Raw genomic sequence first — 288358 nt, 5'->3', positions numbered from 1 at the left:
GTCTCGTTTACTGCGTGTATCACATTAATTTTATTTAAAGCCTCCTTAAGATCATCTTCATCTTGTATCTCCTTAATAACATCTAGAGGCAAACTCGAAGTCATAAGCCCTACTCGTGGTTCTGTGCCAAACGTAGCTTTGTAAGGTGTTTGCTTGATACCAGAATGATATGCACGATTTTTCATAAACTGTACAAAGCGGAGACCGTTTGATCAGTTGGTGGTAATGTTGTCTTGCATCCATGAAGCCAAATTTTTTCAATGTCTTGGTTGGCACGTTCAACAGAACCTTGACTCTGGCTGTGCCATGGTTTCCCTTGAACCAATTTATACTTAGGATAAAATACAGCCAGCTCGTTTATGACAGAATTGACAAATTCTCTGCCGTTCTCAGAGTGTAAAATACAAGGAACACCAAATGTCAAAAATATATCTGCTAAATGATGTGCCACTTCCTCTGCCCTCTCGCTTTGCAGTGCACATAACAAAACAAATTTTGTCAGGTGATCCTGATAAACCATTATATACTTAAATCCACGATCTGCTTGAGTTTGAATGTCGATCAGATGAACTTGGCAACGACTGTTCATTTCTGAATGAAGTATAGGTTTCGAAAGATGCCCACTTTTCTTAATGCTCCTTTTGCGCTGAGAAGTTTCACACATAGACAAATAAATGTTTATTATCTCCACTGTTATGTTCGCACATTTTCTTGAAGTTTCAATCTTTAATCTGTCTCGACCTCCATGACCAACTGCCTGATGAGCTGCTTCAATAATGTCGAAAATTTCTTCGGCACGTAAGTAGTACTTCACAGGCTCTTTTCTTGTCACTAACTTCCTGGTCCCTCAAATATTAATAACCTGGAATCGATTTAATCTTCTGTACTGCTTCTGTGTCTCTTTCTCAGCTGATTGTGCTTCTTCAATTTCGTCCACTGATTTATCGTAAGATTCTTTGGTCATAACATTGTAGTGGTTTCCTCTTTTGTCGTGTTCTTCAGTCTGTAACATTCTTCTACAAATTCTTCTTTCCATCGCCTTTCTTGATTTAGATCTGCCATGATAAATACGTACAAGCTGATCTGCACGTGCTTAACCCCCCGACCGTGCTGTTTGTTGTGGCGAAAAGCGCCCAGTGGCGGGCTGTTGTCGGCCGCTGCAGCGCTGCTCAGGCGGGGAGTTTTGGCGCCTAGAACTGTTCCCGTTCGTGTCACTCTTTCCGGGCCTCTGGCACTTGTTGTAGCGGTGCGTGTTTGACACGCTTATGTGCGATTGTTGTGGGGGCAATTGATTATCTAACAACTGAATAGCTAACAATTCGAAGGTTTTTAACAGTAGTAAACTGTTGTAGAAATAAAAAATATTTATTACTAATTTTTATATAATGAGGAAGGGTTTTAGTGGTAGAGCTATAGGAAACACAGTTTCTTGAAGAATACTTAATAGAAGTGACTCTTTGTATGGCATAACTCAGAGCATGGTATTGCACACAATCCAACATCGCACTCTTCACAATACACACGCGTTTCTCTTCTTATGTTTTCCCCATTGTCACCCAGTTTGCAGCAACGCTCGCCATTTTCGTGTCGGCTCCTTCTTGTTTTCACTATCTGGAATGTGTTTGGATGTATGATCACTATTCCAATAAATACTGCATTGCACAATACAAAAATGCTGTTTTTTATTTCAATCAACACGTAGTTGCTCTTAATTTTAATATCTGCCCCTAAATAATTTTAGTGAAAACTAGTTCTGTCTAGTTTAGTTAGAGCGCGTTTTTACTAGTTGAAACTAGCTGATACTGATAGCCTTAGTTGCAACTAGAATTTACTGTTGGTGAAAAGCGAAAGGTCCGCAGCTCGTGGTAGCACGGTAGCGTTCTCGCTTCCCGCGCCCGGGTTCCCGGGTTCGATTCCCGGCGGGGTCAGGGATTTTCTCTGCCTCGTGATGACTGGGTGTTGTGTGACGTCCTTAGGTTAGTTAGGTTTAAGTAGTTCTAAGTTCTAGGAGACTGATGACCATAGATGTTAAGTCCCATGGTGCTCAGAGCCATTTGAACCATTTTTGAAAAGCGAAAGTCAGTTAAAACTAGTTTTAACTAGGCAAAACGCGTTTTGAGGAAGTGGATCAGTAAAAACTAGTTTTAACTAGTAAGAACGCTTTCTAACTAAAAACGGGTTTTGACGTGAGGTCTGTCTAAAAAGTATCCGTCCATTGATTTTCCCGCACAAAACAGAGACGATAGCTCGGCGCCACTGTACACAGTAGAGGAAGAGACTTATGCGCATGCATGAATTTTGTCCCCACCTTCCAGCGCGTCAGTCGCTGAGTGAGGTGCTACACAACGTTTTCGTCGGATTACCGATTCTCTCAAGATGACTGAACGTGTTGAGCAAAGATACTGCATCAAATTTTGTCAAAAGCTTGGTGACTTTCGAAGCGAAACAATTCTTAAGATTCAGAAGGTGTTTGGAGAAGATGCGATGGGTGTAACACAAATTAAGGAGTGGTTCAACCTATTCAAAAATAGCCGCACATCAGCGGAGAGTGACCAGCGTTTTGGCAGGCCCCAGACTGCTCCGAGTGCAGCTGTTGTTGAGAGGTTGCAAAATTTAGTGACGACAGATCGTCGTTTGACCGTGTGGGAGATTGCCCAAGAGATTGGAGTGAGTAAAGGGTCTGCACATGCAGTTTTGCGCGATGATTTGAACATGCACCGAGTGACTGCGAAATTCGTGCCCAAGTTGTTGTCGCCGGAACAAAAATACCTCCGTTTTGACGTTACACAGCACACTGATCCTGGGTTTCTGAACACCGTGATAACTGGAGATGAGTCATGGGTGTACGGGTAAGACCCAGAAACAAAACGACAGTCGTTGCAGTGGAAGCATCCCGAGTCTCCAAGGCCGAACAAAGTGCGGCAGGTGCGAAGCAAAATCAAGGTGATGCTGTCTGTCCTCTTTGATGTCCGTGGAATTGTGCATCACGAATAGACACCGGAAGGACAAACAGTGACAAAGGAGCACTATCAAGATGTTCTCTGGCGACTCTGTGACGCAGTTCGGCGCAAAAGACCAGAGATGTGGACGGCGAAAAACTGGAAGTGCATTACGACAACGCCCTCGCACATTCATCCCACTTGACCCAAAATTTCTTGGCCAAACATGGAATTACAACCGTTCGCCAACTTCCTACTCTCCAGATATGGCTCCTTACGACTCCTGGTTGTTTCCAAACTTGAAGACGCCACTTAAAGGATCTCGTTTTGAGAGCTGAGAAGAGATAATGCGGAACACGACGACGGACATGAACACCATTCCAAAAGAAGACTTCCAGAGGTGTTTCCAGCAGTGGAAGGATCAGTGGGCTAATTGTGTGCAAGCACAACGCGCCTACTTTGAAGGAGATTAGGATCCCAAGCCTGTCAGGTATCGAAAATATTTTTTCTGGCCAAAGGTCGTATACTTTTTAGATAGGTCTCGTATACTATGTGATCAAAACTATCCGGACACTCCCAAAGACATGCGTTTCTCATATTAGGTGCATTGTGCTGCCACCTGCTGCCAGGTACTCCATATCAGCGACCTCAGTAGTCATTAGACATCGTGTGGGAGCAGAATGGGGCGTTCTGCGGAACTCACGGACTCCGAACGTGGTCAGGTGATTGGGTATCACTTACATCATACATCTGTACGCGAGATTTCCACACTCCTAAACATCCCTAGTGCACTGTTTCCGATGTGACAGTGAAGTGGAAACGTGAAGGGACACGTACAGCACAAAAGCGTGCAGGCCGACATCGTCTGTTGACTGACAGAGTCCGCTGACAGTTGAAGAGGGTCGTAATGTGTAATAGGTAGACATCTCTCCAGACCATCACACAGGAATTCCAAACTGCATCAGAATCCACTGCATGTACTACGACAGTTAGGCGGGAAGTGAGAAAACTTGGATATCATGATCGAGCTGTTGCTCATAAGCCACACATCACGCCGATAAATGCCAAACGGCGCCTCGCTTGGAGTAAGGAGTAAAAATAATGTACAGCAGATAGAGACAGGGAAAAACATTGTGTGGAGTGACGAATTACGGTAGACAATGTGGCGATCCGATGCCAGGGTGTGGCTATGGCGAGTGCCCATTGAGCGTCGTCTGCCAGCCTGTATAGTGCCAAAAGTAAAATTCGGAGGCGGTGGTGTTATGGTGTGGTCGTATTTTTCATGGAGGGGGCTTGCACCCCTTGTTGTTTCGCGTGGCACTATCACAGCACAGGCCTACATTGAGTTTTAAGCACCTTCTTGCTTCCCACTGTTGAAGAGCAATTTGGGGATGGCGACTGCATCTTTCAACACGATCGAGCACCTTTTCATAATGAACGGCATGTGGCGGAGTGGTTACTCGACAATAATATCCCTGTAATGGACTAGCCTGTACAGAGTCCTGACCTGAATCCTATAGAACACCTTTGGGATGTTTAGGAACGCCTACTTCGTGCCAGGCCTCACCGACCGTCATCGATACCTCTCCTCAGAGCAGCACTTCGTGAAGAATGGGCTGCCATTCCCCACGACACCATCCTGCACCTGACTGAGAGTGGAAGCTGTCATCAAGGCTAAGGGTGGGCCAACACCATATTGAATTCCAGCATTACCGATGGAGGGTGGCACGAACTTATAAGTCATTTTCAGCCAGGTGTCCGGATGCTTTTGATCACATAGTGTATATATATATGTGTGTGTGCGGTGAAACGGTACTCCACCGACAACTTCCAGAGATGGTAGTACGGACCAAAACAAGAAAAAAAAGTGTCTAGTAAACATGGGCTCTAAAATGCGTACCTTAAGAGCTATGAGCACATTTTCATCTTCGATATTGTAAGACACATCTCTTCTACTGTAAGCTCTTTGCTTTCCATATTTTGGGGAGAAGTAGTACGGACGAGAACAAGAAAAAAATCCAGTAAACATTCGCTCTAAAATGCATACCTTAATATCTGTGTGCGATTGTTATGCAGAAGAGGTGTTTCACAGCAGCGAAGATAAAAAAGTGCTCATAGCTTAAAAGTTATGCAGTTTACAGCTTTTGTTTGTCTGGACATTTGTTTCTTCTTTTGGTCCCCACTGCCACCTCTCGAAGTATGGAAAGCAAAGAGCTTACAATGTATACTTAGTATTACATTTGTCAATTATTATAATAACAACAAGCTTAGTCGGCTATAGAAGCTCCAACTCAGATCCTCGTTAGGTAAAAGAAAAGGCCCACCCGTATTGTCTCATACAGCAAATCTGTGTTTCCGCTGCGCATATGGCTGGAAGTGGGCGTGGCAGCTGTCTCTATCTGCCGTACGTTATTTTTACTCCTACCCGAACGCACAGCTTTATTTTTGTCACCTCGCTCGTTCGTGTTAGCGCATAATTACATTACCCTGTGGGTGCTGCTCATGCATACCATCACGCGCACGTGTGAAATTAACGCGAAGCTCTCTCGTTGAGTGGATTGAATTAATTCCAGGAGATAAGCTGTGCAAACAGCACAGCGTCTACTTCAGTACAGCTTAAGTATGGCTACCGCAGTGGACGGATGGGAGTTTATTTGGGGCAGTGCAATAGCGTGTGCGCTAGATAACATTTAGCAACAGTGACGTTAAAGGTCGTGGTGACGTATGGGCACTAGGATGAATTTCGCAGTCTGCAGACACATGGTACTTTACCTGGCCGCAAAGAACCATGCTTATAACAAAATAACGGAGATATTGCGGCAGTCAGTTTCCACATATGATTAATTTGCATGCCAGAGAATAGTAATAAAGGTGTAGGAGCGATACCATTTCTGTTACTTGTTTGTAGATTAAAACTGTGTCAAACGGGGACTCGAACCTGGAACCTTCCCGTAGGTTGTGGCTAAGCCATTTATCCGCAATATCGTTTCTTCCAGGAATGCTCGCCCTGAAAAGTACGCAGGACAGTTCTTGTTTGAATTTTGAAAATTGGTACCAGCAGAATTAGAGCTTTGAGCACAGGTCGTGAAGTATGTATGGACTGCTCAGTGCCGGTCTTTTAATCTGCCAGTAAGCTTCGAAACACCTCACATTCAGATGTAGAGCGAAAAGTCATTCTGGAGGTAGCAGTTTTGTAAAATTACATAAATGATTCGCATTTTATTTTAATTTTTGTTGCGAACCTGATTCCTGCCTAGACACCGTTCTTAGCTGACGTACGACAATTTTTGTCGAATTTCATAAACCCGATCAAAACACTATAATAAACTAGGGAAACAGTGGAACACAAATACTCGTAAAACGACGGATTCTGTTACAACTGATTACTAAACCTGTGTTTCAGTTTGCAGTGTTAATTGTACTAGTACTGTAACATGACTTTTAGGTATCACGTCATTACTCTGTAACAATTCAGTTACCTTTATTTCTTGGGAGGTGATTGGAAGTTTCTCGAAACAGATTCAGAGAAAATTCGTACCATCTCCACAGAACTTTTGTCCATCTAATTCCGTGGACTGCTTCCCTCCTTCAACCCCACCCCTTTCTCTACCAGGCACTGAGTCCGCCTCCGTCGTCGAGGGGTCAGTGTAGATTGTAGCAGAGGACCAGGGTTCGACTCTCGGTACTGCCAAGGATTTTTTCCATATTGGGAGGACTGGTACGAAGTGCACTGAGCCTCGTGATGCCAACTAAGGAGCTACTTGACCTTCTAGTAGCTGCTCCATGGTTTGGAACGTCTACAAAACGGCCGGGAGGGCGGCGTGATGATCACATGACCTTCCGTACAGCATCCGCATGACGTCGCAAGGCAGAGGTTGACACGGCCTGTCGAGGAACTCGTACCAGGCGCTGTGTGTTCTAACAATACCACCACTTGCAAAGTAGGTTAGAAATCAGATTAATAATGTTGCTCACGCAGCATATGTTCGCTTTATCGGGCAACAACAAAGTTTATTGACTGTGGACGGTATCGTCAGAATGGAAATAATGAAGTCACTGTAAAAAAAGTCATTAATTTTGGCACTTACCTTGAATGGATTCCCACGTAGATTTCGTCGAAGTTTTTATGGCTCATCTTGTTGATTCTAGGGTGATTCCACTTTGACTGCTAAAAGGTCCAGATCTGTATTTTAGCAATATTTGAAGACCTAAAAATGCGTTTTTCAGGAAATTCTTAAATATCAAACAATCCCAGATCAGAACAGTGGTATGGTAGAAATAATTTTTGACTTGGTGTTCACGATCCACATTTTTATTAAACTTCTTGTAAATTCGCATAGACTTCTTCTTAATTGTCACATCATCAAGAAAACAGTTTTGTATCAATCTTCATATATTTAATTTCCACTTTAACCAAACACAAGACTTGACTGTTCTTTTACAAAGCGAAGTAACAACTTAAGTTCTGCAAAGTGAAACAAAGACTGCTCTGTGCGCATTCGCGCCAAAACGGTTACAAGTAAGTCAAAGATTATGACAGTCTCACAGAAATGAATACACACTAGAACTATATCTCTGTAATATATCGATACATCGGAGTACCTATACATTAATAAAACCAAATCTGAATATTGTCACAAAAATATGTCTGTTACTTCGCAGAAAAGTAGTACGATATTACTGGTATCGAGAACTGGGGTTGGAGTGCCGTAATGGTCACGTAAATAAAGAACCATTACAGTGTGCTACTGCCCAACAATAGCAAAATATTGTTCAGACTCGGTAACAACCTAATGAATGTTTATGCGTATTTATTGAAGGCATATTCACGTACGTCACATTGGCTACAAGCTCCAGCAGACGTTGGGTTGAGAACAGAGAACTAGGTATCATATTATCGTTCGCTTCCTGCATATCGTCCTATGCTGACTTATATCACAAAGTGTGGATCTTGCTGCTAACATGAGGTGTTAGTCGCATACTTCAGCGTTCATATTATGGGCAGCATGCATTTGATCGGTTCTTTGTGCGCCTTGGATGGGGCATTCAGTAGACTGTTTCTTTATTTTATTTAAAAATGCGAGCTGGTCAGATGGGGAACTTTGATTTTTTTGTTATTTCAGCCCCCCTAATACTTTCAATCAAAGCCCCACGTAATTAGCTTCAGCTTTTCATGTTAGTTCTCCCTATTTTTATTTTTAATGAGTAGCGTTGCAGTTATATTCCATGTTGTTTTTAAACTTAAATAAAACTTTGGTAATTGTGAAACTGATTTCCATTTATCAACTCTACACCCTACAACTTGAGCCTTAAGTAAATATAATCAGGAGTGCACTAAGTTGTTGTTTCAATGTGATGCTGCTTCCATTGTCTACAGCCTCCAAATTATGAGTGTGAAACCTTCCCGTCTCCTCTATATCTCTTTTGCTACGCAACCTTCCCTTGTATAAGAACCTATGAAACCTTTCCTTAGGATTTCTATCTTTTTTTTTTTATAATAACAAATGAAATCTTCCCTTTTAAATTAATTCTCTTTCTCAACTTTCGCATACAAATTTAAATGTTGCTTATTAAAAGTGATTTGCTGATTATTTCGACGAAACATAGAATGTGTCGTCGTCGTAGCCCTCAGTCGTTACCTGCAATAACCCAAAACTGTTCCTTACCTTTTTTACTGTTACTGGATCGCCATCTGACTGCTACATCGAACTGCGACGTGAATATACTTACTCTGTATTACTATACTCTATTAGCTGCTGGTGGGCTGTCATAATAAGTGGCTGTATTTATTACCAAAGCTGACGTTCTTCTTTAATAGCAAAGCTGACGTTATTCTTTAATTAATTTGACGGAAGTTACGTAATTCATAGTCAAACTTTTTCTTGACAACAATAAAATTTTGCAAAGTTTTACGTTGATGATTTTTGGGATGGATTATAATCAGTAATGCAATATTGCTGGCAAAAATTGATTATATTCAGAATGAAATGATTTTACACACGTTCAAATGGGACTTACTCTTTACAATAATCTTACAACTAGCATTGCGCAAACATACCTTCAGTAGTCTTGAGTTTCTCAAAAAAAAATTCAGTAATATTAGTTCCTCTTATGATAATAGTTAGCTGATGTCTCTGTACATCCGTTTATAATCTCTTGTAAGTCATAGGTGGTGGCTGGCAGGCACACCGCTCCTCTCAACCTCTCGCTTCAGACCTGCTACCGACTCCCTTCACTTCTCGCTTACTACTGACTTCCTACGAACGCTAAAATGCGGTCTCTACCGCCAACAATGCTTTCTGGTGCAGACAATCCCTACTACCATTACAAAATGCATGAATGCGCGGTCTTCCCCGCTCTTTTCTGAAAATGTATCCATACGCGGTCTCTCCCGCCTTTTTTAAAATTATATCTATGTGCGGTCTCTCCTGCCAACAATACTTTGGTGCAGACATTCTCTGCTACCACAACTATTTCCAACATGACAAATATTAATTGTTCCTACTTAATCCTATTAATAAAATATAAACATCATTCATAAATTGTGGTTTGACAATAGGCAATAGAAATATACACGTCTTACAAGTGGAAGGATATGAAATATGCTAATAACATAATTGTGGTGACGAAAAGTTACTGCCCACACTCTTTATTTCGCAGCTGAAACCACTTACTTAGTTTCATGGCGATCCTGCCATCACAATTTCCTTTTGTTTCCTCTGTGTTATAGTCACAACATCACGTGGAAAGACATCTTAGGGTACGCATGTTGTAGAAACCAATTCACATCTTGTTTTTAATTTTTTGCGCATTTACTGCAGCTGCAGCGTCGCCGCTGCCAGTGTTGCGTCTTTTCACTTCTTACTTTTCTGTATTTAAGTACACTGAAACGCGAAAGAAAGTGGTATAGTCTTGCGTGTATACAGAGATAACTAAACAGACAGAATACGGCACTGCGGTCGGCAACTCCTGTATAAGACAAGTGTCTGGCGCAGTTGTTAGATCAGTTACTGCTACTACAATGGCAGGTTATCAATATTTAAGCGAGTTTGAATGTGGTGTTGCAGTAGGCGCACGAGCGATGGGACACAGCATCTCCGAGGTAGCGATGAAGCGGCTATTTTCCCGTACGACCATTTCACGAGTGTTCCGTCAATAACAGGAATCCGGTAAAACATCAAATCTCCGACATCGCTGTGACCGGAAAAAAGATCCTACAAGAACGTGACCAACGACCACCGAAGAGAATCGTTCCACGTGACATAAGTGCAACCCTTCAGCAAAATGCTGCCGATTTCAGTGCTAGGCCTTCAACAAGTGTCAGCGTTGGAACCATTCAACGCAACATCATCGATATGGGTTTTCGGAGCCGAAGGCCCACTCGTGTACCCTTGATGACTGCACGACACAAAGCTTTACGCCTCGCCTGAGATCGTCAACACCGACATTGGACTGTTGATAGCTGAAACATGTTGCCTGGTCGGACGAGTCTAGACAACCCCATGAACCCGTGGACCCTAAATATCAGTAGGAACTGTTCAAGCTGGTGGAGGCTCTGTAACGATGTGGGGCGTGTGCAGTTGGAGAGACATGGGACCCGTGATACGTCTAGATACGACTCTGTCAGGTGGCATGAACGTAAGCATCCTGTCTGATGACCCACATCCATTCATGTCCATTGCGCATTCCGACTGGCGTGGACAATTCTAGCAGGACAATGCGACACCCCACACGTCCAGAATCGCTATAGAGTGGCTCCAGGAACACTCTTCTGAGTTTAAACACTTCCGTTGGCCACCAAACTCCCCAGACATGAACATTATTGAATATATCTGGGGTGACTTGCAACGTGCTGTGCAGAAGAGATCTCCACCCCCTCGTACTCTTACGGATTTATGGACAGCCCTGCAGGATTCATGGTGTCAATTTCCTCCACTACTTCTTCAGACACTAATCGAGTCCATGCCACGTCATGTTGTGGCACTTCCGCGTGCTCGCGGGGGCCATACACGATATTTTCTGTTCAGTGTATATCAGGAGTGCACTAAATTGTTGTTTCAGGGTGATGCTGCTTCCATTGTCCACAGTATCCAAATTATAATGGATAGATAAATAATATACTAATAACGTAATTGTGGTGACGAGAAGATGGTGCCCACACACTTTATTATGTAGCTGAAACCAGTTACTAATGCATATTAGTTTCATGGCGACCCTGCCAGCAGACCCACCTCTGTGTTATAGTCAGAACATCACGTGGAAAGACATTTTAGGGAACGGATGTTGTAGCGACCAGTTCACTTTTTTTTGTTTTCTTGCGCATTTACTGCAGCTTTAGCGTCGTCGCTGCTAGTGTTGCGTATATTTCATCTGTTACTTTTCTGTATTTATGTATTTTGGGGAAGTAATTTGTGTATGTTGCGTTGCATGTGAATTTTGCGCGTGAAGATTTTTTTTTTGCGTATTTAGGATCTGTTTTTCTTGGTTAAAATTGTTGCATTTACGATACATCGCAGAATTTGAGCTCGAATTATTTTATTTGCGTTATGAGTAGGGCTAGTACGGCTAGTTCGATGGAAGCGAGAAGGATTAACAATCAGGAAGATTTTATGGACTCATGAGAGACTGTGGATTTTTCCGAGGGAGAAGCATCAGTGGCCGTTACGTCAGCTAACACTCAGTAAACGGCTGAAATGTGCAGCAGAGTGCTGATAGATGGAAATGACCGTGGCGCAGATTAACTCAAATACTGGAACAATGGGCAGTATCTCATTTTATGTTACACAGATGCCGAATAATGCAGAGATGTGGGGGGGAAAAAGCAGGTTTAGGTGGAAAGAAAGCAGAGGCTAACAGAAAGAAAGCACAGGAAAGTGATAGGAAAGCAGGGCTGGTAGAAAGAAATGCAGGTTAGATATCGATTAATTGTACGAAAGCTTTAATTCCAAGCTGGATTTACTCAATCAACATTTAGACAGAGTGACCAGAACTGCTCAGGACAATGTGTCTAGGCTTGAACAGCCTAACATGGGCATGGTAGGAAAAAAGGCAGAGGACATAAAGATCTTCCTTTCACAGAGGGTCCAGGCGTTGGACGAAAGGACTGTTGTCAGAGGCGACTGAGACATTTCTCTTCTCCGAATCTGAAAAGTTTCCCACACTTAGATGAGACGTCGACTGACTAGAACAGGAAGATCAGAGACCAGGAATCATGGCGCCGATAGTGTCAGATTCAGGGCGGGGCAAATAAAAGTTACCCAGTGAACAGAGTTGTAGGGTACAAAGAAACACAGCAGAGGAAAGGAAATATAGTACTAACCTGACTACAGCAGATGTTGAAAGTGACCACCATTTATCTCTTGGGCCCTGGTCAGCAATATGATGAAGATGGATCGAAACTGGATTGCTAGAATTGCTGCAATCTCATCCAAAATGTTCTGCTCACAAAGTAGTCGCACACTTGCAGATCAGGTGACTTGGGTGCCCAGCTAAAGCTGCGACCAGACTGACCTCTGCCAACAACTCTGTCAGGCGTAAAGATTGTGTAAATGTGCTCCAAGGTTCGGCCGGCTGTATGGGCAGTTACTCCATTCTGTTGGAAGTAACTGTAGGTATTTTCGTCCTCCGTTAGTGCTGCAACAAATTCACCTCCAGTCGTATCGACTCGTCCAGGCCACTTGTATTGGCCCCACCCTGTATAGTCAGAGAAGTACCGCGGACAAGCACTGAGCACCTTATTTCTGAATCTTACTCAGACAGGTGATACCTTGTCGCCAATACAAGGAAGGCTTAATGTGAGAGAGGAGGTTCTTGTTTCCGAATCTATGTCAGTCTCAAGACCAAATTCCGACGACAAGCACTTCATCTCTTTACACAAATTTCTCACCTATACAAAGGTTGGGAATCGTCACACGAAATGAGTGGATCGGTAAGCTCAAAAGTCGTTTCCGAAATCCTGGCTGATACAGCACAAATTTGAATTCATAAGCCGCACAACGAGTGGTGAAGAGATTCTGTGAGTTCTGCCTGTAATCAGAGACTGCAGAACGTTGGCCGATTGTGAAGCGGAAATGATGATATTATGCTGGTCGACCACAGACCAAACAGAGTGCGAATAGGTATCATAAAAGCCTTGACACTGTTAGCGACTATATTCAAACCGTACTTCGAATACTTTGGTGAGATTTTAAGCAGAAATCAGAGGCTAGATCACCCCAATAACGCTGGTGAGCTGATTCAGCTTTTTATCAACAACATGCTGTCAGACCACAAAAAGTTCCTGCTCTGTATACGCAAAACTGATTCAGAATGCTTCAGGTTAATTTTAACTGACCTGGATGAACAAATAGGAGTTGACACCGAAGGAAAGTTCTGTGCTGAAAAGAAACCAGTACGAAAACTCAAATAGGGAAGAACATGCAAGTGGAAATTTTATGAGAGAAAAGACAGTAACTGGTACCAGAACCACAGACACAATTAGCCTTATCAGAGGTAACAAAATAATTACGACATATTCTATTAGCCAGCTTTTATACAAACCGAGCAAGGTAGAGAGGAGTGGTAGGCACACTGGACTCGCATTCAGGAGGACGACGGTTGATAAACACTTTTGGCCGTCCTGATCTACGTTTTTCATGATTTCCCTAAACTGCTTAAGGCAAATGCTGGGATGGCTCCTTTGAAAAGGGCTCATTCAATTTCCTCATCCTCCCCTACTCTGAGCCTTTGCTCTGCCTCTAATGACCACATTGTCGACTGGATATTAAACACTAATCTCGTCCATCCTCCTTCTCCAGTTTCTTGACAAGATCAATGAAGAGAGCAGGAGAACAAGGGGCTGGAAATAGAGAATATGGCTCCATACAGGAATCAACAGGTATGACCTACAGATTAGAGGGAAACAGGTATAGACAAGGGTCCGCTTTACGCGTTAAATATGTTGAATTATGAAGATAAGAGGCCGAAATGTAGAATATTCAAACAGTGATATGTCTCATCATAATGATTAAATTAGGCAATAAAAAGTTCTCTTCTGCTCTGCGTTCTGGTAGTACTGTTGCACAATCTTAGAATCCATATTTCTTATCTGTAAGCAGGTGGAACTTTGGGCAGCATTACCACTGATAAAAACTGTAGTGACGTAACAAGACTGTTACGCCACACGGTAGTAGCCAAAAGAAAGGCACGCTAGACTAATGCAGACGGACGTGAGGTCTGGAACATGAGAACTTATAAATGAATAAGAAGAAAAGTATGTAGATGCTTTTTACTTATCTTTTATTGAGGCCTTGGTATACATCTCTCTTGAATACTCGAAGCTATAGGCACTGATACAAATGGCTCCTTGCTAGTTCGTAGCCATTAACTTAGATGGCTATTCTGTCTCTCGGCTAATGAGAGAGAAAGGCTTCGTACAACTGGGCGATAGCTAGGTTCGCGTACAACTGGGCGGTAGCTTGGTTCTCGTACAACTGGGGTCGAGTCCACTCTCGTATCACGAGACCTGCCTTGGTGGTGGCGCTAGGTCTGCGATCACAGTGGCGACACGCGGGTCCGACATGTACTACATGGACCGCGGCCGATTTAAACTACCACCTAGCAAGTGTGGTGTCTGGCGGTGACACCACAAAAACACAGATGTGAGGAGCACTAAAAAGCAAAACAGTAGAAGTTAAGAAACAATGAGATTTTTCAGAATGAAATTTTCACTATGTAGCGGAGTGTGCGCTGATGTGAAACTTCCTGGCAGATTGAAACTGTGTGTCGGACCGAGACCCGAACTCGGGACCTTTGCCTTTCTCGGGCAAGTGCTCTACCAACTGAGCTATCCAAGCACGACTCATGATCCGTCCTCACAGCCTCAATTCTGCCAGTACCTCGTCTCCTACCTTCCAAACTTCACAGAAGCTCTTCTGCGAACCTTGCAGAACTAGCACTAATGGAAGGAAGGATATTGCGGAGACATGGCTTAGCCACAGCCTCTGGATGTTTCCAGAATTAAATTTTCACTCTGCAGTGGAGTGTGCGCTGATATGAAACTTCCTGACAGATTAAAACTGAACCAAGACCCGAAGTCGGGACCTATGCCTTTCGCTGACAAGTGCTCTACCAACCGAAGAGCTTTTGTGAATTTTCGAAGGTAGGAGAGGAGGTACTGGCAGAATTGAAGCTGTGGGGACGGGTCGTGAGTCGTGCTTGGGTGGCTCAGTTGGTAGACCATTTCCCCGTGAAAGGCAAAGGTCCTGAGTTCGGGTCTCGGTCCGGCACACTTTTTTAATCTGCCAGGAAGTTTCACATGAGATTTTCCTTTAAGTGAGTGGTGCAAATGTTTGATATAAGTGCTCTCATAATTCGACACCTGACTACAGAGCTCATTTTGGTCATGGAATTCATGCTACAGCATGAAACTGTGGTAGACATAGAAAAAGGTGATATCTCTCTCACTATAGGAAGATAAAAGACTATTCTCTGTTTCATCAAAACAGACCCAAGCAGTGGTGCTCCACTTCAGTGATTAGTGATCACAGCATTGCCATAAAAGACAGTTCACCATGACGCATCTGCCTCCCTCCGCAAAACTCTGGTGGGACTTAAACAGGAGTCTGTGGAACATATACATATACTATGTAAGCACAAGGTATTCCAGAAAAGATCTGAGAAGAGTTCAAGAATAGTTTTGTACAGCATGCAGAAGCCTTGTTTAGCACAATGGGAACACGTACGAACTTTATTTACAAGTTTAGGTTTAAAGAGCAGTAATAATTTTTCACATTCGCAAGTTTTGTCCTGAACAGATGTACAGATGTACAGCGTTCCACTAATTCCAAGGAATAGGTGGAATAGTAGATTCATGACATGTTGGAATAAGGGATAATAGAGGGTGTTATCAGAAGCTGCAACTATCCTCTGCTAGTTGCACCAGAAAAGGATGGCTCTATAAGATTGGTATTATACTCTCAGAAAATATACATTACTATGCTGCCAGAAAAAGCTTGGCCGAAGTCTCTAGAGCAATTACTCCTGACATTCCATGGCAACAGCATTTTTTCGGTGATTGGCCTGTGGTCGAATTTCTGCCAGCTCGACGTAGATACCACTCCCCGGGAGGACATCACTGTTTAAGTTGTCCAGTCGTCTTGCGTTTGTGCGAGCTCTTGACAGGGCATTAATTGACGAGATAGAAAAATTTGTCACGAAATATCTCAATGACATGATGCTTGCTACCAAGTCCTGCTCCATGCATATTTTTATGCATGGCCGTGCAACCTGTACTATTGATTCCTTGACTGATAGTCGATCTCGATATATCGGTTTTTGTTAAGAGGGACATTGCTTTTTTGGGGAAATAGTTTTCCTGAGATGGAGTTTGACTCGAAGACAATGGACTGAAAGCAATACGGGAGTTCCCACTACCAACAACCGAGACGCAAGTGAGTAGTTCCCTTGCACTAACAAATTTTTGTAGGAGATTCCTGGGATATGAGGTTATGGCATTTTCCAGATTGTGCACTGTCACAGGTGAAAAAATTCCATGGAATTGGGACGAGAACGCAAACAGGGAGCTCAATCATTTAAAACAAGCTGCAATGAATGCGCCCATCCTACTCCACCCTGATCTGAGTACTCCGTTGTGTACAGCAGCAAATCTGTAATTGCGGTGGAACTGTTCCAAGTTGTTGATGTCAGTGCGGAAATACAACGCAGAACGATCACATTCACAAGTTGTGTGCTGAACGAGTGTGAACGTAACTACTCCATCATGGAAGTCACGTGTGTAGGACCTGTACCAAATAGGACCAACGGGGGATATTGAAACAAACGTGGAGTGTTGAGAAGGGGATGCCTTTCATGCCAGCGCTTTACCCCATAAACATTAACGTCATGAACGCTATAGTTTTGAATTTAAGTGCTAGGAACATCGTTGTTGCATCGTGACGAGGCAACACGCGAGCTTAAATTGGTATTTGAATCAGGCACGCAGGTTACAAAACGTTGCCTGTGCCTGGTATACAGGACTACAAGCTCTTGGAATTCGTAATGTTCGCTAGCTACCTCGTGGTCGATTGCCTCGATAGGTACTTTATTTTCAGGACTTCAACTTCGAAAGAGAGCACACCCCAGGAAAAGAGAATGTTGGCCGAGTCAAGGAACAGGAGAAGAAATCAATGAACATAGGTTCGATATGTTGTTGCTGAAGAATGTCTCATTCGAAAATTTCATAGTAAATGCCCTGATCCGCCTAGATCAGAAGGAACACAAAGCTTCTGACACAGCACGGAGTAAAAAAAAAAGTAAATTAATAAATGAAAAAATAAAGATGAATGACAAGATTAATTGCTGAGCACTGAGGCAGGACTCTCTGCTCAGGAACAATACCTTATTCTGCCGCCGAAATCCGAATTGCTGCTTATGGTTGGAATATGTGCCCAAGGAGCTAATAAACAAATTCATCTGCTACACACACCTGAGCTACGCCCATTTTGGGCTGTGAAAGTGCGTCAGTAAGCTGCAGGAGACGGTCTATTTCAGTAGTATGGACATGCATGTGAGAAAGCTACTCGCAAACTGTGTTAAACGCCAAAAAGCAAAACCTCCTACTAGAAAGCTGACTATACCCTTTTCGCCAATCATTCCAAAATTTCTGGGGTTCAGGAGTGAGATTAAAAAAAATGGTTACCATTATATCTTCATAGCTGTTGAGCTAGTATCCAAATATGCCATCGTATTATCATTAAAAAATGCTACCAGTAGCTGTGTATTCAAGGCATTCACCATACACTTTCTGGGTGCCTTGGGACATGTCAGAAATGTTCTGTCAGAAAATGAGAAGCAGTTTGTTTCGCAGAAGTGGAAGGGAATGTTGCATGGGGATGGCAGTCGGTCCTGCCCTTTCAAAGGGATCACCTCGACATTTGCCTTAATTTATGAAAATCACAGAAAACCAAATTATGCATGGCTGGATGGGCATTTGAATCCGAATTCCAGCCTAGTGTGCTAACCACTGAGTCACCCTGCTTGATTTGTAATCCAGGTCCTAAATAAATTTTATTATCTATAAAACAAAAGGTATGTGTCAAAGCATTAAATAGGAATTCAGAAATACGCATATATAACTGAAGAAGGTCTTGTACATCTACTTTACGTATGCAACTAATCCTGTACTTAACCACCAGAAGAAGAGGTCCTAATGTAATAAATCTTGTCTGATTTTGTTTCTGCTTATTTACTACCGTATTTGTTGATATCAGTATTAATAATAGATACTTCGCGTTACAAAACTGCTACCAATAGTACTCAAACGGCTCCAGTGAATTTTTCATTATTTTTGCAACATACTGCTTATTAATGTTCAATGCATTTTCCTCCCTGAGGAAATATCATAGCAAATGAACATTTTGAAATATGATCCGGTAAAGACGTAGTATTTCTACAGGGAGAAATACAAAACCTAATTTAAATGGAATTGCTTACTTGCATACGTGTCATGGAACGCAGAATCGAAATGGATTAATCATAATTAATTTTTTTTTTCAATCAAGTGTGACAAAACAACACTTACACAATAGAAATAAACTTCAAAATTACCCTATTTAAAAGGGTTTGCTGAATGTCAAGATGCAGCTAGGAAAAAGCCTCTGGAACCTAACAAGAAAATGCTAAAAGAACGAGAGACAAGAATATATGGACTGGATCTTCCTTTAGTCAGCATGACTATTTTATATATATCGAAACACACTTCGAATGTGATTGATAACTGTAGTATATTTTTTAGAAAGAAAAGAAGAAATTCTTTACAGGGTGCTCCAGGCTAACCAAAAAATATTACTTTAACTAAATTTGGTGAAAAATACGTGGCGTAAAGGGCTAATCAGCACAGGAATATTACGTCTAAGCGATTGACAAGAGCGCACGCTGACATTTCACCAGCTCACTTGCCTATTCTCATAATTGGTGTGAATGTTTATCGGAATAATTACTAACGACACTTCCAACTTCTGTGGTATGAATGGGTTTCATTAGTTTTGCTTCCTCTTATTTACTGTGGACTCTTACTTTCCTTGTTGATCTACATGTGTCTAGACCGCATAAGATGCTCACACGGGAAGGTTCACTTTTCAATGCAAGAGCGTAGAGCATTCATAATTTAAACCACATGCTTCATCTAATGATTAATACGTAGCCACCCGCTGTATCTTTCTCGGTGTACAGTCGGGAACCAGTTTGCTCATAATTTCATAAGAATACATGCTTTTAGTTAGGGTTGTGGAAATAAAGACTTCATAACGTTTAGAGTGTTCATTTGATATTACATCAGAAATGTCCATTGATATTATGATGGTTTTCTAGATGCGGAAGTACACTGCATCTGCTCAAAAGGTTTTACATTGGCTTTTGATTATAAACCCTCCGCTCACCTGCAACACCACTGTTGGCACTCTTCACACGTTTTTACAGACACTTCGTTGCATGTCTGTTGATAAAGCCGTCTCCGTGCTTGGTAACCACCACCCCACGAACATTCTTTGCTACTACAACGGCAGAAAATGTTTCTGGTGCCGACGAACTTAATTTTTTTTTTACTTTTTTGTCAAAAATGACATTGTTGGAAACCCGCTGCATGTGATACAGAATGTTTATAGAGTATGGCAGCAACCAGTCACTGCTTGGTCTTGGTTTACTTAAGCGAAAATGCACAGTGATCGGTTTCGAATTTATACATTCATCGTCATACGTCTTGCATGTGCAACATATTGGCAACATATTTTCCATTTTTTTGCATTTATTAGTAAGTCAAGGACTCAGCGTGACTCGATGATTTGTGTTGTTGCGGTCTAAGGCGCAGCAGTCATGGACTGTGCGGCTGGTCCCGGCGGAGGTCCGAGTCCTCCCTCGGGCATGGGTGTGTGTGGTTGTCCTTAGGATAATTTAGGTTAAGTAGTGTGTAAACTTAGGGACTGATGACCTTAGCAGTTAAGTCCCATAAGATGTCACACACATTTGAACATTTTTTTGTGTTGTTGCCCAACGAATGTTAATAATAATGAAGACCACTTTGAATGTATCTGAAAACATCAACAAGAATGTGAACGTTATACGTTCTAGAAAGACGGTGAAAGAAATGTTACAGATGCCATTCCCTCACGCAATTTGTATTTTAACATGAGTCTGTCGCACAAAAATAAATCTCACACTTTCGAAACTGTGAACTTCTGTTTATGCTATGGCAACGTACCGTATGTTTCGTTTTACTTAAACATGCGAGATGTGTAGTTATAAGTGAATTTCAGATGTGTAATAATTTTTTACGTCAACGACCTCTTAGATATGCAAAAAATATTCACATAACCAGTTTCGACAAGTGCACACAATTAAAAGAACGCTTATTCGAAACCCCGTAGTTACCTCCAATTGTCAAGTACAAACTTAGGTCAAAGGCACCCACAAACATCCTGTGTGATGGTGCAAATGTTTGGTGCCCTGCGACGTCACCCTCGGGCTCGACAACGCTTCAAACAGCAAAGTGCCGACATACGCGAAGAAAAGACCGCAGCTCGGAAGTTCGTGTGAGGTGTGCGGTGGATAATGACTTCATATTGGAATCAAATTTCACTGCAATTATACCCAACTCCACCGTAGACGTATCACACGATGAGAAGGTCGTCGAAGCACCTGTTACTTACATTTTACCCCTCGTTTTGATGTACCGCGATACCTAGCGTTGAAATCACGTGGTTTTCTTATTGGTGAACGAGGAAAACATTGCAGACACACTCACCGTTCACAATCGAGATGAAAAGTCCTCAGGGGGTGGAATATAAAACGTCCATGGAGCTTTGATTCCCACATGTTTCGCAGTTGAAAACGACATTTCGCCGTGGGATGAGCAGCAGGAAGATGTTGTTGACAACCTTCGACACTGATGGCATCCTTGGACAACTCTTCTGTAACGAGATTAAGGGTCTGCACCCCACTGAACGTGATAGAAGTCCAGTGCAGTGCCACGCGACCGCAATTTTGCTTTCGTGTAGAGGATGGAACTACTAGTAACTGTTCAAAACCCCTCGACGAAATTCAGACGTCATCCAAAGCAATGAACTTAAACTTATTCAACTTACACTTATTCAACCTGCTTTCCGCCCTCCTGTGGCGTGATCGCACAGGAGTGCATCATTGACATGTGCAAGAATAAAATAACAAAAGGTCCCTCTAAGAACCCCCAGTTCGGCAACAACCCTGGTGCGATCCACGCAGCTTTGTTGAGCACGTTACAAAATGGTTCAAATGGCTCTGAGCACTATGGGATTTAACATCCTAGGTCATCAGTCCCGTAGAACTTAGAACTACTTGTTGTTGTTGTTGTTGTTGTTGTGGTCTTCAGTCCTAAGACTGGTTTGATGCAACTCTCCATGCTACTCCATCCTGTGCAAGCTTCTTCATCTCCCAGTACCTTCTGCAGCATACATCCTTCTGAATCTGCTTAGTGTACTCATCTCTACGATTTTTGCCCTCCAAGCTGCCCTCCAGTACTAAATTGGTGATCCCTTGAAGCCTCAAAACATGTCCTACCAACCCATCCCTTCTCCTAGTCGCGTTGTGCCACAAACTCTTCTTCTCCCCAATTCCATTCAATACCTCGTCATTAGTTATGTGATCTACTCATCTAATCTTCAGCATTCTTCTGCAGCACCACATTTCCAAAGCTTCTATTCACTTCTTGTCTAAACTATTTATCATCAATGTTTCACTTCCATACATGGCTACACTCCATACAAATACTTTGAGAAACGAATTCCTGACACTTAAATCAACACTCGATGTTAACAAATTTCTCTTCTTCAGAAACGATTTCCTTGCCATTGCCAGTCTACATTTTATATCCTCTCTACTTCGACCATCATCAGTTATTTTACTCCCTAAATAGCAAAACTCCTTTACTACTTTAAGTGTCTCATTTCCTAATCTAATTCCTCAGCATCACCAGATTTAATTTGACTACATTCCATTATCCTCGTTTTGCTTTTGTTGATGTTCATCTTATACCCTCCTTTCAAGACACTGTCCATTCTGTTCAACTGCTCTTCCAAGTCCTTCGCTGTCTCTGACAGAATTACAATGTCATCGACGAACCTCAAAGTTTTTATTTCTTCTCCATGGATTTTAATACCTACTCCGAACTTTTCTTTTGTTTCCTTTACTGCTTGGTCAATACACAAATTGAATAGCATCGGGGAGAGGCTACAACCATGTCTCACTCCCTTCCCAACCACTGCTTCCCTTTCATGTCCCTCGACTCTTATAACTGCCATCTGGTTTCTGTACAAATTGTAAATAGCCTTCCGCTCCCTGTATTTTACCCCTGCCACCTTCAGAATTTGAAAGAGAGTATTCCAGTCAACTTTGTCAAAAGCTTTCTCTAAGTCTACAAATGCTAGAAACATAGGTTTGCCTAACCTTAATCTTTCTTCTAGCATAATTCGTAGGGTCAGTATTGCCTCACGTGTTCCAACATTTCTACGGAATCCAAACTGATCTTCCCCGAGGTCGGCTTCTACCAGTTTTTCCATTCGTGTGTAAAGAATTCGCGTTAGTATTTTGCAGCCGTGAATTATTAAACTGATAGTTCGGTAATTTTCACATCTGTCAACACCTGCTTTCTTTGGGATTGGAATTATTATATTCTTGTTGAAGTCTGAGGGAATTTCGCCTGTCTCATACATATTGTTCACCAGATGGTAGAGTTTTGTCATGACTGGCTCTCCTAAGGCTGTCAGTAGTTCTAATGGAATATTGTCTACTCCCGGGGCCTTGTTTCGACTCAGGTCTTTCAGTGCTCTGTCAAACTCTTCACGCAGTATCATTACTCCCATTTCATCTTCATCTATATCCTCTTCCATTTCCATAATATTGTCCTCAAGAACATCGCCCCTGTATAGATCTTCTATATACTCCTTCCACCTTTCTGCTTTCCCTTCTTTGCTTAGAACTGGGTTTCCATCTGAGCTCTTGATATTCATGCAAGTGGTTCTCTTTTCTCCAAAGGTCTCTTTAATTTTTCTGTAAGCAGTATCTATCTTACCCCTCGTGAGATAAGCCTCTACATCCTTCCATTTGTCCTCTAGCCATCCCTGCTTAGCCATTTTGCACTTCCTGTCGATCTCATTTTTGAGACGTTTGTATCGCTTTTTGCCTGCTTCACTTACTGCATTTTTGTATTTTCTCCTTTTATCAATTAAATTCAGTATCTCTTCTGTTACCCAAGGATTTCTACTAGCCCTCGTCTTTTTACCTACTTGATCCTCTGCTGCCTTCACTATTTCATTCCTCAAAGCTACCCATTCTTCTTCTACTGTGTTTCTTTCCTCCTTTTCTGTCAATTGTTCCCTTATGCTCTCCCTGAAACTCTGTACAACCTCTGGTTTAGTCAGTTTATCCAGGTCTCATCTCCTTAAAATCCCACCTTTTTGCAGTTTATTCAGTTTTAATCTACAGTTCATAACCAATAGATTGTGGCCAGAGTCCACATCTGCCCCTGGAAATGTCTTACAATTTAAAATCTGGTTCCTAAATCTCTGTCTTACCATTGTATAATCTATCTGAACCTTCTAATATCTCCAGGGTTCTTCCATGTATACATCCTTCTTTCATGATTCTTGAACCAAGTGTTAGCAATGATTAAGTTACGCTCTGTGCAAAATTCTACCAGGCGGCTTCCTCTTTTATTTCTTAGCACCAATCCATATTCACCTATTACGTTTCCTTCTCTTCCTTTTCCTACTGTCGAATTCCAGTCACCCATGACTATTAAATTTTTGCCTCCCTTCACTACCTGAATAATTTCTTTTATCTCATCTTTCCTTTCATCAGTTTCTTCATCATCTGCAGAGCTAGTTGGCATATAGACTTGTATTACTGTAGTAAGCATGGGCTTCGTGTCTGTCTTGGCCACAATAATGCATTCACTATGCTGTTTGTAGTAGCTTACCCGCACTCCTATTTTTACTCATTATTAAACCTACTCCTGCACTACCCCTATTTGATTTTGTATTTATAACACTGTAATCACCTGACCAAAAGTCTTGTCCCTGCTGTCACCGAACTTCACTAATTCCCACTATATCTAATTTTAACCTATCCATTTCCCTTTTTAAATTTGTAACCTACCTGCCCGATTAAGGGATCTGACATTCCACGCTCCGATCCGTAGAACGCCAGATTTCTTTCTCCTGATGACGACGTCCTCCTGAGTAGTCCCCGCCCGGAGATCCGAATGGGGGACTATTTTACCTTCGTAATATTTTACCCAAGAGGACGCCATCATCTTTCAATCATACAGTAAAGCTGCATGCCCTCGGGAAAAATTACGGCTGTAGTTTCCCCTTGCTTTCAGCCGTTCGCAGCACCACAACAGCAAGGCCGTTTTGGTTAGTATTACAGGGCCAGATCAGTCAATCATCCAGACTGTTGCCCCTGCAACTACTGAAAAGGCTGCTGCCCCTCTTCAGGAACCACATGTTTGTCTGGCCTCTCAACAGATACCCCTCTGTTGTGGGTGCACCTACGATACGGCTATCTGTATCGTTGAGGCATGCAACCCTCCCCACCAACGGCAAGGTCCATGGTTCATGGGGGGGTTGAACTACTTAAACCTAACTAACCGAAGGACATCACCCACATCCATGCTCGAGGCAGGATTCGAATCTGCGACCGTAGGGCCGGCCGGGGTGGCGGAGTGGTTCTAGGCGCTACAGTTTGGAACCGCGCGACCGCTGCGGTCGCAGGTTCGAATCCTGCCTCGGGCATGGATGTGTGTGATGTCCTTAGGTTAATTAGGTTTAAGTAGTTCTAAGTTCTAAGGGACTGATGACCTTAGAAGTTAAGTCCCATAAGTCTCAGAGCCATTTGAACCATTTTTGCGACCGTAGGGGTCGCGCGGTTCCAGACTGAAGCGCCTAGAACCGCTTGGCCACACCAGGCGGCAGCACATTACAAATGTATGTGTCAGAAACTTCGACACGAACTCAGCCTCACGGCTGTGTTAGCGCCTGGACGTAGGCAATCCTTACTCAAGACAGTCTAAGGGGCTGCCTAACCCTCACGCTCTAGCGTTTTACATGAAAGAGCTTCATACACTGAAGAGCCAAAGCAACTGGTACGCCTGCCTAATATTGTTATAAGGCACCCACAAGCACGCAAAAATGCCGCAATATGACATGGCATGGAATCGACTATTGTCTGAAGTAGAGCTGGAAGGAACTGATACCATGAATCCTGCAGGGCTGTCCATAAATATGTAAGAGTATGAGGGGGTGCAGATCTCTTCTTAACAGCACATACCAAGGCATTCCAGATATGCTCAATAATCTTCATGTCTACGGAGTTTGGCGGCCAGTGGAAGTGTTTAAACTCAGTAGAGTGTCCCTCGAGCCACAGTGTCCAGAAGGACGTGTGGGGTGTCACATTGTCCTGCTGGAATTCCTGATGTCTGTCGGAATGCACAATAGACATGAATGGATGCAGGTGACCAGGCAGGATGCTTATGTAAGTGTCACCTGTCAAAGTCGTATCTAGACATACCAGGGGTTCCATATTACTCCAACTGCACATGCCCCACACCATCACAGAGCCTCCACCAGTTTGAGCGGTCCCCTGCTGACATCCACGATCCATGGATTCATGAGGTTGTCATGTATCAGAATCGTATCTAGACATATCAGAGGTCCCATATCACTCCAACTGCACACCCCCACACAATTACAGAGTCTCCTCCAGCTTGAACAGTCCCTGCTTATATTTAGGGTCCATGGGTTCATGAGGTTGTCTCCATAACAGCACACGAAAATCCCCTTGATAGAATTTGAAGCGAGACTCGTCCAACCAGGCAACATGTTTCCAATTATCAACCTCTCAGCGTCAGTGTTGACAGGCCCAAGCAAGGCATAAAGCTTTGTGTTGTGCAGTCGTCAAGGGTAAACAAGTGTGCGTTAAGCTGTGAAGGCCCATATCGATGATGTTTCTTTGAATGGTTTGCGCACTGACACTAGTATTGAGGCAACGTTCGTACGAGAACACTCTGCATTATTGCCAGATGTACCTAAGATTGCCCCCCCATGAACCATGGACCTTGCCGTTGGTGGGGAGGCTTGCGTGCCTCAGTGATACAGATGGCCGTACCGTAGGTGCAACCACAGTGGAGGGGTATCTGTTGAGAGGCCAGACAAACATGTGGTTCCTGAAGAAGGGCAGCAGCCTTTTCAGTAGTTGCAGGGGCAACAGTCTGGATGATTGACTGATCTGGCCTTGTAACATTAACCAAAACGGCCTTGCTGTGCTGGTACTACGAACGGCTGAAAGCAAGGGGAAACTACAGCCGTAATTTTTCCCGAGGACATGCAGCTTTACTGTATGATTAAATGATGATGGCGTCCTCTTGGGTAAAATATTCCGGAGGTAAAATAGTCCCCCATTCGGATCTCCGGGCGGGGACTACTCAAAAGGACATCGTTATCAGGAGAAAGAAAACTGCTGTTCTACGGATCGGAGCGTGGAATGTCATATCCCTTAATCGGGCAGGTAGATTAGAAAATCTAAAAAGGGAAATGGATAGGTTAAAGTTAGATATACTGGGAATTAGTGAAGTTCGGTGGCAGGAGGAACAAGACTTTTGGTCAGGTGATTACAGGGTTATAAATACAAAATCAAATAGGGGTAATGCAGGAGTAGGTTTAATAATGAAAAAAAAAAAAGGAGTGCGGGTTAGCTACTACAAACAGCATAGTGAACGCATTATTGTGACCAAGATAGACACAAAGCCCATGCCTACTACAGTAGTACGAGTTTATATGCCAACTATCTTTGCAGATGATGAAGAAATTGATGAAATGTATGACGAGATAAAAGAAATTATTCAGGTAGTGAAGGGAGACGAAAATTTAATAGTCATGGGTGACTGGAATTCGTCAGTCGGAAAAGGGGGAGAAGGAAACATATGGATTGGGGGGAAGAAATGAAAGAGGAAGCCGCCTTGTAGAATTTTGCACAGAGCATAACTTAATCATGGCTAACACTTGGTTCAAGAATCATAAAAGAAGGTTGTATACCTGGAAGAATCCTGGAGATACTAAAAGGTATCAGATAGATTATATAATGGTAAGACAGAGATTTAGGAACCAGGTTTTAAATTGTAAGACATTTCCAGGGGCAGATGTGGATTGTGACCACAATCTATTGGTTATGAACTGCAGATTGAAGAAACTGCAAAAAGGTGAGAATTTAAGGAGATGGGACCTGGATAAACTGAAAGAAACAGAAGTTGTAGAGAGTTTCAGGGAGAGCATAAGGGAACAATTGACAGGAATGGGGGAAAGAAATACAGTAGAAGAAGAATGAGTAGCTCTGAGGGATGAAGTAGTGAAGGCAGCAGACGAGGGCTAATAGAAATCCTTGGGTAACAGAAGAAATATTGAATTTAATTGATGAAAGGAGAAAATATAAAAATGCAGTAAATGAAGCAGGTAAAAAGGAATACAAACGTCTCAAAAATGAGATCGACAGGATGTGCAAAATGGCTAAGCAGGGATGGCTAGAGGACAAATGGAAGGATGTAGAGGCCTGTCTCACTAGGGGTAAGATAGATACTGCTTACAGGAAAATTAAAGAGACCTTTGGAGAGAAGAGAACCACTTGTATGAATATCAAGAGCTCAGATGGCAATCCAGTTCTAAGCAAAGAAGGAAGGCAGAAAGGTGGAAGGAGTATATAGAGGGTTTATCAAGGGCGATGTACTTGAGGACAATATTATGGAAATGGAAGAGGATGTAGATGAAGACGAAATGGGATATAAGATACTGCGTGAAGAGTTTGACAGAGCACTGAAAGACCTGAGTCGAAACAAGGCCCCGTGAGTAGACAACATTCCATTAGAACTACTGATGGCCTTGGGAGAGCCAGTCATGACAAAACTCTACCATCTGGTGAGCAAGATGTATGAGACAGGCGAAATACCCTCAGACTTCAACAAGAATATAATAATTCCAATCCCAAAGAAAGCAGGTGTTGACAGATGTGAAAATTACCGAACTATCAGTTTAATAAATCACAGTTGCAAAATACTAACGCGAATTCTTTACAGACGAATGGAAAAACTGGTAGAAGCGGACCTCGGGGAAGATTAGTTTGGATTCCGTAGAAATGTTGGAACACGTGAGGCAATACTAACCTTACGACTTATCTTAGAAGAAAGATTAAGAAAAGGCAAACCTACGTTTCTAGCATTTGTAGACTTAGAGAAAGCTTTTGACAATGTTAACTGGAATACTCTCTTTCAAATTCTGAAGGTGGCAGGGGTAAAATACAGGGAGCGGAAGGCTATTTACAATTTGTACAGAAACCAGATGGCAGTTATAAAAGTGGAGGGGCATGAAAGGGAAGCAGTGGTTGGGAAAGGAGTGAGACAGGGTTGTAGCCTCTCCCCGAAGTAATTCAATCTGTATATTGAGCAAGCAGTAAAGGAAAGAAAAGAAAAATTCGGAGTAGGTATTAAAATTCATGGAGAAGAAGTAAAAACTTTGAGGTTTGCCGATGACATTGTAATTCTATCAGAACAGCAAAGGACTTGGAAGAGCAGTTGAACGGAATGGACAGTGTCTTGAAAGGAGGATATAAGATGAACATCACCAAAAGCAAAACGAGGATAATGGAATGTAGTCAAATTAAATCTGGTGATGCTGAGGAATTAGATTAGGAAATGAGACACTTAAAGTAGTAAAGGAGTTTTGCTATTTAGGAAGTAAAATTACTGATGATGGTCGAAGTAGAGAGGATATAAAATGTAGACTGGCAATGGCAAGGAAATCGTTTCTGAAGAAGAGAAATTTGTTAACATCGAGTGTTGATTTAAGTGTCAGGAAGTCGTTTCTGAAAGTATTTGTATGGAGTGTAGCCATGTATGGAAGTGAAACATTGACGATAACTAGTTTGTACAAGAAGAGAATAGAAGCTTTCGAAATGTGGTGCTACAGAAGAATGCTGAAGGTAAGGTGGGTAGATCACGTAACTAATGAGGAGGTACTGAATAGGATTGGGGAGAAGAGAAGTTTGTGGCACAACTTGACTAGGAGAAGGGATCGGTTGGTAGGACATGTTTTGAGGCATCAAGGGATCAGCAATTTAGCATTGGAGGGCAGCGTGGAGGGTAAAAATCGTAGAGGGAGACCAAGAGATGAGTACATTAAGCAGATTCAGAAGGATATAGGTTGCAGTAGGTACTGGGAGATGAAGAAGCTTGCACATGATGGAGTAGCATGGAGAGCTGCATCAAACCAGTCTCAGGACTGAAGACCACAACAACAACAACGTCTAAGATTGCGTGAATGATGTCATCCAAGATGGCGGCGTGTAGACGTGGCAACAGCGCATGATGTCAACTAAGATAGCGTCCATTACGTCTTTCAAGATGGCGGACTTTAGCAGGAAGTTTGAATTTTGGCGAGAAGAAGGTAAATTGGGCTACCTACACTAACCTAACCCCCCTCCCCCAGAAAAATGGCGCGAAGTTCAAATTCGAACAGGATACTGCATGACAGGGAGTTATCGTGGGAAGATATTCCACTTGAACTACCTCCACTAACCTAAGTCACCCAACCACCACCTATTCCTAGGAAGTTGGCGCCAAGTTTGAATTTTGGCAGTAAAGAAAGGTCACTTGGGGTTTCGCTGCTAAACTAAGAAAATGGTACGAAAGAAAGGACACTTGCACTAACTTCAGTCACCTGACCATCACCTCCTCCTACAAACTTGGGCCAAGTTTCAATTTTGGCTGTAAAGATAGGTCACTTGGGGTTTCGCTACCAACCTTAGAAAATTGCGATAACCAAAGCTCACCTCCACTAACGTAAGTCACCTGGCTGCCACCTCTTCCTGGGGATTGGTGGGAAACAGACTCAACCTGCACTGGGCAGGTGGTGAGAGGAAGGAGTCTACTGTCCTTATTTTCGAGCAATTTATTTAGGGATGGAGTATATTTATCACAGTGATTGAGAACACACGCTCCGACATGTCCCACAGCATACAGACACACAAACTAGTCCTAAATTACTCATGTATAATGCTCTACACACATGCCTGCTAATTGTAAACCTTCAAAGTAACGCATTGCACAGTCTACAGACATGAAAACCACTCGAAAATAATCCAATACATTTACGTTCAGAGATCCAAACAACTGCTAAATTGTCAAAATAATAATCCATCTAAAAGACTCTGCAAAAATGCTTGCTAATCTTCAGCTATCGAAATCATTCACCGGTCGTTATTTAATAAATTAGAGGCAGCACCACCATCCAGTCTGTTCCCCACGAGGTCCACACTCCAACTGACCTAGTACCCAGTACTGCCACCAGATGGTGCTGTCATCCCTCATGTGATGTAATCCTAAGTGGTGGTCTGGAGGGGGAAAATGGTGCGAAAGTGACTCAGCCTGCTATGGGCTGCTGGGTAAAGGTAGGAAGGAGTACACTCTATTTATTTTGGAACAATTTATTTAGGGATGGAGTATATTTATCACACTGATACAAAACACAAGCTCTGACGTGCTTGAGGCCATCTCGCACAACCCACAGACCTGTGAACTACTTCTAAATAATGCTCTCCAGACACTCAGACCACTCCTAAATTAACGAAATAATTTCAGCACCCACTTGCAGTCTACTCCTAAATAATTCAGCACAGTGATGTGTAGACACACTCAGTACTTGTAAACTGTTCAAATAAGGCATAGCACTGCCTACAGATTTGCTTGCAACATAATGCAGTCCATACGTGCAAGCAACCTATGCCACCACCTGTCCAGTAGATCGCACAGGAGGTAGCAGCAGTCCCCGCGAAGTGACATGGCTGTTAGCTGTCAAACCATGCACATGGCCCCCAGAAGTCATGCAAACATGAGGCGGTGACATCCCATTCATATTTGATACCTGGGAAATTCCTATCTAAATATGTGTTCACGTAGACACTGCGGTTGACGTGAACGGGTGTTAGCACAGACACTCCAGTGTGTGCCCACAGCCGCAAGCCACTGTCGGATGCAAGTTAGAAATATGTAGAGCGCTGTATGGTATACTTTGATGATTTATGTGTTCAAGAATTAACACTGAATGAACATACTGAGCAGTCATCTATCTAAATTCGCAATGATACTCGCAAAGTAGAGAAGGGGTGCTTTAGCTATGATACTGAAACTGGGGGAGACATGCTGTCACATCATTGGCCGGTGTTGGAGTTACTGTAAAATTACCAAAATTCTTCGCACTATCAACTGTGTTACTTATTATTACAGTACGTCGGCGGTGTCTTTTCCACCCTATCCATGCAATGATGCGCTGTTGGTTACCACATAATGATTGACTGACAATGCTTGTTTGAGTTGGCGAATGAGTTTCGTTTATGGGTGACAACTTCTGGGGGTTGCTAGTAGCGAAACATGAGTGCAAAATGAGGAATCAGTCGAAAGGGAAAGCAGAGCCATCAGCTATTCCGTCAGTGTGAGAAAGGAATCTAAATGTAGAGCTTGTGAATCACCTTCAGACTGTAGTTTGGAAACCTATGCCAACGCCATAAAACTCATCCAGTTTGCTTACGTTGTAACTGTCTTTTATTTTAAATCAGCTGATGTGTTGTGTGTTATGCTATCTGCCGCAATAAAATGATTTACACCGTGCAACATCTAGTTTCCTGCGAAAGGCCACGGATCAGAGCTTCTTAATGTCAGTTTAGAACCTGACACAGGTCTCAAAGTTGAGGCACAAAGAAGGAAATGATTGCCAGTGTACAAAAGCATGTTAGAAAACAGTGTTTGAAACAACTAAACAGCACCAGGGGGAACGTCTTTTGAGACTTAGTATAGTCTGTGGGATATGATCATTCGCTTAGAGAATGGGCGATCAAACTTTAAATTGGCCTCTGTAGTGCCTGTATATTTAACAGGATCGTGCCCACACAGACAGCAGTGGCAGTAGCAGTTTGAGGTGTAAATTTGGTGAGGGATGGTATACACCATTAGGAATGCTTGGAGGGCTGCACACTGGCCTGTTCTGGGGAAGTATTGCAAAATCTCTTTCTCTGCACTGGATCACACCACAGCTTTGCATCATAGCGCAAGCAATGGTGCCTAGGTGAGTTTTATATTGGATGAGCTTGTACAGTTCTTAATTTTTCTCTGTTTGGGGGTAGAGAATAATGATGATAGCATGTTGGGTGATAGATTTGAATGGACACGGATCTGTAGTAGTATCTGTATCTAGGTTTGAGACAATGTACACATGTCCATCGAATGGTCAAAACATGCTCCTGTTGCAGTAACTCAGATAGTTCTGTTTCTACACAGGTTGCAGAAGATAGTGGATGTTCTGAACGATCACATGCGCAAAGCTGCAGAAACGGGTGCGGCTGCACAATACATAGGGAGTGGCTAAAAACAGGTTGTAATTTTACTGTAGCAGACAGGTTTGAGGAAGATGACTCGTTTCAAGATATGAGAGTGCCAGAAATATGATTCACTTGTGGGTGTGATCCAATGCAGGTATGTACTTGAATGGAAAGACCTGATCCCAAATCATGGACATCATTTCTAGTGGGTAGCGTAACACTAGAGAGCTGAGAAGCTAGTGTACATTTTTCTTCTCACGACATCAATCAGCACATCATCTACTACTACTGTTTGCATTCCTTCTTAATCAGTCATCGCCTATTACTCAGTGGATATATTGCAGAACCTCTGATATGGTATCGAGACAGAATGCATTACAAATACTATAGAATTATCTAGTTGGGGGCGGTGTGAGGGAGTCGCAAATACCACTTACATATGACATTCCTTAGCTGAATCACTTTCAAATGCGTTAATTTTATCCAGAGATTGCATCATGGGCTGATAATACACATTCCTGCGATCACCATCATGGTATTTGTCCGAAAAAAACTACCTCATTCAGAGGTAATGTCGTACCTCGATTTGTAAAGTGGGTATAGCTTTTAACCTGGATACTTGTGTGCACCTGTAGAACCAAGATCGCTTGTGACAGTAGCGTGCAGTAGTTGCTGGGATTGGGTTTCTTCTTTAACGGCTGGCCAATTACATCTCTCTTTCTAAGACACAGTGATAGCACTTGCAAGAAAATCCTAAGAGACATGCCCATCCATCATTGATTTTCGGTCAGTATTATTTTGTATCGTAGGGAATCAGTTATTGATGAAGTATTATACTTAGTAGTAGTGGTGGGTGTGTGATATGTTCGCATTTGAGCATCAGTTTATAATGACTATTTCCCGTCATAGGATGGTACAGATATTTCCATTTCCAGAGCCACAGACATCAAGAGGGTGTATTTCCAATACTTCGCTCATTGTCGAATGCCGTTCAATTGAGACCATGATCATTGCATTTAATTGTAAGAATAATGATAAAACATATATGTGACCGGTTTTCTGGAATAAATCTGTGTATGCATCGACTGTGATGGGAATGATTCATGTATCCCAATAACAGCAGCAGCTGTCCGAATGCAGAGGCCTGTTGGAGTGTAGAAATGTATCTGAGTTAACTCTATCATCCTCCAGATGACTGAATAGTGAACTAATACTTGGTATGTGTTTGGTGGCTTTCGTGATCAAGTGGAAATTTGAGAAGATTGTATATGGAGGTGAATTTGCGCAGGACTATTATTCCCTCCCAAGTAAATTGTTCGATTGACTGCTTCTGCACATTTCACGCCTTTATTTAGTTGAGAGAAAATCGATTGCGGTGTGTGCATCTGGCATGTAGAAGACACGTTTGCCTGTTCTCTAGACCTGGGGGACCCTTGTAAATTATAGGGATGATTTGGAATCTGTTACATCGCCGACATCGGTGTTCGAGAGCGGAAATATCGCTCTCCTCTATTTGTTTCTAGTTACTTAGTGGTTTACAGCATGCTTCACATCGCTAAGGTTAGGGGTTTGTAGAGGAATAATTTCCAGTCTATATCTTGGGCTAGCGATCGGTAGGATGCCACCTAGTTCTTGATATCGAGAAGTACCGCGAAAATGGTATAATATTATGGCAAAAATATGTGTATTATTGTAATCCCCGAGTCTGGAGATGTCTGTAGAAAAAGAATCAGGTTTGGATCAGAAACAGTAACGCGTCTGTGGCAATGGAAACGATCTCGAATTTGCAGAACAGTTCTTAAGAGCAACTTGGGTTGGCTGAGAGTGCTCTGATGTGAAAGGGATGATTTTGTATGGCAGAGGATATGAACTGTATGTTTTTACTACATCGACACAGCACGCGGTGATATATTGCTGTGTTGGAGATCGGTTCTGTGGACTAATATTCAAGCTCCTGTCCTCAGTGGGAGGGCAGTGTAAATGCATAAGAGTCTTTCCGTATTTGACGATATGTATGGCACTTTGGGAGGTTTCGTTGTCGGTGCAAACGGTGCTTCCCTAGGACTGGGGAGCATCCTGACATATAGCCGGTGTGAGTGTATGCATACCATAATTTTTTTGGATGCTGCACAGATATAACAGATAACTGCGCTGTTCCTGTAAAATGTGTATATATTGTATTGTAAAGTTACTGTGGCCTATGTTGTATAAAATGTTCATATATTGCATTGTAAAGATACTATTGTTTATGTTATAGCCTGACTAGAGAGGATGACTGTTTGTCCTATCATAAGAGTTCGTATTCGACGATATGTATGGTAGTTTGTATGATTTAATTGTCAGTGCAATATGGCAATCTGCGTAAAATCTCGTCTGCAGAAGGAGAAAAGGCGGACAGTGCTTCGATATCAGCGGTATCAGTAATTCGATGGGAAAATTGGATAAGAGCCAATCATAATGCTCGATTCATTCACATCCTTTCTGCTGGGACACTGGAGCCTGTACATAGCAGAGGGAACGTTTGCGTATGTTGAGAGCAGCAATGGTAAAACGTGTGTTATTTTCGTAAACAGGTCCTGTTAGGGTAAGAAATTTCATGCAGACAAGCTGAGACATCAAGAAAGCGAGTGTTAACTGTTTCTGGGACACTATACAGTTCTCAAGAGGTCAACTTGGCTGTTATTTTTTACAAATCCATGTGATGTAAGAATAACATTGAGAACCTTTTAGATGGCGAGTCGCCACGCAGGCGTTTCGCAGTGAGGTGTCAATGACGCAACTCGTATGTTCCATTAGGGTGAAAACAGCCTGTGCTATTCTGTAATAGCCGGCCGAAGTGGCCATGTGGTTAAAGGCGCTGCAGTCTGGAACCGCAAGACCGCTACGGTCGCAGGTTCGAATCCTGCCTCGGGCATGGATGTTTGTGATGTCCTTAGGTTAGTTAGGTTTAACTAGTTCTAAGTTCTAGGGGACTAATGACCTCAGCAGTTGAGTCCCATATTGCTCAGAGCCATTTGAACCATTTTTTATTCTGTCATCAACAGTAAAGACAAGTGCTGCTCGGAGGTGTCTATGTATGAGACTGGCATGATCGAGCTTTGGAATTCTGTGACGTCAGTATAACCATGACTGTATACTCGGAAATAGAGTCAACTATAACATGCATCCGGTGGCGACTTGCATCTGTGCGCACCCCCTGGAGTGTCTGCATTCCCGCCCATTCACTTTGGCCACGGTGTTTAGTGAACACGTATTTAGATAGGACTTTCCCAGGTACCAGGTATAAATGTGATGTCGTCGCCTCATGCTTGCAGGACCCGAGTTGGGGCCTGTGCATTGTTTGACATCTGACAGCTGCGTCACTTCATGGGGGCTGCCGCTACCTCCTGCGCATTCTACTGGACAGGGGGTGGCGTAGGGTGCTTCTGCGTTGATTGCATTATTTTGTGAGCAAGTCTGTAGACTAAGCTATGCATTATTTGGACGGATTACAAGTACTGAGTGTGTCTACACACCACAGTGCTGCATTATTTAGGAGTACTCTGCAAGTGGGTGCTGAAATTATGTCGTTAATTTAGGAGTTGTTTGAGTGTCTGGAGAGCGTTATTTAGAAGTTGTTTAAAGGTCTGTGGGCTGTGTGAGATGGCCCCAAGCATGTCAGAGCGTGTATTTTGTATCAGTTGATAAATATACTCCATCCCTAAATAAATTGTTCCAAAATAAATAGTGTGCACTCCTTCCTTACTTTATCCATCAGCTCAGAGCAGGCTGAGTCACTTTTGCGCCATTCTCCCCCCCCCCCCCCCCACGGACCACCAATCTGGATTACATCACATGAGGGATGAGAGCACCATCTGGTGGCAATACTGTGCACTAGGTCAGTCAGAGCGTGGACCTCGTGGAGAGCAGAGTGGACGGTGGTGCAGCCTCTAATTTATTAAATACAGAGTGGTGCATGATTTCAGTAGCTGAAGATTAGCAAGCATTTTTGCAGAGTCTTTTAGATGGATTATTATTTTGACAATTTAGCAGTTGTTTGGATCTCTGAACGTAAATGTATTGCATTATTTTCGAGTGGTTTTCATGTCTGTAGGCTGGGCAATGCGTTACTTTGAAGGTTTACAATTAGCAGGAATGTGTGTAGAGCATTATACATGAGTTATTTAGGACTAGTTTGTGTGTCTGTATGCTGTGGGACACGTCAGAGCGTGTGTTCTGAATCACTGTGATAAATATTCTCCATCCCTAAATAAATTGCTCGAAAATAAGGACAGTACACTCCTTCCTCTCGCCACCTGCCCAGTTCAGGCTGAGTCTGTTTCCCACCAATCCCCAGGAAGAGGTGGCAGCGGGGTGACTTAGGTTAGTGGAGATGAGCTTTGGTTCTCGCAATTTTCTTAAGTGACCTTTACTGCCAAAATCCAAACTTGGTGCCAGTTCCTAGGAAGAGGTGGTGGTTGGGTGACTGAAGTTAGTGGAGGTAGGCCAAGTGAGCTATCTTGGCGCAAATTCTTAGGTAGGTAGCGATATCTCAAATGACCTTTGCTTACCACCAAAATTCAAACCTGGCGCCAGTTCATAGCAGGAAGTGGCGGTCGGGTGACTCAAGTTAGTGGAGGTAGGCCAAGTGGCCTATCTTCCCTCAATTTTCTTTGCCTAGTAGAGATAGCTGTGCTGTGATGCATTATCCTGTCGGAATTTGAACTTCCAGCCATTTTTCTGGGGAGGGGGGCTATGTTAGTGTAGGTTGGCTCAAATGGCACTGAGCACTATTGGACTTAACTTTGGAGGTCATCAGTCCCCTAGAACTCAGAACTATTTAAATCTAACTAACCTAAGGACATCACACACAACCATGCCCGAGGCAGGATTCGAACCTACAACCGTAGCGGTCACGCGGTTCCAGACTGTAGCGCCTAGAACCGTTCGGCCACTCCAGCCACTCCGGCCAAAATTCAAACTTCCTGCCAAAATCTGCCATCTTGAATGACCTCGTGGCCACCATCTTGGATGACGTCATGCACTGTTGGCAAGTGTACATGCCGCCATCTTGGATGACGTCATCGCCGCCATCTTGGATACATCTGGCAAGAATGCAGTGTTGTCTCTTACGAACATTGCTCCAATACTGATACTTGTTGATGGTCCAGCACTGAAATCTGCAACAACTTGTGAAAGGGTTGCACTTCTGTCAGGATGAACGATTCTCTATAGCAATCGTCGGTTCCATTCTTGCATGATCTTTTTCCAGCCGCAGTTTTAGCAGCAGTAATTGATCTAACCACTGCGCCAGACACTTGCTGTTTTATATAGGCGTTGCTGACCGCAATGCCTTATTCTGCTTGTTTACATATGTCTATATTTGTATACGCTGGCCTATACCAGCTTCTTTGGCGCTGCAGTGTGTTATCTTAATCACTTCGCCTAGGGTCTGTGTGCGTAGCTCCTGCTTATTCAGTTATGTTCGCTATTGTTAGTCAACGAGGTGTCGGTAGTTATAGGCAACTGTTAACCCAGACCGTAATAAGGAGACCAGAGGTTTAGGTGGAATCCGAATTTCAGTAGACACGAGACTGCCTAATTCCTCTAACCTTATGTGGCGTTTGTCTGTATTTTGCAAGGCCAGTGGGCGTGGTCGAGCTGCAGTAGGATCGTTTTAGAGCGTCGTTTGCCTGCTTTCATTGTGCTGGAAGGCAGACGGCGGCGCTGAAAGGCAACTTTTTGCCTCCCGCCTGCAGCGCAGTTCCGTGTCCCGCGCCGCCGCAGGCTCTGACGTCAGAGGCGGCTGCATTGTGGGGCAGCGACGCGTGCGCGGCCCGAGCACTTGTGCGCCAGTCTGCGACCGCCTCCTACCCAGCAAATGGAAGGCCCGCCGCGCTCGCATGCGAATTACGCCCGATGGCGTCTCTTATTTCCTCCCCGCTGTTTCGATCCTTCGAATGCGGCAGAGCAAACGTTCGCGTACCAGTTGCGTAGCTTTTTTTCGAAAAGAAACGCTATTTCAGACAGTTGCGTTCGCATTTGCGCTGTCACGATCCACTTTCTGTGAGTTTTGAGACAAATCGAGATCGTATGCCAGCTCCAGAATTTTCCTTGGAAATATACACGGTTAACGTGCTGTCAACGCCGGTAAACTGGAGGATTTCCTTAAAGCTTTCTGGGTACGGGCACTCGTTCTTGTATGGTCTTAGCTGATGAAGTTCTTCTGTGTATTTATTTTGTCGCTCGATCTGTCAAATTCGCAGCGTGTGGGTATACTTGACATTTTGTTCAAAGGACAACTTTTATACATGGTAGTACGCATGAACGGAGGCGAGGAAACGTCCTGAAATGCCATTTGGTGATGACGTTCCTGTAATTTAAATCTCTAGCTTTCTTTGTATAGTCGTATTGATATATGTTTCTGTGGACTGCATGTTAACAAACAAGATGTCTGGTGTCATTGTCTTTTTTCACTGGCTTTGATATCATCCCAGCCCTGACCCCACTAAAACAGTGTTTCTTTTGCACTCGTCAAGACGCCATCTTCTACTTGTTAGTGATTCCACTAAAACCTTGGTAAGTTTTGCCTGTGAGTCTCTCTTTGTCAGTAATATATTTTTGAGGTTACGTAATGAGCCGAGTTTTTTAACAGTATACTAACTACCTCAACCCACTTAGGCTCTCAGTTTTGTGGAATTCGATATCTGGCTAGTGATACCCTGCCGTAATTCTAAAGACTTTAATTCTTGGAATCACTTTTTCGATACATAACATTAGTCAACAGCCATTTTGCATCTGGGATGTGATACATCAACTAGTATGTATTTTGGTGTGTATAATCCGAATATAACTTTTAAAATGTTCTAGCACGTACCATTTTTGAGTTTTTAAAGGTTTTTTGTTTTTCATGTTCGGTATTTCGCTTTTTGCTGTTCTTCTGTTTTGATGTTTAAGTGTTTGTTTTTGATTTGGAGAGGAGAGCTAGAAGATCTACAAATCGTCAGTAAATTGTTGGTGTGGTAATCCAGTGGTGTGAAAGAGATCCACAGTGAGTGTTTCCTGTGTTTAAAACTTACACTAAGAAAAAAAGCAACTAGTGAATCTCGTTGCTGTTAAACTACCCCGACAACTTTTATGTATGTGGGAAATTCACTCCAAAAGCCCAAAGAAAACCAATCAGTGATTTGGTTAAGAAGGCATATAAATTGTATTTTGATTGTCCTGTTGGTGATCAAGATAAAAGTTTTGCACCTCATATTGTCTGCATAACCTGTACTGCAACCTTAACCGAGTGGTTGAAAGGAAAACGCCGATCCATGCCACTTGCTGTTCCGATGGTGTGGTGTGAGCCTAATGACCATTATTCAGACTGTTACTTCTAGCTTACATATATTTCCGGACATTCAAGCAAAACTAGACATAGAATGCAGTATCCAAATGCCCCATGGTGAGGGTTTGCCTGTTCCCGTCTGTAACTTGAAAGCCACGGAACCAGACATCATGTCAAGTGAATCAGAAAGTATTGAACTTATAAAAGAGTACCGCCCTCAATATCACGACGCTTCGCCTCAGCTCTTTAATCAAAAGGAATTGAACGATTTGGTTCGCTATCTAAAACTTTCAGAACAGCAACCTGAACTCTTGGGATCGTGACTGCAACAACAGAACCTTCTAGCTCCAGGGACAAGATCAAGAGGCGCTTCCTTCGCTTAATATTTCTATATGCAGAATTCAGTGAGTGTATGTAGAGATGTCAATGTTATGATGATGCAGCTAGGTGTACAACATAACCCAAAGGAGTGGCGACTATTTATTGACTCCAGTAAAACCAGCTTGAAAGCAGTACTCCTGCATAATGGCATTGCATTTCTACCGCTACCTTTGGCTTACGCAGTAGACAAGAAAGAAACTTATGAAACCATGGCTTTGCTGCTAGAGGCCATCAAATACAAGGATCATGAATGGCAGCTTTGTTGTGATTTAAAGGTTGTTGCACTCCTTAGAGGTTTACAGACTGGATTCACGAAATACTGCTACTTTTTGTGCCATTGACACAGCCGTGACACCAAGAACAACAATACAGTCAAGGAATGACCTATAAGGAAGTTATATGTTCCTGGAAATGTAAATTTGAACAATACCCCAATGGTTGAGCCCGATAAAATCATTTTGCCTCCCCTTCATATCAAGTTGGGCCTTATGAAGAACTTTGTAAAAGCTCTAGATAAAGAAGATGAGGCCTTCAATCACTTAAAAGAAAAGTTTCCCAAATTGAGGCAAAGCTGAAAGAGGGTATATTTGTTGAACCACAAATAAGAAAATTGCTGAAAGATCCAACCTTCGATACCAAACTCAAAGATATCCAATCAAGTGCTTGGTCTTCTTTTAAAGTAATTGCGAATGGCTTTTTGGGTAACAGAAAACACAAAAGTTATGTTACCATTGTGAATGATCTATTGGGCAACTATAACAACATGGGGAGTAGAATGTCGCTTAAAATTCACTTTTCACAGTGTCACCTTGATTTCTTCCCGGAAAATTTGGGAGCTGTAAGCGATGAGCATGGTGAACGCTTTTACTAAGACATTCTTACCGTGGAACACCGTTACCAAGGCCATTGGAACCCTCCGATGATGGGTGACTACTGCTTGGGTCTTGTTAGAGAGAGCGATGAAACGACAAATAAAAGAAGTGCTCCGCCGTCACATTTTTTAAAAACCAAAGACCATTAAAGGTGAAAATATCTTCTGAACTAATTTGGACCTTTTACTGGCATCATGCCCATATATACATACAAAATAGTGTTGATTTCAAACGTTCTGAATGTGTATTTTTGTTTGACTTAATTGTGTCAATTTTCACTATTACCATTTTTTATTCTGTTGTCTATCTAGGAAATGTGAAGTCATAGAGAAAAACTGATTTTACCAGTGTACTGAGCAACCCTCAATTAGGTAAATCCACCCATTTACATACCAGATGCAGAAAAAAGTTTGAATTTATTAAGTAGTGTAATTACACTGCGGAAAAAAGTCGCACCACTAAGAAATAATTAATGTAGTGTAATGAAATGGGAGTACACATGTCTACATAACATATTTAAGTGATTAACATTGCAAGATAACATTAATGTAAGTGCGAGATAAGTCATTGCAAATGTGAAATGCTGGTACATTAATAAGCAGAATTTTAAATGTAAGCATATGAACGGGAATGTATTCTGTTGCAGAGCTGCCGGATGTCAGATTGTGTGATGGAGTTCCACGTCTGTTGCACTTGGTCTGTCAATATAGGGACGGTAATGCCGTTTGTGGATGACGCTGCAGTTCTCGTCCAGTTCAAATGGTTCAAATGGCTCTGAGCACTATGGGACTTAACATCTGAGGTCATCAGTCCCCTAGAACTTAGAACCACTTGGGCCTGACTAACCTAAGGACATTACACACACCTGTTGCGGAGCTGCCGGATGTCAGATTGTGTGATGGAGTTCCACGTCTGTTGCACTTGGTCTGTCAATATAGGGACGGTAATGCCTTTTGTGGATGACGCTGCAGTTCTCGTCCAGTTCAAATGGTTCAAATGGCTCTGAGCACTATGGGACTTAACATCTGAGGTCATCAGTCCCCTAGAACTTAGAACCACTTAAATCTAACTAACCTAAGGACATTACACACATCCAGCCCGAGGCAGGATTCGAACCTGCGACTGTAGCGGTCGCGCGGTTCCACACTGAAGCGCCTAGAACCGCTCAGCCACATGGCCGGCGCTCTCGTCCAGTTATGTCCCATATGTGCTCGATTGTAAACAGATCTGGTGATCGAGCAGGCCAAGGGAACATATCGTCAATCCGTAGAGCATGTTAGGTTACAAGAGCGTTATCCTGTTGGAAAACTCCCCTTCGAATGCTGTTCATGAATGGCAGCACCAAAGGTCGAATCACCAGAGTGACGTACAATTTTGCAGTCAGTGTTCGTGGGATAACGACGAGAGCGCTTCCGCTGTAATACGAAATCGTATCCCAGACTGTAGCTTCAGGTGTAGGTCCAATGTGTCTAGCATGTAGACAGGTTGGCTGGAGGCCGTCAACTGGCCTCCTTGTCCCCAACATATGGCTACCGTTTGCACCGAAGCAGAACTAGGTTTCATCAGAAAACACAACAGACCTCCACTCTGCCTACCGATGTACTCTCGCTGAAGTCGCAAATGGAAGTGGTCGGGGTCAGTGGAATGCCCACTGCAGGGCTTCTGGCTCGGAGATGTCCTTGAAGTAACCGATTTGTAACAGCGCGTTATGTCACTGTGGTGCCAACTGCGGCTCAAATTGCTGCTGCAGATGTAGTACGATGCGGAAGAGCCATACGCCGATCACGATGATCTCCCCTCTTGGTAGTGCCACATAGCCGATGGTCTTCCCTCTCTGCAATGTCACGTGGCCGACCAGAACCCAGTCTTCTTGCGACCGTACATTCTTGTGACCATCGCTACCTGCAGTCATGTACAGTGGCTACATTCCTGCCTAGTCTATCTGCCGTATTACACGACCTCATTCAAAGTCAGTGAGGTATTGATAATGGCGTCTTTGTCGCCTTAGAGTCATTCTTGAATATCATCAATTCATTACTTCCAGTCTCATACCTAACTAGCGCTCAGGACCCTTACAGCATATATTTAAAGTAAATTTGATATTCGTTATCATCGTGACGCTACTAGTGACACTTATGCGACTGGCGCGAAATTTTAATAGAAATAATCTTCAAGATGTAGAAAAACGCTTACCAACTTTCGTCTGTGTTGCACAACTCCTTGTTGGTCTTCCGATTTTTTCCTGTCAGTGTGTTTGCTATAGATCATTGTATGTTTTAGTCTCTTCACCTCTTTCACATGAAAATTTGTCCTACGTCGTCTTTATGCCAGTAGCCATATTCTTCTTGAATATTTCTTGAGAAATCATCGTAAAGGAGTAATAATTCTTGAGGGTATTTTTGTTCTGTCGTTGCAACTACAAAAATGCGTGATTTTTTCACCAGACACGTTTCGCTTTATTGAGGTAAAGCATCATCAGTGGTCTGTAATTAAGTCATTTACATTTTGATTTGCTTTTAGATCGAAAAACAGTTCGTTAAGAACTGGTTGATTTGTACTAACGATGATTTTTCGGCTGATTTCTCGCTTACATCGGGAAATGCAGTCTGCTAGCACATCGTTGTTTTTCTGTGTTCAAAATGGTTCAGATGGGTCTGAGCACTATGGGACTTAACACATTGTCATCAGTCCCCTAGAACTTAGAACTACTTAAACCTAAGGACATTACACACATCCATGCCCGAGGCAGGATTCGAACCTGCGACCGTAGCAGTCGCGCGGTTCCAGACTGAAGCGTCTAGAACCGCTCGGCCACACCGGCCGGCTTTTTTGTGTGTTATACACTGATAATTTTGGTCTAATTTTTAGATGTTGTGCAGCACTATGCATTCCTTTTGTTTTTCACAACACACTTTTATGTACGCCACTGTATTCTGTTTCTTTTTGTACTTCAAGTATGTGTTGTTGTTTGTGTTTTGTAGTGCTGCCAACATACAAGTGAAATGAAATTGTGAGTGGGGGGGAGTGGGGGGGGCTGTGGGAGAGGGGGTGAAGGACTGAAAAGGCCCTTTTCTTTTTCTGTTATTTCATCAATTATTCTATATGGAGTCTGGTTTCCAATATTTATCTGGTCATTGAGCAACTGTTTATTTTCTGTTAATGCTCTTTGTATGCGGAAATTTTCTTGGAAAGGGAGGAGGTGTCTGTCTTTACTGATTTTTATGATATTCATAACGTTTTCAATATTGATTGGTCTATGGTGTTCTTCTTTTGGATGATCCGCAAATGTCGAATGATTTGTACCGTATTTAAATGCTCTGATGTGTTCTTTATATCTTGTGTCGAATGTCTTGCCAGTCATTCCAATGTATTTCTCACAATCTCTGCAACTGATAGATACCATATTCTTCGTGGCTGTCTGGTTTTGATTTCAGTTTTTTTTGTTTGTTTTGTAAGGAATATTTATGCCGTGATGATACTGCTTCATGATAAAGCACGTATCCGTATCGAAAATGTTGTAATGCAGAAGTTTGGCCATCTGAAGCTGGAGACACTCGATCACCCACCCTGTAGTCCTGATATCTCCACATCCGATTATCACGCCTTCGGTCCCTTAAAAAAGGCTTTGAAGAGTCAACGATTGCTGTCGGACGAGGATGTGCAACAGCCAGTTACGGACTTCTTCATGCAACAGGACCCCATGATTTGCCAGTGGGTATCTTCAACCTGGTGCGGAGGTTCAAATGGCTCTGAGCACTATGGGACTTAACATCTGAGGTCATCAGTCCCCTAGAACTTAGAACTACTTAAACCTAACTAACCTAAGGACATCACACACATCCATGCCCGAGGCAGGATTGGAACCTGCGACCGTAGCGGTCGCGTGGTTCCAGACTTAAGCGCCTAGAACCGCTCGGCCACACCGGCCGGCTGGTGCGTAGGTGGCATGATTGCCTCAATGCTCACTGAGATTTTGCCTGGCTAGTATACCGATGGTGAACTGAATGACCTTTCAATGGAAACTTTCTGACCGCTCTTATATCATAGCCAGAGGTCATAAGTGGAAAACAATAAGCTTGGTGACGCCAGGTCTCGCAGCAGCTACGGTTAATGCAATAAGTCAGCTTTACATGCATATAATAATTATGATAGGACTTTGTTAAAACTATAAACTGCAGGCTCGTATGATATGCATTGCAGTTTGGAAAGGATTTCGTGCGTATGGCGCTTAATCGTTAGGTCACTAAACCGATCACTTGTAACTTATTTAACAGGCTGAAAAATACATAAAAGATCTTTGATTAGCGGAATATGGTACTAAAAATATCTGTACTAATTAAAACTTGATACATTTTAAGCATCTCATTATAATTTCGTTATAATATTACGCAGGCAAAATATGCAGGATCTTCTCGGGTGGAAGCTCGAAGAGGAAGAAGAACAGAACACATTTTTCAAAACAATATCGGAGAATATGTGCAAGCAGTAAACTTTCTGTAGTCTTTGACGTTGAGTCGTAATACACTCCAAAACAAAACAAAAAAAGAGGTTGATATTCCAGCGATGTACGGAGCGCCTCCAGACAAGTCTTCGCTGGTAATCGGGGCTCAGTTCGAAGCGGGACTCATCACTGAAGACAGTTATGCTCCAGTCAATGAGATTCCGGGCCGAAGACGTGTCTGGAGACGCCCCGAAGATGGGGGGGATACGAACCTGGCTGTTACCGGCCATGCGGCCCGATAAATAAGAGTGATGGCTTGGGTGGCCATTTTATTTCATAGCAGGACGCGTTTGGTTGTGATCCACGGCACGCTTACAGCACGGCGTTACATCGACGATGATCCTGACCCCGTTGTGTTGCTCTTCATGGTAAGTCAGCCTGAGCTTACATTTCAGCAAGATAGTGCCCTCCAGCAAACTGCGAGAATTTTTGCTGTTTGTCTTCGTGCTTGCCAAACCCTACCTTGACCAGCAAGGTCAGGGAATCTCTCTCCAATAGAGAAAGTTTGGAGCATTTATGGCAGTGTCCGCCAATCAGCTCTAGATTTTGACGATTTAGCGTGCCAGTTGGACTGAATTTGGCACGACATCCCTTCGGTGGTCATCCAACAACTCTATCAATCAATGGTAACCCGAATAATTGCATAATGCTTGCGTAAGGTCCGAGGATGGACCAACGCGTTATTGACTTGGTCAACTTGTTAAGCTCTTTCTCTTCAATAAGTCACCCAACTTTTTTGAAATTGCAATCATTTCCTTGTCTGTACATGTGCGTCATATCTAAGGATTTCTGTCGCATTTGGATAATTCCTTCGTGGTGCGTCGTTCTTCTTTTTTATGTCGTAGTGTGTAATTGTTACACCCTTTTGGAAGAGCAAGTTCGATTTCATTGTTTCAATAATTATGAATATTATGAAAGCACGACGTGAGTTATTTGAGGAGCCCCTTGTAACAATTTGTCTAGGTGAAAACCTCTTCTCCGACGCCTACGTAAACAATCTTAAGACACTAAACTGTACATTTAAATTTTTCGTCGCAGTCTTGAATCTCAGCTAAACTTTGAAGCAGTTTTAATGATCGTAAAATATACGGTCTACTGAACAGATAGTGGCTGCTGAGTCACACGGAAAGTGAATTCCAGGTAACAGCTCCGTAGAATCGTGAAGAGTTAGAAAAAAAGTTAACGGTTTTGTCACTTTTTTTCTGTGCTGGGAATGCGGTATCTTTCATCATCACGGTGCCAGAGGGCGTTTCCGCTGTAACAATCCCGCAAAGTTTTACACTTACATGCACGTAAAGAGAGAAATTTAAAAGTCTGCTTCACATTCAGCCTCATGCGTGTAGTTTGCTGTCTGTGCTCAGATACAGGAGTACACAAACAAAAACAGGAAATATTACTAGTGGCAAAAAATTTGACTTCGTGAAAGGTGAAGTTACCCCTGAAGTTAAACTCAGTATTTGGCACACTAATAAATTATATAGTTGCCAAGCACCGAAGTACTTTCGTGGAATTTCTGCACCTCGTCGAAAATTTCTGTAATGTCAGGAGGTGTAAGATGTTTGATGGATCTGAAAAATAGAAGTAGATGAACTATTTCAAAAGCAAGAGTGATAAACTGAGAGTGAAAATCCAAAAAGCTGAAATGACATGCAAATATTTAACAGGAGTTTCAAATTTTCTTTTAGAAAGAAGGGAGTGAAACAAAAATCAGGAACAATAGCCAAAATATGGTTGACAGCACGACGTTGTTAGAAATCATGGATAATATTACACTGCAATGAAATACTGGCTCAGAAGCAATTTCACATAGTTTGCCCAAGTCACTTAGCACTGAATTCTAAATACCAACGGGAGCAACAATGGTAAAACACAAAAGTTCTGGCAGAAGGCAATACAACAAGTGACTAAATGAAAGGGTACTAGTAGAACGGTGGAAGGAATTATCTTGAGCAAGCAAGAAAAATTGCACTTATTTGTGAAACCAAGTCAACTAGACGTGGATGATTGTAAAATTGATGTAGCCTTTTACTAATGAAAGATACCTAGTGGCATGTCCTGTGGCCTAGATGAAAGGGTAAAGTTTCTGGGTCTATTCTTGTAATACACTCCTGGAAATTGAAATAAGAACACCGTGAATTCATTGTCCCAGGAAGGGGAAACTTTATTGACACATTCCTGGGGTCAGATACATCACATGATAACACTGACAGAACCACAGGCACATAGACACAGGCAATAGAGCATGCACAATGTCGGCACTAGTACAGTGTATATCCACCTTTCGCAGCAATGCAGGCTGCTATTCTCCCATGGAGACGATCGTAGAGATGCTGGATGTAGTCCTGTGGAACGGCTTGCCACGCCATTTCCACCTGGCGCCTCAGTTGGACCAGCGTTCGTGCTGGACGTGCAGACCGCGTGAGCCGACCCTTTATCCAGTCCCAAACATGCTCAATGGGGGACAGATCCGGAGATCTTGCTGGCCAGGGTAGTTGACTTACACCTTCTAGAGCACGTTGGGTGGCACGGGATACATGCGGACGTGCATTGTCCTGTTGGAACAGCAAGTTCCCTTGCCGGTCTAGAAATGGTAGAACGATGGGTTCGATGACGGTTTGGATGTACCGTGCACTATTCAGTGTCCCCTCGACGATCACCAGTGGTGTACGGCCAGTGTAGGAGATCGCTCCCCACACCATGATGCCGGGTGTTGGCCCTGTGTGCCTCGGTCGTATGCAGTCCTGATTGTGGCGCTCACCTGCACGGCGCCAAACACGCATACGACCATCATTGGCACCAAGGCAGAAGCGACTCTCATCGCTGAAGACGACACGTCTCCATTCGTCCCTCCATTCACGCCTGTCGCGACACCACTGGAGGCGGGCTGCACGATGTTGGGGCGTGAGCGGAAGACGGCCTAACGGTGTGCGGGACCGTAGCCCAGCTTCATGGAGACGGTTGCGAATGGTCCTCGCCGATACCCCAGGAGCAACAGTGTCCCTAATTTGCTGGGAAGTGGCGGTGCGGTCCCCTACGGCACTGCGTAGGATCCTACGGTCTTGGCGTGCATCCGTGCGTCGCTGAGGTCCGGTCCTAGGTCGACGGGCACGTGCACCTTCCGCCGACCACTGGCGACAACATCGATGTACTGTGGAGACCTCACGCCCCACGTGTTGAGCAATTCGGCGGTACGTCCACCCGGCCTCCCGCATTCCCACTATACGCCCTCGCTCAAAGTCCGTCAACTGCACATACGGTTCACGTCCACGCTGTCGCGGCATGCTACCAGTGTTAAAGACTACGATGGAGCTCCGTATGCCACGGCAAACTGGCTGACACTGACGGCGGCGGTGCACAAATGCTGCGCAGCTAGCGCCATTCGATGGCCAACACCGCGGTTCCTGGTGTGTCCGCTGTGCCGTGCGTGTGAACATTGCTTGTACAGCCCTCTCGCAGTGTCCGGAGCAAGTATGGTGGGTCTGACACACCGGTGTCAATGTGTTCTTTTTTCCATTTCCAGGAGTGTATATCGATGTCTGTGGGAGGGAGAAAAAAACTGTAAACTGTAGAAGGATGTAGGCAATTAAATAGCCTGAGAAAATATTAAATAGATTAAACAGAATCATTGTGACAAGAAGTTAATGGAAACCCCAGACGAAACAGAGAAGTTAATTGCTGAGGAATGGCCTGGGTGCTGTTTGCCGACGGAGAGAGCATTAGAGGGAAAAAGCTGCAGGGAAAGACAGCAGGTAGTCCTGATACTTTTTCCAACATACATCTTACCCTTTCACGACTAATCGAAATGAAGCCATCATCATATTACACCGCTTGTAAAAAGAAAGTGAGGCACCTAGAAGGTGAGGAGGAAATGGAATTAAATTTCGCGGGTTGAGGGGGTATGTGATGTTATCTGATTGGTTACAAAATCGAGTGGAATTTGCAAAGAACTTGGCAGTATGAGTACACTTATCAGTTAGCGGTTGCGCTCACTCCGGCCTGGATGCATGCACTGAATCTATTGGGAAGAGTCTCATAACGCCTTTGTATCCTCTGCTGGGGCAAGTTGATCCACAGCTCTTGTAGCTGGTCCTTGATATCATGCCTACTGCCTCTGAGATGGATTTGACGTTCGAGCTGGTCCCACATATGTTCTATTGGGGACAGATCTCGACGTGTTACTTGCACTGGGATAGTCTGAAAAACTCCCAGATAGTATGCGAGATGCTCATGACGTGCCGTTGTTCCTCCAGAGTTCCGTACTTGCTGACGATGGTCATCTGGGATAGTTAAGAACTGCGACTCATCGCTGAACACAGTCAATGCTTGTCGGTCACGGCACCATTCCAAACGCAGCCGTTTATGTTGTGGTGTTGATGGGAGATTACGTACTGGATGGTCATTCTCTACCCGCCTGCTGCTAGTCTCCTACCAACGGTGCGGGATGACACAGAACGTTTTAATGAGTCTATAATTTGTTTCCGGACGGCAGGCGCAGGTGTGAAGGGGTTACGGTGTGGATGGTGCCCGCTAAAGCGGTCCTTCCTTGTGATGGTCAGGCCTAGTCGATCGGAAAGTTGACAATAGATATGTTTACCCTCAAGTTCCGATGAATTCCAACAATGGGTCTGTCCGAATACCTCAAAAATATGGATACCGCACGATTCGACCAACCGGCCAAACGGAGACTTATAATAGGGCCCCTTTCAAGCTCTGTCATTTGCTGATAACGCTCACACGAGTACACGTGCCCTTCAAAGTGATCACTCAGTATCTGATGCTGTTTCCCCCATTATATATCCTACCAGCCCTGGTGACAACACTAAAAACGAACAACACTAACGCAATATGGTGGCCGCTCTGTCTACAATTCTAGTTCAAATGGTTCAAATGGCTCTAAGCACTATGAGACTTAACATCTGAGGTCATCAGTCCACTAGACTTACAACTACTTAAACCTAACTAACCTAAGGATATCACACACATCCATGCCCGAGGCAGGATTCGAATCTGCGACCATAGCAGCAGCGCGGTTCCAGACTGAAGCACATAGAACCGCTCGGTCCACAGCGTCCAGCGCAATTCTAGTCATCTACATATCTGTCGATGGTGCGAACATGTGCGAAATTATATTGACATCCGAACATGTCTTCTGCGCACTTCAGTTTTTTTGTCAGGCTGTGTATTTTGTAACGCTTGTATGAAGAATTCAGTTTCATTATAAACGAAAATAAACTCGTCAGCACAAGGATGCGGTCTTTGGTTCGCTCCAGGACGGGGCTGAGTGGGTAGTATAACATAAACCATTAGCTCACTTTATTACAGCATAGATAATAAGAATTTTCCGCGAAGTTTCTCACTCAGAGTACATTTAACGTTAACTTCCACTTAGTGTTCTGCCTAATACATTGATCAGACAGCTGGCCTACTGTATGATAATGTTGTCATCTTACTCGATTATAGCGGACTGGGGCTGAGCGGTACTGTGCGCGGCCGTAAGTACCGGGTAGCTATAATTAAATCTTCCCTATTTAACATGTTATAACACGGAAACTAACAACGGTACGAGTCTCAAACTTTGATAGCATTAATGCCCAGAGTACGGGGTGCTTGATTTCCATGCATCACAGCACCACCGTCCAGTTCCAACTACGACCACCAGATGCCGCGTTATCAGTCATCGTGATTAATAGTCTTACACACGTGACCAGTCTCAGTGCACTTGTTGACATGTTAACACGAGCTTGAACAAAAGGAGCAGGGCATTGTTGGTGAAGCTCTATTATAAAAACAACAGTAATGTTGCAGCTGCACTTCCATAATATAGCCGGCTGAACGGATTGTGGAAGGGTCCTCTTTCTCCATCTGCTGTGAGGAGCATGATGAATAAGTTTTTTGCAAGTTGTGAGTCAACAGTCTTTTGACTGGTTTGATGCGGCCCACCACGAATTTCTCTTCTGCACAAGCCTCTTCATCTCAGAGTAGTACTTGCAACTTGCGTCCTCAGTTATCTGCTGGATGTATTCCAATTTCTGTCTTCCTCTCTAGTTTTTACCCTCTGCAGCTCCCTCTAGCACTATGGAAGGTATTTCCTGAAGCCTTAAAAGATGTCCTATGATCCTGTCCTTTCTTCTTGTGTTTTCCATATATTCCGTTTCTATCAGTCAGCCTAATTTTCAACATTCGTCGCTATAACCACATCTCAAATGCTTAGGTTCCCTTCTGCTTCGGTTTTTCCAGAGTTCATGTTTCACGTCCACACAAAGCTGTGCTCCAGACGTGCATTCTCAGAAATTTCTCCCTCAAATCAAGGCTTATATTTGGTACTAGAAGACTTCTCTGGGCCAGGAATGCTCTTTTTGTCTGTACTGGTCAACTTTTGAAGTCCACCATGCTTCTTCCATCACGGATAAATTTGCTGCCTAGGTAGCATAATTCTTCAGCTTCATCTATTTCGTGACCACCATCAATCCTGATGTTAAGTTTGTCGATGTTTAAATTTCTGCTACTTTTCATCACTTTCATCTTTCTTCGATTTGCTTTCAGTCCATATTCTGCACTCATTAAACTGTCCATTCCTGTAATTCTTTTTCACTTTCACTGAGAATAACAATGTCATTAGCAAATCTTATCATTGATATCCTTTCACCTTGAATTTTAATTCCACTCTTGAACCTTTATTTTATTTCCAGCATTGATTCTTCGATGTATAGATTGTACAGCAGCGGTGAAAGACTATATCCCTCTGTTACACTCTTTTTAATCCGAACACTTCATCCTTGGTTTTTCACTCTTATTACCCCCTCTTGGTTCTTGTTCATGTTGTCTACTAACAGTCTCTCCCTGTAGCTTACCGCTGTTTACCTCAGAATTTCGAACGCCTTGCACCATTTGACATCATCGATCGCTTTTTCCAAGTCGGCAAATCCTATGAACGTGTCTTGATTTTTCTTCAGTCTTGCTTCCATTAACAACCGAAACGTCAGAATTGCCTCTCTTGTGCCCTTACCTTTCCTAAAGCCAAACTGATCATCATCTAAAACATCCACAATTTTCATTTCCATTCTTCTGTATATTATTCTTGTCAGTAAATAGGATGCACGAGCTGTTAAACCGATTGTACGATAGTTCTCGCACTTGTCAGCTCTGCTAGGATATATGTCATATGTAACAACTACAACTAATCAATAAATAAGAGCATGCAATCGTGTTTCTCTCAAATTCTGGAACTTTTGCTCGTCCCGTGATGTAGTGCCGTGTAATGGTGCGACCTCCAAAACGGGTAGTGCCAACGTAATGTTTTCTCCTGGAGTCGGGTTACCACAATATATATATCGTGTGTTAGTCATTTAATTTTTCATTAGTTTTGTTCATTGTTTCATCTGAATGTAGATATCTGAAGTGAATCGGCCAAGTATTTTGGTAACAACGTCTTCCTTCATACACTGAAGCGCGAAATAAACCGGTATAGGCATGCGTATTCAAATACGGAGATATGTAAACCGGCAGAATACGGCGCTGCAGTCGTCAACGCCTATGTAAGACAAATGTTCAGCGCATTTGTTAGACCGGTTACTGCTGCTACAATGGCGGGTTAGCAAGGTTTAAGTGAGACTGAATGTGGTGTTATAGTCGGCGCATGACAGATGGGACACAGCATCTCCGAGATAGCGATGAAGTGGGGATTTTCCAGTACGACCATTCACGACTGTACAGTAAATATCAGGAATCCGGTAAAGCATCAAATCTCCGACATCACTACGGCCGGAAAAAGATCCTGCAAGAACGACGACTGAAGAGAATCGTTCAGCGTGACAGAAATGCAACCCTTCCGCAAATTGCTGCAGATTTCAATGCTGGGCCCTCAACAAGTGTCAGCGTTCGAACCATTCAACGAAACATTATGGAGATTAACATCGACATTGGACTGTTGATGACTGGAAACACGTCACCACGTCGCACGAGTCTTGTTTCAAATTGTATCGAGCGGATGGACGTGTACTGGTATGGAGACAACATCATGAATCCATGAACCCGGCACGCCAGCAGGGAAATGTTCAAGTTGGTAGAGGCTCTGTAATGGGGTAGGACGTATGCATTTGGGGTGATACGTCTACACACGAATCTGACAGGTAACACGTACGTAAGCACCCTGTCTGATTACCTGCATCCATTCATGTCCATTGTGCGTTCCAACGGACTTGGGCAATTGCAGCAGGACAATGCGATACCCCACACGTCCAGAATTGCTACAGAGTGGCACCAGGATCACACTCCTGAGTTTAAACACTTCACCTGACTACACGAACATTCTTGAACATATCTGGGATGCATTGCAACGTGCTGTTCAGAAGAGATCTCCACCCTCTCGTACTCTTACGGATTTATGGACAGCTCTGCAGGATTCATGATGTCAGTTCCCTCCAGCACTACTTCAGACATTAGTCGAGTCCATGCCACGTCGTGCTGAGGCACTTCCGCGTGCTCGCGAGGGCCCTGCTCAATATTAGGCAGGTGTACCAGTTTCATTGCCTCTTTAAAGCACGTAGCCTATTCTCACCCAAATGTTCATTAGGGAATCACATAGTAAACTGAAGTACATCATCCAGGCACTTTTAGATATTTTTGTCAACAACCTTTCTCCTTTACGTGTTACATACATATATGTATCACATCATATTACGAAATCTTATGCAGACAGTGATTCTCCTTCTGTCTTGAGGGTACAGTGTGCAAAATGTTATCGAGATCAGAATAAAACTGGGTATTTGTATGAATTACAAACAAACAAAGAAACAAGCAAATGGACACTCTTCTTTATACACAGCGCGTTCATTTTAAGTGAAGACATTGAAATATCTAGAGAACTGCACATCGGATAAAAAAAGTTAAAATTCCAATTGTTTGTTTCGTAGGAACTCATCTAACGATACCACAATCGACCCGACACCCAACCTCGTGATTGGATGGTGGGAGGCAACTTTGAAGTCTTCCGTGGGAATCCCGTTTTTTTATTGCAATGATTCTACGGCATGATCTACATACGCTTAGTCTTAAGCATTTTCTTCGGTTCGCCCAGACTGTCTGCAGTCGGAAGAATAGAAATGGGTACACAATTGTAATTTACAACATGCTACTCAATGGTCCTTGAATATCCAATGGCACTGGGACCCCACTTCCATGCGGCGAGGGTAGGACAGACCAGTATTTCGTAACTTCTGATTGGAAACCCAATTCGCAACGTTATATCCTCCGACATATCGAACGGGGGACTACTCGACGCACCACCGTGGTCCTGTAGCGAACTACGACGTATTATAACATGCAGTACACTGCGACCGGAGCCAACGTATCGTGCAGGCGTAGAACAGATAGCGGCTCTAAACATTACAATACTTGCGCAGCGTTTATTGCCTGTACGCCTACCTATCATTTGGACGATGGATATTGCAACCACAGAAGAAAAAATTGAAAAGATCCTGATTTATGGAGAATGTAGGAGAAATGTTGAGGCTGTTACTACATTGTATGCGGGGCGTTTTACAGAGAAATCTCTCTTTCGTTCGTTCTTTTACAAGGTGTGGACGCCTTTATGTCTGATGGCAGCATGCAGAGCGGCAAAAGGAAACGAAGCAAACGTGTTGTAGGAGGAGCTTATGAAATAGTCGTACTAACGGAAGTGCACTACAAGCCACGGATAAGCGCCCGGCAATTACACCGCTATTCCGGTATGTCCGTAGATAGTATTGTCACAACACTGCATCGTCATATGTATCGTCCATACCACGTGCCACCGCATCAAGAATTTCATGGCGCCGATTTCCATAATCGGGTAGTGTTTTGTGAATGGGTACGTCAACAAATGCAAACGACCCCCACGTGCTTTGAAGAGGTACTATTTTCCAGTAAGTCTACATTCACAAACCATGGTAGTGTTTAACCGGCATAACATGCGTTGCTGGAGCATAGACAGCCCCCACTGGTTACAATAAGTTGACCGTCAATGTGTAAGTAGGCTGTTTATGTTTTCTCTATGTAAGTAGGCTGTTTATGTTTTCTTATTGGCAACGTTACGTAGCGCTCAATATGAAAATCACTGGCTGTGCTGTGTGCAGTCTGTGGCTGCTTTGCATTGTTGTAATACTCGCCATTGTAGTGTTAGGCAGCTGGCTGTGAACAGCGCGTAGCGTTGCGCAGTTGGAGGTGAGCCGCCAGCAGTGGTGGATGTGGGGAGAGAGATGGCGGAGTTTTGAAATTTGTCATGAACTGCTATATTTATATATGATGATATCAAGGTAAATACATTGTTTGTTCTCTATTAATATCTTTCATTTGCTAACTATCCCTATCAGTAGTTAGTGCCTTCCATAGTTTGAATCTTTTATTTAGCTGGCAGTAGTGGCGCTCGCTGTATTGCAGTAGCTTGAGCAGCGAAGATTTTTGTGAGGTAAGTGATTTGTGAAAGGTATAGTTTAATGTTAGTCAGGGCCATTCTTTTGTAGGAAATTTTGAAAGTCAGATTGCGTTGCGCTAACAAAATATTGTGTGTCAGTTTAAGGACAGTCTTGTATAATTGTTCAAAGGGGACGTTTCAAATGTCTCTGGTCGGGTAACGTACGGCTTGGCATCGTGGGGAACAAACTCATTGGTGAGTATTTTAAAGACGGCGCGTTGAACAGACGCAAATCTCTAACGTTTTTGAACAGGAACTACCGGTACTACTGCAGGATTTTGCCCTGGAGGTTCGGCAACGTATGTGGTTTCAGCATAACGGTTGCCCAGCGCATTACGCAATTGGAGCACGGGAGGTTTTGGACCACGTGTACAGTGGTCGGTGGATCTACAGAGGAAAAGATAAGGTTACCAGCAAGTGTCAACAGAAAGCGAAGACATGGTCCACCGCATCAGAAACGCCTGTGCTGACATTCTCGCAGATACGCTTCTGTCCCGTCTACGGTCATATGGAAAGCGGATCACTAAGTCTATTGAAGTTGGTAGTACCACGTTTTGACACTTACTCTGATTGGAAAAGTAGAGTAGCATTCGCCATGGGTCACGTAAACACTGAATTCTCATTCGAGGACAATGGTTGGCTCAAAATGGTTCAAATGGCTCTGAGCACTGTGGGACTTAACATCTGAGGTCATCAGTCCCCTAGAACTTAGAACTACTTAAACCTAACTAACCTAAGGATATCACACACATCCATACCCGAGGCAGGATTCGAACCTGCGACCGTAGCTGGCGCGCGGTTCCGGACTGAAGCGCCAAGAACCGCCACAACGGCCAGCAGATGGATGGCCATCCAGAATTAGATGTTCCCTGCTTTTTCTAAATTCTTAAAGACATAGACCGGTGTGGTTTCTTCGAAAAGAACAGCACCGATTTTCTCCCTTACTTCCCGTCTCGGAGTTTGTCATCTGTCTCTGATGATCTCGTCATAGACGAGACGTTAAGCTCTAATCTTCCTTTCTTCTTTCGGGAGCCTTAATCGCAAGAAAATTGGCGTGTGCTTGAGACTCGGTTCGTGACAAAATTGTAACTCACAACGGGATAATCATCGCACCTTGCACTATTGTCTGCACTGCTTGCAACGGAATGTTATCGCGACGAAACGAAGAGGAAACACCGTTCACTAACTGAGATCCTCAGGATTACGATTGCACTGGCAATATACGTCTATTTCAGGAGGCCACCAGATCAGAAAGGTTTAATTCATTGCTGTTTCCTCCGCAGACCTCCCCGAAAAACTGGTTACTGTGAATGTGTAGGCAGGAGGAAGGCCCCGTCACATTTTAACGTCAGGACATCAGACAAATCCATCAGTAAAGCTTTGATGGGAAATTCAGATGGTTTCCCGGACATTTTAAGTCACTTTCTGCGTATTTGATTTTGGCAGACATGCACGATATTATGGTTGCATTCAAATGTAAACTGAATCAGGAGAAGACTTCAGGTGCCACTGGATGGATAGGCAACTGTTACAATTTTTATTCCTGTTCTTTTTTTCATTTTATATGTTCTATTCGCTGACAAAGCTGGCAAGGCGGTTCATTGTAGAACTCTCAATTATTTTCAGCATCTCAGAGAGATGGCGAGGGTGCAAAATGGGTGTGGGAGGACTGTCGTCTTAAGCTTGCAATAACTGAGAGAGGATTTTCAGGTCCAACATTATTGTAAAAAACGGAGTAACCACCGAAAGAGCAAAGGACCTGGTCAGAATCGGCGAAGTTGAGATGTTTTAATGTATTAGCAGGGCAACGTCTCAGTTGACAAGATGTCGATCTACTGTCTGCACGTATGTTTCTATCTGTTAATACATGTAAGTGGATAACTTCCTCGGAGCAACGATTACTGGAAGAGGTTGGGGTGGGGTGGAAGACAGCGAAGAAATTCCGCTCTTTTCTTCTCAAGGAAACCACTACGCTTCTGCATTGAAAGATTAAGCGAAACCACAGAAAACATAAAAGTGCGTAAGTGGCGTATCGGTATTTGAACCTTTGCTCTCCCCAGCACGAGTCCAGCGCGGTAAAACACAGCACTACCTAGCCCGGTGACTTGCTCGATCTATACAAGGTTTTAATTATTGCTTCGAAAAGAAAATTACATAATAGGCTATTTTCCTATGTTAAAAATGTGGTTCGGATAGTTGATGTTCGGTGCGGTTATAACATTCAAATCGCATTTGCTGTCAATATTCTCGCGAAATATCTCTTATTTTCAAGTAATTAAAACTTAAAAATAATTAAATATCAAGATTTGGTCACGTGATCGTAAACGCTCTGTTGTTGGCTAAAGCTCTGGTGACGTTACAAACTATGTATAAGGCAAAGCTATACGAGTGTTATAGGAGTGTTAGCCGAAGTTATTAGGTTTTTACTACTTATACGCAAACATTTTAGCTATTTAGTGATAGAAAGCGCACTTACAGCTTTTAAGTAATAAATGAAAGGAATTTTGTGAACACTGATGGTGGAAACCTTACGAAAACGGATGAGTTTATGCTCCAATAATTTAGAGCGGCGAGATGTGCAAGGACGGACATTCTTTTCCCTCAATGATCATTAAACCCGCTCAAAATTAAGGAACTGAAGAACTTTTACAAACAGGTCCAAATTTTATATCCAGAATGTGACGATCAGTAATGAAATATGACCCAAAGCGCAATGGGAATGTTCTTGGCAAATCTTAGTGCTGATTTCCGGTATTCAAGATACTTAGCGGAGGTGTATGTACAACGACACTCTCAGTGGCGCAATGGATATCGCATGTGATTGCGGATAACAAGACTACATGTTCCGAATCCTGAATGGGTAATAAATTTTTAAAAGTTTTACACGAAATATGAAAATAGCTGGAGCAAGAACTCATTGTAGCAGTTGTTTCGATGGTGGGATGCATTGTATGTATCTTCTCATTAATCTCAGTCTGAGAAATGGATAACTGAGGATAAATGCATCTACTTAGGGTTACAAACAACTACATTTTTTGGAAAACATTGCTATTAGTGAAGATATCATCATACTCCCACAGTACAGTGAGGTGTACCACGATTTGGTTTTGTTTGCGGAGAGATATAGAGCTTGTACAACATGCAGGTAACACAAACGTAATGGCTGTGCTGTTTGTGAGTATAAACTAACGTATTCTCTGAAGTAGACTTAACTTCATATTACGTAAGCTTAAACAATAAGATTCTAACTGCACAGTACGATGGCTCTCACAACAACACACTGTTTCTAATCGGTGTAGTGAACTTTTGTAATTGTTGTTTGGTTTTCATATGAAAGGACTGTCGATTTGTCTTACATATAAGTTAAAATACTGTTGCAGGCTGGATTAGAACCAGCGGCTTATCGATGTCATCTTTAAATATGTGACAAGCAACCGCTATACCAACGGAGCTACCAATAATGCGAAGAAGCGTATATAACGTTAATTTTTCTGTCTACTTTCTTCGACTGACGCTATCCAATAGTGGGAAAACGTATCTCGCAGGTAAATTAGTATTAACTTCAGAGTGCGAGGCTTTTTAGTTAAGGGAACTCGGGCGTCGACGAGGTGGTATTTTGCTGTTACAAAAAAAAAAAAAAATTTCATGAGTTTTTATGGATGTATTTGCACAGTGTTGTGCTGAACACTATCTGTAATCTATTTTCCGAAACGTAAATGTCAAAACAAAACATCGCTGTGAATTAACTTCATGACAGTAGAAGCTGCGAGCTAGCCAGTGACGTCAAAAAGCATCAAATGATTCCAATGTAGCGTTTTTGAAATGATTTGAATTTTGTTTCCGTTTTTATAAGAGAATTCTGGAATTCAAGAAGGCAAAAGACATGTTATGATCATAGAATGACATAGTTAACCACTTAAGACGATTTCCAGAAAACAGTCAAATACCCTAGAAATTTTCTGTTTCTACACAGGTACACGTCTACAGTCCTGGCATACACACAAATCCCAGCGTCACAGTAACGTTGCACGCCGGAAGAGGATCACGGCACGAGCATTGTGACGGCGGCGACGGCCCCCACCGAGCAGGATGGGAGAAGTTAAGTTGTCGATGCGAAGAAAGAATGAACGGAAGATAAAATTGGTGGATACATTATACTTACGAGAAGACATACCCGGATTGCAGAACAGCGGGGGTATTGGAAATACGATTCTCCATTGTGATGTGTGTTTCCTTCTTTATGTAATGCGAGAATAATGTTCAGTTCACTAGCTTTCAGGCAATACAGAAATATTAATTGTGGTAAGACAATGCAGTGGTTGTTACCGATATTTAACGTCACTTAAATATTGTATGTGAACCAGAATTTGTGAAAGATAGTCACTCAAATTTGAAGCATGGTTGGAGAAGTATTTCGTTTTAACGTATATTTATTGTGTTTTTCATTCTGACGATGGATCACCTCCAAAAAAAATAAAGAAATAAATAAATAGAAAACAATTAAAAAAATCGGTAGAGCACTTGCCCGCGAAAGGCAAAGGTCCCGAGTTCGAGTCTCAGTCGGGCACACAGCACACAGTTTTAATCTGCCAGGAAGTTTCATGTCTAGGGGGCGTTTTTGCTCCACGACAACCCCCAGTTCATGATGTACAAGAAACTGGCACAATAGTGCTGTAGCCTCGTCCCTGTATTATCGCCGGCCGCGTTGGCCAAGCGGTTCTAGGCGCTTCAGTCCGGAACCGCGCGACTGCTACGGTCGCAGGTTCGAATCCTGCCTCGGGCATGGTTGTGTGTGATGTCCTTAGGTTAGTTAGGTTTAGGTAGTTCTAAGTTCTAGGGGACTGATGACCTGAGATGTTAAGTCCCATAGTGCTCAGAGCCATTTGAACCTGTATTATCCTGACGTGGCATCCAGTGACTGCTTCCTGTTTCGTCGGTTGAAGAAACCATTGAGTCGCGGTATTTCCAAAACAATGACGAGGTGACTTTGGAGGTGAAACACTTACTGAACAGTCGAAATGCACAGTACTAGAACCAAAGTCTCCAATAAGACATTCATCGTTAGGAAAAATGTGTCACAGTGAGGGGTGAAAATGTAAAGGAAAAACCACCACCTAATTTCGCATTCGTAGCTTGAATTTTCCGACAGGCTGTCAAATAGAACACCTTTCAGCCGTCTAGTTTCCTAACTCATTTTGTTTGACAACCAGTTTCGGCGATTTACTAGACCATCTTCAGGCCCCTGACCGACGTATTGGAAGATTTCACCTCAGTTCTGGTCAAAACACGGGCCAGCATTCGAATACTGTTATCTGTAGAATTCTGCTTGCTATACCGATCACTTAAACCATCATCTGCCGCGAATGCAGGCACCTGTTTTGATCAGAACTGAGGCAAATCTTCCTATATGTCGGTCAGGGGCCTGAAGATGGCTAGTAAATCGCCGAAACTGGCAGCCAGATAAAATAAGTTTGGAAACTAGACGGCTGAAAGGTTTTTGATGTGACATCCTGTATCGAACAGCTCCGAGTCGCGCAACCATTTATGAAAAGACGGACATACAGAGACGTAAATTTTCCGAGGTGATGTACCTAAATTCAATGTACAGCTCGAGAGCGTCACTTTAACTGCGTGCGTTACTTGTGGAACCCAACAGCATTGGCTTGGTGTGGGCGGTTGCACGTGCACTGCAGCGGCTGAACGCAGGTGAAAGTTGCCTGTCCGGCTGCGAGTTGCCGGACGCGATTCTGTACGCGCCGTGCGTTCCGCTAGGCCGTGCGGGGCGGCGGCCTTGCGAGCGACGCGCAGGGGGCGTGAATCCTGCCAGCCGCGGGCGGTTGGCGGCTGTCCGTCTACCTGACGCCGTGCCGACGGCCGAGCACGCGCTCCAGCGCCGGGGAGTCAGCTCTGCAGATCATTTCCTGGGAGATTAAATCACCTCCGCTACCGAGGTGCTCGACCCTCCCTAGTGGGAGGCGCTCGAGTCCTGAGGACCGAAAGATGGCGCTAAAGTCCAGTTCAGCAACACACTGCGTATCATTCAAAAATTCTCCGCAAGGTCTCTTATAATGAGGTACCACGAGATCACTCAGGTCCAGTTCTTCATTGGTCTTCATTTGTTGGTTTCAGTTCTCGTGGGCCTATGTGTCCCTGGTGCAGGTTCTGGGTTGTAGTTTTTGGCAGCCCTGGATACGCTTGCATCAATCCGAATTGTGTCCGTGTGGCCTGGTTGGCTGCTTGGGGCGGGGGGGGGGGGGGGAGGGGGGAGGGCTTCTGCTTAGTTTCGTCTTATCATCTTAATACCGAGGACCACAAGTTGTGCACACTACTTGTGGTCCACGCACCTGCAAAGCGTAATCATGAAAAGGGGTGTCTTTTGATACAGCTCTGGACCATGAGGTCTCAGCAGAGTTGATAGAGCCTTTCTACTGAATTGTTTTACCATCGTAACTTCATATTCAGCAGTTGTACGATTACTTCCAAACCTCTGTACCGGGCAGGTGAGTGGCAGCCAACTGCCTGGGGTTGGGAGATGGTAGATAGAACAATGGAAACTACACCTCCCGTCTCGGAAATTTCAGGATCAGGGTTTTGTATGCTTGCCTTCAACATACTCAATGTGCTTGGATAAAAACTTGGGAAGGTTAGATGTTGTTTCGGCACAGGAAAATAATTGAACGGAACTCATTCCTGGCGTGTCCGCCCCGGTAGCAGAGTGGTCAGCGTGACGGGCTGTCAATCCTTAGGGCCCGGGTGCGATTCCCGGCTGGGTCGGAGATTTTCTGCGCTCAGGGACTGGGTGTTGTGTTGTCCTAATCATCATCACTTCATCCCCATCGACGCGCAAGTCACCGAAGTGGCGTCAAATCGAAAGACTTGCGCCAGGCGAGCGGTCTACCAGACGGGAGGCCCTCGTCACACGCCATTATTATTGTTCCTGGCGTGGGCGACAGTAAGTAAGTCTGGCCAACTAAGGTCCGTGGAGCTCTGCATGTGGATCGACCAGTGCAGATTTCTTAAGAACGTCCTCAATGGAAGTGTAAATCTCCGACGTCGTCGTCAATCCAGTATCTTCAAAGAAACTGCTCGGACTGCCTTTAATACAGACATTATTTATGAGACTATCTACAGACAGACTGCATTTCTACTTACAGAGATTGTGTCCTTACATACTGAGCCTTATGTGAAGGGTGCTTTGAAACTAGCGACGACCTACCAGAATTACGTCGTCTGTCTGAGTAATTCTATGCCTGGTGCACCTCAAATTTTGGTGGAATGAATCCACACACCCCACACACGTCGCAGAATTACACTTGATAAACTAACACGAATAAAGAAGAACTGTACGAAAATATTTCATTGTCAACGGCAATGTAACACAACAATTCACTTGCAAATAATTCCGAGACAACAAGATCACAAAACATTTAAAGAGTCATATCAACAAATTTTATGTCGCTGTTGGATGACCTATTTGCTCTTGGGTCCTCAGTTCCAACGCTTTGTCTCCTTACTCTTCGAGAAGAGTTTGCTCAGATATGATAAACACCCTTACCTTATCCACACCAATCAGTAAAAATAGCTCGATGCAAAATTATGCGATTAATCAATGAATATGTTCATTTTATTCTATTCTTGAAATACGTCGTAATACAGTGCTGTGCATGTACGTGAAACTCAGGTGATTGATTAGTTTGTCTATAAATGTATATATTCAGTTTTATCACATGTTCAGTTAGGAAGTCCCAGATACAACTAGTTTGGATGCGGGCCTAGGGGTCATGAAAAGTAGTTACGACAAATGACATCCTGCCACGTACTACACGACCTCCAACCCTAACTACCGACAAATGACACCCTGTCATCTCCTACACGACCTCCAACCCTAACTACTGACCGGGTAAATGAAACGTTATATCGCCCGAAAAAATATATTTTCTTCAGCACCCTGGAAAATTAAAGTTATGAATTCAAAACTATTAAAATTCCTTGTAAGTAGACAATTTACTGTAAAACACCTCTGGTGTTTGTTAATGTATCTGAGACACATGTGTTCTCGCAATGAGTAATGCAATCTGAAAATTGAATGTGACCTAACGCGACATATTTTTACATTTTAGCAGACTGTGAATATGTAACGAAACTATTCACCTGCGGAAGACAGTGAAATTTTGCTGGACCGAAAATTTTCAACATCGTAAAGAGATTATTTGATTCAAATAAAAAAAAACAAAAATTTGTTGTTATTCTTGTGTTCCATAGACATCAAAAAGCGTGTGATCATTGGGGTGTTTCTTACTGATCACATTGACCTCCACCACTCAAAGAATTACTTTGAGACAAATGCAAATGTTTACTGCTAGAACAGTTTCCAAAACATTGCACTTTAGTAATTAGTTCTGCAGTGACACTTATGTAGTTCAGTTGATTTCTTATACGTGTCTTAGTTCGGTGTAACTCGAAGTAATCTGCTTTCTGCTGATGCTGCTGAAGTAGTCGTTGCCTCGGTCCATTTCATCTGCTAATTGGATCAAGTTACGTGAATTCCATGAAATAATCCAGGTACCAAGTCGTTTTATAGTGGTTTATTTATGACAAGCTGCACCATTTCTTCTTACTGGGAGCCCACTCCACATAACAGGCTACATAGTGACAATACTGTATTACAACAGTTACGTTATTGCACAGACGTGTGACACAGTGGTTTCCATCCTTGACTCTTGTGCTCCTCCTATTTATATGTTTTTTAACAATCAAGTCAACAAAACTACAATGCAAATTTATTAAATTAACAATTAAAAGTTTAACATTATTCTGAGTAACTATCCACAAAACCTAGGTTATTTTATGCTGAAACTGGCGTATACAATAGAAAAGACTTTTACATAGGATGTACATCGTATCATATAAAATACTGAAAGATAACAATGCTAACCTAAATTTTCTTAATTAAGGCTTCATTTGTAAATGTAAAATATTGCGAACATATACTGGACAAGCATGACCTACTAGTAACCAAATCGAATAATAAATTTTGTGAGATTTAATGTATCACGCGAAATCACTTATTACATACCACTGGAATTACAGAACTTTCAAAACAGAAATGTAAAACAGAAGGGTTGTTTTATTTTAAATATTTTTGGCACGTTTAGTTTTAAGTGCACATTTTCTCTCAGTCAAAAACTAATTTGTCAGATCATGCAAGCAAACATGAAATTTGCATTGATACACTTTTAATCTAACATAATAGGTAAATGCACCAACAGGTACCGGATGGGAATGGGAATGTAGTGCGTAACTATCGGCCAAAGCGAGAAAGCTAAACCTCACAGTGAGTTCTTTGACTTGCGCTAAAATATTTACTGCATAATTCCCGTGTTATGCGCCAGAATGACGCAAACTCTTATATAAGCAAGGCGGCGCCGTTTCCTTGGATCCAGTACCCTGTGGTTACGTAGTACGCTGTCTCGGCTTGGCAACTGTGGTCAGCGAATACGAGGCCACCTTTAAGGTATTCTGACTCAAAGAGGGACTGGAAATTCGTTCGACTAAATACGTGGGCGTAATTATGGACGATGTAAAAAAATACGATTATCGACTGATTTAGTAAGGGGGCATCTCTGGACAGTGAGATTTAACATGACAGCAGTTGTTGTGTGTGGTAGTGAGCAACACGTTATTTCCACAGTAAAGTACAGGGTGTCTGAAAAACTTCCATCTGATTTCACAAGAATATATTTTCTACACAAATGAAGACAGAAAATTGATGTAAATTTTTACTCACTCATCGAAACTAAAAGTTCATCTTCGTGACAGTAGTAAGATGCTGGTTGTCGTGGTTGCCGGTAGGTGTACCTCGCTCGCTCATTACCCAATATGTGTCGAATCGTGGTGGCGACGACGAAGCAACTAAAGGCGTTTGGCGATTTCTGTTTCTACAGGTGCAGCTCAGTTAGAATCGTGCATAACGAGTTGCTGACCTTGCATTACACCACTAGACTTCTACGTTGCTATACTTGTTTGTGGGCATTGTGAAAGACTCCGTGTGAGTGCGTACTCTCCCAACAACTTTGGGTGAACTGTGCCGCCGCGTAGCAACACCTTTGAGTGCAGTAACCCCAGGGATGTCCGCGAAAGCATGCCACGGGTGTCAAATCCGTCTGGATGTTTGTTGTGCGTCCGGTGGTAGGCACATTGAACATGTGTGAATAGGTACATGAAAACTTTGATTCTAAAGTGTACTGTAGAAAGCACCGCAAGCATGTACGTCCGCGCATGTAACAGACAAGCCCTTTAAAAATCTGAAGATTCGTATCAAAATAAATTCTGTGTTGTTATATGCATAAGTTGAAAAAGATCTCTGTTTATGTAGTTAGACGTATGTAGTCTACCGAAATCAGATGATATTTTTAAACACTATGTATTCACCCTGCAGCCGCGTGTTACTGGTTTAGACCTATCTGGAGGATCCTTTTGGAAGCAGCCTGCGAGATGCGGCGCCAGGCTGCGCCATGAATGACAGACTGGAGCGCTGTGGATTTGTTTCGAACTTAGTGGCAAAGAAGAAAGTTGTAGGATATTTCATTTCTGGTGGCAACGTGTGTGGCCTCGGATGAATTCCACTTCAGGTGTTGGGCTGCCATCGTAACCAGTTGTGAGTTCGCAGCTGAAATATCGCGCGTTACACTTTGTACCAGCAGTCAGCAGTGACTGCTGTGTTTCCAACCAGTTTTTTTTTTTTTAATACTGTGTCTTTCTTATTGTTGTTGTGGTCTTCAGTCCTGAGACTGGTTTGATGCAGCTCTACATGCTACTCTATCCTGTGCAAGCTTCTTCATCTCCCAGTACCTACATTTTCTGAATCTGCTTAGTGTATTCATCTCTTGGTCTCCCTCTACGATGTTTACCCTCCACGCTGCCCTCCGATACTAAATTGGTGATCCCTTGATGCTTCAGAATATGCCCTACCAGCCGATCCCTTCTTCTAGTCAAGTTGTGCCACAAATTTCTCTTCTCTCCAATTCTATTCAATACCTCCTCATTAGTTATGTGATGTACCCATCAAATCTTTAGCGTTCTTCTGTAGCACCACATTTCGAAAGCTTCTATTCTCTTCTTGTCTAAACTATTTATCGTCCATGTTTCACTTTCATACATGGCTACACTCCATACAAATACTTTCAGAAACGACTTCCTAACACTTAAATCTATATTCGATGTTTATAAATTTCTCTTCTTCAGAAACGCTTTCCTTGCCATTGTCAGTCTACATTTTATATCCTCTCTACTTCAACCATCATCAGTTATTTTCCTCCGCAAATAGCAAAACTCCTTTACTACTTTAAGTGTCTCATTTCCTAATCTAATTCCGGCAGCATCGTACGATTTAATTCGACTACATTTCATTATCGTCGTTTTGCTTTTGTTGATGTTCATCTTATATCCTCCTTTCAAGACGCTGTCTATTCCGTTCAACTGCTCTTCCACATCCTTTGCTGTCTCTGGCAGGATTACAATGTCCTCGGCGAACCTCAAAGTTTTTATTTCTTCTCCATAGATTTTAATTCCTACTCCGTATTTTTCTTTTGTTTCCTTTACTGCTTGCTCAATATCCAGATTAAATAACATCGGGGATAAGCTACAACCCAGCTGATAAACTTGTTAACTATGGATAGGTTTTTTAAACATTTCTAGTGGAAACAAGAAGATAGCGCTTGCTGAGGACAACAAGGTAAGCTGTAATAAAGCGACGAAATGTAAATATAGAAAGTTCGACGATAGCTGCAAGGGCGCACATACGATAGTTTGGATGAGTGGGGGACTGACCTGGGGATGTGGAGTGTTTTTAATATTTTGGGAGACGAATGGCGCTTCTAAGTAGCCAAAAAGCAGTTCTAATTCCGACTCTATTAGAAAGCTGCGTGGTGCCGACTGTTAAATCATTTTCTTGAAAGAAAAACGTGTGACGCCACTATATTTTTTCCTTTCCCTGAGATATGGAGAATAATGAAGAGCGTACATACAGTGTTTTGTGTTTGAAAGTACTTTCCGCTGAATGTAGCCACGTAGAAAATTGACGCTTCGTTTTGAAAGTGTTCATAAGAATGAGGTAGTCAAACCAAGAAATTATTTTTCTCGAAAGTGGAATCTAATGAAATAACAAAAATCATTATTTACTAAGAAGGCAAAAAACTCGAATAAAGCACTTCTAGCGTCCCATAATGTAGCTTACCGACTATCGGCATGTAAGAAAGCCCATAAGATTGCAGAAAAACTAATTCTACCGCCTGCTATTGACACGGAGTCCATTGTCCTCGCAGGGTCAGTGGCCCACTTCTTTGCCTGACACTACAATTAGTCATCGAATTCAAGATTTAGGGAGGATCTTCATGGAAAAATCGTAGAAAAAGTTAGAGAGAGGAATTTTCGTTTGCAGTTTGATGCGGCAATTGATAGCAACAGAGGTGCTCATTTAATTTGCCACGTGCGATTTGTTGATGAACAAAATGATGAAAGATAATAAATGCAGATAGAACAAGTAATGATTTGTTCGAAATAATGTCAAAGCTCAGAAACGGAAAATCAAATTAACTGCACTCTATGTGTTGGTGTGTGTCCTGCCGATGCGCGATCCGTGTTGCAACGTTACAGTGGTCTACAAGCACCTATCCATGGCGAAGCTCCTGATATTATGCGGACCCACTGCATTAACCGTACAGGAGCACTTGCTTCGCAACAATTTTGATTGGTCATATGAATCATGTAATGATAACTGTCATAAATGTAGTGAACTGTATTAAAATTTGTGGTCAGAAAGCTAGATTGTTTAGACAAATGGGTTACGTTATAGGGGCTGAACATATTTTATAGGAACAGTCGTTTGTTTTCCAGGGGAAATGTATTATCGCTTATTTAAGAACTTACGCGAGAAATCTGTTCTCACATAGAAGAAGAAAATCATATCAGTGCTAAGTCCTTTCTAAACACTGACATTCTATTAAAGCTCGCATACTTAAGTGATATACTTTAGAAGATAAACTCACTCAATAAGATACTGCAAGGAAGTGAAACTCTTCTCATTCCGCTTATTGACAGAGTTTCGACCTTCAGAAAGAAATTTCTTCTTTGGAAGAGGAAAATGAACGGCGGAGGACAAATGGATTACTTTCCATGTTTGCAGAATTTTATAAACGACAGTGAAATAGGCCTTGCTGCAGATATTTTTTCTATAATTGAAGGACATTTACCTGAACATCATTTCGAAAAATACTTTCCTGAAAACTGTGATAGGTTTCAGTGAGTCAAAATGCCTTCAGTAGTGCTTCGCCTTCTGAGTTTAGTACCGCAGAAGAGGAAGGGTTGACAGAAATTTATTAGATTCTTCACTAAAAGTGAAATTTTCGTCAATAACATTGCCATCATTTTGGTATTGAGCACGAAAAGAGTTTCCGAGCTTGAGCAAGACACCACTGAAGGTATTAATTCATTTTACAACTTTCTATCTCTGGGACAATGGGTTTTCGGCAGTGGCTGTGATTAAAACGAAGTACAGATCAAGCCTTTGAACGGAGGGAGTGTAGGTGTATCTCGTTTGGTGGCAGGATTTGACAAGTTGTGTAACAGGAAGCAAGCCCAATTGTCGCATTGAGGTGAGTAGTATTTTATTAGTAACTTTTTTAATTAATTATTGCAGTTTTACAGGATATCAGACAGGGAGCGACGGAAACAACATAGCTGACCAGGGTAGCCGCGAATCAAAAATGTTGAAAATTATGATTCCAAAAATAGGTGAAGTATTCCTGTGTCCATGTCAGTAAACAGGTACAAAGAAAATTTAGTTCTGTTTGTATATAACTTGTGATGCCACACATGACCCGTTAGTCTCCAAATCAATACAGATTCAAGTCAGTAAAGGATGGTGGCGGCGGCGTACACTTACGGAACTCTAAAAAAATAATGAAGTGCACCGTGGTATTAAAATAATCTCTCGCGTATCCTTTCACAGATAAGTAAAGCTGAAAGAGCGCTCTCGACAGCGATCGATATACAGAAACTATGCTCCATGCGGAAACGACCACAGGTTGCTTTGAACAGGCCATCCATGATGGCTACAGAGCGGCTGCAAACAAACACTGAAAACAGTCGCGGCCGAGTTTTTGTGGTGTGTTCGCGTTGCAGCGAGGTGAAGGGTGACAAAAGACCGTCGCGCCTGCGCGCTTTGCGGTCAGCGGGACGTTTCCGCGCCTAGCCTTGTGCACGTTGTCCGGTTGCTGAAACAGTTAGTAGAGGACGCCCTCCCGCTGACAGTTCATAGGACCGGCCTTTGATTACAATGAGTACTAAACACGTTAATCTATAATGCTCTGTACACTAGACTCAAGTAAATTTTGGCGTTTGACATTCATTTTGAAAATAACCCTAGTGAACCAGAAAATCAGAGCTGTCATCAAGCTGCCGCGCGGGATTCGCCGAGCGGTCTAGGGCGCTGCAGTCATGGACTGTGCGGCTGGTCCTGGCGGAGGTTCGAGTCCTCCCTGGGGCATGGGTGTGTGTGTTTGTCCTTAGGATAATTTAGGTTAAGTAGTGTGTAAGCTTAGGGACTGATGACCTTAGCAATTAAGTCCCATAAGGTTTCACACACACTTGAATATTTGTCATCAAGATGATGATTCGTCTGAACATTGAAGCACTTCTCTAGGGACATCGTACATAGTATACCATTCATGTCGTCCGGCATTTGAAGGGATTTATCCAGTCCGTTATAAGTCGCAGTTTAATGCGGACTGCGAACCACAATTCAACTTGGAATTTGTAACGCAATGCTGTGCTTCGACGGAAGAATTCAGGAATTCATGAAGTAAAGTTTGAAATAAGAATCCAATTTTTTTATACGCTGAAGCGTATTCAAATAAGGAGTTATGTAAACAGACAGAATATGGCGCTGTGATCGGCAACGCCTATGTAAGACAACGACTGTCTGCCGCAGTTGTGAGATCGGTTACTACTGCTACAATTGCAGGTCATCAAGATATAAGTGAGTTTGAACGTGCTATTATAATCGGTGCATGAGCTGTAGGACAAAGCATCTCCGAGGTAGCAATGAATTGGGAATTTTCCCGTACCACCATTTCAAATCCAATCTCTGGCATCGCTGCGGCCGGAAAAAGATCCTGCAAGAACGGGACCAACGACGATTGAAGAGAATCGTTCAACGTGACAGAAGTGCAACCCTTACGCAGATTGCAATGCTGGACTATCAACAAGTGTCAAAAAAACATCGTCGATATGGGATTTCGAAGCCGAAGGCCCACTCGTGCACCCTTGATGACTGCATTACACAGATCTTTAGGCCTCGCCTTGGTCCGTCAGAATCGACGATGGACTGTTGATGATTGCAAACATGTTGCCTGGTCGGGCGAGTCTGGTTTCAAATTATATCACGGATGGGCGTGTAGGGGTATGGAGACAAACTCATGAATCCATGGAGCCTGCATGTCAGCAGGGGACTGTTCAAGCTGGTGGAGGCTCTATAATGATGTGAGGCGTGTGCAGTTAGAGTGATATGGGACCCCTGATACGTCTAGATACGACTCTGACAGGTGACAAGTAGGTAAACATACTGTCTGATCACCTGGATCCATTCGTGTTCCGCCCCCCCCCCCTCCCCCATCGGAGGTTCCAGTCCATTCTTGGGCATGGGTGTGTGTGTTGTCCTTAGTGTAAGTTAGTTTAAGTTAGATTAGCTGGTGTGTAAGCATAGGGACCGATCACCTCAGCAGTTTGGTCCCATAGAACTTACCACAAATTTCCATTCATGTCCATTGTGCAATCCGACGATATTATGCAATTCCAGCAGGACAATGCGACACCCCACACGTCCAGAATCGCTACAGAGTGGCTCCAGAAACACTATTCTGAGTTTAAATACTTCCGTTGGCCACCAAACGCCCCAGACGTGAACATTATTGTTCAGATCTGGGATGCCTTGCAACGTGCTGTTCAGAAGAGCTATCCATCCCCACGTACTCTTACAGATTTATGGACAGCCCTGCAGGATTCGTGGTGTCAGTTCCCTCAAGCACTACTTCAGACATTAGTCGAGTCCATGCCATGTCGTGTTGCGGCACTTCTGCGTGCTCGCGGGGGCCCTACACGATATTAGGCAGGTGTGCCAGTTTCTTTGGCTCTTCAGTGTATATGGTGAGTCACATAAGACACTGCTCCAAATCACCATTGTGGGAGAATATTGCGGCGACCTAGAAAGAGGTCCCAGTCTCCCAATTTTTGGAAAGGCGCAGCGGTGTTACACCTGACGCCGCGGTGTGGGGTGCCATCAGCTATGCTTTCAGATCACGGCTGGTAGTGACTGAGGAACTCTGAAAGCACAAGGACGTCACAGACATCATGCACCCTCATATACTACGACTCATGCGACAGCATCATGGTGCCGCATTTCGACAGGACAATGCTAGTGCACACGTGGTCGTTGCTCAGTGAACTCTGTTCGTGATGCATAGGTACTCACATGGACAGAAAGATCGCCATACCTCTCCCCAATAGGTCATGTGTGGGACCAGTTCGGACATAAACTATGTGCGGTCGTCAGTATCTACTGTATCAGGGATCAGTTACAAAAGCTGTAGACCAGTTTGCTTCAGGAGAGGTCGCAATGGCTTAAAGACTAAAATGTGTCCGTCGGTTTGTTTCATTTAGCTTGACTAAATTTGTCACATGTATGTCATGTTTATTGTCGCTCATCGAGTCTGTCATGCTGCATTCTTATCCTGCCAAGACTGTACTTGAATCACTGGACGGAAGACCGACCAAGCTAGGTGTTTAGTTTCATTTATTTCTTTGGGTGCTATTTTAGTTTCCTTTATCCCTTATTTTACGTCCTTTATTCCTTATTCCAATTATTTTCATGACGCTCTCCCCAACAAGATCCGAGCAAGCATTCGCACTAGTTGGAGTGCTACGTTAGAGATATATGGACTCATCCTGCCAAGTTCTTAGTAAATTTGAGTCGATTTTGTAATCCGTGAAATTATATCACGTAACCTCTCAACCCAAGAAGTTTTATTTCATTTCTTTCTCCTGTCCAGAGTGCTTCAATGTTATTCTCAGCCACTGTATAAAATAGTGTTCTATGCTATGTATGGCATATTACCAACTTAGGCAGTCAAAGTCATAGTCGTACATAGTTTTGAAGTCGCAGCAGATGACGGAACCAAGTGATCCATGCCGCATGGTGGGTGACGAGAAACAACGCAACACTGAAGATTCAGCGGAAACTGTGAACAGGTACGCGAAATAATATAACTACTATATTATTTCCTACGTTAACTGGTGGCGAATAAATAAAACAATGATGTCGAAAGGTAATGTTTTGAAGAATGATAGCAGCAGTGTGTAATCTTGCTTAGTAACTTTAGGCATGGCATCCAATATATAAGGACGGAATACTATGGGTAACATTATACGGGGCGTTTCCATAAGAGCGTCCAAAAATGTAATAGGACATAGAGAATGCTCCACTGAACAATTTGAGGCAGGGAACCTCGGGTCGGAGCAACCAGCTTAAGTAGATAGGGAAGTAAACTTGTCTACTACTTTGTTTAGCGTTAATCTTTTCCAGTTTACTTACAACTAACATGTGTACAAGCTTACACGTACTGTGCTGTTTATTTACAGGTACATTCTTTATTACCTGCAAGGAAACAAGGAGGACGAGCCTGATTACTAGGCACTCTTGATGTTGTATTTCCCGGTCCCTGGATTGAAAGAGGAGGTCCTATTCCGTGGACTGCGAGGTTACCTGACCTGAACCAATTCGATTATTCCGTATGGGGATATCTAAAGTCACTTGTGTATGAGACACCAGTGGATACGGAGATGCAATTAGTTGCCAGAATTGTAACTGCTGTGATGTGATTCCAAACACACCAGAGATGTTTGTCAGAGGCGTCAGATTCTTGTTCGCCGATGTCATCCTTGCACTGGGATTGATGGCCATCAGTTTCAGCACATTTTGTAAGATACAGGACGTATGGTACGTTCATTGTGTCAGTGACGGTATTTACAGTTAACTGTAACTAATATATCCAGAATGAGATTTTTACTCTACAGCGGAGTGTGCGCTGATATGAAACTTCCTGGCAGATTAAAACTGTGTGCCGGACCGAGACTCGAACTCGGGAACTCTGCCTTTCGCAGGCAAGTGCTATACCAACTGAAGAACTTCTGTAAAGTTTGGAAGGTAGGAGACGAGGTACTGGCAGAAGTAAAGCTGTGAGGACGGGGGGTGAGTCGTACTTGGGTAGCTCAGTTGGTAGAGCACTTGCCTGCGAAAGGCAATGGTCCCGAGTTCGAGTCTCGGTCCGGCACACACTTTTAATCTGCCAGGAAGTTTGTAACTAATATAAATAAAGTAAGTAAGCAGTAAAGTCATTTTATTCCTATTATCTTCCTAAACTGGCTTCTCCGATCCCAGGTTCTCTACCTGAAACTGTTCAGTGGAGTATCCTTAATGTCCTGTTAAAATTTTGCACGCTCTTACGGAAACACCCTGTAGATAGAAGCGGTAAGTGACTGAAAATCCTACGACCGCCGGGGGTTTGAACCCTGCACCTGTATTATTGTAGTCTGACACTCACTCACTCAGCCTCATAACCAGACAATGAACCAATAGCAAATACACCCAAAGTATCTCCGAGATGGTAACGTTACGTGTCTAACTTCAAGAAATTAAAGACAAAATTCAAATGGCTCTGAGCACTATGGGACTCAACTTCTGAGGTCATTAGTCCCTTAGAACTTAGAACTAGTTAAATCTAACTAACCTAAGGACATCACACACATCCATGCCCGAGGCAGGATTCGAACCTGCGACCGTAGCTGTCTCGCGGCTCTAAACTGCAGCGCCTAGAACCGCACGGCCACTTCGGCCGGCAATTAAAGACAGAGGTGGCAGCATGAACTAGACTAGAGATCGGTTATTAGCTGTAGGGGGAACGGGACCCTTGAGAATGCACGTGGGCGAAACACTATCCAGTTATTATCAATCCACGCATTAAAGGACTGACAGGCCTCACTGTTTAACAGATCGGTTGTGGAGAACTCGCCAAATCGAAGTCGGTCGTGGGCTCGCGTGGAGGAGATCCTGCAGGACCAGAACCAAGACTTTAAACGTCAGGTCAATTCCGTTGACGAACTTTATCGTAGTGGCGATGTTGTGTATAGTTTGGGAAAATCTACAGAGCTCTACCATATCTTGACGCATATTGCCTAAAATGTGCAGGTCTCAATCAGATAACAGTTTTATCGGATCCTGCAGCAACTATGCCTACTTGGTAAGCTTTATAGAGACGTTCCTAATTTTATCCCAATCTGAAGGATCAGGACCTAATTAATGTTTGTAGATTTCAAAAATGCTATAAAAAATTACTGTTTAATGTAACGTACGTGTCATCTGTCACAGTCGCATCTAGACGTATCAGGGGTCCTATATCACTTCAACTGCACACGCCCTACACCATTACTGAGCCTCCATCACCTTGAATAGTCCCCTGCTGACATGCAAGGTCCATGGATTCATACGCTCGATACAATTTGAAACGAGATTCGTCCGATCAGGTAACATGTTTCCAGTCATCAACAGTCCAATGTCGGTGTTGATGGTGCCAGGCTAGGCGTACAGCTTTATGTCGTGCAGTCTTCAAGAGTACAAGAGTAGGCCTTGGGCTCCGAAAGCCCACATCGATGATATCTCGTTGAATGGTTCGCACGCTATCACTTGTTGATGGCTCAGCATTGAAATTTATAGTAATTGGCGGAAGGGTTGCACTTCTGTTACGTTGAACGATTATCTTCAGCAGTCGCTGGTCCCGCTCTAGCAGGAGCTTTTTCCGGCTGCAGCGAGTCGGAGATTTCATGTTTTGACGGATTCCTGATATTCACGGTACACTCACGAAATGGTCGTACGGGAAAATTCCCACTTCATCGCTACCTCGAAGATTATGTGTCCCATCGCTCGTGCGTCGACTATAACACCACGTTCATACTGACTTAAATCTTGATAACCTACCACTGTAGCAGCAGTAACCGATCTAACAGTGTAATGCAAAAGCATCAAGTACAAAAAGTCTTCGACTAGCGATATATAGTTTTCTATAAGTTTATTATAACAAATCGTATCACAACTGACGCGTTTTCAAGAGATTCTCAACGTGCCTATGCTTTGGAACAGCTTATGTTCGTAGTACGTAGGCTACGCCGTAATACAAATAACACCAAATATGTAGTTTAACGCCTTACGAGTCACTGCAGTATAGCGTGTTCTAAGTTCTGCATGTGATGTAAACCGATGTGGCGGCCTAGTAGCCACGTTTCTCTCCACGAGACAAAAATCTGACTTCACAGTTTCCTCTTTTCACGTTTCGCAACGAAGAGGAACTCGAAAAACCTAGCTGTGACGTCACAAAACTCAACCAGTTCCTCTTTCACGAATGCTTTCACGTCCCGCGAAATGACACCTTGTAGCCTTGATAATCACCACTGTTTGGCGAGGATGTGTCCCTGAGTTTCTTCAGGCGTTCCATGTCCAGCAGAGATACCTCACTGATTATCAGGCACAGTAGAGTTATCAAATTACGGGAATTACCATACTACACTTAAGCCTTAGTGCTAACAGGTCCTAAAAGGTTTCATAGGTATGGGATTGCTTTCGCACAATAGATACTGCGATGGGAAAACACGATCAGGACCGGAAAGTGACGGTTAAGAGCTTTCGTAACAATCCCAGAGATGGATGCTGATGTGATCCACTACTACAGCAAACGGCGCGTTTCTACTGGGCAATGAAACATGAACCAGTGGTACGTCAGATCATATCCAAGAACGTTCTCCACAATATGTACCAAACACTACATTGTACAAACTATGCCATTGTTGCAGCACCGCTTCCAATTGAGAGTGACGCGTGAATCGAACTTTATTTGCTCCATTGCGAGTGAACGGAGACACCTTTCGGTGTCGTTTTCACGACGACTGAAGTGTGATTGGACGGCATTTATGACATAATGCTACACATGTAAAAACATACAGCATTGAAAAAAAGCGTACTTATGAGAAAAAATGAGTTTTGATATCTAAGAAGGTGATGACGGCGGAATACACGCTATTACCAACATGAGCAGCAGTGCAACATTACGTTAATTAGACTGAACATAGGATGCAGCTGAAATAATTAATAATTACTGTCAGCCGTAATTAGCGTAAGTAGAGTTTCCCTCATTTAATTAGACCGTATTCTCTAAGTAGCGAGTCCAGTTACAAATGATGACTTCGCTACATCAAATACAATTCATAATAACTCATTGTGTGTGAAGGTAGTGATCATGAAATAAACATAATTAGGATAATTAAGACTGTAAGTGAACTGTTCAGCACTTACGTCAACTTTTATTTAAATTCTGTTCACTCGCAGCACCAAGATGATCAACACACGAGACGACAATTTCGAATACCTGGTTGATCATATAAAATGTTTTAATCAGTGAACATTTTTAAATGTGTAGTTTTTTACAAAGCTGGCACAACAAGTTGCAGGAAGGAATAGAGCATCGCCTGTAACTAGGCGAGGAGATCTGTAGTCAGTGGAGGCGGTAGAGGGGCGGGGGGAGGGGAAGGGGGCAGTTTGTCGTTCTTGAGAGTGAGTCTTCGGTTTCATATTTGTTTTTGTTGACGGCTAGTTTGAGAGTGCTGTTTGAGGGTGATAGACCTTGTAAACAGGGTGTCGCTCTTGGAACTCTTCACAGGACTATGAATCGCGATTGGCAGTAATTAATCGGCTTAGTCTTTAATATTACAGTGTGGGCTGTGTCATTTGTGGTTTCTCAAACCAATCTCATCGTATATAGGCTTTTCTCAATGGATCATCCGGACAGAGCAGTTCCCCATTGGAGGCCTCTAGTGCGACGAGTGTACGGACCCCCTCGCCCCCCCCCCCCCCCCCCCTCCCCCAGACCAAGAGCAAGAACCGAAGAATCATGTGGGACTATATACAGGATTTTTCTTATTAACGTATAGACACCACCGAAGGGACGAAGATGCCTCTGAGACAGGTGATTTAATAAAAGACGCATGGGATCGCAAATGTCGGGAAATAGCCCAAAAGAGTATGATACATGTTGAATACATGACGTCAACACGTGACTTACCTCACCACACGTACAGCGGTTGAGCCTCTTGCTCTATCGCACGTCATCATGCTAACCCCAGTCAAATATTCACGTCGGTGTGAGTTTCGAGTCTTGCGACTGGCAAGCAGTATTTTTTTCATTGCGTTAGACATTTACGTATGTACATTGAGGTAAGATTTAATGTTTTATTTGCTGGTCTCGTGGTCTCCACTGGTTTATTGCAAAGTTCAGTCAACAAAAACCTGTCATATTGCGTCATAGGTAAATGACTACAAGCTTCCGAACTGTGTCGTTAGCAGTAAATGATCTATGTTTTCATTACTAAATGATGTCTGCAAACGAAAAGAGAAGGGGCTAAAGGAAACAAACACCAAATGAGAACAGCTTGTACTTGGTCGCAGCGAGGACAAGAAGTTTGTAACTTCTACGTTTGCAAACAGATCACATTTACAACAGATGTTCTGAATTTGCACTGTTTGTTCGAATGCAAGTACTGTATGCCCAATCATCCATTCACGTCCAAGTCCTACCGCTGCGCCGGACAGTGTGGCCGAGCGGTTCTAGGCGCTTCAGTCTGGAACTAGGCGACCGCTACGGTCGCAGGTTCGAATCCTGCCTCGGGCATGGATGTGTGTGATGTCCTTAGGTTAATTAGGTTTGAGTAATTCTGAGTTCTAGAGGACTGATGACCTCAGATGTTAAGTCCCATAGTGCTCAGAGCCATTTGAACCTACCGCTGCAAGTGCGGCGTGTTACGTCATCCGGTAACGTCATATGTTCAATATTTCTCATCCATTTTTGGGGTATTTCGTGACATTTGCGAACACGTATGTCTTATATTAAATTACTTCTGGAGTTTTTAAACGTTAATACGAATCACCGTGTATTTTAGGACTCTACCTTGGACAGGCAGTGGGATCACGTTTAATATGTCGCTGGAGGTTCGTGAGCACTATCAGCAGCAAGGAGGCGACAACGTTCACAGGACATTGCTGCGTTTCACCCTCTACTGCATGTACTCCAAGACATTTTTTGTGACATTGAGATGAGACTGGGTGTCTGAGTGCTCGTCAAAAAACGCAGCTCTGAGAACAAGGATGTTAGTATTTTGAAAGAAGACAGTGTTCACAGCATACTCATCATTAAGATGTAGACGATAGGACAACCCTTGGTCACTCAGAATGTTAAAATAGACATCCTTGTTCATTTATGTTCACGGTACGCTGAATGAATGAGCCCAAATTTTGGTACGAACCCCGCCCCCCGTCCCCCTCCACCCAAAACATCGCACACCCTTCTAGTCTTGAACTACATCACACACACACTGCGGGTTAAACACCACAACACGACGTCGGGGTTCGGTGCATTCGTCGCCTTGCATCATTTGAAATGAGTTCAAACCGCGACTGGTCGGACCACAGTAAACGTCTTTAGCCAGCTATTGTTCATTTTACGTGTTGTTGGGCCAACTGAAACCGTACAACTTGATGTGTCGCCGTGAGAAATGGTCTACTGCAAGGTACCCGTTTACATTTGCCTATGCAGTTCCCTTCGCAATGTCGCTCGAAAGCTGCCTGATACGGACAAGCATTCACTGACAGCAGCAATTCCTGTCGGGCTTGAAACCGATTGTCACTGGCAAGGCTTGACACTGGTCACCGGCCCAGTCGGGTAGGATCCTTTTACGACCAATCTTTTTACGCTGTGCTACTTCTACGAGAGGTACAGCGTTCCATGTAGATACATTGGACAGTCAGCGTTGATACACCAGCATATCAGTCGCCTTCATTCACGGTTTGGTCGTAGACACGTCCAGGCGTGATATCCCTTTTCTGCCGTTGTGCCAAGTCTCCACGTCGGCCCATCTTACATCCCTGATTCCATAGAATTGGCAGGGCTATACATACCATTTCACGGACATGACTTATGTCGGCGGTGGATTGTCATATGACCGCCTGACACGATTTCTACACCACCTACAGCTAGTGTTGGGAAAACCGACTGGTTAAAGCAGGTACCGATATTTAAGTTCTGAATAACAGGTATTTTTCGGTATTAGTTTGGTCTCGGTTATAACACCTTTCCTTAATTTTTAGGGTACCGTGCCCCAATACGTAAAAACGAAACCCTTATACTATCGCTTTGTTGCCTGTCTGTCTGTGTGTCCGACTGCTAAGATCCCTTTTTCTCAGAAACGAGTAGACGTATCAAGCTCAAATATATGTCACGTATTAAGATCTATGGTCCCTAGCGGGCGTAAAAAATTTAAACTAAAAAAATTCGGCCATTTATGTCACACATTTTGATACTCGGAAACTCACTCGTCGGAACCCATAGGGAACTTCCCGTTGACCTACAATCTTGAAATTTGGCATGAGTCAAGGTTTCACAACACAAGTAAAGGGGAAAAAATCCCAAAATCGTCAATTTGTAATTATTTAACACAAAAAATATTTCAGTTGTTATTTATTATCCGACTTCAAACTTGAAATTAAAACTTTCTCGAAAGTCTCGGAATCTCTGGGATCGATATCTAGCCAGTATTGACCTAGATAACAGTCAAAAATCGTCAGTATTCTCGATTCCCGGAATGGGTAAACCGTCTACGTACGTAATTAAGTTTGTACGGAAACCCCAGTGCGGCGCGAATTCTCCTTACACCTGGCCATTTTTTTCTTTTTTTGCCAAAACTGGGTGAAAACCTATCAATTTGTCGTAGCAGCGGCTCAAAAATTCTTGCTTTTTAAACCGCGTATTGCTGATTCGTATCATTTCCGTTTATGAACAGGTTGGGCAATAAGTACTGGCTGTTGATATTAATTCATTACTGATGTTTTAACTGTTGTCCTGGTAAATGCTTTATATTGCGTAGCATCTAAATTATTTTATTTGAATTTCCTGAAAGAGCATTTTTGGTTTCCGCAACAAAAATCAACTGTATTCAAATTCCTGTAAAACATTAAATGCATATATTTGCGTGCAAAACGGTTGTTAAAGGAAGAGAGCTATACAAGTTTTACACAAAGCTGATTAACTGTCGGCCGTTTCTCTGAAGTAAGCATCCTGTCTGATCACCTGCACTCATTCGTGTCCTTTGTGCATTCCTACGGGCTTGGCCAATTCCAGCAGGACAATGCGACATCCTACACTTCCAGAAATGCTACAGAGCGGCTCCAGGGACACTCTTCTGAGTTTAAGCACTTCCACTGGCCACCAAACTCCCCAGGCGTGAACATTATTGAGCATATCTCGAATGCCTTGCAACGTGCTGTTCAGAAGAGATCTCCACCCCCTCGTACTCTTAACGCAGGGGTCTCCAAACTTTTTAGTCCGCAGGCCACATTGACTCCTCCACGAAGTCATAAGGGCCAAGATCTACCTAGTGGGATTAAAGCACCCTAGCACTCCATGATCACCGTAATGTAAGGTTAAAGGAAAGATGAAATCGCAAAAATCTAAGATTGTGGGAATAGCTAGCACTGAAACGAACTACGATTTTTATTTAATTACATAATTTTGATTGGTGGACGTACCTGACCGAAATTCTGGCGTATTTTATTCTAGCGAATTTCACCGACAAAAAAGTATGTCACTGCACATTCTTCATGAAAGCGCCCTGCAAAGTTAACGAAATCTCAAAATCATTGTTAACAACACTATTACTGCAAGATGTAACAGAGGTAGAGTATGTCAACGCATTGTTATTTAAAGCGGCGCAACAATAAGTTTAGTTATGATGACTTATAGCGAGTAGCAGAGCCAATGTCGCGGTGTATTGGTCGCGATAGGTTCAAATGGCTCTGAGCACTATGGGACTTAACATCTACGGTCATCAGTCCCCTAGAACTTAGAACTAATTAAACCTAACTAACCTAAGGACAGCACACAACACCCAGCCATCACGAGGCAGAGAAAATCCCTGACCCCGCCGGGAATCGAACCCGGGAACCCGGGCGTGGGAAGCGAGAACGCTACCGCACGACCACGAGATGCGGGCGGTCGCGATAGGCCTTGAAACTCAATTGTTGGCAGTATAGGTACCACCTCAAATATTTGGCGGGTCGGATACCGGGGATGTCCGGCCAGCTAACGCGGGCCGGTATACCGGCCCTCGCGGGCCAGTTTCGGCCCGCGGGCCGTAGTTTGGAGACCCCTGTCTTAACGGATTGATGAACGGCCCTGCAGGATTCATAATGTCAATTGCCTTCAGCACCACTTCATACATTAGTCGAGTCCATACCACGCCGTGTTGCGGCACATCTGCGTACTCGCAGGGGCCCTACACGATGCTTGGCAACTGTGCCCGTTTCTTTACCTCTTCAGTATACAAGGTGGTCCATTGATCATGACCGGGCCAAATATCTCACGAAATAAACGTCAAACAAAAAACTACAAAGGACGAAACTTGTCTAGCTTGAAGGGGGAAACCAGATGGCGCTATAGTTGGCCCGGTAGATGGCGCTGCCATAGGTCAAACGGATATCAACTGCGATTTTTTAAATAGGAACCCACATTTTTTATTACATATTCGTGTAGTACGTAAAGAAATATGAATGTTTTAGTTGGACCACTTTTTTCCCTTTGTGATAGATGGCGCTGTAATAGTCACAAATATATGGCTCACAATTTTAGACGAGCAGTTGGTAACAGGTAGGTTTTTTAAATTAAAATACAGAACGTAGGTACGTTTGAACATTTTATTTCGGTTGTTCCAATGTGATACATGTACCTTTGTGAACTTATCATTCTTGAGAAAGCATGCTGTTACAGCGTGATTACCTGTAAATACCACATAATGCAATAAATGCTCAAAATGATGTCCGTCAACCTCAGTGCATTTGGCAATACGTGTAACGACTTTCCTCTCAACAGCGAGTAGTTCGCCTTCCATAATGTTCGCACATGCATTGACAATGCGCTGACGCATGTTGTCAGGCGTTGTCGTGGATCACCATAGCAAATATCCTTCAACTTTCCCCTCAGAAAGAAATCCGGGGACGTCAGATACGATGAACGTGCGGGCCATGGTATGGTGCTTCGCAATCCACCTGTCATGAAATATGCTATTCAATACCGCTTCAACCGCATGCGAGCTATGTGCCGGACATCCATCACGTTGGAAGAACATCGCCATTCTGTCATGCAGTGAAACATCTTGTAGTAACATCGGTAGAACATTACGTAGGAAATCAGCATACAATGCACCATTAGGTTACCATCGATAAAATGGGGGCCAGTTACACTTCCTCCCATAATGCCGCACCATACATTAACCCGCCACGGTCGCTGATGTTCCACTTGTCGCAGCCATCGTGGATTTTCCGTTGCCCAATAGTGCATATTGTGCCGGTTTACGTTACCGCTATTGGTGTACGACGCTTCGTCGGTAAGTAGAACGCGTACAAAACATCTGTCATCGTCCCGTAATGTCTCTTGTGCCCAGTGGCAGAACTGTACAGGACGTTCAAAGTCGTCGCCTTGCAATTCCTGGTGCATAGAAATATGGTACGGGTGCAATCGATGTTGATGTAGCATTCTCAACACCGACTTTTTGAGATTCCCGATCCTCGCGCAATTTGTCTGCTACTTGGGCATCGTCATTTGTTGCAGGTCGTGGTTGACGTTTCACATGTGGCTCAACACTTCCTGTTTCCTTAAATAACGTTACTATCCTGCGAACGGTCCGGACACTTGAATGATGTCGTCCAGGATACCGAGCAGCGTAAATAGAACACGCCCGTCGAGCTTTTTGATCAGAATAGCCATACATCAACCCGATATCGACCATTTCCGCAATTGGTAAACTGTCCATTTTAACAATGGTAATGTATCACGAAGCAAAGACCGTCCGGACTGGCGGAATGTTACGTGATACCACGTACTTACACGTTTGTGACTATTATAGCGCCATCTAACACAAAGCGAAAAAGTGGTCCAACTAAAATATTCATATTTCTTTACGTACTACGCGAATATGTAATAAAAAATGAGGGTTCCTATTTTTAAAAAACGCAGTTGATATCCATTTGACCTATGGCAGCGCCATCTAGCGGGCCAACCACAGCGCCATCTGGTTTCCCCCTTCAAGCTAGACAAGTTTCGTTCTTTCTAGTTTTTTCGTTTGATGCTCATTTCGTGAGATATTTGACCGGGTCACTATAAATGGACCACCCTGTATACACACATCAAAGAAAGTTTTGCATCACCTCGGTTCCGAGAGTTCCGGAACCTGTATAGAAAATTGGAATAGAGATCAAAATAAACATCATTTCCGCCCTTTTTACTGCTCATGAAAACCACACGTTTTATGCTGTACCACCATACAGCGAGACCTTCAGAGGTGGGGGTCCAGACTGCTGTCACACCGGTACATCTAATATCCAGTAGCACGTCCACTAATTTTCATGCATGCTTGTATTCGTCGTGGCATACTATCCAAAAGTTCATCAAGGCACTGTTTGTCCAGACTGTCCCACTCCTCAACGGGGATTCGGCGTTGATCTCTTAAAGTGGTTGGTGGGTCACAACTTCCGTAAACAGCCCTTTTCAATCTATTCCAGGCATGTTCGATAGGGTTCATGACCGGAGAACACGCTGCCCACTCTAGTCAAGCGGTGTCATTATCCTGAAGGAAGTCATTCGCAATATGCGCACGATGGGGGCGCGAATTGTCGTCCGTGAAGACGAATGCCTCGGCAATATGCTGCCGATATGGTTGCAGTCGGTCGGAGTATGGCATTCACGTACCGTACAGCCGTTACGGCGCCTTCCATGACCACCAGCGGCGTATGTCGGCCCCACATTTTGCCACCCCAAAACAGCAGGGAACCTCCACCTTGCTGCACTCGCTGGACAGTATGTCCAAGGCGTTCAGCCTGACCGGGTTGCCTCCAAACACGTCTCCAACGATTATCTGGTTGAAGGCATATGCGACACTCATCGGTGAAGAGAACGTGATGCCAATTCCTTGCGGTTCATTCGGCATTTTGTTGGGCTCATATCCGCGCTGCATGGTGTCGTAGTTGCTAAGATGGACCTCGCCATGGACGTCGGAAGCGAAGTTGTGCATCATGCTGCGAATTGCGCACAGTTTGAGTCGTAATACGACGTCCTGTGGCTCAGGAAAAGCATTATTCAACAGGGTGGCGTTTCTGTCAGGGTTCTTCCGACCATAATCCGTAGGCAGCGGTCATCCACTGCAGTAGTAGCTCTTGGGCGGCCTGAGCGAGCCATGTCATCGACAATTCTTGTCCCTCTGCATCTTCTCCATGTCCGAACAACATCGCTTTGGTTCTTTCCAAGACGTCTAGACACTTCCCTTGTTGAGAGCCCTTCCTGGCACAAAGTAACAACGTGGACGCGATAGAACTGCAGTACTGATCGCCTAGGCATGGTTGAACTAAAAACAACACGAGCTGTGTACCTCTTTCCTGGTGGAATGACTGGAACTGATCGGCTGTCGGACCCCCTCCGTCTAATAGGCGCTGCTCATGCATGGTTGTTTATATCTTTGGGCGGATTTAGTGACATCTCTGAACAAGGGACTGTATCTGTGATACAATATCCACAGTCAAAGTCTGTCTTCAGGAGTTCTGGGAACTGGGGTGACGCAAAACTTTTTTTGATGTGTGTGTGTGTGTGTGTGTGTGTGTGTGTATATATATATATATATATACTGAAGAGCTATATACATATTTCGGTTACTGAATGTCATCTTACATATATTATAAATGGAAAATTTTGTGTGTGTGTGTTGTGTGTGTGTGGGTGAGAGAGAGAGATAGTATGTTTGTGACATCTCCCCACTGTAACAGCGGGACGGATTTGGGTGAAATATGAAATGTAGATAGCTTGTATGCTAATTAAAATATAGGCTACCTTACACACACACACACACACACACACACATATATATATATATATATATATATATATATATATATATATATAAAACATGAGCTATATATCTATAAGGTAGGCTACGTTTTAATAGGGTGTAAGCTATCTCCATTTCAAAATTCACTGAAATCCTTCCAGCTGATTCAGCGTGAAGGTGTAACAAACATACCAACTCTCTCTCTCTCTCTCTCTCTCTCTCTCTCCCTCTCTCTCTCACACACACACACACACACACACATACACGGACTTGTATATTTATAATATATATAATTTGTCTCGACAATACCGAACAGATATGCTATGCAAATTAGTCGTTGCTTGCACAGCGCTGACCCACAGGCGTCATCCTGGAGGCGGGAGGAACCCGGTGTACGCTGGAGGTGCGATCCAGCACAGGCTATCGGCGTTCGCTAGCGGCAGACTCGTGAAGCGTGCCGGGCCACCCGCCTATTTCCTGCTCCGCTGGAGGACGAAATGCGCCCGCGTGCCCGGCCCGCCTGTCTAACTGGCCCACTCGTCTGGCTGTTCGCAAAACTGTCTACCGCCGGCGACGTATTATGTTAAGTCGCTCTTACAGCAGGTAATGATCTGTGCTGTCTACCTGCCTGTTCAGCGGGCACTCCTAGCGCGAATCCAAACTGTTGATTTCAGTGTGAGCGGTCGGAAGTGACACACAAGAGTTTCAGAGTGTTGTTCTGCTTCTTTGCTGAGCGGCTGTTGCTTTCTCCGGAAACGCGGTTACAGTTATACATAAAGACTTGAGCCGTGGTAAAATTTTCTGTTTTGAAGAGCGCGCAGTGTAAAGCAGTCGCCTTCCGTTTCTGGCGGTGGCGCCGCTGTGGCAATCGCAACTTTGGTGTCTCCCTCTGGTGGGAAAGGGGAAAAGTTGCCTGTTCACGTGCATTTAAGGGGCACTATGAGCTCGACAGGGTCAGTCTGAGTCGATCGGTCGGAGTGAGTCTGGGGGCAGTCTGTCAGTCTCGGCGAGTCGGTTAGTTGGTCAGCCGGGTCAGTGTGGGGCAGTCAGAGCCTGTCTGTCGTCCGGAGTGCTAGTATGTGTTAGGCCACCAGTTTGATCGAATTTGTTCAGGCAATAGACATTGGCGGTTGGATTGATCGGTAGGTCGGTCTCTTCCCGGGGCATGTTTCCTATGCAGGGGTGGGTCCGACCGAGTGATCGCTTAGTCAATGTCGGTCTGTCGTCTGGAGTGCCAGGATATCTGTTGTTCGGATCGACCTTAAGGCCGGTTGGATCGATCGGTTGGTCGGTCGTGCACTCAGACACAAGATGCCTTGTCCGTCTTGAGCGCCGGCGCATGTGAGGTCGCCACGTCAGTCCAGTGGGCCGCGCCGTATAGCGAGGGGTAGTGGCTTCGCGGCCGACACGAGAGCAACAGGAGTCAACCCACGACATCGGTCTGGCCGGTGCGAGCTGCGACGCCGTGAGACGGGAGATCGGCGCGCCTTCCTGCGTCCGTTGAAGCGGCTGGCAGCGGACGGTTCGGGAGAGCGTTTTGGGGATGCTGCGACAGGTCTTCTCCAGACATCGCCGTGTATTAGAAGGTAAGTGATTGCTGATATGTTGTTTCATTTACTTGTTAAATTCTACTTGTTTTCTTCGTCAGTCTCTCGTCCCCAGCTTGATCGCCTGTTTTCGTCCGCATTTGTTAGGCAGTTAGTGTCTGTCTGCCTGTCGGTCTGCCGTACGTTAATAGCTGCCTCTGTCATGTATGTCGGATTGGGTGTTAACTAATTTATAGAATTATGGTGTAAAGGCCGAATTCCTGAAATGTTTTTATCTTGCCTATCATCTTGCGAGGCGGTATATGTGTAATGTAGAGTGTGTTGTACATTTTATGTAAGTCTGAATTTCATGGGTTTTATTTGAATAGTCATTTTTATAAAGTTTCCACCCTTCCACCGAAAGAGTCCTTTTAAAAACAAATTGCACTTTCGGTGGCAAATAATTTCTTAGTGTGAGTGTTTGTACCATTTCCATCCCTCTTACGGGGTGGATAGTTAATGTGTTTGTGTGAGTTGTTAAAATTTTTAGTTTAAAGTAATCTGGTGTGTTGCGGATTTGCACCAATGTAGTCTTTCAAAGGTTGTTGTGAACGGTCGTGACTACGGCCGTGTTGAAAGGGAGCGGCAAGCTTCTCAGCCCGAAGGCTCATACTGTCAATATTGCTCTTTCTGCCTCTAAATAAAATTGTAACTTGATATTTCGAGGGTGCTTCTCTGCTTATAGATTTGAAATCTGTTTTTGGAAAAGCTTTTATGAATAAAATTCCCATTCGTTAAGGGTAATTTCATTTTCATCAGTTACTCCCTGGCAACTCCTTCCACGCTCACCTAGTGTGATTAAATGTGTTAATGTTCTCGATGAATCGCTAGTAAATAAAGTAAATTCTTTAAGAAAAGATTTTGGAAGTTAAAATCACGGTTCAAGACTACTTCTGTTTATGGAACTTTTCTTTATGATACTTCTGTTTAACTTATGCATAGTGCTAGAATTACACATAATTAAGCACATACATTGTAGTTATATGTTTATAACTATGGGGAAGATCGATGTCACGTATGTGAAAAATCAAAGAAAACTTTGGAGAAAAGTGAAATGGCAGTATGAACATCAAGAGATTAAGAACCTTCCTGGCAGATTAAAACTGTGTGCCGGACAGATACTCGAACTCAGGACCTCTGCCTTTCGCGGGTAAGTGCTCTACCATTTGAGCTACCCAACCACGACTCACGCCCCGTCCTCACAGCTTTACTTCGGCCAGTACCTCGTCTCCTACCTTCCAAACTCTTCTGCGAACCTCTCCTGGTAGAGCACTTGCCTTCGGAAGGCAAAGGTCCCGAGTTCGAGTCTCGGTCAGGCACACAGTTTTAATCTGCCAGGAAGTTTCATATCAGCGCACACTCCGCTGCAAAGCGAAAATCTCATTCTGAATCAAGAGATTAGATGGGTAGTCAATATAAAGCAGAGCAGGAGTTACTGAAAAATGAAAGGTATATGTAGGAGGGTTTGACAGACACTGAAAGACGTACGTGGGATCAGAATTTCTGATTCCTAACAAATCTGTTCCACCTTTATGCAAGACATTTACACAGGCAAAAATAACCTCTATTAAATGAAAAATTTCAAGTACAAAAAAAAAAAAACTTTTAATGGACGTACCGCAATTTTTCTATCATATTTAAAGTTCGATAACTAGTTTCGGCTGTTATCTACAACCATCTTCAGATATGTAGCATGTGAAGGAAACGTAGCAAACGAAAATTATGTATAATCGAGTAGATTACGAAAACACTGTACAAAGTATGAGTAAAAATGTACTGAGGTGCCAGTTCTAAAAGTAAAAGTGAATATTTGACAAATCCATTTACAAATTTAGAACAAAATATATTACTACTTATATGATAACATACTGTTAGAAATGTGAAAAAGCGGCGAATAAGCGTTGATAAGCATCATTAGCTGTAGTCATGCAATAATATACATTGGTAAATACCAAAACAATGACAGTGCGTAGTTTAAAAGCATCACCGTGAGCAAGCCAGGTTGTAAGCCGGTTGAAAGAATTATAGGACAGAAACCTTAAAACGCTTAACTCTATATCCAAATGAATTACACTCATAACATTGCAGGAGACAAGTCCTACGTAAGCGGCAGTAATTGAAGAATAAAATCCAAGAATATTGCGCCTAAGTCAATTTAATTTAGAACCATAAAAATAACAGAGCAATGAAGCTGAAAACTACGAAGCAGGGGGGCTGCCTTACGTAGATAACTGGCAACGTGCCATATGTAGAAGACCGGTCATACGTAAGAGTAAAATGATAAAAACATCAAACGACAGAGTAACCCTCAAAATGTGAATAAGAGAATAAAAGACAGATCATACATGAGAGTCAAATGGTACGAACATCAGGGTACAGCGCAGCGCTAAAAATACGAGTAACATACCGTAGTCTCTCACTATGACAGTAAGTCTATAGTGTTGCATGTGTAAAAGTTGGATCAAAATCTCATTATTTGCAATAGTATAGATTCGTACCGAAAGGCTGGAAAGTTACATCACTCACACCACTACCCAAGAAAGGAAATACGAGTAATCCGCTGAATTACAGACCCATACCACTAACGTCGGTTTGCACTGGAATTCTGGAACATAGACTGTGATTCGAACATTATTAATTTACTCAAAGAAAACGATTTATTGACAAATATCCAACACGGATTCAGAAAATATCGTTCGTGTGAAACACAATTAGTTTTCCCATGAGCGACTTCTAATCAAATTGCGAGCCTATGAAGTACTGTGTGAGCTGTATGACTGGAGTCGTAATTTCCTGTGAGAAAGGTCATAATTCGTAGTAACTGACGGAAAGTCATCGAACAAAACAGAATTAATATCTGTGGTACCCCAAGGAAGAGTTGTCAGCTCTCTGGTCTTCATAAACGATTTAGGTGACAATCTGAGCAGCCCTCTTAGATGGTTCACAGATGATACTGTCATTTACCTTTTTGTAAAGTCATCAGACGATCAAAATCACTTGCAAAATGATTTAGACAAAATATATGCGTAAGGCACGAGAAATAGCAATTAATTATAGACAATGAAAACAGAAATTATCCACACGAGTACTAACGGGATTCCGCTAAATTTCCGCTACATGATAAATCGCACAAATCTAAAGGATATAAATGGAATTAAATATTTCGGGATTACAAGTACGAATAATTTAACTTTGAACGACCACACAGGTAATGTTGTGGGGAAAGCAAACCAAAGACTCCGATTTATTGGCAGAACACTTACAGAATGTAACAGTTCTACTAAAGAGACTGCTTACACTACGCTTGTCCGCCCTCTTCTGGAGTACTTCTGAGTGGTGTCGGATCCTCATCAGGTAGGACTGACGGAGGACATCGGAAAAGTTCAGAAAAGGGCTGTTCATTTTGTATTGTCGAGAAATCGGGGAGAGAATGCCACGGATTTAGCATGCGAAATTGGGTGGCAATCATTAAAACCAAAGCGTTTTTCATTGCGACAGGACTTTCTCATGAAATTTCAGTCTCCAACCTTCTCCCCACAGTATGAAAATGTTCTATCGGTGCCCACCAACATAGTGAGAAATGATCATTATAATAAAATAAGAGAAATCAGAGCTCGCACGGAAAAATTTGAGTGTTCGTTTTTCGCGAGCGCTGTTCGGGAGTGGAGCGGAAGAGAAATAGCTGGAAGATGGTTCGATGAACCCTCCTCCTCCGGACATTTAGCTGTGAACTACAGATCAATCATACAGATGTAGATGGAGGTGTAGAAGGAGAATATTAATAATCCCAATACCAAAGAAGCATGGTGCTAACAGGAGTGAATATTAGCAAAACATCATTTTAATGTCATGATTGCGAATTACTGACAAGTGTTATTTACAGAAGAATGGAAAGAGAGAAGCTGACCTCGCCAAGCATCAAGTTGGGGTCCGGAGAAATAAAGAACCACGCAACGCAGTACTGATTCTATGATCAATCTTACAAGACAGACTGAAGAAAGCCAAACTTGCAGATGTTGGGCAGAACATTGAAACAATGCGAGAAATGTGTGCTTGAACATAACCGCAGATGCAAGCCAGGCCTCCAAGTTGCGCTATTGTATTTGACCACTGACAGCATCTGTGCAACCGTCAGTCATCGTAACAACGGTCTTCTGTGTAGTCGTGGTTGCATTATGCCGTAACTAAGTGAATTCAAACGTGAGTAAATTGTTTGTGCTCGTATGGTGGGTGGTTTCGTAACCGATGCAGCCGAAGTACTTGTTGTACAAGACGCACCATATTCTATGCAGAGAAAGTGGAAAAAGTCACAACGCGGAAGCAAGTGTGTGTGGAATGATCATGAAGACGTTCATTGAAAAGGACTGTGACAAACAAAAAGAGGACGGCAGCTACAAAAGTCATTCGAAAATTGAAAGCTGATTGTCGCGCTCGCGAACACCGTTGGCACCAAAACAGCATGAAGGTGTCCCCGTAAGTTGGGAATCGCAGGGCGAGGTGGAATTCCAAAATCATGTGTCAGTGATGCAAATGGCCACAACAAGGAAACGTGGTTTCGAAGCCACGAAACCTGGACTACTGTGCAATGGAAGACAGTCATATGGTGGCATTCCATGGGCCCCATGGTTACCCTGCAAGGCCGCATTACTGCCAAGGATTATGTAACTGTTTTGACTGATCAGGTCCATCTCACGTTGCAATACTTGTTGCCCGGTAGTGATGCTGTCTCGCAAGACGACGGGGCATCTGTCCACATGGCTCATATCATCCATGCCTGGTTTTGTGAGCACGAGGATGAATTGTCGTATCTCCCCTGGCCCCTGCAGTCACCAGATCTCAGTATTATTGAGCCTCAGTGGTCTGCTTTGAAGAAAAGGGTACATGATCGCTATCCAGCTGCATCATCCTTACCTGAACATGCCGCTGTTTTGAAGGAAGAGTGGTGTAAGGTTCCCTTGAAAACCATAGAGGACTTGTATTTATCTATTCCGAGACCACTGGAAGCTGTTTTGAATGCCAATGGTTTTCCTACGCCTTGCCTGGCAAGGTAATGTGTTGTGTTTTTGGTGTTTCCATATTTTTGTCCATTCCCTGTACGTTCATAGTATGTGAGAGAAAGCTTCTGACAATGTTGTTTGGGTGACATTCTTAGAAATTCAGATGTCAGCAAGATTAACACACAGGGGGGAGGGGGGACGAAAGTTTGTCTACAACTTGCGCAGAAACCAGACTGCAGTTATAAGAGTCCGGGGACATGAAAGAGAAGCAACATTTAAGGAGGGAGTGAGACAGGTTCAGTCTCTGCATTGAAAAACCAGGGAGACATTTGGGAAGGGAATTAAAACTCAGAGATGCCAAAGGACTTGGAAGACTAGATAAGCGGAATCTTGAAACGAGCTCCTAGTCCGAATATCAAAAGCAAAAACTGGGGAAAGGGATGTGGTCGAACCAAATCAGACAAGACACTAATGGTAGTAGTTGGTTTTTTTTTTATTTTGGTTGGAAAGTAAATGACGTGTGTGTGTGAATTCCTAAGGGACCAGACTGCTGAGGTCATCGGTCCCTAGACTTACACACTACTTAAACTAAGTTATGCTAAGAACAACACACACACCCATGCCCGAGTGAGGACTCGAACCTCCGGCGGGAGAGGCCGTGCAGTCCGTGACTTGGCGCCTGTAACCGCGCGGCCACTCGCGCAGCACGTAAGTGGTGATGACTGAAGTAAAGATGATATAAAATGCAGACCAGCAACAACAATGGCAACTACAGCGTTTCTGAAAGAGAGAAATGGGTTAACACGACACGTAAATTTAAATGTTAGGAAATCTGTTCCGAATATACTTGTTTGGATTGTAGGCTTGTATGGAAACGAAACGTGGGCAATAAACATTTCATACAGAAAGAGAACAGAAGTTTTTGAAATGAGAGTTACAGAAGAATGCTGAAGATTAGGTGGGCAGATCCGGTAACTAACGAAGACGAACTGAATTGAGATAGGGGCAAAAATGGTTCAAATGGCTCTGAGCACTATGGGACTTAACATCTGAGGTCATCAGTCCCCTAGAACTTAGAATTACTTAAACCTAACTAACCTAAGGACATCACACACGTCCATGCCCGAGGCAGGATTCGAACCTGCGACCGTATCGGTCGCGCGGTTCCAGACCGAAGCGCCTAGAACCGCTCGGTCATACCGGCCGGCAGATAGGGGCAAGAGAAACATGTTGCGCAACTTGACTAAAACAAGGGATTGGTTGACAGAACACATCCTGATGTATTAAGGACTCGTTAATTTGGTAATTGATAGAAGCGAGGGAAGTACAAATTTTAGAGGGTGGCCAAGATTTTACTATTTTACAGTAGTTCAAATTGACATGGTTTGCAGTTGTTATGCAGATACATGGTAGAACAGCGTAGTGTGAAAACCTGCATCAAACCAGTCTTCGGACTAACGACCAAAACAACAAAATAGTAACGTAAATGTTTTTATTGTTTATACGATCGCGTTTCGGACATTCCTCCACCATCAGATGGTTAGGAAGCAGCGCTTGGCCTTATACGCATGCATTGTTTGTCGCCTTGTGGCATGATGTAGCACAACACACATTTTTTGATATCATATCTAATGTTTCGTTGTGTTAGGTAAAACAACTCACATTTAATAAACACCTCTTGTATCCGCATGGCTACAGGTGATGGAACATATTGTTTATGGTTTAGTTCAGAGCTACATACTTTTATAAGCTATGGTTTTTAAAAATGAGAGGTCTGCAGTAGAAAATGGTTCAAATGCTCTGAGCACTATGGGACTTAACATCTGAGGTCATCAGTCCCCTAGAACTTAGAACTACTTAAACCTAACTAAGCTAAGGACGACTCACACATCCATACCCGAAGCAGGATTCGAAGCTGCGACCGTAGCTGTCACGCGGTTCCAGACTGAAGCGCCTAGAACCGCTCGGTCACTTCGGCCGGCTCTTCAATAGAACTTAAGTCTTCGTTCTTTTATGTTCTCTTAAAAACAAACATTTATATGGAATAGAAATATGTATACTGCGTATTTGTTTGCTTGTAAGTGGTTTATTTTTGAAACGTTGTTTGGCTATGTTCTGACGTCTGGGGGACATCTACATATCACCCATTGCTTCGTTGTACAGGTAACACAAATAAAATTAGTGCTGGCGGGATTATGAGTGTTTATAGATTTAAATAATGTTCGCAGCTGGTTGGATTTGTACTTTAAACAAAATGAAATTCACTGTAGGACGGAATAAATGTTCTCACAGACGCCAAGGCAACATACCACGTTAGCATCCGACGCTAGTTCCTAGTAAGTTTGGTATCGCTAATTACATGTAAGTCCACAGCTTGGGTTCGCATGTCATAGCTCCATGCAAGCTAGCTTTAAAAGAGTCTATTCTACTCCTCTTTAACGTTTCTCCATTTCTTTCTCCTTGTTATTCTGTTTATGAGTTATACATGGTTTCTGTGCCATTTGAAAAGCTCTTGGAAAGGGAATACGTATGAACCGAGAATGTTCAATTCATTTCCGTTACCTACTACTTGTTCCCACGCTCACCTTGTAGTTGAATGCATGAATGGTGTCTGCAAGTGTGGATGTGTGAGGAAAAGAGTTTCAAATATGCTGATTGTGAGATAGTTTCTTTTCTGTTGTGTAGAGTAGTGCCAACTTTTGGAGCTTCTTCAAAGATTCTGGCAGAGTAGTTATCTCTCGATCCTGCGAGGTTCCTGTTCTTTTAGTCCATATAACTGGCTAGAGGACCACCCTCACTCGCCGGAAAAAAACTGGTCCTCGCAGCAATGGTCGTTGCCCGACGCTTTTTGTGATTTACTTTGTGATCCGGCACTAAGCATTGCGTATGAGTGTTTTCTCTGTAACAGGCCATAGTATGACTTCATTCGGTTTTTGTTTAACGGTCATTTTCTGTTAGAGAATCATTCTGTCATTTTAATTACGCGTCTGTTTTTTTTTCAGTGTAATTCCGGATCATTTACAGTTAAATGAACAAAATTAACATTAACCTTTAGTCTGATGATTCAAAGCAACGTACCTAAAGCTCTTGTGTCTGCTCACTTTAACCTCTTCGATTGTATCTAAAAATTAATATCTCTCAACGCGTGGGCTGTATATTCAGTGGATCGACTATTTTAAGTTAAATTTTTGGGATGTGAGTAAGTTAGTGATCTTGAGTGATGAGTTTCATTGTCATACCCACATCGTGTAAGGTCTACTCATAGTTCTTGTGCGTGGTTTCACTACTTTTACTACGGATTTTGTCATTATCTCCTTTGTGATGGTGTTTAAACGTTTGTGTCACTTGAATGCCACGTGTGATGAAGGTGACAATTTCGTGGTCGAATGCACAGACCAAAGCATTCTAATAGAACAAACCCCAGTTTCTGTCGCAAGAACTCAATTTAAATGTAGTTTTCGAAATTATTGACTTTTGTGTGAAAGCTCTGATATTGTAATTCTATCCTACTTTAGTCCACCTCCCTTTTTCTTTTGTCTGCGTGGTTTCATGGTATTGAAATAAGGCGGTAATCTTCCTAGAACTTCTGCGGCTCGTTTGATTATGTATATACAAGATGGAATGGGTTTCCCTTTCATGAAATTTGCTAATTTTGATGTCCATACCCTCACAAGTCACGCATGTCAGCGCTCTCACTGAGTCCTGACAAGGTTTAATTATTACGAATGTTAAGGGACCACTTTTCTTTCAATACTGATTCAATAATGTTTGATTTTTCTTCGTGTGGCTATTAAAATTATTGCTAAGAACCTCTGTTTTGATCATAATTCACTTGAAAATGTTCGAACTAGTCACACATTTCCATGTTCTATGAAACAAATGACTAATAGCTCATGCTTTTCAAGACATAATGTTATAGATCATCAAATATTTCTCATTATGAGTGAATCAGATTACCTCATACGTATTTCGTCTCCGTGTGTTCGTACCATATCTGTAGCATCCCTCTGTTGCGCAACCTAAATTGAAGGCTTAATAAAGAACGCCAACTGAAAGGAACGGAAAGGATTGCATGCGCGGCAGGCGATAGCGATATAAAAGAAATAAGAAAATTGCGAGCCTGCCCACCTTCGAGTCCAAGGAAAAAGAAAGTCTGTGATTAACAGCAAAACGTGATCTGTTAAAGGGAACGGCAAATTAAACAGTTATAACAGATAAAATATATAATCAGAAAAAGGAGTAGGCAGTTTTGATTCACTGACAACTATCACAATTACTTGAAATAAAAACTAGTAGATTGTTTCTAAGCTCCCGTAAAATCTAAATTAAAACACGTGCACTCACGAATATTTATAAGTCAAACTGTAGCTAATTGGAGAAAAATGGCAATTTCAGCGCTTGTCTTCGGAAGTCAAAATCCCTTTCAACGTACCCGCAAAAATAAGTTCAAAATTTGTTCTCATAAAATGAAGATCTCCAGTGGCACGTGATTAGAAAATATTCTCAGTTCAACACTGGTGGCCAAAAAATCAGAGTACTATTTTTTTCAGCGGATAATGTGAAGCTTCGCAGGGAATCTTTACGAATATTACAAGACCACATTGCTGTAGTGCGAAATATTCTAAATCCTTGACTGTCAATGGAAGGCTGTCCTCAGAATTACGTCCTTATGTCTACAACGCTGTACCTCGATAATTCTTTTAAGTAGACAGCAGTGGTGTCAAGAAAATTAATCTAAGGGCCAGGAAGTGGGCTCTGAAATTTTTCAAGCAACTAAGAGTCACGTGTGTATCCGATAGTATCTACTAAGATTACATGAGAACTAACTACTAACCAAGATGGCCACCGCATTTTATTATTTCTGCTCTGTCGTGGCAAATTCTCAGAAACATGTTTCTCACACAACAATCACACATGTACCACATTAATGTAGAGTAGAATTTTCTCACCTTTCTAGCGCTGTCTTCAGAATTACGCTGCTTAAACTAGTTCTAAGGAAATTAATAGTTTTATCAATGTCGTAACTATAATATGCAAATTTGTTTTTGTATTAAAACACCATGAAAGAAATACATTTATAGCAAAACATCTTAGCGTAGTTTAGCATGTTACTGCCACTTTTATTTAATTACAGGACATTTTAAGTCAAGTTTGGTTTTTATACACGTTAAGACAAAAAAAAGAAAGAAAAAACGTCACACCACGAAGGAATTCTCGGAATGGGACAGAAATAGATAGATGTGAGGTAGATGTACAGACAGACAAATGACTGCAATTTCAGAAAAATTGGGTGATTTATTCAAGAAAACAGCTTCACAAATTGAGCAAGTCAATAACATGTAGGTCCACCTCCGGCACTTATGCAACCAGTTATTCGGCCTGGCATTGGTTGATAGTTCTTGAATGTCTTCTTGAGGGATATCGTGCCAAATTCTGTTCAATTGGATTGTTAGATCGTCAAAATCCAGAGCTACTTGGAGAGTGCTGCCCATGATGCTACTAATGTCCTCAATTGGTGAGAGATCTGGCGATCTTGATGGCCAAGGTAGGGTTTGGCAAGCATGAAGACAAGTAGTAGTGCGGGCGGGCATTATCTTGCTGAAAAGTAAGCCAAGGATGGCTTGCCATGAAGGGCAACAAAACGGGGTGAATATCGTCGACGTACCACTATGCTGTAAAGATCGACGGATTACCACCAAAGGGGTCCTGCTATCGAAATAAATGGCCGTTTGCGGGCTACAGTTCAGTCAGGTAGGTATCCCGTCGCTGTCTAGTCCGTCTCCAAACATATATTTAGCGGTAGTCGGTGCCCAGTTGGAAGTGGGACTCAACAGTGAGGTGATTTCTACTCCAGTCCGTGAGGATTCCCGGCCGAAGTCGTGTCTAGAGACGGCCATGTGTATCACATCTACCAATTTCCTTCTAATTATGATTATTCTTTCATTTATTTTTGCCTTTAGAGTGTATCTCAGAATGCAAATGCTTATAATTAAAAATCTTTTAAATGTTTAAAAAATTCTGATAGCACGCTTAATAGCGTTTGTCACGCGCTGTTCTTTGAGAAGTCATTTCTAAAAATTACCCAGGGCGTTAGGGAATTATTAACTTTCAAATTTCATGAATATTAATAAATCTTCCATCCTAAATAACTTAAAAAGTAATAGACCGATCGAGAGCGCGTATGGACGCGAACACTCGTCTTAATTTTCTTTTCGCACTAGTATATTTCCTTATTTCATAGCTGTCCTAGATCAGATTTTACTCATTTATAGTCTGTTCAGTTTCCGCCATAAGAGGCTCATACCACTGTGCACTCTCAGCCGTCGCCAGCCTGGGCTTTTCCGGCGTCAGCAAAGCTCGCGTCGCTACCTGCTGGTCTCCTGACAGCGTGCCGCTTCACGTGCTCCAGTTTCTGCTAGTCGCCGAGTTCTTGTCGCCCACTGTGCCGACCAGTGTAGCGGCTATTGGATTCACTCCAGCGCCTCGCTCACACTGCTGCCCAGCATCCGGCTAGCCTAGAACCGCGCCCCCTTCTCAGCCGTAGTGACACGTCGTGCACCCCATGTCCAGCCCCGAGTGGCCACGCCCCCTTTCGCTGTCATAACAAGGCGCCCGCGAACAGCCCCGTCCGTCTAAAATTCATATGTGCTCACGGTCGCTAACGGCCCTGCTGCAACACGACAAGGTCAACATACTGCACCCCGGCACGACAAGTGGCACAAGTCAAAAAATGGCATTTCTTTCGTTTTTGCCACTGAAAAATACGTGTGAAGTGTCCATACGTGCACGAAAAAGTCACATCTCTATTTCGCAGTTTGTCCACTTCAGGGTTATTGTGTCACTTTGGCACAGGCTACCCATTATTCGACACAACAAGAGAAGTGTCACTTCAGCGTTGCTACTGGTGGGTGTGCATGGGTTGAAACGTCCCCTTAGAAAAATTATTGAATTACTGTGCTGATAAATCTCTTACATTATTTGATTTTCAAACAGCTGAGCAAAACTGAACGTACTCAGACATTTCGCTATTTACCTATTCTGATCAACACTAAACTGACACACAATATTTTTAGTGCAACGCAATCTGACTTTCAATAATCCCTACAAAAGAGTGGCCTGACTAACATTAAACTATACCTTTCACAAATCACTTACCTCACAAAAATCTTCGTTACTCGAACTACTGCAATACAGCGAGCGCCACTACTGCCAGTTAAATAAAAGATTCAAACTACTGAAGGCACTAACTACTGATAGGCATAATTAGCAAATGAAAGATTTTGATAGAGAACAAACAATGTATTTACCTTAATAGTTTTCAAAGGCCATAATATATAGCAGTTCATGACATCCAGTCTTACAAATTTAGTCTCTGATGGACACATGTCCACATCACCTGCTCTCAAAACTCCGCCATTTCTCTCCCCACATCCACCACTGCTGGCGGCTCACCTCCAACTGCGCAACGCTACGCGCTGTTAACAGCCAACAGCCCAACGCTACAATAGCAGGCAACAATGCAAACTAGCCACAGACTGCACACAGCACAGCCAGTGATTTTCATACAGAGCGCTACGTGGCGTTACCAATAAACAACCTAAACAGCCTACTTACATAGCCCCCACGCTCCCCACAAAAATTTTTACAAGTTGTTTTGGGCACTGGCCAATGCATAGTTGTTAAAAAATGTTCACAATTACAAGAACAAAGAAATAAAATACACACACTTACTGATACAATGTTGGTCAAAAGCTAAAATTTTCTCACAGTCCATAAAGACTGTCCTGATCGTTCATTTTGAAGAATATTGATAGGTAGGTCATCACAGGGCAGACCCTTTGTAGTCCTGATAGAGATTACGGCATTGGTGGGCCACCAGAGTTGCAGACCCACTGCAGTCCTTGTAGAAATAATGGTATTGGTGGGTCATCAAAGGTGCAGACACACTGCAGTCCTTGTAGAAATGATGGTATTGGTGGGTCATCAAAGGTGCAGACCGACTGTAGTCCTTGTAGAGACGGCCAGCAGCCATCTGTTGCGACTGTGTAGGTGCACAATCACCATCGAAGAGTCTTGCAGAGAATATAGCAAGTCCATAAACTACCACTTGTGCACACACAAAGTTTTTGGAATTGTCCTTAGAACCAGCAATGCTGTTATCCAGTCCCTTGCTGAATTATTAACACACGTGCAAACACTATCAGTCCCTACTTCTCACATATTGTCCATATGCTATGACCAACAGAAACGTGTGCAGTGAAATGTAACTTACAAGTTACTTAATTTGATGAACTGGTGACAATTACAATTTTATAACATAAGAATACAATTACAAAGGTACAAAATACATCATTAAAGAACATAACAATACAAATAACATTTGTAGTAATACAGGCTTTACAAAAGAATAGAAATAGACATATACATCAGTGTTACAGGAATTATGACATAAGTAAATACATAAAAGATCAGAATAACTTTTGAAACATCAACTTCACACATGCGCATTAAAACAAAACAGAATTAATAATGTCTAAACAACTTTACAAAGTAAATAACATATTATTAATGCAAATTATATTTGAGGATAACAGTATTCCTCATCATAGTGAATGTAGCTGAGTATTAGAAAAATTTTACAACATAAATCTTATTAGCTAAACACATAAAGACAGGAAAAAGACAAATGCACAAGGGTACATAAACACATAGCGGAATAATACAAAAGGAAAGACAGGGTTCGTTTTCAGTGTAGCATTTGGTACTGCTGTCCAACCCAAAACTTCATTCCATAGATCTTTCGTCTTATTTCAACATTTGTTTCCACAAAAAAATCCAATCCAAGCATGCTTTCTGTATTTATATGTTCACATATTTCTTACCTCATTATTTATTTTCCATTATCTTACCTCATCATTTATTTCCAAGAAAATCCTAACTAAACCTGTTGTCCCTAAATCCTGCTTTTTTGTTCATACCCTCTTTCAAAATCCTTTTTTGGCCAAACCATTTTCTTATAGCTTCTCAATGCATTTCTTCCAATTCATCATAGTTAGTTTCTTATATTCTACCCCCTCTTAAGCTAACTTAAATCTACTGAGCTCAAATATATATACCAAGGGACGAGGCAATGCAGCAGCACATAACAAATTAACACAAACAGCAATGACAAAAAAATGGAAATTGGCAAAGCAAGCAGCAGTATATATAAATTAGCAAAGCAATTGCAATATTACAACTAATATAAGGCAAAGTGCAACAAACAAGAAAAATAAATCCGTAGTAAAACTGGCTTAACAGAGTAAAACAAAGTCAAATTCAGTAACATTATGCCTGGCAAACAGCAGCAGCAAATGCTATAACTTATACCTAAACATCACAAACCCACAAGTAGAAAAAATAGTACACTAAAGACAACAATGCAATAAGGGAAATGTCTATTCACATTTTAATGTCTATGTCATTAAAGTGGTGCACGACAACTTATTCTACCATAAAAATTACCAAGTACTTGAAAAGAAAATTATGTATGCAGTTACTGTTACTAGTCTCCTCTTGTTGTTCTTTCCTTTCCAAGTGCTCCTTTTTTTTGAAGAATGTGGATCATAAAATTATTATCTAACAGATCTGTTGACAGAAAGTGTTCACATTAGAAATGCATTTAATGTTATTTTATAAAACCAATGATGCAACACACCTGGAAAACAGATATCAAATTAAATAAGCAACTATGTACAAAGTAAATCATATTCCTGAAACAAGTACTGATTGGCGTGAAATATATTTTGTTCTCCTTATGGAGCTTCTGTATCCATGGGGTCACTGTCGACACTGAAAAAATGTCCTTTCAGAACTCACAACTACAAATTACAGTTACAGGTGTTGTTTGTGGTCACTAAATAGTATACGTGAAAATCATGAAATCCTGTATTAAAAAAAATTCTGGACATGTATGGGTTATGGTTCCGGCGTTTAACCGCATCAGTCTGTCACCTCACAATATATAGAATTGCATTTCACAATATTTCAAGTCCAATTTTGTTTAGGGCATCAAAACGAATAAGTTTACATTTACATCGTAGGGTCCTCAAAATTACCATCGCGGATCAGCAACAGACAACATGGTTCACAGTGTTTAAGCATCTGTAACGCTCGAGAAAGAAAAGAGAAAGTCAGATGCTCACAGGTTTTTGGAGGGAAAAGTTTGTGGATGAAAAATTCGAAACAAAAACTTACCGTACGACAAAATGACAGGCGAATTTGAAAAACCTTATGTTATGGGCAAGGCTGCTGGATTTAGCTGTTTCAAGTGGATTGATTTGGATGAATATTTAAACTACAGTCCGTGGACGACCATGGAATAACATCTGAGTTGTTGCTGGTCTCGGATGGGGAAATTTTGGACCTACCGATCAACTAAAAACCTCTGTTAGTGTACTGAACGAAATTCTATACATATTTTGTATGACTTAACCACAGTAACGAGATAACTATAGCCGTAAATGCCCGAGAATAATAAGGCAGAGAATATAAGGTCAGCGAAGGTAATATCCATCGTTAACTACGCGTCATGGGTAGACCACAGGATAAGGTCACTGTTGATGACGCACTGTACACAAAAGATCTCAATAGATAGCAGTGAATTTGATCCTTCAGCAATAGTGTGTTGTTAAAGATGACAGCAACCAACCTAATGATTTAACGATCGTGATGACGTCGTTGGACTGGACTACCCTCCACCTACAAAAAAAAGAAACTGCTGAAGAGGTAAGTAAGTTAAAGCGTCCCTTTTTAAGAAACATAGAATAAGAGGGACTTAGTCTAGGTTCTGCAGTTATGCACATATCGAAAAGATAGTTAAAAAGAACGTCAAGAATTAGTAAAAGATACAGGATTATTTTGGTCAATTTGGCCTTACCACAAGTAATTAGAACTAACTGAAAGTGACTGAGCATTTTAAATGCTATGTGTTATCAAAATATTATAATATTATACGCACTTTAAATACTCCTTTTTTATATTTGTGTAAGAATTCTTTCTCAGATTTCAATTCACCACAAGTATTTTGTTCCCCTAAGGGCAAAAAAAGCATTGTATATAAAGCAACAAATTAAGTTATTAAACTGCTGTAGGATGCTAACCTTTCTCTAAACTGCAAACTCTTCTTCATAACGGACAGTTTTCTTTCGTCCAGGACTGCCCGTTATTGAGTAGTTTCTCTGTATTTTTCGCAAGTCCTACAGCCAGTGATAAAGTCCACGTAAGTTAAATTTCTTTCTTCACACTAAAACTATATAATCGTCTTTAGAACTGTCAGTCTTCCAGTGGACACACTTATTAATCCACCATACAAAAAGATAGTTCAATTTGCTCTCTACACGAGATTGTTTGGCTGAACTTGAATAAAAAATGAATAGAAAGTAGACCTGAATTTCTTCATTTCGGAAATAGAAGTTTACTTGAGGTCCATGTACATCCATTGAAACATAGTTGATTCAGTGAGATTGAAAAGATTTCGTGCCCTAAAAACAAAATCTGAATCCAAGTACACAAAACTAATTGTATGTCAAATGTTTGATAGCTACGCACTAAATATTTTTTTGAAGGTGCATTACTTTGATACATGACGGATAAGCATTTATGGAAAGTGTATTGATTGTAATTATTAATAGGAATACAGATGCTACCCTAATTAAACGATCTGTAATTATGTCATCATATCGTTAATTGCAGAATATGTTATGAGTTAGGAAATAAAGCTATAAAATGTTCACGAAAGCTGCTTTTAATCATATACCAATATTGCCATGTTGATTAATCGGGTGTCTGCTGGTTATTCGCGTCTTTTCTGTACGATATTGCATCTGCATGACTCGCAGTCTTCTTCAGGTGCTGTCTGAAACTGTCAGTTGCAGACAGCACCTGAAGCAGACTGCGAGTCAAGCAGTTGAAATATCGTACAGGAAAGACGCGAATAACCGGCAAAATCCGATTAATCAACATGACAACGCCTCGCCGGGAAAGCTTGAAAAATTACATATAGCAATAATGTTGGATTCATATTAAAGACAGAAAAAAATCAGATCCATACAAGAAAGCCTATTCGTTGTCAACAAAATTAACAAGAAAAAATTAATATACTTAGAAGTGGAGAAACAGAAAAAAATACTGCTTACTCAGCTTTGATGTCATGTATGACACTTTATTTGCATACAAAACTTGCTATTTTATGGATTTATTTTATTATCTCCTTGTCTTATATGTTTTAATGTTGAATAACGTGATAACGACACGTGTTTTGAAAGCTACACTTTTGGGTTGTTTCGATTAGGTGTAACTTAGGAGAGATCATTGTAAGAGACCCTCCGAAGCACTTACATTTAATGGTAGAACCTATTCTTGACAGGGTAGAACTTAACCAAAACAGTCCTCATCTTCCAGGTTTGAGGATTTATTGTTCAGCGGAGTCAACTGGACTGCAGGATTCGTGATTTTATTTATGCATGTTGCATTTTGTTACGTCCTATACAGTCTGAGTAGGTCCCAACTTCTAGTAAGGGCTTCTTTCCAACTTCGTAATTTCGCAATTATTTTCTCTCGGCTACAGCAGAAAAGGGTTTCCTTGTTTAGAACTCATGCATTTGGGCCTCGAGGTGAAGTACGGAATAATTGAACATACCAACAATATAAGCACAGCCGTGTTTTTCAATGTGCTCTACAATTGCTCTGCCATGCAAAACAGAATACAGTGTCAGCAAACCTTCACAGCTTATGTCTGTGCCTTCTTTGTAGAAAGCTATTCCAGAACTCAAAATGCGCTTTTCTAATGGGTTCTCATCGGTTATTCTACTTGTGCTTCAGGAACTATCGTATGAAATGGATACCAGTTCTCAAATACATATTGCTCGCGTGACCATGGGGAGTCATATAGAATAAATAAAAAGTATGTAATTTTTTAAAAAATTGTCTCTGCCATTCTCTGTAATTAAATAGATACAACCGTCTGCAATCCCTATATTCATTTTTAATTATTCTGTACAAGTAGTCCCAGAGACCAAACCAGAGACAGAACTTCTCATTCAACGTTAGTCGTCTTTAATAACATGGAAAACAGCGGGAACATGAAGCATCAGAAAAAAACCATAAACAGAGACTTTGCTGAGAAGTTACAAAGACCAACTCTTAGGAATTACTACCCACGTTAAAGCAACAACAGGATGGAGTGAAAGTTCGTGGGAAGCACTCAATATTGATGATATCTAACATGCATAAGCGCAACGTCTTTGTTTCTGCGAATCATTTTCTTTAGATTCAACGCAAGGAATGATGCAGTTGCTGTTACGTACGTGACGGGTATTAAAATGAAAATAACTAAATCACGTTTCTGCACAGGTATTTTGCAAATTTGAAAGCAGTTTTCGCGCCTCCGAAGCCAGAGCCGCTGTAGTATGTTCGTGATTACGGGCTACAGGGAGGAAAAGAAAAGAAATATATATTATTATCTCAGCACATACACTATCAATCGCAAAATAGATCTAGCGTTTGAGTTCGACATAAGCTGTCAGCGGAAATACTCATTAAGGTTCCGCTGATTTTTCCCCAGACTGAATACGTTTCGTTCTTCATTGCCATTGCAGGCTCTAAGTATTTATTTATTTATTAATTTATTTAGAGTAATTTTGTCAGTTGAATCGGATTCGCTGCACGCATTTCGAAAAGAGATGCTAAGCTTAGTCCAGAACTTAAAAAGCTATCCCATGGACGCTTTAAACTCACGGCGCCCTAATTCTTTAGCGATAGGAAGTGAGTTTTCACGGATAGGAGATTTACTGACGGGTATGTTGTTGCCATGAGCTTGGCTAAACCATTGAGATGTGAGGTTCTCAACTTAAAAGTCTGGTATACTGGAAAACGAGCGTTTATCAGAAATACTGACATCACATCGCATGTATATTTGGCGGGAAATTTTAAACAGGCAGTAATTTAGAAGTGACCTGTTAGGAGAAGTTGTATAATGTATGGCAACAGAAACATTGGTTGAAACAGTCAGTGTAGACAGTGGAAAATTATTGGCATAGTACGCAGCGTTCCAGTATCTGTCGTGGAATGTTTTGGGGACATCGGAGGTCACTGACTGCTTTGTGTGGGCGCCGACGTAGGGCGCTAGGCTGGGAACCTGTTTCTTCGAGAGTGACTCACCCAACCAACAGCTGGTCCCCGCTGGAGCCCGAGTGTGCCACTCGGTGGTACGACCACAGATTTCTGTGGTTTTCTCTTCTTGCTGGCTTCGTCTGAAGTGATCGTTGATCCACGTGCAAATAGTACCTCGTTGTGTATTATTATGGAACATTTCCTGGCGTGTTAAGCGAATTACTACATATACGTCATAATGACAAAACCGCTGCAGTTAGTCTAGATCCCTGTCAGTAACGTACATTTAGAAGGAGAGATACATCTTCACTGTTTCATCTTGGTATCGGAACTCCTTCATTGTGATGTCAACGCACAGCAACGGGAATGTGTTAGTGGTTATAATGCGATTTTAATTGAAATTCGTAAAATTGTGGTAGAACGTATACGAAATTACGGTAGGCTATAGACACAGTTTACTAAAAATTAACAAAGTGCGCGTGGATTGTGCTGCTATTAGCTCCATATGATATCGCAACGACGTATCTGCTCCATATTATTTACAGTCGTGTATGCGCTTTTCACGGAATATTTTTCAAATATGATCCTACGACTTTCAAAGTACACTACAAACTGAATGGATATTTTAGTTCTTCAGAGATGACACGCAGCTTACATGTTAGACCGTCGTAACACTATCTACGAGCAAATTTCACTTAGATATTCAATGGGAAAAATAATATAATTTATTCTAGAAACAAGTTGAAATTAAACTTGAACATTTGCATTACTGGTTGCAAAACATACGCGAATTATTGAACGATTACTGCTATTTCTTTCCTTATAACTGTATATTGGTAATAAATTGCCATCACCAACCATCTTTTGCAGAAACGGCTCGAAAACTGAATTTAATATTGTTTGAACCACAAGCGTCCTTTTGGATGGTGGCAGCTTACGACTCATATCTCGCGGAGCACTAGTTGCACTGGAAAAAGAAAATAAGCAGTCACCCTGCAGGAAATATGTTGTATAAATACCTCACTAAATAAAGACTGAGGCAGGTTAGAAGTACTCCAGGAGGCAATATGTCACTGATATAACTGCTTATAAAAAAACTGTAGTTTTCATCTGAGAGTTAGGTTTAAGTAGATCTAAGTTCTAGGGGACTGAAGACCACAGATGTCGAGTCTCATAGTGCTCAGAGCCATTTGAACCATTTGACTACACTCCCTCATAAAGTGTAACACGTTAGTACGAAACAGTTATAGATACCAATTCGACGCCCAATAAACTACACAGAGTCAACTTAGCACCAAGTCCAAGCTGCAACCTATGCGTTCGGTGGTCTCCGTCATTCACATCTTTCTGTGGATAGAATCGCTCCACACGCGGTCAACTTCAGTCACATTCTGAGACAAGACTGGCTGATTTTTCTTGTAGCTAAACAAAGTGGCTACACTGGCTGATTTTTCTTGTAGCTAAACAAAGTGGCTACACTTGATTAGCCAGCCGCTCCACATATTACAGGGTTATTACAAATGATTGAAGCGATTTCACAGCTCTACAATAATTTTATTATTTGAGATATTTTCACAATGCTTTGCACAAACATACAAAAACTCAAAAAGTTTTTTTAGGCATTCACAAATGTTTGATATGTGCCCCTTTAGTGATTCGGCAGACATCAAGCCGATAATCAAGTTCCTCCCACACTCGGTGCAGCATGTCCCCATCAATGAGTTCGAAAGCATTGTTGATGCGAGCGCGCAGTTCTGGCACGTTTCTTGGTAGAGGAGGTTTAAACACTGAATCTTTCACATCACTATGCGTGAAACTTGCCCGCGCGCGTTCAACCGTTTCTTCGCTCACTGCAGGCCGACCCGTTGATTTCCCCTTACAGAGGCATCCAGAAGCTTTAAACTGCGCATACCATCGCCGAATGGAGTTAGCAGTTGGTGGATCTTTGTTGAACTTCGTCCTGAAGTGTCGTTGCACTGTTATGACTGACTGATGTGAGTGCATTTCAAGCACGACATACGCTTTCTCGGCTCCTGTCGCCATTTTGTCTCATTGCGTTCTCGAGCGCTCTGGCGGCTGAAACCTGAAGTACGGCTTCAGCCGAACAAAACTTTATGAGTTTTTCTACGTATCTGTAGTGTGTAGTGACCATATGTCAATGAATGGAGCTACAGTGAATTTATGAAATCGCTTCAATCATTTGTAATAGCCCTGTACGTAACTAGCACCACAAACCGTCTGATGCAAGACCTCTCAGTGTACCACACAGATCAGTATTGGAAAGTTCAAACGGATTTAAAGAGTTATACACAAAACTCCTCCAAATTTCTTATGTATTACTCTCTTTACCCCTTCAAGTGATAAATAAGAACTCCCACGATGATGAAACTCAGCGCACTTCAAGATGAAAGGTGCTACTTTCTAGAACACTGTTTTTCTCTTAATTTGGAACAAGAATAGTTCTACTAAGCTTATCAAGAAGTGTCATCTGCAAGAAGCATATTTCAAATACTTATTAATTTTATCTTGCCCTGACAAGGGGTGCTGTAGAAACGCCTTCCACATAGAATAAATTTTAAGCCCTTATTTAATTCAACCCAGCCTGAAAAATACGATATAATGCCTTTTGTCTGAAGCTCTAGTTCATAGGCAAGACTCTTTGTCTTTGGCTTTTTTTCTTTTTTCCTTTTTTTACTATGTCCCTTATTATAAATGCTTGTATAATTCAAATTCCATATCCTTCTGTATCAAAACTGCTATGTCTGCCGCTGTTATTTTCGTAACGGATTAATCTGGACAACTATATAAAGACAAGACGTTGTTTAACGTTGTGACCGAAAATCGCCAAAAGTTCTTGATCGATTTACTTCAAATTTTTACACGCTGCTATAATAAATACTGGGACGGGAGTTTTGTAAATAACGTTTCCCTCTTTTATATATAGCTTTGTTCGTCTGAATGCTGATTAGAGTATGGAGTAAAAATTTGAGATTAATCGGCTAAGAACATTTCGAGATTTCCACTGCAACGCATTTCCGCCAGTAGACGAGTGTTTCTCCCACATATATTTTTTTCTTCTTTTACATAATTTTAATACACAACAGTTAGTTGCTTCGTTTTTTTCCTCGCAGTCGCTTTTACTAGAGCACACGAAAGTTGTATTTATGGCTTATCGGTTTAGGAACAGAATACCACTACAAAATGGGAACTGACCAAAAATTTATGATTCTACCCATTTGCAAATTAAAACTATACGAAATAGTGTTACTGAAGCAGCTATCCTCATAGATACAGCAGCTGGAAAGGTCTCCCTCATACCGCGTATACCAATGATCTCAACTGATTTACGCACTCATTTTAAGCGACTTCAATTCGCAATCAAGGTTTCGTTTGCAGAAACAATAAACAATGCTGAGGGTCAAAGAGAAGGAGGAAGAGGACATGAACAGATAGGGTGGGGGGGAGGAAATGAACAAATAGCCTCGCGGGGTAGCCGCGCTCTCTTGGGATTCTTGTCACGGTCCGCGCGGATCCCCACGTCTGAGGTTCGAGTCCTCCTTCGGGCATGGGTGTGTGTGTGCGTCAACCTTAGCATAAGTTAGTTTAAGTTAGATTAAGTAGTTTGTAAGCTTAGGGACCGATGAAAAAAATGGTTCAAATGGCTCTGAGCACTATGGGACTTAACTGATGTGGTTATGTCCCCTACAACTTAGAACTACTTAAACCTAACTAACCTAAGGACATCACACACGTCCATGCCCGAGGCAGGATTCGAACCTGCGACCGTAGCGGTCGCGCGGTTCTAGACTGTAGGGCCTAGAACCCCTCGGCCACTCCAGCCGGCAGGGACCGATCACCTCAGCAGTTTGGTCCCATAAGACCTTACCACAAATTTCCAAATTTTCTCCAAATGGACAAAGAGAGTGGGAAGCTGACTATGGACAGAGGAAAGGGGTGGAGGAGATGGAGAGAGGGGCAGGAGGAAATGGACAGTCAGTGACGAGAGGATGTGATAGAGAGAGGCGGAGGAGTACATGAACAAAGAAATGGGACAGTAGGAGATGTACAGATAGGGGGAGTAGGAGATGGACAGCGAGAAGGGAAAGAAGGGGATTAGAACCTACATCCAATTCCCATACGTATTTAGCAATGGCCAAGCATTGCCAGATAGTATATAATTGTGAATCCTTCGCAAGTTACTTCACTTTTACTGTATATTGTTTAGTGGTATATAATCGTTCGAAACCCGCATAGAATCCGTGCCGTTACTGACAGCCGTTGGTCTGCTGCACCGTTCAGCCCGAATGTGCTTATCAGGTGCACTTCTACACTCATTTAGGAAAATTCTGGGTTGGTCTTACACATGAAGCCTACGCGATTCACAGATACAAGGTCCGAAACGAACAATTAATTACTGTGGCCGTAGGAAGGGAATTCGTCTAAAAAGTGAAAATGAAATAAGTTCGCTAGAGCTTGAAAACAGCGAAAACTGTATAACTGGGTTACGCCTGTGTTACGTACATAGTTCCGCGTAGTCAGCACGTACACAACTTCCCCCTAGAGCGCGCCCCGCTAAGCACAACAGCGCAGGCGCAGCGCTCGTCCGTCTCCGCACTACGAGACGGCGCTGCCATAGAGACGGACCAAATTCTGCTTCCGCCGATCCGCGTATTAATATATAACGCAGCCAGTGAGATTGCTGCTAACGTAGAACCTTTTCTCCTCGCGGATCACACTCGCGCAATAATGCATGAACATGCGAGGTATTATAACAAGTGTACAGACCTCCGATTAGTCAGTCTGCATTTGTCTGCACCAGTCTGGATTTGTCTGCATTAGTCTGTACCAGTCTGTACGAGTTCTACATTTGTCTGTACCAGTCTATAGCCAAGTTTCAGTCTGCGCCTAATAAGATTACCATATTCCTGTACATAGCCATGAAGATAAATGTATAGACACTTATGTCAAGTATCAGAGATATATGTGAGAATAAGATTAAGGTTCAAATGGCTCTGAGCACTATGGGACTTAACATCTGTGGTCATCAGTCCCCTAGAACTTAGAACTAATTAAACCTAACTAACCTAAGGACATCACACACATCCATGCCCGAGGCAGGATTCGAACCTGCGACCGTAGCAGTCGCGCGGTTCCGGACTGAGCGCCTAGAACCGCTAGACCACCGCAGCCGGCCTAAGATTAAGTAGCAATACCATAGGAACTTCAGGTTGTCAATTGTAAATAGCATCCAGAACCAAGTTAAGTTATTTTTATGCTTGTTATTATTTTAATAAATGTGTGTGAAAATTAATCAAGTTCTGTTTAAAGTTGGTCACCGTCAATCTGCTACTCTAAGCGTGCAAGTGGCATTTCTATCGTCTGACCTAACGGCAGAAGATAAACACGCCACGATAAGACCACGAGACATATTGCTGACACTCGCCTACTTCGTTAGAGTGACAAGTCAAATAATCTGAAGGTGTGTGTACTGAAGGTCTTACAGTACGCACACCATACTCTGGGAAAGGGAGAGAGAGAGAGAGAGAGAGAGAAAGAAAGAGAGAGTGAATCGATTACAAGTTCTGCAGATTAACTATGTACAAGAACACATGGGCGCACAAGAATTCGCAGGAAGTATAGACGTTAATCTAGTAGTAGTGGTAGTAGCTGGTGTCGAGTATAGTTCGGCAGCATTCTGTATTCATTATCGCAGCAGTTACGTGGAACGACTAGCCACTTCTCTTCCCAAATTATCCTTCATCAGCCTGCCTTTTCCCTTGTCGATGTAACACTGAAGAGACCCAGTAGCCGAGGCTCCACGGGATCTTTAGCAGCGCGACCCGCCCTTTCCTTGTCGACGTTTGCCGGACCATCGATCCCCGAGCCAGACGGCTAACAATTTGCAGCCCGTCCCGCCGGAATGGCGACTCACCGCCTCCTCTGAGGGGGGAGAGGGGAGCGCATTTCTGGCCCGGTAATTGCGTCGTTAGGGGAAATAGCCTGCCTCCCACGGCGGCAGTGCTTGTAACCTCGTTCTCCACTTCTCTGGGGTACCAGCCGTCCCTGATCATCCGTTTGCGAGATTTTCTTCCCGGGACGTGGAGAGTAAGGCAGTACGGTGAGAGCATTTGCACCCGTCGAATTCCGCGTCATTTAGTGTGTGGACGTCTTACAGGGGCTACTGCACGGAACTAAGAGACTGGTGGTGACTCTGTACTGGACACTTCCAGAGGAGACACAGGCAGTTAATCTCGCTGCACATTACCTGACGTAAATGGAAAGAGTTGAACCATGAATATTTGACTGGAAGCTACCAAACTGATGCCCCAGTGCATTCATGGATGTGAAGTGAGTTGTTTAAAATTTCGTCCCTCGTATTTTCAGTGCACTTCTACAGAACGAGAATGCAGCATTGGCCTTCGGGTGTATCAAACGTTATTGGTATTTTTCAGGTGAAGATCATAACAGAGCATGCCCAGAAAACGTGCATCACCAGCTTATCGCCAACATTAGGATTCTGAGGAATGTCAAATCATTAGCATGAGGTTAATGGAAGCATCACACCGACAGATCGCAGACCCCACACGTCCAGAATTGCTACAGAGTAGGGACGATGTGGACTCAGTACTACAGTGTGGCAATAAGAACACGCACGGGTCCTTCCAGAAGAACTACACCGCGAGAATATAGTAGAAATGCTTCTTTGACTCTGACGAACACACGGTTGACAACAGCTAGAATAACTACAGATGTCACAGGCAGAGTGTCACCACGAACCGTGGAAAATATACTACTGGAAGCTGGACTGAGCTGTCTAATTGCCAGCACTGTTTTACTGCTGACACTACGTCACAGGCCAAACACTTCCATGGTATAGAGCAAGAGGCAGATAGTACTTTGTATGACATCCTATGGTGATCAGTGTAGAGGCTTCCTTCTGTTCGTGGCGGTCACATCGAGACCAGTGTGTCCATAGATAAAGGTATCAAGAAGTAGCGACACCTTAGACCCCTACCTTTCCAAGTCATGGGATCGCGGTGTGTGGAACTATTGGATATGAAAACAGGACTGATTGGGTAATTTTTGAAGAAAGGTTGAATGCTTCCCAGTATGTGGCAACAATGGTAAACCCAGGAGTCGTACCCTTCATTACCAGGGTAGAGCGTGTTTCAGTAGTACACTGTAAGACACCATACTTCAGTTCACACCATAATCTTTAGGAATGCATGGATCGCTGACTGGCCTGCCTGGTCCCATGACTCCTCACATACATGGCATGTCTGGCATGCGATGGAAGCTTTCATACCAACCTCCTCTCAGAAGTGTTCATGATCTAACACAGTATGTTTTTCAGCCATGGCTGCAAATTCGTCAATAAAACATTTTCATGCGACAATAAATATAAGATTGAATTCATGCCCGTGGGGCATACGTGTTATTGGTTTTGACGGCCATCAGTTCATATTGGGATGAAAATTTAATCGTTTACTGCCCGTAATGCTAAGAACATATTCACCTAGTCTGATAAATATTTGACTTTCCTTTCACATCACCGTATGTATAGCATGACTTATGAAATACCTCATCTTTTGTCTGGTTAGTATTGGAGAACGTAGTCTCTTGCCTTTTGGATGGGGAGGGGAATATGAGAACCCAGCGGTGGCGATGGGAATCTCCCGGAAGGAATCAGGAGCAGACAGGGCCAAAAGTTAAAACGAATTTGTTACATAAGATGTTTTACACGAATTGTCGCTTTACTCTGTGCAAAATTCCGATCTTCTGACAATATTCACGATTATCTTGGCGAGAAGGGCAATGATTGACACACAGCTGACGGAATTAACTATCTTCATTTATGTAGTTATTCCTTTGAAAATATCAGGCATTTAATCAGTTAAAAGATACATAATATATTTTTATGAAATTCATTGACTGATGTAACATGCAGTTAATAAAGTCACAAGCTTAAGAGGGCTGTCTCTCAGGCCAAAATTACGTACTTTGATTCAAATAAGAGGAAAATAGGAGCTGAATTATAAGTACAGCTCAGAAGTACTGACTATTCGATTTTGTCACAGACGGACAAATAACGCAGAGCATTATGTACAAGTAAAGCAGATGTTTATGAAAAACGATGGTTGTTACAGACCCGTAAGTATCTGGTTCTAAGAAGCAATACATGTTAACTTTAATCCAAGGGAGCTAACAAAACAGTTAGGGTAGTGCGAAAACCTAACTTCTGCAGTTACCATTAAAAGTCACCTGTAACGGCAATATTTTTTAACAACCACTTGAATTAGAAAAATTACGTGCAGAAGGTGACTAATGAGGAAGAGGTAAGAGCCCAGAGAGAACTGTGCTCGACATTTGTGGAAAGGAGAGGAGATCAGAAGCAGAACGGTGCAGACCAACGAAGTTTCCTCCGGCAAAAGACTTCATCTGCTACCAAATATTGGGTTGAGGAGGAAGAATGTTTGAGATAGTCCTTTTTGCGTGACGTAATTCAAATGTGAAATGCAGGCATTCAACTAGTCTCGTTCGACGTATATTTTTAACATGCCAAATATATTCAACGCAGTGTATAGTCAGTCCCTAAAGCGCTGGTCACGAGTGATGATACCAGTGTGCTATTATATATATATGAAATATGTCCAATTACGTAGAAAGCTTGAAAAGTGCAACTGTAAAGAAGGCAGTACGCTATATCGTCATTTGCTATTTTGACTGAAACATAGTGAAATTTTAGAAAAAAGAGCAACATCAATTCTTTGCAGGAATAAAACTACATGTCTGTGACGTCAATTAAAAGAAAAACAAAGTTATTGTTATATCAGAGACACAGGTTCAGCGGCTTACAAAAATCGACCTTTCGATACATTGCCTTACGGCATAGGTTCTGTAAGCAACAAACAATGACTGTGTGGCTGTGTGGACGATGTGGCCTATTCTACACCTTATTTTAGATCTGTGTGACGATGCTGTGCTGACTATATTTATATGTTTTGACGATGCCATTATGGCCTTATCACTTTAGGACATGATGTAGAAAAGATCTGAGGATGGACATCACAGACTGAAACCGGTCATCGTCAAAAGAATTGATATTGTGATCAAAGACTAGAATATAAAACATTAAACAATGAATGCATTTACACAATAGAATACTGCATCGCTCGCCTCTGAGAGACGATGCCAGATGTTTCGGTTTTCCATTTCCTCTCATGAGGACATACCGCACATGAGAATACCTCTATCACGTGTCCAACAGTGAGCCGTTGGCAGGCCGAGTATTTTGCCTCACACAGTCCTCGACATACTCATACACTGCCATTCGTGTGTTATGGTGCTCCACAACTCATCCGTCGAGAGACATTCAGCTGCGTTCGTGCAGTAGTGTACATACTCAGGTGTGGTCGTGGTTTCTGTGACCCTCAGAAAAGAGGTTTGTGAATGGTATGGCTGCTTACCACTTGCTATTCTTCAGCACTGAGAACTGACGGATGTCGACGGGAGTAGGCTATAGAACGAGGTGACAAAAGTCAAGGGATAGCAGTATGCACATATACAGATGGTGGCAGTATCGCGTATGGCGTGTCGCAAAAGCCTTGAGGCGCCGATGCCACCCGGCAACACACCACCGTTGGGCTGGTTGCCAGCGCAGCCCCTGAGACTACACGACGTTCCGACTCCTGCCATTTGCAGCGCGACCTGCTGAGGGCATTTGCGTACATTGGACCACAGTACAGAGAGGGAGTAAATCAGCAAGCAAGATCGCGCATTCCACGAATCTTTTGCTATGTCCGCCAATGTTACGGACAGCCAATCAGGAAAAAGTGCAACTCTGCCGTGAGAGAATTTAGGATCGCGTCCGCGACGATCAGCAGTTACGACTTAGACAGCCAAGAGATGAAGTCTGCTCCGGATCCAGCACCACCACCCGCACGTCGCCGTCGCTGGGAAGGGACCTCGGAGGAGATCGCGGGCCTGTTGGTATTCCGTCAGACTCACTTCGCAAAACTGTAGGACCTGCGAACTCGTACAGGCTGAAAGTTAAGTGTTATTTTTTTCCAGTGTGCTCCACTCAGCTAGAGTGAGGACTTAAACATTTGATGGTCAACTAGTAGAAAACGAACTCTGAGTATGGAAGCATCATTTTTGGTGTTCCAGATGTTTGCATTTAGTTGTGAACTTATTCCCCTGGTAGTCAAGAGTTTCAGAGTTGGTTACTTGTTTGTTTTCACGGTCAACGAAGACCATTTGTGTTGAATTCATTGTGTGTTAAATATAGAGGATGAACGACATGCTGTGGTGTCTCTTGCAGAAGTGTTCAAAGTTCAGCATACTTCAGTGTACACAAGGTATAAAAGGCAGTGTATTGGCGAAGCTGTTACTTGTACTCAGGTGATTCATGTGAAATGGTTCCGACGTGATTATGGATGCACGACGGGAATTAACAGACTTTGAACGCAGAGTGATAGTGGGAGCTAGACGCATGGATCATCTCATTTCGGAAATCGTGGGGGTTCAATATCCACAGTGTCAAGAGTGTGCCAAGAATACTAAATTTCAGGAATTACCACTCACCACGGACAACACAGTGGCCGACGGTCTTTACTTAACGACCGAGAGCAGCAGAGTTTGCAAAGAGTAGTCAGTGCTAACAGACAAGCAACGCTGCGTGAAATAACCGCAGAAATCAAAGGGGGACGTGCAATGAACTTATCCCTTAGGACGGTATGGCAAAATTTGACGTTAATGGGCTATGGTAGCAGACGATGTGAGTGCCTTCACTAACAGCACGACTTCCCCTGTAGCGGCTCTCACGGGCCCGTTACCACATCGCTTGAACCTAGATGACGGTAAAACTGTGGCCTGGTCAGATGGGTCCCAATTTCAGTTGGTAAGAGCTGATGGTAAGGTTCGTCAAACCATGGATGCAAGTTGTCAACAAGGCACTGTGGAATGTGATGGTGAGTCCACAACGGCGTGGACTGTGTTTACATGGAATTGACTGGGTCCTCCAGTCCAGTTGAACCAATCATTGACTAGAAAGGTTATATCCGGCTACTTGGAGACCATTTTCACCCATTCATGGACTCCGTGTTCCCAAACAATGGCATTTTCGCGGATAACAATGCGCCATGTTATCGGGACACAATTTTCGCGGTTGAAAAACATTCTGTATAATTCGATCGAATGATTTGGTCTACCAGATCGCCTGACATGGATCCCATCGAAGATTTATGGGACATAATCGAGAGATCAGTTCGCGTACAAAATCCTGTACCAGCAACACTTTCGCAATTTTATAGAGGCAGCGTGTCTCAGTGTTTCTGCAGGGAACTTCCAACGACTTGTTGAGATCATGTCACGTCGAGACGCTGCACTACTCCGAGCAAAAGAAGTATGTTAGGAGGTTCCCCATGACTTTCGTCATCTCATTGTATGTCGACACCGGGTTTCACACTATCCCTTCTCTTAACACCTCCAACAGTAACAAGACACCACATGCGCACCTATTACAGTCACCTACACTTGACAGACACACTTACGCACATAGCTCTTATACTTCGCGAAGGAATGATATCTCTAGGTGAGAAGCATAGGAAAAAACTTTCCATGTAGGCAGGTGAACTGTCTTTTAGGGTCTCCCCGCCTTTCATGTCACACTTTTTCCCTTTACTTTACTTTTTAACGCTGTAGTCCGTCTGTCAGTTGTTATAATCTGCGACACTCAACAACGCCTCCTAGCATCATCATGCTTTTGTTCACGTCAGTTAAATCTTACAGCGGCTGTTTTCCTCGTAGCGACTTACTCACGATACACCATTGACTCTACGGCACATAGAAAACCCATTGGCCACACCACACCTGAGATGGAGAGGCATTGGACAGCTATTACCTCGTTGATATCAAATTCGTTGACGCTGTACTTGTAGTCAACGCTACCCCCGAATGCCACAGTGTTGCCAGTACAAAGTGTGACGACACTCCTGCCATGAAAGCGATTATTTATTTCACCGTCGCGGAGGGAGTGCTCTCTCTTCAACATAGCACTAACCTCTAATTCTAACAGAGCGAGGTGGCGCAGTTGTCGCTAAACTGGACTCACTTTCCAGAGGGCGGTAGTTCAGGTCCCCAACCTGTCACCCATGTTTAGGTTTGCCGTAAATCGCTTCCGGCAAGAGTCAACATAGTTTCTGGCGTGGCAGTATGAAGTCACTCTTTAAAATGCAGTAATGAGTGATTGTAAATCTGCTATGCGGAGGTCTGCGCGAGAGATCTGTTTTCCACGTAGTATTTGTGTCAGCTGGCATACAGCAATGCGTGCACGTATTGGGTCGCTAGATCACACACCAACCCACGGTATATCTTTTATCCATCTTAGTACAGCGCTTACAATAAAACTATGCACACTGCCGTCAAATTCACCATTGCAGTTTCAAGTAGATAACTTAAATAGTTGACTAGATATAGGAATTAACGTATAACTCGAAATTATCAGTATTGCACAAAGTATTGCTTCGGTATACATTGGAATGTTGCTGTATGCATATCAAAGAAAAAATCGTAGTAAGCTTCTTCCTGGTAAATAGCTAAAAACAGGTGTTCACAGTAACATTAGAATGCATGCTATCGCAAATGTTTCTCGAATATTTGTTCCATTTAATGTTGTTTTTGGTTAATAATATATACATGCTTTCAAGATTCATGGTGGAGTCAATGAGGCGTTTAAATAGAGAATGAATTTTAAAATAGGGAGTGATTAAGTAAGTATGAGCACCTACATGGTATTGTACAATCCTGTAGTGGATGATGTGCACTGTATGAAACGTATTACTTACAAACATCTGCTATTTATGTCGAGTAAGTAATGTTTTTACCTAAGGTACGTAAATATATTATTAGAGTTTCTTTGACATTTTTAGAGGCAATATTTTGACAAAATTCGCAAATCCATTTAAGGCTTGTGATTGGCCAGGTAGGCGAAGTACCGAGTTACATGATCGCAGATACAGCCACCATAGGCTACTGACACAGCCAATCAGGGAAGAGAGGGATCCTCCGTTCTGGAGCCTTTAGACTGCCTGCATACACCACATTGCAGAGCTGTCTTTGTGGACACCAAGTTTTTCTGCAACAATGTATTCTGAGGCAGAAGACAGTATAAAGCGGACATGATAGTTAATGCCCGATTTGGATGATTTATCTGACTTTTTTTTTTTAGCTAAAGTGGAAAATACCGTCCTTATTGTGCGTCGCAACATCGTGTGACGTATTATGCAGACCTTCCTGGGCCCACTAGCTAGCTTACGAGTAACGATCTGTATAATATTTTGCCGAGCAACCCTTATATTTGGATATTATGTGAGCATCTGACTATTAGTAGAACGACTTTTGTTGTCGTTTCTAATAGGAATGTCGTTGTTTGATATGATACTGACTGTTAGTGAAAGTTTTTAGTATGAGTGAGATGAGTAGATAAGCAGTTCATGGCACGAATTTTGCTCTCGACACGTTCAATTGTTGTTTAGTATGGACTTGGTGATTATGTGCGACAGCACAATTAAGTTTCAACGATCGTACCTCATTTAGCAAGGGAACCTAGACCTGATGTGAAGAGCATACTTACAATGAATTCAGTCAACAGAATTTAATCTACGAACACATCCCGTGCCATAACGGTTTAGCAGCTTTTCTGGGCTGAACCACATTGTTTGTATCCCTAGATCAGGCAGCAGATTTAAGGAGCTTACTGAATTAAATAAGCAACGAGATGGATAGGACTGAGCCGCTGCAGGTACCCATCAAAAGGGCGCTGCCAAATTCCATCCCATATCCTTCACCTGATTCGGGCTTGTGGTCCATCATTAAAGAAGGTAAGTTCTAAACTTCCTTTTTTACCTTAATTCAACTACTCATTAGAGTAAATCGGTTATCAGTTGGGAGGTTGACTTGAAAACCAAAATGTTGTTTGGCTTTCTCGTATTACATGTTTCATTTGTTGATACTCAAGGCACTGGAAAAGTGGCAAGAAAGCATTTGTGGTAGGATCTCGGAGAAAAAAAGCCTGAGGATCAACTAGGATTGAGAACGAAAACTTATCCATTGCTATAGGTGATAACAACGATGGACATTACACTAAGTGGTTAAGTAATGAAATTGCGAGGACTATCCAGAAAGTAGCAAACGTTTTGGTATATGTGGTGCAGGGTGGGGCTACAGACGTCATCTTGGTGCCATAACATTCCTACACTCAGTAAGCATTCAGCAGTGGTAGCGCGTGGTCTGCGTCTCTGCTACTTTGGTTTCTTTGATGTGTTAACATGTGCGTTGCAACATAAAATTCAAACTTCTGAGGTACATCCTGTGATTAGGTTTTCGTTGGCAAGAAACTGCAAACCAATTGAAATTTATCGTGACCTTTGTGATGCATATGAAAAAGGGATAACGAGTGAAAGCCAGATGACGCAAAGGTGCACTGATTTTAAAAATGGCCGTACCAGTGTTCACGGTAAGGATCGCAGTGATAGGAATAATCTTGTGACTGACGAATTGTTGATGAAAATCAATGACAAAATTCTTGGAAATAGTCGTTTCACGACTACGGAAGTTTCGGTGCATTTTTCCCAAATTTCACAGAGTGTGGTGCATGAAACCTTGGCGGAGAAGCTTGATTGCCACGAATTTTGTGCTAAATGAGTTCCCAAAATCTTAACGGAAGAGCACAAGAAATGGAGACTGGCTGAAGCACTGACCTTCCTCGAAGATTACGAGAAAAATGGTAATAAAGTTATGTATCGTATCGTAGCTGGGAACGAGACTTGGGTGGAGCACGTCAGTTGTGAAACAAAAGGACTGTCGATGGAGTGGGGAAACACGGACTCTGCCAAGAGATCAAGGAGGCGCTTGCAAACGCAATCAGCAAGAAAGATCATGACTACTGTGCTTTGGGGCTGTAAGGGAGTGATTCTCGTTGATTTCATTGTACGTGGCACAACTATTAAGTGCCTGCGCCCGGTAGCTGAGTGGTCAGCGTGACAATGTCAATCCTAAGGGCCCGGGTTCGATTGCCGGCTGGGTCTCAGACTTTCTCCGTTCAGGGACTCGGTGTTGTGTTGTCCTAGTTATCATCATTTCAGCCCCATCGGCGCGCATGTCGCCGAAGTGGCGTCAAATCGAAAGACTTGCACCCAGCAAACCGTCTACCCGACGGGAGGCTCTAGTCACATGACATTTAACAGTTAAGTAAGACGGGTATTGTCAAACACTGACAAATTTAAGGCGGGCGAAATAACACAAGCGTCGGGGAAAACTTAAAGCAAAAGTTTCTTTATTTTCCACGACAACGCATGTCCACAGACGGCCAGTCGTACCCGGTTTCATCATCCACCACACAGCCCGAATTTGGCACCGAGTGACTACCACTTTGTCCCAGCAATGAAGACACGGCACTCTACACAACGCTTTGAAACTGATGACGAACTACATGCTTGTATAAAGCAGTGATTGCAATCGCAGGCGGCAGATTTCTAGAGAGGAAGTACTGAAAAATTTGTAGCCGTGCGGGGTAGCCGCGCAATCTCAGACGTCCTGTCACGGTTCGCGCGGCTTCCCCCGTCGGAGGTTCGAGTGCTCGCTCGGGCATGTGTGTGTGTGTTCTCTTTAGCGTAAGTTAGTGTAAGTTGGAGTAAGTAGTGTGCAAGTCTAGGGACCGATGACCTCAGTAGTTTGGTGTCATAGAAGCTTACCACAAATTTCCAAAAATTTGTGTTGTGGTATGATAAGAGACGCAGTTTGAACGCCGATTTCTTTGTTTGTTTATTTACAATATACTCCATTACAAACCATTTGTAATACTACATGTATGTATTTTGTGTGTGTGTGTGTGTGTGTGTGTGTGTGTGTGTGTGTGTGTGTGTGTGTGTATGTATGTATGTATGTGAGCCGGCCGGTGTGACCGAGCGGTTCTAGGCGCTTCAGTCTGGAGCCGCGCGACGGCTACGGTCGCAGGTTCGAATCCTGCCTCGGGCATGGATGTGTGTGATGTCCTTAGGTTAGTTAGGTTTAAGTAGTTCTAACGGACTGAGGACCTCAGATGTTAAGTCCCATAGTGCTCAGAACCATTTGTGTGTGTGTGTGTGTGTGTGTGTGTGTGTGTGTGTGTGTAGTGTAATGTTTGTGTTGATGTTGATGAGGATAGAGAAAGGAGAGGGTGAAATTCGTTGTCAGCACACAGCATACTCATCGCGAATAGCACCATGGGGGCCAACAAGCTTGACGTCCCCATCTGAAGGACGGGTCACCATCAACAGTGTCACATGTCCTCACTTTATGACACACTGCGGAGACGTTTGGTATTTAAACCAGGACGTTGGTGCAACGTCTGGTGATCAGGAACTTTACGCCATCACCTCTCTTCCCGCTGGCCAAATACTGACAGTGAAAATTTTTGCACCATCAGGATACGAACCCGCTTACCCTCAGCTCGTGCGCCACCGCACAAGTACGTGTTAGCGACCCAGGCTACGGAAGTGGGTTTTCAATGGAGATTATGTGGAAATGTATCTGAAGAGTGTATCTTTAAAATGTATATAATAAAATTTGCTTTTTCCACATTGTTAATTTTTTATTACTTTCCGGATAGCCCTCGTATTTCTAAATTATTAGATTTTGTGTGCATTACTTTTTTCAACAGTGTTGATAGTGAGGTGTTTGTAGGACTATGGACGAAGAACGATTTGTTGTGATACTTGAAGGTCGTGCTGGCAGCGTTTCCTTTTCGCTCTTTGGTCTCCCCCTGTGTGGGGCAGTGCTTTGTTTTCAGCATGGCCGTAGAGGGAGACGCGAGCAGAGGTGTGGAAGGGTGGCCGGACGAGTGGGAGGGCGCTGAGGAGCCCTCCTCTCCGCAGCTGAGTCACGTGCCCTCTGCTGCAGACAGGGGGAGCGTCTGGCGGGCCGCTGCACTGTACTCCTGCAAACATCTCGCGGCCAGCGTGCGCGTGGCGCAGATTCTTCGGCGATCAGTTCATCAGAACCGGGGACACGAGATGTACGGGGCATTGTGGCGTACGTCACGGCACTAGACACTGCAGGTCTTACGAAGTGCAGCAACAGTCTCTGGCGGGGAGAGAGTTATTATTACACAGTTATTTAATAGTTGGTAGCTGCGCAATAAAATACTGTCAAGCTCTTGATGACACATGAGAAAGTTGAGGACTTTACTGGGTACCTTTCATATACATACTGATTTCTCGAATGGCACCGGACGTAACCGAGCGTTCGCGACTTACGTCGGGCAAGGCAAGTAGTGTGACGTCACAAGTTCGTTGCAGGAACATATTTTTGCTGGCCCCATCGGCCGCATGTATAGACATGGAGGGACTAGGTTCAAGACCGAGCGGTCTAGGGTGCTGCAGTCACGGGCTGCGCGGCTGGTCCCGGCGGAGGTTCGAGTCCTCCCACGGGCATGCGTGTGTGTGTTTGTCTTTAGGATAATTTAGGTTAAGTGGTGTGTAAGCTTAGGGACTGATGACGTTAGCAGTTAAGTCCCATGAGATTTCACACACATTTGAACATTTTTGAACTAGGTTCAAGACAACTGATTAATTGTCACACTGTTCTACATCTACTTGATTACAAGTCACACTCAGTGTCTGGCAGAGGTTGCATACAACCAGTTTCAGACTATTCCTCGACCACTCCACTCTCGAATAGCGTGTGGGAAAAATGAACAACTAAATCTTTCCGTGCGAACTCTGATTTCTTTTTTTACGAGGATTGACTGAAAGATAATGCCTCCACCTTCGTAACTCTTCAACAGTTGGCAACATTGGTATGCGGCATTGTTCCGTAGCCTCTTCTCTACAGCTCCAGTTGGCGGGAGGCCTTAGCATTGAACGGTTGTGTTGTTACAGTGTAAAGTATGGAACCCTGCGCAGACGGCCGGTCAATGCGATTTAAGCAACGTGCAGTCATTGAATTCTTGAAAGCAGAAGGTGTCACCCCAAAGGATATTCATCAGAGAATGACAGCACTTTATGGTGATTGTGTTGATGTAAGTACTGTGCGTCGTAGGGCGAGTAAGATTAAAGAAGTTGAGGCCGGAACATCTGACCTCCGTGACAAACGAAGAGTTGGACGTCCTGTGACAGTAGTCACCGAATTTCACAAGCAAAATGTTGACAGATTGATTCAGGACGATCGTCGTATCACTCAGAGAGAAACTGCAAGCACAATCGGCTTTTCACAAGAACGTGTGGCTCACATTATTGCTTTGCTTGGCTATCGGAAGATCTGTGCACGATGGGTACCCCGGGTGCTGACTCCTGAAATGAAAGTGCACAGACCTGAAATTTGCCAGGAACTCCTCTCGCGTTATGAGAATAATGGTGACGTCTTTCTCCATTCGATTGTGACAGGAGACGAAACGTGGGTACACAATTACGACCCGGAGACGAAATGTCAGTCCATGGAATATCGACACAAAGACTCGCCCCAGAAAAAGAAATTCAAGGCGCAGCTCTCAACTGGAAGAATCAGGGGTTCATGGTCGCGTTGCAGGTTGCTACCAAACTGTCTCCAGGGGCAACAATAATTTGATATTCAGTATGATGCATAGTTATCGACCAAATCAAAAAATTTAAAAAAGTGTCGTAATCCACTCATTAAGTTTTTTAATCAGATCTCAAAGGTCTGACATCGTAAGACAAGTATTAGAGATACCAACAGTGCGCAAATACTCAGTTTATGCTCTTCCAGTATTTGGTGACTTACAATGTGCTTTACACATAATTTCAAACCTTTACGAAACTTCTTATCGCAGACACCCCTCAAAAAAATGATAAAAGGAAAAAAACCATCGCCTATTACATTTTCGCTGTACAAATAGTAAACATGTCTCATCAAGCATATGACGATCTAATTTATTAAATTTTTACTACCCTGTCTATTGGCAACATATTTTGCAGACAGTATCCATATATACTACTGAATGTACCTGCAAAGTTATGTCATGTTAAGATTCACAGTTGTACAGATATGCCATCATCAACATTAAGATGCTTGAAAAACTACCATTTGCGTAAAACTGAGCGCAAATTACAAAGACTATATCCAGAGTTTGATAATTAGGGCACTTAGCGACTTGCAACAAAGTTAAAACATTGTTTTAAACCTTTTCAAAACTTTTTCTCTCTTACGTGCTTGATGTCATATACCAGGTGATCAAAAATTCAGTATAAATTTGAAAACTGAATAAATCACGGAATAATGTAGATAGAGAGGTACAAATTGACACACATGCTTGGAAAGACATGGGGTTTTATTAGAACCAAAAAAATACAAAAGTTAAAAAAATGTCCGACAGATGGCGCTTCATCTGATCAGAATAGCAATAATTAGCAAAACAAAGTAAGACAAAGCAAAGATGATGTTCTTTACAGGAAATGCTCAATATGTCCACCATCATTCCTCAACAATAGCTGTAGTCGAGGAATAATGTTGTGAACAGCACTGTAAAGCATGTCCGGAGTTATGGTGAGGCATTGGCGTCGGATGTTGTCTTTCAGCATCCCTAGAGATGTCGGTCGATCACGATACACTTGCGACTTCAGGTAACCCCAAAGCCAATAATTGCACGGACTGAGGTCTGGGGACCTGGGAGGCCAAGCATGGCGAAAGTGGCGGCTGAGCATACGATCATTACCAAACGACGCGCGCAAGAGATCTTTCACGCGTCTAGCAATATGGGGTGGAGCGCCATCCTGCATAAACATCGTACGTTTGTAATGCCACTTCCTCGGACGAGAAATAGAAATAAAAAATTAGCTCCCAATACCCCAAAGATTCCCCCCCCCCCCCTCCAAGTCCAAAATTCCTAGAAAAGTGAATAAGCGAACGAAGTTCCATTTTATCGCTATTATTAGGACAATAACAAGTAATTAAATCAGGAATCTAAGACATTGACAATTTAGCAATCTACGAAAGAAAGATTAAATTTCAGTAAAATTAAAATCAAAATCATAATAAAGCGCAAAATAAGGAAAAATTAACATTCGCAAAGTAGAACCAACGATCCCAAAGAATACTCCGTGTGAGTACTCTTTGGGAATCGAGAGTAATGACTAAGTATAATTCAATGCATTGTCACTACGTTACGAGAGTTAGCCGAAGCAGGTCATATATTTGAATGCTCGTACATGTAGGCGCGCTTAGATTGTTTTTGAGATTGAATAATTGCGATCTATTATAACGCAGTAATACGATTTTCTGACTTCAAATATCACGGCATTAGAATTCGAACGGAGGACTTTTACCTACTAGAATAAAGTGAACTTTTATCTAGATAATTGAACTAAATATTACTTAGACAGTGATTTAGGCAACGAACACTGATGGACAATTTTCATTCATAATAGCCAGTGGTTTATGGAACTTCAGTGATAGGTCCGAAGCATATAATTTAAATCCCCCCAACACCTGGGAAAGTTTTCTTCTCAAGGCTCGGTTAGGAAGTGACTGATATTGTGCAATAAAACACCCTCTCGTGCCAAGTCGTGCATTTGTGATTTAAAATTCTATCAAATTATTGACATGAGACTCCCGAGTAATAATTACACCCAGCGATAATATTTGACTGTAGCGCTCGGCGCTTGTGTAGAATCTTTGACTCAAATAACAAGCCCACTGTTGCGATTTCTTAAATATTTGAAATTACGACCAGCTTGTAGGGAATTTGTTGTGGATGTGAATGTATTGGTTTTATCATTAATATTTCATCATTAATCAGTTAAACATCGATTACGAACGATTAATTACGATTCTTGGTGAAGTAGATATCTCACGCACGTCGACATTTCGGTTCAGCACTGTTATTTTATGTAACGTCGTCTTCGTAACTTGATAACAATCTCAACACTCTACCGACTGTCGCCGATTTTAGCCGAGGCCAAGTACAAATCAAACTGAATCATCAAGAAGAAGAGGCATTATACAAAATGCCGCCCTAAACGTGGGGCTCGAAAAAGACAACGGACAAGAAGAGCCGTTATACGTTCCAGCAAGTGTTTATCAGCCAGGCTGGGGATGATGCGATTATGTAAGATATCGGCGTACCTCTCACCCGTCACGGTAGCAGTTTTGCTGAACAGCGCCATCTGTCGGACATTTTGTGAACTTTGTTTCTAATAAAACCCCATGTCATTCCAAGCATGTGTGTCAATTTTTACCTCTCTATCTACATTATTCCGTGGTTGATTAAGTTTTCAAATTTATACTGACTTTTTGATTTAAGACATTAACACATCTGTAAGGTAATCAGAAGCTTCAAGCTGTTTTCTGCATAGTGGCTTAATTCTTTCAAGAGTCAGGGGTCTACTTGTCTCCTCTAAATCATTTTGCAATTTCCTCTGACCTTCTGATGGGTTAACTACACTATAAATGAAAACATCAGCTGTAAACTAGCCACGAATACTGTTCAGATTGCCTCTTAACTTGTTTACACAGATAAAGAACAGCGAAAGGCCTCTAACGCTTCCTTGAGGAACCCAAGGTATCACTTCAGATTCACTAGACGACTTCCCGTCTACATGCTGTGAGCTTTCTGACAAGGAATGACGAATCCTGTAGCATATCTTACACGATGCTCTACAGGCTCGCAATTTGATTTGGAAGTGTTGAAACCCTTCTCGAAATCTAAAAATATGATACCAACTCCCATGCCGACAGCACCTACTACTCTTCACTGTCTTATAAAATATTGCATCGATGACAATGTAATCCCTCTGTCATTGCTCTCCTAACCAACAACTTCTAGATCTGTCTTTCACTGAAACTGAAACTGAGCAGGAAAACGTAAAACGTTTGTGGCTTTTTAACCGTCAGCCGTTCAAACGTATGGCAAATAATGATACCCCTAGGGAAATGTCGGCAAGGAACAGTAAAGAACACCCAGGTGCGCTCAATGTATATGACTGGAGACCTCGTTCAACATGTTGAAGAAGCTATTCCAGCAGCCACTGAGGGAATAGGGCTCAACCAACGGCGGACTGTGGCGCACGTTGCAACAAACGATGCCTCTCGTCTAGGCTTCGAGGTCATGCGTGGATCATTCCAACGACTGACAGAGGAGGTTGAGAGGGCCAGCCTTGTACACGGAGTTTCAGTGAAGCTCACAATATACGTCATTGTCCCCAGAAATGATCGTCTTCACTTGATTTTGAGTTGAGTGGAAGGACTGAATCAAAGACTTCGAGGGTTGTGTGATTCCTGGACTTTCTGGACTTGCGCCATAGGGCTGAGAACTGTGAGTCTCCCTAGATGGATCGTGTGCACAATGCACCAGACGCTGTTTTCCAGATGGTGGACTGTGTGTGGGGTGAACACAAGCGATTTTCAGGTTAGGAGACTCTCCATCCAGTCCAGATAACGACAGCTGTAGAAAACTCAGAAGTATAAGGATAATGTCTAAAAGAATGTCCCCCCACAGGCGAAAGTATTAAAATCCTAATATTTAACTGCCGAAGCATTCGCAACAACTATCCAGCGTTTGTAGCGCTCCTGGAAAGTAGGGAAGCTTGAAACCTGAAACAGATAATAGTGAGATTTTTGGTGAAAATTTAAATGTGTATTGAAACAATAGGTTAATGGAAATGGAGGCGGTCATTTGTCGCTGTAGACATGTAACTAAAATCCATCGAGGTAGAAATTGAAGCTACATGCGAGATTGGTAGTGAAAGACTCAGTATCAGGGGTTAGCATAATATGGTAATTGCATCTTCCACTATACTCATCTCCTGGTGTAGCCGAAAAAATTAGGGAAAACCTCAGATCGCTTGTTCATAAGTTCCCCAATCATATTGCAATCATAGGTAGAGACTTAAATCATCCAACGATCAAATGGGACAATTACAGTTTTGTTAGTTTTGAGTGCGACAAAACATGTTGTAAAACATTTTTAAATGCCTTCTTTGAAAACCACCTGGAAGACATAGTTTGGAACCCCGCTCAAGGTGGGAATATATTAGATCTAATGGCAACAAACAGACCTGACCTCTCTGAAGGTGTCCGCATTGAAACTGGTATCAGTAACCATGGAGCTGACGTGGCAACAATGATTACCAAAGTACAAATGACAACTTAAGCAAACATAAAGATATGCATGTTTGGTAATATAAACATTAAACCAGTAGTACCATAGCCTCAGTGTGGAACCTGAAACTTTCAACTCAAGACAGAGGCATTTAGAGGCACTATGGCTCTAGTTTAAAAGAACATTTGTCCATGCCCTGGACAGAACAGTTCATAATTGGAGGAACCCTCCATGATATACAGCCACTGTAAAGGAACTTCAAAAGAACTTAAGAAACAGAGACTATTGCATGATAGGTGTAAAACAAAGCATGGGGCTATAGATAGAGAGATGCTGAACGAACAGCTTGAAGCCTTCAGTCTCTAGCGTAGCAGAACACTGTCAAGTGATCTTTCACAAACCTAAAGAAATTCTGGTCGTATGTAAATGCTGTTAGTGGCACCAGAGTTAGTGTCCATTCACTCACGAATGAGGCAGGAACTGAATCCGGTGGTAGCAAAGCAAAACTTGAAATGCCTGACTCCGTTTTCAAATGGTCCTTTGCGAATGGAAACCCAGGAGAATTGCCCCCCTCCCCCTCCCCTCCCCACTCCTCTCTCCCCCCCCCCCCCCACACTTTAATCCTCGTATCACTGGAAAGATTAGTGAACTGAATATCTGTGTCAATGGTGTTGAGAAACAGCTGAATTCGTTAAAACTGAGGTCACCTCCATGGCCAGATGGACTCGCTATCAGATTCTAATCTGAATTTGCGGCCGCATTAAGAGTACTTCTAATATAATGCATCGTGCATTCCTCGAACTAAAAACTATGCCCAGTAGTTGGAAGAGAGCAAAGGTCACTTCCGTTTACAAGAAGGGTAGTAGAAGTGATCCACAAAACTATCGTACAATATATTTGTCATCGATTTGTTGTAGAATTTTAGAACATTTTATCAACTCACACATAATGAGTTATCTCGAACAGAATGACCTCCTCCATGCCAACCGGCATGGATTCCGTAAACATCAATCTACATCTACATCCATACTCCGCAAGCCACCTGACGGTGTGTGGCGGAGGATACCTTGAGTGTTTCGGTTCTCCCTTCTATTCCAGTCTCTTATTGTTCGTGGAAAGAAAGACTGTCGGTATGCCTCTTTGTGGGCTCAAATCTCTCTGATTTTATCCTCATGGTCTCTTCGCGAGATATACGTAGGAGGGAGCAATATACTGCTTGACTCCTCGGTGAAGGTATGTTTTTGAAACTTCAACAAAAGCCCGTACCGAGCTACTGAGCGTCTCTCTTGCACAGTCTTCCACTGGAGTTTATCTGTCATCTCCGTAACGCTTTCGCGATTACTAATTGATCCTGTAACGAAGCGCCCTACTCTCCGTTGGATCTTCTCTATCTCTTCTATCAACCCTATCTGGTACGGATCCCACACCGGTGAGCAGTATTCAAGCAGTGCGCGAACAAGAGTACTGTAACCTACTTCCTTTGTTTCCGGACTGCATTTCCTTAGGATTCTTCAATAACCTCAATCTGGCTTTACTGACCATTAATTTTATATGGTCATTCCATTTTAAATCACTCCTAATGCCTGTTGTTGTTGTGGTCTTCAGTCCTGAGACTGATTTGGTGCAGCTCTCCATGCTACTCTATCCTGTGCAAGCTTCTTCATCTCCCAGTACCTATTGCAACATACATCCTTCTGATCTGCTTAGTGTCTGTAGTCTAATGCCTACGCCCAGATAATTTATGGAATTAACTGCTTCCAGTTGCTGACCTGCTATATTGTAGCTAAATGATGAAGGATCTTTCATTCTATGTATTCGCAGCGCATTACACTTGTCTACATAGAGATTCAATTGCCATTCCCTGCACCATGCGTCAATTCGTTGCAGATCCTCCTGCATTTCAGTACAATTTTCCATTGTTACAATCTCTCTATATACTACAGCATCATCCCCAAAAAGCCTCAGTGGACTTCCGATGTTATCCACAAGGTCATTTATATATAGTGTGAATAGCAGCGGTCCTATAACACTCCCCTGTGGCACACCTGAAATCACTCTTACTTCGGAAGACTTCTCTCCATTGGGAATGACATGCTGCGTTCTGTTACCTAGGAACTCTTCAATCCAATCACACAATTGGTCTGATAGTCCATATGCTCTTACTTTGTTCATTAAACGACTGTGGGGAATTGTATCAAACGCCTTGCGGAAGTCAAGAAACACGGCATCTACCTGGGAACCCGAGTCTATGCCCCTCTGAGTCTCGTGGACGAATAGCGCGAGCTGGGTTTCACACGATCGTCTTTTTCGAAACCCATGCTGATTCCTACAGAGTAGATTTCTAGTTTCCAGAAAAGTCATTATACTCGAACATAATACGTGTTCCAAAATTCTACAACTGGTCGACGTTAGAGATATAGGTCTATAGTTCTGCACATCCCTTCCTGAAAACGGGGAGGACCTGTGCCCTTCTCCAATCCTTTGGAACGCTACGCTCTTCTAGAGACCTACGGTACACCGCAGCAAGAAGGGGGGCAAGTTCCTTGGCGTACTCTGTGTAAAATCGAACCGGTATCGCATCAGGTCCAGCGGCCTTTCCTCTTTTGTGCGATTTTAATTGTTTTTCTATCCCTCTGTCATCTATTTCGATATCTACCATTTTGTCATCTGTGCGACGATCTAGAGAAGGAACTACAGTGCAGTCTTTGGAAAAAAAATTTAGTATTTCGGTTTTTAGTCTTTCGTCCTCTGTTTTAGTACCATTTTGGTCACAGAGTGTCTGGACATTTTGTTTTGATCCACTTATCACTTTGACGTAAGACCAAAATTTCTTACGATTTTCTGCCAAGTCAGCACATAGAACTTTACTTTCGAATTAACTGAACGCCTCTCGCATAGCCCTCCTCACACTACATTTCGCTTCGTGTAATTTTTGTTTGTCTGCAAGGCTTTGGCTATGTTTATGTTTGCTGTGAAGTTCACTCCTCACAAAATCCAAAACATGTGCGGTTTTCTATGGTCTTACCGGATGCAGGCGTTTGATGTCGTCTCGCACCTGGTCTCGGAAAGGAATCCCATACATCTCAGTTGTACGCTTGGGGTTATCTTTCTCTGTATGTAAGTACTTTCATAAATTGGTAGCGTGTGAACAGTCATACGCTCCTCTAGTTGTCATAAAAATATTTGGCTCAATATTAATCTCAAGATAAGTGCTAACTAATGGACCACAGAGATTACTTGACAGAGAAACGTAATGGAGTGCTGCTTGCTTTCCCTCCTTGCGTTCCCTCCTTGCGTGCTGCGCTTCCGTTTAAATTACAGGGAGTGTCATCCACTGCGATTGACATCGCAACCGCGATAAACACTAGAAAACGTTTTCCGCCGTTTGCCTGCACTGCACATGCATAAGAGATGCCCGCTTTTGTTTCAAATCCGCTCAAGCAAGCGAAAAACGTAAAGAAACAAAGCTGTCCTCTAAAAGCTGGAACTGGGACACAATCTGGACAGAAATATTTGTACAGCTGTACTTGCATCTCTGCGGAGCATGCTGCGTTTAATTATTTTTATGTTAGCGTAGGAAGCGCAGCGGCTGCGGCAGTACTAATTGCTGCGCCATTCAGCGCGAGGCGGGCTGCAGAGGCGGCTTACGTTAGTCCTCCCCCGCGCTCTTTGTGGGCGAGGAGTAACCGCTGAAAGCTCGTTTCGTCTGCTCCCCTTTGGAGAGACGCATGTAAAGTTCTTTTTGATACTCGGCGGTTCTCAGGCTGAGACGAATTTTCGTTTCGAAAATTCAAACGTCCCAGCGAATATTTTTAAACGAAGTGAATAGATTACAATGGCGACCATTACTTAGACTTCTTCCTTTGTGGTCTCCAGCAGTTTATACATGTTTGACAAAAATCTACAGTAACTTTACCACCGCTTCCTCGAAATTTCTCGACACCTAGTAGCGACGATCTTTTTGTTGGTTTGCTGCAATTTCCGGTGAAACTTTAGCAGACGTCCAACTTTGGTTGGAACATGTTACAATATCTATGATAGCGAAATGTAGTTAACAATCATATCTACGACCCAAATCATAAAATGTGCCATATTGTACACTATTAAACCTAGGATGCATATACAGGGCCTCCGAGGCCCTTGCCTGTCTTCATTTATAAAAAAATTCTGTAATTTTTTGTTTGATTTCAAACTGCTTTCCAGTACTCTTTCACTAACACTGTGACATTCCTCCTATCAAGTCTGAACGAGATATCTTTTTAAGTTTTTTGTATAATTCAATACGTTTACCCATACACAGTGAATGCATAAGCAGGGCTTCAGAAGCCCTCACACATTTATAAATGTTCTTTAGCCTATATTGTCTTCAACATTTGTTTGGGAGCAGTTATTAATTCAACAATAACTGTAGTGGTATTTCCAGCAATAGGAGTGTCAACAGCAGCAGTAGCGGTAGTAGTAATAGTATAACTAAAAAATAATACACACTACTTTCACATATTGGCGATGTCGGTGTATTATTGATCGTTTTGCTATCAGATGTTTTATTATTGCATAGTATTGTTATCCTGTGCTGCTCTTGTCAGCCTCATTGTTACTGTAGTTTGTTTGTTGCTGCAAGGCCCATATTGTTACACGTATGACAGTGGTTTGAAGAAGATGATTCTTGCGAGGAAGGAAATATTTTTGAAGATGTAAGGAGTGAAGAATCAGCCAATGAACCTGCAGATGTGAATATTGAGGCATATGACAGTCCTTCCGATACTATTACTTCATCAGAGTCTGAAAATGAAGAACCACCACAAAAAGGTATAGAAGACCACACAAACATTAGTTGTAATGGAACGATTTGGAAATTAGATCCTCCTGCAACTTTTCGTACTCCTGTTCATAATATCGTAAAGAAGGCACCTGGTCCAGCCCGTGGTTTGAAAACCTGTAAACCTAAGGATGCATGCATAGGACTATTTCATCTCCAAGGAAATACTAGAGGAAATCATCAACTGCACAAATATTAAAGGCAGAAGAGTGGCTGCTTTACGTGGTAAAACATGGAAAAACGTTTCGCTTGCTTAAATGGAGGCTTTTCTTGGTCTTTTACTGCTTTCTTGTGTTGAGAAGAGTTGCGATGTCCCTTTCAGAGAATTATTCTTGGATGAAAAGACAAATCTTACATATAAGGCCACCATATCAGTAAATAGATTCGAGGATATAAGGAGAATGATTAGATTTGATGACAGGCGTACCCGTGAAGCTCGTTCTGCAGATGACAAACTTGCAGCTGTTCGCTATGTGTGGGAACTATTTCTTGACAAGTGTAGAAATAGAATGATTCCCAATGATTCGCTTACAGTTGACGAACAGCTAGTCCCATTCCGTGGAAGACGCAGCTTCACCCAGTATATGCCTTCTAAATCAACCAAGTATGGCATAAAAATATTTTGGTTATCTGATGATACATATGCTTTAGACGGAGTAGTTTACACGGGAAGGATGCCCCATGAACCTATTCAGAAAAATCGTGGATTGAATGTGGTGAAAGATCTTGCTTAAAGCATTGAAGTTGTATTGAATATTGTAATATTGAAATATTACTGTTGACAACTTCTTTACTAGTGTGCAGCTGGCAGAAGAGATGCTTCAGAAGCAAATTACAGTGGTGGGGACAATCAAACAAAATAAACCAGAAATTCCTAATGAGATGAAACCATCTGCCTGAAGAGCGATTCATTCCTCTTTGTTTGCATTTAGAGGTGACATTACAATGGTGAGCCATGTTCCCAAAAAGAAAAAGTCTGCAGTTCTCATTAGCACAATGCATCACGACAGAAACATTGATGAAACTCATGCAAAAAAGAAACCACATATAATAAAGTTCTATAACTCTACGACGGGTGGAGTAGATCAAATGGACCAGAAAATTCGTTATTACACTTGCAAGAGACAAACAAGAAGATGGCCATTTGCATTATGGATGAATATGATGGACGTCGCAGCAATGAACAGTGAAATTTTATTTTCCGCCCATCTGACATACCATAGTGGAAGAAGTGATAAAAGGCGTTTTGTTCTTAAGAGATTTAGCAGGGGAAATGGTAAGACCACTAATGGAACTTCGTATTCAGATCCCTAATCTTCCAAAGAAAATCGTTGATGCCATGCAAAGATGTGGTGTACAAAAAGATGTCATATTGCCGAACCAAATACCTGTTTCAGAAAAAAGAAGATGATGTAATTATTGTCCATATAATAAACACAGGAAAAGTGCTATGACATGCATTAAGTGTACAACCAACATTTGTAAGGAACATAGTGGCGTTCTTTGTGCTTCTTGTTTGTCACATGTTAAAAGCTAAGAAAAATGCAATTTTATGTGAACACGAATAATAACTTTTTGTCAAAATATTGCCTATATACATAATATTGTGAATAATGAGTATGTTTTGACTGAAGAAATTGATTGTAATAAATATTATAAAATGTAAATGCAACTTATAAGTGAATTAATAAAATGTTAATCAGGCCCACCAGATCCTGTTACTGTAACTTAGGAATCTTTCAATGTGACAATAAATTTGACAGAAATAAATTTAACTCCAAAGAATGATTATAAGAAAAGAGGAAAATTTTAAATTAGGGCAGGGCCTTGGAGGCGGTAAGGTCTCGAGCAAGGCTACCTGCAGTACTCCGTGGCCGTCTGCGGGCACTGATGGTAAGATATCGGTCTTCTTGTGGTGTTGTACACTGTGGACGTCCCGTACTGTAGCGCCTGGATACATTTCCTGTCTGCTGGAATCGTTGCCATAATCTTGAGGTCACACTTTGTGGCACACGGAGGGCCCATGCTACGACCTGTTGTGTTTGACCAGCCTCCAGTCGCCCTAGTAATCTACCCGTCATAACGTCATCAATATGTGTTCTTTGAGCCATTTTCAACACACATTCACCATTAGCTCGTCTGAAAACGTCTGCACAATCACTCGCTGCACCGTACTCTGACATGCACCAACACACCTCTGCGTATGTGGACTGCTGCCAGCGCCACCGTGCGACGACTGCAGGTCAAATGCACCGCATGGTCATACCCCGAGGTGATTTAAACCCGCAAACCGCCCACCAGTGCATTGTTTCACCGTGTATCAGTATTATCCTTAATTTATGGGCATGAGTGTACTTCGTAGCTGCATGTTTAAGTACAATCAGGCTCTCGATAACACATGACAAATTTAGGACTTTAGTAGGTGTCTTATCATTCACGTACTGATTTCTTGCCTGGCCCTGGACGTAGCCGAGCGGCCACATTGTGTGTTGTGCAAGGCAACTAGTGAAATATTAAGTTGGTACACAAGTTCGTAGCGTTTTTGTTTTGTATTTTGGTATTCCGGTTGCTATAGCTTATTTATCGATTGTTATTTTTATTTGCAATTCACTCTTGCTATTTGAGTTTACGCATCGTCATTTTGTCGTTTGGAGATATGAGTGAAGCTGAGGACGCTGGAAAATAGAGTGCCAATTGGAGAACTTGGAACATTTTGTTCTTCTGCTTGAGTTTAAAAGAGGGGTGACAGCAGCGGAGGCAGGCAGAAACATTTTCGCCATGTATGGGGATAGTACCATTTGAAAGGACACGGCAAGGAAATGTTTCTCTCTTTTTAAGGAGTACCGTTTTGACATTAGTGACTCTCCACGTTCAAGAACGCCTTCGAGGCTTGATGAAGATATTTTAAACACGTTAATCCACTATTATCCACGTCCGAGTACTCGAGAAATGGCGGATGCAATGGACTGTGATCATTCCACTATCGTGTGAAATTTAAATGGAAAGGAGAATGTTCAAAAATCGGGTGTAAGGGTATCGCACGTTCTAAGTCAAAATCACAAAAATCACAGCGGGCGGCCATTTGTCCATCTGCGCTTGCTCGTCAGCAATTGGATCGTGAACAACACCGATCATTCCTGGCCTTCATCGTTACTAGTGACGAGATATCGTGTCTTTATGCTAATGTAAGGAAAAGACAGGCATAGCTGAGCCCGAACAAAGCAGCAGCTACCCGTAGAAAGACGTACGTGCAGCCACAAAAAATAATTCTATCCTCTGGTGGGAAAGCGACATGTGATGCACTACGAATTGGTTCCCGAGGTATAACCATCACTGTTGACGTTTATTACCAACAGCTGAGACGTCCTGCAGACGGAATCTAAGAACAAAGACCAGGAAGACTAGGCGAAGAGATGCAACTCCATGATAACGCCCGTCCGCCTTCAGCTAGACTAGCAAAATACACCATAAGGAGTTGGGTTTGAAAGTCACTCCGCGTTTACCTTATTTACCTGATCTTGCACCATCAGATATTCATCTTTTCCGCTCTCTATCCAACATTCTTCAAGCAACTTTCTTTCCGGATGAAAATGTTCTCCGAACGTGGCTTGAAGAATTTCTTCGCCTCAGTATCACGTGATTTCTGTTGTTGTTGTTGTTGTTGGGGTCTTCAGTCCTGAGACTGGTTTGATGCAGCTCTCCATGCTACTCTATCCTGCGCAAGCTTCTTCATCTCCCAGTACCTACTGCAACCTACATCCATCTGAAACTGCTTGGTGTATTCATCTCCTGGTTTCCCTCTACAATTTTTACCCTCCACGCTGCCCTCCAATTCTAAATTGGTGATCCCTTGATGCCTCAGAACATGTCCTACCAACCGATCCCTTCTTCTAGTCAAGCTGTGCCACAAACTTCTCTTCTCCCCAATCCTATTCAACACCTCCTCATTAGTTATGTGATCTACCCATCTAATCTTCAGCATTCTTCTGTAGCACCACATTTCGAAAGCTTCTATTCTCTTCTTGTCTAAACTATTTATCGTCCATGTTTCACTTCCACACATGGCTACACTCCATACAAATACTTTCAGAAACGACTTCCTGACACTTAAATCTATACTCGATGTTAACAAATTTCTCTTCTTCAGAAACGCTTTCCTTGCCATTGCCAGTCTACATTTTATATTCACTCTACTTCGACCATCAAAAGTTATTTTGCTCCCCAAATAGCAAAAGTCCTTTACTGCTTTAAGTGTCTCATTTCCTAATCTAATTCCCTCAGCATCACCCGACTTAATTCGACTACATTCCATTATCCTCGTTTTGCTTTTGTTGATGTTCATCTTATATCCTCCTTTCAAGACACTATCCATTCCATTCAACTGCTCTTCTAAGTCCGTTGCTGTCACTGACAGAATTACAATGTCATCGGTGAACCTCAAAGCTTTTATTCCTTCTCCATGGATTTTAATACCTACTCCGAATTTTTCTTTTGTTTCCTTCACTGCTTGCTCAATATACAGATTGAATAACATTGGGGAGAGGCTACAACCCTGTCTCACTCCCTTTCCAACCACTGCTTCCCTTTCATGCCCCTCAACTCCTATAACTGCCATTTGTTTTCTACACAAGTTGTAAATAGCCTTTCGCTCCCTGTATTTTACCCCTGCCACCTTCAGAATTTGAAAGAGAGTATTCCAGTCAACATTGTCAAAAGCTTTCTCTAAGTCTACAAATGCTAGAAGAGTAGGTTTGCCTTTCCTTCATCTAGCTTCTAAGATAAGTCGTAAGGTCAGTATTGCCTCACGTGTTCCAATATTTCTACGAAATCCAAACTGATCTTCCCCTAGGTCGGCTTCTACTAGTTTTTCCATTCGTGTGTAAAGAATTCGCGTTAGTATTTTGCAGCCGTGGCTTATTAAACTGATAGTTCGGTAATTTTCACATCTGTCAACACCTGCTTTCTTTGGGATTGGAATTATTATATTCTTCTTGAAGTCTGAGGGTATTTCGCCTGTCTCATACATCTTGCTCACCAGATGGTAGAGTTTTGTCAGGACTGGCTCTCCCAAGGCCGTCAGTAGTTCTAATACACTCCTGGAAATGGAAAAAAGAACACATTGACACCGGTGTGTCAGACCCACCATACTTGCTCCGGACACTGCGAGAGGGCTGTACAAGCAATGATCACACGCACGGCACAGCGGACACACCAGGAACCGCGGTGTTGGCCGTCGAATGGCGCTAGCTGCGCAGCATTTGTGCACCGCCGCCGTCAGTGTCAGCCAGTTTGCCGTGGCATACGGAGCTCCATCGCAGTCTTTAACACTGGTAGCATGCCGCGACAGCGTGGACGTGAACCGTATGTGCAGTTGACGGACTTTGAGCGAGGGCGTATAGTGGGCATGCGGGAGGCCGGGTGGACGTACCGCCGAATTGCTCAACACGTGGGGCGTGAGGTCTCCACAGTACATCGATGTTGTCGCCAGTGGTCGGCGGAAGGTGCACGTGCCCGTCGACCTGGGACCGGACCGCAGCAACGAACGGATGCACGCCAAGACCGTAGGATCCTACGCAGTGCCGTAGGGGACCGCACCGCCACTTCCCAGCAAATTAGGGACACTGTTGCTCCTGGGGTATCGGCGAGGACCATTCACAACCGTCTCCATGAAGCTGGGCTACGGTCCCGCACACCGTTGGGCCGTCTTCCGCTCACGCCCCAACATCGTGCAGCCCGCCTCCAGTGGTGTTGCGACAGGCGTGAATGGAGGGACGAATGGAGACGTGTCGTCTTCAGCGATAGGAGTCGCTTCTGCCTTGGTGTCAATGATGGTCGTATGCGTGTTTGGCGCCGTGCAGGTGAGCGCCACAATCAGGACTGCATACGACCGAGGCACACAGGGCCAACACCCGGCATCATGGTGTGGGGAGCGATCTCCTACACTGGCCGTACACCACTGGTGACCGTCGAGGGGACACTGAATAGTGCACGGTACATCCAAACCGTCATCGAACCCATCGTTCTACCATTCCTAGACCGGCAAGGGAACTTGCTGTTCCAACAGGACAATGCACGTCCGCATGTATCCCGTGCCACCCAACGTGCTCTAGAAGGTGTAAGTCAACTACCCTGGCCAGCAAGATCTCCGATCTGTCCCCCATTGAGCATGTTTGGGACTGGATGAAGCGTCGTCTCACGCGGTCTGCACGTCCAGCACGAACGCTGATCCAACTGAGGCGCCAGGTGGAAATGGCATGGCAAGCCGTTCCACAGGACTACATCCAGCATCTCTACGATCGTCTCCATGGGAGACTAGCAGCCTGCATTGCTGCGAAAGGTGGATATACACTGTACTAGTGCCGACATTGTGCATGCTCTGTTGCCTGTGTCTATGTGCCTGTGGTTCTGTCAGTGTGATCATGTGATGTATCTGACCCCAGGAATGTGTCAATAAAGTTTCCCCTTCCTGGGACAATGAATTCACGGTGTTCTTATTTCAATTTCTAGGAGTGTAGAATGTTGTCTACTCCCGGGGCCTTGTTTAGACTCAGGTCTTTCAGTGCTCTGTCAAACTCTTCACGCAGTATCATATCTCCCATTTCATCTTCATCTGCATCCTCTTCCATTTCCATAATATTGTCCTCAAGTACATCGCCCTTGTATAGACCCTCTATATACTCCTTCCACCTTCTGCTTTCCCTTCTTTGCTTAGAACTGGGTTTCCATCTGAGCTCTTAATATTCATACAAGTCGTTCTCTTTACTCCAAAGGTCTCTTTAATTTTCCTGTAGGCAGTATCTATCTTACCCCTAGTGAGATTAGCCTCTACATCCTTACATTTATCCTCTAGCCATCCCTGCTTAGCCATTTTGCGCTTCCTGTCGATCTCATTTTTGAGACGTTTGTATTCCTTTTTGCCTGCTTCATTTACTGCACTTTTATATTTTCTCCTTTCATCAGTGAAATTCAATATTTCTTCTGTTACCCAAGGATTTCTACTAGCCCTCGTCTTTTTACCTACTTGATCCTCTGCTGCCTTCACTACTTCATCCCTCAAAGCTACTCATTCTTCTTCTACTGTATTTCTTTCCCCCATTCCTGCCATTTGTTCCCTTACGCTCTCCCTGAAACTCTGTACAATCTTTGGTTTAGTCAGTTTATCCACATCCCATCTCCTTAAATTCCCACCTTTTTCTTCAGTTTAATCTACAGTTCATAACCAATAGATTGTGGTCAGAGTCCACATCTGCCCCTGGAAATGTCTTACAATTTAAAACCCGGTTCCTAAATCTCTGTCTTACCATTATATAATCTATCTGAAATCTGTCAATATCTCCAGGCTTCTTCCATGTATACAACCTTCTTTTATGATTCTTGAACCAAGTGTTAGCTATGATTAAGTTGTGCTCTGTGCAAAATTCTACCAGGCGGCTTCCTCTTTCATTTCTTAGCCCCAATTCATATTCACCTACTACGTTTCTTTCTCTTCCTTTTCTTACTACCGGATTCCAGTCACCCATGACTATTAAATTTTCGTCTCCCTTCACTATCTGAATAATTTCTTTTATTTCGTCATACATTTCATCAATTTCTTCGTCATCTGCAGAGCTAGTTGGCATATAAACTTGTACTACTGTAGTAGGCGTCGGCTTCGTGTCTATCTTGGCCACAATAATGCGTTCACTATGCTGTTTGTAGTAGCTTACCCGCATTCCTATTTTGTTATTCATTATTTAACCTAATCCTGCATTACCCCTATTTGACTTTGTATTTATAACCCTGTATTCGCCTGACCAAAAGTCTTGTTCCTCCTGCCACCGAACTTCTCTAATTCCCACTATATCTAACTTCAACCTATCCATTTCCCTTTTTAAATTTTCTAACCTACCTGCCCGATTAAGGGATCTGACATTCCACGCCCCGATCCGTAGAACGCCAGTTTTCTTTCTCCTGATACCGACGTCCTCTTGAGTAGTCGCCGCCCGGAGATCCGAATGGGGGACTATTTTACCTCCGGAATATTTTACCCAAAAGAACGCCATCATCATTAACCTTACAGTAAAGCTGCATGCCCTTGGGAAAAATTATGGCTGTAGTTTCCCCTTGCTTTCAACCGTTCGCAGTACCAGCACAACAAGGCTGTTTTGGTTAGTGTTACAAGGCCAGATCAGTCAGTCACCCAGACTGTTGCCCCTGCAACTACTGAAATGGCTGCTGCCCCTCTTCAGGAACCACACGTTTGTCTGGCCTCTCAACAGATACCCCTCCGTAGTGGTTGCACCTACAGTACGGCTATCTGTATCGCTGAGGTACGCAAGCGTCCCCACCAACGGCAAGGTCCATGGTTCTATAGTCGTGGAATCGAAAAGTTATCCCAGCGTTGGCAGACACTTGTAAACAATGAAGGAGAATATATTATTGATTATCAAAGTCTCTGTTACGTGTTTGTGTTGTTTCCAAAATGAATTTTTCACTCTGCAGTGGAGTGTGCGCTGATATGAAACTTCCTGGCAGATTAAAACTGTGTACCGGATCGATACTCGAACGCTACACCTTTGCCTTTCGCGCGCAAGTGCTATGTCGACTGAGCTACCCAAACGCGACTGACAACCGCTCCACACAGCTTCAAGTTCTGCCATTACCTCGTCTCCTACCTTCCAGACTCCACAGTGTTGTTTTTATTAAACCTATGGAAAAACGCTACTAAGTTATGAACCAACCTATTTGAGTATGTACGACATGAGGAATTTGAATTCGTTTAAGCTAGGTCCCAATCTAACGAGTAACTCGGAAAAAGCGCCATATATGTAGAACAAGGATAAGGTAAAAGTCAAAGGAGCTCATTTCACTAGCACAATATAAATTGTGCCATTATGTCCTGACATAACCACCACCTCGGAAACCGCTAAAAATTCTTAAATAATCCGTATGCTACACACCACAAAACAATGCCTCACAATAAATCAAAGTTTCTCGTTTTTTTTATGAAAGAATGTCCTAACAAATTCCGTATAGTCCATACATTTTCCGAAAGAGACTCTACATCTACGAATATTCGAAATAAGTTCATAGGTTATCCGGATGGGACGTTATAACCATTTTATCGTTCTCTACTTTCCTTGGGTCAGCAATAATACTAAAGTTTAGGTGCAGTTTCCGCGGAGGATGCAAGTATGACTCTGCTTAGTAGACCATACACTTTGACGTTCACTTTCCATTGCAACTTTGTTAAACCGAACTCATACGAATTTGAATGTTTTCTTGAAGAATCTCTGAAGATAGCTTGTGATGATTCATTTGGTATCTATTTCTATTTCTCGATCGTGAGTAATGTTGTGTTATGGAAAAGCGATTAATGCCGATCTTTGTGTTAAAACTGTAGGATCTATTGTAGGAACCTTTAGATTCATGCAGTCTGACGGTAACGTTAGGGAAGTCAGTTTTCTCCACGCAGGTTTGAGTATAAGAACAATAAGGATTTTTGAATCATCATTCGAAGTTCCTGGTAAGCAAATAAAAGCGGTGGTCTCGGCGTTTGGGAAAGTGCTCAGTAATATTCCATAGAAATGGTCGAACTCATACGTTTCCGGTGTTGAATGGTACCAGAATACCTAAAATGGAACTACAGAAACATATCCCACCTTATATTAATGAGTGCGGCTACTGAGCTATCGTCATGTATGAATGGCTGCCTAGAAAGTGCGCAGGGTGTGGTTCGACGGGCCACGTAAGCGTCGAATGTATACAAAGGCGAGTGCCCAGCTGCCGGCCGGCGAAGCTATTAGACCTACGGCTGTCTTCCATGCAGATGACGTACGTGGCGGCTGTCGCTGCACTCCCACGTATTGCCCCCCTTCTGATCGCTCCTTAAACTGATAATTATCAGTGCGATTATAATCGCACCGCAACTGGCCGAATATTTCAAGGAAGCCCTAAAAGAGCCAGTTCCGAATAGTATTCTGAAATCGGATACACCATCTGCTGACGGGAACGTCACTGCACCTGACCGGGATGTTACAGCATAAAATTCTTCAAAGTTAAATCGAAAAGCCGCTTTACCGAACAAAATAAGAAACGAAGGATTGCACATCAAGCTGCTGAGAAAATTGTTCCACACGTGCGCTAAAAGGTCCAACTTGTAGTCCAGAAATTAAATGAAAGTTGAGAAAAGTTCTAATTGTACTCAGTTTGAACCTCTTCACACACCAGCCTCCTGTAGCGTACACAACCACGTGGAAGCAAAACAAGATACTAGGGTCACTCCAAAAGAAATGCACACTATTTTTGTAAAAATACAGTTCTCATTCCGCATGGTGTGAAAGTTTTACAGTGTGTACATACATCCTTCCCGCTTGTTTACAAACTTAGTTCAACCTGTTCCCGTGAGTGGCGCCATCACAGCATGTCTTCAAGATGGCTACTACTCGTGACGTTCGTCAGAAGCAACGTGCTGTCGTAGAATTCCTGTGCTGTGAAAACGAGACAGTGGGAAACATCCACAAGAGGTGAAAAAGGCGTATGGAGATGCTGCTGTCGATCGCAGTACAGTTAGTCGGTGGGCAAGCAGGTTACGTGATGAAAGCGGGCACGGCAATATTGAGGATTGTCCTCGCAGCGGCAGGCCTCGTACTGCACACACTCCAGACAATGTGCAGAGAGTTAACGAACTGGTGACTGCTGACAGACGCATCACAGTGAACGAATTGTCACGCTACGTTGGGATAGGGGAAGGAAGTGTTTGCAGAATACTGAAAGCGTTGGCGTTAAAAAAGGTTTGTGCCAGGTAGGTTCACAGGATGTTGACAGTGGCTCACAAAGAAACAAGAAAAACGGTATGCAGCGAACTTTTAGAACAGTACGAGAATGGTGGAGATGAATTTCTTGGAAGAATTGTTTCAGAGGATGAAACATGGCTCTATCATTTTTCACCAGAGACGAAGAGGCAATCAATGGAGTGGCATCATGCAAATTCACCAAAGAAAAAAAATTCAAAACCACACTTTCTGCTGGAAAAGTTATGGCCACGGTGTTTTTCGATTCCGAAGGACTCTTGCTTGTGGACATCATGCCAAGTGGAACCACCATAACTTCTGATGCATATGTGACGACACTGAAGAAATTCCAAGCTCGACTGAGTCGTGTTCGACCACATCGGCAAAAGCTGGATGTTTTGCTGTTGGACGACAATGCACGGCCACATGTCAGTCAGAAAACCATGGAAGCGATCACAAAACTCGGATGGACAACACTGAAACACCCGCCTTACAGTCTTGACCTGGCTCCATGTGACTATCATCTCTTTGGGAAGCTGAAAGACTCTTTTCGTGGAACAAGGTTTGAAGATGATGACTCCCTTGTGCACACTGCCAAACAGTGGCTCCAACAGGTTGGTCCAGAATTTTACCGTGCGGGTATACAGGCGCTGGTTCCATGATGGCGTAAAGCAGTTGAGAGGGATGGAAATGATGTGGAGAAATGAAAATATTATTCCTAAAGGATGTATATACACACTGTAATACTTTCAAACACGTAGAATAAAAGATGGATTTTAAAAAAATAGTGTGCATTTCTTTTGGAGTGACCCTCGTACAAATGCAGCTTCCATCAAAGGTACCGCAGAAATCCGCTGTACAGCCGCGGATGACATGTTCAGGTCCCCTTTTGCGAAGAACTGGGCAACAAGACCATGGAAGGTGATGAAATGAGAGAATTTCCTTCAACTTTCAGAAAACCACTGTCATTCTCCACTCACGAACGGTTACCTCACCCAAACCAAGTAAAAGGACGCAACCGAGAAACAGTTTTTTATATATGAAATTGTCCCTCCCTTCGGAGTTCATTATTATAATATCATTTTAGCTGGATTTTTAAATGTGTCTTATGTCCGAAAGATCAAGTCCCTAATTTTAAGTCGTCTGCTGAATTAGAATACATAATTAAATAGTTCCATTTAACCGACATGTGGTAGCACAAAATCGGTAACGCGACAGGTTTTACGTTCACTACTAATTGCTCGGAAAGTCGCTTGGATAGGATATATTTACCTAACAACTTAAAGAAGTATGGCCCACCAGCTTTACTGACCACGCTGCATTTATATGCACAATTAACATGGAGAAACAGGACACATACCGCTCTGGAAGTTATTGTGAGCTAAACGTTGCACACTGGCAAGATGCCGAATGCCGCGAGCGTTTCCACAAAAGTTGGCAGGAACGCGAAAGTAAGTTCACATCCTACAATTCTTCCTTGATCCGGTGGCTAAAATGCACTAAACCGCAATTATGGAAAATTTTGATCGACTATTCGCAGGAAGAAAGTTTCTGGTACAGGAAAACAACGGAGTTTTTTTTCCAGTGCCTGAGGGACTTGTACAAACCGGATACCTATGTCACTAGAAATTATGTTCCAATCAAAAGAATCAAATCCAAAATTTTGTCGCTGAGACTAAATTAGTTACAAGGATTCCAGATACGTTCAGGAACGCAGGGTGTTGTTTACGGTGAAGAAACATGAAGATTTCATGTCATACCAGAACAGAAGAAAGGGCGCAGAAAAATTGTTACAGAACTTAAAAGGACTGATGGAAATGTTCTCACAACACAGAACGGCATTAAAAAGGAAATCTATGGCCATCTTGCTGACCTAATGTTGGACAATGCTGTAAATTGCGAAGCACAAGAAGACCTGTTACAAAATTTTCAAGGCAACACTGTGGCATCTCGGAGTTTTCTGGAGGAGGCTGACGACGATCTTGTAACCGCAGTTACGCAGAGTCCCAAAAACGAAGCTGCCTTTCAGCAGAATCTTGCCAGGTGCTCATGGAATCTAATGGCTGTTAGTATTTAATGAATTGATGAATTCTGACAGAGAATTTTCAAAGGAATTTTTGGAACGAATTGTAGTGCTAGACCCGAAAAGAAAGCCTAAGACCAATTACTATCCTGAATATTGGTTACATAGTCCACCTGCTTAGCTACATTCAATTACAGATACCTTTTACAAGGATCTCCACTACCGATGAGATATATATTGGTACTTCAGGCGTCATCATGGCAAAAAAGCTGACGAACTTAAATACCAAACGAGAGACTGGCGACAGACTTGGCGAGCTATCCATACGCCTCTCCTCACCCCATGGCAATGACATCGTCTTGGTATACGAGGTGCGACAGTAAAGTAGTAAGACTGATGTGAAAAAAATTGTTGCTTACCGTTTTAGTCAAGTTTAGTGTTGTCTCCTTCAAAGTAGTTCCCTTCTGATTGCACACACTTTATGCAATGCTTCTGCCATTGATGGTAACATTTCTTGAACTCATCTTCTGTAATATCCTCCAAGACCCTCGACTCAGCTTTTTGGACATCTTGTGTTGTTTGAAAATGGTGTCCCTTGAACGCCGTTTTGACTCTTAGAAATAGAAAAAATTCGCATGGAGCTATATCTGGTGAATAAGGTGGCTGTTGTAGTACTGAAATTTGTTTTGAGGTTAAAAATTGCTATACTGACAGAACAGTATGGGATGACACATTATCGTGATGTAGAATCCAATTTTGCACAAATCTTTCTCATACCAAGATCTTCAGTTATTGTTAGGCGAACCGTTTCTCGATAGATGTTCAGTTCTTCTGCAAGCGTTTTCACGGATAATCTTCGATCAGACCGTACGAGTTCACGCACTCTGGCCAAGTTGACATCTGTCCGTGAGGTTGATGGTCGTCCACTGCGGTCTTCATCTTCAACATTCGTTCTGCCTTCACTAAACATTTTATGCCAACAAAAAACTTGAGCTCCTGACATAACCTCCTCTCCAAAAGCCTTCTGAAGCTTACCGTAAGTTGTCGTCGCGTTTTCACCCAATTTAACGCAAAAAGAAATGGCTTACCTTTGCACAATATTATGCAGTTCCATTTCCGTGACGAGAGACACAAACACAAGTTAACTTATTACAGCACAACACACAACTGAGCAGTTGCATCGATGTGCCGCTTGGACTAGAAGCAGCTTAAAGACCAAGGTCAAAGATATTGTCCCTACGGAAGCCTGCAGGGTTGCCACATCTTGCAAAGAAAATCGGTCTCATTACTTTATTGTCGCACCTCGTACATTAATGAACCGCATGACAGTCACTCGCCGACGATTGTACGACATTCACATGGTAGATTCCCCACTCTGCCTTATATGTGGCATGCAGGACACCGACGAACATTCTCTGCAATGCGGTGAGGCAAAGGAGGTTTGGCTGCTGACGCAACGCGCCATGGCACTCCTCCGACGCACCGACGACTCCACGATCACGACGGACGCTTCATTTCTCCCAGACGCAGTCTTTCTCCCCTCACAAAAAAACGTTGGCAATCCGCTGGACTGGAGGACACGCATCGCACTATGTACTCTCGCGGACCTTGATATCGGGCATGGTCTATTGGCATTATCTACTAGAACAACACAAAATCATCCGACGTCACTCTAAATAGAAAACGCACTATGCGAACTTTCTAGGCAGCATGTTTCATTACCCCCTGAAGTGGTGGGGAGTCCCAGGATACGTAGTTTCGAGAGATATATTACTCCCAGCGAAGTGACGAAGATGTCACTTCGATCCTATATTTCTTTCCTTTCTTTTCCACATGTGATTTTTTCTAGGACATTAAAATTAAGTAAATAAAAAATAATTACATAAATGCACAATCTTTCCTTAAAAAAAAAAATGTGGTTACATGCGAGCCTCACATGCAGCGGGCCCGGGTTCGATTCCCAGCCGAGTTGGAGATTTTCTCCGCTCGTGGACTGGGTGTTGTGTTGTCCTCATCACCTTTCCATCCTCATCAACGGCACACAAGTCGCCCAATGTGGCGTCGACTGCAGTAAGACTCGCACTCGGCGGTCCAACTTCCCTGGGTGGGGCCTCTCGGCCAGCAATGCCATACGATCATTTCATTTTTAGTGATTACAAAATTATGGCGTGCATTCCTGCCCGCAAACTAAAAGTGATCATGCATGAAATAACCGGCCAGTATCGAACTAGATAGATCTGTTATGCAAACTGTTTGGGAATATAGGGACATCATAGGGAAGCCAGATATTCTCAGGCTTCCATGCGCTATAACGTCACTTGTTTTCGAAAAGGCTTTCTATAGGCTGAGCCACCAGTACCTTCTCAAAACAATGACAGCACTTGATTTTCCACAATGTTTTGTCAACATCATTGGCAGAACTTTGAAGAACAACATATCAGAAATTATGATTAATGGTCAGCTAACCAAGCAACTTGAGTTCACAAGTTCGATGCAACAAGGTTGTTCGATGCCTTGTTTGCCATTGCCATTGCCATTACCACTGACCCCCTGCTAGACACGCTGCAGAAACAAACACGAGGGCTGCACATACAGGGCCTAAATATCGTATGTACGGCATACATAGATGATGTGGGTCGAAGTGACTTGGAGAAGGCATTGTAGGTCATCGACAAATGCGAGCTTGCATCAGGTACGAAACTAAGCAAAATTAATGACGCATCATAAATGTAGGGCATGGAATGTCGTTGCAGAACACGGCAGACCTCAATATGGTCAATCATAAGCAAATTCTGGGTATCGGCTACAGATGTAATATAAAGCATACTCTATCTGAAAACTCTAGGAAAATCCTTGCCAGCGTGCAAGTCAGCGTTTAAGATCATAGAGTGAAAATGCTTGACGACATCCAAAAGGCGGCCTTTCCAAATACACTCCTGGAAATTGAAATAAGAACACCGTGAATTCATTGTCCCAGGAAGGGGAAACTTTACTGACACATTCCTGGGGTCAGATACATCACATGATCACACTGACAGAACCACAGGCACATAGGCACAGGCAACAGAGCATGCACAATGTCGGCACTAGTACAGTGTATATCCACCTTTCGCAGCAATGCAGGCTGCTATTCTCCCATGGAGACGATCGTAGAGATGCTGGATGTAGTCCTGTGGAACGGCTTGCCATGCCATTTCCACCTGGCGCCTCAGTTGGACCAGCGTTCGTGCTGGACGTGCAGACCGCGTGAGACGACGCTTCATCCAGTCCCAAACATGCTCAATGGGGGACAGATCCGGAGATCTTGCTGGCCAGGGTAGTTGACTTACACTTTCTAGAGCACGTTGGGTGGCACGGGATACATGCGGACGTGCATTGTCCTGTTGGAACAGCAAGTTCCCTTGCCGGTCTAGGAATGGTAGAACGATGGGTTCGATGACGGTTTGGATGTACCGTGCACTATTCAGTGTCCCCTCGACGATCACCAGTGGTGTACGGCCAGTGTAGGAGATCGCTCCCCACACCATGATGCCGGGTGTTGGCCCTGTGTGCCTCGGTCGTATGCAGTCCTGATTGTGGCGCTCACCTGCACGGCGCCAAACACGCATACGACCATCATTGGCACCAAGGCAGAAGCGACTCCTATCGCTGAAGACGACACGTCTCCATTCGTCCCTCCATTCACGCCTGTCGCGACACCACTGGAGGCGGGCTGCACGATGTTGGGGCGTGAGCGGAAGACGGCCTAACGGTGTGCGGGACCGTAGCCCAGCTTCATGGAGACGGTTGCGAATGGTCCTCGCCGATACCCCAGGAGCAACAGTGTCCCTAATTTGCTGGGAAGTGGCGGTGAGGTCCCCTACGGCACTGCGTAGGATCCTACGGTCTTGGCGTGCATCCGTGCGTCGCTGCGGTCCGGTCCCAGGTCGACGGGCACGTGCACCTTCCGCCGACCACTGGCGACAACATCGATGTACTGTGGAGACCTCACGCCCCACGTGTTGAGCAATTCGGCGGTACGTCCACCCGGCCTCCCGCATGCCCACTATACACCCTCGCTCAAAGTCCGTCAGCTGCACATACGGTTCACGTCCACGCTGTCGCGGCATACTACCAGTGTTAAAGACTGCGATGGAGCTCCGTATGCCACGGCAAACTGGCTGACATTGACGGCGGCGGTGCACAAATGCTGCGCAGCTAGCGCCATTCGACGGCCAACACCGCGGTTCCTGGTGTGTCCGCTGTGCCGTGCGTGTGATCATTGCTTGTACAGCCCTCTCGCAGTGTCCGGAGCAAGTATGGTGGGTCTGACACACCGGTGTCAATGTGTTCTTTTTTCCATTTCCAGGAGTGTATGTACGAGGTCTCTAAAGTCAACTGTGTGGCACAGGTTTTACGCATACCACGTGAAACAGTAGCAAGAATTCTTCCAGCTTTCGGTCATTTTGTAACTCCTAGAAACATTTTCAAAGTAAAGTTTGACGCGTTGACCTCCTCAGCCGAAAACAACGGATTAAATCTCACCGTCGGTGAGAGAAAATCAGAAGCTCTTTTTGTGTGTTCTACGTACAAGCTATGAAAGAAGACACCCACCAGCCTCACGGCCCACTTACTAGACGAAATTACTCTCGCTGTCTTGAAACTACTCATAGATGTATGACACATCGCCAATGGCTTCTATCCTTTTCAACAATTTTTGTTCGAACTCGGTTGTATTCAGATCAGAGACCGCGACTTGAATATGGAAAAATTTATGAACATACAAGGTGATTCACGAAGATATGGTGATATTTTAATATGTTATTCTATAACTAAAACTAAAGAAGAAGTTCATACAAACATAGGTCTGCAAATGTTTAGTTACGGAGTTACGTCTAATAAAAGATTTTGCCTGAAATGTAGCAACTTCGCTAATATGAAGCCATCGTCAAACTGTACGAGTTTAAAGCAAAGCACGATTTTCATTTGATCTGGTGAATGTAATAAAACGTCCCAGACGTGTATCTGAAGTAGTTTCCAGAACATCCAAAGAAACAAAGAAGTAATTTCGTAAAAAAATTTAATTTATTAACTACTTGGCCCACGTTGTTTATTAAATTCCAGGCAATTGCACAAAGTTTTCAACAGGCGTTGTGGAGAATTTAATTTTCGAAAATGATGGTAACAACGTTAACTGAAACTGTGTGAATGCGTCAGACAATCTGCTTTTATTACTACCATAGCACACGTGAATTCATGTTAAACTGAAAAAAAAAACCAAATCTCAGTGTTAAGGAAGTTGTACAGTGTACATACAGTTTCACAATACATCCACAATAAATGTTCAAAAATGTCTCCACAGAGTTCAATTCATTTAGCTGCACCTGTACGAACAGATTTCATTGCTCGTTTCAGTTTCACAGGGCTGTTCTTAATTTCGCCTGTTGCATTCTTAATGCGAGGAAGTAATGCCTCATGTGTATTGACTTTGTCCTCATAAACTATATCCTTCATCCATCCCCATACAAAAAAATCCATTGGTGTTAAGTCGGTCGATCTGCTTGGCCACAGACATGTAGCACCACGACCAATCCATTTCTGGCGAAAATGTTCATTTAAATGTTTAGTAATGGCGTTGGTGAAATGTGGAGGCGCGTCGTCATGTTGAAGATACATTTGCAATCGCTTAGCAAGTGGAACACCTTCGAGTGAGTGGGGCATTTCTTCTTGAAGGACTTGTAAGTACGTCTCGCCAGTTAGGCGTCCTGGGAAAATGAATAGTCCAATAAAGTGTGTGTTGATTATACCACACCACACATTTATGCTAAATCGCTGCTGGAAATTGTGTTGCATTGTTGCATGTGCGTTTGCCTCAGACCGTACGTGCTCATAATGTAAATTGTTTATACCATCTCGAGTAAACTGTGGCTCATCGGTAAATAAAATGTATTTGTGTAACTGCCGATTAGTGTTTAACCAGTTGCGCAACTCCAAGCGAAGGGCAGTATGTCCCGGATGTAAATGATGCACTTTTTGTTTATGGTAAGGATACAGAGTATGGTACTTCAGTGTACGCCATTCCTTAGATTGTGAAATGCCTAATCACAGAGAGATACGTCGGGCTACGTTGAACAGCATCCATAATATCCTCACCATCGCCTTCATGTATCGAGCACTCGTACTGATTATGAACGCTGTCTCCCGTAACCTTCGAAATACTCCACTAATGTATCGTGCATTCGGAATCCGAGTTGGATAACGTACGCGATATTTGTTAACTGCAGCCGTAACATTACCGTCACATTTGCCAAAAATAAACACCACATCGTATTCCTCTGTTGTAAATTTGAAAGGCATCCCTATTTCATAAATAATCTACAGACTAGAACAGTTACTAGGTGATTTCACTTAAATACAGTGTAGTTATTATGTTCTTTCGCTGAACAATATAGAAAACTAACTCGTTTCAGGGTTAGGAAACGACTGAAGCTACTCACAAACGGCTTCCAACAATGACATAAACGTTTCTACATTCTTAATGGAAAGCAAACAAATTTTGTTGACAATAATCATTGCTTCTCTGGATGTTCTGGAAAACTACTGCAGATACACGTCTGCGACATGTTTTATCAGATTCACCAGTCCAATAACAAATAAATAAATGGAAATCGTGCTTTAGTTTAACCTGGTACAGTTTTGCGATGGCTTCATATTAGCGAAGTTGTTAAATTTCAGGCAAAATCTTTTATTAGCCAAAACTCCGTAACTAAGCATTTACGGTCTCATGTTTACATGAACTTTTTTCTTTGGTTTTATTTGTAGAATAACATATTAAAATATCTGCGTATCTTCGTGAATCACACATTATATGTGAAATTAATGGGAAACAACAGTAGAAATGTGATTGAACAAAAATACCCGCACCATAACTGGAAGGTAATTTGGAAAAATATCAGCGCCTCTTTCCTACCAAAAAATGTGAAAACTTTCGGTGCAAGGCAGTAAACAGGAAAGTAGCAACCAAAGTGAAACTTCATGCAATCCATCTGGGTGACTAGCCAACATGTGAGAATTGCGACCTCACAGACACCGAAGAACTCAAGTGAAGGACATCTGGTAAGTTATCATACAAATGTTAGGGACGATAACACGAACAGAACCCACCCCCTCCCTGTCCCCCAATATCTTTCCTGTCGATTTTTTAAATCCTAGTGATGTGCATATCCTATTCTTTACATAAAGAAATAAAGTAAGCTGGCTAAGTGGCCAAACGTACATTACCCCCTAATCGAAGAAAATAAAACAAAAGATGATTTCAACATGTGTTTCTTCCTTCAACATCATCACCTAATGAAGACGAAAGACTATAAGAAAAACTTCACAAATTTTTTAGTAAATACAATAACGTGAAACATAGGGTGCAAAGTGAAAAGAACAAGACCTAAACTCAAGAACAAAATAACGAATTCTCGTTCAGATTTTTTTCCTCTCATGCGGGATTTTTCTAATGAATCATTTATTTCCTTTTTTTAAGGAATCAGAAATCTGCTCTAAAACACATATCTCAGAAGCACCTTATTTTGTGTTGAAGTAATCTCGAAGGAAATCTATCCTTACGACAGAAGACGTCGTACTTATTATTATATTTTATATTATTCTATCTCGTTTGTCAAAACTTCTTTTAACTAGAATAAGTGACTGCCCTAATTTCTTCTGTACTGGGTTGCATTCATCGTTACGCGAATAGAATGCTCGGAGCTAAGAGAAGACCAACTTGGCAAACAACTTCTGGAAACTACTGCAGAGGATGACTTACAAGATATTGCGAAATAAATCGGAAAGCAAACCATCGTGAACACGAACTTCGAGGCCGTCGCTCAACTGAGATAGTTTCTTTGCAGACATGGACTTCTGGATGAAACATTAAAAAAACCATTCACGAAAATAACGGAGCGACTTGACGACAGGTATGGAGCAGGTATCGCGGTATTATTAAAATAAAATATGATCTTGTGGCTAGGATATCTGGCTCTCACGCAGGATGCCCGCGTTCTATTTCTGGTACCGGATTTACGTATTTTGCTGCTGCTCTTATGCTCCTTGTCCCGATAAATAAAAAAAATCTATAGATGACTAATGTTTTCAATCGTTTAGCTTCAGTACCGCCAGCAGCCTTTCGCACTTCACAGTTGAAAGCTGACAAGCTGTCAGGGCCCTTCTTTCGCCGTTCCGAGTGTGAGAAAGTTTCGTTAAGTGACGATCCTCGTAAGATGCCACGAGTTAGGTCTGTGTCTGTGTGGATCAGTTCATTCACGCACTGTAGGAAAAACTGAGAATAGGTTCTTCGAGGAATTGAGTCCAGTGAGTCACTGTACAGGGTCTCAACTATGAACGACTTAGATAAAGAGTGTCTACATCTACATCACTTCTGTGCAGTTAACAATTACGTATTTGGCAGAGGGTTCAGAGAATCATTTTCGGACTGTTTCTCGACAATTCCTGTCTCGAATACCACGAGGGACAAATGAACCTATAAATCTTTTCGTGTGAGCTCTGATTTCCCGTATTTTGTTACTATTGTCATTTCCCCCTACGTAGGCGGGAGTTTAAAAGCTATTTTAAGAGAGTCAACAATGCCAACGTTCAGCAGTTCCCTAACGTCGAAGAAAAATTCTGCAGTTCCCTTATGACAGAGCGAGATTTTCAGTCTGCGACAGCTGTTCCATCGTCTCAAAATTTCCACTCCCCGACAAGTCCCAGAACGAGATATAAAGCCAGATCCCTGCCTATCACCGGGAGTTTGCCACTGATTGCCTATACTACCTCACATTACGGACGTACTCAAAACTTTAACCCGCCACCAGTTCCTTCTTTGTGGCGGTCCGTGAAGAGGATCCGGATAACGAATTGGGTAACAGACTGCCCGCGAAGCAGTAATTTGGGCTCAAATCTCTGTTCAGCACATAGTTTTAATTTTGCACAAATGTTCATCGCAGCGAAAACTTTGCTAGACGCAAATCAAATCATTTATAGAAGTAAACATCTATCCCGGTTCATGGTGAACACTCTCAGTTGAAGGCTGTCTATCTAAGATTTTCCAGCAGCAACAAAATTTTGAATTTCAACATATCGCACGATTATTCACCAAATTTAAAAATTTTTAGGCCTTAAATAATCTACTCATTAAGAGATTTAATCTTATGTAAACGATTTCACGCAGTTGGACAAGTACACTGCTTGGCAACTGTAAGGCACGGAGACGTTGTTGGATAGGAATAATCACATGCAACGATGGACGAAAAGAAAAACAGTACATTCGTAACAGAAACGTAGAAGTACGAAAAATGATACGCATGTCAGCACATGTGAAAGCAGATTAACAGACATAAATAACTTTCATGTTTCACACAGGTCAGACTCCCAATATAAAGATCGATATCGGACTCCCAGTAAGGAATATGCCCTCCTACGGCACCAACGGACAATTTGCAAATGTTATTCGTGCTGACTGGAGCAGCTGAGAAGTTCTCGGGTCATATTGTGCCATTCCTCTCTCAAGGCCGTTTTCAGTTCTTGCATGATTCGGGGTGGTGGGTGTTCCTTGAGAAACACGGCTGCCAAGCGCATCCAAGGCATGCACCATACGGTTTAGGTCCGGGGAGTACGAAGGCCATTCGATACGTTCAATATCTTCACTTTCCAGTGTGTCCGACATGTAAGTGATTCTGTATGGGCGGGTCTACGTCTTATATACAGGGTGAGTCACCTAACGTTACCGCTGGGTATATTTCGTAAACCACATCAAATACTGACGAACCGATTCCACAGACCGAACGTGAGGAGAGGGGCTAGTGTCATTGTTTAATACAAACCATACAAAAATTCACTGAAGTATGTTTTTAACACAAACCTACGTTTTTTTAAATGGAACCACGTTAGTTTTGTTAGCACATCTGAACATATAAACAAATACGTAATCAGTGCCGTTTGTTGCATTGTAAAATGTTAATTACATCCGGAGGTATTGTAACCTAAAGTTGACGCTTGAAACCTCCGACGTTCAGTTGCGTGTTGTAACAAACACGCGCAACGGCCGGCGAGCAGCGTCTGCAGGGACATGTTTACGATGACGACCGTGTTTACGAGTGTGACTGTAGTGCACTGTTGTGGTTTGGTCTAGCTGTCGCAGTGTCTGCACGTAGCGCTTGCTGCTATTGTTATTCTGCATTCGTCTCCGCACGCAGACCAACTGTAGTACACCGTGTTACCAGACGTCTGTGATAGTATAGTGTTGTAGGAACTGTGACCATGGTGTATTCGAACTCTGAAAAGGCGGAGATGATACTCATCTATGGCGAGTGTCGAGGAAATGCAGCTGAAGCCTGCAGGGTGTATGCAGAACGGTACTCGGACAGAGAGCATCCAACGTGCCGCACATTGCAAAACATCTACCGCCAACTGTATGCAACAGGTATGGTCGTAGCACGCAAACGGGTCAGTAACAGGCCCGTCACAGTAGAAGCGGGTGCAGTTGGTGTGTTAGCTGCTGTTGCCATGAACCCACACATGAGTACACGGGACATTGCGAGAGCCGGTGGTCTGAGTCAAAGTAGTGTCATACGCATACTGCATCGTCACCGCTTTCACCCGTTTAATGTGTCGCTACATCAGCAATTACATGGTGATGACTCTAATCATCGAGGGAAATTCTGTCAATGGGCATTAACAGAGAATGCGTTGCAGTTCTACCTGTTTACCGATGAAGCGGGTTTCACAAACCACGGGGCAGTGAATGTACGGAACATGCATTACTGGTCCGTGGATAATCCTCGCTAGCTCAGACAGGTAGAGCGACAGCGACCGTGGACTGCAAATGTATGGTGCGGAATCATTGGCGACCACATCATTGGTCCTCACTTCATTGCAGGGGCCCAAACAGCTGCAACATACGTCGCGTTTCTACAAAATGATTTGCCAACGTTGTTCGAAAATGTCCCACTCGAAACGCGTCGACGTATGTGATATCAACATGATAGTGCACCTGCACATTCCGCAATTAACACTAGGCTGATCCTTGACAGGATGTTCGACGGGCGTTTCATAGGACGTGGAGGACGCATAAATTGGCCAGCCCGTTCTCCTGATGTTACACCTCTGGACTTCTTTCTGTGGGGTACGTTAAAGGAGAATGTGTACCGTGATGTGCCTACAACCCCATAGGATATGAAACAACGTATTGTGGCAGCCTGCGGCGACATTACACCAGATGTACTGTGACGTGTACGACATTCATTACGCCAGAGATTGTAATTGTATGCAGCAAATGATGACCACCACATTGAACATCTATTGGCCTGACATGTCGGGACACACTCTATTCCACTCCGTAATTGAAAACGGAAACCACGTGTGTACGTGTACCTCACCCCTCATGGTAATGTGCATCAGTGAAAAAGATCAATAAGAAGGTGTTAGCATGTGGACGTAATGTGCTGTTCCAGTCTCTTCTGTACCTAAGGTCCATCACCGTTCATTTTGGATTCCTACGTAATTCGGTGCTCTCCGATACACACGATCGAACAGCGGAGAAGTGGTGCTCAAGCTTCAACTTTAGGTTACAATATCTCCGGATGTAATTAACATTTTACAATGCAATAAACGGCACTGATTACGTATTTGTTTATATGTTCGGATGTGCTAACAAAACTAACGGGGTTACGTTTAAAAAAACGTAGGTATGTGTTAAAAAACATACTTCCGTGCATTTTTTTATGGTTTGTATTAACCATTTACACTAGCCCCTCTCCTCACGTTCTGTCTGTGGAATCGATTCGTCAGTATTTGATGTGGTTTACTAAATATATCCAGCGGTAATGTTAGGTGACTCACCCTATATATATATATATATATATATATATATATATATATATATATATATATATGAAGTTTATGAACATTCTGTGATGTGCAATGAGTTCCCGTCTCTCTCCGCACTAACTGGTGACCAGAATCAGTTACCACAGTGAAATATCATTGCAGAACACCACTCTAGATCACTGTTGCTAACACCAACCAACATGCTCCCTACACCAACGAGCTCCTTTTCAACGATGGATTGATTGAAGTGGATAGCATTTAACAGGCTTCCGAACATACAAACTAGCCCAATTTAATGGTTGCGAAACAGTTCTGGCAGCTGTTGCAAGGTGTGCAGCAATCTGTCTAGGACTGGGATGTGTATTCCTTTTTCCCACTAGAGCTACGTATCGGTACTCTTGCGGGGGGGTGGTCTGCCTAAGACCATTGACATTATTTCGCGTAGCACTGTAATGCTATTGTAAATATAATACTGCCATTAATCTGTATATTTAAAAAAATTTTGTTCCTTAATAATTTTGAAAAATTAAGCAAATACTATAACGAGAGTAAGCTTTTGTTAAGTGTAGTCTATCTGTTTAAAACAACCTCGTTGACGTAGGTGGAATACATGTATTAAACATATTTTGTAATTAATTATCTAATATTGCAAGTACAACTGTAATTAATTATGTCGATTTTGTATGTATATGCTGTCATGCAATTGTAGATGGTTCACACTTAGGGTTTTTGTAAGCAGAACTATAAATTGAAAAGGTGTAGGGATCATAGGTAGAACGGAACTCCGTTCTGTGATAGAGTGGAAAAGGTGGTGGGGCGCGCGATTGAGAATTGGCGCGCAAGTGGCATATAGTCGGTAGCTGCCCTGCAAGTGCTGAACACGCATTACGTTGGACAAGCACTAGAGGCCCTGCAAGACTGGGTTTTTGGCCTCGGGGTGTTCTACATGATTGGTGCAGTACGGCAATAAATTAATAGCTCAGAAGTTTGCAATTTTATCGTCGCCACCAAGAGGAAGACAGAGCTATGTTCATCAAGAGATCAAAAAGTCAGTATAAATTTGAAAACTTAATAAATCACGGAATAATGTAGCTAGAGAGGTACAAATTGACACACATGCTTGGAAAGACATGGGGTTTTATTAGAACCAAAAAAATACAAAAGTTCAAAAAATGTCCGACAGATGGCGCTTCATCTGATCAGAATAGCAATAATTAGCATAACAAAGTAAGACAAAGCAAAGAGGATGTTCTTTACAGGAAATGCTCAATATGTCCACCATCATTACTCAACAATAGCTGTAGTCGAGGAATAATGTTGTGAACAGCACTGTAAAGCATGTCCGCAGTTATGGTGAGGCATTGGCGTCGAATGTTGTCTTTCAGCATCCCTAGAGATGTCGGTCGATCACGATACACTTGCGACTTCAGGTAACCCCAAAGCCAATAATCGCACGGACTGAGGTATGGGGACCTGGGAGGCCAAGCATGACGAAAGTGGCGGCTGAGCACATGATCATCACCAAACGACGCGCGCAAGAGATCTTTCACGCGTCAAGCAATACTTTTTCTTTGTACTAATAAAACCCCATGTCATTCCAAGCATTTGTGTAAATTTGTACCTCTCTATCTACATTATTATGTGGTTTATTAAGTTTTCAAATTTTTACTGACTTTTTGATCACTCTGTACATCAAGAGCCGTACCTGCGCAATGTTACTACGCAGCACCCCCTCACGCCACCTTCGACATCAGTAACAGGCAAAGTACTTTATTTAGAAGTGTATCACAGTATGAACCCTCCATCTTCAATCAGTGCAATATAAGTGTTAAATGTACCTCTGTGTTTAACCGTAATTTTCCTATTTGATTTACCTCAGTAGGGTTCTTACCTAAACGAATTTATTCCGAGTATCATGATGTTTATTGAAGCTTGAATAATAGTAAATTACTGGCAATAGTACTGTTTTGGTAGTAAATTCTGAAAATCATTATTAAATACTAAAGTTTGCATGTATCAGTTTAAGGGCCGCCGCTTTGCGTGACCATGAGGATAAGTTTTCAATAGTATTTCTGAAAGTTGTTGTTGTTGTTGTTGTTGTGGTCTTCAGTCCTGAGACTGGTTTGATGCAGCTCACCATTCTACTCTATCCTGTGCTAGCTTCTTCACCTCTCAGTACCTACTACACCATACATCCCTCTGAATCTGCTTGGTGTACTCATCTCTTGGCCTCCCTCTACGATTTTTACCCTCCACGCTGCCCTCCAGTACTAAATTGGTGATCCCCTGATGCCTCAGAACATGTCCTACCAACCGATCCCTTCTTCTAGTCAAGTTGTGCCACAAACTCCTCCCCAATTCTATTCAATACCTCCTCATTAGTTATGTCATCTACCCATCTAATCTTTAGCATTCTTCTGTAGCATCACATTTCGAAAGCTGATATTCTCTTCTATTTATCGTCCACATTTCACTTCCATACATGGCTACACTCCATACAAATACTTTCAGAAACGACTTCCTATCACTTAAATCAATACTCGATGTTAATAAATTTCTCTTGTTCAGAAACGCTTTCCATGCCATTGCCAGTCTACATTTTATATCCTCTCTACTTCGACCATCATCAGTTATTTTGCTCCCCAAATAGCAAAACTCCTTTACTACTTTAAGAGTCTCATTTCCTAATCTAATTCCCCAAGTATCACCCGACTTAATTCCACTACATTCCATTATCCTTGTTTTGCTTTTGTTGATGTTTATGTTATACCCTCCTTTCAAGACACTGTCCATTCCGTTCAGCTGCTCTTCCAAGTCCTTTGCTGTTTCTAACAGAATTGCAATGTCATCGGAGAACCTCAAAGATTTTATTTCTTCTCCATCGATTTTAATACCTACTCCGAACTTTTCTTTCGTTTCCTTTACTGCTTGCTCAATATACAGATTGAATAGCATCGTGGAGAGGTTACAAACCTGTCTCACTCCCTTCCCAACCACTGCTTCCCTTTCATGTCCCTAGACCCTTGTAACTGCCATCTGGTTTATGTACAAACTGGAAATAGCCTATCGCTCCCTGTATTTTACCCCTGCCACCTTCAGAATTTGAAAGAGAGTATTCCAGTCAACATTGTCAAAAGCTTTCTCCAAGTCTACAAATGCTAGAAAAAGAGGTTTGCCTTTCCTTAACCTTTCTTCTAAGGTAAGTCGTAGGTTCAATATTGCCTCACGTGTTTCAACATTTCTACGGAATCCAAACTGATCTTCCTCGAGGTCGGCTTCTACTAGTTTTTCCATTCGTCTGTAAAGAATTCGCTTTAGTATTTTGCAGCTGTGACTTATTAAACTGATAGTTCGGTAATTTTCGCATCTGTCAACACCTGCTTTCTTTAGGATTGGAATTATTATATTCCTCTTGAAGTCTGTGGGTATTTCGCCTGTCTCATATATCTTGCTCACCAGATAGTAGAGTTTTGTCAGGACTGACTCTCTCAAGGCTGTCAGTAGTTCTAATGGAACGTTGTCTACTTTTGGGGCCTTGTTTCGACTTAGATATTTCAGTGCTGTGTCAAACTCTTCACGCAGTATCATATCTCCCATTTCATATTCATTTACATCCTCTACCATTTCCATGATATTGTCCTCAAGAACATCGCCCCTGTATAGACCCTCTATATACTCCTTCCACCTTTCTGCTTTCCCTTCTGTGCTTAGTACTGGGTTTCCATCTGAGCTCTTGATATTCATACAAGTGGTTCTCTTTTCTCCAAAGGTCTCTTTAATTTTCCTGTAGGCAGTATCTATCTCACCCCTCGTGAGATAAGCCTCTACATCCTTACATTTGTCCTCCAGACATCCCTGGTTAGCCATTTTGCACTTCTTGTCGATCTCATTTTTGAGACGTTTGTATTCCTTTTTGTCTGCTTCACTTACTGCATTTTTGTATTTTCTCTTTTCATCAATTACATTTAGTATCTCTTTTGTTACCCAAGGATTTCTACTAGCCCTCGTCTTTTTACCTACTTGATCCTCTGCTGCCTTCACTATTTCATTCCTACTTGATCCTCTGCTGCCTTCACTGTTTCATTCCTACTTGATCCCCTGCTGCCTTCACTGTTTCATTCCTCAAAGCTACTCATTCTTCTTCTACTGTGTTTCTTTCCCCCATTCCTGTCAATTGTTCCCTTATGCTCTCCCTGAAACTCTGTACAACCTCTGGTTTTTCAGTTTATCCAGATCCCATCTCCTTAAATTCCCACAGTTCATAACCAATAGATTGTGGTCAGAGTCCACATCTGCCCCTGGAAATGTCTTACAATTTAAAACCTGGTTCCTAAATCTCTGTCTTACCATTATATAATCTATCTGAAAGTAAAGTAACATAATTTTTTAACTGCAAAAATGTTAATAGTAATTGTTCGTGTTGCATCTCCATGTCAAAGAAAGCCAGACAAATATTGGTTTTAGTAAAACGTTAAAAAATGACAGTCCTAAAGAATTGAAATTTAGTCGTGTTAAATAATAGTTTTGGTCATATGAATGATAGCTATAAGTTTAATACTTTTTTTGTCTCCTTGTTGAAACATATGTGTGTCTTCTTTAAATAATCACTGAAGTATAGTGATAAGTAACAGAAAGTGGGGTTAATAGTACTTACTGCCAAGTGACCGTAGTAAGTGAAAGTAGTTTTTTATTCAGTGTCGAAAATTGACTTCGTCTTTTTGTGTAGACTCTGTGCCCGATTTGGGCTGGCGGTCGCTTTGTTAAGCGAAACAGTTTATTGTTATAACAGGCTTTGGCTGATAAAAGGTTTCCAAAAGTAATTATTCTCACTGCTTTTCCCCCAAACTGTATGATTCGGAGAAAAATAGTTCGATACTTTACCATTAGGTTCAACATGATTAAAATCTCTCTCCGAGAGTCGATTGTTTGGAGTGTTAGTGCTACGTAATTTTGTGGTGGTGTTCCTGCCGCTACTTACTGCACAGTTCTGACATTCCGAATCGCGGATCTTTCGTCTTTACAGTGGTAGAACTTAAACGTTTTGGTACCGTATTGACGAGAACGCGAAAGTACCGTTGCAGCATTACCGCCTTCAGCGGCCTTAATCTCGAGGTGACACTTCGAATGGCTTCGAGCCGTTCAACTGCCCGTCCACCATCGGAAGCACTCAAATGATGTCTTCCAGACATGCTGCCTTACCATGCAGAATGTCGCACTAATGGGTTCCACAACATTCGTCAAACGCCGTACTGCACGAACTGTTAAATGCATTACAGAGCGTTCATGCACAGGCTTCGCTGTAGTTGACGCGTCCACCGCCCTCTACATTCCCATTTCCTACCTTCGGTCGGATGTCCCCTAAAAAGTGTCATTTGTTTCTTAGCAAGTGTAAAGCAGTGTGATATAGTTAGAGATTGTGTATGTGTCTTGTAGCGGCGTAACTCACAGCGCACAAATACCCATATTACATTGTTCCAGTATTTGAGAATGAGAGCACTTAGTGACCTGCAACAAACTTTAACATGATTTCAGGGCTTTACTAACTTTTTTCTCGCTGACAACCGCACAGAATGATGAAAGAAAAAAAAGTTTATCACACACCGCATTTTCGTTCTTCAGATAATTTATTTAGCAACTTTCATTGCTCTTGCGTGAGGCCCTGTTTTCCCATTCTTGGCACGTATATTATCCAAACTCTTCCCTTTCTTGCAGAGCGATTCTTCATTTACCTGCATCTCTTCCAGAATCCAGGAAAATATCCGCCTGCTTAGGCTGAGTGGTAACGTGTTTGAAAACCATGCAGTGGGCCTGGGTTCTCTGTTGTGTTGTTGTGTGTGAAATCTTATGGGACTTAACTGCTAAGGTCATCAGTCCCTAAGCTTACACACTACTTAACCTAAATTATCTTAAGGACAAACACACACACCCATGCCCGAGGGAGGACTCGAACCTCCGCCGGGACCAACCGCGCAGTCTATGACTGCAGCGCCTAAGACCGCTCGGATGCTGGCCGGAGTGGCCGAGCGGTTCTAGGCGCTACAGTCTGGAACCGCGCGACCGCTACGGTCTCAGGTTCGATTCCTGCCTCGGGCATGGATGTGTGTGATGTCCTTAGATTAATTAGGTTTAACTAGTTCTAAGTTCTGGGGGAGTGATGACCTCAGATGGAATGTTCGATGGTTGGTTGTGGTCGATTCTTTCAGTACTTTTCCTTTTGTTGTCCGGATGTCTGCCACGACGTCATCTGCCACAATCCAAGCGTTATCCGCTATCTTTTGCATTGAAGGTCTTCCACAGACAATTGTTTCCGACAATGGCCCACAATTCATGTCCGCAGAATTTCAGTCATTCTGCAAGGCCAATGGTATTCAACATCTGACATCCGCGCCGTTTTCGCCTCAGTCAAACGGTGCCGCTGAACGATTGGTCCGGACTTTCCAGTCACAGATGTTGAAGTTGAAAGCGTCGCATTCACGGGAGGACGCGTTATTGCTCTTTTTGTCCTCGTATCGCTCTCAGCCCCGAGATGGTCGCTCGCCGGCTGAGTTGCTCCACGGTCGTCCTCATCGAACCTTGATGTCTTTGCTACATCCGCCGCATCAGGTTCCTGTGCAGCGGCAGCCACCTGCTTTTGCTCCAGGCGACGTTGTATACTATCGCAACTATCGAGGTTCACTGCGTTGGCTCGCAGGCCGCATTCTTCGCTGCCTCGGCCGCGCTATGTATCTGGTTTTGGGGGCCTCTGGTGAGGTGCGTCGGCATCTCAATCAGCTGCGCCTCTGTAGTCGCACGGGTTCTGCCGCTCCCCGTCTGCTTTCAGCGACGGTGCCGTCCGGTCAGCGCCCTGGGGACCCATCTACTGGCTCGCCTCATCCCCAGGTGTTACCGACGCTGCCTTCCATTTTGTCCCGTGGCGACGCGCCGCCGCCACCGCCGCCGCCGCCGTCTGTTCTCCCGCCGGCGCCGCCCGCAGTGGACGCTTCGCTGCAGCCGCCAAGCGCCTCCCTGGGTCACGCGCCGCCGATCGCTTCCCGTGACCAGCTATCCTCCGACATGGAACTCTTGCCCGCTCCGGACCAGATGTCGTCTTCGCCCGTCGGCTGCCCCGCCTCGATGGAGGTCGAATCTTCGGCCCCTCCTGTCTGTTTACGGGCGCATACACCGCATGTTGGCGTGCACTCTGGACTAGGTTTTCAGGCGTTTCCCAGCTCCCCTCGGACCGAATGGCAGGGTGCGGGTGGCACAGCCTCGCCTGTTGTTAGGCTCCCCACCTCGTCGCATACGTCAACATGGGGTCCTCCCCACGGCGGGCGGAAGCCTTATAACACCACCGTTCACCGATTTGCGGGGGAGGAATGTGGTGTCACCGCCAGACACCACACTTGCTAGGTGGTAGCCTTTAAATCGGCCGCGGTCCATTAGTATACGTCGGACCCGCGTGTCGCCACTGTCAGTAATTGCAGACCGAGCGCCACCACACGGCAGGTCTAGAGAGACTTACTAGCACTCACCCCAGTTGTACAGCCGACTTTGCAAGGAAAGGTTCACTGACAAATACGCTCTCATTTGCCGAGACGATAGTTAGCATAGCCTTCAGCTACATTTGCTACGACCAGCAAGGCGCCGTATTCAATTGATAATTAATATTATGAAGCATGTACCGTAACGAGAGATGTTCTACAATTGTGGATAAAGTTAAGTATTACTTCATCTACGTACTTTATTTGCAATTCTCAAGATATTGTCCTGTTCCAGACCTCACGCCAGTCAGCGTGTAATTAAACGCGTGCATTTCGGCCTCCTCTAGAAACTCAGTGTTGGCTCTTCTGCCAACACTACATCAGAAGTTTAGTCCCATAGTGCTCAGAGCCATTTTTTGAACCGCTCGGCTAATCCCGCGCGACGGCCTGGGTTCGATTCACGGCCGGGTTGGAGATTTTCTCCGCTCGTAGATTGGGTGTGGTGTTGTCCTCATCATTTATTCATCATCAACACGCAAGTCGTCCAGTGTGGCGTTACCTGAAATAAGACTTGCATCCCGATCTTCCCCAGATGGAGTCTCCCTCCCAGCAATGCCACACGATCATTTTGTTTCTACGAAAATCATTTTATGGATCTTTAGACAGACGTCTGGCTCGTCCATCTTACGTTACTGCTGACCCTACAAGGCAAAAATGTGACATGGAGAAACTACAACGGGGAGTCCACCCACAAAGCAATTAAAGATATTAGCTGTCAGTGGGCACTGATTTATACCAATGGGGCAAGTTGGAAATTTGTGCCAGATCAGGGTTCGAACGCGGGTCTCCTGCTCACTAGGTGGAGGCCCTGATCATTACGGCTCCCAGACACAGTGGTCACCACAGCTGCACCGACTAAACTAACGCGGCTCCTGTCAGACCCAAATTGGCAACTTGTGCCATACACTGCTGATGTAGTGCTGCTCATTAGCCTCGTTACTTACCAGTGGTGGCTGGTCTTTTGGACCTGTTATTTAGGTGATGATCGTCAATTATCCCTTCAGCGCAGATGCACATCAAGTCTTGTGGAAGTCAGCGTCATGCTGTGAGTAATGAGGCTAATGAGCAGGGGCACCACATCATGAGTGTGTGGTATAAGTTGTGAATTTGGGTATCACGGGAGGCGTGCTAGAATAGTTTGTTCGACTGCAGTGACCATGATGTCTAGGTAGGAATAGTAGTCAGTGCACCTACTTAGTAAACAGGAGACTGGGTTTGAATGTCAGTCCAGCATCAATTTTCAACTTGTCCAACTGACGTAAATCAATGTCCACTGGCAGCTAATGTCATTAATCCCTTTGTGTCTTTATTCATAGCTCCCGCAGAGTAAAAATGGTGTCTGTTGTTCTGAAGATGCCCAAAAGAACAGAAACCACATATAACCAATGGGAAGTCTCACCTGACACATCTTGTTTAGCGAGATTCTTTCTGGTCTTCGTGAGAGTGATGTGGAACAACTTCTGACTTGAATCTGTATCACATGAGGTTCACTTGCAACTGCGAAAAATTTTGTTGCAGCAGTTCCAAGTATGTAACCCCATACTGTTGTTGTGCGAGCCCTGGTGTCTTTGCAATTGCTGGGCAACCAGCGTATCTATGGGGTCGAGCTGTAGCGTCGCTGTTACACGGAGAGGGTGTGAAGTGGGGGAGGGAGCAGAGGGCCGCAGACGACAGGCGTACGCCGTCAGCCGCCTGGCTGCAGGTGTGCAGCTGCCGGCTCAGCTGGGCTGCACGCTGAGGGTTTCATTAGGCGAGGCGCACGGCCGGATGCAGCTGTGTTTGCGCTTGCATGACGACCGCCGCGGCCATTAGACTGATTGGCGGGGCTCGCGTTACGCCAGTCATCGCTGCGTTGCGTGACGTTAGCTGTCTCGCAGGTGCCGGCTCACAAGCGTCCCTCAATGTGCGATTAAATCCTGCCGTGCGCCGTGACCTATAAATGCTGCTCGGAGGTGACCGAAATTATTAGTGACAGCAGCCTCACTTCTTGTTTTTAAATCCGCGTCGTACCATCTAGCACAGTGTGAAGTAAAATTAAGTTTTCTAATAAGTAAAAGCAAAAGTGGTGAATTGTGTTTCCATCATGAGATGAAATCATTTCTAAAAGATTGTTACTATTAAGGAAATACTGTAACATTGATTGCTTAAGTTACCAATAATTACATTTTTTCAAATATTAGTATTAATGCGTGACACGATGTGGTGGAGATTACAGTTTGTTAAAAGAATATATGGACAACATATTCCTTACATATTCCACCCACTACACACTACTTTGTATCATGCAACTATAACAGCATAATTGACACATATACAGCACATATGCTTAAATACACTACTGCCCATTAAAATTGCTACACCAAGAAGAAATGCAGGTGATAAACGGGTATTCATTGGACAAATATATTATATTAGCACTGATTGGTGATTACATTTTCACGCAGTTTGGGTGCGTACATCCTGAGAAATCAGTACCCAGAACAACCATCTCCTGGCGTAATAACGGCCTCCATACGCCTGGGCATTGAGTCAAACAGATCTTGGATTGTGTGTAAAGGTATAGCTGCGCATGCAGCTTCAACAAGATACCACAGTTCATCAAGAGTAGTGACGCGTGTTGTGACGAGCCAGTTGCTCGGCCACCACTGACCAGACGTTTTCAATTGGTGACAGATCTGGAGAATGTGCTGGCCAGGACAGCAGTCGAACATTTTCTGTATCCAGAAAGGCCAGTACAGGACCTGCAACATGCGGTCGTGCATCATCCTGCTGAAATGTAGGGTTTCGCTGGGATCAAATGAAGGGTGGAGCCACGGGTCGCAACACATCGGAAATGTAACGTCGACTGTTCAAAGTGCCGTCAATGCGAACAAGAGGTGGCCGAGACGTGTAACCATACCATCACGCCGGGTGAAACACCAGTATGGCGATGACGAATACACGCTTCCAATGTGCGTTCTCCGCGATGTCGCCAAACATGGATGCAACCATCATGATTCTGTAAACAGAACCTGGATTCATCCGAAAAAATGACGATGTACCATTCGTGCACAAAGGTTCGTTGTTGAGTACACCATCGCAGGTCCTCCTGTCTGTGATGCAGCGTCAAGGGTAACCGCAGCCATGGTCTCCGAGCTGATAGTCCATGCTGCTGTAGACGTCGTCGAACTGTTCGTGCAGATGGTTGTTGTCTCGCAAATGTTCCCATCTGTTGATTCAGGGATCGAGACGTGGCTGCACGATCCGTACAGCCATGCGGATAAGATGCCCGTCATCTTGAATGCTAGTAATACGAGGCCGTTGGGATCCAGCACGGCGTTCCGTATTACCCTCCTGAACCCACAGATTCCATATTCTGCTAACAGTCATTGGATCTCGACCAACGCGAGCAGCAATGTCGCGATACTATAAACCGCAATCGCGATAGGCTACAAACCGACCTTTATCAATGTCGGAAACGTGATGGTTCGCATTTCTCCTCCTTACACGAGGCATCACAAGAACGTTTCATCAGGCAACGCCGGTCAACTGCTGTTTGTGTTTAAGAAATCGGTTGGAAACCTTCCTCATGTCAGTACGTAGTAGGTGTCACTACCGCCGCCAACCTTGTGTGAATGCTCTGAAAAGCTAAACATTTGCATATCACAGCATCTTCTTCCTGACGGTTAAATTTCGCGTCTGTAGCACATCATCTTCGTGGTGTAGTAATTTTAATGGCCAGTAGTGTATCTCATGAAAGTGCCTTCTCAGAGTACTGTAACGTAAATGGCGGCTGTAGGGTATGAGTGAAGCACTAGTCACTAGGAAGAGAAGTGGTGTAGAGAAAACTTGCTTTGTAACAAGTGTCTGCCCTGTGTATGGATATATTTCTCTGGGAAGGAGTTGTAGGTAGCACTTATCATTCTGCAAAAAATAAAATAAAAATTGGTTCTCATAAATAAGCCTTAGCATTTGTTACACTGACTCATTAATTCGTGGTTTAATAAGACATGGGCAAAACCTAATTTCATTTACCTTTAGTCAATTTTAAAAATAAAAATGTGCAAAGCAAAACCTTTTTTCATACAAAACTCGAGTTAAGTGCTAATGAAGCTTGTGGGGATCGGAGGGGGTACTAGCTCACATCTCATTGCACTCAGGGGTAATGATCTCAGAAAAGTTGCTAACCACTGCTCTGTTATCTCCTAATCCATATAAGGGTGATAATATTTACAATAAGAATAATGAAACTTCCTGGCAGATTAAAACTGTGTGCCGGACCGAGACTCGAACTCGAGACCTTTGCCTTTCGCGGGCAAGTGTTCTACCAACTGAGCTACCCAAGCACGACTCACGCCCCGTCCTCACTGTGACATAGAAGTTGCGCGCGAATGGACAAAGGTCCCGAGTTCGAGTCTCGGTCCGGGACACAGTTTTAATCTGCCAGGAAGTTTCATATCAGCGCACACTCCGCTGCAGAGTGAAAATCTCATTCTGGAATAAGAATAATGACTGGTATGAACTATCGTTGGTCACATGTGTAGTACATCAGTCACTTAGCGTAATTTCATTGACGTGGTACTACACACATCTAAGAATGGAAAACAACTAACACGGTGCTATCATCACTATTTTGTCCCAAATATTCTGTTGCATCTATTTTTCCTGTTAATTGATGTTTATATAGCTCTTTATCTGACAAAAACTACTTAGCGTCTCTAAGGATGATAGTATACTGGAGGGTAGCTTTGGAAAGGATATGTCAGGAAAAATGTAATTTTCGTTCTTTCCTTCATCGAATCCGAGCTTGAGTACCGTATCTAATAGCTTAATCGTTGACAGGAAGCTAAACTTTAATCTTCCTTCTTGAGAACGGTCATTCCAGTATAAAGTATAGTTAAATATTCAAGAAACACAATGTAATTTTTATACAATAAAATATCATCCTTTTTTGCCACCTGTCCAGTTTTCGGTATTGTTAACAATTTTTCAGAAGGATTAAAAGAGACATACAGACGCTTATCTTCGTGTAATTCATTAATTCATTGACTTCGAATAAATGTTCTCATGTGAACATTGTAAAGAAACAGCTCGTCTTATTCGGCGTTGCAAAAATATACCGTAATTGATGAATTTAGTTCACAAAGAGCAAACAGTAATCAGGGCTGAAAGTTCTACGATTTTCTTGGACATACTGACAACTTAAACTGAAAGGATGTGGCAATGGATCTGCTAAAAGTAACAATTTTGTCTAGTTTTATAATAAAAATAGCCATATTTACTAAATTAGAAATCACTAACGTGTTTTGCACATTTTAACTCGTTAATGGCGTAATGTATTATACTTTGCGCAGGGACATGCAGTCAAAAAGAGTTAAATGGACACAAGAAACTACTTAAGACTAATTTGTAGCTCACATAATGTCATTCTGTACGCAAGTGTTTAAGCTATTGGAAACAGTAACAATAGTCTCACAGTTTGTTCTACGCTGAAATTTACGGTCAGAGTTCCATGAGAGTACCAGATCGACAGCATACTTTCACATAAGCAGTATAAAAATGAAATAGTTTTCATACACACTATCCCATAGTGAATCTAAAATTAACTCTAACACGACTCAAGTACATAATTGTAAAAATATTTCATACTATGTAGTCAGAAACAGACTGTCAACAAAAACATATTCAAATGAGGATTTGTTCCCCTTCACAATTACTCTTGACTTAAACATTAGTGCTTGGGTTTCTCTTCTGTGGAAAGAGTGTATTTGAGTTAGTTAGATAGTCAGTCAGTTACTTAATTGATTGTATGTTCCATAGTTATTTGAACGATTCTTTTATCAGAATGATGTAGAATGATTCAATTTACAAAATACAAATACATGATTTGTGTTAACATTAATGAATACATTATTATTTTTAGTTCTGCTCATGCAACTACACACAATTTCTTTTTCTCAGTAGGGCCTCCAGCATGAACTACATCTTAAAATGACATTTTTAAAAAAGTCAATTCAAGTAGCTACAATGCAATATTCATTTGAGTGTATCTATATGTTTCTGCATATCTATCTTTCTTGTTTCATCTTACATTGCCATTTTCAAGTGCACGTGTCGCTTTGTGAATAATGAATCTTACTTACATCTTACCAAGAACCTATTTTTATTGATTATATACTTACTTATGTGTGGGTGGAGTTGATGACCTGTGGCATCTAGGGACGATCTGTGAGCTTTCCGTTGTGAAATATTGTTATTATAAGCATGTAGCCTTTATAAATTATTCGCGATAAGAATGGTTTGACAGGTACTTGAGAGTTGCGATCCTTAGATGCTATATGTTTACAGACTTTTTTTATCTTTGGTAGTTAGAGACCATGTGTTTGTTGCATGGATATTGTATGGTTAAAAACTTTTTTTTTATGTTCTCTTTGATTTCATATATTTATCCTTCCTCGTGGTCGAAAATTTCAATAAAATTTTCTAAGCTGGGCTTGTGTTCTGTGTCAATTTGATCATTCAGTAAGTCGTTCAGTAAATTTTTCGTGTGAATGTATATCTTCAATTCTTCCAATATATTGACATTGCGTCATTTAGATATTTTGTGTCAAATTTGCGCAGTGTTTTCAGTGTGTTCGCTTTGTAGTTTTCGCTTTTAAGGTTGAGGTAGAACGCGGATTGATTGCTTTCACATGCTCTGGTATGTTCTTTGAGTGTAATGTCGATGTTTTTCCGGTTTGTCTGATGTAGAATTTCGTACAGTTTACACAAGACATTTCGTGGACTCCTGACCTCGAAAATTTTTCGCTTTTCCTGATGGATTTTGTATTTCAGATTATTGGTCTTCTGAAGACTAATTTTACATTTGTCTTACGTAAAAGTGCGTTCATAGCATATATGCTATTTTAGTTGTAGGTTCTTTCTTTAGTGTTACATCCTTACGTGTGTTTTGTTAGTTCGTTGTACACTCTGAGCACTTTATTTGGGTGCTATTTTTCTGTGCTATGTATTGTAGTGTTGTGATTTCTTTTTGTATTGCATGTTGCTCTAGTGGCAAATTTACAATTCTATTGAGCGCTGATTTGAAAAATGCATGTTAAGTGCATTAGGAAGACAAGAGTTTAGCTTAATGATGCTGACTGTAGAGGTCGCTTTTCTATACCTTTTGAATCATGTTTGGTGCTTATTTTACTTATTTTCTGGTTGATAAAATTTACAGAATTGTTGGTTTCAGTTTCTACGGTAAAGTTTAATTTTGGACGTAAGTTGTTAAATGTCTGGTGTATTTCTTGGATGCCAGCAAGCTTACTATTTACTAGCAGTACACTATCATTTACATGTCTGTAGTAACAAACAATTTTTCCATTTAATTTGGTATTGCACCTAAAAATTTTTACTTCTAATGTATTTATGAAAATGCCTGCCATCAGCTTGTGTATAAAATTTCTTATTAAATTCAGAATAATTTTCAGAGAGTGTGAGCTTCAACAGAGCTATGAACTCATGGGTTGACGTGAGACATGTTTTCTATGCTGAAGAATGTTGTTTTCATAATATTCATTATTACTGCAACTGGCACAGTGATGTATAGATTTCTAATTTCAAACGAGATTAATTTCACAGTTGGTGATATTTGAATGTCTTTGATGGTATGCATTTCTTATTGTAAGTATATAGGTTACTTAACAATTTATTTAGTTTTCTTCTGAATAAGCAAGTTGGACTATTATGCATTTTATAATCGGATAAAAAGGGGTACTTGGTTTATTTATCTTGGGTTGGGTGTGTAATGTAGGGGGTGTATGGATTCACAACATGGTTTGTCTTCTTTTCTTGATAACTAAAAATCACATTACAGTTTTTGTGGCTCTTTTAGTGTTGGTGAGGAACTTCTCGGTGGCGTTTTGTTATTTTTCTGTATTGTCATTATCTTGGAAAAAAATCATTGCTTCATTTACACAGTTAATTTGATTGGTAAGAACTATACTCTTCCTTTATCAGGTTTGAATATTATTGCATCTTGAGTGATTAACTTATCATTTATGCTGTTGAGGGTATGGCACTCTGTAGGTCTGTTATAGGTGTTTCCGTGTTGCAATCCTATTTCTACAATTTCTGCTACTTTTAGTGTTAAGTCATTTTGGTTTCTTATGGAGAGATTAGTTTTGTCATAGGCAATTTATGTTGCAGCTTTCAACTATTTAATTAATGTACTGTATACCTGTGTATATATGTCGTATTTTAGGCCTTTATTGAGTAAGTCAATGTCTTCTTTCGTAAATTCTATGTTTGTTAGGTTTTTTATGTGTGTACCGAATTGATAAGGTGATGAGTTTCATGTTCAGATCGACGTCGATTAATTTATCAGATTTTTCTTGTGTCTTTCACGTATTTTCTGACTGCTGTGCATGACTTATCTATATATAAATCTTATTACATAATCAAATATTAGCGGTGTTAAGTTTTTATTTAGCCACGAACTTTAGTCTATAGCATAAAAGACGTGAAAATCCCGCAAACTGCGAAATTAATCGAATTTGATATCGCAGATCTGTACACCCATGTGCCAGTTGCGGAAACAATAGATATTATAAGAAACAACATTCTACATTATAGAAGAACACCTATCACACCAATCTAAAAATTCATACATCTGCTGAAGTTCATGCTGTCTCAAAATTATTTTGAATTTAATAAAAAATTTGATACAGGAATTGGTGGAAGTGCGGTGGGCAACTGTATAGCAAGAGCGATTGCAGACATATTCATAAATACATTAGAAGAAAACATTTTCATTTCCAAAAGCCAATAAACCGGAAAATTGTTTTTTACTACAGATATTTAGGCGATACACTGTTACCAGTCTATAAATTTCCTCAACCTGAAAATAAATAAATAACAAACATACATTCGAAATGTACAGAAAAGCAACAACTACAGATATCACAATAAAACAAATTATTGTCAGCCAAATGCACTTAAATATGCATTTTTTCACATCAGTGACCAATAGAATTGCCAGTGTTTTTGCCGTAGTGTTAACACCGGTTCCCGTCAGATCACCGAAGTTAAGCGCTGTCGGGATGGGCTAGCACTTCAGTGGGTGACCATCGAGTCTGCCAAGTGCTGTTGGCATGTGGGATGCACTCAGCCCTTGTGAGGCAAACTGAGGAATTACTTGATTGGGAAATAGCGGCTCTGGTCTCGGAAACTGAAATATGGCCGGGCGTGCGGTGTGCTGACCACATGCCCCTCCATATCCCCATCCAGTGACGCCTGTGGGCTGAGAATGACACGGTGGCCTCTCGGTATCATTCAGCCTTCATGGCTTGTTCGGGACGAGTTTTAGTCTTAGTTTTAGACCAATAGAACTGTAAATTTCACTCTAAAGCAACATACAATACAAAAAGAAATCATAACACTTCAGTACATAACACAGAAAAATAGTTTGCTTCCAAATATAGTGCTCAGAATGTACAACCAACAAACAAAACCTAAAATACAAGCCATACATAAAGACATAGCACTGAATAAAGAACTTATAACTAAAACAAAAGTAATATATGTGCCAACAAATTATCTAGGCCGGATAACGTATAAAACGAACGAACTTCACGTAAGAAAAAAGCGAAATTAGCCTTTCGAACACCAAGAATGTGAAAAACATGAATTCGACCAAGAAAATCAAAATTCTCAGAATTTTCGAACCCAGCGGTCTACAAGATTTCTTCTGTAAACTGTACGAAATTCTACAGCAGACAAACGGGAAGAAACATGAACATTATATAGTAACAGTTTACAGGGTAAAACAAACGACATAATTTTTTAAACTTCTTCCAGCTTTGTGGAATGCTGTAAGTATGATTAAGGGAATGGTCTCGAACGCTTAAAACCCCCTAAAATGGATGTTTTGCTTTAAGATGTATGAAAGCAATTTTTTAGTAATGCTAGCCTCATCTGTGTAAGATTTAGACTTACCTTTCCAACAGTAGCGTACGTACTTCTTTTCCCAGAATGTTTCCCACCAGTGACTCTGTCAGAGTTCAGGAATAACCAAACACAGCACAACTGAAATGTATGCCTATTTTGGTCATCTGCTTGATTTTGCTTTATAATTTCATTTTAAGATTTTCAAAGTATATAAAGCCTATACCATGTTTTGTGATACACAAATAGTTAGTTAGTTTGTTAGCTAATTAGTTAGATTCACAGTCCATTATCATTGCATGATAAATCCTAACGATGTGGAATGGGTCATTATATACTGACTTTATTTTTTTTTTGTAAATATACCTCCACATTGATAATTTTAGTTTTTTAGTATTTTAATTAAAGACAGACAGATGTAAGTAATTTCTAGCTATCACCATTCCCACATTACAGTAATAGATAATCTTCTATGGTTAGGAAAATTTGCCAAAGTTAAATGTTTTCAGTTTTGTTTCAAATTTTACTTTTCTGTCTGTCAGGCATTTGACATCAATGGGTAAGCGATAAGACTTTTACTTGCAACATTATGAATCCCTGTTTGTGCTACAGACAATCTTAATGTGGAGTAATGATGTAATTTTTTTCTTCTCGTATTTTAAATATGTACACTATTGTTCCTGTTGAAGAGCAGTTGATTATTTACATCAAACTTTATGAGGGAATAAGTATACTGTGAAACCGATAGGTTGCTACTCACAATCCCAACAGCAGAGACGCGACGAAACAAGTTTTCAACCAAAACTTTCTTCAGAGAGGAAACAAAGCACAAGGACATATTCATACAAAAGAAACTCACACACACATGACTGCAGTCTCCGCCTGTTTTAGCCATAATATTTTTTAAAGGGGCACGAAATGTGAACAATGAATAATTATCGGTGGGAAGAGTTTAGTGTACGTGATGCTGCCGCAACAATCAGCGCGGTTACGTAGCCGTGCGTTGTGCGGGGACGAGAGCGTTGATACGCTGTGGCTCGGATGTCGGAGCCTTTTCGATCTGAAAGGCAATGAGGAACACAGGAAAGAACGGACACTGAGTAGAGTGAGATACACCTAAAGTCAAATGACAGAAATAAAACCACTACAATAAAAGCAAACAGTACAACATGTGTACAAAAGAAAATATTGCTTGAATGTTTCAGGTACGAATAAAATGTGATTCCTTTCAACTTTAGATTACGATCGGATCGATTACCACACGTAAACAACTCAAACTGTCACTTTTGATCAAACTACTACTTCCCCACATAATCAAAGCACCCAACACAGTCGAAACTGGGCACGGGTACGTCAGAGTGACGTCACAGGGAAGTATCATCGAGGTAAACCATGGAGGTAGGAATACAGTCAACGTTTTGGGCTATTTAAGATGGCGGACGTCGGCGTCCAGTTTTTGCGACATAATGACAACTCTCTTCTTTTTTTTTACCTCCATGATTTTACTCATACAATATATATGCAACAAACACACGTTCCTTCACAGCCAAAGGTAAAAAAATATCAGTAAACATATAGCATCTATGGACCCCAACTGTCAAGTATCTATAAAACAATTATTATTAAGAATGATTTAATATTATAACAGCTACATGATTACAATAACAATATTCACAGCAGAAAGCTCACAGTCGTCCCCCTAGAATCCGTATGGTCGCAAAGACGCCTAGGCACAAGTAAAAATTTAAACTATAAAAATGCTTTTTTGATCGTAAATAATATGTAAATGAGATTAATTATTCACAAACCAATATTTGCACTTGACAATGGCACTATAAGATGAAACAGGCAAGCTATTTGTACAGAAATATATAGATAGAGGCAAATAAATATTACACTGTAGCTACTGGAATTGGTTCAAATGGCTCTGAGCACTATGGGACTTAACATCTGAGGTCATCAGTCCCCTAGAACTTAGAACTACTTAAACCTAGCTAACCTAAGGACATCACACACATCCATGCCCCAGGCAGGATTCGAACCTGCTACCGTAGCAGTCGGGCGGTTCCGGACTGAAGCGCCTAGAACCGCTCGGCCACCACGGCCGGCCTACTGGAACTGATTATTTTCATTTAACATTGTTATTATGATATTATTGTTACTGGTAATCAGTTCTCAAGTAGAAATCGTCAACGGAATAGAATTTGTTCGGGAAAACCGATTTTAAATTAGATTTTAAACTTGCTTCGCCACCTGTCGGATATTTTCTGTTATTGGACAAATTATCAAATATTATTGTTGTTGCATACTGTAGTCCTTTCTGAGCCACTGACTGGGTAATGTAGGTCGTTTTTCCCTCTAATATTGTAGGGATGTACATCAGGGTTCTTCTCAAATTATGATGGATTATTTATGACGAGTTTCATTAGCGAATGTATGTATTGTGACAGCGCAGTTAAAATACCTAGCTCTAAGAAGAGATACCCAATTTTCGCTCATTGTCAACAACTGGAACACAATGAAATCGAGAGAAGTGACATGGCAGTTAAACAACTGGACATTCCCAAGAAACGGTTCAAAATTTCCATCCAAGCAGATAGATGTTGACTTTTAATTTATTCCCCAAATCGCTTGAGGAGAACGCTGGATGGTTCCATCGCAACGACTTGACGAGTTTTTTTCCCTATCTTTGTACAATCCGATCTCCTGCTATGTGTTTAGTAGCGTCTTCGTTTATCTCATTTTTAAACCCTTTCAACTTGGAAAGTGTATCTAATGAAAATGTGTATCAAACTATGTGATAAGAATCAGAGGAGTTGCTGTTATTGAGATGAACAAACCCGAAGAAAAGATCTCTACGGTCAACTGCAGAAGCGGATAAACATTGGGAAATTGGATGTCCAACTGCAGGTAGCAGTACAACGAACCTCAAGGGAAACTGTGAAGACGAAAGGCTTGCGAACCAACTTGTAAACACACATGTTTCAAACTGATGTTTAGCAGTAAGAAGTTACTACAGTTTAGACGTCCCATAATGTAAGTATGTGAAGAGGAGGTACAAGGATTCACACGTCGTCAACTAAGTTTAGCAGAGGTACGTCACAGCCATTATTGAATATAGAAATATAAACTGTCATGTTTGGAGATGTTGTGAATGGTATCTTGAGGACCAAATTCCAGAAACACTATCCGGCCCTGTCATCTCTTTGAAGTTTGTTGGTATATTATTTACGTCCTATAACAATGACAACATATCATTATTACTACAGACTTCTAATTTTCCCTATTTTAAAAGTAAGGGGAACACAAGTTTTCTGAATATATCGTGATTTTCACAAACAATCTGAATGTACTTAATTTCCTGTCTCCAATATTTTGCAGACATTGGTTCAAAGTAGGCAGCTTTAATAAGAGCTCACCGTAGAGTCTACTTCTTTTTTTCCATTGATGTTGTTCCTAGCTTTTGGACACAGATTCTCACCGTTTCACCAGTTGCAAAAGCCACTCAGGTATACCGTAGCTAGAACATAATGCAAAGTACACCTGTTTCAGATTTTTCTCACATCTCTAAAGGACTCGCCTTTTGACTGACAGCTGCATTCATTGACAATTAGAGGGACAAGTGGTTCGTCGAAGTTCGCTGCACAGTACAAGAGTTTTTCTCTTCGAATTTTTCAGTGCTGATGACGTGATATGACCTTATACATAATTCAGTACATTTCACTCTGTAACTCCTACGATGGCACCTGTTTTGACTGGGCTGCAACTTGTTATTTTTACCTCTTGACGGTACATTCAGATAAGAGAAAATTTTTCAGCATTGTGCCCAAAATTATCGACAGACCAAATGAATGTATCTGTCCAGTGTCTTAAAACCTCCTGTCAAATTCTTTCACAGGAGCAGCTTTCAAGCAGGTTGCAAAACTTAATTTGGGAAAGAATGAATCTTAACTGAGTGCAGGAAAAAATTCAGTGGTACCATTGTCGTGCCAGCTTCGATATAGTTTCTTCTTGAGAGTTATCTTGTGAAACCTTCCAAATACAATAAGTTCCTTTCTTATTTACCACCTTCCTTGGCAGCCTGAATGGACCGAGACTCGGGCTGAGAAACAAAATGTTGCTAAGAACGTTAAATAAAACCAAACACCGAAGTTTTGCTTATTATGTAGAGGTAAAAAGTGCCCTTGCGTCTGATACTACTTACGAAGTCTCTCCGTCGCAGATCACTTTTGTTTTAGGCTCCTGTCTCTGATGATTACTAGTTCTTACTAAATTTTGTATGTATTTAACAGTGTCTTTAATCTTCTTTATTACTTATCATGTATGGATGTGATACTATCGACACTTAATAAATCTTCGTTCTGTTAACTTCGTTTGACAATACGTATAAAAAAACCAGTGGTTACTTACTTGATCATTACCCAGCAAAAGAAACATGGAACCTCGATATAACAAGCGAATTTCAATATCATCTAAGTATCGAAAGTATGGTATTGATGTTCAAAATAGATATTATTGGTACAAAATATTTAATTTCCGATATATCTTCGTCATCTACTCATTACATCGTTCCAAAATCTACTATTTTGAAATAATGACATTTCTGAACATGACACTCTGTTGACACACATGACGAAGATTTCGTCAGGTAGGGTCCAGTCACGTTCAGAGTTACAAAATGACGTTTAATTAGGAAACGGACTCACGTATCCTTCTTGCATTTATCACAAGTATGTCCTGAAGCAGATAGATTCTGAAAGTTCACCACCAGCGGGTACATTGCTTGTGTGATCAACAGACACGTTGTTTACTTTCAAAGAGCTACTGTGCGGTGAGTGATAGGAGTCACTGTTTCGATAAAAGTCGAAAGACCATGTATGACCGCGGAACGATATTGATGTGTTTCCAGCCGTTACCAACTTCACCTTCCAAAAATATGTGCTAGTTTGCTTATAGTGTTATGGACATTTTGTTTCAAAGTTAACTTTCGCCACGTCTAGTAGGGCATTGTGTAGCGATTTGATATTTGTATTTATCATGAAAATGATTGAAGGGTCTGATGCTGATTCATCGAAAGTGACAAGTTCAACTCATTCCCCTCTTGTTCCGAAAATAGAGATGTGGTTCGGATCCAAGATCGTAAAATGATCCTAAATGTTGTAAAGCGTTGCGAATTTGTAAAACAACGGCACAAACCGCTTCCTCAGTCCAGAGAGCGAGCTGCTGTCTACACAGAAAAATCCTTGCCAGCCATAGAGAATTGTGGATTTATGCAGTAATTCCTACGTATTGTGTAGCAAAGAGTAGTTTCGAGGAACGTATCATCAAATTTAAGCCATTCCAAATTCAAATACACGTAACATGTCTGTGATCTCGAATTCTGTTTGCTGTGTCTCCTTTTGTTCAACCGATATGAAGACGCGCTAGGTTGGCCACGCCAACTGAGTCCATTCAACTTATATCGGAATGGCGACTTCCACCAGTAGCAGCACCACGGTTGTTTAGAAAGTGAACAAGTAGTACATCTACGTGTTTTGTACTCCGCAAGCTACCAATCGATGTGTGACGTTGCGTAATGGTCTCCCCTACACCCATCTCCCCCGCATCTGATCGTGCTACACCCGCGAGAAGGTATACAGGAAGGCAGCTTCTCGGTAACCCTCCCGCCCCCCCCCCCCCTTCCCACACCTACCGCGTTACAGTTATTGTACAATACGTACTATTAAGGAAGTGTTATGTTTTGACTCCTAGTACTTTTCAGAGGCTCTCTACGATGCAAGCTTTTCTTCTAGGGCCGGCCGGGGTGGTCGAGCGGCTCTAGGTGCTACAGTCTGGAACCGCGCGACCACTACGGTCTCAGGTTTGAATCCTGCCTCGGTCATGGATGTGTGTGATGTCCTTAGGTTACTTAGGTTTAAGTAGCTAAGTTCTAGGGGACTGATGACCTTAGAAACCCCATAGTGCTCAGAGCCATTTGAACCATTTTTTTCTTGTAGGATCGACCATTGTAGTTTGTTGAGCATTTCTGTCACGTGACAAATTATGCAGTTCTTCTTTGCATTTATTTCGTTTACGACCGACGTAACTCGCGTATTTTACCCTTGAGAACGTTTCCAGATCAGCGTATGTTTGTTAGGCCCTATCAGTGCTTCACAGAAGTAGAATATGTTTGTTAATAAACGTAAAACAGAAAATGTGGGTTTCCACAGAAAGTTTTGCCACGCAAATCTCCAGCCCAAGTAAACAACTCGGTGAGTACTCAGCATCTGCGGTACGAATATTGTGGTTGGAGAGGATCTAACGTTGTTACTAGGCAAGTTGTAATAACCAGTAGCACTAGGATTACCAGGGATGCAGGCTGATAGTTACTATGTAAACAGAAAATGTACCCCTCTCATGTGTAACTTCAGCTTGTACTGTACGACTATCCTGCATTATCTGGACACGCGGGACTTAATAGCGAAAGCATCACGAACTTATGAAGAAAACGACGTGTGAGTGAATGGAAGTAGTATATACAGGGTTTCCCGAAATACCCGTTACGTACTTCTAGAACTTGTACAGGGGAGTGAGTACATAATATTTTGAATAGGAGCCCATGTCCGAAAGTGCACCATTTGCATTCTACGAGGGTTTCGATTCAGATGTTTATCTCATCCACTTCTGCTTGAGGAATTAAATTAGGCGTGACACAGTACAGTTATTAGGCAACAATTCGAAAGGAAACATAAGAGACAACAGGTGGGATGGAGAGTGTGTACCAGAACATGCTTCGTAGATATGTCTTCAACAACATTGGTGGCCTTCACATCGAGCCGCTGTTATAATGCGTCAGTACTGTTCTGCATGTACGGAATCTACTGTCACCTAATAACTGCACTGCGTACAGATAACTCAATTCCTCAAACAAAAGTGACCCAGAAGTGGATGAATTAAACATCTGAAATGAAACGGTCGTAGAATAGAAACGGCACGTTTGCGGGCATGGGTTCCTATTCAAAATACAAACAGCAAAAAAAGTTTTGCGTCACCCCGATTCCCAGAACTCCTGAAGACAGACGTTTACTGTGGATATTGTATCACAGACACAGTCCCTTTGATTGTTCAGAGATGTCACTAAATCCGCCCAAAGATATGAACAACCATGCATGAGCAGCGCCTATTAGACGTATGGATTTGACAGCCGATCGGTTCAGTCGTTCCGCCAGGAAGGAGGTACACGGGTCGTGTTGTCTGTAGTTCAACCATGCAAAGACGGTCAATACCGCGGTTCGATCGCGTCCACATGGTTGCTTTGTGCCAGGAAGTGCTCTCAACAAGGAAAGTGTCCAGCCGTCTCGGAGTGAACCAAAGCGATGTTGTTCGGACATGTAGGAGATACAGAGAGACAGGAACTGTCGATGACATGCCTCGCTCAGGCCGCCCAAGGGCTACTACTGCAGTGGATGACCGCTGCCTACGGATTATGGTTCGAAGGAACGCCGACAGCAACACCACCATGTTTAATAGTGCTTTTCGTGCAGCCACATGACGCCGTCTTACTACTCAAACTGCGCGCAACAGGCTGCATGATGAGCAACTTCACTCCAGACGTTCATGGCGAGGTCCATCTTTGCAACCACGACACCATGCAGCGCGGTACAGATGGGCCCAACAACATGCCGAATGGTCCGCTTAGGAGTGGCATCATGTTCTCTTCACCGATGAGTGTCGCATATGCCTTCAACCAGAGAACCGTTGGAGAGGTATTTGGAGGCAACCCGGTCAGGCTGAACGCCTTTGACACACTGTCCAGCGAGTGCAGCAAGGTGGATGTTCTCTGCTGTTTTGGGGTGGCATTATGTGGAGCCGACGTACGCCGTTGCCGGTCATGGAAGGCGCGTAACGGCTGTACGACACGTGAATGCCATCCTCCAACCGACAGTGCAACCATATCGGCAGCATACTGGCGAGGCATTCGTCTTCATAGACGACAATTCACGCCCCCATCATACACATCTTGTGAATGACTTACTTCAGGATAAAGACATGGCTCGACTAGAACGGCCAGCATGTTCTCCAGACATGAACCCTATCGAACTTGCCTGGGATAGATTGAAAAGAGCTGTTTATAGACGACGTGACCCACCAACCACTCTGAGGGATCTACGCCGAATCGCCGTTGAGGAGTGGGACAATCTGGACCAACAGTGCCTTGAACTTATGGATAGTATGCCATGACGAATACAGGCGTCCATGAATGCAAGAGGACGTGTTACAGGGTGTTAAAGGTACGGGTGTGTGCAGCAATGTGGAACACTACCCCTGAAGGTCTCGCTGTATGGTGGTACAACATGCAATGTGTGGTTTTCATGAGCAATAAAAAGGGCGGAAATGATTTTTATGTTGATCTCAGTTCCAATTTTCCGTACAGGTTCCGGAACTCTCGGAACCAAGGTGATTCAAACCTTTTTTTTATGTGTGTATTATGTACTCACTCCCCTGTACAAGTCCTAGAAGTCTGTAACGGGAATTTTCGAACACCCTGTATTGAATGTATCCAACATATCAAGCGCCGTTATCCACAAATGAAAAGTTTGAGTTCGTGCGGTCTTTCCTTCCTCTCTTGGTCTCAGCAACCACTTCTCAAAGTTTGTGGAATTATTTCTGTGACACCCTGTGTAATCTGAGAGGTGCACGTCCATTCAGTGCAAGATGTGTTTGGGTAGCGCCCCCTCTGATATTTTCCCTGTCCGCCTCCCTTCGGGAAGACCTTCCCTCGTAACGACATCTGCTGTTATCGACATGTCGTGCCAGCCCTCTTAAGTGAGGCATCAAACGTGATTCCTCCGTTTGAGCCGCTCTCTTGCCCCGTAACGATAAAACTACGTAACAGTCCATTTCTTACAAGTACCGTTTCACCCCCAGAAGTTTCAGATAACGGCGAGCCTTTCATGCTCCACATGTATTTTATAGTTTACAGATGCGTTAGAAATGTCCTCACTTGTTGAATACCAGAAAGCCTCGACGTATTTTTAAATAGTGTTTCATCTTTTAAGTATAGTGTGGTGAAATGTTGTGTATCTCGTATATATATATATATATATATATATATATATATATATATATATATATATATATATATATATATATTCTGTAGCCAATTCCTCCTCGTTGTCATGCCACTGGCTTAATATTTCTCGGCGATACACGAGTCACACTTTCTACTTTTTAGCTAATAAATTTCTTTTCTTGCTTGCACTGTGCCCTCCGCCGCAACTACACACACACACACACACACACACACACACACACACACACACACATATACATACAATCATACCCATATCCGGTCGATATATATATACGGGGTGAGTCACCTAACATTACCGCTGGATATATTTCGTAAACCACATCAAATACTGACGAATCGATTCCACAGACCGAACGTGAGGAGAGGGGCTAGTGTAACTGGTTAATACAAAACATAAAAAAATGCACGGAAGTATGTTTTTTAACACAAACCTACGTGTTTTTAAATGGAACCCCGTTGGTTTTGTTAGCACATCTGAACATATAAACAAATACGTAATCAGTGCCGTTTGTTGCATTGTAAAATGTTAATTACATCTGGAGATATTGTAACCTAAAGATGACGCTTGAGTACTACTCCTCCGCTGTTCGATCGTGTGTATCGGAGAGCACCGAATTACGTAGGGATCCAAAGCGAACGGTGATGGACCTTAGGTACAGAAGAGACTGGAACAGCACATTACGTCCACATGCTAACACCTTTTTATTGGTCTTTTTCACTGACGCACATGTACATTACCATGAATGGTGATGTACATGTACACACGTGGTTTCCGTTTTCAATTACGGAGTGGAATAGAGCGTGTCCCGGCATGTCAGGCCAATAGATGTTCAATGTGGTGGCCATCATTTGCTTCACATAGTTGCAATCTCTGGCGTAATGAATGTCGTACACGCCGCAGTACATCTGGTGTAATGTCGCCCCAGGCTGCCACAATACGTTGTTTCATATCCTCTGGGGTTGTAGGCACATCACGGTACACATTCTCCTTTAACGTACCCCACAGAAAGAAGTCCACAGGTGTAAGATCAGGAGAACGGGCTGGCCAATTTATGCGTCCTCCACGTCCTATGAAACGCCCGTCGAACATCCTGTCAAGGGTCAGCATAGTGTTAATTGCGGACTGTTCAGGTGCACCATCATGCTGATACCACATACGTCGGCGCGTTTCCACTGAGACACACTCTATTCCACTCCGTAATTGAAAACGGAAACCACGTGTGTACATTTACCTCACTTCTCATGGTAATGTACATGTGCGTCAGTGAAAAAGACCAATAAAAAGGTGTTAGCATGTGGACGTAATGTGCTGTCCCAGTCTCTTCTGTACCTAAGGTCCATCACCGTTGCCTTTGGATCCCTACGTAGTTCGGTGTTCTCTGATACACACGATCGAACAGCGGAGGAGTGGTACTCAAGCGTCAACTTTAGGTTACAATATCTCCGGATGTAATTAACATTTTACAATGCAACAAACGGCACTGATTACGTATTTGTTTATATGTTCAGATGTGCTAACAAAACTAACGGGGTTCCATTTAAAAACACGTAGGTTTGTGTTAAAAAACATACTTCCGTGCATTTTTTTATGGTTTGTATTAACCAATTACACTAGCCCCTCTCCTCACGTTCGGTCTGTGGAATCGATTCGTCAGTATTTGATGTGGTTTACGAAATATATCCAGCGGTAACGTTAGGTGACTCACCCTGTATATAGACCTGATATATATAAACCGTTCATCTTTAAAGTATAGTGTGGTGAAATGTTGTGTATCTGGTGTGTGTGTATATATATATATATATATATATATATATATATATATATATCCGGTCTATATATACACTCCTGGAAATGGAAAAAAGAACACATTGACACCGGTGTGTCAGACCCACCATACTTGCTCCGGACACTGCGAGAGGGCTGTACAAGCAATGATCACACGCACGGCACAGCGGACACACCAGGAACCGCGGTGTTAGCCGTCGAATGGCGCTAGCTGCGCAGCATTTGTGCACCGCCGCCGTCAGTGTCAGCCAGTTTGCCGTGGCATACGGAGCTCCATCGCAGTCTTTAACACTGGTAGCATGCCGCGACAGCGTGGACGTGAACCGTATGTGCAGTTGACGGACTTTGAGCGAGGGCGTATAGTGGGCATGCGGGAGGCTGGGTGGACGTACCGTCGAATTGCTCAACACGTGGGGCGCGAGGTCTCCACAGTACATCGATGTTGTCGCCAGTGGTCGGCGGAAGGTGCACGTGCCCGTCGACCTGGGACCGGACCGCAGCGACGCACGGATGCACGCCAAGACCGTAGGATCCTACGCAGTGCCGTAGGGGACCGCACCGCCACTTCCCAGCAAATTAGGGACACTGTTGCTCCTGGGGTATCGGCGAGGACCATTCGCAACCGTCTCCATGAAGCTGGGCTACGGTCCCGCACACCGTTAGGCCGTCTTCCGCTCACGCCCCAACATCGTGCAGCCCGCCTCCAGTGGTGTCGCGACAGGCGTGAATGGAGGGACGAATGGAGACGTGTCGTCTTCAGCGATGAGAGTCGCTTCTGCCTTGGTGCCAATGATGGTCGTATGCGTGTTTGGCGCCGTGCAGGTGAGCGCCACAATCAGGACTGCATACGACCGAGGCACACAGGGAGAACACCCGGCATCATGGTGTGGGGAGCGATCTCCTACACTGGCCGTACACCACTGGTGATCGTCGAGGGGACACTGAATAGTGCACGGTACATCCAAACCGTCATCTAACCCATCGTTCTACCATTCCTAGACCGGCAAGGGAACTTGCTGTTCCAACAGAACAATGCACGTCCGCATGTATCCCGTGCCACCCAACGTGCTCTAGAAGGTGTAAGTCAACTACCCTGGCCAGCAAGATCTCCGGATCTGCCCCCCATTGAGCATTTTTGGGACTGGATGAAGCGTCGTCTCACGCGGTCTGCACGTCCAGCACGAACGCTGGTCCAACTGAGGCGCCAGGTGGAAATGGCATGGCAAGCCGTTCCACAGGACTACATCCAGCATCTCTACGATCGTCTCCATGGGAGAATAGCAGCCTGCATTGCTGCGAAAGGTGGATATACACTGTACTAGTGCCGACATTGTGCATGCTCTGTTGCCTGTGTCTATGTGCCTGTGGTTCTGTCAGTGTGATCATGTGATGTATCTGACCCCAGGAATGTGTCAATAAAGTTTCCCCTTCCTGGGACAATGAATTCACGGTGTTCTTATTTCAATTTCCAGGAGGGTATATATCGACCGGATATGAGTATGTATGTGTGTGTGTGTGTGTGTGTGTGTGTGTGTGTGTAGTTGCGGCGGAGGGCACAGTGCAAGCAAGAAAAGAAATTTATTAGCTAAAAAGTAGAAAGTGTGACTCGTGTATCGCCGATAAATACTAAGCCAGTGGCATGACAACGAGGAGGAATTGGCTACAGAAAACAGGATAATAATAAAAATCAAAAATTGTAATAGAACACATTGTAAATTATCTGTTCAAAAAATTGCGCATTTTAACTACGCATGTGTGTAAGTTCACCAATCGGTTGTGCAGATCAAGATTAATACTGATAATTACTGCACAAGCAGCTCTGTCCATGACCATGGGGAAGAATCAGACTGAACTTACGTTTACCGGGAAGTAATAAACATAAAACACAAATGGTTGAAATAGTTCTAAGCACTATGGGACTTAACATCTGAAGTCATCAGTCCCCTAGACGTAGAAGTACTTAAACATAAGTAACCTAAGGACATCACGCACATCCGTGCCCAAGGCAGGATTCGAACCTGCGTCCGTAGCAGCAGCGCGGTTCCGGACTGAAGCGCCTAGAACCCGTCGACCACAAAGGCCGGCTAAAACACAAAACAGTATCTTCTACCAAAGAATGAAACTGTACAATAAAGTGCCCAGGCTGATTAAAGAGATTACTAAAACAAACTTACTTAAAAGGCTGTTAAAATACCTGCTAAGCAATACATTCCATGCAACAAAAGACTATTTACTTAAATAACAAGGAGTATTAGTTTGGTAAAAAATGTAACGCATATAAATAGTAATAACAACTACAGTAAAACACATATTATTTCACATAACACTTTCACACCACTTAATTTTTTTCTCTTATTCTCGTTATGAGCTCAAAGTTTAGCACTACCCTTTTATACTATTAAATAACTTATTTGTAGAGCTGTATGCTACACTAGCGGTAAACGAATGAGGTAGCACTGTTTTAAACAGACAAGTCTTGTTGTCAGGAGGATGGAGGCTCCAATCTTCGTCTGGCGATTCTGATTTTGATTTCCAGTAGTTTGTCTACATTACTTCAGGAAAATTACGGAATGGTTCCAACCATAAGGGTACGGCCGAGTACTTGTACCATCCTTGTCATGCTAGACCTATAAATACGTAAATGCCTGTATATACACCGATGAAAAAAAAATCGCAGCACCGAGAAGGAATTGTGCAACATAAACGAAAGATGGAAGGTGTGTTTCTACATCTGAAAGAAGATGTCTATTCAGATCCCGCGCCAGTTACATAAAAGTTGCGCTAACAGAGCCAATATGAGGATTCAAGTAATATTTGCTCTAAATACACGCTGTAACGGTCGCTGAGCGTTCGTTACCTTTGAGATTGGACGTGGTGAGTTGATGTTAGTCAATAATGCCTTTAAGATGACAAAGACGCCATATCGACAAGTCACAGAGTTTGAATGGCGTCGTGTAATAGGGCTATGAGGAGCTGGATGTTCCTTCTGAGACATTGCAGAAAGACTTGGCAGTAATGTAACCACTGTACATAACTGCTGGCGGCGGTGATTACCAGAATGTATGGTCGCAAGGAGACCGTGCTCCGAACGGCCATGTGGCACTACTGTTCGGCGTATGGCTCTGGCGTATCATATTGCGTCTGCAGCAGCAATTTGAGCAATAGTTGGCACCAAAATGATAAAAACGAACTGTTACAAGTCGGTTACTTCAAGGTTAGCTCTACATGATGCATTCCACTGACCCCAAACCACCTCCATCTGTAACTTCAGCGGTGTCAAGAGAGAGCTCATTGGAGGGCAGGATGGAGGTTTGTTGTGTTTTCTGATGAAAGCTGGTTCTCTCTCGGTTCCGACGATGGCCATGTGTTTTTAGAAGGAGGCCAGTTGACGGCTGCAACCAACTTGTCTGCGCGCTAGACACAATCTACCTACATTTGGAGTTATGGTCTGAGGTGCGATTTTGTATGACAGAAGGAGCACTCTCGTAGTAATTCCACGCACCCTTACTGCAAATTCGTACGTCACTATGGTGATTCGACCTGTTGTGCTGCCTTTCATGAACAGCATTCCAAGTGATGTTTTCCAACAAGATAACACTTTCCCACAAACGCTGTTGTAAGCCAAAATGCTCTACAGCGTGTCGGCATGTTGCCTTGGTCTATCAGTAGATCTCTCTCCAATCGAGCACATATGGGAAATCGACAACGACTCCAGCGTCATCCACAAACAGCGGTAACTGTCCCTGTATTGACCGACCAAGTGCAACAGGCATGGAACTCCGTCCCACAAACTGACATCCAGCATGCGCACAACACAATGCGTTCACCTCTGCATGCTCGGATTCAACATTCTGGCTGTTGTACCAGTTATTAATGTACCACGATTTCACATTTAAAATGGCTTGTCTAGCGCTTACATTAACCTGTGATCTTGCAGCATTAATCACTTAAATACGTTGCATAGACGAATGTATTCTCAATATTTTAATATACTACATTAATTATTTTTTGGTGTTGCGATTTTCTTTCGCCAATATAGCTACGCTATTGCGGCTAACGCAATAGGCCATGGAAGAGGGCTATACCAGAGCCAACTAAACTCAGTTATGGCAGAGATTTGGTTGATACCATAGTAACTGCCATTAGTGCCATTATCAATTACATTGCTTTTGTTGTTCTTAATTTTTAATACCATTACACGTCCAATATACTCGCAAAAGTGATGTACAAAGGAATAAAAATATTACTACTACTACCATTTCTGCTTCAAATCCATGTTGTACATTTTGTAAACCCGTCCAAGCGCAAGATGTGAGCATTGGTTTAATGAAGCTGCGACTGATTCTCACTCCCTAGGTGAGAGTAGGAAAACACTGTACTCTTGGAGTAAAATATGCACACCTGGTATTCCTCAGACTGTGGTAGGCGGATGTCAGGGGAGCGGTCGTGATGGCGGTGGCGGCAGATGACGTCATCATATCCCACACCAGTCCCCTCTCCTACGACACGCCCCTTTCTTGGAAGAAAACCTATCAGAGAGCTTCGAAACCAAGGCAGACACATTCAAACCTCCCAATTACAGTCCAGTATTTTACATTCAAATCACATTCGTAAGGAGGGCATGTAATTTTGATTTTTGTAAGTTATCGATGTGCACATCAAAGAGAAAGCAAGTTATTATACTGTTAAGCAATCTTTGGACTTTCTGTAGTACAGTTTTTGTCTCTGCGCAGTCTGATATATTCTCAATTGAAGTGTGGTAGGTGATGGACGTATTTCAGTAGTGCTGCGTCGACTTGTGGGTATATCTGTTACATGAAGAAAGATTTTTTGCAAAGAGCAGAAAGGATGAACATAAGGTATATATTGGAAGGCGAAAAGAACATAAATTTTGAATAATGTTATTACTTTTGAAGAGAAGTTTGAGGTAAGACTGCATCACTGCGCAGCTAATTTGTCGGAAAGACTGTTGTCAGCTACTTAAATTGCTCAGAGCCTGATTCATGCATTAAGATATCAACTGATTCAGCTGTTTGTTTTTTTAGAAATTCTCTGTTAACATTGTACCCTTTTCAAATCATTGTTTTCTTTGTTAAGCATAGTATTTTTCAGACCAATATTATGTGTGAAGATCACGCGAAATTTTATTCCTTCCATTTGAATGCTTACTTCATTCTGACATCGTTATCTTGGAATGTCATTTCATAGGAATAGTTACTCTCCCTCATCCAATTGTTTATTGCAGCTTTTTCATTACTACACATCAGAGTCGCCGACTTGAAAATATATATTTTTTTTTGGGGGGGGGGGGGGGGAGGGCAAGAATCATTTTATTAGGTACTACATTTGACAGATAACTTTGCGTTTCCATCTACATCTTCGACATTCCAAACCAGTCCTAGTTGCAGATGACACCAGTGTATTGATTGAAGGTGGATATAGAAAGGCTCTTAGGCTGTATGCTGAAGTCACAAATGAAAAGATTTCAGAGTGGTTTGTGAGGAATAAGCTGCCGATTAACCCTTAAAAAAAGGAAAAAAAACCGCCACTATACAATTCCACACATAGTAAAATTAAAAATCCATTAAAACCAAAAATTTCTTTGGAAAACCAAAAAATTGTCGCTGAAACAAAATTGCTTTGTTTACTTACAAGACAATCTGAAATGGAATTCCCACATCACATTCTTAAATTCTAAGCTATCTAAAATAACCTATGCAATGAGAATTATATGGAACAACACATGTGCTGCGGGAGAGAGGTGTATTACGCACATATACTTTCCCTTTTGAGTTATGACATCATATTCGTGGGAGATTCCCCTCACAGCATAACAACTTTCAAGAAACAAAAAGAGATTGTGAGGATAATGAAAAATGCAAACAGCTGAAAATCATTCAAACTACGATTGGCTGGCGACTAGCCCCTACCCCTCGACATGCTGAAACGTCAATCACAATGTCGTTTCAGCCGGAGTATAGGTCAGTAGTTGTACAAAACAAATACATAAATAAAGTTGAGGAAACATTCCTTAATTTTTGATGGCAAATGTACTCCTCCTCAGATCATTCCTGCATATGAACTCGTCACATATGGCATCAAGGTCGAGTTTCATCGATTCATCTCTACGGGCGTTGAGAAGGGCGACGGCATTAAGACGATCCTGCCTCATTATAAAACGAAGATACGTTTTCACTCTCCACAGACAAGAAAACGATTGCTCAGCGGTGCAGGACGTTACCGGAATCGACAGCACTATACGTATGAATTGCACTAGTTCAGGCAGTAGGTCAAACTGGTGGTTTTCCTGTTTTAGGTATTTCACAATGTCATCCAACGAACTAATATTCGCAGAATCACTACTTTGGATAATCTCATGAAACATGCTTCGGTGGAGAAGCAAGCGTTCTTTGTCTACATCTGATTCGTAGAAAGAAAATATCGAAAATATCGAATGAATGTTTGTTATCACCAAGAAGAAATTGTTCAATTTTATTTACAAACATGAATGATTGAGTTTTGAACCGTGATTCCAAGAAGCTGATGGATGTATCCATTGTTTCGTAATACAATCTTATATATTTGTCACATACTTCAGTGAATGTTTCTACAGATGAATTGATGGAGTCATCGTATTTCTTAGGGACTTTTCTTCTACGGGGTAATTTTGAGGAATTAACATCCATATCTTGACATTTTGAAGTTACTTAACCCCAGAATGATTCAAAATTGTTTCTCATAAATTTAATAGAAGTTACAAGAGTGGAAATCATCTTATTGGCCCCCTCTGTGTGTAGAGATTTCCTCTGTACTGCTATGTTTACGGTATCAATGTGACCAAACAGTTTTACCGAAAGTGATAACATGAAAAAGAAACCGTATGTCTGCATATTAATCAAAAAGCCGTTTGCTTTGGCCGCAGTGTCTGAATTGTCATTTCTTGAAACATTTAGAAAAAATTCCTAAATTTCTGTGTAGTTGGACAAAACTGAAGACATTGCCAAGTATCTTACGGCCCACTTTGTAGGACAGAGTGGTTTCAAATTTATAGAGGCATCTGCCTTCACGTGTGCAAAAAGATCTCTCACAAAATGTATAAAGTCCTTCATAACATTCAATGCATTTCGACATTATGGAACTGCTTTCACAGTATCTTGTAGAGTTAGATTTAAACAATGTGCAAGGTAGTGCACAAACATAGCTCTCTTCTCCATTTCCATAAACTTTGCCTGTACACCATTATATAATCCGGCCATGTTAGGTGAACCCTCAAAGCATTGGCCCCTACAACTAGACGTAGGCAAATGAAATCGTCTAAAAATGTCGATAATAATATCAAACAGAGCCTTAGCTGTGGTACTTTGTATTGAGTATAACCCTAAAAATATTCTTCTATCTCTAGCGAAGCATCAACAAATCTTATACAGATACTAAATTGCTCTTTGGTGGCTATGTCTGTTGTTTTGTCTGCTATTATTGCAAAATACTCTGCACTCTTGATATCCTCCAATAATTTTCTAAGAAGTGTATGACTTAAAATGGCCAAAATTTCGTTTTGCACATCATGGGATGTCCATTTGTAAGTTTCGCGCTGTAGCCATATTAAAAGTAGCTGGTTATCTTCACATCGAAGGCGTTATAAACTGTCGAAGTTACTTGTTTCATCAGTATTGCCCACGTATTGCGAGCCCCTGCACTGCTAAATAACGGAGGGAAGTTACGATGTTTAGTAAACAAGCTCGGTTTTCTTTCATTTGTGTCAGTTTTTCTTTGGAAAGCTGGCTAAATACATTGACATTCGATTTTAAGGATTTGAATTTTAGTACAGCTTCTCTGTGGCAGCCCGATGCTTCATACGCTTTCAGCTTTTCTACCCCTTTCTTTCAGTTCGAAAAACCAGTTTCCATGAGAGTTTTTTTCATTTTGTGAGAAAACTGAAAACGATTTTCTTCAAGGATTTGTCTGAAAATTTTGCAAAAAAATAACATCTTTTACCTTATTGTAATCGATCCATGCAAACTGCTGTTTCCAAGAGGGCTGATAACATCGTTGTTTTTTCCGGGAACAGTGTTTTTTGTCACCGCCACAGTTCCGCCACTATCTGTGTCTTTGTTGTCACACACAGCACCAGTAACACTGGGTCTAGCTTCACCATCGCTAAGACTTGCCACATTGTCACATTTCTTCCTAATTATAAATTTGTCCATTTTAAACTGGACAGTTGACGTTACCTAGTCCTTCTAGCGATCGCCATCAAATTCCGTGTCACTATTGCTCATTAGTTTCCTTTACAAGCCGCCAGCAGGCTGCTGCGGGAGGAAGTGGAGCTCGTCCTAGCAGCCAAAGCGCTGCGAGCTCATGGTGAGCTTTCGTTCCCCGCATACCTCCGTACAGAAAAGTGTGCGAATAGTACAGATGCAGGGGACAAACCCTGTCACGACAGTTCGTCATATGCAGAGGTTGGAGGAGTAGCAGAAAGGAATACGCAATAGCTCGTAAAATCGGTATTTTTTCCTACATAATCATTACATACTATTATGCAAAATTGTATTTGCAAGTTTTAACAAATTTCCCAGTAAAGGATGAGGAAGGGGGAGAGAGCAGTGAAAAATGCATGTTTGAATATTGGGGATGGGAGGGGTGGGGTGGGGGGGGGGGGGGGGCGAGGCCCCTACTTTCAACTATTTGGGGGCACAAAGTACCTTGCCCCCCCCCCCCCCCCCCCCCCCCAAGTCAGCGCCACAGCTACGCATGCCAGATTGCACCATATGGTATGGAATAGTTTGAATATTGTTTGCAAATTTTATTTAAAAAATAGAAATCTAGCTTAGCCTCTCCCCGCTTGCTGTTTGCCGTTGTCCTTTCGAGAAATCTGCAACAATGTTGTCAAGACGCGAGGTAAGTGAAAATTTTATTAGGTCCAGATAATTGTTTCACTTTAGTTGCGCGTTTAATATAAGGACAAGTTGCATTCAGACCAGTTACAGTTCAACTCAAATTAGGTTCTGTTTAGTCAAAGGTTAGCATACGAGTTTATGTTGGTTAACAGTTTGTGGGTACATAGTTTTGGTAATACGTAGAGTCTTTTGTAGAGTTAGAGGTACATTCGGGCTACGTTTCGTACAGAAACATATAATGTGGAGCTTACACGTTTTACAACTCTTTCGTAAGCCACACCACATTCTTGGAAACTGGTTAGAGAACTTCTAAGTTAATACGCACACACATAATTAGATCTCCCTATCACAGCCCAGCAATTTACCAGCCAGTAAAACAAAACAGCCAGTCAATATGCACCGCCAGAGTCACCATCTTCTCTCCATTCGCACAACGCTCACACACTCGTCAGTAAATCACACTCACACACACATTTTGCCCTCCAAGTTACAGCCCAGCATTTTACTGGGTATTAGAATGGAACACACAGCCACAGGCCACTATTTTACCAACCATCAAAATGAATCAGCCAATCAGAATGTGTCCCAGCATCAGCTGTCTTGTTTTCTGTACCCCACTTGGTGCCCAAATACGACTAAAATTCGAATTTTTTATCCCACGTGTTGCAGGTCACAATGGACCCTCAAATTAAATACCACAGTCTCATACCCACGTCTTAAATCTCTGTGTTATTGTTCTACAACAGTACAAAATACATGTTGCTCATTTACTGGAGTAACTTAAAGGTTAAGGTACGCTTGAAAACTAAAAAAAGATTGCAGACTCTCGACATTAAATGTGACAATGTTATTTCAAGGTCTAAACTGTCTGTAATAGTTAGTAACATATGTACAGGTATTTCTGCCTTAGGCCTACTTGGGGTTCTGTTGCACTGTTGGCACAAAAACCAACTTTAGAGGAAGAGTGTGATATTTACCAATCCGAAGTATAGTGCTACGACTCTCTACAAGCGTTTGTAGATTGTATCTCCTATCATTTCCATAATCAACTATTAAATTATACCAAGACCTATAGCATGTTTAGCTGTCAACGTCACACTTTTTGAAACTTTATCAAAACAAATCACACTAAAATGACGCATTTTGGAGAGATCTTTAAAGTGGTGTATCGCTTAAACTTATTTAATAAATATATCGGTGTGATACTTAAGCTGCATATTTTCACAATGCACATGGGTGATTACGAAAAGCACAAAATATAACACTTAAACCTCATGAACACTTAGATCAACTTGGTGATGTAATTTTATCACATTAGCAAACGAATTGTCATTAAAAGCAGCTGTTCAACAGTTTTACTAGCAAATGGCGCATCTGTTGGTAGATGCATATTTTTGGGTCAGCCACTTTTAGATACAATATAACCAACGTTTCCAAGCAGACCCAAATGTGGATGGAGAATTACAAACAGATTTTTCGTGTAACGTCCAAGAAAGTAAACGACCTTGGATCCATCATTTTCCACAAGAACTCTACCGTACAATATGTACACTTCTGGCCATTAAAATTGCTGCACCAAGAAGAATTGCAGATGATAAACGGGTTTTCATTGGACAAATATATTATACTAGAACTGACATGTGATTATATTTTCACGCAGTTTGGGTGCGTAGATCCTGAGAAATGAGTACCCAGAACAACTACCTCTGACCATAATAACGGCCTTGATATGCCTGGGCATTGAGTTAAACAGAGCTTGGATGGCGTGTACAGGTGCAACTGCCTATGCAGCTTCAACACGATACCACAGTTCATCAAGAGTAGTGACTGGCGTATTATGACGAGCCAGTTGTTCGGCCACCATTGACAAGACATTTTCAATTGGTGAGAGATCTGGTGAATGTGCTGGCCAGGGCAGCAGTCGAACATTTTCTGTATCCAGAAAGGCCCGTACAGGACCTGCAAGATGCGGTCGTGCATTATCCTGCAGAAATGTAGGGTTTCGGAGGGATCAAATGAACGGTAGAGCCACGGGACGTAACACATCTGAAACGTAACGTCCACTGTTCAAAGAGCGAAAAAGAGGTGACCGAGACGTGTAAACAATGACACCCCATACCATCACGCCGGGTAATATGCCAGTATGGCGATGACGAATACTCGCTTCCAATGTGCGTTCACCACGATGTCGCCAAACACGGATGTGACCATCATGATGCTGTGAAAAGAACCTGGATTCATCCGAAAAAATGACTTTTTACCATTCGTGCACCCAGGTTCGTCGTTGAGTACACCATCGCAGGCGCTCCTGTCTGTGATGCAGCGTCAAGGGTAACCGCCGCCATTGTCTCCGAGCTGATAGTACATGCTACTGTAAACGTCGTCGAATTGTTCGTGCAGATGGTTGTTGTCTTGCAAACGTCCCCATCTGTTGACTCAATGATCGAGACGTGGCTGCACGATCCGTTACAGCCATGCGGATAAGATGCGTGTCATCTCGATTGCTTGTGATACGAGGCCGTTGGGACCAGCACGGCGTTCCGTATTACCCTCCTGAACCCACTGATTCCATATTCTGCCAACAGTCATTGAATCTCGACCAACGCGAGCAGCAATGTCGCGATACGAAAAACCGCAATCGCGATAGGCTACAATCCGACCTTTATCAAAATCGGAAACGCCATGGTACGCATTTCTCCTCCTTACTCGAGGCATCACAACAACTTTTCACCAGGCAACGCCGGTCAACTGCTGTTTGTGTATGAGAAATCGGTTGGAAACTTTCCTCATGTCAGCACGTTGTAGGTGTCGCCACCGGGGCCAACCTTGTGTGAATGCTCTGAAAAGCTAATCATTTGCATATCACAGCATCGTCTTCCTGTCGGCTGAATTTCGCGTCTGTAGCACGTCGCCTTCGTGGTGTAGCAGTTTCAATGGCCAGTAGTGTATGTTAGCACAGTTCCACCGACGTCACATGCATGTGGAGGGGAGGGAAGAGGAAGGCTGGAAATGGAGGAAAGGAGGCACACTGTAAGCTTTTATACACAGCCTTAGCACCGTAGTTCCCATCGGCAAATTTGGAAAGTTTGTTTTTGTCCCACCAACAGGACATAACCAAAAGTAAGTCAAACATCGAAAGGATGATATCTTTATGTAATTTGATGAATGTTACTGGAATTTAGACATGATAATAATATTGTGACCCTTAATCAAAGTGTCAACAGTCATGTTTGACGATTTCACAGTCGTTTCTTAGGCATTAAGTGTACCTTAACCTGTAAGTCACCCAACTAACGCTAGTAAGATTGCCACATGGGTTAGACATGGAAATAACATTATGATATTTCATTTGAGGGTACCTTGCATCAAATAGAGTACAATCGTATCAGAGTGCCAAGTGGGGTACCGAGAACGGGATGACCGACTCTGAGATACATACTGATTGGCTGTTTCGTTTTAATAGCCGGTAAGATAGTGGGCTGTGGTTGGGAGATCTAAATATGTGAATGTTTTGACTCTGGAGATCTATAATCGGCATGTTTTCAAGAAAGTGGCGTGATTTAAAAAGGAGTTGAAAAACGTTGCTGGAGAATAAAATACTGGGCTGTGATTGAGAGACCTAAATATGTGTATGGTCGCTCAGAAACTCTCTGATTGGCCTCTTTTCAAGAAAGGGGCGTTGCTTGGGAGAGGGGACGGGATGGAGAAGGGTTGAGCATGGTGATGTCATCCTGTCGCAGCCACCAAAACTGCCACTGCTGGTCTACTCGCCTCCACATACCACTATTTGAGGAATGGCTGGCGTGCTTATTGACCAAATAACGAGAAAGGTGTACTGTGTAACCGGCGATGTGAGAAATAGCTCGGAACACACTGCTGACGTTGCAACGGTAACAAAACGGCGCTGGAGAAGAGAAATTAACTTCCTGTTGCTCAAAACTAATAGCAAGTATTCTCATGCTTTTATTCTCACAATATGAATTTCTAAGACCGGCCGGCGTGGCCGAGCGGTTCTAGGCACTTCAGTCTGGAACCGCGCGACCACTACGGTAGCAGGTTCGAATCCTGCCTCGAGCATGGATGTGTGTGATGTCCCTAGGTTAGGTAGGTTCAAGTAGTCCTACGTTCTAGGGAACTGATGACCTCAGGAGTTAAGTCCCATAGTGCTCAGAGCCATTTTTTTGAATTTCTAATGCAATTTTAAAAATATTAAGTGTTAAAGAGTTTTAAACTGATGAACAGCTATCGAGACAGAATAAGTACATTTTCACTGATACTGAACTCATTTATTAAACAATTTTAATTAGTAGAAGTTTCCCTCATGACCCCTCAAAACGGAATAGGCAGCCCGCCGAGGTCTTCCCACTTCCACTGCACCACTTTCCATTGGCCTACACAAAGAATTCATTTACTAGCACATTACAGCTTAAAATTCAGAGCCAGGAAGTGTAACAGCACGAATCATCAGCGCAATGCCGGCCGGTGTGGCCGTGCGGTTCTAGGCGCTTCAGTCTGAAACCGCGTGACCGCTACGGTCGCAGGTTCGAATCCTGCCTCGGGCGTGGATGTGTTTGATGTCCTTAGGTTAGTTAGGTTTAAGTAGTTCTAAGTTCTAGGGGACTGATGACCACAGATGTTAAGTCCCATAGTGCTCAGAGCCATTTGAACCATCAGCGCAATACTTATCAAAATTAGTGGCAATTCTCGACACATAAATGGTATTAAATGGTTAAACTTTCATTCAGTTAGGAACTGATACTGAAAGTCTGCATGATGAGTGACTTCCCTCAGGTGCTAATACATTATTTTATTCATTTTGGCATGGAAGAAAACAGGCTACGATTTCCTAGTGAAGAATTCCTTGGCATGCCCGAGACATGTGCCAGTTCATGAAGGCTGCTGGTTGAAGGCTGATATGAAAGTAATACGACTTCCTATCTCATTCCATACATGCTCATGGGTAATAAATTAGGGACCTTGCGAGCTAGTGAAGGATACATATATTCCTCAACGTATTTGTGGCCTGAATTTGAATGTGATCTGTTAAACTATCCTGCAGAAATACACACGGTCCAGATACATCAATGTGACCACAGCCTACATTCAACGTCAGCATGGAATAACAACTCACAGATGATAGGTGAGAGCACTAGCAGTGGAGGGTACATAAAGTGTGTTGGAGAGGACACACTAAAACAATGCAGTCGTTGTCGTAATGCGGAACTGGAGCGATTTATCCTAGGTCCAAAACGACATGACCGTTGGCTATCGGGCGAAGCATGGAAGCGTTTCCGAAATGGCTATGTTTGTAAACTGTTCGCATGCAGCCGCGTTAAAGCATACAGTGCATGGCAAATTGGCGCTATCCAAAACCGGCGCCGAGTCAACTGCGTTTTATCACGGGCCGTAGATGGCAGGGGTGAACAACACTGCAGGGATGTATATGGTCAAAGAGACGTGCCACAGTTGGGCAACTGACCACCCAGATTAACCAAGGGCTACCAACAGTGTCTTCTCAATGATCGTCCAGCGACCACTGCTGCTTATCAGCTTCCGCAGCAGGCGCCTGGTCCATGCACCCATGCTAACTGCTGGTCATCGGTGACGAAGACGTAATTTGAACGCCAACATTGCAACTGGACGTCCACTGAATGGCAACAATTGGCCTTTTCAAACGAATCCCGTTTTATGCTCAATGGAAAAGATGGTATTTGGCGTTTACGGCTTTCAATGTACACCCTACACCAATATTATGGTCTGGGTAATGTCTTCGTGCCATCCCCTGCATGCTCTCGTCATTCTGGAAAGCACAATGGATCAACACAAGTATGTATCTATCCTTGGGGACCATGTCCACTCCCTTACGCAGTTTGCTTTTCCTCAGGATGATGGAACTTATTAACAGGACAATGCAACGTGTGACGCACCTTACAGTGTACGTGCGTGGTTGGAAGAGCACCATGATGAGTTTACTGCACACTCCTGACCATCAAACGTCCCTGATTCAAACCGAATTGAGAGTTTGTGGGACCACCTCGACTGGACTGTTGACGCCATGGATCCCCAACTGAGTAACGTAGTGCAGCTGGCCATGGAAATGACGCTGGCATGATCCCACATCCCTGTCGGTACCTTCCAGAACATCAATGCCTCTCTTCATACATGCCTCGCAGCGCTCTGCGCCGTAAAAGGTGGTTATTCAGGCTTTTGATAGGCGGTGACATTAATGTGATAGGACAGTGTACTATTTGGTATCCCAGCCCATAAGAAAATGGCAACAGAGCTCCTATTCTTGTCACATTCTGGCGAAGATTCAACCTTCATTTGTGACGTTGCACCAGACTGTCTACAGACACGTCGGCGATCATAAGGTCGACAACCGAGCGAGATGATGCAGTGCTTAGCACATTGGACTCGCATTCGAGAGGACGACGGTTGAAACCCGAGTCAGGGCATCCATATTTAGGTTTTCCATGATTTCCCTACATCACTTCAGGCAAATGTCGGGATGGGCACGGCCTTTGAAAAGGCACGGCCAACTTCCTCCCCCATCCTTTTCTAATCCTATGGGACCGAGGCCTCGCCCCAAATCAACCAACCAACTAAGCTGGTCGACACAAACACGTAAGACTGGTCACTGAGCAACACAGAATACAACTCAGTGTCCCAGTTGACTATAGTCCTACACCATGCAAGTCGCTGTTCTGTTTGTGGTCTAGTGTCAGAGGTAAGAAAGATAAGACAAGTGCAGAAGAGAACCCAGCTCTGTGTAGTCCGTTCCCAACTGCTCAGGGTGACATTCTGCATATGACCTCATTCCAGATTTCATCTATTGTCATTACTGTATTCCTCTGAGCCAGTCGAACAATTATACAATCTGCTCGTGATGTGGTTCTTCTGGAGGGACCAATGCCTACTCTTCTTGTCATAAAGTTACCATTGACACATCTTATCGCTACTCATTCTTCAGTCATTTCAGTAATGACAACTGTACGTGCGATACGTCGATACAGTGCTCCTATGTCCCTCGTGATTCAACTTTACACAAAGTCAGAAAGACGGGTAAAAGTTGTCGAATTCTCCACCTGAAAAGTCCCAGTAAAATTAGAAATGCCCAATGGTACTGACTGTAAGGTCTGCACGCTTGACACTCTGGAGTTATGGTCTGGGGTGTGATTTTCTACGACAGAAGGAGCACACTCGTGGTTATCCCATGCACCCTTAGTGCAAATTTGTACGTCAGTATGGGTATTCGACCTGTTGTACTGCCATTCATGAACAGCATTCCACGGACTGCTTTCTAAGAGGATAACGCTCACTCACATACCACTGCAGAATCCCAACATGCTCTACAGAGTGTCGACATGTTGCCTTGGCCTGTTTGATCAGCAGATCTCTCTCCAATCGACCACAAATGGGACGTCATGATACGACGACTACAGCGTCACTCACAAACAGAATTAAACGCTTCTGTATTGGCCTACTAAGTGCAGGAGGCATCGAACTGAATCTCAAAAACTGACATTTAGCACCTGTACAACACAATGGATGCACATTTACATACTTACATTCAACATTTTGCCGGTTTCACCAGTTTCTACTGTACCAGCATTTCACAATTGCAATGGCTTACCTAGACAAACGTATTTCCGAAATTTCATTACCCTACATTAATTATTTCTTCAAGGAGAGATCCATGCTAGTCTGGATGCCGACAAGAATGTAAAAGCTGCCTGCCACCACGAGACATAGCCACCACTAACTGTAGGTGACCCGCAGGCTCTGAGTCCGACATTGCAGACTTTGCGCCTTCCAGTTGCTGCCACTCTCCTACCCTTGGGGGAAGCTGTTGGAGACCGGGGCAGTACAGTTTCCCAACGATCTCTGCCTCTGCGGACATACTCTCGCTTTCCACCCTGTCTGGAAGAAATGGCTCTGAGCACTATGGGACTTAACTTCTATGGTCATCAGTCCCCTAGAACTTAGAACTACTTAAACCTAACTAACCTAAGGACATCACACACATCCATGCCCGAGGCAGGATTCGAACCTGCGACCGTAGCGGTCACGCGGTTCCAGACTGAAGCGCCTAGAACCGCACGGCCACACCGGCCGGCTTGTCTGGAAGAGTAGGCACTACTGCTGAGAGCTAACTTCCTCTACAGGGTCCTTGGCAGGTTTCCGCGGGTTCGAGTGCTGCAGTCTGCGCCCTGGCAATGCCAGGTAGCGACACGCACCTCACGTCAGCTCTCCTGCTGAGTGGCTGGAGCTATCGTTTCTCCGGGCGAGCGACAGAGCCGGCTGCCGGTGACTCCAGGTAGAGCGCTTACCTCAGCGCCACCACATCAGCTCTCTCCATCAGGCGCCCTGGCGGTTGTTAGCACCGTCGACCGTCGTTATAATTGTTGTATTGTGTTCATTAATAAACCGTCTGTTTCATCAACGATCTTTTCATGTTGACATGGGAGATGGCTACTGGGCTTCAACTTACTGCTCCACTGTCATCCTGCCCAGCGTGGTGAACTATTGGTTCTAGACACTAACAACATAGCTACATCACACACCATAGCAGTCATCCAACCCCGGAGATTACAGTACACTGACCACATACGCTATGATATCAGGCGAGAAACTGGTACCTGCTATGAAGCCAAGACACACTACAATCGTTAACACACACTTTGGTGTTGGCACTCAACCCACAGACAGCCACTGTAAATCCTGGTGGTCAACAATAGTAGGACAGGAGTCTCAGTACAATTTCATGCGTCATGGTCGCGAATTGAACGATGACCCGAAAATAGAATAAATTTCCTTTACTTCAAATCTATGGTCACAAATTTTTATGTCATCAGACTACCGGTTTCGGTCTATAATGACCATCTTCAGATCTGCAGCAAAATATGGAAAAACACAAATACAACTAGCAGATTGTCTACAGCTTAAAACAATAAAATAGACCATAATGAAAAGTATTACTGACATTCATGTGCATTTGTGCGTTTTAAATACGATGACGCTTGCCTGTTTTATAATAACATGTCCTAATATACTGAAGCCATGGTGGCATCGTCAAAAGCTAAACACAAAATCAGCGCCAGCATATTCAAACATGTATAAATAATCGTATACACAAGAGTCATCTTGGCAGCAGGACAACTGTTCAGGCCGGCCGGAGTGGCGGTTCTAGGCGCTACAGTCTGGAACCGCGTGACTGCTACGGTCGCAGGTTGGAATCCTGCCTCGGGCATGGATGTGTGTGATGTCCTTAGGTTAGTTAGGTTTAAGTAGTTCTAAGTTCTAGGGGACTGATGACCACAGCAGTTAAATCCCATAGTGCTCAGAGCCATTTGAACCATTTGAACAACTGTTCAAAACAGAGTGCCGTAAAGTAGCCACAAGATGTTTGTGTTGCAAGTTCGCCAGATGCCACTGCTGTAGGCGCACATGTATTCTTCAGTGATGTAAAATAAAGGGGGGTGGTACAATCAGTAATATCTGTAATGGTTTTATAAGATGTAAAAGGCATTACAGCAATAAAAAGCAATGAAATGAAGCACACAAAAGTTAGATTGTTAAAAAGGAAAAAGTTACGAAACATTAATTGACATACGCTCAAGTGGCGATATTTTAGATAATGACATAAAAATGAACAGCTTTCCGAGTACACACAATAATGCAAAGATTAAAAACAAGTAGCTAAAGAAGCTGGATGAATGAAAACAGACTGCCACACATAATCAGCTCCTTCTGTTGGAGCTAGCGCCAGATCGCCGCATAGGCGAAAGTGGCTAGAGGAACGTGACCGCCAGGGGGCCCCTCGTACCCTGCGGCACGCCGTCCCAAGAAAACAATGATAAAACCCTGTACCAGTGCATGAGCAAGATTCTCTGGTTGATGATGTATATTACATAAACAGAGAAGGAACGAGAAAACACTTGAGTTGATGCTGACAACCAAGAAAACTACAAAGTACGTAAGGCACTCTATACGAGATGAAACTACATACTAGGTGTACTACGTACAATACCTGATAATGAGACACCCTCAATGTTTTCCCACTCATCGGTCCGGGTCCTCCCCCCAGTCCCCATCTGTCGCCGTGTCGCATATAGTGCTGTTTCCAGTGAATGTTCAGTGTTGTGCGTCCCCTGCCAGTGTTGCGAACAGCCATCATACTATCGCTCGTTGTGTTTTTTATCCCTTGCGAACAGACACCAGATTGTCGCCGTGTTTTTTAACTGTGCCTGTCTACTTACTGTGTGTATTCATCCACATCGTCAACGCCATGTTTTTATATTTTAAATTCCGCAACTTTCCGCCATTTTAGTGTTATTAACAAAGTCATCGTTTTATCGCCTTTTTATATTAATTGTTATCTTATCGTTGTTTGTTTAACTCTTCTCTTGGCTGTAGAGCAGTGTATCAAGCTGCTGTCAGCTTGAGGGGAAGAACCGAAAATCAATAAAGGAAAAAAAAAAGAGAGATAATGAGTCAGTGCTCACACATCTTATTCCATTCTCAAACGAAACACCTATGGCTAATAGACTATCAGTATGTAAGTAAATGGTGATTCATTCAAATCACAAAGAGACGATCGATGGCTGCCCTGGTGCTATTCAAAATGACTAGTCTATTTCTAATCATACATCATTTTATTTAAGTCTTCTATAATGGCAACAACACAGACACACACACACACACACACACACACACACACACACACACACACACACACATAAAACAGTAGTTATCATAGTCATTCATGTGATGCAGACACTGGGCAGTTTATAACAGGTCGATGGAAGACAGCGGAGAACCACCTCCACTAGAATTTTGCCAAGAAGAGCAATGCAAGTGACCCATACGAAACATTAGTAACTCATTTAAAAGAGTTCACTCGGAGCTTTGAAGCATTGTAGAACGTGTAGAGCTGGCAGTCATGTAACCCTACACGACTGATGTAAGTAATGGCACCGGCCGGTATGGCCGTGCGGTTCTAGGCGCTTCAGTCTGGAACCGCGTGACCGCTACGGTCGCAGGTTCGAATCCTGCCTCGGGCATGGATGTGTGTGATGTCCTTAGGTTAGTTAGGTTTAAGTAGTTCTAAGTTCTAGGGGACTGATGACCTCAGATGTTAAGTCCCATAGTGCTCAGAGCCATTTGAACCATTTTTTTAAGTAATGGCTGTGAAGTGGTGTGTTTGTACCGTCGGTTTTCCGAAACAAGCACAGAAAGATGGGTAAACGTGACAGAATGGTAGAAAGAAGCTATTGCGTTTGGACGTGCTCATGATCACATGGTGTGTGAAGCTGCTCTGACTGTAGAGCGTGTTTACAAGAAATGGTGTGCCAGTATCAACCACGTGAAGCTGCGTAAGGATACAAACTGCAAAAAAATTATAATCACAAGAGGCCACGGGCAGGTGTCACAGCTTGTCAATCACAATCGATTCCAAACCTGACAGGAACTGCTGCTGTCAGTGAATTCAGGGGCATGTCAACCAGTTTCCGACTGGACACTGCGAAGGGAACTACATGCACTGGACATTTGAAGTTGAGAGCCTATCAAAAGGCTGTTTTCAACAGCATCACAAAAGCTGTACGTCTGCAATGGGCCAAACAACACAGAAATTAGTCACTAGTTGATTGGAGGCGTGTACTGTGAACCGACAACTCGCGATGTCTCCTGTTTTGTACTTCACGACAGTCTTGGAGATTATTTAATTTCTAATATTATTTGATCACTTTTCAATGCTTGTACGAGCATATCCTCCTTAGTCGAGGGACGTGGTAAGATTTACAGATGTCACTACTTCTTTCACTCATTTGAGCCCATCTGTACCAGATGTACATAGCCTCATCTGATCGCTTCACAGTCCAGTACTTAGGGACTGAATGCCTGTCACCTAGCAAGTGGCTGAAACTTTGTGAGAGGTGCAGTAATGTCCTTATACCAGTTCCCTTTTCACACGTGAAGGAGACATGGCCACCAGAGAATTGTGATATAATAATACCAGAAAATAAAAGGTAAAACTGTTTCTGTTGTAAGCAAACACAGGGAGCCCCAAAAGTTCCGACACAATGACGTCATCCAAGAGGGCAGTGTGTAGACTTGGCAACAGTGCAAGACGTCATCCAAGATGGCGGCCATGACGTCATTCAACTTGGCGGATTTTGCCGCGAAGTTTGAATTTTGGCAGGAAGATAGGTCAATTGGGCTACCTCCACTAACATAGCCCTCTTCACCAGAAAATGGCGGGAAGTTTAAATTCCATCAAGAAAATGCAACACACCTCTACTAACCTAAGAAAATGGTGGGAATATAGGTCAATTGGGCTGCCTCCACTAACCTAAGTCATTTGACTGCCACCTCTTCCTAGGGATTGGTGAGAAGTCTGAATTTTGGAGGGAAGATGGGTCAATAGGTCTATCTCCAGTAACCTAAGAAAATTGCAGGAAAGAAAGGGCACTTAGGCTACCTCCACTAACCTAAGTCACCTTACTGAGGGATGGATTTTGAAAGATAGTATATTTATCACAGTTATACAGAACACACACTCTGATAGGCTCATACGACACAGCCTACAGACCTGCAAACCACTCGTAAATAATGCCATACATTTATGTCCAGAGAGCTGAACAACTCGTAAATTATCAAAACAATAATCCATCCAAAAGACTTTGCAAACATACTTGCTAATTATCAATTGCTGAAATCATGCACCAGTCTTTATTTAAAAATCTGAAGCACTACCACCATCCAGTGTGTTCCCCATGAGGTCCAGAGTCCAACTGACCTAGTACACAGCACCACCACCAGAGGGCCCTGTCATACATTCAGTGACATAATCCAAGATAGTGACCATGACATCAGCTAATGATGCAAGTACCATTATCCAAGATCGTGAATTTTGGCAGTAAACAGTGTGTCCACCACGAGGTCTGGACCTAGTACACAGTACTGCCACCAGAGAGCACTGTCGTCCATTCTGTGACATAACCCAAGATGGTGGGGGAAAATGGCAGGCAACAGTGTGTTCGCCATGAGGTCTGGATCTAGTACATCTTACTGTCACCAGAGGGTGCTGTCATTCATTCCGTGACATAACCCAAGATGACTGTCTGGATGGGAAAATGAGTCAGACTGCACTGGGTTGCTGGACAGTGGAAAGAGTGTACTTTATTTATTTTGGAACAATTTATTTACAGATGGATTTTGAAAGATAGTATATTTATCACACTGATACAAAACACACACCCTGACATGCTTGGGGTCACGCCACACAGCTCATAGACCTGTAAACTACTTCTTAATAACGCTCAGCAGAGACACAAACAACTCCTAAATTTCCGAAATAACTTCAGTACAGACATGCAAAGTCCTTCTAAATAATGCAGTACACTGATGTGCAGACATAAAACCAACTCGTAAACTGTCCAAATAATACATAGCACAGTCTACAGACCTGCTCGCAAAATAATGGAACAGACACACAAACAACATGCGCATGCACCGCTCAATGCCTCCCTCTCCACTGGACCACACAGGAAACTGCTGCACATGCTCCCAGAAGTTGAGATGCACTGGCAGCTGCCAATCCACACACAGGTGCCTGCAAGCATGAAGTGGCGACATCCCTTTTATACTTGACACCTGAGAAATTACTCTCGAAATAAGAGATCACCTAGGCACCACTGCTGACGCGACCAGACAGGAGCGAAGACCTATTTGCGTAGTGCAGACGCTCCAAGGGTGCGAGCCACCTCCAGATGCAAGCCAGTGCAAGCCATCACCCTCATGCCACTGCCGACAGCATGTGAAAGTTCTTCGAGTGCTATACTGGTATCACATGTCTATCTAAATAAGTGCCAACTCATCCTATGGACCGCATGCATGTTTGTTCATAGCTGCCGACCTCATCCCCCTCTGTGGTCCAGCGAAGACCTATTTGCAGAGTGACTCACCCTCTCAAACACTATAGAAAACTGTTCCAGTGCTCGCAACATGTGTGTGTGATGCATATGCTGATGTCACAGATCGTGCTCTAGAAATCTGTTCCACCAATCACGACATGTGTGACGCGCATACTGGCGCATCGCTGTGTGTAGCTACAAACCATCGCAAGTGCAACTAACAAGGTTCTCAATCTTATACTGATGTCACCTGGCTATGTAAAATAAGAACGGAGTCGACCTCTCAGAAATTATATAGTGTCCCAGAAATAGTTGGCACTCGCTTTCTTGATATCTCAACTGGTATGCAAGGAAATTCTTGCCCTAACAGAGCCTGTTTACGAAAATAGCTTAGAATAACCTCGAATGCATTCTACCTCACAGTCCTAGCATGGCACCCTGACCATCACGTGTTACCCTTCCAGCTTTCAATATATGCAAACCTGCTCAGCACTATGTGGATACTCCTGTATCCCAGCAGAAGGAATGTCATGTGAATGAATCGAGCATTATGATTGGCTATTATAGTATTTACCCTCTGAATTTCTTTCTATCTGCAGATGAGACTTTCAGTGGCAAAAGAAAAAAAAACCTATTTTATGCAGATCGTCATATTGCACTGACAATTAAACCCTGCAAAGTGCCCATACAAATCGTCAAATATGGAAAGACTCTTACTCAATTACACTGTTCTCCCACTGAGGACAGGAGATTGAATATTAGAGTGTGAAACTGATCTCCAACCCAGCAATATCGCCATGCCCCATGTCGATGTAGTAAACATACATATACCGCAAAGACAGGCAGCACCATACATACAGGAAACAGAGCAAACACTCTCCAATGTGGAGGTGACTGGACACAATCGAGTACAGTGCTGTACTACACCTCAGAATCAGTGCATTAGGGCTAGGTGTTGGTAGCTGTTCTACATTTACAGGCAATTTTAGAACACAGAACGAGAGGTTATATCATGTTGACATAAAATCGATAGAATTGCGAAAATGACAGGGGAATGGGTAAAAATTGGCCAAATATACACTGAAATGTGGGGAAATTGTGGAAGTGCTTGCGTATCTTCTGGTTTGTGTAGAACAAATTGTACATCGGAACAAGTATGCAGTAGCAAGAGGAATCCGAGAAAACCTCGACACGTAAGTGAAGGGAATCAGGGAAGCAGTCAATTTTTCCCCCTCAAGGCAGCATTATATTGGTTGTCTACTGAGGTACCAGTGATACACGCTAGTTGACTACAGTATTTGACGCTTGTCAGGAAGACAGAGAACCATCCACCTCTAAACTTACATGCATCTGCGTTAAAGGATAACAGAGAGTGGATGGGTTGATCGATTGAGATGGAGCTATAACAAGGTAGGATTTAATGGTAGACTGATGAAGCATTCTAAAGAGGGAGAAGTTGCTGTAGGCCAATTTTTTCACTGTTCTGTCAGGATGCATTAGTTGTGTGATATAGCCTGCGTTCTACTCGTATACAGCCACGTGTTCTGTATGTGGTTTCAAGCACTGTCGACTTGCGATCATTAACGATAAACCTGTCAGTCATCAGAGGACTTCCATCTCATGTGTGATGAAATGTGACACATTCCTCTAAATGAACTATGATTTATGTGATGTACTCCATCCCACTGTCGCATCTTGGGTGTAAAATCAAGACTTCAGCTTCATAACTAAGTTAGCGATAGGTGCTTGTGGGGCACTGCAATCCCTTTGTATACATTTACCTAACAGATGTGGTGTTTACAGAGTTAGTGGAGAAATGACTTGTAATTTTCACATGATGGATGCTGCTGCTATGTGTTTATATGTATCCTTTTAAGAGGTATTCCCTGTTACTAACGATCATTCTATATAGGGCTGAGGCTGGCATAGTATAATTTCTGAACCGTCATCAGATGTGAACAGTGGACACTATACATCTCCAGAAAGCTACATTGTGTTTGTATCACAAAGAACTGATGTTTTAAGGTCGTAGTTTCTGTTTTTTTTATGGTTCGGTAACATAATTTATCGTAAGAAACTAGGTAGAAAGATATATGTCCTTCGCTTGAAATATATTTCTTACATTGGTATATTAACAGCGCTACATTCCATACGACTGACAGGTCGGAAACACCTAACATTATAGCCCTGTTCGCTCTTACAAATGCCTTCCAGGTACTGATCCTAGACTCTGGAATAATACTTGCAATTGATAGCTGGGTTGATTTACGTAAAAATCCTTCTAACTCCATCCGTCTGGAGATCCATAGCGCATTAAATCATTCGTTTCGTGTTCTTCTTAATTGTCTGCTATTACATCATGACACTTTCGAATGTTATACATCGATAAGGAGTGCTAACCTCTTTGACATGGGTGCATCTCAAGAAATCTTGTGCACTTGGATGGGTGAGGACTCGGCAAGCTCCATTCATTCACAGGACGTGGAAAGTAGCGGTCTACTTCTGGTCAGTCGCAGATTAAATCGGTAACTGTGCAGCAGGTTGGGATGGCCAATGACAGTATGAGGGGGATCTCTCACTCTCTAAGTCTACTCTAGGACAGTGAGAATGCTCTGTGACTCCCATACGCAGAGAAATAGATCGTAAATTAAACACTATGCTCGAACTGTTAGAAATATGTAGAGTGCTGTCTGATATATTTTAATGGTGTATGTGTTTGAGAATTAACAATGAATGGACGTACTGTATAGTCATCTATCCACATTCACAATGATACTCGCAAAGTGGAGAAGGGGCGGTTTAGCTATGATACTGATACTGGAAAACATGCTGTTACATCATTGGTCCGTGCTGAAATTACTGTAAAATTGGTAAAATTGTTCACGCTATCAACTGTGATGCTTATTATTATACACTCCTGGAAATGGAAAAAAGAACACATTGACACCGGTGTGTCAGACCCACCATACTTGCTCCGGACACTGCGAGAGGGCTGTACAAGCAATGATCACACGCACGGCACAGCGGACACACCAGGAACCGCGGTGTTGGCCGTCGAATGGCGCTAGCTGCGCAGCATTTGTGCACCGCCGCCGTCAGTGTCAGCCAGTTTGCCGTGGCATACGGAGCTCCATCGCAGTCTTTAACACTGGTAGCATGCCGCGACAGCGTGGACGTGAACCGTATGTGCAGTTGACGGACTTTGAGCGAGGGCGTATAGTGGGCATGCGGGAGGCCGGGTGGACGTACCGCCGAATTGCTCAACACGTGGGGCGTGAGGTCTCCACAGTACATCGATGTTGTCGCCAGTGGTCGGCGGAAGGTGCACGTGCCCGTCGACTTGGGATCGGACCGCAGCGACGCACGGATGCACGCCAAGACCGTAGGATCCTACGCAGTGCCGTAGGGGACCGCACCGCCACTTCCCAGCAAATTAGGGACACTGTTGCTCCTGGGGTATCGGCGAGGACCATTCGCAACCGTCTCCATGAAGCTGGGCTACGGTCCCGCACACCGTTAGGCCGTCTTCCGCTCACGCCCCAACATCGTGCAGCCCGCCTCCAGTGGTGTCGCGACAGGCGTGAATGGAGGGACGAATGGAGACGTGTCGTCTTCAGCGATGAGAGTCGCTTCTGCCTTGGTGCCAATGATGGTCGTATGCGTGTTTGGCGCCGTGCAGGTGAGCGCCACAATCAGGACTGCATGCGACCGAGGCACACAGAGCCAACACCCGGCATCATGGTGTGGGGAGCGATCTCCTACACTGGCCGTACACCACTGGTGATCGTCGAGGGGACACTGAATAGTGCACGGTACATCCAAACCGTCATCGAACCCATCGTTCTACCATTCCTAGACAGGCAAGGGAACTTGCTGTTCCAACAGGACAATGCACGTCCGCATGTATCCCGTGCCACCCAACGTGCTCTAGAAGGTGTAAGTCAACTACCCTGGCCAGCAAGATCTCCGGATCTGTCCCCCATTGAGCATGTTTGGGACTGGATGAAGCGTCGTCTCACGCGGTCTGCACGTCCAGCACGAACGCTGGTCCAGCTGAGGTGCCAGGTGGAAATGGCATGGCAAGCCGTTCCACAGGACTACATCCAGCATCTCTACGATCGTCTCCATGGGAGAATAGCAGCCTGCATTGCTGCGAAAGGTGGATATACACTGTACTAGTGCCGACATTGTGCATGCTCCTTTGCCTGTGTCTATGTGCCTGTGGTTCTGTCAGTTTGATCATGTGATGTATCTGACCCCAGGAATGTGTCAATAAAGTTTCCCCTTCCTGGGACAATGAATTCACGGTGTTCTTATTTCAATTTCCAGGAGTGTAGTACATCGATGGTGTCTTTTCTTCCCATCCATCCACTGGCACGCTGTTGGTTAGCAGATAATGATTGACAGACATCGCTTGTTTGAGTTGGAGAAAGAGTTTTGGTGGAGGGATAACACCTTCTGGCGTGTCTAGCACCTAAACAGTGATCACATACATGACTGCAATATGATGAATCAGTCGAAATGGAGTATAATCAGCTATTCTGTCACTATGACATATGAGTTTAAATAGAGAGCTTGTGGATCACCTTCGAACTGTAGTTTGGGAACTCTTCACAATGCAACCTGACTCTTCCAGTTTCCATATGTTGTAACTCTCTTTCATTTAAAATCATCCAGTGTGTGTGGCGTGTTATGGCAGCTGCGGTAGCAATATGATTTACACTGTGCGACGTCTAGTTTTCTGGGATAGGCCATGGATCACAACACGTTACTGTCAGTTTAGAACCTGACACAGCATTACAACCTCTCTCTCTCCGCGCTGGACCCCTGATGCAGCTATGCGTCATTGCACTGGCATAGCTGCCTAGGTGACTTCTATACCAGATGAAGTTAGTGGAGCTTTTATAGTTCGTAATTTTTCTCTGTTGGATGGTACAGAATAACGATGTTAGGATGTTGGGCTGATAGATGTGAATGGACGCAGATCTGCTTCGGAGTGTAGTATCTGTATCTAGTTTGGAGACATACCACAATGCGCGAATTTCCACCGAATGGTCAAAACACTGTCCTGTTGCACTAACTCAGGTCGTTCTGTTTCTACATGGGTTGCAGAAGGTGGTAGATATGGCTTTATCCGACTTCTGCTCCGTTCCAACTTAAATTGGAACGATCACATGCGCAAAGCTGTAGAAATGGGAGCAGTTGCAAGATGCTTAGGGGCTGACTAAAACCACGTTACAGTTTTACTCCAGCAGGGGTTCGAGAAGATGGGTTTGAGATATGAGAGTGCCAGAAATATGATTCACTACTGGCTGTGATCCAACGCAGGTATGTGGTTGAATGGAAGGACTTGATCCCAAATCATAGACATCATTTCTAGTGGATAACGTAACACTAGAGATCTGAGAAGCTAGTGTACATTTCTTACGACCTTAATCAGCACACCATCTACTACTTTTTGGATCCTTCTCAATCAGTCATCGCTTATAAGTCAATGGATACATCACAGAACCTATGACATGGTATCAAGATAGGATACGTTACAAATACTATAGAAATATCTAGCAGGGGCGGCGTACGGGAGTTGCAGATACCGGTTTCATAACACATTCCTTAGCCATATCACTTTCGAAATTCAGCAATTTTATCACGAGGTTAGATTGTAGGCTAGGTGTAACTGGACTGCTGCTCTGATAATATACACTCCTACGATCACCGTCTCGGTATTTGTCTGGAAAAAAACAATTCATTTGGACGTAATGCCATACCTCGATTTACAAAGTTAGTATAGCTTTTAATATGGATACTTGTGTGCACCTGTAGAACCAAGACCGCTTGTGACTGTAACATACAATAGTTGTTGCGATCAAGCTTTTTAACATCTGGCGCTCTGTAAGACGATTACACCTCTCTTTCTAAGACACAGTGGTAACACGTGCAAGAAAAACTTATGAGACATATCCACCCATTGTTGATTTTCTCTGAGTATTATTTTGTATGGTCTGGAATCATTTATTGGCCAAGTATTATACTTATTAGTAGCAGGGGCTCCAATGGCTCTGAGCACTATGGGACTTAACATCTATGGTCATCAGTCCATAGCAGGGGATATGTGATAGATACACCCTGAGCATCAGGCTCGTAAAGTATGTGTTTGTGTACCGACATGTGCACAGGAAATGACAATGTCCAATCGTAAGGAAGGTGTGGATTTGGTGTGGAGTACTGTGATAGCAAAGGGAAGAGTATGTCAAGTCATAAGAATGGCACCAGTATTTTTATGTATCGGACATGTCCGAACGAACAGATACCAGTGTCATATATATATATATATATATATATATATATATATATATATATATATATATATATATATATATATATATATATAGTTAAGGCTCACCGGCCATTTGACCATCTTCTTCTGTGGCTTTGAGCACTATGGAACTTAACATCTGTGGTCATCAGTCCCCTAGAACTTAGAACTACTTAAACCTAACTAACCTAAGGACATCACACACATCTATTCCCGAGGCAGGATTCGAACCTGCGACCGTAGCAGTCCCGCGGTTCCGGACTGAGCGCCTGAACCGCTAGATCACCGCGGCCGGCTCTTCTTCTGTGCGGATACACAAACAGAACCCGAAATCTTACGGGAATCGGCAGTAAAGCCGCGACTAATGAGTATGATGAGCAGGGACTATGATTATAGTGCGGGACAATAATTTGCGAATGTGGGTCTCACGAGATGCATGCCAGAGATAAGTCTCTGCAGTCGTACTATCGTCTGTGTCCTCGGTAGCTCAGATGGATAGAGAGTCTACCATGTAAGGAGGAGATCGCGGTTCGAGTCCCGGTCAGGGTACACATTTTCACCTGTCCCCGTAGATACATATCAACTCCCGTCAGCAGCTGAAGGTATTAACATATAATTCTAAACTTGAAACTTCCTGGTAGATCAAAACTGTGTGCCGGACCGAGACTCGAACTCGGGACCTTTGCCCTTCGCGGGCCGAGTTCGAGTCTCGGTCCGGCACACAGTTTTAATCTGCCAGGAAGTTTCATATCAGCGCATACCCCGCTGCAGTGTGAAAATCTCATTCTGGAATTCTAAATTTGCCTAAATATCGTGTCGGGCCCCCACGAGCACGCAGAAGTGTCACAACACGATGTGGCATGGACTCGACTAATGTCTCAAGTAGTGCTGGAGGGAACTGACCCCATGAATCCTGCAGCGCTGTCAATAAATCCGTAAGAGTACGATAGGGGGGTGGGGGGGGGGAAGATTTCCTCTGAACAGCACGTCTCGAAGCATCCTAGATATGCTCAATAATGTCCAAGTCTGGGGAGCTTAGTGGCCAGCGGAAGTGTGTAAACTCAGAAGAATGTTCCTGGAGTCACTCTGTTGCAATTCTGGACGTATGAAGTGTCCCATTGTCCTGCTGGTATCGCCCAAGTGCGTTGGAATTCATAATGGACATGAATGGATGCAGGTGATCAGACAGAATGCTTACGTATATGTCACCTGTCAGAGTCGTATCTAGACGTATCAGGGGCTCCATATCACTCCAACTGCAGACGCCCCACACCATTGCAGAGCATCCAGCAGCTTGCACACTCCCCTGCTGATATGCCGGGTCCTTATATTCATGAGGTTGTCTCCATATCCGTACAGGTCCATCTGCTCGATACAATTTGAAAGGAGACTCGTCTAACCAGGCAACTGGTTTCCAGTCATCAACAGTCCAATGTCAGCGTTGACGGACCCAGGCGAGGCGTAAAGCATTGTGTTGTGCAGTCATCAAGGGTATAAGAGTAGGCCTTCGTCTCCGAAAGCCCATATCGATGATGTTCCATTGAATGTTGTTGATGGCCCAGCATTGAAATCTGCAGCAATTTGCGTAAGGGTTGCACTTCTGTTACGTTGAACGATTCTCTTCAGTTGGCGTTGGTCCTTTTCTTGTAGGATGTTCCTCTGGCCCCAGCAATGTCGGAGATTTGATGTTTAGCGGAATCCTGAAATTCACGGTACACTCGTGAAATGGTGGTATGGGAAAATTTCCACTTGATCACCTCGGAGACGCTGTGTCCTACCGTTCGCGCGCCACTACAACACCACATTCAAACTCACTCAAATCTTGATGACTGCCATTGTAGCAGCAGTAAAAGATCTAACAACTGCGCTATACACTTCTCTTTTATAGGCGTTGCCGACAGCAGCGCCGTATTGTGCCTGTTTACATATTCTGTATTTGAATATGCATGACTATACTAGTTTGTTTGGCAAATCAAAAAATGGAAATACATACTAAATTCCATATATACATTACATGAAGACCATTGCGAAGTTTCTGGTAAAGGTAGTGAACCATGGTACTGGTAAATAAGTTGGAAGTAGCATTGTGACAGAAAGGTGCTTGACATAAAAATGAGGACTGCGTCATACTTTCAGTTGTTTTGAATTTTTATGAACACAAGAGCCGCATTTATGTTCGATGCCGCAGTTTGGTGCGACGGGAGGACGTATCGTGAAATGGAAGTTGTGTAGCGGGGCAAAGTTGGTGTGGGAAGGGGGAGCGCGCCACGGCAATCGATTGTCGGAACACTCGAGATAAGTGTGGAGGCGGCCGGCGCTGGTGGGCGAGGAGGAAGGCTGGCCGGGACAAAGCGGCGACCTTGGGCCGCCCCAGACCACAGCCCACAGGCCGCAGGCCGCTGCCTTATGGGGCGAGGCAGACACGGCCGGCGGCCCACAGTGGCCTGCGAGGACCGCTGCGGCGCCAGCCGGCTCTAGCGGTGCCTACCGTGACGTAACGCCGCAGACGCGGGCACTGGGGGTGGCAGTTATCGCTGAAACATCCAGTATTCAGTTATATCTTTTTTTCCACGCCAATTTAACCAGAGTACACTACTGGCCATTAAAGTTGCTACACCACGAAGATGACGTGCTACAGACGCGAAATTTAACCGTCAGGAAGAAGATGCTGTGATATGCAAATGATTAGCTTTTCAGAGCATTCACGCAAGGCTGGCGCCTGTGACGACACCTACAACGTGCTGACATGTGGAAAGTTTCCAACCGATTTCTCATACACAAACAGCAGTTGACCGGCGTTGCCTGGTGAAACGTTGTGATGCCTCGTGTAAGGAGGAGAAATGCGGACCATCACGTTTCCGACTTTGATAAAGGTCGGATTGTAGCCTATGGCGATTGCGGTTTATCGTATCGCGACATTGCTGCTCGCGTTGGTCGAGATCCAATGACTGTTAGCAGAATATGGAATCGGTGGGTTCAGGACGGTAATACGGAACGCCGTGCTGGATCCCAACGGCCTCGTACCACTAGCAACGAGCTGACAGGCATCTTATCCGCATGGCTGTAATGGATCGTGCAGCCACGTCTCGATCCCTGAGTCAACAGCTGGGGACGTTTGCAAGACTACAACCATCTGCACCAATAGTTCGACGACGTTTGCAGTAGCATGGACTATCAGCTCGGAGACCATGGCTGCGGTTACCCTTGACGCTGCATAACAGACAGGACAGCCTGCGATGGTGTACTCAACGACGAAACTGGGTGCACGAATGGCAAAACGTCATTTTTTCGGACGAATCCAGGTTCTGTTTATAGCATCATGATGGTCGCATCCGTGTTTGGCGACATCGCGGTGAACGCACATTGGAAGCGTGTATTCGTCATCGCCATACTGGCCTATCACGCGGCGTGATGGTATGGGGTGCCATTGGTTACATATCGACTGCTTCCCTGGCCAGCACATTCTCCAGATCTCTCACCAATTGAAAACGTCTGGTCAATGGTGGCCGAGCAACTGGCTCGTCACAATACGCCAGTCACCACTCTTGATGAACTGTGGTATCGTGTTGAAGCTGCATGGGCAGCTGTACCTGTGCACGCCATCCAATCTCTGTTTGACTCACTGCCCAGACGTAACAAGGCCGTTATTACGGCCAGAAGTGGTTGTACTGGGTACTGATTTCTCGGGATCAATTCACCCAAATTGCCTGGAAATGTAATCACATGTCAGTTCTAGTATAATATATTTGTCCAAAGAATACCCGTTTATCATCTGTATTTCTTCTTCGTGTAGCAATTTTAATGGCCAGTAGTCTATTAAAATCGCTCAAAACAATCGTCTCCTGAAATAATCGAGTTTCGATATTTTGTTCCTATTACCTGTTGTAATAAGCGTTGAAATCGAAAAAAAAAGAAAAAAAATTGACGCTCTCAGTTTCAAGGTACATAGAATCAAAACCTTAAATAAAAGAAAACTTAGTCCGTCCACCGTTCGCTAGTTTTGTCAAAAAGTGATAAGTGGTTGACTAGTATTAGAAAAAAATTACCAGTATTCTCCTACTGATTCCAATTTTTTGAAACTCTGGTAAAAAATAATGTTGTAATCGCGGATCGCACCACCAAATGGTGGACCTTACGAACAGCCAGTGTAAAGGGGGAAAACTGAGGTTTAATAACTCTGTTTTTCGTGTTAATTTGTTCGTTTCGAAGGGCTAAAAAGCAGATAAAGGCATATTATGTAGACACAGACAGCAGATCGACTACTTTCTCTCTTTATTGTATTGAGGGGCACCCACGTGCCTTGCTCATACTGTGGCATCAAGCAGTCAGGCCTGCAAGATGAGTGGTCTGCCAAGCGAGTGGATTCATTCTTATTTATTGAGTGACATGAACTCTCGTACTCATAATTAAGTCACTAATCAACCTCCTGTATGAATAATACGCAACGGAAACGCACATCTGACTATCAGTAATTTACAGAACTCTGACTGTTCACTACGCACTGGCAATACCACATTTTCTTTTTTCTTTTATTTAACGGCTTTTATCAACACGTGGCCACCGCACTGAATATGAATGGCGCACACATTATAAATTCGGGACATCATGACAACATACAATTCGAAGGAAAAGTCCACCAATCTTTTTCTTTTCACTATCTTATTTATTCTTATAAATTCTATAACCTAAACACACAAATTCTATAACCTACAACAATAACACATGAGAAATTCCGCCCAGTGGGCATAGCTTTACATTGGTGATTCTCTACCTTATGGTCTCATAATTATTTAACGCTACAGTGCACTTTCTGGATAGGATGGTGGATCTTTTATTATATCTCACACTTCGACTCTCGCAATCATCATCACGAAACTTTCCTCCAGATCGAGCGATACAGAAGGAACAAGCATAACCCACTAATCTTTTGAAACTACCTTGCTACTCTCCCATGCAAACCACACATACCCAAATTACATGACATACTCCACACTACAATATGAAATACTACACAGGGAATAGTCACAACATTATCACTTTCAGCTTTCCCACTTCAATTAATATTTATCACAGTTTCACACGACACTGCCCCACTTCGTAATTCTATTTCCCTACTATGAACTCTGGAGATATATGCACGTCTTCCTGTGCAATGCAAGCCAAGTGGCGTTGCTGGATAGACGGCTGACTCACCTTGCTTCTCTCTCAGAGTTTGAATCTAGCGTCACACGGAATCATGTCACGCAAAGTGTTGTGGCGTAACAAGCTAGTTACGCCACACTGAGAAGGGAGCCGAAAGGCACGCGTACACACACGCTGACTGGCGTCAAGTCTGGAACAGGATACGTTATGACTGCTATAAAGAAAATACGTAGCTTTGGAATATACTTAACTTTTAATCACTCCTTGTGATACATCTCTCTTGACTATACAAATGAGACTCGTAAGATACATGCACTGTTACAATTGGCGCCTTGCTAGGTCGTAGCCATGGACTTAGCAGAAGGCTATTCTAACTGTCTCTCGGCAAATGAGAGGAAGGCTTCGTCCGTATTGTCGCTAGCAAAGTCGCCCGTACAACTGGGGCGAGTGCTATATCGTATCTCGAGACCTGCCTTGTGGTGGCGCTCGGTCTGCGATCACACAGTGGCGACACGCGGGTCCGACATGTACTAAATGGACCGCGGCCGATTTAAGCTACCACCTAGCATGTGTAGTGTCTGGCGGTGACACCACATTCCTCCCCCGCAAATCGGCGAACGGTCGTGTTATAAGGCTTTCGCCCGCCGTGGGGAGGACCCCATGTTGACGTATGCGATGAGGTGGGGAGCCTAACAACAGGCGAGGCTGTGCCACCCGCACCCGGCCATTCGGTCCGAGGGGAGCTGGGAAACGCCTGAAAACCTAGTCCAGGGTGCACATCAACATGCGGTGTATGCGCCCGTAAAGAGACAGGAGGGGCCGAAGGGTCGACCTCCATTGCGTCGGGGTATCCGACGCGCGATGACGTCATGTGGTCCGGAGCGGGCAAGAGTTCCTCGGCGGAGGACAGCTGGTCACGGGAAGCGATCAGCGGCGCGTGACCCAGGGAGGCGCTTGGCGGCTGCAGCGAAGTGTCCACTGCGGGCGGCGCCGGCTGGAGAACAGGCGGCGGCGGCGGCGGCTGCGGCGGCGCGTCGCCATGGGGCAAAATGGAAGGCATCGTCGGTAACACCTGGGGATGAGGCGAGCCAGTAGATGGGTCCCCAGGGCGCTGACCGGACGGCACCGTCGCTGAAAGCAGACGGGGAGCGGCAGAACCCGTGCGACGACAGAGGCGCAGCTGATTGAGATGCCGACGCACCTCACCAGAGGTCCCCAAAACCAAATACATCGCGCGGCCGAGGCAGCGAAGAATGCGCCCTGCGAGCCAACGCCGTGAACCGCGATAGCTGTGATAGAATACAACGTCGCCTGGAGCAAAAGCAGAAGTCTGCCGCTGCATAGGAACCTGATGCGGCGGATGCAGCAAAGACATCAAGGTTCGATGAGGACGACCGTGGAGCAACTCAGCCGGCGAGCGACCATCGCGGGGCTGAGAGCGATACGAAGACAAAAAGAGTAACAACGCGTCCTCCCGAGAATGCGACTCTTTCAACTTCAACATCTGTGACTTGAAAGTCCGGACCAATCGTTCAGCGGCACCGTTTGACTGAGGCGAAAACGGCGCGGATGTCAGATGTTGAATACCATTGGCCTTGCAGAATGACTGAAATTCTGCGGACATGAATTGTGGGCCATTGTCGGAAACAATAGTCTGCGGAAGACCTTCAATGCAAAAGATAGCAGACAACGCTTGGATGGTGGCAGAGGACGTCGTGGAAGACATCCGGACAACAAAAGGAAAATTACTGAAGGCATCTACCAGAACCAACCATCGAGCATTCCAGAATGGACCAGCAAAAGCAATGTGCAAGCGTTGCCAAGGGGAAGTGGCTTTTGGCCATGCAAAGACTTTCCGCCGGGGTGCGGATTGTTGTTCGGCACACGCCATGCAAGAAGAACACATATTCGGAATCGCAGCATCGATTCCGAACCAAGTACAGTGCTGACGAGCAAGTTGTTTCGTTCGCACTATACCCCAATGTCCTTGGTGAAGAAGCCGTAAAACAGAGGACTGTAACGAACGTGGGACCACGACTCTGGACTGATCATTATCAGATCGCAACAACAAAACACCACGACGAACAAAAAGTCTCTCCTTGTGAGCAAAATATCGGCGAACCAACGGATCCTCGATCCGAGACTTTGACAAGGGCCATTGCGTAGCAACAAAACGCAAAACGGTAGCAAGGACAGGGTCAGCAGCGGTGGCTGTAGCTACACGACGAAAATCAGTCGGAAACGATTCGACCACTTCATCGGTTTCCGAATCAATGAACATGCAAGCAAGTTCGGAAGAATCGAATGCTTTATCCTCAGCAACAGGCAAACGGGACAACGCATCAGCGTTTCCGTGCTTAGCAGTGGACCGATACAAGATATCGTAGCGGTACTGCGAGAGGAAAATAGACCAGCGAATGAATTTCAGCGCTGTACGCGGAGGTACAGGCTTGTTCGGATGAAAAAGTGACGTCAAAGGTTTGTGGTCTGTGATGATGGTAAAGTGACGACCATACAAGAAATCATGGAACTTAGTAACACCAAACACGAGAGCCAAAGCTTCTTTCTCTATCTGGGAATAATTTCTTTGCGCAGACGAGAGCAATTTGGACGCAAAGGCAATAGGACGATCATGCGAGCCAACTTTGTGCGCAAGCACAGCACCGATCCCGAATTCCGATGCATCTACCATCAACAAAAGGGGTTTCTGCGGATCGAATGGCGTAAGGCAAGTATTAGAAAGCGACACCGATTTCAACTGGCGAACAGCGCGTTCGCATTCCGTCGTCCAGAGAAATGGAACACCTGTACGGCGCAAGCGATGAAGCGGAGCGGAAATGAAAGAGGCATTGCGCAGAAAGCGATGATAGTAGGTAATTTTACCCAACACACTCTGTAGCTGTTTCACATTCTGCGGCGAAGGCAATTCCTGTACGGCATGGAGGTGCTCCGGACTCGGATGTATGCCTTGGGCATTGATGACATGTCCCAGGTATGGCAAGTCACGAGCAAAAAACACACATTTGTCCTTCCGCAAGCGAAGACCATTTTGTCGCAAGACCTGAAATAATGTTCGTAAGTTCGCAAGATGATCGTCTTCAGTCTGTCCGGAGATCACTATATCGTCCAGATAGTTTGCTGCAGTAGGGACCGACGCACAAATAGTTTGTAAATATTGCTGAAACAATGCAGGGGCGGATGCACACCCGAACGGCAGTCTTTTGAACCTGTACAATCCAAGATTCGTGTTAACCACCAATACGCGCTGGGATTCGTCGTCCACCGGTATTTGCAAGTACGCATCGGCTAGGTCCAACTTTGAAAAATATTTTCCCGGGCACAGTTTAGCAAAAAGATCTTCCGGGCGGGGCAAAGGAAAAGTAGCAGTCACTAGTTGTGGATTCACTGTGGCCTTGAAGTCCACGCAAAGTCTCAATTTTCCGGAAGGTTTTGGCAAAATTACTAAGGGTGAGGCCCAGAGAGAAGCTTGCACACGTTCAACTACACCCTGTGATTCTAAATCGTTTAATGTTCTTGCGACCTCATCACGCAATGCGTGGGGAACATTGCGCGCTCTGAAAAATTTCGGTTGCGCGTTGACTTTCAGTTCCAAATGTGCTTCATAGTTTTTAGCGCAACCTAAGCCCGGTGCAAAAATGTCTGCAAATTCGTCACATAAGCGAGAAACACTGTCTGTAGGCACAGTCTGATTCACTGATAGGACCTGATTTACGATTGACATGTTAAACAATTGAAATAAATCTAAACCAAACAAGTTCACTGCAGAAGAAGAACGAAGAACGTAAAATGACACAAGTTTTGTTTGTCCCTTGTATGTGGCAAGAAGGCTGCACTGTCCTAACACGGGGATGAGCTGTCCTGAATAACTTTTTAACTGAACATTTGCGGCACGCAACGGAGATGCGCCCAGTTGTTTGTACGTGTCGTGATTGAGCAATGAAACTGCAGCTCCGGTATCGAGCTGGAATCGTATGACCTTGCCATTAAAGTCCAAATCTACAAAAAGTTTATTGCCCTGCTGACGACAAGAGCGACTGTTTTGTGCAATTTGAACAGACACTGGCACAGAAGCACTTGCTAATTGACGTGATTTCCGGCGACGTCGACGCACACTGTTTGTGGGACGAACACAGTCACTGTTAGAGAAAGTGGCACTGGATGGGGTGGAAGTAACTACATGAATGTCCATGGGCGAAGGTCCACGAGCCTGAGTGTCCTTGGTTCGATTCCGGCGCGAAGCAAAGGGCCTGGAACGGTTTTGATTGTCTGATCTGAGCTTTTTCTGGCAAACACTTTGAACATGTCCTTTCCTATTACAGAAAAAGCAAATAGCTTGGCGTGACGGGCAATGTTCACGCGAATGTCTAGTTGCACGCTGCGGGCATGATTTCACTGCATTTGTGGGCTGGCGGGGCACACCTGGTTTAGAGCGCGGCGGCAGCTGCGTCGAAGTGTGCGAGGGCAGGTGACCGGGCCGCGCAGCTCTCCCGGCGGGCCAGTTAATGTTACACACTGCTGGCGAAGTTTCAAAAGATTCCTGAGCACAGTCAAGTGTGTCTTGTCTATCCAATATGTCTATCACTTGTTGAAGGGAGGGATTAACTAGTTTCAAAATTTGCTCCCGTATGCAAACATCAGAAACGTTCTGTGCAATTGCATCACGTACCATTGTATCTGAATAAGAAATCAAAGGCACAGTCCCTAGTAAGTCTTTGCAATGTTGCTACCCACTCCCTATTAGTTTGACCAGCCGTACGTTTTGTACGAAAGAAAGTATACCTTTTTGCAACGACATTAACTGTTTCTTTGAAATAGGCATCTAAAGCAGACAAAATTTCTTCGTAGGACAGAGTTGCAACGTCGCGTCGGGGAAACAATTTCACTATCACACGGTAGGTGGACACACTGACACAAGAAAGCAAAAACGGCTGCCGCTCATTACCTTGAATTCTGTAGGCGGCTAGATGAAAGCCAAACTGTCGGGACCATTCAGTCCAAGATTCGTGCGCTGGATCGTAGTGCCTAAAAGGCGGTGCAACTGCGTGTTGTGGCTGCGGTAGCGATGAAGCGGCGGCTGCCGCATCGGTTTGAATGGCACGTTGACCCTGGACGAGCTGTCCAAGGGCATCCAATAACGCCTGCGTCTGCTGATTCTGCAAGCGATAAAATTCGTACAGTACATCTGGAGATTGTGGCGAAGCCATGACACAAATAAATCAGAGCAAAGCAAGTAGAAAGAACATGATCCTGTAATCCTCGTCGCCAATCTGTTGTGGCGTAACAAGCTAGTTACGCCACACTGAGAAGGGAGCCGAAAGGCACGCGTACACACACGCCGACTGGCGTCAAGTCTGGAACAGGATACGTTATGACTGCTATAAAGAAAATACGTAGCTTTGGAATATACTTAACTTTTAATCACTCCTTGTGATACATCTCTCTTGACTATACAAATGAGACTCGTAAGATACATGCACTGTTACAATTGGCGCCTTGCTAGGTCGTAGCCATGGACTTAGCAGAAGGCTATTCTAACTGTCTCTCGGCAAATGAGAGGAAGGCTTCGTCCGTATTGTCGCTAGCAAAGTCGTCCGTACGACTGGGGCGAGTGCTATATCGTATCTCGAGACCTGCCTTGTGGCGGCGCTCGGTCTGCGATCACACAGTGGCGACACGCGGGTCTGACATGTACTAAATGGACCGCGGCCGATTTAAGCTACCACCTAGCAAGTGTGGTGTCTGGCGGTGACACCACACAAAGTAATATTAAGAACGTATTCATCACACACGCGAGTCCTCAACTGATACCATGGACGAGTACTTCTCATTATCTTTTGTCTCATACTCAGTTTGAGACTCACACAGTACTCACCACGTGGAAGTACTCGTCTCTAATTTCAAGTCCTGCACACGCCATTTCTTAAATATTTCAACTTATGGTACACACACTATTTCTTAAATATTTCAACTTATAGTACACACACTAGTAATTCAGCTTAACTTAAGCACAGGGAAGTATTTCAACTTATTGCTACACGTGGTTTCATTGTGACTTTTTGTCACTTCCGAAGATTACTACGATCTCATTAATATTACCTGCCTAACATTTAATTCTCCCCACAAAAGTTCCTGAAATAGAGAAATTATTATTTCAAACTACTCTTAAATATTCCACATGCATACCATGTCTCCACTCTTTTGTCTTTACGAAGCACACCTAAGACAGGTCTTAACAGCACAAGATCCAGCGGCAGAGTCCTGAAACATGGCCGTTCTTTAGGTCATCTCGCACCTCTGTCGAGGTGGGTGAAGACCATGCTACCGTATTGGTCAGCCACATTTCAGGCGCTCAAAGCTCCGGTAAGTTTCATCTCTTTGGTTCCACCAAAGGTGGCCAAAGGATCGTCTCAAAGATGATCATATATTCACATTCACTATCTGCGGTTAGCAGACGACCATACACTCATTCATTTCACAGATCTCACCAAACTGGATGTAGGGATTTATTTTGTGGGAGTGCACATGTGATCAATTAAATAAATAAATTGTCATTCTTTCCCACACTGATATCCGGCTTCGCTGTATTAATTGAAATTGAGTTATTTTTACAAAAAATATGTTGTTCTGACAAGAATAGTGAAGTATGTTGTACCTATTTTCAATGTCGGGCGGTACTGTACCCTTCCAGTATACTATGAATTAACTGTTTTCAACTTTGTAATTTATTAGTGTGTAGTTTTCTTCCTCTTCAATTATTTCATAGAAATGGCAGACAAATCTTTAACTTTTTAAAGCAAATAAAGCGTAGTGCTTCATTGCTACGTCACTTTGTAAAAATATTATCAGACTGGGATTAAAATGCATGTCCAGAGAGAACTACGAGTAGCCCAGGTATAAGCAAGTCTTGCAGAACGCTCTTACCTTAGGCGATGACAACAGGGACGTTATTGTCTATTGTCTCAGCGACACTGTACCAATTCTGATGCCATGTTTTTGCTACTTGTTTCTGTCGGCATTGTTATGAAAACAGCAGTGATCACTTTTCTCATTTTCTATAATAACGCAATATTTGAAACCATTGCAAATTTTACAAAAAAATAAAGATTACTTCTTTTAAAAAATATGTTTATTTAAAAACAAAAATTTCAGCACTGCTGCCATGGCTAATTGATATTTCGGTTTTTCTCTCGGTTGTTAGTAAAAAAATAAACTGTTGTAACCGATACCAAACAAATAGCGATAAATACCAGTTATTCAAAACTAAAATACCGGCATGTGTTTTTCCCATCCCTAGCAGGCAGGCGCTATGGCCATCTACTGGGGCCTGGTCTTCACAGTCCTGCGGCTGTTTGGCGTACACCGTCAACGCATTACAAATTAGCCCTCGCTCCACAGGTGGGATGAGGGGGTTCATGCCATTCATTTTAGTGAAAATAATTTACATTGTTATGTTTGGCAGACCACGTAGCCGTCGCTTGCTTTATGTGCGAAGAAACCAGGTTCAATTCCCGGTACCTCCCCCCATTTTTCTGATGTAGGGACGTCTGCAATGCGATCCACTCGGCCTTGTGAGTCAAAACGAGGAGCTGTTTGAATACAGCAGCGGCATGACAAGGATTCATCTACTGTCAATAACAGCTGGAGGGACTGGTGACATGCGTATCACATTCCCACGATCGTAGATCGCTCCTCATACTGTCTTGTAACCAGCTGTCGGCCAGTCGGAAGAGGTCTAAGGGGTAATCAGTGAATAGTGTTTATTACATTGTTATATACATAAATTTCCAAATCTCTTGGCTACCATTTACAGATCAGAGTAGAATTAAAACTAAGAGTTTCGAGAATGCCAAGAAATTCTAAATATTACAATACATGTTTAGCAGTTGCAATTCACAATTAGGTGTATGGCTTAACCTTCAAACTACTTATCTACCACTTTACTCCCGACAGCTCGCGGAAAAGAACGAACACTTCAACTTCTCCGTTCAAGCTCTGATTTCTTTTATTTTATTATGATGATAATTTATTCCTATGTGGGTGAGCGCCAGCAAAAGATTTTCACACTTTTAGAAGAAAGTTGGTGATTGAAATTTTATGTGAAGTTCCTGCTGCACCGAAAAACACCTTCGTTTTAACGACTCCCATCCAAATTCGTTTATCATATCCGTGGTAGTCTGTTCCCTGTTTTGCAATAATACAAAACGAGCTGTCCTTCTTTCACCTTTTTCGATATCCTCCGTCTATCCTATCTCACGCGGATCCCACACCGCACAGCAGTACTGTGGAAGAGGCCGGGCAAACGTCTCTTTATTCTCATGAAGTATTCTGTCAATAAATCGCAGTCTTTGGTTTGCTTTCCTCACAACGTTTTGTTTGTACTTTTTCAAATTTAAGTTATTCGCAATTGTAATAGCTAAGTATCTATTTGAGTTCACAGCCTTTAGCTTTGCATGAGTTATCGTGTTACTGAACTTTAGCGGAATCTTTTTAGTGTTCAAGTGGACGACTTCAAACTTTTCATTATTGAGAGTCAAGTGCCACTTTTCTAAATCGTTTTGCAATTCTTTTTGATCATCTGATGAATTTGCATGACGGTAAATGACAGCATCATCTGCAAACAATCTAAGAGGGCTGCTCAGATTGTCTCCTAAACAGAGGGCTTATAACACTTCCTAACAACGCCAGATATTACATATGTTTTACTTGATGACTTTCCGTCAATAATCACGAGATATGACCTTTCTGACAGGAAATCACAAATCCAGCCACACAACTGAGACGACAGATACTCCATGGGCACAAAATTTAATTAGAAATCGCTTGTGAGGAACGGTGTCAAAAGCCTTCTGGAAAACTAAAAATACGGAATTAAGTTGACGTCCCGTGTCGATAGCCCTCATTACTTCGTGAGAGTAAAGAGTTAGTTGCGTTTCACAAGGAAGATATTTTCTGTATCCCTGTTCGCTATTTGTCAATAAATCGTTTTCTTCGAGGTGATTCGTAATGTTCGAGCACAGTATATGTTCCAAAACCCTACTGCAAATCGACATCAATGATATGGATCTGTAATTCAGCGGATTACTCCAATTTCATTTCTTGGCTTTGGTGTGAATTATGCAACTTTCCAGTCTCTGCGTGTGGATTTTTCTACGAGCGAGCTGTTGTATATGGCTGCTAGTATGGAGCTATACCTGACTGTTATACAATCTGGACCGGATACTTGCCTTTCTTAAGCGTTTTAAGCTGCTTCGCTACATCGAGGATATCTACTTCTAAGTTACTCATGTTGACAGTTGTTCTTGATTCGAATTGAGTATTTACTTCGTCTTCTTTTGTGAAGGAATTTCGGAGAACCGTGTTTACTAACTCTGTTTCAGCGACACAGTCGTCGCACGGTAAAGGTACTGATTGGGTCTCGCCGCTGGTGTATTTCACATACGACCAGAATCTCTTTGGGTTTTCTGCCAGATATCGAGACAAAGTTTCGTTGTGGAAACTATTAATAGCCTCTTCCGTTGAAGTTGGCATTAAATTTCGAGCTTTTGCAAAACTTCGCCAATATTGGGGACTTTGCGTTTTTTTAAAATTTGCCATGCTTTTCTTGTTGCTTCCGCAATAGTGTTCTGACCTGTTTTGTAGAACATGGGGGATCAGTACCATCCATTATTAATTTCCTTGATATATATCCCTCAATTTCCCTCGTATATTTATTTGAATTTAAACGACATCTGGTCTACACTTACATAGTCAATCTGGGAGTGGAGACTGTCTCTTAGGATGGTGTGAAGCGAATTTTTATCTGCTTCTTTAAGTAGATGTATTTTGAGTTTATTTTTGGTAGGTTTGGAATTTACGGTATTCAGTGTAGCTACAACAACCTAGTGATCACGAAACCCTGTATCTGTCATGATGCTCCTTATTTGGTCAAGATTATCTGTTGCTAAGAGATCAAATATCTTTTCGCAACCATTATACTCCAAATGGGTTCCTGAACGAGTTGTTTAAAATAATTTTCTGAGAAGGCATTTAGTACATTATCAAACGACGTTTTATGCCTACCGTCTATTATAAACATGTATTTTCGCCAACATATCGAGGGTATATTGAAGTCCCCACGAACTATAATTGTGTGAGTGGGTTACTTATCTGAAATGACACTCAGGTTTTCTTCGAACTGTTCACCAGCTGCATCATCTGAGTCGGGGGTTGGTAAAAGGAACTAATTATTAATTTATTCCAGGTTCTCAGTTACAACTTCTAACCATAGTAACTCACAGGAACTATCCACTTTAGTTTCACAACAAGGTAAACTACTTCTCACAGTAATAAACACTCCACCACCAACTGTATTTAATCCAACCATTCTGTACGCGATTAGATCATTTATAAAAATTTCCTGAACCTATTTCCGGCTTTATCCAGCTTTCCGCACCTTCAGTCTTCCTATTAGTGCTTGGAACTCTGGTTCTGTTTCAGCACAGACACAACATTTTACAATTACGATATTGATTGGTCCTTTGTCTACCCTCTCCTTGTATTCGTCCTGCACCTTTTGAAACTGATGTCCTTTTTGCACATTCCCGAGTACCTCTGATGTGAACCCTCCACTCGGTTCTGTATCAAACGATCACAATCGGTTATGTAGTCGATGCTGCAGATGGTGGGCGCCACCTGTAAGTACATCTCGCAAGCAAGACAGGCAGTCCTTACTACTTCAGCTAACTGCCTGGAACCAGAGAAAATGTCTTGCAATCCAAAGTGATACGCTTCGTCAATATCAACTCAGCCACCATCTGCAATTGGCTGCGCCCTGTGCTCTTCATGGGATCTGGAGGCAACCATTCCACATCTGGAATGACTTCTTTCAGTACGCACACAGAGTCCACATTGAATTCCTTCCCCTCCATCGCAGCCATTTTCCTAAGGGTCCTCTTATACACACAATGTTGCAGTTCCCAGCTACCAGTACCTACCTGTATGGAACATTCCAGCCAGAAAAAAGTGCTCATTCACAGGTGGACCATACATGCTGTCAACAACAAAACCGACATAGCTCGTAAGTCCACATGCAGAACTGGCAAATCATTTAGGGTAGAATGAAAGGAACAGAGACCTTGGTCGGGGAGGTGGGAAGGTCATATTTTTGAATAGCTGCCTTCATCCAGTGTAGAGATGTTGGCCGCTGACCTGGGCGTGAACTATGTTGTGTAAGAGAGCACTCTGGCAAAGTAGCACTCCATGCTGTCAGCATCACAGCTGGTAGGACACGTTTGCAAACATCTGGGTCGGCATCCTTCACGGCAACGCCTCAGCTGAAGGTGCGTTCCCTGGACGCCCGGCGTGCAACACAAACGCCACTGAGCTGGACGAGTCAGCAACTCCCAGCCACGAGCGCGGCTCTTCCACCTATCAGGTCAGTGCTATGGAGTAGCTGTTTGTGTTGTACGAATCACGAAAATAAATGTATTTATAGCCAACACTGTATCACTGGCTCCCTCAGACGTTTCACTGGACCACATTCCCGCACTTAGAGCTCAGCATTCTGCACCCACAAAGAACACAGTTCCTTAGGTCTCCACAACTGATAGCCAGCTACAGGAAATACACTGACAGATATGGGAAGCGTTGCATCATGAAGCGAGAGGCTGATATACATAAAATTTGTCGAGTTGTTCGTTACAAAGAAGGTATTAAATGATGAAATTTTTATCCTGTTTGTAACTAACGTCAATCCTCAACCAGTATAGGGTGTTACCTCATGGGCACTAATGTGCTCTTGCATCTTTGTATCATGGGAGAAAACACCCTGCGGCTGTAATTTTGAAGAACTTCTTCCCAAACCCGGAACACAGGCTGTGTCACTTCATGATGATTACTGGTTGCAGCTGGTATGAAAGTAAACGTCTTCCCATTGCATCCCAGTCATGCTCTTTGGATCATAAATTAGAGGAATTAGCGGTGCAGTCAAGGTTCCGTACTTCCCTCATTGCACTTGTGGGGCGAACTGCAATGTGATGTCTTGCATTATCCTGTTGGAATATGCCATTTTGGGTTGTGGCTATAAATGATACAACAGGTACTCCCATTCTTCGACCAAATCAGTTCTTTTGTCATATGCAATAGCTCCCCACACAGTTATCCTAGGCAATGGAGAGGTATGGACCTCGAGAATCACTGCTTTCCAAGACCTCTCACCAGGCCATCCACAGAGACATTCATGTCGATCCGAGCACCGTGAACACTAACGAGACTCATCGCTGAACGCCAGAGAGTATCACCATTCCAGTAGGTTTTAGGTTTGTGTAATATGTGATGTGGTATCAGTGGTAAAAGACGCATACCAATTCTAGGTCTCAGCCTAGCCTCCAATTATACGTTCTCGACATTTCCTGGTGACAACCTACATGTAAACTCTGCCCAGATTTCAGCTGGTGTCATCCGCCTATTAGTTAGAGTCAGTCGAACAACCTCACGACCTTCTTGTGGTGTAGTCCTTCTACAAGGACCCGTACCTACTCTTCTTCCCACGTTGTTATCCTGAGTCCATTTTGACACCACCCTTTCTGCTGTCGTTGCAGTACAACCAACTGACTGTGCGAGCTGTTATTGTGAGGCTCTTATGTCCTGCATGCTACTGATTCGATCTTTCTTAGAGTACAAAATATGATGATAAACTGCCCGTGGACGACTTGTCGATATGATGACATGTGGTCTCCACCCACAATGTTCCAGTAACGTTAGACACATCCGGTAACCATCATATGCTCACTCCATCCTTCACCCATGCTTATGACATTTTTCTCTACTGAAAACACCAAAAATAAGCTCGCATTAGGATGAGACTGTAATCAATATATCCCATAGACACAAAAAGACATGATTATCATTTTGGTTACATACCGTGTAGGGGTTCATGGTGCACCACTTTCCATTGCAGTCGATAGTCGGCATTAAGCCGTCGTCACACGGTACGATTTAGCTAATGTTGCGGGCGGATCGGCAGTGAAAGTCTCGCTATTGCCAGCATCACACAGGACGAGCCAGATGATGTTGACGTGAAGGCAGACTGAGAATCCAGCGTCACGAGACCCAACGCTGTCGGCACATGGGACAGGCTGGTTAACGTGATCTTGCACCTTCAATGCTCTCCAGCGGTATTTGTCAGCTTTGTTTGGTTCGCAAACCACGCAGATGGTTTAGGAAAATGGACACAAGAAAAATTCGTATGTTAGCTCTATCAAAAGACAAATTTACTCCTTTGTAGACATGCTAGTCATGTTGTTCTCTCTGTAGTATAGACAAATAAAAATTCCAAAACCCATGAACATGTAATAAAATAAAAAGAAAAGATCCATGTACTTTCAGTACGGACGTCAGCTTATAAAAGTTAACAAAATTGGACAAGCTCCCTCCTGACAGATAGCACACATATTCATATAACATAAAATATTACAGATGTAGTTAATTAGTTAGTTCCCCAAGGTAGTGTTATAGGCTCTTTGCTGTTCCTTATCTATATTAACGATCCTGGAGGCAATCTGAGCAGCCGTCTTCGGTTGTTTGCTGATGACGCTGTCGTTTATCGACTAATAAAATCATCAGAAGATCAAAACAAACTGCAAAACGATTTAGAAAAGATATCTGAATGGCGCTAAAAGTGGCAATTGACCCTAAGTAACGAAAAGTGTGAGGTCATCCACATGAGTGCTAAAAGGAAATCGTTAAACTTCGGTTACACGATAAATCAGTCTAATCTAAAAGAATTCAACTAAATACCTAGGTATTACAATTACGAACAACTTAAATTGGAAGGAACACATAGAAAATGTTGTGGGGAAGGCTAATCAAAGACTGCGTTTTATTGGCAGGACACTTAGAAAATTTAACAGATCTACTAAGGGGACAGCCTACACTACGCTTGTCCGTCCTATTTTAGAATACTGCTGCGAGGTGTGGGATCCTTACCAAGTAGGACTGACGGAGTACATCGAAAAAGTTCAAAGAAAGGCAGTACGTTGTGTATTATCGCGAAATATGCGAGAGAGTGTCACAGAAATGATACAGGATATGGGCTGGAAATCGTTAAAAGAAATGCGTTTTTCGTTGCGACGGAATCTTCTCACAAAATTCCAATCACCAACCTTCTCCTCCGAATGCGAAAATATTTTTTGACACTGACCTACATAGGGAGGAAAGATCATAACGATAAAATAAGCGAAATCAGAGCTCGTACGGAAAGATATAGGTGTTCATTCTTTCCACGCGCTATATGAGATTGGAATGATAGAGAATTGTGAAGGTGGTTCGATGAACCCTCTGCCAGACACTTGAATGTAATTTGCAGAATATCCATGTAGATGTGAATGTGTCAAATGTAGAAGAAATGCACAAAAGACTCGAGGGTTTTTACTTTTTTTTAAGCTAAAAATTTTTATTACGTACTCCATTCCCGTAAATGGAACAAAATGCATATATTATACCTATAGATTTATTTATTCCTATTCAAGAATTCATCTGTGGTATAGAAGAAGTTGTCAAGGAGATATGATTTCAATTTATTTTTGAAACTATTACTGCTGTCTGTCAGACATTTTATTTTATCTGGTAATTTATCGTAAAGTTTTTTGGGCAGCATATTTTACCCCTTTCTGTGGCAAAGACAGGTTAAGTAGAGGATATTGTAAGTCTTACTTCTGGTATTATAATAATGCATGTCACTGTTGTTTCTAAACTGGTCCATGTTGATAACAACAAATTTTATTATAGAGTAAATCAGCTGTGAGACTGTCGTAAGAATTCCCAACCTTTTAAACAGATGCCTACAAGACGTGCGACTATGAGCCCCGCACATTTTCTAACCACTTGCTTTTGAACAGTGAACACTTTTTGCCTAAGTGTGGAGTTACCCCAAAATATTATTTCGTATGATATCAGAGAGTGAAAGTAAGTAAAGTATGTTCGCTTACTAATTTCTATATCCTCAAAATTGGCAATTATTCTAATTGCAAAAGTTGCTGAAACTAGTCGCTTTAGGAGACCCAAAATATTAATTTTCCAGTTAAGACTCTCATCTATATGTACACCCAAAAACGTAGTATGCTCTACCCTGGCTACTGACTTCCGTTGATGTGTTGCGATTGTTGAAGCAATTGTAATCCTTGCAACAGAAAATTGGATGTACTGTGGTTTTTCAAAGTTCAGAGCAAGCCCTTTCACAGAAAACCAATTAATAACTTTTCCAAAGACATTATTTGTTTCATTTTCTATTGGAGTTTCTTTTACTGGATTAATAATGATGCTTGTATCATCAGCAAACAGTATCAGTTTAGCTTCTCGTTTCATATAAAAAGAGGGCCATTCACATACATCAAGAACGGAAGGGGACACATGATAGAACCTTGTGAAACACATAATGTAATTTCACCCCAGTTGGATGAAGTTGCAAACTTTCTTAAATCACTTAAACCATATATAGAAACTTTTTGCTTCATGTTCTGTAGATATGACTTAAACTATTCATATGCTGTTTCATTTATACCATAGAATTATAATTTCTACAACATAATGTCATGGTTCACACAATGGATAAGTTACAGAAAATTCCTATTTATGACATATTACTATTTAAAGGCTCTGTTACGTGGACAGTGAAGTTGTATATTGCCGTCTCAGTGGAATAGCATTTTTGAAATCCGAACTGTGGTTTACTAAGTACGATTTTTGAAAATGCTGTAAGCAGTGATACTGACCAGTAATTATTGACAAATGTAGCGTCCCCTTTTCTGTAGAGAGGCTTTACAATGGCGTATTTTAACCTGTCTTGGAAAGTACTTTGAGTTACTGGTGCATTACACATGTGACTCAGAACATCAGCTGTAACTGCTGCACATTGTTTTAATACTCTGTTAGAGATGTCGTCTACTACAACAGAACAAATATTTTTCAAAGATTTAATGATTTTCCTTATTTCACAAGAGGTTGTTAGGTGGAAATTATGTGAAAATTGATCTGACTAAGATTTCTCAAAACTGACTCTTCCATGTACTGCTCAGCTTTTTCTTTTGAACTATTCTCGCCATTTTTTCACCTACACTTAAGAAATGGTTGTTAAATACATTAGCTACTTGTATACTGTTGGTTATGATGGTCTCATTCTCTGTAAATGTATTATCATCTACCCTAGCAGCTACTTTTCCTGTCTCTCTTCTAACAATATTACATATTGATTTGATTTTATTGTTTGAGTTGTTAATTTGATCTCTACCATATATATTTATTGAGTTTTTGACAACTTTTCACAGTATGTTACAGAGTAAAATTTCTTCTGGGTCTTTACTAATTCTTGCTACCTCATACAGTTTTCTTTTTCTTTCTGAAGATACTTTAATACCTTTAATAATCCAAGGTTTCTTTGAAAACCGTTTGGTGTTACATTTAGTAATTTTTTTGGGCAAAAATGTCCAAAAAGAGATATAAATTTATCAAGAATTATGTTGTTTTTATCATTGGCATTTGGCTCATTATATATATATATATATATAAAATTGCGATATATATATATATATAATTGCGATATATATATAATTGCGATTATATATATATATATATATATATATATATATATATATATATATATATATATAAAATCGCAATTAACATTTCTTAAATATTCTCTGAAGCGTTCTATGAATACTGGCTTGAGTAACCTTACACTTTTACTCAAAAGTTTCTGATCTAAACTGTTCACCCTACTAGATTTTGTAAGTTAATCAATTGTGCATCATGTGCTGATAATCTATCTATCACAGGGAAAGCGTGAGTCGTGCTTGGGTAGCTCAGTTGGTGGGCACTTTCCCGCGAAGGCAAAGGTCCCGAGTTCGAGTCTCGGTCCGGCACACAGTTTTAATCTGCCAGGAAGTTTCATATCAGTGCACACTCCGTTGTAGAGTGAAAATTTCATTCTACTTCTAGTTCACTTTTCCTCCCATAACTGCTTAGAAAGTTTACATTGAAATCACTGCAGATTAATATCTCCTTTTCTTTTGTCTGACAGACAGCATAATAGGGAATCAAACTTTTTTTGAATAGCTCTCAATCTTCTAATGGGGACATGTACACTATTGCTAATATCAACACTAAATGATCTAGCTGTAGTTCACACGCACAAACTTCAAAGTGCTGATAGACACAAAATTTGCTTACTTCTTCAGTTTTGTATTTATACCCTTGTTTTGTGTAAATAGCAATTTCTCCTTCATCCATGCTAGATATGCAAGTATAAGATGCTAAATTACCCCCGTTTATACTGGCACTTTCCATCCCAACAATTACATGGTGTTCAGACAGACAAAGTATTTCAATCTCAGTCTTATTTTTGAGGTCATCTAAAGACACTAACAGCTCATCTACTTTATTTTTTATTCCCCTGATATTTTGATGAAGTGAATTATTACTACCCTTAGCTTTATCCCTATTTACTGTACGTGAAACTTCTTTTATTCTATTTTTCTTGATTCTTGTCTGTCTGGACTTTGGCTTTAACCTAGAAGACCTGTCTGCCAGGTCCCATTAACCAGAGGGATCATCCCTTGTGTGACTGTGACCCCCCTTAAAGTACCTGCTAATAAAGAAGCTAACTTATCGTTCCCCTTCCTACTTAGGTGTAGGCTATGCGTAATGTATCCCCATCTACCTATAGCATCGCCTGGAACAACACTTACGTGAGATTTTGCCGGTGTCTGGAACGTTCTGTTTAGCTCAGTGTTAACATGCCGTACAGCAGTGTTTACCCAGGGCCGATCATGGCGCTGAAAGACCTCCACAAATCCCACATTTGTGCGCCCAGCTTTTGCTCCTATTTTATCCAGGTCACTCCTATTACTATAACTTGGATTCATAGCCAGGTTGTTTCCTGCTCCCCCAACCTTATCTGCCTTCTGACAGTCCCTGTATAGCTGACCTAAGGCTAGCACATGGTTTCACAAAGCTTGTGGCCTGGTACCCTACACCTAATTTCTCCTGCAGCTGCTAGCCTATACCCCGCCCAGGACTGCTACCTAGAAGCAGAATTCTCCTTTTTCCATTCTAATTTGAACCCGACCCGTTTCTTTTTCTTTAAGCTAATATTCTGCTTCAACCTACATCCAACTACATCTGGATAAGGCCCTTCCTCGACTACTTCAGATAGCAAGCCAAACTGATTTATTAACTGAATCTCGAAAGTTTTTTCAATAGTTCCCCTTTTTCGCCCTTTGCTTGCCGCCTTTTCCCACCACCCCTTATCTCTTTCCTCTCTTAGCCTACACAATTCTAAAACCGCGTTTTCCAACTCAGCCTTAAGGCCACCAATTTTTACCTTCTGGTCAGCGATTTTTATGTCCTTGCTACATAACCTACGTCCTCATGGAAGACCCTCATCATCTTCCCCCGTTTCCGCGCCGCTACATTCGCCCCAGTGAAACCATAACCTACAGCGTTCGCAGAACACCCCCTCCTTCAGATTTCTACGGCAAGCACCACATTTGTCACACATTGTTTGATAGAAAAATTTACACAAAAGCAGAGAATAACTTGGAACGAGAGCACTGAAGTTCGTAACCTGTACTAATACGTAACTAAACGCTAATGTCAACAAACTTTTAAACTTACTTTAGAAAATTTCAATTAACTACCTGAACTCTATATGACAGATACGAATTAATTTAACTTCGAACCGCTGTGTCCAGGCAAAAATAAAGATCTACACTCGCGCGAAATTTACACCTAAAATGTAAACAAACTAACGACTGCCGCCCTTTGAGAAATACTTTCTTTTCGAGCTAAATACGCTCAATAGATAGCCTAGAGAAGAAGTAAATGCACTATTCCACAATGTAATATTATCTAAATTAGCTCTTATTTCAATATTAATCACTTAACTTAGCGAGAGCTTCGTGGACCCACACCCGAGATGCATATCAACCAGCTGTTCATCTGTAAACTTTTAGATAGCGCAGTGTATCACAGTCAACGTACAGCTTACACAAGTGGATAAGCAAACCCGAGACAGAACCGAACAGTACTGAAATCAAGCTTGTGGGTGAGGACTAAAGTAGACCTTGCCTTTGTCAATACCGACGCCATGGATGGCTGGAACAGCTTTGTTTCCGAACAAGGCACGTAGCGCATACCGCTGACATTTGCGCTGTCACGCTGATATTTTCAGTGCAACTCTTAATCAACGATAAGAGGGGGTAATAATGAAATAAAACTTATTTTCTCTGAAATCAGCCACCGGAGACCTCGCGTTCCTCATATAAAAATACTCAGAAAATACGCCACTACTAACATTGAAATTTTGTCGCTAATGTTTGCGTTCATCGTGTATAAAGCGGATAGAGCCTTCCAGCAATTAACGTAAACGACCTCTTTCATAGAAGTCTTGGGCAGAATCATACAATTAAAAACAAAGCGCCTCTCGTCGTATCTGTTGTATTCTTAAAGTACACAGTAAAACTACTTCTTGCTAATGACCTAGTGCGGATATCGGGAATCTTCAGAGGAGCTCTTGTTTCTATGAATAATCATGACGGCAGTAAATATTCATGAGTCGACAATATGTAAGGGGCTCATTTAATTTTAAATGTCTTCAGCTATGAATTCACATGATATTCAAATCTGTAAAGTGCAAACTCCTTGCGGTAAGCGCAGAAAAAAGTCGACCATGACCGTAGCAAATTAATGTGTACCGAAATTGCTTTGCTTTTCACGCTGCAATAATTCTTTGCCTCTGTCTTCGGGAAAAATCTGTGTTGATGCACAAAAGAGGGGAAAAACCCACTGAAGACCACAGATGCCCATTAACTAAACAACATAGATTGGTTTACAGTCTTCGTTTGAATTAGCAGTGCTGGTCTTCAGAATTGCATGTTAAGGCAGAAAGATTTACAGACTTATTCGTTTATTCGTTGCCTGTGTAAAGTTCTTAAAATCACTTGACACTAACAAGGAACCTTCCCCAGTGTCAATAAACTATCTTGACGAAACTTGGCAGGCGTGTAGAAGAGGCAAAATAGTGCAATTCCCATTTCTTTTTTGTTCGTGCCAAATTTCACTTTTAAGGGTTAAAACACAATCCGAAAGATAATTTAGCATATTAGGTCTGGAGGGAAGCTTAGAAAGGATGACATATCGAAAACTTTCCTTCAGATTTAGTTGTGTTGAGTGATTTTAATGTCAGTCTCAAGTTGAGAAAGGAGACAATTTAGCTAGAGTCACTAGTGCATGATCAGTTCTTTTCGCCATTGCTTATCAGTGTATAGAAATTTGTCTGATGCAAATCAGGGTATATGGAGGATCACCTGTGACAGTTTGAAATCCTGCTGAATTTTGTCTTATGTTTTGTTCTCTGTCGGTGCGTTACGTCAAGAAATTTCGTTCATTTTATGTTCACGGTGAAAGAAAATGTTATATTTTAACCACTTATTTACAGATTATCATTACTCTAACGATTTTGTATTGTAATAATGAGTTACTTATTATTTCCAATTACGCCAACTGCATTGTGGCAGTGGCAACAACGGTTCCCGTCAGATCACAGAAGTTAAGCGCTGTCGGGCTTGGCTAGCACTTGGGTGGGTGATCATCCAATCTGCCGAGCGCTGTTGGCAAGCGGAGTGCACTCAGACCTTGTGAGGCAAACTGAGGAGCTACTTGATTGAGATGTAGCAGCTCCAGCCTCGGAAACTGACATGCGGCCGGGAGACCTCTATGCTGACCGCATGCCCCTCCATATCCGCATCCAGTGACGCCTGTAGGGGAGTGTGACACGGCGGCCGTTCGTACCGTTGGGTCTTCGTGGCCTGTTCGAGCAGAGTTTTAGTTTTTTATTATTTCGAATTAACAAAATACACATGTGATGGTAAACTAAAAAAATGGATGTAGAACGAAGAATAACCATTTAAAACATAAAACAAATATAAGTAAAATAAATAACTATACTAATAAAGAATGTTTGCACATTTTTAGTAGGTGTGTGGAAAATACTCTGACAGCACATTGTGTACAGATTTTTTCCAAAAATGGTATTTCAGAAACACATAGATTAATGTACAAAAGCTTGAACACGTCTTTAATTTATGTAGTAAAAAAAGTTTTAATTTTTCAAAACTAATGAAGGTAGGTGGGATATTTTACAAGATTTCAAATTTCTGCAGAATTCGATTATGCAGTTTTAAAGAACGTTAATTACGAGCAACTTTTTTATGAGAAACATTTTTTACATATAATCGTTTCGAAGCTATTCTTTCCAAAGCAATTGTGCCAAATTACCTTTTAGTGTGTGTTTACTTCGTAACATTGAAACTGATCACAAACGAAAAACTAGGAATTTAATTATTTTGCCCCCTCCGCACACGCGCCAAGTTTCATTTAGACCGTTTATTGACACTTAGGAATGTTGCCTTGTAAGATAAATATAATATAACAATTCTTGCTACATTCTGATTGGCCGGCCGGAGTGGCCGAGCGGTTAAAGGCGCTACAGTCTGGAACCGCACGACGCTACGGTCGCAGGTTCGAATCCTGTCTCGGGCATGGCTGTGTGTGATGTCCTTAGGTTGGTTAGGTTTAAGTAGTTCTAAGTTCTAGGGGACTTATGACCACAGCAGTTGAGTCCCATAGTGCTCAGAGCCATTTGAACCATACATTCTGATTTCGAAACAGGAGCTCAAACAATAGTGGTGAAATGGTAGCAAAATCTGATGTCTGTGCTATTAAAATGTAGGCTTAACGGACAAATTATTAGTCAGCCATTTAAAAGATCACACGGATGGCTTTGAGGCGGCTGTTACCACGCGTTCATGTGACGCTCTACCGCTGAGGTAAGTTATGGCGATTGGTCGATTGAAAGCAAGCAGAGCACCACAATGAATCAACGTCACAGAACGACACACAATGACAGAAAGTAACTTTTGTATTTTGCCTTGGCCGTGACCACACCGTGAATGAAGCTGCCCGATTTGTTGACTTATCAACGGAGACCTTCCAACGCGTCATCAAGGAATGATGTATCACCAGCAGCCATGTAATACGGCGTAAGAAAGGGGGTCGTAAAAATCCTAAACGACAGAATCGGGGGAAGAATGCCACGTCTTGTGAATGACGTTCGGTTTCAAGCCCGACAGGAATAGGTGCTGTCGGGCAATGCTGGTCCATCTTATCCCTTTCCCGAAAGAATCTTGGAAATGAAACTGCATGCAGTGGCCACTCGGAGTCAGGTACCATGCAATAGGCCATCACTCACAGCGGCACGTAAAGCTGCTCCTCTTCAGTGGACCGAACAACACAGAAAATGGACAGCAGCTGGCAGTGGGCATGAAGTGTGGACCAACGAGCCGCAGTTTGGCCTCCGAGGCGTTGAATGCACCTACTGCCAGGTCGGGCTTTTAACCGGCTGTGTGGAAGCTGTACCGTGACTTGGGTCCACTCAATCAGGTTACCGTGAATATGAAACAGGATGTTCATTTCAACATTCTCGGTGACCATGTCTTGGCCTTTTGCTGCATTCTCATTATGAGTATGTCACACACACTACCATCTTCCGAGATGGCAGTAGTTGTGTTCACGTTCCTGGTTTGTGGATCACTCACTCGAGCGCCCTGTCACACATCTGACTTGCTATATCTCCTGATCTTAATACCATAGAATATGTCTGGGACCATTTGGAACACTGGTTGGATTGTAGCAATCAATTTTCCCACAATTTCATAGTTCTACAGGTACTAAATATTAATGAATGCCTGGACCATACTGTGGCGTAACTGAAGAAACACCATCGTCGCTGCTCGATGGCTAGTGATTTCGTATGCTGTTTAAAAGGCAAGTAAAGCTTTTAACCTCGGTTCTCGAAAAAGCTTTAGAAGTGTTATATCTGAGTGCGTACTACAATAGTGCTAAAGATTAACAAAATAGGTGACGCGTTGGATGTATGTTTCCCTTTCTGGTGGTTTCTCATGCTTTTGACGTGATATAGTGAGCGGAATAACAGCCTCGTTATTGGTTCACCAAGCATTCAGCCCAAACAAGTTTACAGGTTAAAGTCTCCACAACGAATCTTCGTTGCCCTCTCTTGAAATGTTTTCAAAAGACTAGAGGGCGAACGATAGACAGTGCCATATTCTCGAACCGAGTTGATGGCTGTACCAGTGATTCTCATACTTTTTTAATGTGAACTCACGCTTCGCGAGGAAAAATAGTATCAACCCCTCCCTCCAGTCTATTTTATTAAAAATAGATATTTTTAATATGTTTTACCTAATGCAGTGTAGAAGAATTTCATGCAACGGAAACCGAAACTACATGATTTATTATAACGACAAAATGGGTCAAATTGCTTATCTTCATAAAATTTTCATTTATTCAAAAAACTATGTAATGAACAATATTCACAATTCAGCATGCATGGATTACAAGACCACTAAAAATTAAAATTATCAAATTCAGTGTAACGGATGAACTTAATTTTGACAAGAAAGTTTCTCGAGACGTGATGTAATAGCAGAAACAGTCGCTTGAAGTTATTTTCTCACGTTTAGCCTTGAACGGTACATAGACTTCATAGCTGCCAAAGTTGAAGAGCCAATCTCGCACAAGTATTACGTTTCAAAAGGAATCAGGATCTCCATTGCATTTTGGCTCAGCGTAGGGAATTTGTTGCTAACATACAGCCATATTCCAACAAAGACACTTCATTAAATTTACCCTTCGCCAGCCGGAGTGGCCGAGCGGTTCTAGGCGCTACAGTCTGGAACCGAGCGACCGCTACGGTCGCAGGTTCGACTCCTGCCTTGGGCATGGATGTGTGTGATGTCCTTAGGTTAGTTAGGTTTAAGTAGTTCTAAGTTCTGGGGGACTGATGACCTCAGAAGTTAAGTTCCATAGTTCTCAGAGCCATTTCAACCATTTTTTTTAATTTACCCTTCAGTGAGATCAATAAATTATTCTTACACTTTTATATTTAGACATAATGGCGGAGGAGCAGTTTTGAATGGATTTCTAATTTAATCCATTAAATTTATCAAAAACGTCGCTGAAATACTTTTCAGGGTGAGCTTTTAGTGTTGCAAGATGAGAAGGTAAGTTTTTGTCTCCTTTGGAAGTATCGGATTATCTGTGTCCTCTAATAGTGACACTAGATTAGGGCACGTATCTAGCATGCCACTTTCCAGTCGGTTTTACCACAGCTTTAATTCCTCTGTGAACGCCTTCAATTTTTCATTCCAAGGTTCTATAACTACCTGATTAAGTGAAGTATTAAGAATATTTTGTTCTATGAAATGTCAGTGAGATAAGCCATTTTCGATAGAAAATCTCCGCTGCTGAAAGTCTGCCAGAGAGTGACTTCTCCTTTAAGAGACAAAATACCTCAGTCCTCAGTTCAAATATTCTTTTTAGTAATTTACTCCTTGAAAGCCATCAAAAATTCCGAAAAAAGGGCAACTGAGTGTTTTCAGTATCCATCTCCTCACACACCACTTTCCACTTTCAAAAGCCTTGATTTTACATATTTTGCCTTAACAGTGTCTATAAATGTTTGCTACACTCCATGAAGTGATAGACTAAGTTCTTTAGCGTCCAGAACCTCCTGATCGATCATGCAGTGAGTCCGTATTGCAACAGAACCTACAGCTTTCACTTCCGCTTCCAATCTACCATGAATTCGTGACAGTGAACCACCTCCATGTGTGCTTACTCCGATAGACCTATTTCATGACATCCCGATTTGATCTAAAAAAGTATTGATCATGTCAAAAAGGTTTTGAGCTATAGCTGTTTTCAGTATCGGCTCACAGAAAAGCAATTTCTTTCGGATGCCTTACTCATCAACAAAACGAACATTAGCGATCAAATGAGCATCTTTATGAATATCAGTCGCATCGTCCACTTCAAGTGCAGAACAGCTGTCACGCAACTTATCGATTAACTGCTCGAGTAAATCGTCAGAAATGTCTAAAATTCATCGACGCATTGTGTCAGTATAGACAGGAATATCTTTCAGCTGTAGAGCAAATGAGTTACCAAACATTGTTGATGCGTATCAACCGCTGCTGGTAAAACCGGAATTTCTGCAACTGTATTTGGTTTCTTGCATTTGGCAATCCTGCTCCAAATCTTGTAAGAGGCTTAAACCGCGACAGAAGTCACGTTCGTTGCTTTGGCAAAGTTCTTATGGATAAACATTAAACATTTAGTTTCCTGACAAAAAATTATAATTGACGCAGCATGTACACCGAAAGATTTTTATTCAGTTATTTTAGTTTTCCCGTTAATTCAGGATGTTTGGTTTTGAGGTACCTCTTTAACTTGTTAGGCTTCATGCTATCAGCAGTTATAATGGTGAAACAAATTGCACGCACGGATGTTCTTCACTGTTGATTATATTTTTCATGAAACCTAGTAATAACTATTTCTAATTGCACATTCTCCTTGTCGTCTTTGGAGTATCTCCTTCCCCTCTGCCAGTTTATAGACTACTGGTGTCTTCATGTCTTTCACTAACGAGGAACCACTTCATACTGCAGTCAAGCCAAAGCTTGCAGTGCAGGCAGTAGTTAAGGGTACAGTCGTCACAGTGCAGCCAACAACAGGCGATTCTGCAAACGCCCGACGTCACCCAGCACACGCGATAATTTCAAACAAGGCTAAAAATAAGACTCCGATTTCAGTGTCGTCGAACGCGTCTGGCATAGCGCCTAAAAAAAGAAAAGAGATGTCGGGTGAAATTTAACCTGGATGAACGACATCCTCTTTATTCAAAGGTAAGGATAAACATAATTGTTTGCTATTAAGGTTTTTTTTTAATATACTGCGCCTCCCTTGAACGTCATTCGCGGCCGCCTTGGACGTCGTGCCCAACCGTTTGAGAACCACTGCACTTGATACAGCTCTTTCGAGCTTCGTGTTCATCAGATAAGCTTACAGCTACTGAAAGCGTTGCCTATTTTTCCCAAACAGCACAGCGAAATGCAGTCGGAATCATTTCAAGTAAACCTCTTACAACACAATCCCTCTACGGTTGGAGGATTGACCGTATAAGCACTGACAAACCCCACTGCCTTCCTTCTCCTAAAATAATTGTGGCCTCGACTGAGTTCTGTGCGTTTAAAATGTAGCGAACTTCTTGTAGGTTATGAAGTCCGCTTCCGAAACGAGTTAATCCTCTCAGCTAGAAACTCGGCCAAGTAATTAAATAACTTTTTAATGAAGGAAATACGTCTGAATCAGCGGTTGGTGGAATTCAGGGCACGGAAAACAATTTTTCTGGGTGGAATGAAGTACTCTCTTCCCACTGGCCCCGACATCGCCGTAATAGAAATCGCTGAGCAGCTTCCTCAGTAGTTGAAGGGAGAGAAGAAACGTCTGGAGCATTTAGCGGAAGGAATAGAGATCAACTTCACTGCGCCGTAAGAAATAGATACCTCGGTCGGTCAGTGACCGCAGTGGCGTTTTTAGTACTGGACGCGAGGAAAAATGTGGAAATAGAAGCGCAGTAAATCTGCACCACTGGCGGAAATTTGAAATTTATTCCCTCTATATTTCTGTTTCTTCGCAACTGTACTTGCCTCTTTCTGCATTGTCCGACGTACAGAGTAATTACTTTATTTTACGAAGTGAAAAGTCTGGAACCGCACAATCATTACGGTCGCAGGTTCGAATCCTGCCTCGGGCGTGGATGTGTGTGATGTCCTTAGGTTAGTTAGGTTTAAGTAGTTCTAAGTTCTAGGGGACTGATGACCTTAGAAGTTAAGTCCCATATTGCTCAGAGCCATTTGAACCACGAAGTGAAAAAATACTCATTTAGCCAGACAATGACATATGGAGTAGATAAAAGGAAAATATAAGAACAAATATTTCAACAGTATTCGGTATTGGCGGGTTAGAAAACTCATTGGCGAAGCTGTGACAGAAATCTATTGTTCTGAGTAAGGCGGACCATGCTCTTAAATTCGAGCACAAATGGAAGAGAATACTGATGCAGCCGTTCAAGTTGATCGTTGTATTTTGCTTTTAGTGCAACTCATATTTATCAGTTTGTAATACTTTTACGTGCAATACAGCTAATTATTACGATTTTGGGTTTGTAAACTTTAACAAATAAAATGGTTCAAATGGCTCTTAGCACTATGGGACTTAACATCTGAGGTCGTCAGTCCCCTGGAACTTAGAACTACTTAAACCTAACTAACCTAAGGACATCATACACATCCATGCCCGAGGCAGGATTCGAACCTGCGACCGCACCGGTCGCGCGGTTCCGGACTGAAGCGCCTAGAACCGCTCTTCCATAGCAGCCGGCAAACTTTAACAGACGAAGAGATTAATTTATTGTGGCAAGTCTCTAAATTTTGTTATATTGGCAAAGCAATTTTGTGTCAGAGGACGTTAACGGATACCAATTAACAATTCCTTATGTTAACGACACGTAGCATTTCGTCGTAAAGGATCTGCTGATATGTTTGAGAAATGGCTGAATGTGTTATTTACAAACTGCGATTCATCATATTTGCATTCGTAAGTATAAACAGTCGGTAGTAACTTTCAGAATTAGTGTAATTGATTGTCAACTGGGTATAAAACCGTGATTAGCTTCCGCAAGGCGGCGAGGGAGGCATTTGTGACCTTCCTCCCCCTCCTGAATTCCGGAGTAGACATTTTATTCATTACAGAATACTCATACACTTCTATGAATGACACTTCATGATTGCCGTGCACTGAACTGAGGTAATTCTAGCGGAACGTGGACAACTACAATCGGAAATACTACAGTCTACAGTCGCTGCACAACTTTGATTGTCATATTGTTCACGGCAAACTATGCCGTCTTCTTCGGGACAGTTGCTGTACTTTTTCGCGGATTTAAACTCAAGCCACATGCCATCCACTACAGAACAATGCTGAAACAGAGCACTCGATACTATTTCTGTCAATTTCCCCGTATGCGCTATTGTTGGATACATACCCGGATCGAGGAGGCTAAGAAGTTTGACACATTAAACCGTTATATACCTTGCGTTAGAGTGGTACCTGAAGAATGTGGTAATGTTTAACAGCAGATGCGCTCAGTCAGAGTCGTTTCACGAACTCCGCCATTTATGATGCGTCCTACGTGTTTGTAACGCCGATTTTATGTCGCTCATTACACTGTTAAGTATATAATCAGTCCCTGGAGGGAGGATGAGCTAATTCGATCATAAATGGTGGTCAGAAACGGTCTGAAAATCTTGCAAGGGTGTTGTAGGGTAGATTGTGCTGAGAAATAACCGTTAAAGAAAAAAATTCGATACGTGACGACGTTTTCAAGTTAGCCAATCAAACTGCTGCTCGCGTAAATTCAAGCAGGCCGCCAGAGACTGTGTTGCCAAACGTGTTCTTCGTTTGGTTTCCTAAAACCGAACGAGAGCGATACAAAAATTGAACTTGGGGCGATAGTAAGGCTCGAACCCGTGCTAAAGGTTGTGCACTATCGTGCGCTATCATCTACGCTATGAGAACAACTGACACCAACTTTATCTGGCGGGCCGCTTGAATTTGTGCGTGTAAAGGCTTGATTGACTACCTTCATTGCTATATAACTCGGGAAAGGGCACAAGGTATCGAATTTTATTCTTAAGAGTTACTTCGCAGCACAGCCTACGCTGCAACACCCTTACAAGCTTTTCAGACTGTTTCTGACCACCCTGTATAAACCCTCCACATTACCCATGCTGCCTATACAGGTCTATGTATTAATAAGTGTGTGTGTGTGTGTGTGTGTGTGTGTGTGTGTGTGTGTGTGTGTGTGTGTGTGTGTGTGTTTGAGCGCGGAAGTGGATTCCAAATGTTTTCGCTGGCGGTCAGAGTAAGCAAGCATAGTGACTAGCCCTTGCCACATACTTTTACAGAATAGAATTTTCCAGATGGATATAAGTATACACAATTTAACGAAGGTACAGCGGAGAACGAAAAGCTCTGGGCAAGTCGAAAGACAATGCTTGCGCAGACGTAGCAGCATTTCTCCCTTCCAACTATTCGGAATAGGGGCATTTTGAGCTTGCGAACTGGCGAGTGAGCAGTCATGCTCTTTTGAAATGTATTGTTCGGTTGTCTATCTAACCTTCTGAATATGATGGTGAAGCGTATAGAAATGTGTAATCCATTCTATTTCAGCTTGATTATGTTAGAGGGACGTTTGGTGAACCGCTTGTTAATTTTTGTTATTTAATTTCGTACGTTGATGATGATATGATTTCGTATGCTTTGCTCAGTTTTTCGAGGTACCACCAGGTGTGTCCGTAGGCAAATGTAAAAACCATCGTGAGATCTCCCTTGCTAATTTGCGTATTTATTATACAGAGTATTGTATCAAATTCAGTTTTATTTTAATTGGAGAACCTTCGTGTTGGTGATTTCATAGTCTTCAGTTAACTCGACCCTGCACCTTGCAGAACGATAAATTCTGTTCCTCACCAACACCCACATCCGTGGAGAATTATTATTCGTTGACTATTTCTTGATTTTAAACGAGATTTTCGCAACCACGCAGCTTTGACTATTACTGCCCATTGCCATCTCTGCTCATTGTTTACTTGTCTCGAAGGGAAGTAATAGAAGTCAACGCAACGGGTAACCTGATTCTTACAAGAAAATATGGGAAGGTGACGTTAAGGTGGAGGGGGGAGGGGGCAATCCACTTGCGCACACACGCAAACACACATACATCAACCGGTTTTACACACTATGAATACGTGTGAATGTAAACGAGCCTTGTTTTGTGGCCTGGAACTTTTCGAACTCGAGGCTGATTCTACTGACAATGATAAATGCAACCTTATTATTCTGTTTTGATACATGTTAAGGGACCTCATAAACGAGTAAGTTATTTCGAATTACAATCATAAATTAAATTCGTACCCTTGTATGCACCTGGGAAATTCTGTTCTACAAAAATATTTTGAAATGTTGGCGATGGCTGTCTTGCGTTTGGCATAAAAGTACCGCCACCATTCATAACAAAAGAATCGTTTTATTTCTCTAAATGATTTTGACAGCAAGTATTCCATTCGCTACCCACGCACATGCACCTATCCCAAGAACCATCATGTAAGTGTAATAACAGTGTCTTGAAGATAAGGTAATTTCGGCCGAGGAATGCACTGTGAGATAAAGCCTGGAGAATCCCGCCTCCCCCCCCCCCCCCCCCCCCCCGCCTTAACGTCACCTTCCCATATTTTCTTCTACAGATTCAGGTTAACCGCTGCGTCGACTGTCTATTACTTCCCAGTGTATCGCCAAATTCAGATCCTCAACCCGACCTTAATCTGGCTTCCGGATCCCTGTTAGTGATAGGCAATGGAATTCTAAATCCCTTTTCAGGGTACTGTCCAGTCGAGCAGTAATGAAAAAGATACTTTTTAGATGGCGAAGCCTGCCAAGATGTAGTTACTTATACAGATCACCCTCTCCCCTTTTAACATTAACAGGTACTCTTTTATCAAGCTCTTTTGTAGATTTCGAGATTTAAATTCTCTAACCCACCTACCTGATTAAGGGGTTAAAGGATATAACACTGCACTTCCGATCTGTAGAAGAGAACTTCTATTTTCCCTGATGTCTACATCCCCCGGAACAGAGCCTGCCCGGAGATTATTTTACCTTTGAAATATTTTACACAGGAGGACGAAATTATTACTAAGCCATACATCGACAGACCATTGAGAGACTTACATGTAAACCACCGCAGTAGACGTCATTGTCTTAGAACTCTTCAGAACTACTAAGTTCTTTGGGAGAGGCACCCAGGACAAAATTATTTTATTACTTAGTATGCAAGATAAATGGGACAGGCGACATACTCTGAGGGTTCTGAAAAAATGTATCATACTCACGCAAAAAATAGCAACACCAAAAAGTAATTTATATATAGCAATCAAATTTCTGGAAGGCGTTAGTCTAGCTAACATATTTAAGTGATTAACACTGTAAATTCACAAGTTAATGTAAGCGCGAGATAACCCAATGCTAATGTAAAATGTTAGTACTTTAACAACCTGTGTAACTGCTAAATTGTTGAGCAGAAGCACGAAAACGTGCATGCATTGTGTCGTACTGTTGACGGATGTCTGGTTTTGGGATGGAATTCCATGCCTGTTGCACTTAGTAGGTCAATACGAGGACAGTTAATATTGTTTGTGGATGACGCTAGAGTTGACGTCTGATGATGTTCCACAGGTGCTCGATTGGAGACAGATCTTGTGATCGAACAGGCCGAGGCAACATGTGGACACACTCTAGAGTGTGTTGGGTTACAACAGCAGTATGTGGGCGAGCGTTATCCTGTTGGAAACCACTCCCTCGAATGCTATTCACGAATGACTGCACAACAGATCGAATCACCATATTTGCAGTCAAGATGCGTGGGATATCCACGAGAGTGCTCCTGCTGCCATACGAAATCGCACCGGGACCGTAACTCCAGGCATAGGTCCAGTGTGTCTAGTACACAGATAGGCATTCAACTGTCTCCTTCTAACCAGCAAATGGCCATCACTGGCGCAGAGGAAGAGCCGGCTTTCATCACAAAACACAACAGATCTCCACCCTGCCCTTAATGTGCTCTCACTTGACACCAATAAAATCGCAAATGGCGTTGGGTTGGGAGCAGTGGAAGGCCCGCTACAGGACGCCTGGTTCGGAACTGTCCTTGAAATAACCTAGCCGGCCGGAGTGGCCGAACGGTTCTAGGCGCTACAGTCTGCAACCGCGCGACCGCTACGGTAGCAGGTTCGAATCCTGCCTCGGGCATGGATGTGTGTGATGTACTTAGGGTAGTTAAGTTTAAGTAGTTCTAAGTTCTAGGGGACTGATGACCTCACATGTTAAGTCCCATAGTGCTCAGAGCCATTTGAACCATTTTTGAAATAACTATTTATAAGAGTTCTTCACGTCACTGTATTGCCAACTGCTGCTCAAATTGCTGCTACAGCTGCAGTACGATGCGCCGGACGCATACGCCGAACACAGTGGACTTTTCCGTGTCGGAAGTGCTACGTGGTCGTCTGGAGCCTGGTCTCCTTGCGAGCGTACATTCTCGTGACAAACACTGCCAATAATCATGTACAGTGACTACATTCCTGCCAAGTCTTTCTGCAATATCGCGAAAGGAACATTCAGTTTCTAGTAGCCCTGTTACACGACTTCGTTCAAACTAAGTGAGGTGTTGATAATGACGTCATTGTCGCCTTCTTCACTGACGTCAGCTCTCCACGTCCAATCTCAAAGGTAACTAACGCTCATGACCGTTACAGCGCGTGCTTCATAGTAACCGATATGCGTCCTCGTAGTGACTCTCTGGCGTGAAATTTGAATACACCTCATCTTTCAGATGTAGAAACCAGCCTATCAACTTTCGTTTACGTCGTACAACTCCTTCTTGGCGTTGTGACTTTTTTCCGTCAGTGTCATTCCATCTCCAAAGAAGGCAGGTGCTGACAGATGTGAATACTAAACCGAACCATGAGCATATTAGGTCTTGGTTGCAAACTACTGCCACGAATTATTTACAGAAGAATGAAAAAAAGAAAAAAAACTGGTACTAGCCGACCTCACGGAGAATCAGTTTGGGTTTCGGAGAAATGTAGGAACACGCGAGGTAATACTGACCCTACGACTTATCTTACAAGACAGGTTATCTAAAGACCGATCTAATTTTATAGAATGTGTAGATTTAGAGAAAGCTTTTGACAATATTGGCTGGAATCCCTTTGAAATTTTGAAAGTAACAGGCATAAAATACAGGGATAAAAATACAAGGAGCGAGAAGTTATTTACAAGTTGTACAGAAACCACGCTGCAGTTATTAGGAATTGAAGGACATGAAAGGAAAGCAGTAATTGAGACAGGGGGAGACAGGATTGTAGGCTATCCCCAATGCTGTTCAATCTCTACATTGAGGATGAAGTAAAGGAAAGGAAGGACCTAATTTGGAAAAAGCAACTAAAGTTGAGGTTTTCCGACGACATTGTAAACTGTAGGTAAGACAGATACATTAAAGGACTTGCGAGAGCATGTGAACGGAATAGATAGCTTCTTGAAAAGAGGTCACAAGATGAACAGCAAGAAATGTAGTTGAATTAAATCAAGCAGCGCAGCACGGATTAGATTAGTAAATGAGACTCTAAAATTAGTTATATGTTATTTGGACAGAAAAATAACTGATGATGACAGAAGTAGAAAAAATATAAAACTTTAGACTGAAAAACCTGTTACAGAAAAAGAGACATTTGTTGATATGTAATGTAAATTTAAGTGTTAGGAAGACTCTTCTGAAGGTATTCGTCTAAAGTATGTGGTAGTGAGAAGTGGAAAGGTGATTCTATAGAAGGTTGCTGAGGATTAGGTGGGTAGATGGGAAATATAACGAAGAGGTACTGAATGTAATTGGAAAAAAAGACATTTTTGCCATCGGTTGACAGAATACATCCCGTGGCATCAAGGAGCTGTCCATTTGGTACTGTAAGGAAATATGTGGGGTAAAGATTTTAGATGGAGACTAAGAATTGAATACAGTAATTAAATTCAAAGGAATGTAGACTGCGGTAGAACTGCAGAGATCAGGCTTGCACAAGGTAGAGTAGTATCGAGAACTACAGCAAGCCATTGTCACTCGCTGTAAATTATTTATTACGATATTCTAGATTTTTTATTTATGTAGACATTAATACTTGATAGTTTGACCCAACACTTTCCCTGTGGTAGGTCTCACCGTGCCCTCTGACTTGATTGCAAAAAAGTACATATTTTCGTTAATCTTCTTTGAAGACCAGTATGTGAGTTTGAAATTTCGATAAAAGAAGGTCTGTTTCGACTCCTTCGATCGTCAGCTCAACGTATTACTTTTTCTGTCTTAGATCTAAATGCACCGAACAGCGTTGATTGCTAGCTCACATTAGTAGCAGTCAGAACCCAGTGAATATCGATCGATCTCAATTGGTTTCTGTTTTTTCACCTGGTATCGTCAGGCATCTCGACGAGAATTTTCTTAGTTCTCATACGATACGTCCACAGCAAACAACTTACACCTCAGAGAAGCATGCTTGCAGTCAACTTTACGACAGTATGTCGAAGAAGGCAATAATTATGGCCGGCATGATACACAAGAGCCACTCTTTTGTCGCCTTCTATGTGGCGTGGTACAACAGCGAGCTCAGAAACCTAGAGGAGAGACAAAGAAAATCGTGCATCCTGTTTCACTCCTCTTCACTACTTACTAACAGAGAAAATCGTATTTTTAGCCAATCACAAGTTGAAACTTTCATAAATTAAACTCGCCTTTCTTACATTCATCCAGGGCTGAGGATGGACTTAAGTTTTCTAAGTAGTATTATTGATGCTAGCCAATACGAATGTATTGAAATTCGTTTCCGCCTTTTCCCTTTTGGTTGTCTCTGTTAATAAATGATGTCCAGTAGTATACCTCGGTTAATACGATTTTTTCCTGTTTCAGATTTTTAGTTATTTGCATGAATCTATGGTTATTGGCATACGTTATAAATATCTTCGGTGACCAGTTTACTACTTCATTTTCTAGCTCTAATAATTCGTTGACTGCATACCATATTTAATCGTGTAAGGAAATAATTTCAGATCAGTATCTTGTAAGTGATTTGTCGTGTACTGAAAATGAACTAATACCGTGAGCAGCTAAGTAAAGCATTGAACTATTATGTTATACAATCATGTATGAATAGTTATGCCCCAGAAAACAACTTAGGAATCCGATCTGACAGCAAATGTATAATGAAATAGTCACACACACACACACACACACACACACACACACACACACACACACACCTGCTCTAGACAAAACTAAAATGTATGTTGAATAACTAGATACTTAAACATCAAACAAGAACCAGTCCAAATATTATACAGGGTTGCGCAGCTACCCCGACCGAATCGTTTTATGCAGTCCGCACTATGACTGTATGAGGAACAGTGTCCAGTCAGGGGAGAGCCTCGTAATCGATATAAGTTTCTGCTCAGAGCTTTGGGCGACTGTTAACAAACGGCTTCGTACTGTAAAAAATACAACTGCCGATTGGCCATGAGTTACGTGGTATTTTCGGACCAGTATATACTGCTATACTTACCCAAGTGCCTGCAATCTTTCTTTGTGTAGTTAGCGGTGTAGTCATTCACGTTTGGGATGTCTCTGTCAGTTTATTTCCTTTATAGTACTCAATCTTTCGTAAATGGTTCATATGTTGTATAGCGGAAAGTTGTTACTTCCACGCTTCTCGTTTCGATATCTGCTGTCAGTTTCATAGAATACTATGGTGAAACACACTTTATAAGGCAACGGTTCTCAACCACCAGCAACAGGTTAGGTATTGTAACTAGAATACGCTTACAGAGACACTCGAAACCTCTATGACTGCTCAGTTAATTACACAAAGAGAAATTGGAGACACTTGGAAAAATATGGCGGAAATAAGGCACCTTGTAACTGGTGGCCAATCCCCATTTGTATTTTTGACAGTATATTTCTGTTCGCTAACAGTCGCCCAAAGTCTGAGTAGGAACTTATATCTTTACGTGGTTGTCGCCTGTCTGGATATTGTTCCTGGTAAAGTCAAAGTGAGAGTTGAGTAAAACGAATCGGCAGGGGCAGCTGAATCGCCCTGCGTAGTATATTTGCTTTCAGCTTGCAGCCAAAAGTCGTGCCATGAGGGTGACCCCTCGTATCTGCAATTGCTGAATGTAGATTTGAGTATGATACTTATTCAGACATTTCATTAAACGACATTTATCCGAACATAGTTGAGAACAGAATCTACATAGACTATTGCAAATAGAAAGCTCCTCACTATTATGCGTTTCACAGAACAACTCACTAATATAGCAGAGCACTGTGTAGTGTATTAAGAAATCATGAGTTTTCCAGGGCAGCATCCACTGACTTAACTTTCTCCATCTGTAAGCTCAATTCACGCAAAGAACAGAATAATTGCTAATGGTAGCATACGATTAACTGAGTTAGCTGTTCACACCGTATCTGAGCATGTTACTGTTCACCTCGTATGTGAAGAGGCTTACGGCAACAAGTCTGGACTAGATGGCAGCACAGCAGCATGTTACATTGGATAATAAAATAAATTAAAGGACTTAGATTGAACGAAATAAGACAGACACAATGTGCGAATACACTGAAGCGCCAGAGAAATTGGTACAGGCGTTCGTATTCAAATACAGATATGTGTGAACATGCAGAATAGATCGCTGCGGTGGGCAACGCCAATATAAGACAAGAAGTGTCTGGCACAGTTGTTAGATCGATTACTGCTGCTACAATGGCAGGTTACTAAGATTTAAGTGAGTTTGTACGTGATGTTGAACTCGGCGCAAGAGCGATGGGACACAGCATCTCCGAGCTAGCGATGAAGTACGACCGTTTCACGAGTGTACCGTGAATATCAGGAATCCGGTAAAATATCAAATCTCCGACACTGGTACGGCCGGAAGAACATCCTGCATAAACGGGACCAACAACGACTGGAGGGAATCGCTCAACGTGCAGAAATGTAACCCTTCCGCAAATTGTTGCAGATTTAGATGCTGGACTATCAACAAGTATCAGGGTCCGAAATATTCAACGAAACACCATCGATATAGGCTTTCGGAGCCGAAGGCCCACACCTGAACCTTTGATGACTGCGTGACGCAAAGCCGCCCCTCTCCTGGGCCCGTCAACACCGACAATGGACTCTTGAAGACTCGAAACATATTGCCTGATCGGACGAGCCTCGTTTTCAATTCCATCGAGCGGATGGGCGTTTACGAATATGCAGACAACCTCATGAAACCATGGGCTCTGCATGTCAGCAAGGGACTGTTCAAGCTGGTGGAGGCTCTGTAATGGTGTGGGGCGTGTGCAGTAGGAGTGATGTGGAAAACCTGATAGTCTCCGACACGTTACACATACGTAAGAATCCTGTCTGATCACCGGCATCCATTCATGTCCGTTGTGCATTGCGACGGACTTGGGCAATTCCAGCACGACAATGCGACACCCCACTCGTCCAAAATTGCTACGGAGTGGCTCCAGGGACACTCTTCTGAGTTTAAACATTTCTGCTGCCCACCAAACTCCCCAGGCATGAACATATTGAGCCTATCTGGGATATCTTGCGACGCGCTGTTCAGAAGAGATCTCCACCCCTTGTCATTTTACGGATTTATGGACAGTCGTGCAGTACTCATGGTGTCAGTTCCCTCCAGCACAACTTCATGTATTAGTCGAGTCCATGCCACGTCATGTTGCGGCACTTCTGCTTGCTTGCGAGAGTCATACATGACATTAGGTAGATGTACCAGCTTCTTTGGCTCTTTAGTGTATATGTTGTTGTTGTTGCTGCTGTTGTGGTCTTCTGTCCAGAGACTGGTTTGATGCAGCTCTCGATGCTACTCTATCCCGTCCAAGCCTCTTTATCTCCGAGTAACTGTTGGAACCTACAACCTTCTGAACGTGTTTAGTGTATTCATCTCTTGGTGTCCTCTATGATTTTTACCCTCCACGCTTCCTTCCAATACTATATTGGTGATCCATAGATGCCTCAGAACATGTCCTACCAATATACCCCTTCATCTAGTCAAGTTGTGCCACAAATTCCTCTTCTCCCCAATTCTGTTCAGTACCTCTTCGTTAGTTATGTGATCTACCCATCTAACCTTCAGCATTCTTCTGTAGCACCGCATTTCGAAAGCTTCTATTCTCTTCTTGTCTAAACCATTTATCGTCAATGTTTGACTTCCATACATGGCTACACTCCATACAAATGCTTTGAGAAAGGACTTCCTAACACTTAAATCTATACCTGATGTTAACAAATATCTCTTCTTCAGAAATGCTTTCCTTGCCATAGCCAGTCTACATTTTCTATCCTCTGTACTTCGACCGTTATCAGTTATTTTACTTCCCAAATAGCAAAACGCATCTACTATTTTCAGCGTCTAATTACCTAATCTAATTCCCTCAGCATCACCTTATTTAATTCGACTACATTCCATTTTCCTCGTTTTGCTTTTGTTGATGTTAGTGTTATATCCTCCTTTCAGTGTATATCTAGCTCTCAAAACAATACAGACGTTAACAAAACTCACATGGTGCTCAATACATTTAACACACGTTTCTCAAATAGAGTAATAATATTCCATATTCTACATTCACGACTTTCTTCAAGACAAATCAATTATATCGCAAGAAAGGATGATAAATTTGAATCTACAAACCTGAAGCACTGAAAATACATTCGTCGATCCTACGATCAGCTTCCATTACAGGAAAGAAGGATATCATCACAAGTTCTGAACACTCCTCTTCACTCGATCATTCAGTTGACGGTAGAGCATTACGAAAGTGATCAACATACTCCAGCGGCAAACACTATATGAGAGGCATTTAGTGTCGCGGAAGTGTGAGCGCACCAGGAAGAGTTGGAAAACATATATCTCCCCACATATTTCTTACGAAATGTTCCAGATGGGAAAATCGGATAAATTAGAGCTTATAGAAATCTGAACTGTCTAATATAAAGTATCCAGACACACGTAATGTAATTCAGAATCGAGCACTAGATATCATGAGAGGCGGGCTTGTCAGTATAAAAGGAGGCGGGGAGTGTTTTGTCGTCGAAAGAGAAGCAGTGAGAGCAGAACGTATCGGTCAGTACTTAGTGACTTCGAACGTTGGGTAGTAACTGGATGTCACTCGAGCAGCAAACTCGTGAGGGACATTTCGCTCGTTCTAAAGCTGCTCAAAACTGTTGGTGATGTGACTGTGAAGTGGAAACGCGAAGGACAACGAGAGCTACAACATGTCCAGACAGGGCTCCTGTACTGACGGACAGGACCGTCGAGCTTTGCGGAGGGTGGTTGTAAAAAATCGGATGAAATGAGCGTAAGGAATCACCAGTGAGTTCCAAAGTGTTATCAGTACAAAGTGCTGTACCCAGTATCTACCAGATGAAAGGGTTACCTGTTATCATAAGCCATCTTGTATAGTACCTACACTGAAGTGTGGAGGATATGGTGATATGGTATGTGGGTGTTTTTCGTAGTTAGGATGTGGCCTCCATATTGCTCTTAAGAAATTGCGTACAGTGCACTGTAGAGGAACAGTTCGTAGACGATTATTGTATCATTCTGACGATGCATCCTGTCATAAAACAGCCTCTATGAGGTAATGGTTTGTGGACCGCAACGTTCCTGAAATGGACTGACATGCCCAGAATCCCAACCTGAACGCAATAAACACGTTTGGCATAAGTTAGAACGTTTACTTCGCTCCAGACCCTAGCCCAAAGCAATCACACGATCATCGAAATATTCATTCAGGAAATTAAAGACGTCGGCCGTGCGATGTGGCCGGGCACCATCTTGCATAAACCACAAGGTGTTCGTAGTGTCGTCTAAGGCAGTTTGTACCGCCACAAATTCACGAAGAATGTCCAGATAGCGTGATGCAGTAATCGTTTCGGATCTGAAAAATGGGTCAATGATTCCTTTGGAAGAAATGGCGGCCCAGACCAGTACTTTTTGAGGATGCAGGGACGATGGGACTACAACATGGGGCTTTTCGGTTCCCCATATGCGCCAGTTCTGTTTATTGACGAAGCCGTCCAGGTAAAAATAAGCTTCGTCAGTAAACCAAATGCTGCCCACATGCATATCGCCGTCATCAATCCTGTGCACTATATCGTTAGCAGCATATCGTGCAGCAATGGTAGCGGCGCTGAGGGGTTGCCGCGTTTGAATTTTGTATGGATAGAGGTGTAAACTCTGGCGCATGAGACGATACGTGGACGTTGGCGTCATTTGGACCGCAGCTGCAACACGGCGAACGGAAACCCGAGGCCGCTGTTGGATCACCTGCTGCACTAGCTGCGCGTTGCCCTCTGTGGTTGCCGTACGTGGTCGCCCTACCTTTCCAGCACGTTCATCCGTCACGTTCCCAGTCCGTTGAAATTTTTCAAACAGATCCTTTATTGTATCGCTTTTCGGTCCTTTGGTTACATTAAACCTCCGTTGAAAACTTCGTCTTGTTACAACAACACTGTGTTCTAGGTGGTGGAATTCCAACACCAGAAAAATCCTGCGTTCTAAGGAATAAACCATCTTATCTACAGCACACTTGCACGTTGTGAACAGCACACGCTTACAGCAGAAAGACGACGTACAGAACGGCGCACCCACAGACTGCGTTGTCTTCTATATCTTTCACATTACTTGCAGCGCCATCTGTTGTTGAAAATTGTAACTACTGTAATTTCGAAAGTTTGTCCGCCTGAAAATGTACTGTTGTCCCAAGCATATTGCAACAAACGGTGTATTTCTATCGCTGCTCGTTTAGTTTTTATTGCCGTTTCAAATATACCGGTCATTTTTGAAACACCCTGTACCTTCTCTTGTTTCAGCTGTCGAGGAAGGATGGGCTGCCATTTCTCCACACCTTATTAAAAATCGCCTCGGGACAGCTAAAGCCGGATGGATACCCTACATTAATGTCCACCAATAGCTATCTAGACACTTTTGATCAGATAACGTACAGTGAGATTTAGAAAGAAAGAACAGATGTCAGTTCTTTATTACAAACAAATTATGAGAGATGGAAGCACATAGCGCATGTCATTGGATAGAGGAAGGTAAGAAGTTTTATGTTCGCATAAACACAATACCATACACTCAACATGGGCACCATATGTTGCTCGAGAAACACCGAAACTGTAGTCCGTTTCATTCCACACACAAATCAACAGAGCCATGTTTATTGAATCGACAGCTTCAACAATTCGAATTCTCAGCTCTTGAAAGACTCTGTCTTTTATACCCCCACACCCCTCCCCCCTGGGAGAAGTTGTGAGGTCTGAGGTCTGGCGACCTGAAAGGGTAAAAGCAATGAACAGGATCATGCTGTCCACCTCCTCCAAACCAAAGTTGTGGGATGGTGTTGTTTAGATAATGTCGCACCTGAAGGTGGAAGAGAAACGAGGCGCCGTCATACGTAAAAATGAAATCATTGGAATCTTTGTGAAGTTGAAAAAACAACTAATTTTGAACCATGTCCAGGTATGACACTCCTGTCACAGTTTCTTCCGCAAAAAGGAAAGGTCCATAAGCTTTGTGAACTGAAACGGCACAAAACACATTCAGTTTCGGAGAGTCTCTTTCATGATCGAAGACGACGCCAGGATTTTGTGACCTCCAAATCCTTACATCTGATAGATGTAACTTCAATTCGTCCGAACATATAAGTCGTTAGGAAAAAGTGTCCCCTGCCATATCCAGGAGCTCTCGCTCCTTCGCACCTTCTGTTATGGTCGCTGGGACGCAATTGCTGCAGTAACTGCAACTTGTAAGGCTCCATACGCAAGCGCCGTTTCGGAATACGCCGCTCCGTTGTTTGAGAAAGTTGAAGTTCCTGGACTGCCCATGTTGCAAACTTTCGAGGGTTCCGTGTGAACGCAGCCCGGATGCGTTCGACATTTTCATCAGATGTGTGTGGACGACCACTGCTCTTCTCTATGCATATACAACCAACTCCCATGAATTTTGTATACCAGTCATAAACCTGCCTGTGCAGAGGCGGCTTCTTGCTGAATCTACGGCGGAATGCGAGTTGCATTTGAACAATGGATTCACTTTGGGCAAATTCGAACGTAGAAAAAGAGTTTCCTTGTTTAACTCCAGCGTGCTCGGTAAAGTGGGGAAGCAAGTCAATTTGGATTGTGATTCAAAAAGGGACGGCCGAAACTGCAACTAAAACAGATGTTTATTTAGTCGGTTACCGCTTTCGGCCTATACCTACTATCAAACCGACCTATGTACAAAAGTCAAAAGTACAATAAATCCAAACACAAGTTTACATTAAATTCAAGTGCAAAGCATAAATGGAGAGCATATCGCAACCAGTACATACCAGTGTTGGTCAAGTAAAATGTTCGTCCAAAATATCAGTAAATAAAGTGGGTACATATGTGTATTGACATATTCATGCTTTGTGGCATGTAAATCTTAACCTTTCTGGATCTGTAAGTTGAACCTTAGTATTACTCTGTATTTTATTTGTGTAGCTAATCAGACTTACAAAACATATGTATGGGCCACATATGTTATGTAATCGTTTTGTGCATTGCTTGTTTTTAAAATCGTGAATTACTATTGTAACGACATTTCCTGAAATAAAATAATCACGGCCCGAAGAGGCCGCCATCTCTCTAAGCTTTCCTAGTCGGTCACACCTTGACCAGTATCATTCGTTAACGAACATTAGTTAGGTTCATATAAATGTTTACCCACTTTATTTATTGATGTTTTTGACGGAAATTTGATTTGGCAAACATTCGTATACTGGTTAAAATATGCTATCCCGTTATGCTTTGCACACATATTTAATGTAAACTTGAGTTTGATTGTATGATAATTTTGACTTTTGTGCGTAGTGAAATCCGCCCGTCCTACCAGCTATAGCCGATCTATACCACCCTCCCTTGTGTAGGATCCTTTCCTCTCCAATCCTCTCCACCCACTTCCCAAGTTTTAATTCGAAACAACATTCCTCTCCACTCTTTCCCTATCCCTCCTCCAAACATCCACCTAAAATATCCTCCTACGCATTATTTTTAGATGCTATGTTCCCTTGACGCCTTTATCCCTGCCAGTCAACATCCACTCATCTATGTATTTTATTCAGTCAGCACATCAGCCTTTCCGTTTTATCTTTTACAACTGTCTTCCTGTTTTTATATATTCGTCTGCAACACTTATTTTCCGTTCATCTGTGTCTCTAATCAACATTTTATATTTTAACTTATATATCTGACGCTCTGCCTTTTATTTTACAAAACGTTTCTTTTTGTCAAGCACAATGTCCAGCTTTTATACTAAAATTTTACTTTCATATGGCTGAAGAGCAGCAAATTCTATCCGCTGACAGCCTACACCTTACCCACATGGGGCAGTGGGGCGAAATAACAGTAAAGGAAAAATAGTTTGTATGTAGGTTCGAGAATAAGTATAGCCAGATGGGAATTTAAGGAGATGGGACCTGGATAAACTTACAGAACAAGAGGCTTTAGAGAGTTTCAGGGAGAGCATTAGGGAACAATTGACATGAATGGGTAAAGAAATATAGTAGAAGAAGCATGAGTAGCTTTGAGGGATGAAATAGTGAAGGCAGCAAAGGATCAAGTAGGTAAAAATACGAGGGCTAGAAGAAGTCCTTGGGTAACAGAAGATATACTGAATTTAATTGATGAAAGGAGAAAATACAAAAATGCAGTAAATGAAGCAGGCAAAAAGGAATACAAACGTCTCAAAAATGAGATGGGCAGGAAGTGCAAAATGGCTAAGCAGGGATGGCTAGAGGATAAATGTAAGGATGTAGAGGTATATCTCATTAGGGGTAAGATAGATATTGCCTACAGGAAAATTAAAGAGACCTTTGGAGAAAAGAGAACCACTTCTATGAACATCAAGAGCTCAGATGGAAAACCAGTTCTGAGCAAAGAAGGGAAAGCAGAAAGGTGGAAGGAGTATATAGAGGGTCTATACAAGGGCATTGTACTTGATGACAATATTATGGAAATGTAAGAGAATGTAGATGAAGATGAAATGGGAGATATGACACTGCGTGAAGAGTTTGACAGAGCACTGAAATATCTAAGTCAAAACAAAGCCACGGGAATAGACAACATTCCATTAGAACTACTGACGGCCTTGGGAGAGCCAGTCCTGACAAAACTCTACCATCTGGTGAGCAAGATGTATGAGACAGGCAAAATATCCTCAGACTTCAAGAAGAATATAATAATTCCAATCCCAAGGAAAGTAGGTGTTGACAGATGTGAAAATTACCGAACTATCAGTTTAATAAGTCAAGGCTGCAAAATACTAACACGAATTCTTTACAGACGAATGGAAAATCTGGTAGAAGCCGACCTCGGGGAAGATCAGTGAGGCAATACTGACACTACGACTTATCTTAGAAGATAGATTAAGGACAGGAAAACCTACGTTTCTAGCGTCTGTAGACTTAGAGAAAGCTTTTGACAATGTTGACTGGAGTACTCTCTTTCTAATTCTGAACGTGGCAGGTGTAAAATACAGGGAGCGAAAGGTTATTTACAATTTGTACAGAAATCAAATGGCAGTTATAAGAGTCGAGGGGCATCTAAGGGAAGCAGTGGGTGGGAAGGGACAGGGTTGTAGCCTATCCCCGATGTTATTCAATCTGTACGTTGAGCAAGCAGTAAAGAAAACAAAAGAAAAACTCAGAGTAGGAATTAAAATCCACGGAGAAGAAATAAAAACTTTAAAGTTCACCTATGACGTTGTAATTCTATAAGACAGCAAAGGACCTGGAAGAACAGTTGAACGGAATGGACAGTGTCTTGAAAGGAGGATATAAGATGAACATCAACAAAAGCAAAACGAGGATAATGGAATGTAGCCGAATTAAGTCGGATGATGCTGAGGAAATTGGATTAGGAAATGAGACACTTAAAGTAGTAAATGCGTTTTGCTATTTGGGGAGCAAAATAAGTTATGATGGTCGAAGTATAAAGGATATAAAATGTAGACTGGCAATGGCAAGGAAAGCGTTTCTGAGGAAGAGAAATTTGTTAACATCGAGTATAGATTTCGGTGTCAAGGAGTCTTTTCTGAAAGTATTTGTATGGAGTGTAGCCATGTATGGAAGTGAAACAAGGACGATAAATAGTTTGGACAAGAAGAGAATAGTAGCTTTCGAAATATGGTGCCACAGAAGAATACTGAGGATTAGATGGGTAGATCACATAACTAATGAGGAGGTATTGAACAGAATTGCGGAGAAGAGAAATTTGTGGCACAACTTGACTAGAAGAAGAGATCGGTTGGTAGGACACGTTCTGAAGCATCAAGGGATCACCAATTTAATATTGGAGGGCAGCGTGGAGGGTAAAAATCGTAGAGGGAGACAAAGAGATGAATACACTAAGCAGATTCAGAATGATGTAGGTTGCAGTAGGTACTGGGAGATGAAGAAGCTTGCACAGGATAGAGTAGCATGGAGAGCTGCATCAAACCAGTCTCTGGACTGAAGACCACAACAACAACATAGCGTGAAACGTGTCATCGACTAAATAAACGTCCAATTTAGTTGCAACTCTGGCTACCTCTTTTGCATCACAGCTTTTCTTGTGGTATAGACTCCATGTTGCTAGAACCAAACAAGAGTGCAGTTCTGTCAAAATTTTGAGCCTTTCTCTGTCCAGTGACATACGCAATGTGTTTCTATCTTTCGTAGTTTGTCTGTAATAGATAAGTGAAATCTGTTCTTTCTGAATCACCCAGTATATCGACTGTCGTCTTCCCATACTCCATTCGCGAATGTAACAGGGACGACTCAGATGTTAATGGTACCATAAGTACCCTCTGCCAGACACCACAACTTAGCTTGGGGAATGTAGATGTAAAGAGTCGCGGCTTAAAATTCATGGGTGATCGACCTGACGCGTTAGTGGGTTTCCAGACCAAGAACAGACACTCGTCTTCTGGGGCTCTTGTGTGAGTCCAATGTAGTGAAACTCCCAAGTACCTCGCCGCTGGCTGATTAGGTATGCAGGCGACGCGCCGCCCGAAAAGCAGCCACGGGACGGGACGGGGCCCCGGAGCGTACGTACGGTAGAGACTAGAGAGATATATTGGCGCGGCTGCCGTCTGTGGGCCAGGGGAGTAATTTCCGTCTGCGGAGAGCGGCCGCCATATCGATCTGGCGGTGCAGCTGGGGGAGACAGACGGCGCGCAGTGGAGAGCGAGTCTGGCCGTGGCGGGCTGAGGAGCGGCCGAGTGAAGCGCCGCCGCTGGGGGCGGTGGCTGCGGCCGAGGCTGTCAGCGCGCGCGGGAGCCGGTGGTGCGTGTCAACAGCCGCGGGGCGCGGGGGGGCTGCGTGCGGCGGCCGTGCAAACACAGAGGCGCTGCCGCCTGCTGTCACCGAGCGACACCAGAGATGACACAAATATTGGGGCAAGCTTTGTAGTGCACGGTGGTACGAATTTGCTGTTGACGGTAGTGTGGAACAACGATTGTGAATCAAAGGTGACGTCGCTGGATGCTGATAGTGGAACAACGGAGTGCAGTGCTTACAGCACATCTTACGATGGTAGTCATAAAATTTTAATTATCAACTCGCAAAAAATAAAGTTGTGTCATTAACTTTTTTTGTTCTTTTGCAGGTACTGCCTGTATGTACTCTCGGAGCACACTGAAACACTTGCGTCACAGTACCGTAGTACGGCGTTAGAGGAGCCAAAATAAAATGACGTAACCCACTCATAAAGTCGAGTGTCGTGCAACGATACACTATCTGAATTTGAAGGGGACTAACGCTAGATCACTTCATGCTGGCCGGCCGGAGTCACCGAGCGGTTCTATGCGCTACAGTCTGGAACCGAGCGACCGCTACGGTCGCATGTTCGAATCCTGCCTCGGGCATGGATGTGTGTGATGTCCTTAGGATAGTTAGGTGTAAGTAGTTCTAAGTGACTGATGACCCATAGTGCTCAGAGGCATTTGAACTTCATACTGACTTGGTGGAGGTGAACGGCAATAACGCACGACTACACGGCACTGTGGCTGAGTGGTGCATACGCTTCCAGTGTAGTCAAACAAGTCTGCATGTCGAAGAATGAAGTGACAGGCTGTCTTTCTGCAAAGAACCGCAAATCGCAAGTGGAGGCAAATAATTTGATATGAAATTGAATAGTATTTCAATTCAACCACACAAAGCAGGCAGATATAACGTCATCCAGATTATGTAAACAAGGAAAAATTATGTAAAGAGTTTCTTATTTAGAAACTAGGTGTATCCGGCCACACTTTGTTGTGGCTGTCTCTTTAAAACGAAAAGAAAGAAAATAGAAAGCCCACGTTTCTTGACCTAATTTCCTTCTCTCCCGTGCCTCTGTTCATTTTCTTCTCCTTACCCCTTTTTTGTCCATCGTCTTCTCCCCCCTTTCTCTCCCGCTCCTCCTCCTCCTCCATCTCCTCCTGCCCCTCTCTCTCCCCTTCTCTCTGTCAGTCACCTCTTCCACTCTTTCTCCATCCATCTTCTACCCCCCCCCCTCCTCTCTCACCATCTCCCTCCTGCCTCTGCTCTCTCTCTCTCTCTCTGTTCATCTCCTCCTCCCCGTTTTCTATGTTCACTTCCTTCCACCATTCTGTGCATCTCTTCTTACCCACTATCTCTGACCTTGACTAAATTCCGCTCGAACAGGCCGTGCCCAACGGTACAGACCGGCTGCCGTGTCATTCTCAGCCCACAGGCGTCACTGGACGATGATATGGAGCGGCATATGGTCAGCACACCGCTCTCCCGGTTGTATGTCAGTTTCCGAGACCGAAGCCGCTACTTGTCAATCAAGTAGCTCCTCAGTTTGCCTCACAAGGGTTCAGTGCACCTCGCTTGCCAACAGCGATCGGCAGACCGGATGGTTACCCATCCAAGTGCTAGCCCAGCCCGACAGCGTTTAACTTCGGTGATCTGACGGGAAGTAATAGGTACCTATAAGACGCCTGTATCAGAACGCAACGTCGTATCAAAATTTCAAAGGAATCCGTCAAGAACTTTCGGTGATACAAGATTTTGAACAAACGTACATGTATACTTTTATTTATATAGACTGCATTCGAGTGATGATGGTCTGTAACAAATAATTTTATGCCTCGTGTAAGAAGCAGAAACGTCTACCAGCACGTGACGCACTTCACCGGAGGCAAGATCGTAGCTAACCGAGACTTCCGCGATCTTGCTGCTCATGTACGGGGCCCTGTAACTGTCGTGTGAGTACGGAATCGATGGGTTCGGTAGGCATAACTTACACGGACTCACGTGAGTAGTGCCGTATGCGACGGACATATCGTTCCCACGGCCGTGCGGGATGGTACAGGGTGGGGCAATTAGAAGTGGCCCACACAAGTGGATACGATTGCACGTGAACGTATTAACCCGGCAGTGCACGCGCCTGGAAACGGGACGCACAGACGTCAAACACGAAGCTGTTCTTTCAGACCCTTACAGATTACATCGATTTTTAATTACCATCAGACGACTCTTATTGTTATCTATTATACGTGCCGACAAGATGGCTTCTTTTAACCAATTTTCAGACGTATTAATGTGAAGATTTCTCCGTGGTCTTACAGACCAGCTGAGTATACTGCCCCGTTAACGGAGAAGAAAAAGACTTTCCTTTACTTTGAAAAGGATAGAGCAACTGCCCATACATCCGGACGAACCTTGGAGCACACATACAAAATCTTACCGATCTAGGCGGCGCAATGCTTAGCACACTGGACTCGCATTCGGGAGGACGACGGTTCAAATCCGTGTCCTCCCATCCTGATTAAGGTTTTCTCTGAATTCCATAAATCACTTCAGGCAAATGCTGGGTTGGTTCGTTTGAAATGGCACTGCTGACTTTCTTCCACATGCTTCCCTAATCCGATGGGCCTGATGACCTCTCTGTTTGATCCTCTCTCCCAAATCAATCAACCAACCAACTATATACGCAGTTTTCACAACTGACAGGGTTGTCAGCATAGGTCAGTCGGTTGCGGCCCTAGATGGCCACCCAGGTCACCTGATCCGTCAGTGTGTGATTACTTTGTGTGGGGAGCCTTCAAGTCTAAGGCGTATCGCAATAACCCTCCTAGTCTTCAAGAACTTCAGCAGAATACTTCGGATGAAATTGCAGAAATTCCAGCAGTCTAGCTTCGATCCGCCTTCATAAACTTGCTGACCAGGGCCCAAAAGTGCCAAGATATGAATGGTGGTCGCTTTGAACATCTGTTATAGGCAGGTTAATACTGTGTTTCTTTTCCTTTACTGTGTTCGCTTGTCCCTGGAACCCTGTTCTCCAGACCAGTTTTATTTGTCCCATCCTGTACAACCACATCACGTGCCTTGAACGGCTTCGCAGCAAGACAGAGGCGCGACATCACGACGTATTTTCACGCGAGGGCCGTTTCTGCGCACTGTTGCGTGTAGACTTATCCATGACTGAAAATTCCCTAGAGAACGAATGTTACAGTGTCGCAACCCGACAGTTGCCATGATCGTATGGAATGCCATTAGGCACACGCGACGGTCGCCTTTGGTTCGGGTAGCCGATATTTTGGATGACAGGTTCTAAATTTTCTACCTGTTAAGGCTGCTGGGTGTGCCCTGCTTCGGGATCTTCGTGATGTTATCTTTCAGCAGTATACTGGGATATCGTACGACGTGTGGCGAAACAAGCCCTGTATCATTTGAGAGATACAGAGGCTTGAGAGTGTTCCGGGACTTACCCAGTTCATTGCTACTAGCGCCATGTCACTACAACGCGTCTGTGCGAAGCACACAAGTATTGCACCATAATTTAAGAATGAAGTTAAAATTTAAAGTTGCTTTTCCACACTTTGTCAACATATGCTTCAGTGAACGTTCGAACTGCCAAATCTCAAATTGATCAGATGAGTGTCTTTCCCTAAATAAATCGTTTGAAAAAAGAAAGTATTGCTGAATAATAAAACTAAGAAGCCAATAATTTGCCATTATGTGCAGTTTGATGTCAAAGTAACTGGTTCATGTCTCAACGCGATTAAAGCAATATTTTGGCCAGAATCCACATTTTTAATAAAAAATTAAGGCGCTAAATATTACACTTAGAAATATTAAAATTTGTATGAAGCTACAGTTCAACTTAAAAATAGTAACTATGTGACTCCATTAAGCTACATTAGTAGTTTTCGAGTAATTTACTGAAAACTAAATTTGGAACAAAAGTGTCCTTATTTGTAGGAGATTAAGTATCTGTTATATTCATGCGAGAAAGTTCTGATTACAGCACGTGATGAAACCTATTAAATAACAGAGATATAATAAGTTTCAAGTCCTGCACGTAAATAATAACAAAAAAAGTCTCTTAAAGTTGTCGTATCGAGGTCATGTTCTACTGTCAGTTGCGTTCTGAAAATTCTAAATGGCAAAGTTTAAATGCAGGCGAGCTAAAACTTTTTCTGTGGTTTTAACCAAATTTACTACATTCATACAAAAAGTTACGAAGATTCTAAATTGATACGCAACAGTGTTATAAAATATTGCGTGTCCGAAAAAGCTGCCGTTTAAAGGTTACTACCGGGGCATAGACCTAATGGCAGCAGGTGTTACCTTGGCCGTCCGCTGCGCCCGTATATACATACGGCCTGAGGCCCAAGACTTCACTTTTATTCGCACCCTGCTACCGTACAATTTGCGTCAGTCAAACGCAGGAGCCGGCCGCTGTGGCCGAGCAGTTCTGGGCGCTTCAGTCCTGAACCGCGCTGCTGCTACGGTCGCAGGTTCGAATCCTGCCTCGGGCGTGGATGTGTGTGATGTCCTTAGATTAGTTAGATTTAAGTAGTTCTAAGTCTAGGGGACTGATGACCCAAGATGTTAAGTCCCATAGTGCTTAGAACCATGTTGAACCAAACGCCGGAGTACGTGTTGCCTCGGATGACGTCTCATTTAGACCTCAACTAAACTCATGTTTTCGGTACAAATGGAAAGTGAAATCACGAGGACTGTACACCATTCTGGATCGCTTAGATTTCGTAGAAGCAGCTGTTAGTGTGCAACCTGTAAAGTTAACAAATCCGCGTGGCAAGTGGTGAAATTATTTTCTACTTTTGTGGCGAGCAAGTATTTTGATTAACAAAAGTAAGGGCGGTAGATCATTTAATAGGGAATTACCGATGTTGTACATGTGAAAATTTATCAAACATATCTATCAATTAGAACTCAAAATCTTCATTTATAATCATAGTTCCTGACCACGCTGAGTAAATAGAGAGTAGAAACATTTCTTTCAGTGGGCTGGACAAGAAAGTGGACTTTCACACTGGAAACTATGGTCAGTACGTTCTCCATCGTTTTCTGACTGGCCCAGAAATATTTTCCAGGCTCTCGTAAAAGACGGCAAACAATATTCTATTATTTCTTATTACTTATGATTTTTTAATTATTATTAACCCGCCGCCCCACAGACGGGCGATCAGTAAGTAATGAAACGCTTGTTTTTCTCGGACAATTTCGGTTGAAAAAATGTGGAATTTGTTGTGGGACTCGTGGAATATTCCCGCTTCAGCCGTTGTAGTTTCATGTAGTTCCAACAGGTGGTGGCTCTATACGTAGCGTTCAAAGTGGCGTCTGTAACACAGGTGCCTTCGAAGCAAAGAGCTGTCATTGAGCTTCTTTTGGCGGAAAACCACAACACTGCAGAAATTCATAGGTTCTTACGGAATATCTGTGAATGCCTGGCAATGAACAATAGCTTGGTGAGTCGTTGGGCGAGACGTCAGTCATCATCGTAACAAGGTCGAGCAAAACCTGTCGGACCTCCCGCGTCGCGGCAGGCCGCACATTTTGACTCCCACAATGTTGGATCAGAAACACCTCGCTGCTCAATTGGGCGTCTCAATTGTTAGTGCTGACACACTCGTCCACCAGTGGGGGTATTCGAAGATGTGTGCCTGCTCGGTTCCTCGCCGCGTCACAGAAGACATTAACGAGCAATGAAGGACCATCTGTGCCGAACTGCTTGTGAGTTACGAGGCTGATGGCGACAATTTTACGTCGAACATCGTCACAGGCGATGAAACATAGGTTCATCGCTACTGACCGGATACAAAGTGACAACCCATGGAGTTCTCCTCTGAAGAAAAAGTTCAAAGCCTCACCCTCTGCATGTAATGTAATGCCGACGGGCTCGTGGATCTCTGAAGGGTTTAGGGGGTTTGATGTCCTCCCTTATGGTGCATCGATAAACTCTGAAGTGTATTTGTGTTACCATCAGGAAATTAAAGAAAAGACTTCAGCAAGTTCGTCGCCACAAAAATTCAAACGAACTTCTCCTTCTCCATGCCAGCACAGGACTTCATAAACATCTGTGCACTAGAGAGGAGCTCACAAAACTTCATTGGACTACTCTACCTCATCCACCCCCCCCCCCCCCAGCCCAGATGCCGCACCTTCCAACTTCTGTCTGTCTGGCCTAACGAAGGATCCACTCCGCGGGAAGTTCTACGTGTATGATGTGGAGGTTACTGATACAGCAAGATGTTGGCTCCGACTTCGACAGGTAGAGTGGTGTCATGCGGGCATACAGACCCTCACAGTAAAGTGGCGTATGACCGTTGCTTTGGAAGGAGATGATGTTGAAACACAGGGCTTTGTAGTGAGGCATAATATGGTGGTTGGAATCCTGAATGAAACCAACCTGCTCCCAGAAAAAAATGTGTTGCAATACTCATTGAACGCCCCTCCTATGTTGCCGCCGGTGTTTTATCCTACCTAAATATGGGGCGTGTTTGAATTTTTTCGTAACCAGCAAGTTCTCCAGCTCTCTCACCCATAGAAAGCATTTAGGTTATGAGCTGCCGAGAGACTGTCACGCCACTACTCACTAGCTACTATAGTCGATGAACTCTAACACATACACTACTGGCCATTAAAATTGCTACATGAAGAAGAAATGCAGATGATAAACGGGTATTCATTGGACAAATATACTACAACTGACATGTGATTACATTTTCACGCAATTTGGGTGCATAGATCCTGAGAAATCAGCACCCAGAACAACCACCTCTGGGCATAATAACGGCCTTGGTAAGCCTGGGCATTGAGTTAAACAGAGCTTGGATGGCGTGTACAGGTACAGTTGCCCATGCAGCTTCAACACGATACCACAATTCATCAAGAGTAGTGACTGGCGTATTGTGACGAGCCAGTTGCTCGGCCACCACTGACCAGACGTTTCAATTGGTGACAGATCTGGAGAATGTGCTGGCCAGGGCAGCAGTCGAACATTTTCTGTATCCAAAAAGGCCCGTACAGGACCTGCAACATGCGGTCGTGCATTATCCTGCTGAAATGTAGGGTTTCGCAGGGATCGAATGAAGGGTAGAGCCACGGGCCGTAACACATCTGAAATGTAACGGCCACTGTTCAAAGTGCCGTCAATGCGAACAAGAGGTGACTGAGACGTGTAACAAGTGGCACCCCATACCATCACGCCGGGTGATACGCCAGTATGGCGATGACGAATACACTCTTCCAATGTGCGTTAACCGCGATGTCGTCAAACAGGGATGCGACCATCATGATGCTGTAAACAGAACCTGGATTCATCCGAAAAAATGACGTTTTGGCATTCGTGCACCCAGGTTCGTCGTTGAGTACACCATCACAGGCGCTCCTGTCTGTGATGCAGCGTCAAGGGTAACCGCAGCCATGGTCTCCGAGCTGGTAGTCCATGCTGCTGCAAACGTCGTCGAACTGTTCGTGCAGATGGTTGTTGTCGTGCACCGTCCCCATCTGTTGACTCAGGGATCGAGACGTGGCTGCACTATCCGTTACAGCCATGCGGATAAGATGCCTGTCATCTCGACTGCTAGCGATACGAGGCCGTTGGGATCCAGCACTGCGTTCCGTATTACCCTCCTGAACCCACCGATTCCATATTCTGTTAACAGTCATTGGATCTCGACCAACGCGAGCAACGATAAACCGCAATCGCGATAGGCTACAATCCGACCTTTATCAAAGTGGGAAACGTGATGGTACGCATTTCTCCTCCTTACACGAGGCATCACAACAACGTTTCACCAGGCAACGCCGGTCAACTGCTGTTTGTGTATGACAAATCAGTTGGAAACTTTCCTCATGTCAGCACGTTGTAGGTGTCGCCACCGCCACCAACCTTATGTGAATGCTCTGAAAAGCTAATCATTTGCATATCACAGCATATTCTTCCTGTCGGTTAAATTTCGCGTCTATAGCACGTCATCTTCGTGGTGCAGCAATTTTAATGGCCAGTAGTGTAACTGAGCACCATGGCATGACGTGCCCTTATCTGCAGGACAAGCTCAGTTCGATTCGATCCCTTTCCAGATTGGAAGCACAGTTGCTTCCGTAGGTAGGAATTCTGTGGAACAAATTTCGCTCCCTGTTTACCTCCAAATAACGTAAAAATGTAATCATGTATTGATTCAACCTTACTGTACACAGACATCCACTGAAGTTTTCTTATTTGGTCTTCTATGACGTGTTGCAATTCTAATGGCCAGCAGTGTACGTAAAATGAGTAATGCTGATACAAATCTTTATTTGGATGTACCGGGAAACTGATAGAGCATACCTCGGTAGGTTGCTTCCTAGTTCGAGATGCGTCACTGTGTCCCTATTCCACGAGCTGCAGGGCGTTGCAGCTGTGCACGCTTGGTGGGTGAACGAGTCGAGAGTAGGCGCCAGAGGTTCGCTGGCCCATGGTGCTGGGGAGGTGAACGGCCTGATGGTTCCGCGCGAGGGGCGCCCACGTGTCGTCCCTCCCTCCCTCCACGGTACCACCTGTCGGCAGAGGTGAGAGCAGGTACTCACAGCGCCTGCTCTGCCCATTAACGTCTTAGGTTATGCGAACCGCACTGTGGGATAAAAGCGTCGGGAGAGACTGCTGAACGTACTCTGTGTGGAAGCTCTGAGGTGCAGGAACAAAGCGACACCACCGTAGACGCGTTCCCTGTCAGAATGCGACGGCGGAGAGAACGTAATGAACTCGGCAGGGCGACCATCGAAAGACGTCTCGTGAATCGGCGGAAGAGGTCAAACCAGTTGCATTCCTTCCATGCTGTGCAGCAACTACTAGCAAGACAGGGCGCCTACTGAAGCGACATGGACTGAGACCAACGTTCTGGCCCGCCTACACGATAAATGTTACGCCCCGTTGAAAGCAGCATAGGTTTCAGAGGTCTTCGCTTGTATCGCGTTCCCTGTGAATGTGGTAATAATTACATAGGTCGAACCATTCGCACTGTTCGTTGTGCAGAGGATTTACGACATACAAAACAAAGGGACTTGAGCAGTCCACCGTGGCTGAACATTGCCTAGAAAACGGAGTTTTGGCTCAAACATCATACTCGTGATTCTGTTATCAAAGAAGCGGCCGAAGTTAGAATAAACAGCAACAATTTTAATACAGACCAGAGGTACATATTTAGTTGGACATGAGGGCGGGCTTGGACATTGAGCGAAAGAAAAAGCGTAGCTTCGAGGCTTGTAGGGACGCGAGAGCCGCAGTTTCAAACGTGGCGCCGGCTGCTCGCGCCATTTACGTCACTTGGCTCCGCAGAGCCGCTGGGAACTGACCAACTCGTCCTCCGCACACGCATCGCTCTGGCCCTCTCTGGAAGATTCCAGATGCTCCCGTTACGTCTATATACGCAGTACACCGTGCAGCCCCAGCAGTCGGTAGTTTCAACTCCTGATGACGATAACGGAGACAGCTATCGAAAGCTCAAGTGTTTTACTCTAAATGTTGCGGCTTGTAAACCGAGAAGATTTTATTAAAGCGTTGCGCCGCTAAAGATTCCGAGGATGGATACGTCTACGTCCGCTGCTGTCTGCGCTAACATATGGAAAGAATCGAGAACCTGAAGAAATCAAGAACACTGTTCTCAAGAAACAACAGGAATAGAGCACATAACCGTGAACAGATTTAGTTCACGAGTACAGCCTAATTGCCAATGGTGACGCCAATCTCCAGTCCAAAAACTCCCGCGCATTAATTTGTATGCCTCGGACGTGTATTCAGCGTGCCAGGGTCGATAATCTGGCATTTAGTGTCATCCGCTGCACCTCTGAAGAAAACACCTTCACTTATTATTTTGTTCATTACAAAACAGCATTTTCTGTCAGTCACGATATTTCTTTATTTTTCGAACGATGCGTTTCGGAAAATTTCTCACTATTAGGTCCGTTTTTCGTGTGCTATGACATTTTCAGGCTTGACAAACCACACTGAAACCGGACTTCTAATGAGAATTATTTCTCAAGCGCATATCGCAAGAACAGTCCGGTTCTGTCGCTCTATACACCACCTCAAGTGTCACTTAGCACTTACTGCAGAAACGTGGGGCTCCGAGAGGCTGCCCGAGCACTGCACGCAATTCTTAACTACCTGTGCACACTCATTGTGCTAGCTGGACTTTTGGTAGTACTTTGGAACTCAGGAGAGATTCCTACTTCTGATTTCATGCAACTTTTTACAAGCACACTTCGCAATGCTCGACATTTCCTGCTGGCCGATGTGGCCGAGCGGTTCTAGGCGCTTCAGACCGGAACCACGCTGCTGCTACGGTTGCAGGATTGAATCCTGCCTTGGGCATGGATGTATGTGATGTCCTTAGGTTAATTAGGTATAAGTAGTTCTAAGTCTATGGGACTGATGACCTCAGATGTTCCCATAGTGCTTAGAGCCATCTGAACCATTCGACAGTTTCTGTCTGTCAGCAGGGGAAGGTAACTACTCTAAGGGAAATAGAATTTTCTCCAAACCATAGCTACTGATAGAAGCTTGCTGCTTACATACTTTGAGTCTATAATTGTAAGGTATCAGTCCGAATGATTACAAGTTCAAATGGTTCAAATGGCTCTGAGCACTATGGGACTTAACATCTATGGTCATCAGTCCCCTAGAACTTAGAACTACTTAAACCTAACTAACAAAGGACAGCACACAACACCCAGTCATCACGAGGCAGAGAAAATCGATTACAAGTAAAAAAAATATGTACTGAATATGCCTATATGCATTTTTCTGAAGCCTTGTGTAGTGCTCAATTTCCGAAACTGACGGGGGTAAATTGGTCAAAAAAATGGTTCAAATGGCTTCGAGCACTATGGGACTTAACATCTATGGTCATCAGTCCCCTAGAGCTCAGAACTACTTAAACCTAACTAACCTAACGACATCACACAACACCCAGTCATCACGAGGCTAAATTGGTCAGCGCGAACCTACATATTCTGAAAGTGGATAACAACCCCTCTCGGCTGAAGCCTTGGCGTCTTCCTCTAAGTGCAAAACTTTCATATCCCTGGACTGAACCGTTACACACTACAAAAATTGTCCATATTATAAATACAATGTGGACGATAGAACTGTTTTTCTTGCTCTAAGAATATCAAAGATCTAGCTTACGTTATTAAAAGCTTGTCCTCTAGCCACTGAGGTAGGCCTCCTGAGACTAATATTAAACTGCTGTATTTGTTTGCCATTTTGGACTGTTCGTTAAAAAAGTGCTGTATTTTGTTCCACTCTGCCAACTGGAATGCTAATCTCTGTAAACCTCTAAATTCGCTTATCCATTTCAAAAATTTGACCCAGGATTTCTTGTTCTTGTTCTTTGTTGAACACGCTACGTATGTTTCTTGTAATATTTTTACCAGCCACTGCATGCTTGTTTTTTTCTATGACTCTTCCTCTCAGCGTTTTACGTGGGACATGAAATTGCCTTGCTATTGTAGAAGAAGGCGCCTTTACATTCTTTACCGCTTCAGTCGAATTATCCATTGCAACAGCGTCCCACATTTATTGTTCTGACTTTGGGGCAGGGTTAGGCATCTTGATGGCCTAGTAGCTGAAAGAATACCGAGCAACCTTACCGGACCAGTCTCAATTGGATTTTTGTATTTGGCCAAATATAGTAGAACAGATAGTTTTAAATATCATTAATTAATTAAGTAATTAATTTAAATCATCAAAAATTAATAGAATGGCGGATGGTATCTGTGTTTAAAAAGGATTGAGAAGTCAATTAGTGATTTATGGACGTAACTAATCCTTGTTAGGGTGAAAATTATTAAAAATGAATTGTTGAGAAAAGCGGTTGCTTTGGTCACTTTTCCTAACGAGCAGAACGGCCACTTGCTGGACTTGCGTAGGCTACGGAGTGTCTCTCACTATACGCCACAGATAGGGGTTTTTCCGTGCGCAAGGAATTCGCTGAGTATCGGACTTCGGACGTAGAAAAAGACTGAGCATCGTCTTGTCTGCTGAGGGCACAGCTTTGAACTTTTCAGGGTTAAATAACGAGGCTTGCTTCAATTCTCCTCGTGTCTCACTATGTAACCCCAGAGCAGCATACGCAAATTTCAACCGGTTTGATTGTTATGACGTTTCGTACCTTTTCACTCGAACACTCCTTAAATATCTATGGAGATTTTCGAGTATATTAAGAGAGGAAGGAATTCGGTGACTGTGGATGTGACTCGGAGGCGATCAATCGATATAGCAGGTGAGATAGAGTGTACGCGGTTAAGGAACCGAGAGGAGTGGTAGAATTTTGGAGGCACGGAGCTCTAGGATATGTTGACGAAGGTGTGCATGGAGCGGATTAAGATTTTGTAGCCGTTAAACATTGCGGAACAGAGCATCGTCAAGTTGTCTGCTTGCTCTACAGGAAACCAATGTACTTGTTTTCTATCCGACTTAACTAAATCGTCAATCAAAACTGCAGTAACTCTGGAGTCATCATGAATGGATCGAAGAACAGGAACAAAACTTCATTTGCGAGTACACTAATCGTTAGTTAGGTATCTACACCTGTACGTAAGCACTGGCTAAGTACCAAGGACATGCAGGAAGTCACAAACAACTGCAGTTGCTTAGCGTGTCAACGGTGAGCTATCACACTGTTATCTAAGTAGTCGTAATGTTCAGGGCTATATGTTTACACGTACAGTTTCCTTATCTACAGAGAAGCAAATATGCATGAAGTACAGTGCAGTTTGAAGTGTGATGGCGGAGCTGCGACCTGTTCGAAATAAAGCTCTCTGTGCTGACGTCATGGCAGGCACTGAAAACGGCAGCCTATGCCGGTGCAGTGCTGTAGTTCTCACCTGGCTCTAATTAAACTGACGACACCATTTCCTGCTAGATGAAGCTATCGATTATCAATCTCACTAATGCGGGCGCCATTAATGCGATCGACCCGAACGGAATTCGCAGAATCAGCCCGCCGCCGGCACGGGAAGCGCAGGCGGCTCTCCGAGGAGAGCTAAACTGCCGTGGAGGGAAAAACAGCTCCGGCTCACAGCCATCTATCAGGCTGTGAACGAAATACAATCTCCCAATTTAGCCACCATAAATCTGTCACATATTGACAAAGCTAGTTTCCAGACAATATATCTACCACTCTGTGCAGAAAGCCTCGCACTCCGACACTGGACCTATACGCAAAACTCACTCTCATCCTGTTCATCATTTCTCAGAGAATAATTAAGAGGGCGACGGGATTAGATTACGCACACACTACAAGAAGAGCATGAATTTTCAACTGAAATTATTACTTATTGCTGAATAAGAGTATCTTCTTGCTAATTCTGTGCCATTTCGGTGAACTATCTCGCTCTCCGAGAAAGTAGTCGTGTAGTAACCTAGTATAGTAATATCAGTAGTGACTGACGGTCGATGAAATGGTTTTATACTGTATCCACGTGAATCCGTTCGTGTAAACACTGAAAGAATGGTTTCATCAATGATATGCAAGGAACCGTTCCCTTGTTCTCCAAGTGGTCATTAAGTCATTAAATTAAATTTCTTTTGAAGTATTTTTCTACCTTACAATACCAACAATTATGGTAAGTCATTGTATTAACGCGAGTGACTGCTGTTAAGATGTAATTAATATTAGTTGCTGTCTGTAAAACTTACTTTGTCATTGATTGTTATAGCCACAAATCCGTTATGTTTTTAATGCAATAAAAGTATAAAATTTTTACTGAATACATAGGTATACCTCGGATGTAAAGAATAGTAAAGGACAGTCGGTGAGAAAAAGTTATTGTATGTAAAACGTGGAAAGTGATGTGCTTTATTCATATTAGCTGACAGTTCGACGATAAACCAAACAGTAGCAGATATATATCTAATTTCAGCTTCTCACTAATGGCAACTTTTTAGGATGTGTGCATGCAAACGGTGGTAATGCCAAAACCAAGGTTGCCATTAGCAGTAATTCTTGCTGTGTTTGTGCCAGGAAAATGCTTTTCAGAGGACGATTTGTACGAATCAAGGACAATGTCGATAACTAAAACTCAGATAGTGATCTTTAATATATTGCTTAGCGAAAATGCGCTCCAAAAGTTTTTGCTAATCAGGGAAATATGAATTTATTTAACCTTAGGACACAAAGGTGGCCGGAGAATGTTATATTGTTACTAAACCATCGTAAATTTTACTACTCCACAATTTATTGAAAGGACATCATAATTTACAGATTATTCACTAGTTAATTACAATTTAAGGTCTTCAATGGCATGTCCTACAAAATAAATACTAAATGTCCTGTTTTACACACTACACTGACGATACCAGTTTGATGAAAGGCGTGAATTGGTACCAACTGCAATCGCAAATTTTGCGAGGGTTCAGTAATCTAGGGTAAAACAAGTAAATACTGTTGTGTCCCTTACATTGCTTACGTGAATTTACGTACAGGTTGTGTGCGTGTGTGAAGTCTTATGGGACTTAACTGCAAAGGTCATCAGTCCCTAAGCTTGCACACTAGTTAACTTAAATTATCCTAAGGACAAACACACATACCCATGCCCGAGGGAGGACTCGAACCTCCGCCGGGACCAGCCGCACAGTCCATGACTGTAGCGCCTGAGACCGCTCGGCTAATCCCGCGCGGCTGCGTGCAAGTTGATCCATCTTTACAACGGATTACAAGCAATAGTAAGGCGCTTGCTAAAACTGATTTTATATTGTGCTGCACCAGAGATTAATTTTTGAGGTTTTTATACGTTATTAGTGCAAACACTTGATAAAGCAAATCTTATTATCGTAAACTGAAAGTATTATGACCTTTCAAATTTTTTACTTTTGAGAGTTTCCGCAGTAATTTTTCATTAATTCGCCCAACAAGTAAACAGTGTTAAGTCAGTGCAAACTGTGTTAAATGCATTTAGTGTGCAAGTAAACAATATTAAGTACCCATCGTCGAATTTTTAAGAATAAAATTTTGGGTGGAATTTATCGTTTCAAAAATATAGTAAGTCGTTGCCGTAGTTATATTTCAGAACAACGACTTATCTGAACTAAAAAGGAAATCACACTGCATGTATTTGAAATACGTTATTTACTAGTTTTTATAGAAAGTTACTGCGTAGTTTCTCAAAACTACTAAAAATGGCTCTGGGCACTATGTGACTTAACAGCTGAGGTCACTGTCCCCTAGACCTTAGGACTACTTAAACCTAACTAACCTAAGGGCATCACAGACATCCATGCCCTAGGCAGGATTCAAACCTGCGACAGTAACAGTCGCGTGGTTCCGGACTGAAGCGCCTAGAGCCGCTCGGTCACCGCGGCCTGCTAAAACAACTAAACTGTCTCTTACAGAAGCTGGAGAAAGCTCTTAGAATAATGTCAGAGTATTATAAAAACAACTTTCGGAAGCCAAACCCGTCCAAAACACAAGTCAGCGCCTTCCACCTTCGATCCTGGCAAGCTAACCGTAAACTTAACGTCTCTTGGAGTAATACCACACTGGAGCGTACCAACAAACCAACTTACGTGGGCGTGGTGCTCTATAGATCTGACGTACAGATACCACTGCGAAAAGACACGACGAAAGGTAACTGCCAGAAATAATATTCTGCTGAAACTAGCTAACAGAAAATGGGGTGTCGAATCTTGCTTTTCAAGAACTACTGCACATGCCTTATGCTTCTCTACAGCCGAATATGCCTGCCCAGTATGGTCCAGACCAGTCCATGCAAAGGAGGTCGACATAAGTCGTAATGAAACATGTCGACTAACAACGGGATGCATGAAACCTACTTCCCTACCAAAAGTATATAGAACTGCCTGGTTCGCGAATCCCAACTCTCGGAGAAAATCACATGAATTCACAGGGAGGCTCAGATAAACCATTGACGATCGGCGTCCCCTTTTTGGCAGTGAGTGTAAGCCCAGGCAATTGAAATCCCGTAAAAGGTTCTTAGCCACGATAGCAGAAAAATCACCAGCCGAATACCAACCTGCACAGGAAGTGCCCAGTGGTTTCAGCACTGGAAGACATGGATGGCACTGAATCGAACATGGACAGGGGTGGCCCCAGTGAAGACAAATATGATTCGGTAGGGTCTTGGAACCACGGATGATAAGTGTGACTGGGGCTCTGTGCAGGATATGGAGCATCTGCTCGCCTGCCCAAACTGCCCTTATAGGCGCAACCCCGACGATTTATGGCTGGACAAGAAAGAAACGTTGGACGTGGCCCTATACTGGGCTGAAAGATTGTGACCTGGCTTCTGGACACGAAAAAGTAAAGTAACTGTCCCTTACCATTGTTTACAGCGTCCATACAGTAAACGTAAGTTCTAACATCACCACTCTGGTGCAACGTGGAACGGAATCACAAGAATGTTCGGAAATAATAAAATCAATGTCAGTTAACATCCAAACTTAAACACATTTCAGCGATCATTTTTTAATTACTACCGAAGTTTCTCACGCATGTTTCGGTATCACATTATCTGCATTCAGATACCTGTTCGTGCAGCGCCACGACACTGGGACAGCTGGAGAGACAAGAAGATGAGAGAGACCCATTTCGAAGCCGCGTGAAGGGTTTATGGCTGTGGTTGTTGCAACGGCAAGACTTCGTGTGTTTTCTAAGCAGTTTCCCATATTTGTTTAGGCAAATGCTGAGCTGGTCCGTTCTTTCTGATACGCAAACAGTTTATATACGATCACACACAGAATAAAATTTATACAGTTCACAGACAGATGGCGCAGATGACTCCCCTCCCTGAAGTAACGACAGCGGCGACAGGAGGTGCATCCGACTGCAAAGTTAAGGTAGTTAAATTTACCAGATCGTGAGCAGATCTCGTTCTAGACCGGATAGACGATAACGAAAAGAGGGAGAAGCTTTGTATTCCGACGGCTCAGGACCAGAAACAGCTCTGCTGACGAACCAGTAAGCGAAGTAAATGAGCAGGAAGAAGAATAAAGGAAAAATAAGGATTGCCGAGCAAAGCGCTATACAAAATAGCTGTATCAAAAGTTAGAGGTTAAATGTAATGGTAATCTTTGCAATGGCCAAGGGATTTTTCTCGTCTTATATCAGTGCTGCAGTCAACAGCATAGCGCCGGACACAAACACACAGAGGACGGTAGCTGCCATCTTGGTGCCACACTCCACTCATCCGCTCGTCCGTGTGCGTTGCTTGCCCTCGCCAGATCTGTCTGGCCGTCACCTCTCAATTGTCTGGAGTTAACAGTCTGCCCGACGCTCCTCCACGCACAGACGTCCATTTTTCTCTCTTCATTACGACGCTCATTCCTCAATGAACTTATTTTAGGTCGTACTCTGCTCCGCTCTACGCACCGGTAGTGAAATATCGCCAACCAGCTGCTTGCCTCCGTGACACAACGTGACGCGTAGCACCGATACCGCTGCAGGCTTTTCGAGGAATTCATTTACCACGAAATTTAATTGCATAATTTCGAACCCTACACAAAACTTCAAGCCATCCTCTATAAGATTTTACTCTATTGCTTTAAGCAGGTTCAAGTGGATGTGTGTTGCAATAATTATACAGAGGCGAAGACCCCTGGACAGGATAGACTAGCGTGAAGAGCTGTATCAGACCAGACTGAAGACCACAACAACAATACCAAACGACGTACGGTCAGTACCCATGGTCCTACGACAAATGCTCTATGCTTTGCTTAAGGATGTATACGAATTGTTACCTTTAGGCAGGACAAAATTAACTAAAAAAGTTTCCTGCGTAGTTAGTGTAGATTTTTACCGGAAAACTCTTTATCAACACTCCTTTGGCCACAGGAAATCGCTACGTATAGACTAGTGTAGATGGAGGAGTAACCCTGCATTCTTTGGTGGAATTCAGCACAGCGCGCTGTGTGTCCAATCATGCTGTGACGATGCGGTTTGTCTGCGCTGTTCATTCTAATCATATGCAACAAAGGGCCACCTCAGATTTAGACTGTTCATTCATTGCCACTTTATGGCAGACAATGATACCAGCGCGGAAAGTTCCCCACCGAAAGGCGTACATTAAAGAGACGTCATTCGAACATTCAGTCGCTGACGTGAGACACAAAACGCTGTGTGACCGTAACCAACACTATCAGCCGATGACCACTAGCTACCAATTACGGCTCGTATGCACGACGAAGAGCCTCCAACGTAACTTCGCTCTGCCTTTTTGAAGGCAACTGGAAAGGCTAATTCGACCCATCCAGTACGCGCGATGATTTTTATCCCTAGGCGTCCATTACGAACAACACTGGGAAGAAGGTGAGCAAGGGAATATCGAGGAAGGAACGTGTATCAATGGTAAGTTCTATTCATTGTCGTGTGCAGGCTTTGTCTGACGACTGATCATGACAGTACAACAGTATAGAGACGACCAGGTATCAGTCCACTTTTCTGTTTCGTTTCACGTGCTACTTTCACAATGTTTATTCTTCCATCCTATATCGTTCTTTAATCACGTCACACACACACACACACACACACACACACACACACACACACGATCTTAGATATACAGCATGTGCAAAGCATTTTTGAACAATTCACATAACAATAGTCAATAAAGCTAGCGTACGCAATTGATATTGACTGACAAACCCAACAATGCCACCGACCTGTCATGGGATTTATTTTCCTATCAAAGGCATTCTTCACCTGTACTGTATCGCACTAAGGTTGTTCTTTCTTATTTACGTTACTTAGTGTAACCATTACACGACCATTGGACAAGATGGAGGACTCACACCAAACAATCTACACACACACACACACACACACACACACACACACACACACACACACACATACACACACACAAAACAACAACGACACAGCTTAAAGTGCGATAGCAGCAAAGTCCAAAGAGCGTGCATGTACCGGCTTGATTTTTAGAGTGCATGGGAAAGCTATGTATTTTAGAATCACACGCAGAAACTTTAAAACTTTAAACTTAGCACGTCGGGATTCAGTAGTACGAGACTGTTGATTTCGATGAAAAATATAGCTACCACAGTCTGAACATTCACGTAGCAAACTACAGTCCAGAATCATTCGCATAAACATCAAGAGCATCTGACACCAAAAAGTGAAAAATAAACGTTAAGATACTGGGAGCATCGCAACCTCCTAAATGGAGGTCATGTGTTGGACTCTCGCTTCGTGCATGGGTGTGAACTTTCAGTCTGCTGTTACTGTGTCTGTCCTACGTATACACAGAATACAAAACGCAAATAAAAAAATGATAGCAGGAATTAAAAGACACATAATGTTTCAGGATTGCATCCAGAGACAATACACTACATCACTTATGTGACAGTTGTAAGCCTTAAGAGGCTTAGCATCACTGTGCAGTTGTTTGAATACTGGACTTATATTCGAGATAATGACAATTCGAGACCCCATCTGTACTCCCAAATTAGTGTATTCTTTGGAAGTAAAATATATCCTGTCTGTCAACAGTGAATTCATTACAGCGAAACACCACAACATAGTTTTGACAGGGATGAGAACGGTTACAGCTGTGGTATTGCTGAAGCAATCATACCATTATACACATTGAGAGATTCTAGAAAATCAGGAGAAAACCTTAGTCGGGATGAAGAGTTTGGTACTTGGTCTATGATCCTTCCATAACATGGCTCGCAGGTGGTACTATGGATGTAAATGGTCATATTCTGAAGCAGGATCAAATCCTTTTCCAAGTTCTCCTATTCTGTGTTCAACTCCACGCCTTGAAGCAGACTGTTTTTTGCGGAATTACTTTCCTTATTTCATCACTCTTCTTGTCCACTCCATTTGATTCACTACAGTTAACCAAACTAGTATTTTTCAGTTAATGATCTTGCTTACTTGGAGAAACAGAAAATTGTTTTAAATGCCACCAGTGATATCAGGCTAGTAAACATGATGCACATGTTATTTTTGGAAGGACGAATTCCTAATAATCATCTGGCCATTATCATTTAGGTTTTCCATGGAGGTGGAGCTGTCGTTCAAGCGAAGGTCGTTTTGACACTGCATCACTTTGTTTGGCATACATAGTTTCCCTAAATCACGCCATCGATTCCTTCCATCAAAGTTACTAAGCACAGCTACTGCTCTGTCTCTGATGATTAGAATATTGTCAGGACAATGAACCAGCTTTCCTGCCTTCCTTCCTTTCTCTCACATCACTTCATGATATCTAAGAAATATAACTCCTTATATAGGGCACTGAAATGGTTCCGTGGAGTAAAGTCGATAATAACCAAAAGGAATAACAGGTGTACAGTCTGTTAATTAAGGTCGTGGTCAGGTTAGTCAGTAAAAAATGTATTTGACAACAAAGTGAAACATATACATATATCGTATATGAACGAAAGAAAAATACAGTTACAAATAACAACATGTCCAGTCACCAGCAGCGTCTATAACTGATGGGCATCTCAGAGGCATATTTGGAGCCAAGTTTCCCGTGTGTTCACGTGGAAGAGACCGCCAAATGCATCGATTTGGGTTGAAGCTGTAAAGGTCTTTTATCATTGCAACTTCTTTTTGATATAAGAC

This window comes from Schistocerca piceifrons, chromosome 1 (assembly GCF_021461385.2).
Source record: "Schistocerca piceifrons isolate TAMUIC-IGC-003096 chromosome 1, iqSchPice1.1, whole genome shotgun sequence".
NCBI lineage: Eukaryota > Metazoa > Arthropoda > Insecta > Orthoptera > Acrididae > Schistocerca > Schistocerca piceifrons.
Note: the sequence above shows the minus strand (reverse complement) of the source record.